The 228,645-nt window shown below is 37.1% G+C and overlaps 15 protein-coding genes and 2 non-coding genes across 29 annotated transcripts; 9 read left to right on the top strand and 8 right to left on the bottom strand.

Moving 5' to 3' along the window:
• The first annotated feature begins 1,039 nt into the window (after positions 1–1,039).
• Positions 1,040–1,747, top strand: LOC121731996. Its single transcript, XM_042121727.1, is given in 1 exon segment — positions 1,040–1,747. A coding segment is annotated over 1 exon segment (708 nt).
• Positions 1,748–2,765: 1,018 nt separating this feature from the next.
• On the top strand, positions 2,766–20,471 carry LOC121734371 (GATOR complex protein WDR59). The gene is made up of 15 exons (XM_042124984.1): positions 2,766–3,043; positions 3,121–3,328; positions 3,461–4,042; positions 4,357–4,430; positions 4,548–4,883; positions 5,652–6,014; positions 6,237–6,390; positions 6,878–7,061; positions 9,751–9,871; positions 10,149–10,400; positions 11,152–11,351; positions 11,605–11,717; positions 12,413–12,417; positions 13,817–13,822; positions 20,461–20,471. Exons 1-12 carry the CDS (start codon positions 2,795–2,797, stop codon positions 11,693–11,695), a joined length of 2,814 nt encoding a protein of 937 aa, XP_041980918.1. The 5' UTR covers positions 2,766–2,794; the 3' UTR covers positions 11,696–11,717; positions 12,413–12,417; positions 13,817–13,822; positions 20,461–20,471.
• Positions 14,853–24,387, bottom strand: LOC121735080. Its single transcript, XM_042125806.1, has 9 exons — positions 24,271–24,387; positions 23,579–23,716; positions 23,190–23,369; positions 22,322–22,568; positions 19,545–19,723; positions 18,061–18,142; positions 17,726–17,888; positions 16,002–16,160; positions 14,853–15,022 (listed from the first exon to the last, which is right to left on the bottom strand). The coding sequence occupies exons 1-9, from the start codon at positions 24,295–24,297 to the stop codon at positions 14,995–14,997; spliced, it is 1,203 nt and encodes a 400-aa protein (XP_041981740.1). The 5' UTR covers positions 24,298–24,387; the 3' UTR covers positions 14,853–14,994.
• A 5,827-nt stretch (positions 24,388–30,214) lies between these two features.
• On the top strand, positions 30,215–39,062 carry LOC121734794. The gene is made up of 2 exons (XM_042125443.1): positions 30,215–30,306; positions 36,970–39,062. Exon 2 carries the CDS (start codon positions 36,971–36,973, stop codon positions 38,939–38,941), a length of 1,971 nt encoding a protein of 656 aa, XP_041981377.1. The 5' UTR covers positions 30,215–30,306; position 36,970; the 3' UTR covers positions 38,942–39,062.
• On the top strand, positions 31,870–35,564 carry LOC121734641. 2 transcript variants are annotated; one of them, XM_042125338.1, is made up of 3 exons: positions 31,870–31,949; positions 32,063–32,406; positions 32,741–35,564. In XM_042125338.1, exon 3 carries the CDS (start codon positions 32,742–32,744, stop codon positions 34,737–34,739), a length of 1,998 nt encoding a protein of 665 aa, XP_041981272.1. In that variant the 5' UTR covers positions 31,870–31,949; positions 32,063–32,406; position 32,741; the 3' UTR covers positions 34,740–35,564. The 2 variants fall into 2 exon arrangements, with proteins under 2 accessions (XP_041981272.1, XP_041981201.1); XM_042125267.1 differs by having other exon boundaries at positions 31,876–32,406.
• Positions 39,063–41,328: 2,266 nt separating the features above from the next.
• Positions 41,329–42,621, top strand: LOC121735177 (uncharacterized protein C18orf19 homolog A). The gene is made up of 3 exons (XM_042125909.1): positions 41,329–41,809; positions 41,886–42,031; positions 42,290–42,621. The coding sequence occupies exons 1-3, from the start codon at positions 41,448–41,450 to the stop codon at positions 42,523–42,525; spliced, it is 744 nt and encodes a 247-aa protein (XP_041981843.1). The 5' UTR covers positions 41,329–41,447; the 3' UTR covers positions 42,526–42,621.
• Positions 42,622–45,408: 2,787 nt separating this feature from the next.
• LOC121734537 (LIM domain-containing protein jub) lies at positions 45,409–48,876 on the bottom strand. The gene is made up of 6 exons (XM_042125159.1): positions 47,232–48,876; positions 46,982–47,151; positions 46,538–46,600; positions 46,260–46,425; positions 46,036–46,176; positions 45,409–45,879 (listed from the first exon to the last, which is right to left on the bottom strand). The coding sequence occupies exons 1-6, from the start codon at positions 48,742–48,744 to the stop codon at positions 45,770–45,772; spliced, it is 2,163 nt and encodes a 720-aa protein (XP_041981093.1). The 5' UTR covers positions 48,745–48,876; the 3' UTR covers positions 45,409–45,769.
• Positions 48,877–55,292: 6,416 nt separating this feature from the next.
• LOC121734443 lies at positions 55,293–59,052 on the bottom strand. The gene is made up of 2 exons (XM_042125086.1): positions 56,549–59,052; positions 55,293–55,670 (listed from the first exon to the last, which is right to left on the bottom strand). Exons 1-2 carry the CDS (start codon positions 58,957–58,959, stop codon positions 55,649–55,651), a joined length of 2,433 nt encoding a protein of 810 aa, XP_041981020.1. The 5' UTR covers positions 58,960–59,052; the 3' UTR covers positions 55,293–55,648.
• Positions 59,053–62,751: 3,699 nt separating this feature from the next.
• Positions 62,752–66,478, top strand: LOC121734295 (DNA-directed RNA polymerase II subunit RPB2). Its single transcript, XM_042124858.1, has one exon. It carries the CDS (start codon positions 62,876–62,878, stop codon positions 66,404–66,406), a length of 3,531 nt encoding a protein of 1,176 aa, XP_041980792.1. The 5' UTR covers positions 62,752–62,875; the 3' UTR covers positions 66,407–66,478.
• A 1,081-nt stretch (positions 66,479–67,559) lies between these two features.
• On the bottom strand, positions 67,560–135,199 carry LOC121733767 (piezo-type mechanosensitive ion channel component). Of its 9 annotated transcripts, none has more exons than XM_042124153.1 (54): positions 135,021–135,199; positions 134,871–134,939; positions 116,983–117,078; positions 112,222–112,433; positions 111,745–111,871; positions 110,350–110,596; positions 109,322–109,487; positions 108,980–109,114; positions 107,513–107,612; positions 106,910–106,991; positions 106,187–106,418; positions 105,510–105,708; positions 104,812–105,011; positions 104,516–104,664; positions 104,278–104,421; positions 104,124–104,196; positions 103,851–103,975; positions 102,606–102,828; positions 102,204–102,383; positions 101,962–102,122; positions 101,684–101,816; positions 101,097–101,324; positions 100,660–100,898; positions 100,397–100,582; positions 99,532–99,721; positions 99,229–99,380; positions 97,978–98,141; positions 97,082–97,132; positions 96,734–96,778; positions 95,502–95,620; positions 94,433–94,534; positions 93,357–93,462; positions 92,555–92,712; positions 90,206–90,285; positions 88,447–88,591; positions 85,008–85,124; positions 84,621–84,787; positions 82,847–83,011; positions 81,675–81,809; positions 80,123–80,209; positions 78,961–79,108; positions 78,024–78,238; positions 77,629–77,787; positions 77,009–77,135; positions 73,774–73,920; positions 73,037–73,137; positions 72,692–72,873; positions 71,475–71,637; positions 71,215–71,309; positions 70,838–70,938; positions 69,754–69,860; positions 69,253–69,394; positions 68,625–68,796; positions 67,560–68,206 (listed from the first exon to the last, which is right to left on the bottom strand). In XM_042124153.1, the coding sequence occupies exons 2-53, from the start codon at positions 134,932–134,934 to the stop codon at positions 68,653–68,655; spliced, it is 7,515 nt and encodes a 2,504-aa protein (XP_041980087.1). In that variant the 5' UTR covers positions 134,935–134,939; positions 135,021–135,199; the 3' UTR covers positions 67,560–68,206; positions 68,625–68,652. The 9 variants fall into 9 exon arrangements, with proteins under 9 accessions (XP_041980087.1, XP_041980168.1, XP_041980243.1 ...); XM_042124234.1 differs by having other exon boundaries at positions 67,560–68,213; positions 68,632–68,796; XM_042124309.1 differs by having other exon boundaries at positions 70,838–70,935.
• Positions 135,200–137,765: 2,566 nt separating this feature from the next.
• LOC121734881 (eukaryotic translation initiation factor 4E-binding protein Mextli) lies at positions 137,766–151,996 on the top strand. 3 transcript variants are annotated; one of them, XM_042125546.1, is made up of 13 exons: positions 137,778–137,854; positions 138,010–138,131; positions 138,226–138,379; positions 138,460–138,613; positions 138,696–138,897; positions 140,648–140,719; positions 141,137–141,197; positions 141,407–141,548; positions 144,281–144,415; positions 145,282–145,507; positions 146,340–146,405; positions 149,651–149,769; positions 151,728–151,996. In XM_042125546.1, exons 1-13 carry the CDS (start codon positions 137,847–137,849, stop codon positions 151,830–151,832), a joined length of 1,566 nt encoding a protein of 521 aa, XP_041981480.1. In that variant the 5' UTR covers positions 137,778–137,846; the 3' UTR covers positions 151,833–151,996. The 3 variants fall into 3 exon arrangements, with proteins under 3 accessions (XP_041981629.1, XP_041981561.1, XP_041981480.1); XM_042125695.1 differs by lacking the exon at positions 140,648–140,719 and having other exon boundaries at positions 137,766–137,854; XM_042125627.1 differs by lacking the exon at positions 146,340–146,405 and having other exon boundaries at positions 137,768–137,854.
• A 5,773-nt stretch (positions 151,997–157,769) lies between these two features.
• Positions 157,770–206,739, bottom strand: LOC121740329 (mitoguardin). Of its 2 annotated transcripts, XM_042133009.1 has the most exons (11): positions 164,158–164,406; positions 163,600–163,800; positions 163,081–163,360; positions 162,672–162,917; positions 161,482–161,651; positions 160,908–161,096; positions 160,662–160,771; positions 160,060–160,228; positions 159,594–159,698; positions 159,110–159,238; positions 157,770–158,593 (listed from the first exon to the last, which is right to left on the bottom strand). In XM_042133009.1, exons 2-11 carry the CDS (start codon positions 163,798–163,800, stop codon positions 158,279–158,281), a joined length of 1,914 nt encoding a protein of 637 aa, XP_041988943.1. In that variant the 5' UTR covers positions 164,158–164,406; the 3' UTR covers positions 157,770–158,278. The 2 variants fall into 2 exon arrangements, with proteins under 2 accessions (XP_041988943.1, XP_041988936.1); XM_042133002.1 differs by lacking the exons at positions 162,672–162,917; positions 163,081–163,360; positions 163,600–163,800; positions 164,158–164,406 and adding exons at positions 205,128–205,268; positions 205,666–205,822; positions 206,416–206,739 and having other exon boundaries at positions 161,482–161,648.
• On the top strand, positions 166,778–195,151 carry LOC121740342 (protein unzipped). Its single transcript, XM_042133017.1, has 3 exons — positions 166,778–167,035; positions 191,855–192,065; positions 192,156–195,151. The coding sequence occupies exons 2-3, from the start codon at positions 191,864–191,866 to the stop codon at positions 193,310–193,312; spliced, it is 1,359 nt and encodes a 452-aa protein (XP_041988951.1). The 5' UTR covers positions 166,778–167,035; positions 191,855–191,863; the 3' UTR covers positions 193,313–195,151.
• Trnap-agg lies at positions 203,230–203,301 on the bottom strand. Its single transcript has one exon. It is a non-coding gene; the product is annotated as a tRNA-Pro (tRNA).
• On the bottom strand, positions 204,577–204,648 carry Trnap-ugg. The gene has a single exon. It is a non-coding gene; the product is annotated as a tRNA-Pro (tRNA).
• Positions 206,740–208,685: 1,946 nt separating the features above from the next.
• On the top strand, positions 208,686–211,227 carry LOC121728856 (F-box only protein 42). The gene is made up of 3 exons (XM_042117169.1): positions 208,686–208,924; positions 209,006–210,180; positions 210,668–211,227. Exons 1-3 carry the CDS (start codon positions 208,768–208,770, stop codon positions 211,139–211,141), a joined length of 1,806 nt encoding a protein of 601 aa, XP_041973103.1. The 5' UTR covers positions 208,686–208,767; the 3' UTR covers positions 211,142–211,227.
• Positions 211,228–212,482: 1,255 nt separating this feature from the next.
• LOC121727002 (pre-mRNA-splicing factor syf1 homolog) lies at positions 212,483–215,847 on the bottom strand. Its single transcript, XM_042114672.1, has 2 exons — positions 215,611–215,847; positions 212,483–214,961 (listed from the first exon to the last, which is right to left on the bottom strand). Exons 1-2 carry the CDS (start codon positions 215,647–215,649, stop codon positions 212,484–212,486), a joined length of 2,517 nt encoding a protein of 838 aa, XP_041970606.1. The 5' UTR covers positions 215,650–215,847; the 3' UTR covers position 212,483.
• Between the last annotated feature and the right edge of the window lie 12,798 nt (positions 215,848–228,645).

The following is a 228,645-nucleotide window of genomic DNA, read 5'->3' as shown; positions in this document are numbered from 1 at the left end:
TCTATGCATCTGGGAAGAATATTTCTCAGGTTGTTGAAGCAATCAATGTTGCTTTAGTGAATTTGTATAATTATTTTTGTAGCCTTGATCTTCGTGTCAATCCTCTTAAATCTAAAGTGGTTATATTTGGTAAACAGAATCACAATATTCCTGATGTGATATATAACAATTGCATATTACCTAATTCACTTGAGGTGAAATTTTTGGGAGTCATCTTTACACATAATTTGACCTGGAATATTTATATTAAACGCCTAATCAGTAAGGCTAATAAAGCTTACAATATATTAAAATCCTCGAGTGGTACATACTGGGGTGCAGACCCTAAAATTTTGTTAATGTTATATAAATCTTTAGTTCGTAGTCACTTTGAATATGGTTTTTACTGTTTTGCTGCAGATTCTAAACTTGTAAATAGTCTAAATATTTTGCAAAATAAATGTTTGCGTGTAATAACTGGGGCATTCAGAAGTACTCCTGTAAATGCATCACAGATTGAATGTAATGTTCCACCGCTAGCCATTCGATTCAATTACTTGAAAGAAAGGTTTCTTTTGAAATTATACAGCGCATCTAGTAATAGTCTCTTAGTAAATCTTTTACATTCACCTACTTGCATAGGTTTCAAACCTTTCTACATGTTGCAAGATCTTTCAAGTTTTATAGATTTTATTCAAAATATTAATATTTATCGATATAAACACATTTTACCTTGCTATGATCCTTCATCACTTTTGGTAGTAAGTTTCCAGCAATGGACATAATTATAAACAAGAAAGCGGATTTGCCCTCAAAAAAGGAAGTTTATACAATGTTGTCACAGTGGTCAGATCACAAATTGATATATACAGATGGATCCAAGAGCGATTCAGCTGCATCTTTTGCTTTTTATGAGCCCTCTTCAAATATGGCTATTGGTAGGAGAATTTCTAATATTGCTAGTATTTTTACAGCTGAAGCTGTTACTATTCTAAATGCTATGAAATATATTAAAAATTGTTATTCAGAACATAAATATTGGATCATAGTTAGTGATAGTATGAGTGTTTTAAAAAACTTGGCAAATAACACATTAAATGCTATCACTAACTATATAATTTATCAGATAAAATAACTATGGGTCGAATTGTCACAGTAATTAAACATGGTAGTTAGATTTGTTTGGATACCATCACATATTGGCGTAGTAGGTAATAAAAAAGCAGATTCCCTAGCCAAAAAAATTGTTGAAATGGAAAACTTAACACCTTGCTCTGATATTGATATGTCTGTGCCTCACACAGATGCTGTTAGCCTTATAAAGCGGCGTATGTGTGAAGCATGGGGAAGGTGTTCATATCACTGCATAGAAAATGAAAACAAGGGTGCTTGGTATAATAGTTTGGACGTTCAAATCAACTCTGTTCCTTGGTTTTGTAAGAAAAGTGATTACATAAATAAAAAAATTTATTCAATTATTAGTCGTATGCGCTTTGGTCATTGTCGTTTAAATTATCATCTTCATCGCCTCAAAATGGTCAGTTCCTCATGCTGTGATCGTTGTCAAACATCAAGTGTTCAATCTTTACATCACCTCTTCTTTGAGTGTTCGTCCTTCAACATTCAGCGCCTTGTGTTGTCGGGCGAACTTTTAAAAATTTATGAGAAACCTGAAAATGTCCCGCTGAACATACAGGAGCTACTTAAGAATGCCTCAACTTATTTATATTTGTACAGATACATTTTGGAGACTGTAGGGGCTGTATAATTATTTAATTTAATACTTACATATTTTTAGAGGTACATAAATATTAATAATTGTCTTGTACTATAATAATTAGTTGTTTATTATTTTGGTAAAATTTGAGGTTGGTTTTAGTTCTGACCAACGAACACAGATTACTAGTACCTATATATTTCCAACGAATACTATACTCACAAGGAGAAGAAGCGGAACACAGATTACTAGTATATATTTGAAGCGGAACTTCATAGAAAAAAGTGTACCCCTCAAATTCTTTAGTACCTGTGAAGTAGGGGCAGAGGGCGCTGAAGTAGTGATGACGTCAGCTGGCGGGAAATTTAAAATTCTACCATTCTCTATAGCGGGAAATTTGAAGTGTAAACATATCTATGTGTGGGTGAGCTTTCACCGACACAGAAGTGCACACCCCCTGGTTCTGACTTATAATTAATGACGTTGACATATTTTGACAATTTAAAAGTTTGCACAGTCTATGGTTTGCACCATTTACTTGTGGATTTCATATACTCGGATCCAATGATATTCTATGTTACTAACGTAACTTGATTGGAAGTTTACGGTAGCAACGCGTTGCCACTTCGAAGATGCCTGCAGGCATATCTCACATACATAATGACATAGGTAACGAATATATGACTTGACATTGTCTTTTGAACAAAAAAGTGGTTACGCATTTCTGAGAATATTTTGTAAGACATTGCTACTCTAGTATTTTAGAAACTCATTTCTCGGATCTGAAAAGAAATTGAAATTTCTTTAATGTTTTACGAACAATTTACGAAAGGTACATATTACAGAACTTAATTTAAACTTATGGAAAATTCTACGAAAGACTAGGCGGTATGGTCGAAAGACTATAAGCTATAAGCCTGCGCCTTGGGCGCAAAAAAAAAAATGATGTCAACTGTCAAGTATTTGTCAAAACTCAAAATTTTGAGAGAATTTGTTGTTTTTAATTTATTTTATTATTTATATAATAATACGGTGTTATATCCTCGAACCCTAATAATTATTAATAGTAGTAATGCTAGTTTTTTAATTATAATAAAAATGTCAGTCCATTGGAGTTCAGAATTAATGAAGTGGGAGTATAGGGAGTTGCAGGCAACTGCTATGTCTGTTGATTACTCCGGCAATAATGTTTTGCTGGCTGGACGAAGGTGGTTAGCTATAAAACAGATAAGCTTGGATGAGGAACCAGGTGAAATAGTAAAAAAATACCCACGACATAGCAAATACGACGCTGCAGGTGCAGAGTGGTGTCAAACTTATGCAGGCCAAAGGCTTTGTGCTATTGCGGTAACGTTTTTTTTAATTATGCTATTGAAAAATTTCTTGTTACTTTTTGTAACCTACAACCTTTATAATAATTGCAGAGCAATCAACGTGTTGATGTGTATGAATGGCGAGCAGGCAATGACCTTACTAATATCTGCTCACTAAAAGGACACACCAGAGTTGTAAGTGATACTCACTTCCACAGACAAGATCACAACTTGATGGCAACTTGTTCAATTGACACCTTTACACATCTTTGGGACTTGAGAGATGCAAGAAAACCAATGATTTCCTTATGTGCTGTGGGTAAGTAGTGTGAAAGTGTACAAAATATAAATATTATGCTAAGTGCTCTTGCTTAAAAACCTTTATAATCTTATTATAATGCTACAGCACAAACATATTTTTATTGTAATAAAAAAATGTTTCTATGTTCAGCGGGTGCATCTCAAGTTCAATGGAATAAAGTAGCCTCCCACATGGTGGCCACTGCACACGATGGTGACATTAAAATATGGGACTATAGGAAAAGTTCATCACCACTTCACTACATATCTGCCCATCTGTGTAAAATTCATGGAGTTGACTGGAGTCCACATCATGAATATCAATTAGTGACCTCTAGTCATGACGGCAGCATCAAATACTTTGATATCAACAATGCGCGAAGGCCAGAGAATATTATAATGACAAATTTCCCTGTGTGGAGGGCAATTTACACCCCATTTGGTTGTGGACTTCTGACTATTGGAGTTGGATGGGGAGGCCTGCCAAGAGTGGAGCAGGCCGGAGTTATTGGTGTATGGATAGGTGGTACTTTAACCCACAGACTAGTAGGTCACACTGACACTGTACAAACTATGGTTTGGAGACCAAATACTTTACCATCCACATATCAATTGATAACGTGGGGCAGGGACCAGACCCTAAGACTTTGGTCAATGCATCCTTCCCTTTTAAAAATGTGTTTACATTACTTACCTGATGAATCAGAAAGTGAAGATGATAGTACTAGTGATGGTAAGTCATACTTTTTGATAAATACAAGTCCTAGGAAAACAGATACATATTGTTTGTAATATGAATTATTTTATAATTTAACACTAATATGCCAAAGACCTAATGAGCAATGACGAGCCACTAAGGTGATTTAAAAGAAAACTACCGTAGGACCTACTGTAGGCTGCGTATAATATAGAGTGTACTTGATGCTGGTCAAGTAACGTGCAAGTCATCTAAACAACACAACAATTACTCAATGTCAGGAGACAGATTATATAAATATTTAACACTATATAAATCATGTTATTAATATTGTTTTATGAATATTTCAGCTGTCAGCTATGCCTCTACAGTTAGCTCAATGAATGATTTGTCATTAAGTGATAAAACCCAAGAAGCTGTAATGGTAAGTTACAAGTAAATTACATAGAATATAATTGCAGGAAAAATCATGATAAATACTTGAAGTAAAATACTTCAGTTGAATAACATGATTTTCAACCTCAACTTTATGATGTTACAGAACAAAGCCAACAAAACCATTACCTCAATAGATGAAGAATTTGAATCAATAAGAGAGATGGCTAACATTGAAGTAACTGACATGAACATTGAAACTAGGACTTGTCAGATACATTCAGAGAGAAACGGATACACTGCCAACCTTCAAGTGACCTTCCCCAGGAATGTCACGGAACAAACCATACCAAAGTTTTCCTGGCTATCCGGCACTAACGTCGATAGCACCACCACAATCAAAATTCTCCAAGCTATAAACAGAACAGCTTATCGGAAGAAAAAGGAGGGACATAGATGTCTATTACATTGTTTGAAAACGCTGGCGACATCCATAGATGAGGTATCTACTTTAGCTCTTATATACCTTTCACAAAATGAAATAAAAACAAACAAAGAATACATCTATATATTAATACGTGAGCCAAAAACTTTGTATCCCTTTTCACAAAAAATGGGGAAACGTAGGTGAATGAAATTTTGCACAGTTATAGTTTATATGGTGAAGGAGTGCATCAAGCTAATATTATTTTGAAATTATGCTTTTATCATATATTTTTTTAACAAATAAAACATTACACACACTACAACACACACTAGGAAAAATGACAGATTTTTGAGTGACAAGCTTTGAATACATATGAATTATACTCTTTTATTTATGGTTGAAGTCTGTTGACAACAAGGTGACAAATTGAAAATGGATTATAGTTTTTTTTTATTGAATCTTAGATACTATTAGACAATGCTTACAGATCCACTCTGAGATCAGCTGAGTCCCAGAGACAAGAGTTGAAAAAAATAATATACGATAAAGTCAATATTTTTTTACAAAAGGTAGTAGTTCTAATGTCATTGAAACTAAGGTCAAATTTCGACCATTGGGCGATCTCTAGTTTTGTTAAATGGACGCTGTATCATCCCACAAAATATTACCTATTAAGTTTTGAATGCAGTCATGTTCTTTAGATCATTTAGAACAAGACTGCATTCATAATTTAACAAAAAACTGTTTTGTGGGTAATTATTACACAAATAATTAACAGCGACCAAGTAACATCTCTTTAAATGTATGTTGGAGATCTTTCTATTAAAACAAGGTTTGTTTAAGATACCAGTGAAATCAAACGATGACTCCGACTCCATGAAATCGAGCCAGAGGAGTCAATCGGAGAGCGAGAACGCGGGGGACTCGTGCATACCGTTCCCTCGGACGTGCGGCGCGAAGTGGTGCGGCGTCAGTACGTTAGTGGTGTTCAACCGGCCGCCTAACGCTAAACGGCTGTCACTGAAGCACGACGGGACGCCGCGCTCCATGTCGTCGCTGTCGCTGGGTGTGTTTGGAGCCGGGTACTCGTCGGTGTCGCCGCACGCGACCACCACACCCTCGCCCACCAACTCCGCGGGATTCCCCCAGTTACACCACAGACACGCCTCCAACTCCATAACGACGTTCTATTTTCAAGATCGCTGGGTAATTATTATCTTACATACTAAGTTATTCCCAGTTTATTGTCAAGAAAGGAAAGAGAAGAGAGAAAGAATAAAACTATTTATTGTCCCTTTTTAGTTTCTTGGGTCTTAAAGTATCTCCATACCTTTCTTCAAAATCGGTCTGTAGTGTTGGGACTCTACAAACATACAAAAAAGTAATTAACGTTTTTTGTTTGCGTAAACTATGACCAATATACTGCAGAAAGCTCAAAGTCGTCGCGCGGGCAGCATGCGCAGTCGCGGCAGCATATCGGGCTGCACTTCCCCGCGCGTCGTGCTGTACGAAGGCGAGCTTCTGTTCCCGCTCAGTCGCACGCTGGCCGAGAACTACGTCATCAACCCTGACAATCCAGTAGGTATGAAGGCTCTAGTGTTCTCTATATTATAACTTTAATTAATGTTTTTTCTTTCTAATACAAACAAATGAAGGCTATCGCTTATGAAAGCCCTCATTTTTTGTTTTTCTTTGACTTCATATGGAGTCATCTTTGACAGCATAATATGGACCTTTTGACACAGAGTTTCACCTGGTCCCTGGCAGGTGTCGAAAAATTCTTATCAGCTTTCGAAACCACAAAGCCAAGTGGCGCTTTATGTGAGTCGGGTCTTCCTACCGGCAAATAAATATCGAAAACCCTCATAAAACTACAGTTAGATAATGATTGGAGTACGAGACTTATGAAATAATGCTACAAATGTTTTGTGTGTTACGATAACCGAAATAATATGAAAACTGACATTCATTTATCTTGTTTAAGAAAGCATTTCTATCTGTTACGTTACTTTACAAAACTCTACAAGTATTCGCCAGTATAGTTATCTCTTTCCCTCTCACATGTACAGAGATGTGCGAGCGGAACGCAGCTATATCGTCAGCAGAGGGTGAGATGGAGGTGACGGAGGCGTGGCGGCTGGCGGGCCTGGCGGCGCGCGCGCTCGCGGCTGCGCCGCACGACCACCTGCTGTCCAGCGAGGAGAGCATGGGTTGGGCCGGACACCCGCTCTGCTGTAGCCTCATACAGACATTGTTAGTTGGATTACACATATTTACTGTCTGCTTAGCCGGCTGCCGCTTGGGGATGGATGGGTTAAGACGGCCTATCTTCTAATATTTTTGTGTAAGGCAGGGCTCGGAAACCGGTTGTAGAACAAAACCGGTTTCGGTCGTTGACCCCAAACCGAAATCGATTTCGGTTAAAGGTTGCACTTTACCGGTAAAAACCGGTAAACGCAGAATACCGGTTTTTCTTTAATTTCGGTTTTGGTATTGAAAATTAACCGGTAATTTGCCGCGCGCGACGTTGCCACCGCGTGCGCAAGCGAAAGGTAAGATTTTGCATCAAGGTATACATGGTTGAGAAGGTGCAGGGTGCTGACGGAACTGATTCCTTATAGATACAAGTTTGGGGGTTTCAGCGTTGTTTTAAGAACGGAAAGTATATGTTAATGTGCAAATTATATTCATCAGAATTCAGTAATAGTAATGGACATTGTAATTACTATGTAGTATGTATGTGTGCTGTAGGATGAATATTGTTACGTGCTAGGGTTCGAGGATCTGGAGAGAAAGACCTGCTGACTCTCTTGAAGACTTTATTAACACTGCACTAAACACTAGGTCACAACACTTAGCACTAAGTCCAAAACACTAAGCACTATCACTGTCCTAGGTCGTAGCCAAGTCGTAGGTTTCACTGGTTCACTCACTATTGATCACTTGTCTTCACTCCGAAATCGCCTTGACGATCGTTTGAACTGAACTGAACTCGCCGGGCCTGCCTGCGGCTTTTTATATGGCGAGACGAATTCCAGAAAGTTCCCGATTCACGTAAACAAGTAAACAACCGTGGGAACTTTCTAGGAGGCTCGAGCATGTACCACAATAAAACTGCCGTCCTTACGATAAGTGCAGTAAGTTGAATTTAATTTAGACCTTATGGACTCAGTCATAAGGTCTAAATTAAAACACGTAAACACGCAAATAAATAAACGGTAAACACATAAACATTGGACCTTTCTACAAGGTTCGAGTATGTACTTGCGCACCTCATGCCATCTAGTATTGAGTAGGGGATTTATGTTGCCTGTGCTCCCTCGGTAAGCTTCGCTGGTTTGTCGCTAGATGGCACCACGTGTCCGTATACCATGTATACGGACACGTGGTGCCATGACACGACAATATTATGATTTATGCCTGTTATCGGCAACCATCTCGTTTCAGACAATTTTGATTTTTACAAAATGATTATACAGATTTTAATAGGTAATTAGTTTTTTATTAGGTATTTAACAACTATCAGTTAAAAAATGTAGTGTTTATTTTTTATTTTACTCGACTTAAAAAGTGTATTTGTTTTATAGTCTAAGTCAGCGGCAGGCAACAGGCTGACCGCGGTCCGTGTGCGGACCGCGAAAGGTCGAATTTCGGAACGCGAAATATTGTAAATATTAATTAAAAAATTTTAAAAACTTATGGTGTATTCCGAACACTTTAAAGAATTTGCTCCCGTTGGAAATTTAACTCAAAAGTTAATTTTTCAACAAATTAGACAAATGTTAAGTAACGAAATTTTTACTAAAATTATTTATACATTTTTTTTAATGTACAATGAGGACGGAAGTTCGAGAAAATTTCGTTAGTTAACATTTGTCCAATTTGTTGAAAAATTAACTCTAAGTTAAATTTCCAACTGGAGCGAATTCTTTGAAGTGTTCGGAATATACCATAAGTTTTTTAAATTTTTAAATTAATATTTAATACCTTAAAAAATAATCAGTGTGACGTGCTCGGTTTTGAAGGCGGAGGCCTATTACGGCCGTTAAATTACGTCGTACGGCGGGCACACGGCGCGGGCGTACGCTTTTCGCAGTAAATTAGTAACTAATCCATGGTAATCTACTCGACACAAAGTACACGCTCGAGATAAAAATTATACTAGCAGCGCTAAATGAGGTGGGCGCCCGCTCGCGGATTCGTGGCCCGCGGCGGTTTTTCGACGCGTGCGCCCGCGCTCGTATCCGCCCGTGTTTTAGCGTTGGCCCTCAGGGCCGGGACACAAAAACACGATACTACGTCGTATCGTGTTATTGTGTCCCGACTCCCGGCCCTTAGATCTCTGTATGTCAAATCTAACATTTCTTTTTAAATTAAAAATTAAAATAAAATAAATAAAACATTCTAAAATTAAAAAAAGTTAGGTGAAAATAATTGCGAAATTATCTTATCAGCTCCCAAGCGGGCCGCGATAAGTGATAAAAATAGATTTCCAAGAAGCGCGATCGCGCGCGATTTTGAAAACCCAAATTAACCGGTTAATTCTTTTAACCGGTTAATTTGGGTTTTCAAAATCGTTTGTGTGTTAGTAACCGGTAACCTTTACCATTTGGGTTACGTAAAAACCGTTCGCTTGTTTAACCGGTAAATAAAAGAACGATATATTTACCGGTTTTTAACCGAAATAAACCGGTATTTTCAAACCGGTTCCGAGCCCTGGTGTAAGGTGTAAGAGACGTTGTTTTACAGTCTCTAACTAAAATTTCTAGCATTTAAGGTTTGGGTTTGGAATTTGTAGTAATAAAGGCAGCATTCACTTGAGTATTTTATTCTTTGAGTGTGCAATCATTAACAAAATCATTTATCTTATAATAGGATTTAGAACCTTCTTCAACTACTTTATATCATTGTATTAATTGACTGTGATTTTTTCAACTTACAGAATATCTCATTACGCCAAGTCATCGGATCTGCAGACGGCCGCCATGTTGGCGTGCGCGTTCTCCGTCTTCAACGACCCGACTATATCCAGTTCACAGTCTACTATTAGTAATTCTAGTAATGTAAGTAATGTTCAAAACACTTAAACAAAAGAAAATACCAACACCAATTAGGTATTTTAGGTTACTTAAAGGCTCCCACACACAAATTTGGAATTCGCATCGCATCGCAAATATCTGCGATAAAACTCATATTAAAAATGACATTACGATGCGAATTCGCAGTTATGTGTGGGAGCCCTCATGGTAGTTAAGCTTTATTATTAGTCCATATAATTCTATTTACTGTCACAAAAGGCACTATTCCTATTCATTTAATGTTTTTTTTTTATTCAATCAGGGCAACAGCACGTCGCCGTACAGCACAATAAATCAGTACAGCGAGATCAGCGCCGACGGCTGGACGCTGCCCATCATACTGCGCAGCAACTCATGCTCCGAGGCTGAAAATCTGAACACCGACTACACGGCGTCTAAAGCCGACTCCACCGAGACGGTGGTGGACGAGTCCACGGCTCACCTCTACCAGTGCTTCAAACGAGTCTACGCCGACATACTACATAGGTGGCAGCTTCTCTATAAGAGAACTGAGGTAAGAAATATAAAGTTTGGAATTTTCGTAGAAAATGAAATTAGGGGATATTTTTAACGATTTCTGTTTTAAATTCAACTTTGTTACGCCGAAATTCGTTTGTCTGGCAGGAACCGCAATATTTATTACTTAGATGGCGCCCGCTGCTACGTTGCGTCTGATTATAGTTTATCGGGTTTAATAAACCGTACATTTTCCGCAACAAAAACTATGCTATGACCTTTCCCGAGACTCAAAGTATCTACAATCTGCATACCCATCAAAATCGATTCAACGGTTTAAACTAACGAGTTAACAGATACATAGACGTGGGAGAGCCATGCTTCGGCACGAATGGGCCGGCTCGACCGGAGAAATACCACGGGCTTACAGAAAACCGGCGTGAAACAGCGCTTGCGCTGTGTTTCGCCGAGTGAGTGAGTTTACCGGAGGCCCAATCCCCTACCCTATTTCCTTCCCTACCCTCCCCTATTCCCTTCCCTCCCTTATTCCCTTCCCTTCCCTACCCTCCCCTATTCCCTTCCCTCCCTTATTTCCTTCCCTTCCCTTCCCTCCCCTATTACCCTATTCCCTCTTAAAAGGCCGGCAACGCACCTGCAGCTCTTCTGATGCTGCGGAAAGTTGATTTCCATTAGGTGACCCGTTTGCTCGTTTGCCCCCTTATTTCATAAAAAAATAGACGCATTTACAATAATTATATTTGCATTTATAGTATGGATACAAGTGTCTCAGAACTAAATATACTCTTTAGGTGATGAAGCTAGTGCGGTCGGCGCACGACGCGGAGTTGACGTGCGCGCGATGCGGGCGCGGCGCGGGCGGGGCGGGGGAGTGCGCGCACTGCCGCCGCGCGCCGCTCCGCTGCGCCGTGTGCGCGCGCACCGTACGCGGTTTAGCGGTAGCGTGCGCGCTCTGTGCGCACGCCGGACACACACAACATCTGCTCAAATGGTGAGTACCCATTATGAAAACGCAACTAATTTATTACTAATTTTAGTTATTGCTTTTTTGCGTCTAATCGGTAAAATATATATTATGTCGGTTACTTTTATGAGTTCTGCGAGTTATAATTTTGTCCTTCTAATTTTGCAAGTCTGAAATTAGTTCTGTGCTTACAATATTGTATTTGGTGATTCATGAGTGAATGCCCAGCTCGAGTATAGGTACTACGTAGCTAAGATTTCTCCATCGATTGTCCGGTCAGGTTCTCGGCGCACGACACGTGCCCGACGGGGTGCGGCTGCAAGTGCGTCATCGAGGGCTACTCCGTGTGGAAGGGTGTCAAGTACGTATGACGAAATGTCAAAAATTAACACAACTGTAATCAAAATGACGTGACTGGGCACAGAATTTCATACAAATTCTGACGTTTTATATTTAATTTTGTGCCTCGATACGGCGTTTTGACTCTAGGGCCTTACACGTAAATCGAAAATTTCCAAGCTTCCATGTTCGCGCAATAAGTACTACTACAAATTTATTTATCTAATCACTTTGTTATTTAATTTATTTATTCCATTAACACCATTTATAGCATTTTTATAATCTAAAACCTTTTTATACTAAAGGCTTTTACGCTAGTGCATTTGAAAGGGTTCTATGAAATCTAGCTAATCTAGGGGTATTTACTATTTAGTACTACTACTTTATTGAAGTTATCAGTCAATGTTCACGTTAGTTGCGATTTGCGCATTGCTAGATTGACTTTCATAACGTTTAAGAAAACGGGAAGTGTATTATAATTATTTATGCTACGAATAATAAAAACTATTTATTATTCGTAGTATTTATGTAAGTTGCATTTTTATATTGTGGAATGTAAATACTGTTTTATTTTTCCTTAAAACTGTGTGTATATTACCTATATTACAATATAAGTTTATAATGCATGCCCATTTGCGCATTGACATTAGCCGTAAAAAGGAGATGTTATTAATTCCTATTTTCGACATTTAGTTAATATAATGTTCCCTGGGCTGTAAACTATGCTACGATACTTATCTAAGAATAAGTTTAAGTAACGAAGACTGCCACTTTTGTAAATAGTCGATAGTAAGTTAATAAATAAGTAATTGACAAATGGTTGTAATTTTTTATTTAAAACTTTATTCATTAAAATTTCCTTAAAATACATAAAATTAATGTGCGCTACAAATATTAAAGGTTGTGGAATGTTTAACTTCTTATTAACTATGCAAGTAATAAATTTCAGTCTCATACCTATAAGCAAAACTGAGACTTAAAAAATAATTCACAACAAATTAATCGAACGATTTTTACAAACACTTTTTAACTATTCTCTAACTTAATAGCCTAATTTCATTAAATGCGTAAAACAAACGAGTAGGTACCGAGTAGGCTTTCATAGAAGGCGAATATTTCTAAGTTGGTTTAGGACTCGCTTATAGCTGAAGAAATAAATAAATATAGGGTAAATTACTAGTAGATTGGACAGTACCAGTCATTGAACAAAGCACAAAAACACCATATTTATTAATGTTGCTTTAAAAACTGCCTGTTTTTAAAGTAAAAGAACACCTGATTTTAAAGAAAAACTGGTAGTTTTAAAGCAACCTTCATAAATATGGTGTTTTTGTGCTTTGTCCAATGACTGGTACTGTCCAATCACTAGTCATGTTCACCCTACATGATTTTTAGTATGATAATATTTCAGTTAAAGGTAGATTTGGCTCAAAAATATTTGATTCGGCACATTTATTTCACAACATCGAAATTTGTTTAGGAGGTACCTAGATCCTGTAGGCCGCTTGTACTGGATAGTAAGCTGGAACCAATTAAATATTGTGACTTTCTACTTGTAAGTTTTGGTTACAGTCACCTGAGTGAACAAAAAGTCTCCATTGTGACACTACGATCTCTTACACGATACACAAATTCTTAATTAATAAAAGTATTGTACCACCAGATAAATGGTTTTTTAGGCAAAGACAGGCCTACGCTATCTGGTCGGATTATGTAGAGTCGGTTTTGGTCGTGATATTTCGGGCTTGACATAACCCAACAAAATTACAGAGGCCCGCCATCTGCCCATAAATCAATTTCTTTGTTAGTATAATAAACAAATTACTTACAAAATACATTGTACAAATAGGCACCAATTTATCAAGCAACTACAACTATGAAGGATCAATACAAAAATTAATATGTTCAAGTAAATTTGTAACGTTTGGAATTAGTTAGGTCGATACTTATTTATACAGATTAAACTAAAGTGTAGAATATTCTGTACTTTCTATAATAAATATTTACATGCCTACTACCAAACCTATAATGTCTATAGGCACAAGTAGGTACTCGGTAGTATTGGGCAACGCCACTCAACGGTCAAGGAAGGTACTAAAAAATAATAATCTTCAGATATCATTACATGGAAAATTACGAGGGCTAAAAAGCAGGGCCTAGTGCCAAAATATCACTAAAATTGTAAGTAGTGTGCGTTATTATTAAAATTATTATGGTATTAAACAAACCCAAATAATTAATATCCATATAATTACAAAGCTTTGAGCAGTGACGGATTAAGACTAAACTCGGTCTTTAAACCTTTACCGCCTAAAACATTAGTTTTTTCCTAGAAACTTTTTTGGTGTCGTTTATGCAGGTGACGTGAGATTGAGACGTGATGCCCTAAGGATGATTTGTTTTGTGCTTCTTGGTGCCCTAGGCAATGAGAGATTTTCATTTTTATTTTTAACAATCTTAACTAGATGGCGTAAGGATAAACACTTCTAGATTTTCTATTGGTTCCTCACAGATCTGAAATTATCATGCAGGTTGGCATCACTGACTACATATGGGTTGTGTTTCCAAAAAATATCAGTGAACTGTCAAGTGTGACATAAATCAAAATATCTAAAACCTAAGCGATCATTGGCCTAAGCGATTAGGCCAGTATACTGGTAATAGTTTAGGAACACGCTGACATAATAAAAACTTGTCAAACTGAAAACTGACAACTGAAAGAGTTTTGGCGGCCATGTTACTTTGAAATTTCTTCTACTTTTTATTGTTGGTGTGGTTTTTATTATTTTTTCCCAAATTGTGTTATTTGGGTTTTCGATGTTCATTATTGGTAAAATATTGGCCATTAAATATCCGTTATCGTGCAAAAGTGCAGGTAAGATGTTGCCAAAACCAACATTTATAATTCCTGTGACATTTAGTGTGAATATCGATAAATAAGGCTATTTCTTCCGTGAGTTTTAACTAAAACATCGTTATAATAACTTTATTAGCCTATTCATTGGAATATCATCGTGTCTTTTTTAAATTGAAATGTATCAAGTTTTACATGCTTTTGCCCACTTTTGTAGCAATTATTGATGGTATTTCCTGGTATTATCGATAGTTGTCTACCCATACGCCATCTAGTTACTAAAATGGAAACTGTTTGACAATCAAATTGAAAAAATAAGAAAATGCCTCATTGCTAAATTCGATTATGGGTTAATCCGTCACTGGTTTTGAGTATAAAGTACAGAACCATCCACAAACACTATCTGCGCCAGTCAGTCTACATTCTACTGGTCTAGTGTAAAACCATGCACGATCCAGACAGAAGAGCTTTCGCGTCTCAGAGTCGGGTCGTTCTATTGTAGCAGCTAAAAAAAACAATAACACATATTTAATATTAGTATTTCTAGATTGTCTTATCTAAAACCTAGCCTAACTCTAAGTGGTCCCAAGTGAGATGTAAGGGTTAGTGGTGTAGCAGATTACCTATTTTATAACAACAAAAAGAAACTTGAAACCCAGATACAAACATAACTACAGTCTATACTTTATGCATTTTAAATCTAAATATATCCGTGACTCGTTTACTGAAAAAGGCACTAAAATAAGGAATACGTACTGTAAAGAAATTCATATAAGTTTCATGTAAGTTATAACTTTACCCGTTGAAACCAGTTTGTAGAGGCTGTAAACGTCTAAATGAGAATTAATTTTATACGATACAAATACAATAAACTATATTTAAGTATAGTATGAGAGTCTCGAGAGAGATTAGTAAATAATAATAATATTTTAAAGACTTTTAAAGAAAGCTGAGACGGATACCGACGACGTAGCGTCTCAGAGAGTTGTAAAGTGTATGTAGAGGTAGAATGTTGAAGTGTTTCAGTCGACGCGAATAAGTCTAATGTAGGGAAGTGAATCAGTCAATGCGAAACAGCCTAGTCTACTGTAGAGTGGTGAAGTGTATCACAAGTGTTTAAAGAGCTGTTAATATGTGACTCGACGTGGGTCAATTTAAGAGCCCTGAAGCAGTTAAGTGTATCAGTCGTCACTGGTGGGCAGGCCAGTGACGACGGTATAGGGCGAGAGCAGGATGATCGGGCAACAGTCGTACCTTTCTAGCAGACGGCGCTTGAGCGCGGGCAGGTAGGTGACGTAGATGAAGTGTATCTCGACACGAGTGTTTAAAGAGCTGTTCATATGTGAGTTGGCGTGGGTCAATTTTAAAGCGCTGAAGTTTATCAATCGACATGGATCTGACGGATGTAGAGCAGCTAAGTGCATCAGTCGTCGCTGGTCTGCTCGGTATAGGGTGAGAGCAGGATGATCGTGCAGCGGTCGTACCTTTCTAGCAGGCGGCGCTTGAGCTCGGGCGGGTAGGTGACGTAGATGTAGTGGTCGTCGTCGTCGAGCGCGTCGTCGGCCGCCAGCCCTGCGCGCGCCGGCGACGAATGCGTCGTCAGAGACACTGATGCGCTGCCCGCCACGCTGCTCTCCTCGGAGCTGATACATTTTAGAACATTGTTATTTACTATATTCTCCTTATGCGATCTGTTATGTACCAACCCTCTAGGGACTAGTGCTGCGACCAACTAATATCAGAAATCTAGATGTTGAAACTAGGTCTCAGTTGCGGGGAGTCAGATCAGTTGGCTCTGAATCTTCTAACGTGACGGTTCTGCCAAGGGGTGCCATTCGTATATCCATATTCTCAGCCCCGGATCTGGGGGGGGGGGGGGGGGCAAGCCGGGGTCTGTGCCCCGGGCGGCAAATTCAAGGGGCGGCCAAATTCATACTTCACGGACCAATGGACAACTCATCATTGACCACGCAATAAAATATATAAGAGCACAAGTACAGCAATTTCATGGCCATATCGACTTGACCGATACCCTGAGCGCGGACTGCGGAGTGAGACGTGCTGCACGAACATTTATTATTCGCGAGGCGCGTAGGCATAGTTCAAAATACGCGCCCGGCGGGGCTAAAATGGTCGCTTTGGAGAATCATATAATTAATCATAATATGATTAATTTTTAAACTCCACTTTGCGTGCAATTCATATAGTGATTCGATTACATCAGTGATTGGTCTCTCGCACGGCGACCAATTATTAATCGAAGCGAATCACTATATGAATTGCACGCAAAGTGGAGTTTAAAAATGAATCATATTACGATTCAATATATGATTCTCCAAAGCGACCATTTTAGCCCCGCGGCTCTCGCACGCTTTTAAACCCTACCCTGTTAATTATATTATATATCGTACATAATATTGATAGCTGAAATTATATGGATGATAAAGGTGAAAATAAACATAAGTAGGTAGGGGGGGGGCGGCGGCATGGGCGTATATAAGGGGAGGGGTCCTGGGGGTCCGGACCCCCCCACTTTACTATCCATCTTACTTGTCCAATCGACAATATAATATTATTGTCATCGATTGTCATCGGCGAGGTACATATTGTATTTTTTTTCTATTTATAATATTATAATTAAAAAAATTATACTGTGGAGCGTGTCCGTAGGCAGAGTAGGTATTTAGGCTGCTGCAGAACCCTTCATGGGCGAGTTCAACTCGCACTTGGTCGCTTTTTTACGTTAGGGACCCCCCCGCTTATCAAAGCTATATATACGCCCGTGGGGGGTGGCATTTTTTTTTGCCCCGCCTGAAAAAAATTGAAGATCCGGGGCTGCATATTCTTTTGTGAGTTTATTGCTAAATAAAAGTGTTATTCCTTAAATCTTTCTAAAACCTAATCCGATAAAAGGGCCCAACATTCAGATTAATCAATCAGAGATCATATTATTTTATAACATCAAAGGGTAAGATTATGGCCGCACAATTAGCGCCACATTCCTGCCTCGCGCTATCGAAGTTTCTAAGATTGGTAAGCTTTGGTAAGTCATATCGTCTGGAATGACGTCAGTGGGCTTCGGCCTGACCGAGCATGCTAACTCGCTCGGATGGATCGGAAGATCTTCCTTTATGGCCACCCTGAATATCCCTATAGTAACCTTGCTATAACTTCTAAAGTATGATACTATTATGAAGTATGAACTCACTCGAACACAATCCATATGATGTAGTAGCACATGCAGAGCGCGAGCGCGAGGCCAGTAGCCAGCGCCAGCAGCAGCGGCCAGGGGAAGGCGCGCGCGGTCGGCGTTGTGTCCTCCCAGTAGCGGTCGCAGCTCAGGTACCAGCACACAGCGCGCTGCATCTCCTCTGTTATCGAATTATTATTACAAGACGTTTTAGGCGTGGATGTGCTGATTCAGCCGGAGTACAACAGTGTAGCATAGTGACATTACAGAAAACTGGCTTAAAACAGTGCTTATAATGTGTCAGTATCTACATAATATCAGTATCAAAATACTATGTATTATGTTTCACATACCTTCAAGTTCTACAAACTGATGATGCGTGAGGTGTAGAATAAGTGTCGATATGCAGGAGTGCACTATTCGTTCACACCGCACCTTAAATAAGAAATATAATAATAATTTGAATAATTTATTGTTTAAGTACTAATTTAAAACTTTAATATTCACGCACACCACGAGGGCCTTAGAACTGATTTAAATTGGAACATACTCCCTAGTCCAGCATTTAGTGATGAGCGATCTGCTACTGGATGGAAACATAAATACAGCTACTGCATTTAGAGATGCTAACGCCTGATCAATGTAAATCAGCACGTGATTTGTACTATCAGAGAAATTGACTCATAGGCAGATGGCGGACCTCACTAATTTGGTCGGGTTATGTCAAACCCAACCAACGTCATAATAATAATTAACTTTGATTTGACATAACCCAACCAAATAACATCTAAGGTCTTTCCTTATATGAATCAATCTCTTTGATAGTACAAAGAGTTAATGGATCAGCCATCAGGAGATCCTGGCGCCTACTACTGTATCGATATAAATCAGCGCTGGCTTTGCAAAGTATTCATCTACTAGATGTCCCGCGCGGCTTCGCTCGTGTAAATTAGGAATTTTACGAAAACCGTACATTTTGCGCAACAAAATAACTTACGTGAACGGACACGTGGTCTACTCTATATCTGTGCCAAATAACATAAAAATTGCTTCAGTAGTTCGTGAGATAAACCCTTGCCAATAATTTTCCTTGTTTTAGGGTGAAGCCAAAAGAGTTCCATATAAATTTTGAGGAGTTTCCTCGATTATTTATAGATCCCTCAGATCAGATTTTGTGAATATAGTACCAAATAGGGATAATACTCTGTACACTAAAAGGAAAATTTTGAAAATCCGTTCCCAAACAGCGGAGTAATCGTTGAACATAAATAACGAACATAACACCTCCTTCACATTTTGAAAGTCGGTTAAAATTGTAGCCTATTTGTTATTCTGATGTATAAGCTATATTATTGTAAAGTTTCATTTAAATCCATTCAGTAGTTTTTGCGTGAAAGAGTAACAAACATCCATACATCCATACATCCAAACAAACTTTCGCCTTTATAATATACGACCAAAAACTGCTATTTAATAGAATTCTTTGTATACGACGACCTTTATAATATTCGACGACCTCTGTGGCTCAGTGGGTGGGCTGTCGGTAGCTCAAGCCGGGGGTCGCGGGTTCGAATCCCGGAACAAAAAGTTTTCAAAGTTCCTGGGTCATGGATGTGTATTAATTTAATATATATTTAATACTATTAAATATGTGTATCATATAATAAAAATCTTAAATATATGTATAGTATAAAAAGTATTAAATATATTTCCGTTGTCTGGTACCCGTAACACAAGTCCTTCAGGTACTTAACACGGGGCCAGACTGACGTGGTGTGAAGCGTCCATAGAAAAAAAAAAGTTGGATAGTAGGATAGTAGGAAGTAGGATTTTGTACCTTGAGCCCCTGTAGGTGTGCGGGGTCGCAGGCGGCCCGCTCGGCCTGCAGGTCGGCCAGCTTCTTCTGACGGCTGTCGGGCGGCAGGGACGACTCTACCGTGTCCGCGTCGCACAGCTCTACTGTCTGGTTTGCGTCGCCGTCGCCGTCGCTGTCTTCTCTGGGCTTAGGTTCTGCATCTACAATGAGAATATAACTATTACACAATATTTGACACGAAATAGAAAAGATAGTCGAAGGCAACTGGAGGTACTTATAACACTTATTGTAGTTTATAAAAATTCCTTGGCACAGCAAGAACAAGTATTTTCAGTTCCATGATAGGTGAGCGCTTATTTATGAGTTATGACTTATGAGTCACGACGGACCTTGGATAGTAGTTTTGTCTTCCAATGTCATAGATCATTTGAAGAATCATGATATTTATTTTATTTATTTATTTATTTATTTGGTCTGCCAACAGGTCTACATCTAATAAAAAAACTTATTTCACTAATATTACAACACGAACCTTATTGAGGTGCAGACCCAATTACAGGCAGACTCAGCATGCAAATAATATATTTATAGCGAAATTGCTTTTATGAGGTCGATGATGACAATATCGCACGTTAAGTTGGGTAGGGGATTTCTGCTAGCACTCGCTTAAAAGGAGCAAGTTTGTGAGCGGTAATGTCAACATCGAACTCCTTGTACAGCTTGTTATGGTCTCGATATATTCTCGGTAGCATGCTATGATGGCCTAAATTGGTTCTGTAACCCTTTACAGAAAACACCTCTCTCTTTCTAGAGTTAGGTCTTGGAACAGAAAACATTATTCGTGACAGGAAGTCTGTTATATAAGTTATTTAACATTTTAAAAAGAAACATCTGATCAGTTATCCACCTACGATGCTCAAGTTTCTGGATATTGAAGTATTCTAATCGTTCGTCATATATATTTAAAACATTATACTTTTTTTGGTGAATTGTTAAAAAGAATAAGAATTTTCGTTGAACCGCTTCTATTCTATTAATATGGCATCGATAGTGTGGACTCCAGACCGGGGAGCAATACTCCAATACCGTTCTCATAAGCATGAAATACAATAATTTAAAGGGCGATGACGTTTTAAAATCTTTACAGTTCCTCCAGATAAAGCCCAGCATCTTGAGAGATTTAGTCACTATGGTATCAATGTGGTTAATAAACGTTAAGTTTTCATCAATAATTACACCTAGGTCTCGCACCCGGGATACTCGATTAAAACTAGGCCTTACATCCGTTGTGGATGATTTATACAGTACTAGCGGCCCGCCCCGGCTTCGCACGGGTGGACATTGATTTTTAAATATTTTTTTTTCAATCTTTATTTCTTACTCAATCTTTATGTTAAGCAGAACATAAAAATGGTTTACACCTTTCGTCCGAAAATCCCAAATATCTTACGGAACCCTATTTTTTTCCAAAATAAAATTTAGCCTATGTTCAGCAGAATTAATGTAGGATTCCAATGGTAAAAGAATCTTTCAAATCGGTCCAGTAGTATCGGAGCCTATTCAAGACAAACAAACAATCAAATCTTTCCTCTTTATAATAGTAGTGTAGATAAAGTACTGACTTATTAAATAACGTAAAAAAGAAATAACAATCGAAAAAAAATCGAAACTCGAATGTATGATGATACCACCTCTTATAGAAAGATGTTGGGCAAGCGTTAGCGCGATGTAAGAGACGCACGGCGCCATCTAGTATGAATTTTTGGAACTAACTTAATTTGAACAAATTTTCGTATTTTCACCCCCTTACAACCCTTTTTTCCAGTAAAAAAGTAGCCTAAGTCCTTTCTCAGGCTTTAGACTATCTGTATACAAAATTTCATTACAATTGGTTCGGTAGTTTTGGCGTGAAAGCGAGACAGACATACAGACAGACAGACAGACAGACAGACAGAGATACTTTCGCATTTATAATATTAGTATAGATTTTTCAGAGCGAAGTAACCACTCCTCAAATACTGTAGTGTAGCGATAGTGTTCTGCTTTTTCGAGAATTTAATAAAATTGCATTTTTTAGCGTTTAAAGGAAGTTTGTTAGTTTCGGTCCAAATATGTATTTGATCTAGGTCTAGCTGTAGTTGAATGATGTCAAGATTGCTCGTTATAATTTTATAAATCTTAAGATCGTCAGCAAAAAGTAAAAATTTACAATATTTGATGACATTAGCAATATCATTAATAAAAATCAAAAATAATAGGGGTCCCAAGTGCGAACCCTGGGGCACTCCAGAAGTTGCAATAACTTGCTTTGATTCATACCCATTTGTAGTTACTTTTAAAATTCTAGAATCTAGGTAAGTACAAAACCAAATTAATAAATTACCATGAATCCCTATCTTTCTTAACTTTACCAATAACAGTTTATGGTAATATGATTCATTTTTCTAAAATCGCAAAATGCAACTCTGCTTGCAATTCATTTTTGTACTGATTTGACATTTGTCAGTTTGACAGTTTTGACAATTCATTTGCTGAATTGATTGAGAGGAATTGCTAAATGTGACCATTTTAGCCCCGCTGTACTTACCTGGGTCTTCTAGCGAACAATTTTGGGGCAGTACTCGCCTAGGTTCTCATATAGGATCATATACATAGCATCAATGTTTTAAGTTTTGAGGCATTTCTCGTATGAGTCTTCTATGTTACTCATCAATCGGCATTTTATATAATTACGGCAGTACTTGCCTGTCTCTCTATGGACTTTATCTCTACGATATAATCGTTGGAACAGCACTTGCCTGGGTCTTCTACATGATCAGTCTTGGGGCAGTCGGGCAGCGGCGGCGGCGGCGGGCGGTGGCGGCGGCGGACTTTAGCGACCTGCCGGCTGGCGGCGGGGGCGAGCGCCTTGCGGGCCGCGTCGCCGTCCTGCCACACCTCGACGTCGGTGCCGGGCGCGCTGCCGGCGCTCAGCAGCCCGTGCGCCACCAGCACACCGCACCGCATTATGTCGCAGTAGTCCGCCAGGCATACTGCGTCCTCCGCCTGCTCAAAAATATTATTACCTTCATTTCGTCACTAAAATGTTGCTTGAGCTAAAATGCCTTATGAGTTGGTGGAATACGCTAGATGTTAAAAAGACGTCTGGCTATATCACATTCATAGATTTGATCTTTAGGCACCTATTAAAATCAAAATATTGCCTGCCCTTTATGCCTACTTCTTACAGACGAAGCCGTCGACAAGTGCCGTTCGTCTGTATGAAGCCTTAGTTCTCTTTTTTTTTTTTAATGAAATAAGGGGGCAAACGAGCAAACGGGTCACCTGATGGAAAGCAACTTCCATCGCCCATGAACACTCGCAGCATCAGAAGAGCTGCAAGTGCGTTGCCGGCCTTTTAAGAGGGAATAGGGTAATAGCGGAGGGTAGGGAAGGGAAGGGAATAGTTGAGGGTAGGGAAGGGAATAGGGTAGGGGTTAGGGGATTGGGCCTCCGGTAAACTCACTCACTCGGCGAAACACAGCGCAAGCGCTGTTCACGCCGGTTTTCTGTGAGAACGTGGTATTTATCCGCTCGAGCCAGCCCATTCGTGCCGAAGCATGGCTCTCCCACGTATAAAATCCCTCCCGCGTCTAAATGGACGCTCGAAAATATGTATGTAATTACTTTGTTAATCTGGTTCTTGTGTCGCTGGTCGAAGTGCGTGTCGAGGTGTCGCTCCTCGTAGAAGGACTTGCCGCAGAAGGCGCAGGTCCACTGCGACGGCCTGTGCTGCAGCTTGGCCGCGTGCTGCGGCGCGAAGATGTCGCGCGCGGGGTGGAACGGACACTCCAGCGGCAGCTTCACCTGAAATACGAAGTTACAGTACCTAAGTGTGCCCCCTAGACTTAGATGTAAAGGCTCTTTATCAAATACAGAACATCTGTAGTAAATTTTTTAACTGGTGTGAGTATAATTGAACATGTTCTTACATACATTTTTTGAGAGAGGTGAATACTGAACTTAAGTACAAGTAGATCTAGGTTAAAATTAAACGAAAAAGTTCAGTAACTTACCTGAAATCTTTCTAAAACCGGCAACCATTTGTTTTGTATGACTTTTCTTACGATTTTGGAGTTGTCACGAGGACAGGTGATCTTGAAGACGGAGGGTCCCGGCCACGGTATCAGCGTGAGTAGAATCAGGGCCAGGACCTAAAAGTTATTAAATATTATCAATTGACATTTCAGCTGAACAAATTTTTTATATAATCTGCGAATTCATGATAAAAAAAAATAGAAACTTAATTTGAAATGCCGGGTAGAGCGGATGTTTTATATATTCGGGCTCGCAGATGCTTGTTCCTAAGTTTTCGTGCATGTTTGTAAACTAAATCATTGGTAAATAGAAGATCACTTTAAAGTTTTGTGTTGAAGCTTTTTTAACAACTTAAATTAAACCTGCGTGTGAAGTTGCTATGTACTTACATATTCGGCTCTACCTCCCCTGGAGACCGTACCTAGTCGTTTATTGAAGTAATATGAAATATCTAAAATTATTTCATACCTATCACAAATTCCTCATAACATCTAAATAAAGAATCAACTCATACAAGCTTCAAAGCTCTTTTTTTAAACCTAACCTTGAGCATTCGTAATTATCGAATTGATAGACTTTTTTGACTTAACGTAAAAATTATAGGTTAGTTTCCTTTATTTATTGATTTTTGATACTAACTATAAATCCCAATCGACGGTGGAACACTCACCTCGAAGGAGAACGACGTGGTCCTCATTCATATCTTTTGAACGACTATATTGTATAAAATTTGTCCCGACACGATTAAAACTAGAGTCCAGTTAACACGGAGTCAACTGTAGTGTCTGACATTACCGCGCCGGGGGGCGCATGCGCGGCTTTTCCCCTCTAATGTTATTTCGTTAATAAATTAAACTCCCCCATACACTTTCATAACATTTTAAGAACACACCTAAGCCACATTTAGAGGCAGGGAATGTTGCTGCACTCGCTATATTTTTTGCTAACACCTATTACACAACTTTACGGGGATCGTAAAACTTAACTTAGAGCATTATCTAGAGTTACGTCGACGTATGTTAAAATGGATGTATGAGACAACTAAAAATTCTCCACAAAAAGTCGCATAACGCACGGAACTGAACAATTTTCTATGGAAAAGGTATATAATATAACCTTTCCCCGGGAATCAAATTATGTCCATACTAAAAAAAATATAATGGCACTAAACCGATTTTTATGAAATAATATAAAAATCGGTTTAGTGCCATTATATTTTTTTAACTTAAATAAAATATAATCTAAGGTATGCGCTACCCATTAAATATCAAATCTACTGAGTGTCCGCACGCGAATCGTGTCACCCCGGGCCGGCGGCCGGGGTTACGCGGCTCTACGCTTGTAGGCCTTGTTACTTGTAGCACGAAGGTCTGCGATATTTATTTTTTCTAATATATAAAATTCTCGTGTTTGAGCGCGAACTCCTCCAAAACGGCTCAACCGTTTCATGAAATTTTGTATGTACCATCGAGGAAATTGATTCATAGGCAGTTGACAGACCAACGTCATTTGGTCGGATCATGTCAATTCAATGTTTGACGTAACCAAACTACGTAGGTCCCTCATCCGACTAGGAATCAACTTCTCTGATAGTACCATCGAGGAAATTGACTCCTAGGTAGTTGATGGACCTACGTCATGTGGTCGGCTTATGTCGGAATCGACATAAGCCGACCACATGACGTGACCGATCACAGCTAACATTGAATAATGTTAGCTGTGATCGGTCGGATGGGTTTGACTTAATGCGACCAAATTACTTAGGTCCGCCATCTGCCTAGGAATCAACTTCTCTGATAGAACATTCGTTAGGCCTGAAAATAGGTTTTAATCTTCTTTTTATATTGATACTAGAAATAATTATTCATATGGCAAAACAACGTTTGCCGGGTCAGCTAGTGTAATATAAATCTTCAAATGATAAATAATTTTGATTGCTCCGTATTACGGAAGTATGAAAGAATTTATTTTTTTCCATACTGGTTATAATGAATTGTCCATATTTTTAGTTAAATATTAGCACTTAAGTCCACACATTTTATTTTTTTATGTAAGTACAGGCTCTACATTTTTCAACCGACAAGCAGTTAAGTGGGACATACAGCGTCGTATAAACCTCATTCCAATACAATCTATTATTATCAACGTTTTACACATCACTACACATCAGTATACTTTGTACTGTTTTGTCACTATGAGGCAAAAAATTTATTTATATTTATTAATAAGGCTCATAGTGACAAAATAGTGGAAAAAAATGGAGCCTATCAAATTAAATTATAATTATTACCTGACATATTGTTATCTCCTTTTATTATTACTAGAGCGCTATTTGACCGAGCTTCGCTAGGTACTCGATGAAACACGAATAAAATGACATTTACAAAATTTTAATTATATATATATTAAAAAAAATATATAATATATACATAATATATAACAAAGAACACTGAAGTTGAACAGTGAACAGTGATCTACGAGTATCTCAGTGTTCCGCAAACTTTACCTACACCACACCACAAATTAATCAGCGCGTACGGAGGTGCTCTGTTCCCAATTCATATTCCCATTTCTTTCGTCGATCGTCCTGAGATGTAGGTAGCCTTTTTAAGGTTCCGTAGTCAACATGGGACGTGGGAGAGCCATGCTTCGGCACGAATGGGCCGGCTCGACCGGAGAAATACCACGGGCTCACAGAAAACCGGCGTGAAACTGCGCTTGCGCTGTGTTTCGCCGAGTGAGTGAGTTTACCGGAGGCCCAATCCCCTACCCTCCCCTATTCCCTTCCCTATTCCCTTCCCTCCCCTCCCCTATTCCCTTCTCTATTCCCTTCCCTACCCTACCCTATTCCCTTATTACCCATATTCCCTCTTAAAAGGCCGGCAACGCACCTGCAGCTCTTCTGATGCTGCGAGTGTCCATGGGCGACGGAAGTTGCTTTCCATCAGGTGACCCGTTTGCTCGTTTGCCCCCTTATTTCATAAAAAGAACAAGGAACCCCTTATAGTTTCGGTCTGTCCGTCCGTCTGTCCGTTTTTCAATCTGTCTGTCCATCCGACTTACAAAGAATGTTGCCGACAAAATGGTATAAAATCTGTAAAAAATATTTTTTATGGTACCACCCCTACACATCAAGCGGGATGATTTTTTTTCGCGTCCATCCCACCTTATGAGGTGTTGTTGGATAGGATTTTTAAAAATATTACGAGTATTCATAGATCATTTTCCGATTTAGGGATCCATTAATTGTGAAATATGGAGTTTTTAAGGGGAAAAATCGTTAGGTCCAGTGTCACCTTTTACCAGCTAAACGGTTGCTTCTGGAAATGTGAAAAATCCACGGAAGTAGGAAATATTGTGCTGAATTTAAAAGGAAAACTATCACGGCTAAGAAGACTTCATAAGTTTTTGAGTAATAGTCGATCAACTAAAAAATGTGTATTCGGCGTACTTCGCCTGGAAAATTTAAAGGAACTTTTCGTTCAAAATCCTTTGAACGTAACTGAGATAATGTTAGTAGTGTAAAACACACCAGTGTGCCGCGGCACACCTTTTGCAAAACACTGCACTATCCTATAGATAGGTATAGTGTTAAATAACTGAATAGTTGTAATTACTAGACCACTAAAACTTCGTTGTTACGTGAAACACTACGTGCCTAATCTATGCAGTTAGACACAGTCTATAGGTGTACAAAATTGCATAGGTTGTAATCGCTTATCCATATCGGAAAACCTTCAAATTATTTATACGACAATATGTTCTAAATAGTGTTCGTTGTAACTTGTATAATATTTCTCAGTGTAATACCTAGCAATATAAGAAAAGGTAAGCACCGGGCACTGGTTTTCCTTACACGTAACGTTTGAGGTACTGTTAGAACCTAATCATACCTATACCAGCTGAATCCTAATAACAATACACTTACAGGATTGTGCAAAATATACCAGCACTATATTATGATCTCTCTATGAACTACGTAAGAGATGGCCAGATTATACTCCCTTCACTATTTCGTGAGCAAGCCTTCCGCACGTTGAATACTACCTCTCCTTAAGTTTTTCCGCCGCAATTCAAAACGTAATTTACCTTAAATATTTTTTAAACACAACACGGCGGTACGGTGATATAACAATAAGTTTGTAATGATTGGTAATAAGGTTAAAAAAACTGTTTGGCAGCACGTAGCCAAACAGTTTTTAGCATTTAATTTTTCTAACTCTTAATCTATACCTATTTATCTTCTATCTATATCTATCTATATATTTATATCTATCTTATATCTATATATATCTATCTATCTATATCTATACTTATAATAAAATCGTAGAGTTAAAATTTTTGTACATTGAAAATAAACTTAAAAAAACGAGTCAGGGGGATTTTAGAAGAGTAATAGAACACATTTTAACTGTTTTTGAAATTTTTGTTTCTCTGTCTGTTTGTCTGTATGGCAGGCTAATCTCTAAATCCGCTGGACCGATTTCAATGAAATTTGACATGATGATACCTTACATCCCTGTTCAACATCTAAGATTCTTTTTTTTAACCGACTTTAAAAAAAGGAGGAGTTAATGTTTACTTTGCTGTTTGTGGTCAGATTTTCAAAATTCTTTTTTTGTTGTATAGATTGCCCGAATCCAATACCATGTTTACAATAAAATCGGTCAAGTGCGAGTCGGACTCGCGCACGAAGGGTTCCATACCTTTATAAAGAAAAAATAAGCCAAAAGTTATGTTTTTGTATGGGAGCCCACCTTAAATTTTAATTATATTCTGATTGTATTATTAATTACTAAAGAACACATATAATTAACGATTCTGTGAAAATTTCAACTGCCTGCCTGTTGTCATTATTGATATCGAGCAAAAAGGCCAAAAAATCATGTTTGTTGTATGGGAGCCCCCCATAAATATTGATTTTATTTTGTTTTCAGTATTTGTTGTTATAGCGGTAACAGATATAAACAATCTGTAAAAAATTCAGAACTCTAGCTATTACGGTTCTTGAGATACAGCCTGGAGACAGACAGACGGGCAGACAACGAAGTCTTAGTAATAGGGTCCTGTTTCTACAATCTGGGTACGGAACCCTAAAAACGGTGACTTGACAGCGGCGGCCAGTTTGAGCATGTCCCCCGGGCTCCCTGAGATCATATCAATGTTTTTCAAAGGGTTTTCGTGGTTGGATACCGCTGTCGATCTTCGTGACACAGGAGATACAGTGGTGGGAATGTGTTGTGGGCGGTGGGCCAACGCCCATAAAGATATTACATTGTGGGTAAGTAAGTAAACAACTTCAAGCGTTATTTTGGGTAAATAAGGCGCCGCCGCCGCCGCTGCTTGGCGTGTTTATTCTTGAGCCTGTCCGTCGGGCTCCCTGAGATCAAATCAAAGGGCTTTCGTAGTTGGATACCGCTGTCGATACTGATGACACAGGAGATACAGTGGTGGGAATGTGTGGTGGCCGGTGGGCCAATGCCCATAAAGATATTACATTGTGGGAAAGTAGGTAAACATCTTCAAGCGTTATTTTGTTCTGGTTTAATTGTAGGTTATGAATCTGAGAATAAGAGGTAGGTTAAAGAGGGATAGATGCCTACATTAAATCCCGTCTTCTGAAGTCTATCGTCTATCTCCGTCACATGTTCGTTTTCCCTGTCCTGTGGCCCCCATCCCCTGTCCACGCCAAGTGGTCTTCGAAGAGAGGATTTTTCAAAACGATAAGTATTTGAAGTTCAACTTTCCTGGGTCTTTAATGTAAATTAAAAATTTCGTGTGTAATATTATTAGATCGAAATAAAATAGTCGTAGACGGGTGTTCAATTTTCTAAATCTCGATTTTAATAACATACATTCACGCGGACGAAGTTGCGGGCAACAGCTAGTTATGAAAATAAATTATTAAACAGACAAACAGACAGAGAAACAAAAATTTCAAAAACAGTTAAAATGTGTTCTATTACTCTTCTAAAATCCCCTGACTCGTTTTTTCAAGTTTATTTTCAATGTACAAAAATTTTACCTCTACGATTTTATTATAAGTATAGATAGATAGATTAATGTAGGGTCAGCAAATCTTTTTTATACTTTGTAGAAATCGATCGTGTACATATATACATAATAAGTACATAATATTTTGCTTCCCGAAAACGGTTGTAAAAATAATTTAGAATATAGACTCAAGGCTTTGAGAATTTTTTTGTGATAAATCTGACCAGAGCCTTCTCTGATCTGGTCACTTAAAATAAAAAAACTGCACATTTTTTTTTACACAATTTTAAGTTCGCATTTCTTTTCTTTGAGATATCAGTAATTTTTTGACAACGAACAACCTAAAGATAGTGTTACAGACCATAATTGGCTAGGCGACGGATTTCTTTCCCTTTTAGCAATTGTAAGTCTTATATTAAAAATTAAAACCCTCCCGGTATGTAAAAGATTTTCTCTATTTATAAGTATTTGGGTTTGAATTTTTTTTTTTGCATGTATTACTAGAACTCCTGCCAAGGCTTGCGGTTTCTCAGGTTCTAACTTCTATTTAATAATCAGCGGTAGTGTAAAGCGAGGAAAAAGTGTGGACGTAGCTATATGCCGATAATCGTCAATTAGCAAGCCAAACAATTGGTGTTTGATAACAGCCGCCGACCGCCGCGCCGCAACAAACGCTCTACATACCCTCGCGAGCCATCACTACACAACTAAGGTATGTAAAATAACTTCATAACAATTGCAAATAAAAATTATTAAATATTCAATAAATCATAAACAAAATAAGTTCATACCTAAATATAAAATTCCCTAGTTTTCTAACAAACAAAATAGATTTCGCGGCTGAAATATGGTTTATGCGCTGTGTAGTGTTCAGTGTGAGGACACAAACAATAATAATAAAAACAAGTACTTATTCAACTAAGTAAATTACTTACTTGAAAGTTAATTTCGCGGCCTAAATATGGTGTATAAATTATAATGTGTGCAGTATGCAGTGTTAGGACACTAGCAATCATAATAAGAACAAGTACTTATTCAACTATTTTCAGATTTGTACAGTTTACTATAGTTAATATACAGAATATTAAGGGCCAACCCACACGTACCACAACCACACCACGTCGCAACGACAAAATGCCGTCAAGCAGTGGTTACGTGTGAATGGTGCAGTGGTGGTAGCTTTTTTGTAGTTGCGTTGTGGTACCGACAAAATATCGACGTGGTTGCGTTGTGTGCGGGCTGGCCCTAAGTCGCAGACTGTCAGACGGCCGCACTAGAGACATATAATGATGATTAAACGTCAAATTAATGAAGAGTTTGACATATAATGTAAGGGGCTTATGTCAAAATCCTAATTTAATTACAGTTCAGTAATTAATATTCTACTATTCCGTCCTACGCTCCCTTAATCCTCTGTCTACTTTACAACATCTTGCACAGAGACATATAATGATGATTAAACGTCAAATTAATGAAGAGTTTGACATATAATGTAAGGGGCTTATGTCAAAATCCTAATTTAATTACAGTTCAGTAATTAATATTCTACTATTCCGTCCTACGCTCCCTTAATCCTCTGTCTACTTTACAACATCTTGCACAATCCTCTCCCTCCTTCATACCTCCTCGACAGATTCAACTTCTCTCGATCTCCCGATCTCCCTTGTAGGTCCAATGTCCGGTCTAACCTTTCCCTCCCCTCCCATCGTTCCAACTTATACTCCTACTCGCTTACTGTTCATGCTGTCAGATTGTGGAACTCGCTCCCTCACACCATCCGTGACAGTCCCACCATTGCTGTTTTTAAAAGACGCTTGAAAGAGCACTACCTCGAATCTCCATCCATTTGAATACCATCTAATATATAAAATTCTCGTGTCACAATTTTTCTTGTGATCGATAAATTTTAATAAGGATATTATCATTATTATTTAATTGTATTGTGAGAAATTTTGAAAGTCACTATACAATGTAAAGTATAAACATACATTCACAATCAATATTCAAACGTCAGTCATAAGGTTAGAGCACAGTTAGAGCTCTATATTCGGTAACTTTACAATCTAAAATATTTTCTTATCGTAATATAAATCGAATTAGACAAAGAAATGTTTTTTAGTTACGGCCGCAAATTAGCTAATAATTATAAATAGTTACTGTAAATGGCAGAAATTATTGTTCATTGTACCTACTCTTTTGTAAGGATTGATAAGATTGCTTTGAAAATTGTTTTGATATAAAAGCCTTAAAATTAAAAAGGAATGGAGAATTCATTCGACCGTCCTACGTTTTTTACATTTACTAGTATTATTATTTCTTCAAGGGTCCGTAGATCTACGCGATAAGTGATAAGTGGTAACTCTGCGCAAATATATTTATTTTTTCAATATTTTATCTCAAAGATACTCGAATCTTTGTACATTCGACATGGTGAATGTATAGAAAAATCTCCCTAAAAAGTTATGTAGGTCATCACTTGAATCCGTAAAATGTCATAGTACGATGATCTCCGCGAGTATTGTGGGAATGTAGGGTGAGTAGGAACGCGGAGTGCACACTGCGCATGCTCCGTGCAGCCTCCCTCGCGACCGCCGCCGGCATCCCAGCATCTCCGGACTCCGAGCCACGACACACAAAACGTGCGCCCCGCACGACCTGCGATGTGCTCCACATAATATACACTTTACATCCGAATATTTCATATCGATCTACATATCAACATGAATATCATAATAAAGAGCTATAAAATGTGTGATTAGAGACGGATTTCAAGAAGAACGATCTATCAAAATGTAGTTTAAAACGCTACTAGGTGAGTTTAGTTACATTTAAGCATATCAAGTCATTCAGTCATTGTTCAAACTCTAAAACCATTTTAAAGAGCACTTAATAAATAAATCTTGGCACAATGGCAGTGTTGCATTTTTGTGTGATAAGAGTACTTACATATTTTTTAAATAACTCTATACGAATAGAAGTTTACCTACATATTTTATGATAACGTTTTTTTTTTTACAAAACGAAATAGGTAGTTAGATACTGCTCCTAGGTCACTAGTAAATGTATCAAATTATTGGGCTTTTAATGACTATTTATGATGTCGGGAAAGTCGTTTAAAGTTTATTAACTAATTACATTATTTTCAGAATGTCTTCATCGACCAAACATTACTTTGGGCGCAATAGTTTTGTACTCCTACGATTTAGATGTTTATTTTTGATCCCAATTATACTGGTAGTCACCTCTTTGATATTTTTAATGAGCAACGGATCTAATATATTTTTGATGAACGACAATGTGATCGGCTACCCTTGGAAAATTCATCAGCAAGGACGCAAGGACGGCTCGGACGACGTTTACACGATCAAAACCGAGGGGTGTACGATACCCGGTCTCAAGCCTTTCGATACGAGCGTCAAAAAATTTATTGCGAAGCCTAAAAATATCAAACCATGCGACAACGCAAAATCCGCCTTGCTGGAGTACAATAGCACAAACATTTGGATTGCGAGGGAACACTTGGCTTATCATCAACTATCGGATAGTGTAAACATTTCCTGCTGCTACAAAGCGTTCTACCGACCCTTATCGGTTCCCGACATGATGCTCGAGGTCGACGATAGAGTGGAATACCATCCGTGCATTTATTTTTATGATACGATAGAAGTCAAAGATGAATTCGTGAGAGTGACCTGTTACTACAACGAAAAACTTGTTTACGAACAATTCTTCCCCTTCACCCCCAAGAAATCTTATAAATATGAGCTCACGAAGGTTCGACCGGAAACTTCGTACAACGTTATTATTTTAGGCGTCGATGCTATTTCTAGATTAAATTTTTACAGAACTATGCCTAAAACTTTGGCCTACTTGAAAAGGAAAGGTGCTATCGAATTAAAAGGTTACAATAAAGTCGGTGACAATACGTTCCCCAACCTCATACCGATGCTGCTCGGTATAAAAGAGACTGACCTGAGAAAGACCTGCTGGCCCAACGACAGAGTCACCTTCGACAAGTGTCCCTTTATTTGGGACTTGTACAGAAATGCTGGATTTCTCACCGCATTCGGCGAGGATACCGCCAGCTTGGGAACCTTCAATTTCGAGAAATTGGGTTTCGGGAGGACTCCCACAGATTATTATTTACACACTTTCGTCCGCGAAGCCGAAACCCATTCGGGTAATAATAGAGACTTCAATTCGTATATTTGTATGGGCAATAAATATTTTTACATAGTCTTGTTGGACTATATACAAAGTTTGATCTCATCCATGGGAACGTCCAGGCTCTTCGGCTTCTTCTGGGAGGTAACTATGAGTCACGACTACTTAAACTACCCCCTGGCGATGGACGACACATTCGAGGCGTTCTTCGAGAACTTAGATTCGTCGAACGTTTTGAATAGCACAATATTCTTCCTGCTGAGCGATCACGGCATGAGATGGGGTGACATTCGCTTCACGAAGCAGGGGAGACTGGAGGAGCGCCTGCCCCTAAACTATGTTCTCCTGCCGCCGTCCTTTCGGGAAAAGTTTTCGCTGGCCTACCGAAACATAAACCTCAACAGCATCCGCCTCACGACACCCTTCGACGTCTACGCCACTCTTCTGGACTTAGTGAACCCCCGGCGAATAAGCGACAAAAGTATAAAGATGCGATCCGAGGATTTCACCCCCACCGTGGGCATGAGCCTGTTCCTCCCCATTCCCGGTAACCGCACCTGCCGGGCCGCCGCGATAGACGAGCACTGGTGCACGTGCCACAGGGGGATGAAGGTGGCCGCCACGAGCGCGGAGGCCCTCAACTCGGCGGGCTATCTCATATGGCACCTGAACGATCTGCTCAAGCGGCACCGGCGGTGCGCCCGGCTGGCGCTGGAGGGGATCCTGGAGGTGACGGAGATGGTGGCAGGGGAGCCGGCCGAGGGGGAGGAGGGGTGGCGCGAGTTCCTCACGGTGGTGCGGACGACGCCCGGGGGCGCGGTGTTCGAGGCGACGCTGCGGCACGGCGGGGGCGGCGGGGGTGGCGGGGGCGGCGGGGGCGGCTGGGCGGTGGCGGGCACCGTGAGCCGGCTCAACCTGTACGGCGCGCAGAGTCGCTGCGTGCACGACTACCGGGTTAAGCTGTACTGCTTCTGCCTGTGATCGTGCCCGCCGCGTCTCGACTATATCTGTGATACTATATGTATGAGAATTGGCAATTTTTTATGTGAAATATTTTATTTTTACGTTATAATATACTCGATGGAGGCCTAATCACTAGTTGAAATAGCACAGAGAAACTTTCAGATTTTAAATCAGTAAATATTTAACTAATTATCACTAGGTAGTAGGTAGTATATGCAGGAATGTATGCATATCTTTTACAATATTACATAATAAGTATAATATTTTGTTTCATATCATTTACATTTTAGGTAAGTACGTATAAGAAGTGTAGTGTAGTGAACTATAAGTTTGTTTTGTATTTGACTGCTTATAAATGCATAACATTTGAATCGTTTTTGATTTGATATGTTGTATGTGATTATTTATTGGGTATGTTATAATGTTGATACTCCTATTATCAACAGCCGTATTTTGTAGCAAAATCGTCAGAGCTACTTGCAGAATCTACGTCAATATTTTTATAATTTCTATCAATAAAGTAGATATTCATACGAACTTTACATGACAATACATAATACCTATATATAGAGTTGAAATCTTTAACCCAACCAACTAATAATTGATTTCATTTTATTGCCTATGGTCCACGTTAACTTTCAGCAACTTAGCGACACATTTCAATAAACGATTAGGTAATGTAAAGAAATAATTTTATTTTACATTTCAATTAAAATAATATTATACAGTATCAACAGGACCTTGTAGCCGTAGCCCGTAGCGCGTAGCCCGTAGCGCGTAGCTCGTAGCGCGTATAGGCGCTACGGCAATTTACCGTCCTATTCCGAGTTACATAATATTAGTATCATTGTTGCCAAGATTATAATTATATAAAGACAACAAAGTTAAGAATAGCTTATTAATTTAGTATTTACTCGAAATACTAAGAGAATACAACACGGTTAGATCACTGTCATACTTGTGCCGTAGTAAGATTAATATAACATAATTATTATGGGTTTTGAGTACTGCCTGCTGTAGTTACCTTATGTATTATTTTCAGGAACGAACTGTTAAAAAACTAGATAATAGTTACGCATATTACAACTGATTCTTATTTATAGACTAGGTTTTTTGTAGCATATCATTGTGTAACTAGGGAGACATAATTATTAATTATCAATTTAGCTCCGTACTTAATGTTGAATTTTGGTAGGTCCGTAGTTCAATCTGTTTACAGTACATAATATTTAGAAATGTTGGAAATATAATATAAACAACATTTTCGCTTTTTATTACTCCACTACAAAATAATATTACCTTGCAATTAAAAGCCTGCAGAATTCAAAGTGCTTTATGTAATAGTTCCCACCGATTTAGGAGTGGGTGGTCCGTTTCACTCAAACCAAGTCTTTCAGAAGAAACCAATTAACCAATCAATCAATTTTGAGCACGTTCGGATCATTCAAGTCGATGTAGTCAATACACTTACACTTCGTCCACTAATGGACGTGGTGCGAGCCCAGCGGCGAGCTGAAGCGATAGTGTTCGGTCGAACATAAGAGATTAATTAAAAACTGTACTTTTTTAATATCTACATTCCAGTTTTAACAATTTTGATACTTGAGATCATAAACCTATAATATATTAAGTCTATGCTTGAGATGATAATTTGCTGGTGGTTCGCGGCGGACCTCGTACCGCGCCGCGAATATTCCCGTGCGTGTGAGTGGGACGGAAGAGAGCCGACAGCTGCGCTCGACGATTGTATAGGTGTTCGTAGCTAAGGCGCGAACAATAGTAGTTACGTTCTTACTAATAAATGAAAGTATACTTACTCGTAATATTTATATTACATGAATATATAATTTAAGGATAGATAGTGTTGTAAGTTTTTGAAAAATTCTAGTCCTGCATTGAACACTGCATAGTTTTATGAATAACATAAATCGTTAAATGTTAAACTCGAAAGATTTATTATAACTAACTGTATTATTTTGAATAAGTAATTATCTGTATCGATCAGCAAACTGTGGCCGTGGGGCATCTGCACTATAATAATTAATAAGTAATAACCAAATCACGCACCTATAATTATTGCTCTGAAAAAAAAAAGAAACTAGGCTACCTTGAATCTAAAAATTAAGAAACAAAACACTTAAACAATAAACGAAATACAAAACGAACTTCTTACAAAATCGAAGTGCGCGGAAAATTGTTTGTTGTCTATCGTTACGTAAACGTTAAATACGACATTTTGTAATTTCAGTATGTCGCAGTTCGCGGGACAGATGTTCGCGGGTTTGAAGGCAGCGTTGGCGCCAACAAAACTTCGCTACCTGTTCTTTTGTATCACTGTTTTTGGTATCATTTATTTTCTTTACATCAGCAACGTAGCACGTGTACTAAGAACTAAAAGTTTCATACCGGGTGGCAGGAGGAGCCCACATATCAGAGATGATTCCGAGAGATTCACCATAAATACGGCCGGCTGCTCTATACCGTACTTGGATCCATACGACGAGACCGTCAAACAGTTCGCCAAGTTTCCTCAGCTAGACGAAGTATGTCCGAATGCCACCATATCTTACCTGGGTGACAACGAAACTCACATTTGGGTGAAAGAAGAGAACAAGCAACTCTACAATTTGAGTGACTCGGGCGATACAATTTGTTGCTACCAGCCGTTTTATAGACCTTTATCGGTAAAAGACGTAACGTCTACCCACAATGATGATCGAGTACAATATGATAATTGTACATTTTTTACCGACGTCATTGAGGCAAGGGATGAATTCGTCAGAGTGACGTGCAGTTCTAACACCACTGAGCCGTTCTATACGCAGTACTACTTGTTCGCGCTGAAGAAGGACCCTCCCGCTAGCTCCGAAGTTAAAACCAGTGATCCCGTGTTCAATGTTCTAGTGATGGGAATAGACGCCGTATCGAGGCTAAACTTTCATCGGACGATGCCGAAGACGCTCAAGTATTTAAAAGAAAACGGTGCGGTCGAACTATTCGGGTATAACAAGGTCGGTGATAATACGTTTCCTAATCTCATACCGATGCTGCTGGGCATCTCAGAAAAAGAACTCAAAACGACTTGCACGCCGAGAAAGAAGTCTACCTTCGACAATTGCCCTTTCGTTTGGGAACAGTATAGGGAAACCGGGTACTACACCGCTTTCGGTGAGGACACCTCGTGGCTCGGTACGTTTAATTACGTCAAACCGGGATTCCTCAGCGGACCTACGGATTATTACATTCACACGTTTATGAATGAAGCGGAGGACAACGTCGGTACCGTGAAAGATTTCAATTCATACCTGTGTATGAATGACAAATATTTTTATCGAGTTCTCTTGGATTACATAAATAATCTATTCGCTACCTTGAACCCCAATAAATTTTTCGGATTCTTTTGGGAGGTGTCCATGAGTCACGACTACTTAAATTATCCCATGTTAATTGACGATCAGTACGAAACATTTTTCAAAAATCTAGAGGAAAAGAAGTATCTCGCTGAAACTATACTGCTGTTGGTCAGCGATCACGGAATTAGATGGGGAGATATACGGCAAACGAAACAAGGCCGGCTAGAGGAACGACTGCCGTTCGTTTATGTATTAACCCCTTCGTTATTCAGGACGCAGTATAGTGAAGCTTACAATCATTTGAAATTGAATTCTAGAAGACTGACGACACCGTACGATGTTCACGCGACGCTCGCCGACCTGAGCGATATCTCGAGAATCGGCGATAAAAACATTACGCTGAGGAAAACACAGTTTTACAGTCACAACAGAGGAATAAGTCTCTTTTTACCCATTCCGAGTAATCGAACTTGCGCGATGGCGGACATCGAGGATCACTGGTGCACCTGCCACAGGAGCGTCCCCGTTGCGACCGACAGCGCGGAGGCGATCGAAGCTGCGGGAATGCTAACGAGAAAAATTAATTCGTTTCTTCAAAACTATAAACAGTGTGCAAAATTAAAAAATAGTCGTGTAATAGAGGTGAATAAAGTAACAGGAGGAAGTCCGGACGGTGACTTGAAAGGCTGGCACGAATACATGGCGATCATCGAGACGTCACCTGGTAATGGAGTATTTGAGGCAACTTTGCGACGTTACAGCACGAAGTGGACTTTGCAGGGGTCCATTAGCCGTCTCAATCTATACGGTGAACAGAGCCACTGTGTTAACGATGCTAAACTTAAATTATATTGTTTTTGTCAGTAGTTATGCCTTACAGGAGATTTTCAAGGAGTAAGTACAAGGTGGTTGCTAATCTGTGATATTTAATGAGTATAATGTAGATACTTAAGTTAAGTACTATCAGAGAAGTTGATTCCTAGACAGATGGGGGACCAACGTAGTTTGGTCGCGTTACGTCTAACCCAGCCGACAGATCACGATAAAAGCTGCCTACACAGTACTTGGTACTACTAATATATATTCTGTGACAGTACACAGTACACACCGAAGCCGCCGGCCCGCCAGCACGAACCCGGCGGTTTCTGAATGTTGCAATTCGGACGCCGGCGCGGCGGCACAAACCTGGCGGGTAATCCCGGCGGTTTCGGGCAGCGGGCAACTGAATGAGCGCAAGCTACCGGCAAGATTGCTTAAGCCCCGGCCTTGCCCGGCGGGTATGCCGCCGGGCCTGGCGGTTTTGGTATGTAGACAGCTAAACTTGAATTGACATGATCCGACCAAATGACGTGGGTCTGTCAACTGCTTAAGAATCAATTTCCTCGAAGGTACAACGTAATTTATAATCTTGTGTACGTACAAACAATATATTATGTTACATTATTCTGTTGGTGAATCGAAATAAATAAACGTAGTCGGGTAATAAATTATGCGTTAACTATAATAATATTATGAACCATCTGCCTTGGACAGCACAGAGCAGGTACCTATAGTCTGTCAAGAAAGTGAAGAAATTAAAAAGGGGCAACATCATAGTGTCATCCCTTTCAAATCAGTCAGAAAAAAGGATGACACTACGATGTTGCCACTTTTTAATTTCTTCACTTTCTTGACAGACTATAGGTATCTTCCTTGCGCAATGCGCAGACGAAGGAAGGTATGTGCCACTTTTCAACCTTATTGCGAAAAACAGATCCTTTTTACCATTTTTTTGGCCTATAATATGGCCAATTATAGTAACAATGGATCAGCATTATCAGATATTCCTTAAATACCTTATGGTGGCTACTTCTTTTTACTTAAAAGTACATGACCGCCGTACTCAGACACTTATGATTTATGAAGCTTCAAATGAAGAGTTTATCAAAACTATAATTATGAGGGATTTTCCTATTTTTTAAATTTGATTGTCAAACGACAAACAGTTTCCATTTTAGTAACTAGATGGCGTATGGGTAGAAAACTATCGGTAATACCAGGGAATACCATCAATAATTGCTACAAAACTGGACAAAATAATGTAAAACTTGATACATTTCAATTTGAAAAAGGCGCAATAATAAATATTCCAATGAATAGGATAATAAAGTTATTATAACGATATTTTAGCTAAAATTCATGGAAGAATTTACCGATATTCACACCAAATGTCACAGAATTATACATTTTGGTTTAGACAACATCTTACCCGCACTTGTGCAAGATAACGTATATTTAATGGCTAATATTTTACCAATATTGAATATCAAAAACCCAAATAACACAATTTGGGAAAAAATAATAAAAACCACACCAACAATAAAAAGTAGAAGAAGTTTGAAAGTGACATGCCCGCCAAAACTCTTTCAGTTGTCAAGTTTCAGTTTGACAAGTTTTTATTATGTCAGCGTGTTCCTAAACTATTACCAGTGTACTGGCCTAATCACTTAGGCCAATGATCGCTTAGGTTTAAGATATTTTGATTTATGTCACACTTGACAGTACACTGATATTGTAACATACGTACCTTGCATAATTTTCTGCATTCATCGACTACACAATATATTGCAGCACCCTCTTGATTTGTAAAGTTTTTTTTTTAATGAAAATAGGGAAGCGAACGAGCAAACGGGTCACCTGATGGAAAGCAACTTCCGTCACCCATGGACACTCGCAGCATCAGAAGAGCTGCAGGTGCGTTGCCGGCCTTTTAAGAGGGAATAGGGTAATAGGGGAGGGTAGGGAAGAGAAGGGAAGGGAATAGGGGAGGAGATTATGCCTCCGGTAAACTCACTTACTCGGTGAAACACAGCACAAGCGCTGTTTCACGCCGGTTTTCTATGAGAACGTGGTATTTCTCCCACGTATATAAAAACTGGTGCTCGGAAGTCGGAAGTTGGGCTGCGAGTGAGATTTGGTGCACGACGCATACCGCATACCTGATACCAGAAAATATCGTTATATTTACCGATTTTCATAACGATATTTTTTGGTTATGTTACTAGATGTCGATAAAAAATACCGTTATCTGGCTACCATTATGAAAATACAGGTACGTTAGATATTTTTTCGGGTATTCGATAACGTTATGAAGCCCTGGCTTCGAGTACGATAGAGGCATGTGCGGCCGCGCCATAAGCGTAATAGGCAAATGTAAAAAAAAACTAAATGTCATTTGTCAATATTTTTACGTTGATTTTTACTCTGTCAAAGTCACATTGTCAATCGTGAGCAGTTTTTGTTGTTACATTTCGTTACATAAATTCATATAAATTAAGTATGTACAGAAAAGCTTTTACGTCTTATAAGCGAATTAAATAATTAGTCAAATAAGATGTCTTTATTATTTAAAGTTGTGAATAGGCAATACATTAATTTTCAAAATATAACCAAACCGGTTCAGTGTTGTGGTAGAAGCTTTTCACGAAGAATAGTTAAAAGTAGCACTTATTGTGGACAAATTTCAATCAATCAAGCTATAAATAGCAGTAGATTTAAGATTTCGACGACCATAACAAGGCCTTTTTCCGCCCAGACGAACAGTAATAATGAAAAACCTTCAGACGAGCCTACTAAGAAACCTGGTCTTGTACAGAAATTTAAACAAATGTACAAAGATTATTGGTATGTTGTATTACCTGTTCATATGACCACATCGGCCATATGGTTTGGAAGCTTCTACTATTGTGTTAGAAGGTAAATGTTAGCATTTATATACTGTAAAACTTAAGTTATTTTATACTGATAACCTATATCAATTTTACCCTTTCAGTGGTGTCGATGTTATTAGTTTGCTTGAATCACTGGGTATAAGTGAAAAATTATTAACACCTATTAAAGAATCCACTGCAGGATATTTTGCATTAGCATTTGCATTATACAAGTTGGTTACACCACTGCGATATGCTGTGACAGTTGGTAATTATAACTTTGTTTATAGTGTTATAATTAGTGTTTTTGTAAATTATGTAACTTGTAATCGTTATGTTTAGTTTTTGTTTTTTGTTGCCATTAAAACTTAAAATTTTACTGCCTAATAATTACTTCACGATGATTGCACAATTAGACAAATTGTTGCAGTAAAGTTAACAATCACAATAAAGTTGAATGTCACTGCTGCTGTGTGTTTTTTTTAATATCCACTTGCACACCTTTTACATAAAATTGACTTTTCAGGGGGAACAACATATGCAATAAAGAAACTTACAGCAATTGGGTGGATAAAACCCATGCCATCGAGGGAAAGGCTTAAAGAAATGCTACAGGAACAAAGAGATAATATTCAAGACAAATTTACAGAAAGTAAACAACATTATCAGACTCAAATTAAGGAAAAAAGCAATCAAGTTATGGATGAGATGAGAAGATATAAGGCAGAAATGAGAAACGCCAAAAACAAATCTAAAAAATGATGCAAGACATATTGATGTGAATCTAATTTATATATCAACATTTTCATGCAAAAAAAACCAGCACATATTTGTAATATAATTTATTGTTGTCAATAATATAAATATAAACATACCTACTTATTAACAAAATGATATTTATTTCATCTAAACTTAAAATAATCACATGATAATTGTCAAAATTTACAAATTAAACAACAATTACAATTAAGTACCTATAATTATTATAATAAAACAAGACAGCACAATGCTGGAATGTGATAATGGTGCTAAATAACTTGCTACTATAACATAATATTACCTAATAGGCAACAAACTTAACCTCATTAAAATCCCCAAGAGTGCTGTCATGTACATGTTTACCATTAATAAATGCACACAGACTTCCCCAGCAATCCACACTGAGTGTATCACACTTGTAATAAAAGTTAAATAACTGATTTAAATTAGTGCCTAAGCCTAAGTGTTACTGTTTTAGAAGACTGTTCTAAATGCAATAAGACCATGTTTAAACAGAAAATAAATATTGGCACTATGTCATATTTATACGACCATTTTATTGATCAGTACATTTATTGACCATAATAAATGTATATGATTTACGTCAAAATAATTTTCATACATCATTGAAAATATTATAAATCTTCATTAATTAAAATTGTATAAAATTTTTAAAAAATTGTACAGTCTTATGTTGTTATTTCAAATATCTATCCCGGCCTAATTTTATTGTTCATTGAACTATGTCTATGCTTTTTTTATCTACTTGTAGTTTACACATAGCATTATTCATAAATAAAAATTAATCTAGTGGCATATGTAAATATTATGTAATCTACTATGTAATATTATGTTAAGAGTCCGGGTGCCATTGCAGTTCTCGTACAAACGTAATACAAGATAATTTCCCATACGAGAATATTTACCATATTTGAGTTATTATTATTCAGCTTAAGATAGTAATTACCTAGGTTCCTGTACAAAGATTCACTGCGAAATATACATACCAAAAATATCGTTCGATTACAATATTTACATACTAAATTGTAATCTATACTAATATTATAATTCTGCAGAGTTTGTTAGTTTGTTTGATTGTTTGCTTAAACGCGCTAATCTCAGGAACTACTGGTCCGATTTGAAAAATTCTTTCAGTGTTAGATAGCCTATTTATCGAGGAAGGCTATAGGCTATATTTTATCACGATAAAACTAATAGAAACGAAGAAATAGAGGAAGATGTGGAAAAAACGGGGGGAAATTATTTGAAAGGACTTATTTGAACGCGCTAATCTCAGGAACTACTGGTCCGATTTGAAAAATTATTTCAGTGTTAGATAGCCCATTGATCGAGGAAGGTTATAGGCTATATTTTATCACGCTAAGACTAATAAGAGCGAATAAATAGTGGAAAATGTGGAAAAAATGGGGATTTTTTTTTATGAAAGGTCTTATTTGAACGCGCTAATCTCAGGAACTACTGGTCCGATTAAAAAAAATCTTTCAGTGTTAGATAGCCCATTTGTTGAGGAAGGTTATAGGCTATATTTTATCACGCTAAGACTAATAAGAGCAAATAAATAGAGGAAAGTGTGGAAAAAACGGGGGGAAATTATTTGAAAGGGCTTATTAGAACGCGCTAATCTCAGGAACTACTGGTTCGATTTGAAAAATTATTTCAGTGTTAACCTATTTATCGAGAAAAGCCAAAGGCTATATTTTATTATTCTACGACTAATAGGAGCAAAGAAATAGAGGAAAATGTGGAAAAAAACGGGGGAAATTATATGAAATTGCTTATTATCTTAAGATTCTTAAGAACTACTGGAGCAATTTTTATGTTATTTGGCAAACGTGAAGAATAGACCACGTCAAGAGCCATAGGCTATTTTTTTGCGGAAAAATGTACGGTCGCCTGAAATTCCTAAATTACGCAAGCGAAGCCGCGCGGAACATCTAATATATAATAAAATCGTAGGAAAGTCAATGCTGTACATTGATTTTGTACAATAAATAATACTTGGGACGTGATCTACTATACTAACGCGGACGAAGTCGCGGGCAAGTGGCAACAGCTAGTCATTAATATTTTAGGTAAGTATGTAAATATTTTGCAGTGAATCTTTGTACAGGAACCTAGGTAATTACTATCTTAAGCTGAATAATAACTCAAATATGGTAAATATTCTCGTATGGGAAATGATCTTGGTATTACGTTTGTATGAGAATAATTGTGATGGCACCCGGACTCTAAAAGTTACTTGTAAAGAATGATTACCAACACTTTACACTAGCATTATATTTCTATATCATAGTGTACCTTAGTCCTCAGTATTGTATTGTATGTTTATTTTTAAACATATAATAATATATACTAAATAAATCCTTGAATCCAAACATCAGCCTTTCCAAGGCTGATGTTACTTTATAAGATTTACAAGATAATCATCAAATCCATACATTTTACATCAATATTTGATGTAAAATGTATGGATTTTATTTCTGAGAACACTCAAATTAAGACAAAATAAAATTTCTATTTAAACAAAATTTAAAGCTATTTATTTTACTGAATGTAATAAGACAATTGTATTATGTAATTTGTTCAAGCTACTTGTATCACACCTTATAAACTACTTACTTAAAACATAAAGTTTTATAAAATAATTTCAAAGTCATGGTAAGTAATCCTACTTAGGCCTTAAGGGCCAACCACACACAGCCACAACCACGCCACGTGGTCGGGCGTATATTTCGTATTGTAAAGTGGACTATTCACACATACCACATTTTGCAGTTGTTGTCGACCACTTGAGTGATACCGACCACATCGCAACCACAACGTTGCGTCGATGCAATGACAGTGCGCGCACATCATCGCAACTACTGGCAACAACGCAACCACGTCGATGGACGTGGTGTGGTTGTGGTACGTGTGTGTTGGCCCTTAATGGTGGTGATCGTAAAATTATTGCAACATTATTGTATTCAATTTTACCATAAATGCAGTTTATTCTTGTACTTACAATCTCACATTTTAGCTTACCTTAGTGCTCGCGCTCACTGTCGACAACATTTGCATTTTAGACTCAAGTTTTTTGTATTTGGTCCTAATACAAGTGGTCTGTGTCAGCGTCATTTCTGTCGATAGTGTGCGCTGGCCTTTATTTGATAAATGTAATAAAACTAATCTCGTCTTCAGTCCTCACATACTGACTCTATATGTGTCAGTGAATAAATTATAATTATTAACCCATGTACTGATAAGATGCTGGGGAAAGATGTGGAGCGGGCGAATTTCCTGGGCCTCCCGCTGCCCCAATAGTTGCCAGGTGACAAGCTCTACACATCAATTTTCCTGTAAAAAAAAAACAATTAAATGCAATAACCTTCCTTCAAAAAAAAGTTCTAGCTCTAATCTAAGCTATTCTAGCTCTAGCTCTAGCCTAATGTGATAAGGGAATATTATAATTATAGGAATAGTATAATGCTATTATTATTTAAAAGTAATTACCTGCCAATGGATAACAACGCTTGTCTGGTTCATCAGTTAGCTGCATACCACAAACACAGCACATGTAGCAGTCCACATGAAAATCTCTATCCATAGACACGACACGCACAGTCTCATCAGTTCCTTCAACTGGTGTTATCCCTAAAAAATATACAAATTTAATACAATTCATTTATAATAAAATGAATGCTAAAATTGTTTTAGAAACTTATAATTTATATAACCTTTGCCGCAACTTGCACACTTTGGAGCAAACATGCGATGATAATCATTAACACAGTAAATTTTGTTGTCCACATCTACTGTGAATGGTACACCATCTAGACACTCATTGCAAACACAGCAGCGGAAACATCCAGGATGGTAAGATTTTCCCATAGCTTGTAAAATCTGGAAGAAAATTCAAAATAAATAACTGATGCATCATGCATCAACCTAAAAATATATACCTAGAAGGTATATATTTTTAGGTTCTGTGACTTTAACATAAATCATTACTTACCATCTCCATGATAAGGTGACCACAGATAGCACATTTCTCTGCTGTTTGTTGGAAGCCTGAGTACTGTAAAATAATAGCAATTGTAGTAAGTTAAGTTTTGTAAATAAGTCAACACATCAACATAATAATATTTTTACTGACATAGGAGGTAAAATTTAATTATCTGTTTGTTTACATTAAGATAGACTTCAAAAGTTCTACAAGGCAGATTTTAATATTAAGTATAAATAATATTATAGAGTAAACAAATAAAGGAGAGTTTACTGGAGCAAATGTTTCCAGAATAGTTTCTTTGACACACACATCATGGACTATTTATATACTTAAAAAAATGAATAAATTACATAACATAGAGTCAGCAAATATTTATTCAGACAAATAAGACATTTTTTCAGAAAACCTAAATAGTAGTATACTAAAAACTAAAAATAGTAGAATACTTACTAAGTAGTCTTCTTCACAATAAACTTTTCCGTGTACATTGTAAAAAGCTTTTCCCCGCAAAGCTCTTCCACAAGAGCAGCAAATGAAACAGTTGGTGTGGTAGAGGTTCCCCATTGCCTGACATGCCTGTCCTGCCCCTGTTACACCCGCTCCACATGTGTGACAAATGCCTGAAAATATTATTGTTAAATATCATTGTTCATTAAAATAGTTATAAACAAAAACAATGTCATCATTGAACATGCTTTACCAAAATATTCTCCTTCTTCATCTTGTTTTTCCATTTCTTCCTCTAGTTGTCTTGTTAACTCTTCTATTTTCCGTTGAGCTTCACTAGGGCCTGGTGGTCGGGGTGGAGTAATACTATAGGGTAGAAGCCCTTTACCCCGACCCCCGGATCCACGTGACCCTCCGGACAGTTGTGATACAGAGCTAGGTGTAGGACTTGGTGCTGGAGATGGAACTGGTGAGCATAAGGGGTTAATGCCCGAAGCTAGGTTCCTAGATGGAACTGAATCTGATGTAATTGACACATTGTCTTTATTTGCAGCGGCAACCACGGCTGCTGTAGAGCCACCTGTCATACAAACATAGTCGGAGCCATTGCTGTCTTCTACAATTTGCATCCTGTTAGCGAGCTGCTTAGAGCCAGGGACGAATCCCCCATTAACTAAAGGTGGCTTCCCTTTTGCAATACCATTGCCAATAGGTTTTGGGTGAAAGAATTTTGGTGCTGGGGGCATACCAAGGGGTATGGAACCCTGCACTTCAGTAGCTATATTAGCTTTAGGTCTTTGAGCACTCGGCGCTATGGATGCATAAATAGCAGTTGATGGAATCGTTGTAACTTTGTTATCAAAACTTACAGAATTATTGTTTTTTAATAAAGCAGTTACATCAGTATATTTAGGAGGTGCTGACTTCATGATTGTATAATCACTACTAGGACTATCTCCAGAATTATATGGTGGTGGTGGTAAAGATTTTTCAGCAACTTTAGGTTTATCAATAAATATTTTTTGAGGAATAGCTTTATTCAAGGAAGTATTAGGTACCTGAGGACCAGGTACTGACCCCTGCTGTATGAAATGCTGATCTTGATTTGTTTGCGCTTTAAAATCAGTCTTTTTATCATTTTCTGGACAAAGCATATTTTCATAAACAGTTGGATTCAATTTTGGCTTACTGTTTACAGGTACCTGGGGTTGTGCTTTACTATATCGAGTGTCGTAATATCCGTCAGAAACTATTGACGGTCCACCTTGCTCATATATTTGATGATAGAAAGGTGGCTGTGATGTCTTTTGTTCACTGTAGTAATCGATATTTTCATAAACGGGAGGATATTGCAACGGTGCACTCACAGGAATTTCATATAAGTCTTCAGATTGATAACTAAGAGATCTTTGTGACACAGAATCTGCAGACCGCGTTGGGCTGGCCGACAACGCCGAGGTATTGAAGTCTCTTTTGTTATTGGAGGCTATAGTTTCAACTCGTTTAGGAGTCGCGAATTTTGATGCTGTTATTACATTTGATCTTTCGTAAAAACTATAATCCTGTCGATTTGTGTTAGAGTTTTCTAAAGTAAAGCTCTCGATGGCTCCCACTGGTCTCGCCGACTTCACTTGAGAACTGATATCAGAGGTTGTAGCAGTTTGCGCTTGCCCAGTATAGTTTTCGTCTGTGTTGAATATTTTCAAATCTTGCAAACTTTGTATACATCTTTGTTCATCAGATGTACTTCTTCTTGAGGACTCCATTACGAGGATTATGATTTTGTTTTGTTTCAACTTTTAGAATTAAAGTGAATAACACAAAAACGCCAAATGATTCATATTTATGATCTAATATCTTCCGAAAACATTAACAATACTCAAGCATGAAGAACGGATTATGTACGGAGGTGAAGAACAAGAAAACTACAAAAAAAATAAAAATCGGCTAAGTGCGAGTTGGACTCGCGCCCTGTCACAGAATATATATTAGTAGTACCAAGCACCTCGTTCAGTCCGCCGGCTGCAGGATAGTGAATGGTGTTGCAACTTGCAACTTGCAGGCCTGCAACATCGAGTAGGACGCGAGCTGAGTCCTGCACAAAGTGTGCAAGCTCCGCCCACCGGCCACCCTCCTTGTGAGTATAATATCCGCTTGCAGTCCGCCGCAAACGGCAAAAGACCGTGAGTGGCTCGGCGTCCTCACAGATTAATATATGTAGCAAACTAGGCGTCCTGCGTGGTGCTGCTGCCGTGTAGAAAGCAGGAGCGTGAATGTATTTTGACATTTTGTTGACACTTGACAGCAAAGAGAATAATATTATTAATTTACTAGCGACCCGCCCCTGCCTCGCACGGGTATAAAATAATAATTAATATATAGCAATGATATTCTACTTATACAGATACGTTACGTCCATACTATTTTCCGGCTTAAATCTCTTCCGAACAATTTTCAAATTCAAAATTGCAAACATTGACAAATTTGACAGATAAGTGAAACAAAAGATACGAAAAACCATTTACATAAAAGATACAGTTCTATTTTTAAACGTCGAATCGTATCGCTGTCTCTTTCTTCGCCTGAGCTATGACGAAAATTCGATTTTTTCCAGATTGTTCGAAAAAATAATTGAAAATGTAAATAATCGAGGTATTTATTGCAATCAAGACATGTGGTAAGAGATTTCATGTGTTTTGTTTACTTTCGAGTCATAATTGGTACATTTTCGATCACTGATGAAATACTCAAACCAGATATGTTACCACCGCGCGCGTTGTGAAGCTTTAAATACGGCCCGATTGGGCCGTCTGTTGTTTAGTCTGCATCGAGCGCAGTCACGAACGTGCCGCGTCTTGTCTTACCTAAATAAATTGAAAATTACGTCGTGCGTGTTTCGAAAAGGTACACATACATGGGAGAGCCATGCTTCGGCACGAATGGGCCGGCTCAACCGGATAAATACCACGTTCTCACGGAAAACCGGCGTGAAACAGTGCTTGCGCTGTGTTTCGCCGAGTGAGTGAGTTTACCGGAGGCCCAATCCCCTAACCCCTACCCTATTCCCTTCCCTACCCTCAACTATTCCCTTCCCTTCCCTTCCCTACCCTCCCCTATTACCCTATTCCCTCTTAAAAGGTCGGCAACGCACTTGCAGCTCTTCTGATGCTGCGAGTGTCCATGGGCGACGGAAGTTGCTTTCCATCAGGTGACCCGTTTGCTCGTTATTTCATATTAAAAAAAAATTTAAATAAGGATTAATACCGTATTGGTTAAAATCGCTTTGAAAATTACCCATTATTTGTCTTTAAAAAGTAAATGACAAAAAACTGTTATTGTGGGATATCCATAAGAGATATACATAATATACTACCGCGGAGTTTTCTGTAGACCTTTATTTTGATAAATCTCTTAGGGTTCAGCCTGCGTTTGCAATGTAAGCGGAAACAAATGTAATTATTTACGACATCACATTAGGAACCCCAATAATAACAGTATTTATCCACTACTTAATTAATGTTATTATACTTATAAACCTTCCTCTTGAATCACTCTACCTATTAAAAATGAAGGTAGTTTTAAAGATTAAAGGGAACAAAGGGACACGAGGGAAAAAAAGCGACTTTGTTTTATAATATGTAGTGATAATCAGCTTGCTAGTTGCTACATATAATACATTAATCTGTGTTATAATCACTATGTGGTTGACAATGGAAAACACGGGCTTAGTGTAGTTTACCGAAATATATATAAAGAAAATCGCTGTTTGTGGGACAAAAATCCCCAGCATATAGTAATATGCAAATAAGAAATACGGCACTGCAAAATTTATTTCCATAGGTACATATACAGATTGAAGTTTTTTAAAAGTACAGATTATATGTAATTTTTTTATTTTAGATTATGATTTATAGACTAATATTCAGATTGAATTTTCAGGGTGCCATGGGGCTCGCTCGCGTTTGCGAGTGGCAAGTGGAAACTTGCAACGGCGGCGAGGAGCAAGAGGGGCAAACGCACCGAGCCCCTTAAGGCGCCCTGAAAATACTTGCATTATGCATAGGACTTGAATCTGTATATGTATGGAATTAAGGAGCAACATCGTGTAAAAAAAATAATACTTTAACTGATTTAGTGCGGATGACTCGGCAGCGGCGCCATATATGTTTTAACGTGTGGCGTAAGACACGTTTTCCGTGTCATTTAAAAAACGACAATTGTTTCTCCCTCAAATTACACTTTAGAAGGTTCTACTCTGAACAAAATCATCTTAATTTTCCACGTGGAGCATGCCTATATGCTTCGTTTCGTTACGTACTCTTACTTAGAAGCCCTGATATTGAATTTTGCAAGTATATTATCACACCCCTAGATGGACGGCAAAGCAGGATAATGTGTGAGCTATGTCCATTTCGCAGTCCTGCACGGCGGACTGCAATGTAGGATAATGAATGGGCCACTTTAGTCATTGTTGAGAAAATCGATATCGCTACAGCCAAATTATCAAGGCGTCACCAAGGGTCAATTTATATTAGCGCAGAGTCGAAGCGCATCAAAGCGAAGTATCAAAACTGAACATAGCAAATCCAACCTTAACTCTAAAGCGTTAACGCACACATTACATCTGAGAATTTTAATCGGGCGCATCTGCGCGAATTCACGCGCATGCGCCCGACCAACGCTGGTTGATCTCGCAAAAGTAATGTGTGCGTTACATGATTGAATTTTCTGTGTACAGTTTTTGGGAATTCGCATCGCTGCTCTTCGACTCTGCTCAAACTCTGCTCTTAGCTCTATTATGCCCGGGCTGCACCTGCGTAGTGCTTCGTGCTAAACGATACCATTGGACGATCTGCGTGTATTATCGCAAACAGGTGTATCGTCCAATGGTATCGTCTCATGCCGCAGCCGCACACGCGTCTATCGTACGAAGCTTCGTGCTATGAGACGATCATATAGATCCAATGATTGGTCCAATGGTATCGTTTTAAGCATGAATCACTACGCGTGTGCGGCCGCGGCATCATAGAACCAAGAGCTTCCGGCTTTGTACAATAGACGCATGTGCGGCCGCGGCATTATAAATTGACCCACCATACATCTTTGCAGTTTGCCATTAATCACAGACTAATAAGAGATACTACCGTAGAGTGTAAGTTGTTATTCCATTTGACTAAATTTAGAAATTCTAATTAGTATCCTAAAAATAAGACTAATTAGAAGCTTCGTATTCCATTCCACTTGTCATAATTTAGTAACTAAATCAGTTATGACGACGCGGCGATTTTGGCCAGACGTCTTCTTAATGGCTCCAGTTCTGTCAAAGCAACAAAAAATTGGTCTTCTCATAGCCTTAGCTGTTGGCTCAATGAAAATCAAAATAAATAAAAGGTGAAAAAGATGGTTAGATGGTATATATATATATATATATATATATATATATATATATATACTAATAATATATAATATATTGACTTTAATACAATAAAAGGTTGAAACCAAACAACTGTAGACAGAGCAAAAGTACGTATGACGATAGTACTACGTATCCAATAATATTAAAATGGCCCATTCACGGCAGGCCGCCTTTAAAGAGAATGTAAATTGTATACTACGTAATGCCGCCTTGTCGTCCGCCGGCTTAAGCACTTATTCCACATTACTAAAATATTTAGACATCTAAATGATTTAGTAACTAAATTTAGTCAAGTGGAATAGCATTTAGTAACTTTCTAAATGCTATTCCACTTGACTAAATTTAGTTACTGAATCTTTTAGACGTCTAAATTTAGTAAGGTGGAATGAGTGCTTTATGCAGTTAAGTGAATGGTGTTGCAGGCCTACGACACCATTCACAATCCTACATAAGCCGGCGGACTGCAATGCAGGATAGTGAATGGGCCACTTAAAAACATACAAGCCCCGTGAGTTATGTCTATTGTGCCCCGTGTTCCAGATGACGTTAGAAACGCTCACGCTCAAGACAAGCTTGCAAAAAGCGGTCCGAGCGAGAACGTTCCCGCTGGTAGTGTGTCCTTGTCTGACTTCTTGCCAGCTCAGCTCACATAATCATTTCTTTTGATAAAAATGTTAGAAAATGAAATACTTTTCTTTTTAATAATTTGCCAATACGAACGTTTCGTAAATTTGGAAACGTGTTTAAACAAAGTTGTACCTACAGTTTTAATAATTAATAAATCAGTTGATTGTACTCGAATGTATAATTCAAAACTGAGCAACAGTATCTGTGGTTATTAGATATTTTGGTACTGGTAATATTAAATGTAAGATTTGCTTTGGTTGTTTGTTTGTTTTTCGTGTTTCGATTTGCAATACAAAAAAAGTCCTTTTTCTTAATAAAGTTTATTATATTTTTATGAAAAAACGGTGAATTATTGTCGTGTGAAAGGTGACAGGCTGCAGTAATGAGTAGGTAGTTGCTATTTCTTCTACGGGAAAGTAAAAACAACAATCTTAATCCTTAGGGTAACCATGAATTTGAATTATTGGAGATGCACCAAATGGCATGAAAAGTATAAGTAAGTAAGTATAAGTCGGTGCTAGCCAAATAAATCCTGGCTTTTATTTTTTACTTATACTATCGGAAACCGCTCGCGCTGCCTATACCGCCTATATATTACCGCTATTAGCTAGAGTCGTTATCAATAACCAGATAACGCCCGGAATTCCGTTGCGCAAAAATTCGTTTATCGCGTGGGAACCGTACATTTTTCCGGGATAATATCCTATCCTTTCCCGGGACTCAAAGTATCTACATACCAAATTTCAGAAAAATCGGTTCGGTTTGAGCGTGAAGAGGTAACAGACAGACGGACAGACAGACGAATACACTTTCGCATTTATAATAATATTCAAATATATATATATATATATATATATATATATATATATATATATATATATATATATATATATATATATATATATATATATATATTGAACGAGCTCTGACCCTTAATGGTACTGTACTAGGAACTAAATATACTTAGAAGTTAGAATATAGAATATATTCTTACACTGCGATCTAGCTACCGATAACCACGGAGCTAGCGACATCTATTGATGACATTGAGAGTTACATACTTAACATATCGCCCACCAAAAGACATTATTGAAAGAATGTCTTTTTACAAAAAAACACACACAACAAGTTCCAATATTTTGAACTACAGTTTTAGAAGCTAGATTATGAATCTAATAATATTAAATACATATCATAAACATAAAAACATATTTTCGACAACAAACTAAAGACATGTTGTCTTTATGACCATTGAAAGTAAACTGGGTATGTTTACTTGGGTATGTAACATTACTGAAAACCATTATTACAAATAACAATTTATAGCTTAATCACTTATTAACAGGTAACACACAAATTTTACAAATGGGTCTTTTAAGAATAGATGACTTGGTGCGTAACGTGACTACACGAGTGAGATTATCACGACCCGGGTGTTTTTCAATAATTCTACCCATTAGCCAGCGACTTGGAGGTAAATCATCTTCTTTAATGAGAACCACGTCTCCTACGTTAGGTTCAGGAGTTTTCAATGCCCACTTATATCTTTGCATCAAAGTGTTTAAATACTCAGAGGACCAACGTCTCCAGAACGAGGATAACATCCACGACAACCACGCTCTGCTACCACAATGAACGAGCTCTGACCCTTAATGGTACTGTACTAGGATTTCGCCAAATAAAACCAACTAACAAAATTAACTTGCATTTTATTGTACCGAGAAAGGGTCGCGCTAATTTACGATGATTCACATGGCCTATATATACGATCACAAAAAGTTTTCTATAGCGCGATCTAGCCGGCGAATGAAACATTGCTAGCGCCATCTATTGAGAACATTAGGAACTAAATATACTTAGAAGTTAGAATATAGAATATATTCTTACACTGCGATCTAGCTACCGATAACCACGGAGCTAGCGACATCTATTGATGACATTGAGAGTTACATACTTAACATATCGCCCACCAAAAGACATTATTGAAAGAATGTCTTTTTACAAAAAAACACACACAACAAGTTCCAATATTTTGAACTACAGTTTTAGAAGCTAGATTATGAATCTAATAATATTAAATACATATCATAAACATAAAAACATATTTTCGACAACAAACTAAAGACATGTTGTCTTTATGACCATTGAAAGTAAACTGGGTATGTTTACTTGGGTATGTAACATTACTGAAAACCATTATTACAAATAACAATTTATAGCTTAATCACTTATTAACAGGTAACACACAAATTTTACAAATGGGCCTTTTAAGAATAGATGACTTGGTGCGTAACGTGACTACACGAGTGAGATTATCACGACCCGGGTGTTTTTCAATAATTCTACCCATTAGCCAGCGACTTGGAGGTAAATCATCTTCTTTAATGAGAACCACGTCTCCTACGTTAGGTTCAGGAGTTTTCAATGCCCACTTATATCTTTGCATCAAAGTGTTTAAATACTCAGAGGACCAACGTCTCCAGAACGAGGATAACATCCTTTGAATGAATTGCCATCTAGAAAGACAGTTAATGTTTGCGCTCTCATAGGTGTCCTCAGGAACCGTAAGAAGTGGTTCACCTATCAGAAAGTGACCAGGGGTTAACGGCAAAGGATCACCAGGTTCTTCAGTGTTGATTACACTCAAAGGCCTCGAATTTAAACAGGCTTCAATTTGACACAACAACGTATTCATTTCCTCATAGGTGAGGGTTGTGTCGCCTATCACTCTTTTGAGGTGAAATTTCGTGGATTTTATTCCCGCCTCCCATAAACCACCAAAATTAGGAGCGTGTGGGGGAATAAAATGCCATTCCGTTCCAGCACTCTCCAAGTGTTCTGCAGCAGTCTGTTGGAAAGTTGCTATCTCTTGAAGTTCTCTGGAGGCGCCAACAAAGGTGGTCCCATTGTCGCTCCAAATATGAGCACAACGGCCACGACGTGAAATAAATCGCTTAAATGCGGCTAAAAAAGCTTGAGTGGTCATATCACTCACTACCTCTAAGTGTATAGCACGAGTGGCCATGCATACGAACAAACAAATATATCCTTTATAGGATCGGTACCCGCGTCCTTTAGTAGTCCTTATATTTATAGGACCAGTGTAGTCCACACCGCTATTTAAAAATGGTCTGGATGGAACACATCTGACGGATGGTAACGAACCCATCAGTTGCTGATTGAAGTTAGCTTTCTGCCTGAGGCAAACAACACATTTGTGGACGTGATGTTTCACCAGGTTTCTTGCACCTATGATCCAATAGGCCGACCTTAGATAGTTCATCATTAAAGATGGACCACCGTGCAACGTTCTTACGTGAGCATCAGCAATTATTAATTTGGTAAGATGAGAGTCCTTAGGAAGAATTATTGGGTGCTTTGTATCTTCGTCCAACTGAGATCTTTCTAGCCTCCCGCTGACTCGAATCAGACCCTTATCATCGAGATACGGGCAAATTGCTTTTAACTTACTTTTTTGTCCTTGTACTGTTTCTTTTGTTTCTAATTCCTTATATTCTGAATCAAAATGTTCTTTTTGTGTGACTTTTATACAACTTCGTAAAACTTCGTCTAATTCTTTCTTCTGTAAATATTTTGTCTTTTCTTTGTCCTTGTTCCAGAATCGTCTGCAATAAGCAAACACTCTCAACATCCGTTGCAGAGAGGAGAATCTTTCAAAGATTGACTGTTCTGGAACTGTTGTGATGTGAACCTTAACTGATTCTTCTAACGTTACGTTCAAATCCTTCGGTTTGTTGTACTGGATGGTCTGTCCTCTCAGAAATGGAGGTCCGGAAAACCACAGCGAGTCATCAACCAGAGCCGTAGGTAGTACTCCGCGCGAGGCGCAATCCGCTGGGTTTAACTTGGTGGATACGTGAAACCATTGCGAGGAATTCAAAGAGGTCAGCACTTCGGACACTCTATTTCCTACAAAGGTTTTCCATCGACTCAGATGGCTGTTTAGCCATGCGAGAACGACTGTTGAGTCAGTCCAGGCCCATATATTGTCCTTGGGGATACTTAAAATTTCAGCAGCTTCCAGCAGCAATCTTGAAAGAAGCACAGTCCCGCAGAGCTCCAGTCTCGGGATACTTATTTGCTTTATTGGTGCCACTCTGGTCTTGGCTACAACCAGCGAGGTGTGCACTCCTCCATTAGCATCAACCACTCTTAGATAGACGACAGCTGAATACGCAGCCTTGGACGCATCACTGAAGCCGTGTAATTCTTTAACTGCATCATCAGAACGTGAACTCATCCATCGAGGGATCTCTATCTTGGTAAGTTCAGATAAGTCTTGACGGTAAGTATTCCATTCCTTTACCAATTCATCGCTTAACTCATCATCCCATCCAAGCCCTGTGAGCCACAGCTTTTGAATGAAAATCTTTGCTATAACTACGCTAGGTGCTATCCATCCTAGTGGATCAAAAAGTCGTGCAATGTCTGAAATAATTGTTCTTTTAGTTGCAGGTCCAGACGTCGGAGGAAGATTCACCGTGTATTGAAATCTGTCATCTTTGCGATTCCAGGTAAGTCCAAGTATTTTTGTAGTATTATCTAGTTTGATTTCTATTTCCTTTCCTTTATTGTCCTTTTTCCTATCTTCTTGTTTGTCCTTACTTTCCTTTTCAGCACATTCTTGATCTTCTCTTTTTTCAGCTAACGAGTTTATTTCCATTAAAAGTTCCTTACTATTGCTATTCCACTTCTGTAATTTGAAACCTCCTTTCTCTAATAATTGTGATATTTGTTTATAGATTTCTATGCCTTCATTTACACTGCTACACCCTGTCATTAAGTCGTCCATGTAAAAATCTTTCAGGACTTTATCCGCAGCCAGAACATAGTTATGTCCTTCGTCATGTGCAATTTGTTGTAGGGCTTTGACTGCGAGATGTGGAGCACAAGCTGTACCAAAGGTCACGGTAAGTAGTTCGTAATCCTTTATCTCTGTTGCAGGATCATCTCTCCAGACTATACGTTGGTAACTTGCGTCTTCATTTGTCACTCTGACTTGTCGATACATTTTAATAATGTCCGCGACAAAGCCAATGGGATGGACTCTCCATCGCATTACTAAGTGACGTAAGTCTGCTTGTAGTGTAGGTCCAACCATCAGCGTGTCATTCAGAGAGACACCGTTTTTATTCTTCTCTGAAGCATTGAATACTATACGAACCTTTGTAGTGGATTTGTCGTTTCTAATGACAGCATGATGCGGTAGATAGACTGATTCTTCCTTTTTTGTGTCCTGATCTTCAACCTTCCTCATGTGATCTAATTGTATATATTCATTTATGACTGCTGTGTACTTTTTTTTCAAGTCCTTATCCTTTGCAAACCTTTTTTCTAACGATTTCATTCTAGCTATCGCAATGCATCGTGAATCGCCATATTTGCAAGCAGGGTATTCGTCTCTAAATGGTAATTTAACGACGTAACGGCCATCGTTTGATCTAGTGGTTGTAGCTTTGAATAAATCCTCACACCTTTGCTCTTCCTCTGTTAGAATTTTCTTTAACTTCGGTGTTTGCTCTTCAATTTCCCAGAATGTTTTGAGAATTTCATCGCTATTGATCTGTGCGTGCATAACGCTAATATGGGTTGGATTGTCCTTTATTGCCTTCTCAGGTTGTACTACACCAGATATTATCCATCCCAGTGTGGTGTTCTGAGCACACAACGTGCCTGATGGACTCTTTTTGATACCTTTTTTGAGTATTGTACTATAAATATCTGCTCCCAATAAAAGATTTATTTTATTAGGAACATTGAACTTTGGGTCTGCTAAGGGCAAAGCCTGTAAATCAACCCACTCGATTGACTTTACGTGTCTCTCTGGAAGATAAGACGTAATGTTACTCAAAACATAAGCTTTGAGTTCCACTTTGAACTGAGGATCTACTCTCGATTGAATCGACAGAGAGACCATGGACTTTGTACTCAAAGATTCCTTTTGACCTAAGCCTGACACTAATCCATTGATTGGTATCTTTTTCAGCTTCAACAATTGAACTGTAGCTTCAGTAATAAAGCAAGCCTGTGAGCCCTGGTCAAGCAATGCGCGAATTACTTGGGGCTGCCCATTAGGTGATACAGCGTTTATTAGCGCAGTGGCTAATAAAACCTGTCTGGACTTTGTTACCTTGCCAGTAGATAAGCAGGACACTATTTGATTTTCATCAGAAGGTACACTAGGGATAGCAGAGGGCTTGTCTTGTGGCTTGTTCTCACGTGCACCAGGTGGGTGCAACAACGAATGATGTCTACGTTTGCATACTCGACATGAGGTAAGCTTTTTGCAATCCTGCACTATGTGATTGCTACCTAAACAGTTGAAACACATCCTGCTATTAATCACAAACTCGCGCCGTTTGTCGTATTGTTGAGCAGAGAACTTTTTACAAAAACAGAGTTTATGTGGTTCAGAGCAATACTCACATTTGACATTAGATGTTGTACCTAATAACGCCTTTGGATTGTGATGATGTCCAGCATTATACCCACTGTTTAGGTGATTTGAGGCCCTTTTCGGTTCCAAGCACTCCAAAGCTCGGAATCGACTTTCAATAAAAGCCTTGAACTGAGACAGAGTTGGTAAATCATTACCTTCCGAGTCGGTGACGTGTAATTCCCACTGTTTACGAGTTTCGGCGTCAAGTTTAAATGCTATTATATGAATGATAATTACATCCCATGTAGTCACGTTTATCTCCAAGTTAGATAAAGCATTTAAACAGTCCACAGTCGTATCCAACAATTCCTTGAGCCCCGAGGCAGACTCAACATTTAAACGTTTTTGGCCAAATAACCTTTTTAAAATGCAATTGGATAAGTATCTCTTGTTATCGTAACGATTCTCTAACTGCTTCCAACACGGGAGATAGTTCGCGTCAGTTATTGGTGTCTGTCTGATAAGTTGTTCTGCCTCACCACTCAAATGACTTTTCAAGTAGTGCAACTTTTGTACTCCATCCAAAGAAGTGTTTTTGTGGACGAGAGATAAAAATAAATCGCGAAACGTAGTCCACTCTGAATACTTTCCCGAGAATATGGGGATTGAGATTTTTGGCAATTTAACCATAGATTTATTGGATGACTCACCGGACGAGTCCGTCGAGACTTTAACTTGCTTATCTGTCATCAACAGTTTATTTAAAGATACTTTCATATATGACTTATAATCTATGTAGGCATCTTCACCTTTATCATACAATTCTCCGATTACATATTTCGATTGTGATACTTCGGTTTCATCATAAGTTTTATAAATCTCTGAATTATATTCTCTAAAGCTTGACCAATCTTTTTCTAAATTATCTAATCTCGTTTCAATATACTCAACAGTTATTCTTTCCTTAGGGGATTTTTTGAAATTACTTAAACCTTTAATCATAGAACTAAGCAATTTCTCTTGAAGAACAATTAAAGTATCTAATTCCATGTTTGCAATATTCAACAATGTTAAAGACAACAACTGTATAAAGCAAAGTTAGGAAAAAACTAAAGTTAAAATTTATCAATAATAAATCTAACACAAAGATAGTCTATCACAAATTAAAGTTGTTGAAAATTTTACAAGTGTTTTTATCACTGATTGAACTCTGGGGAAAATCGGGCATAGGTTCCCCGTTCCCTCGTTTTTAAGCAAACTATTCTAAGTCCCTAGCTAAAACATGCAAATATTTTCTAAGTCCCTGAGCTAATATTATGTACATGCAAATTATTCTAAGTATGGATCTAACGAACAAATATGAAAATTTTTACAAGTCTCAAATTAATCTACAATCTTCAAAGTTTTTTACTAGGTGTTCTTAAAGTTCAAAATCTCTTGAATTTTATAATGGAAACAAAAGTACTCACAATTTGCACTTCTCACTCACACACTGGTTGTACTTCCAAATAGCGCCTGTAGAGGGCGCCTCTGCAGTTGATCTTCTGTACGGGGTGACGTCTCTCCGGGGTTGCCTGCACTATGGACTAGATACCGCCGTCCTTGTCTTCAATAGCTCGAACTGTCACTGTCAGCTACCGCGTTGTCAGCACAAATGTCAAACTCCACTGACAGCTGCCAACTTCACTTAGACGTTGACGTTTCCGATGTCAAACTCCACTGACAGCTGTCAACTTCACTGAGATGTCACTTTGACGTTGGCGTTTCTGATGTGAAGGGTTTGACAGCTGTCAAACCACTTTGACGTTTCCAATGTCACGAAGCACTGACAGCTGTCACTCAGCTGTCACCGCTGCCGTTGACGTCACGTCCTCTTGCTGCAGCGATCCACTGCGAGGGCGCGGGAAAGGGGGTGATACGGATCCCCTGGCCTACCGGTACTCAAAAATCCGGCTCGAAGGACCAATGAACGAGCTCTGACCCTTAATGGTACTGTACTAGGAACTAAATATACTTAGAAGTTAGAATATAGAATATATTCTTACACTGCGATCTAGCTACCATTAACCACGGAGCTAGCGACATCTATTGATGACATTGAGAGTTACATACTTAACAATATATATATATATATATATATATATATATATATATATATATATATATATATATATATATGTATATATATGATATAAGTACATAATTATAATAAGTATGGATGGCTAAAGGTATGGACTTGAAGTACTCATAAAATCCTTAAGTATATTTCAATACTAATAAATAAGTAATAAAATTGAATTAAATAAATATTTATGGGGGGCTCCTATACAAAACACAATTTACAAACTGTAGTATGGGAAACAATATTTTTCAACTTTGACTTTATAACGCTACGGATTCCTTCATGCGCGAGTCCAACTCGCACTTGGCCGATTATTTACTTTTAAATAAATTAGGTACATACCTGTAGTTAGGTAGGATGGATATCAGAATACCTGAATTTATATAGTTAAGTAGTCTCATATTTTGCTGTTTGGTCATGGTCACCACATTAGAAAGAGACACACTACCACCGGGGGCCCTCTCACTCGAACCGTTTTTTGTGCCACAGTGCACAGTCTAGTTATAAGTATCATGTCTCTGGACCCATCTTCGTCAAGGGTCGTTTTGAGCGAAAATGATGACGTCATGAGTGACGTCATAGGCGCGACCAAAACGACCCCAAAGTCCGGTCGCCAAAAGTATATATTAAGGCGAGGATAAACCCCAATTTGTTATTTCGCGACTTCCGGTTTACCTAGTTAAAGTATAACGAAGTTTTAAAAAATATGAGATATAAATCACAATATTTAAAATACCTTAAACCATAAACATTTTAAAAGAACTTAATACTTTGGCTGTAATTAATTTACAAACTCACCTCCGATAAAAATCTATTTCATCGAAATATAAGTATTAACTAGGATAATTATTATACATTTTATTTCAATAAATTGTTAGTAAATCTATATTAAAAATTCTTTAACCGAACAATTTTGTTTCTTAATGTTTATTTCCAAAGATATTTAAAAAAAACATGAAAAATAGAAAAAATCCGCTGGAGTGACTTCAGTTTTATGCTAAGCTAAAATGAATCTTATTGCGATGCTATACGCTTGGTCTTTGGTTTTGTGCAAAGTTATCGTTTTGGATTGAGAGAAGGGGACGTTTTGAGGTTTTGAGCGTATTGGTCAAAATTAACGTCATCTGGAACGCAGCCAAGGTGACAGATTGTCTGGTTGACACTTGACAGCTTGGTGTGCTGTCGCCTGTCCGCTAACCGCTTCGAATTTCGATCGTAATAGTTGATACGCCATTTTGTTATTTCTCTTCGTTATTCGTGGTGTAATTCACGCTGAATAAGATTTTTAACTATTTGTGTACGATTTTGTGTTACTTAATTTAAAATAAAATAATGTATGATACAGAAGATGATCAGTATGAAGAGGAGGAGGTCGAGGAAATATCTTCTGAACTATGGCAAGAAGCATGTTGGATTGTAATCAACGCTTACTTTGACGAAAAAGGTTTAGTTCGACAGCAATTAGATAGTTTTGATGAATTTATTCAAATGTCCGTTCAACGCATAGTCGAGGACTCTCCTCCTATCGAATTACATGCTGAGGCCCAGCATTCATCAGGTGAAATTGAAACTCCTCCAAAATATCATCTCAAATTTGACCAAATTTATTTATCAAAACCAACACACTGGGAAAAAGATGGTGCTCCGTCACCTATGATGCCTAATGAAGCACGTTTAAGAAATTTAACTTATTCGGCGCCACTTTATGTAGATATAACAAAAACGATTGTAAAGGAAAATGAAGACCCCATTGAAACTCAACATCAAAAAACTTTTATTGGAAAGATACCAATTATGCTGCGTTCTACATATTGCCTTTTGAGTAATTTGACTGACCGTGATTTGACTGAGTTAAATGAATGCCCCCTTGATCCAGGTGGCTACTTTATTATAAATGGATCGGAAAAAGTGTTGATTGCTCAAGAAAAAATGGCTACAAACACTGTATATGTATTCAGCATGAAAGATGGAAAATATGCCTATAAAACAGAGATCCGTTCATGTCTTGAACATAGTTCAAGACCCACGTCTACTTTGTGGGTAAATATGATGGCTAGAGGAGGTCAGAGTATTAAGAAATCTGCCATTGGTCAAAGGATTGTTGCCATTGTACCATACATCAAGCAAGAAATACCGATCATGATTGTCTTTAGAGCTCTTGGTTTTGTAGCAGATAGAGATATTTTGGAACACATAATTTATGATTTTGACGATCCAGAAATGATGGAGATGGTCAAACCTTCTTTAGATGAGGCATTCGTTATTCAAGAGCAAAATGTTGCTTTAAGCTTTATTGGTGCTCGTGGAGCTCGTCCAGGAGTTACTAAAGAAAGACGAATAAAATATGCTCGGGAAATTCTACAAAAGGAAATGTTGCCACATGTTGGTGTCTCTGATTTTTGTGAAACCAAGAAAGCTTATTTCCTGGGTTACATGGTCCACAGACTGCTGTTAGCTGCATTAGGACGTCGTGAACTGGATGACAGAGATCACTATGGAAATAAGCGTTTGGATTTAGCTGGGCCATTACTGGCTTTTTTGTTTAGGGGTCTGTTTAAAAATTTGCTAAAGGAAGTAAGAATGTATGCTCAAAAGTTTATTGATAAAGGTAAAGATTTCAATCTTGAATTAGCAATAAAGACAAAAATTATTACTGATGGTTTGAGATATTCTTTAGCTACAGGAAACTGGGGTGATCAGAAGAAAGCTCACCAGGCAAGAGCTGGTGTATCTCAAGTATTAAATAGATTAACATTTGCTTCAACTCTATCACATTTAAGACGTGTTAATTCTCCTATTGGTAGAGATGGTAAATTGGCAAAGCCTCGACAACTTCATAATACTTTGTGGGGTATGATTTGTCCAGCAGAAACACCAGAAGGAGCAGCTGTAGGTTTGGTAAAAAATTTAGCTTTGATGGCTTACATTTCTGTTGGAAGTCAACCATCACCAATATTGGAGTTCTTGGAAGAGTGGTCTATGGAAAATTTGGAAGAAATTGCACCCTCTGCTATAGCTGATTCCACAAAAATATTTGTAAATGGTTGTTGGGTAGGTATTCACCGAGACCCTGAACAATTAATGGCCACTCTACGTAAACTTAGACGTCAGATGGATATTATTGTATCAGAAGTTAGTATGATAAGAGACATACGAGATAGAGAAATAAGAATATACACTGATGCTGGCAGAATTTGCCGTCCTTTACTTATTGTTGAAAATGGAGCATTACTACTTAAAAAGAAACATATTGATCAGCTTAAGGAAAGGGATTACAACAATTATGGCTGGCAGAACCTTGTAGCTAGTGGTGTTGTCGAATACATTGATACATTAGAGGAGGAAACTGTAATGATTGCTATGAGCTCAGATGATTTGGCCCAGGTTAAAGAATATGCCTATTGTACTACATACACACATTGTGAAATCCATCCAGCAATGATATTGGGGGTATGTGCTTCAATTATTCCCTTTCCTGATCACAATCAGAGTCCAAGAAACACATATCAAAGTGCTATGGGTAAACAAGCCATGGGAGTTTACATAACAAACTTCCATGTGAGAATGGACACTCTTGCTCACGTTCTGTATTATCCTCACAAACCATTGGTCACTACAAGATCTATGGAGTATCTACGGTTCAGAGAGCTACCAGCTGGAATTAATTCCATTGTAGCAATTTTATGTTACACCGGATATAATCAGGAGGACAGTGTTATTTTAAATGCATCTGCAGTTGAAAGAGGGTTCTTCAGATCTGTTTTTTACCGTTCATACAAAGATTCTGAATCCAAAAAGATAGGTGATCAAGAGGAGCAATTTGAAAAACCAACTCGCCAAACATGTCAGGGAATGAGGAATGCTCTATATGACAAACTAGATGATGATGGGATTATTGCTCCGGGTATAAGAGTATCTGGTGATGATGTTGTCATAGGTAAAACTATAACACTTCCAGAAAACGATGATGAATTAGAAGGCACTACTAAACGTTTTACTAAAAGGGATGCATCTACCTTTTTGCGTAATAGTGAAACTGGTATTGTTGATCAAGTGATGTTGACCTTGAATAGCGAAGGCTACAAATTTTGTAAAATAAGAGTCAGATCTGTTCGAATTCCACAAATTGGTGACAAATTTGCCTCAAGGCATGGACAGAAAGGAACATGTGGAATCCAATACAGGCAAGAAGATATGCCGTTTACTTGTGAGGGACTTACGCCTGATATTATTATTAATCCTCATGCTATCCCATCTCGTATGACAATTGGTCACTTGATTGAATGTATTCAAGGCAAAGTGTCTTCTAATAAGGGAGAGATTGGAGATGCCACTCCATTTAACGATGCTGTAAATGTGCAAAAGATTTCGTCACTGTTACAAGAATATGGTTACCATTTGAGAGGTAATGAAGTTATGTATAATGGCCACACCGGACGTAAAATTAATGCTCAAGTGTTTTTGGGACCTACATATTATCAACGTCTAAAACATATGGTTGATGATAAAATTCATTCCCGAGCGAGAGGACCAGTACAGATTCTTGTGAGACAACCAATGGAGGGAAGAGCTCGCGATGGAGGTTTACGTTTTGGGGAAATGGAGCGAGATTGTCAAATTGCACATGGTGCTGCACAATTTTTGAGAGAACGTCTTTTTGAAGTATCTGATCCATATCGCATTCATGTATGTAATTTCTGCGGATTGATAGCAATTGCCAATTTAAGAAACAATACATTTGAGTGCAAAGGTTGCAAAAATAAGACGCAAATTTCTCAGATACGATTGCCTTATGCTGCTAAATTGTTGTTCCAAGAATTAATGTCTATGAATATCGCTCCAAGATTAATGGTCGTAAATTAAATAAGAAAGTAATTACTGAGTCCTAAATGGTTTGTTATCTTTAATAATAGAAATAAATTTCATAATATAAAATCGGACTTTTATTATCACAAATTACAACATTAAATGCAGCTTACTACAACATTCACAATACAAAATACTCATACATTCACCTGCCAATTTCTTAGATTCTTTAGGTTTTGACTTCATGGTAAAAATAACTTATGATATTTTCATAAATAACAATAAATAAAATGTATAAGTAATAATCTTAATAAAATGTATGAAAAACAGTCAAGTATCAAAAACTAATCTCTCTGTTTAACAAAGTGATGTTTATTTAATATATTAAACGCATTTTCACTATTTAAAAGGAATAGAGGAAAGAAAATTTTCGTTATTGTGCTATGATCAGTAATAAGTAATATTATTAAAATTTGTAACTAAACTAAGCGATAATAAAGGGTGTGTATGAGTCCCTTGTATAAAGTTCACTGTGGAAGTAGCAGCACTGAACGAGTAATTTTTTTTTGTGATTTGCATGGGCAAGCGCCTCCGTAGCATGAATTTTTTCATACAAAGGTGAAAAAAAATGTTACTCTTTCAGTGCTGCTACTTTCACAGCGAACTCTATACAAGGGACCATACACACCCTTAAAGTATTAAGTATCACTTACTTTAGTTACGCTCATTTTGGGTAACTTTGAATTGCGATTTAACTTTGAACAATACAAAACAATGCATTATTGTATTGTTCAAAGTTAAATCGCAATTCAAAGTTACCCAAAATGACTGTACGCCCTGTAGATTTTATCTAATTTTTCTTTCCCTGATCCTGATTCCTGATAAGTGATAACTTGTGACACGCACACTACATTGTTGTACAATCTATTTTATAGCAAGCATGAAGAGATATTTTAATAATGATGTGTCTATGGGAACATATAAAATATATTAAATGCAAATTATATTTATTGCACTTAAGCTTGGGGCTATCATGAGTGTGGCAACGCCGTAAGTTGTAACAGATGTGTGGCATAAATTAATCAAAAATATGCATCTTTTATGTATTTGCAGTCTTGACTTAAACTTCGTCACAGAAAACAAATTTGATTGATTGATTGATCTAGTCCACCGACGCAGCGAACTGCGAACAGCGGCGAACCGATTTACTGTCTCATCCGCCACACGACAGTCCGTTATAATATTGCATCTCGCTCTATTGCTGTTTCGCAGAGTTTTCGCAGTTCGCATCGTCGTAAACAGAGAATAATAAAAAACAGAGACAACTCTGTGCTTTTTCATTACAAGTCAAATAGAATATTTATTGAAAGGAACTACCACTATAATATTAAAAAAAAACAGGTAATAGTAACATTGATATAAAGATCTGTGATGAATAAAACATTAACGTGCGCAAGTATAAAACAGAGTATAGAGAGCGTCTACACTGAACATATTACCTACAAAAAGTCACTTTTAAGGACTTTTAAGAAGAAAGTTGACATAATTAAGTGCTTCAGTTATAAAGTGTATATTATCTAACATACAGTCGTTTGAATTGAATAAGTCTCAAGTACAGCACTAAACAAAATTATAAGGTGCATCCAGATTAGCTTGAAGTGACTGTGACCGGGCACACGGTCAAGTTTGATATTGTATGTCGTGACAATCTATGTTCTCATCTACATTACTTCTGAAATGCCATGACCCTGGCAGCCTTTGGTCATAACAACGTATTATCTGAATACACCTTTAAGTTTGTAATATAGGCCATAGGATATAATATTATGCATCAAGTAGTGAGGTAGCAACGGATTTTAAAAAAATCGGCCAAGTGCGAGTTGGACTCGCGCACGAAGGGTTCCGTACCATTATGGAGCAAAAATTGTGTTTTTATATGAAAGCCCCCTTAATTATTTATATTATTTAAATTTTATTATTAATTACTAAAGTAGAAATACATTTATGTATTTTGTGAACATTTCAGGTGCCTACTTGTTGTCATCATTTATAGAGAGCAAAAAGTCACTTTTATTGTATGGGCCCCCCTCTTAAATATTTAATTTATTTTATTTTTAGTATTTGTTGTTATAGCGGCAAGAGAAATACATAATCTGTGGTAATTTCAACTCACTAGCTATTACCGTTCTTGAGTTACAGCCTGGAGACAGACAGACAGACTGACATCGAAGTCTTAGTAATAGGGTCCCGTTTTAACCCTTTGGGTACGGAACCATAAAAAAGAAGCGAAGTCTTTCAAGTAACTAATTCGGCGCTGGAAGTGCTCTCTGCTCCTGTTCCTCGTCCTTGGGCCGGCTCCACTTGATCATAGTTTCGGGCGACCGATACAGGAACACGAGTTTTGCGAACAGATCCTCCTCCAGAGACAGCTCGAGGGCTTCTCTCACCTTTGAACATAAGCATATGAAAAGTTGAATAGATAAATAACCAGCTACTATGCTCCGTGAAATACTCCCTACTCTCTCCCGCTACATACATATATTAATACGAGCTGTTGCCCGCGGATTCGCTCGCGTTAAGAAGAATTATTATATATAAACTTTCATCCCCTGTTTTAACCCCTTGGAGGTAGAATTGATAAAAATCCTTTCTTAGCAGATGCCTACGTCATATCATCTAACTGCATGCCAAATTTCAGCCCGATCGGTCCAGTAGTTTGGGCTGTGCGTTGATAGATCACCATGTCAGTCAGTCACCTTTGAGTTTTATCTAAATAGATAGATTATAAATGCGCTTGTGTGACTGTGTGCCTAAACCAATTTTAGACAGGATAGTTTTTAATTAGGAAAATGTAGGGCAACTTCAGGTTTCCTACGATCCCTCGGTTCATAAAGTAATATTACCAAGTATATGTCGAGGCAGAGCTGCAGCACGCGGTCGACGTTGGGCAGGTCGTCGAACATGATCTTGGTATATATCCCGGAGAAGAAGCCGCGCAGCATCCGCGATGCCAGGAACACGAACGTCGTGTACAGCCCGATTATACTGGACACAGAATATTAATAGTTTTAGGGTCTTTAAATTGGTGATATTTGACACGAGCTTCGTGTGGGGTCCTGGCCCCACACGGAGCTTTGCCTGATGGCAGATGGGCACTTGAAAAGGATGGGATTATTTCGATTAAAATGTTCCGTCAGCACAAAGTCAACAGGTTTGTGGGATTCGGGTCTCGGGTCTCGGATCTGCGACTCCAGGGGCTCCAAGCCTATTCTAGGATGATTTGGATGGGCACAGAGAATATTACCGCGGGTAAGGCGTTACAAATCTAAGCAAACTATTCTATTCTGTTTTTTATCGCAGATAAAATGAACGGTTATAGTAGTAGTATTATTTCGTATACATACCCTCCTCCTGATATAAAGTTGAGTGTTTCCGGGAACAGTTTGTCGTTGAAAGTGTACATGACTAGCATATTACAGTCGTTCTTAGGTATTGACGCCAGCCTCGTGTCCTGAAAGTTGTTGCAAAATTTTCTGATATAAAGAAAAACCAACCTTATTGGTATACCTGTCGTATTTTGGTGCACACCTATAACATACGCCAATCGAAAGAGAAGATGTTTAGAAACAACAAATACTCTTTGACAAAATGTCGTAAATAATATACTTTCTGTGTTTTATTTTAGTTTGAAAATGTAAAATAAATAACATTTTAGATACATTTAAGATACAACCTGAAATATTTCAAAAAGTATTTTTTAAGACATTTTGTCAAAGAGTAGATATTTGTTGTTTGTAATTATTTTCTCTGTCGTTTGGCGTATTTTTCATAGGTGTACACCAAAATACGACATTTTAAGTACTTGAAACTTATTAGGTATGCCACGCTCCATACAAAGAGGTTCGAACTCTTTTATCTTGTAGTCGTAAATCGTAGCTATCGTTTTAAGTCAGAATATTTCAACATCGCATCGCATTGCAATGTCATTTTTTAGGGTTCCGCAGTCAATAAGGAACGTTCGTCTGTCCGTCTGTCTTTTTTTTTAATGAAATAAGGGGGCAAACGAGCAAACGGGTCACCTGATGGAAAGCAACTTCCGTCGCCCATGGACACTCGTTGCCAGCCTTTTAAGAGGGAATAGGGTAATAGGGGAGGGTAGGGATGGGAAGGGAAGGGAATAGGGGAGGGTAGGGAAGGGAAAAGGGTAGGGGATTGGGCCTCCGGTAAACTCACTCACTCAGCGAAACACAGCGCAAGCGCTGTTTCACGCCGGTTTGTTCAAATTCCTTTGAACGAAACTGAGATGATGTTGTTAGTAGTTTAAAACACGTTATAAATGTCTTGTCATTGGCCAATCAAAAATTTGCGGTACTACGGAACCCTATATTGCGCGTGGCCCGACACGCACTTGGCCGGTTTTTAGTATGAGTTTGGTTGCAGATTTTTGCGATGCGATGCGAATTCGCAGTTTTGTGTAGGAGCCCTTACCGGCGGCTCGCAGGACTCCTCGACGCGCCAGTACATGTCCTTGCCCTCGCGCTCCAGACGCAACTTCACGTCGCGGTAGTAGCGCCGGTCGTCGTCTTCTGCTAAAATACTGGCATTAGTATAAAGTGCGACAAGGCTTTAAATGAACGTGGGCGGGAGCGCTGCTTGTAAAGGAGAACTGTCAAAAAGGACGTTTTTGTATGATGGCAGCGTTAGTTCCTTTTCGCCACGTTCATTTAAAGCCCTGTCGAGCTGTAATGACCATTGATATTTTGATTTCTTAGATGGTACGATTGCTATCGATCGTTAAGGCAAAACTAGAGCTAGAGTAGATTTAAAAAATTATGTCTTTATGGATGTAAAAATCGATTGATTACCTTCTCCAAACTGAGGCATCAGTTGGTAGGCTGGCTTCGTCGTCCCCTTGTTAAAAACTTTAATAAACTTCGGGAACAAAGTCTTTACAGTTATCCTGAAAAAATTTGGTTTAGTGAAATTAGTACTAATTTACAGTTGAACATAATGTTACATATTATTATATTTGTAACACTTTGAAATGATTTTATAAAGTGGCAGCAGATAAAACCTTAATTCAGAATGGTTTTACCTTATTACAATAGGGATGTTGACAACATACCAGGCGTCGTCTGGGGCGGTGCCGTTGAGCAGGCGGAGCAGCGTGGCGCGGTCGGCGGCTGCGTCGATGGGCACCTCGCGGTGGTCCTCGATCGTGGGCGGGTTCTGCGCCGTCGTGCTCGGGTGCGTTATCACGTACGTGAACTTCACCAGGAGACTCGACTCTGAAATTATACCACAGACGTATAGATAACTAGATAACGCCCGCAACTCCGTTGCGCCAAAATTCGTTTATCGCGCGGGAACCGTACATTTTTCGGGATAAAAAGTATCCTATGTCCTTTCTCGGGACTCAAAGTATCTCCATATCGAATTTCAGCAAAATCGGTTCCGGTGTTTGGGCGTGAAGAGGTAACAGACAGACAGACAGACAGACGGACAGACAGACACACTTTCGCATTTATAATATTAGATTGGATAGTATGGATAGTATGGAAGTATGGATGTAAATATAGTAGTAGGTAATTAAACAAACCCTGTCTGAATTTTGATAGTTATATAAAAATTCAGACAGGGTTTTTTTTACCCTCAGTAATACTAATCCCTGTGGGTAATATTTGTTATAAAATTACACCGAATCAACACATTATTTTATTTCAACTTTCTATCCATTGATAAAATCTGTCTGTAACGATATAGAACCTTCTATTTTAATGCTGTGTGTGAGTAGACTGGGAGCGGAGCCTACGTTGCAGAATACCTTGTGCTCCGTTGAAAACATCAATGGCTTACGAGGATAATGACATCAAAAAGTTGTTGAAGTTGATTTATATGCAGATGGCGAACCTACGTCATTTAGTTGGATTATGTTAATTAAATCTTAGCCGTGATCTGTAGGCAGGGTTTCGACGTAACCATAATGTTAACATACCTAGCGGAATAGTGCAACAATCTCGAGCTGTCAAACGAAACCGAAATCGATTTACAACTCTGTGTAAAAATATGTGTACGTATACACTTAACAAGCATGATTGAACATGAATTCTATGAGATTAAATTGTCAACGTGCCGATAATTGCCGACTGGACGTCAAAAAAGAGTTCTGCTGTCATGTATCACACATATCATTTTATCACGCAGTGTTACTGATAGTGACATCTCGCTTGCTCAGGCCTCTGTTTCTCTATTCCGCTAGGTATATTAACTTTATGGATGTAACGCGACCTAATTACGTAGATCTGCGTTCTTCCTATGGATGGTGTAATAGATGTTACTGACTAGATCGGGCCTCCTGCTCGAGTCTCGCGAGCTCCGGCGGCGAGATGACCCACTCCATGGTGGAGTTGGGGTTGATGGTGACGACGGCGACGTCGTTGTACATGTAGTTGGACAGGAACGTCTGCGCCGTGCGGTCGCGCAGGTACAGGTTGCTCAGCTGCAGGTATTCTTGTTCCGTGTAGCTGTGGGTTTACACTAGTTTATGCTTGTATTTGTTAACTGTAACTGTTCAGTTATGATTTTTTTATATTAAATAATTATTCTGAATTATTCTGTATAGATGCAATCGCGACAAAAATGTATAAAGTACAGTAACATTGTAAGGTAAAAGTTTGTTGATCTTACACGTCGATGTTGTGCGACTGTGCTGACATCTGGTACACGGGCAGGAACGGTCCTATTCGAATGTTGACGGTCACATCGGTGGGCGGATTCGGTTTTCCAACCTAAAACACAAATTAATAAAATAAAATCTTAGTTCCACAATATATCCGCATCAAAGTTAAAATTCATTGCGGTTTTTTAAATATTCCTGGTCTCTAAATCAAGGAGCGGGTCGCGTGCGGACGAACTCACGTCGCTGTGAAAAGACGTCCTAGGACCTAGAGTCTCATATAATAATAGCCAATAGGTTGGGGAAAAAGTCTTTTCGCATTATAGTATGTATGAACTTGTTATAAAATCTCTTGGGCTACCTATACCAATTGTATCTGGCTGATTTTGGTATCATTAAAAAGTTTTAATTTTACAGAAGACAATTCCAAATTCAAATTAGGTAAATGTGAGATTTTCATTTGTTTTTCTTATTGACTAATGAGTAATGAGTGATTCTAATGAAGAAATTCGATACATTTTAAAATTTTATTACAAAAAAGGTAAAAAAATACAACATAAGCCGCGAAAAAAAATTGTGATATTTATGGACCTAATGCAGTATCTGTAAGAGTAGTGCAAGCGTTTTCAATCCGGAAATTTTGATATCAAAGATGCACGTCGCTCTGGTCGCCCTGTTATCAAAATCAATTTGCCTTGCCTTGATGGTTTACTTTAATTTATTGTGGATTTACTTATAAAACACTTACCGAGTTCCCGAAGGCGAAGAAGACGAGGGGGAACCAGATGATGGCGATGACGAAGGCGAGCACGCCGCCGCCCAGCATGTACTTGGAGACGCTCGACTTCTTTGCGCCGCGCGGCTGCGGGAACTTGTCCTCCACGTACCGCGAACACTGCTCAAACCACGCGCTTTTTACTAAGTGGCTTTTAGCGGGCCCTAGGCGTATTGCGTAATATTATTGACTAGGTTACTACGCTCAAGGGTACGCTGACGACCTGGCGATTATGGTGGTGGGAAAATGCGCATCGGTGGTCGCTGGGTTGATGCAGTCAGCACTAAGAGTCGTCGAGAATTGGTGCCAAAGGGTCAAGCTAACAGTAAATGCTGATAAGACGGTCTTGATACCTTTCACCAAAAAGAGGAAGTTGGAGGGACTAAGACCCCCAACACTCTTTGGGAAAACTATTAAGTTTGCGGGTGATGTCAAATATCTAGGAGTAATCCTAGACAAAGGACTCACTTGGAATAAGCACATCGAGTATATTACGAAAAAGGCTAGATGTGCTCTGGGTTCCTGTTGGAAGCTTGTCAGCTCTAAATGGGGTATTCGGCCGAAGGCAATGCTATGGCTATATACAGCCGTAGTGAGACCGATTACCACATATGGCTGCGCAGTGTGGCATAAAAAGGCTGAACAAGTAAACTGTCACAAAAGACTAAACAGCGTACAGAGACTGGCATGTCTAATAATCACGGGTGCACTCTCGTCAACACCCACCGCTTCCCTCGAGGCCCTGATCAACTTAACTCCGCTTCCTCTGCTTGTTCAGATGGAGGCCAAAAAGGTGGCTCTCAGGGCCAGGACGGCGGGTGGGACGAATTGGGTCTCCACCCCATTTCGACAGCTGGAACAGTCTCTCAGTGAATCACCTATCATGGCCATGCCATCAGATGCCATGATCAAGGTGTATAGCTTTTCGAAGCAGTACCAGGTTTTTATACCTTCCAGGGAGGACTGGGAAAGGAAAAATCCAATCGATGTCCGCCCTAGCGACATAGTTTGGTTCACGGATGGATCAAGGAAAGACAACCGTGCGGGAGCCGGAATCTACGGAGGCAGGCCACCAAAAGGCAAATACGCCTGTTTGGGGGAGCTTGCGACCGTGTTTCAGGCTGAAGTCTTCGCTATCCTCGGTTGTTCACTAGAAAGCCTGGAGATGGCCCTAGTTAATAAAAACGTTTTTATCTTCTCCGATAGTCAAGCTGCACTTAAAGCACTGACTGCCGCAGAAGTCTCGTCCAAATTAGTTCTGGAATGCATTGAGACGTTAAACATGCTGGGAAGGAACAACAACATCCGCCTAGTATGGGTCCCGGGCCACAGCAACGTCCCCGGCAATGAAACCGCTGACGAGCTGGCTAGGCTTGGGGCCGAGAGTCTCATATATGGTCCAGAACCATTCTGTGGTATAACTCCCAGTACCACAAAGCAAGTGCTCAAGGAATGGGGTCACAGACTATGCCGGAAGCAGTGGGCTGAGACCCCTGGCCTTGAACACTCCAAGGCACTAATTCCTGACTTCAACAAGAAACAATCAGAATTAGTGCTCACCTTGGGTAGGAACCAATTAAAAATCCTTACCAGAAGCCTAACTGGGCACTGCAAGCTCAACAAACACCTAAACAGAATGGGTATTTGTAGCATAATGACTTGCAGATTCTGTGAGGAGGAGGATGAAACACCTATTCACCTTCTCCTCGACTGCCCTGCTCTACTACAGAGCAGGAACAGGCACCTTGGTCGCCACGAATACTCGTCCACAGAGGAAATTCGTGGCACCAACCCCAACCATATCGTTCAATTTATGAGCAGTATAGGGTTGGGGATGATACTCTAGTGCGAAGGAGTCACAATAGATCCTCATGGGTCGCAGTGACGTCAGGGCTACAGTGACCTGCCTTCTTTAAAAAAAAAAAAAAAAAAAATATTATTGACCGTCTAGGGATGATATTGAACATCGCGCGCCTTCAATCTAATTGTCAAATAAACTGTTCAATAAAATTGAAGCGTGATATTGCACAATACAAATGCTTTTTAGATTAAATAGCTCTTAGATTCTCAGTTACTACTGATCCATGTAACATGTCCTTCAGAATTCAACTTTATTTACATATTATATAACTAGCTGTTACCCGCGACTTCCGCGTCCGCGTCAACAAAATGTAAAACACATAGGTAAAAAATAAAAAAGTAAATAAAATATCCTCCTCCTTTTTGGAAGTCGGTTAAAAAGTAGCCTAAGTTACTCCTTATTACATTAGCTATCTGCCAATAAAAGTCCCATCAAAATCGGTCGAGCCATTTCGGAGATTAGCCGGAACAAACAGACAGACTTACAGACAGACAAAAATTCTAAAAATTGTTATTTTGGTGTAAGTACCGTCTAAATATTCATATGCATGTAGTAAAAACGTTTATTTTAATATTACAAACAGACACTCCAATTTTATTTTAAACTAGCTGTTACCCGCGACTTCGTCCGCGTCAACAAAATAGACCAAATCTTATGCAACAACAAAATAATTTTGGAGATCGGTCCACAAACGGCGGAGTAAAATATAAGTAAAACATAAAAAAAGTAAAAAAATATCCCCCTCCTTTTTGGAAGGCGGTTAAAAAGTAGCCTTATGTTACTCCTTATTACATCAGCTATCTGCCAATAAAAGTCCCGTCAAAATCGGTCCAGCCGTTTCACAGATTAGCCGGAACAAACAGACAGACATACAGACAGACAAAAATTGTAAAAATTGCTATTTGGGTATATGTACCGTATGTACATTCATATGCATGTAGTAAAAAACGGTTCTTTCAAGATTACAAACAGACACTCCAAGTTTATTTTTATGTATGTATAGATGTATAGATTACTGAGGATAATTCGGGTAAAAGAAGAAAGCGATTTTCAGAGCTAGAGCTCTGAAAATCGCTTTCTACTGTTCTAAAATTTAATTGTTTCCTCTAAAATTCTGAATCAAAAAATATTGAAAAATATGAATAAAATTCAAAAAATAAATTCTGTTCTAAAATTTAATTATTTGCTATAGCAAACAATTAAATTTTAGAACAGAACTTTACCTCAGTCATTGGAGGTTTCTTTTGTAACAGTTTATATACTTTGATAAATAGATTATTTATATTTAAAAAATAGAATAACTTTTAGAATAAAGAGATTGCGAATTTATTTTAAACATTTACTCACTTTCAGCAGGAAGACGCTGGCAAATATATCCTCCATTTTGAGCCAGTCCATGAGTGTCATAGAAGTATCCGTCCATATCCAGTCCATGAGAGTCCGCAGCTCGAATAGGAACGGTACTGCCATAAACCTGTGTTAAAATATGATCATTATTATTCGAAAGATATTAAGCATCGGTATGGGTTTTTGCTGATTGCTTGTCAGTGTATCTTTCTCTTTCATTACTAGAAAGTAAAAGAGAACATTTTATTTAGCCAACGTTAACTTAGACTGGCGCACGTGGGCCTCAACATATCGTACACAGGCTCAGATAAATCTTGGAGATTCGACATACGAAAATACAATTTAGTTTGTTTATGACAAAACTCATCTAGTTAGACGATATTACTGGTATGTCTATAAGGCTCGAAGGTTTTACGAAATTCGAACCTTTCCAATTTGACATCAATTTTGTTTATTTAAAACAATGAAATATGCGTACCACGGAAGTAACTTTGCAGCAGTATAGGCTACATTTATCCCGGAATTCCCACGGAAACCGGAACCACCGCGCCCTATAAACTGAAGTCCACGCGAACAGAGTCGCAGGCAACAACTAGTATGCTATGAATGCGTAAGCGTACCCTCTGAAGCAGATCATATTGAGGAAGCGGTAGGACTTGCAAAGAAAGTTGCCGATGATGCGGCGCGGGTAGCCGCAGCGGATCTGGTACGCCGACAGCAGCAGGTACACGCACTTCACCATGTACCACATCGGCGGCGGCAGCAGCGAGTTGAATTTACTAGGGGAAAATAATAGTTTAGTTGTGCTGCCTTAATGCGCTTAGGTATTTTTTGCTTAGGTAGCTTCAAGAACTTAGGTATTATTTGGTACGATCTATAGAGCTTAACGTTTCGCTTTATGGCTACGTAACTGTCCTTACAAAGCCTACATTTTTAGCTTATTAGTGTCGTATTTAAGTGGAAAATATTTTGCTTACATCAAGCACTTGAACCAAGTGCAACAACAGTCTTTTACCGTTCCGTGATGAAAGGCAGCACAAAGAACATCCATATATGCACGCCGATGATGAGTATGTACTGGAAGAGGATCTTGCCGAGCATGAACTTGCGCAGGTAGAGCGCGCGGTCCACCACGATGAGGCCGAACTGCAGGATCAGCATCACCAGGAACGGGATCGGCACCTTGTTCTCCTCTAAATACGTCTGTACACCGCCGTCGCCTTGGTGCGTCTGAAAAAATGACATTGTCCTTAAATAATCCGGGAGATGACAACTTTTTAAAAAATAGTTTTAAGCGCTTCAGTTGTTTACAATAATACCCGTAAATTAATATTTTATTCATTATTATGCCCTACAATGAGTTTAAAGTTATTTTAAACACTGAATTTAAAATATGTCACAAAAACGCGGCATTATGGTCACGTGTGACGTCATCGTTCATGAAACAAAACAAGCGTAGACAGAGCAAAAGTGAGTAAGTGCTTAACCTAACAACTGCCAATTTTGTTTGAAACTGAACGATGACGTCACTGCTTCAGATTGGGGTTTCCAATCACGTGACTTACAGTTAATAAATCCATTTTTTTTTCAATGTAAAATAAAAGAAATCAATAATTATTTTTTCGCTATTTGTATTGTTTAAGAGTTTTTATCAATAAATCTATAAAATTCAATAATTATTTTAAAATTCTAAACATACTGTCAACTCCCGGATTGGAGTTAGAAGTCACGATTCACTAAACAAGCTAGAAAGCAACAGAATGTTAAAGCTGTATATAATATTATTGATACTGCAACCAGTCATGTTGCCTGTTCTTTGAAATTTTGAATGATTTACACACCATAGTAGCGGGCGCTAGATTATCACTGAATCTATGTCACATCCAGTAAAACACCTTAGTTTAATCCAGCCCAGCACGCACTGCTTGCGTTCGCTACTAAATTGCACTCACCCCGAAGGCCGCGAAGCCGAATATGACAACGAGGAAGTTGAGGAAGTCGCAGAGGAACATGTAGGCGTAGATGTCGGCCGTGACGCGCGCGCCCGGCGCCAGCATGCGCATGAAGAACCGCCGCGTCGGACGCAGATACCGCTTTACGCTGTACACGAAACACATTGCATTTACTTGTTTGCATAAGGGAAATAACTTCTACATATTTATGTCGCAGCCAACTGGTTTAAATAGCCGATCAATCAAACAGCTAGCCCTTTGACTGAACAACGCCATTCAATCACACGTCAAGCTTTTTATTTGAATATTTAAGTCGCTCAAAACGTTCAACACTACAGCTGATTCAAAAGCCGCCGTTTGATTGAATTAGTTCAGCGCTCACCACCGCGGCGCTAGGTGCGTTTTGTGTACAATATGGCGTCAACTAACCGGTGTTTTGTGGTTGTATTAAGATATTTTTCGTAAATATACGTTACAAGTATTACTGAAGAGACAGAAATTATGTGAGCACATACGAGTGAATCAAAATGTAAACTAATATTAGAGGAGAAATTACGGGATTATGAAATGCATCACCAAGGTAATTTATTGCAATTGTGTTCAAAATGAGTTAGAATACAATTAATCTGCTTGTTATCTTTACGATTATGTAATAATAACACTAAGCTAATGGTCACCATAGTTAATTTACCTTCTGACCAATTGGCCAAGGGTCATCTAGCTGTAGTGTTGAACGTTGCAGTCAACAAGTCAGCGAAACGACGTATAGCCGTGTGACTGAATGGCGTTGTTCAGTCAAAGGGCTAGCTGTTTGATTGAACGGCTATTTAAACCAGTTGGCTGCGACATTTATACAAGTTCTATACAGGGTGTAACAAAACTAAGTGATAAAACTTTAGGGTATGTACGTGGTCTTTAAGCCTGGTTGGTCTTTCACAGTGAACTCTCTACGAGGAACACGTACACGCCCTAAAGTATTATCACTTAATTTTGATACACTCTGTATATTCTTATATTACTTCTTTACTAATAAAGTTAAAATTAACACAATGGATAACAAATATTTTGTCTCGAGTGACGTTTTCAGGTATTAAAGAAAGACTGCAATATTATACAAATTACCCGCTAAATGTGAACATAATTCAATCAATAGTATACTTACGACAGCAATAACATTTGAGGATAGTGTTTGTAGTTGTCCTCGAGGTTCGTCGTCACTGCGATTATGGGTTCTTGATCGTCGTTAACTCTGAAATTTTTGTTTGGCACACGTTTACACATGTCACTTAGGTCCACAAGCGCCAGTCTGAGTTACACCTAATTGTGAATTAAATAATAAGATTTCTCTTTCATTCTTCGTATTTATGAAAGAAAAAGCATGATCATATTATCATAAAAATAATTATCAACTCAGACAGGCGCAAGTGATACACATAACAAATGTGTTAAAAGTACCGCAATAGCTAGGGTGCTTGAAAAAACGTAAAGGTTATGTATTCATTTACACTGTAGTATATATTAATAGTCGATTGTATTGGTTCAGGTTTTTAGACATATTTTATACTTACTCGTAAGACATGCAATTAATACTATGTGTAAATATTTACAATGTTTTGAAGGCAGTAGGTACCTTAATATCAAACGGTATGCTGTATAAAGTATACGTTGTCAAAATATGAAAAGTAAAAAAAATATTATACAACTATCCATGTTTATACCACAAGTATCTCTGTGTATTTGCTGAAATACTAAAATAAATGAGGTTAAATTAATATAAGTACTATTTTTATAGTTAATACTGTAGAATGTAGGTGATAATATATGTGTTGTAAAATGTTTAAGTGTATATACAATCTCTTGTTTTTTTTATTTTGCCAGCTATTGTTGAGCGGTCTGCAGTGAAAATATAACTTTGAATAAAAAGTTGATTAATTGTGTAGGTATTTATATTATGACTAGTTGTAATTTTTATGCAGTTTGTGACATGCTCTAAGTCTAAAGTATTTGATCTAAACCTAAATATTGTTTTTAAGGTGCCAATCGATTTTTCACTGACCTTAATATTTTACTTTTTAAATATTTGAATGCCGGCCTGAGCGCTTTTACTACCGATCTGAACGCATTTACTACCGTTCCGAACGCATTAACGACTGTTCCGAATGCTTTTCTGTTAAATAAATTGTGAGTTAATGTGATGTTTTAAAACGAGGGTGTGTTCAATGTTTAGTTCATAGAGCGTACGGTTACGAGGAAAATAGTTTATCGCCTAAGATTTGCATTCTAATTGTCGTCTTTATAACGCACACAAAATGGAGTACTAAATTCCGGTTGCCGGATAGAGAGAAATCTCGCCGTAGGTCTTAGTATCTCTTTCACTCGCACACAAAAGTATGGGCATTGGGCATCTCGTTTCCACGCACATTTCGAGCCGCATACCAATACTGCGTGTGAAAGAGACAAGCAGCTTTATCTAAATAGCTAAACTTTCCAATCCAGTGACCGAATTTCGCTCCGCAAAACTTGAGCTCTTTCTAGAAACATTTAACAGAGAACTAGACCATATTATTGCGGATGTGATAAAGTCGTTACCAAGAATGCAAATGGATGGGAGACATGTACTAATCTTGAGGCCAAACGCGCTTGACTTAATTTTTAATTACACTTACATTTTTAAGTAACGTTCAAAAGACAGTAGAAAATGAAGAAGTTCTTACTTATAATGGTCGTCTTCTGGTAGTTTCGACGGGCCGGGTTCATCGTCAATACCTGAGGCTCCGTTCAGCATCAGTTGCTGGTTATCTCCGTCTGGCTCCCTGTTCGAAGCCGGCGGACTACCGTCAGGATGTTCCCTGTTAAAATAATAATAACCAAATTACTAACAATGTTAATGTTACAAAGTTACACTATAAAACGTATACACAAGTAATAATACTTAAGACGGCACTCCGAGAGATAATGATTACTTAACTTAAAATTAATCAGAATTTCGATATATTCCACACATGTCTGTTAAACTCTTTATGTATTTAAAGTTAAGCAAAAATTTAAACGTCACTAAGTACGGCGGTTAAACTCACATAATATATTTTATCAACTATCTAAATACGGCTACATGACGATATAGAAATAATAATTACAGAAGTAAGAAATCGTTTTGGAAACAATACTGAGCCACATCCACACTACCTAGCTACAGCTTAAATTCTTAACTATTTAGTTCAACATACACTACCCAAATACGTCAAACAACAGAATAGGTACGTAGGTTGTCGGAATAGCAGATAGTTCAAAAACTGTAAGGCAAGTCGGAGAAGCGTCTGCGGTGAGAACGTGTAAGGCGAGGGTTGCTCCTCATTCGTCTCTTCTTCCGGCAGCACCGTCACAGAGTGGACCATTTCAGCAGAAACTGTACTTGAGTATATGTGCCGTAACGCTTCCCGTTGGAATGTGTCTCGAGACACCACTCTTCTCTGGTGATAACTGTCTGTCCGCATACATGTATGGCTTAATTTAAATGCGTTTTATATCAGTATCACCAACGCCTCTTCTGTTAAATATCATGGCTTCTCTTTCATGAATATGATAAATAAGAAACATGTTATTTAATAAAATTGACTTTAAATACGTTGGTGGAATTGGCATATAAAATGCATATAAACGATATTTTAGTTACAGGAAAATTAATAAAATAAGCACATAATAAAACCTGACTGATACCAATAAAATTAATGAAATGGTTAAAATATAAATCGTGTAAACGCTTATCGCCTATTTTTAAGAATCCGTGTCTTGGTTCCTGTCGCTTCCATAATATAATGATAATATAATGTTTTTCATTTTAATAAAAGTCTATTTTTTTAAATCATATGGTATACTCAATACTCACGGACTAGTCCCCTCGTGTAGTTGAACATATTTCTTGCCGACCTCGGCCGATTTTCCCTCCACAAGCATTTGTGTGTCCTCCGGACTCAAACTGTACTCCATATCTTCCTGCAACTCCAACTCTGGGGTTGCCTCCTTCCATAGACCCAATGATTTCAGCATAAATCTGCAAACGTTACGTCATTATAACTGAAACATTGTAACGAAAATACACGAAGGTTGAAAATGAACAAGGAACACAGATTCTATTAGGTTTTTACTCACACAAAGTGTTTAAAGAAAACAGCCAAGAAAATCAAAGGAGTTTATAACTGAGATGACATAACTATATTATGTTGTTATCTTTATAATATTATTAGCTGTTGCCCGCGACTTCGTCCGCGTTAGCATAGTAGATCGCATCCCAAGTATTATTTATTGTACAAAAATATTCAATATACAGAACTGACTTTCCTACGATTTTATTATGTATACTTAGATAGATGTTCCGCTCGGCTTCGCTTGCATAATTTAGGAATTTCACGCAACCGTACATTTTGCAGCAAAAAATAGCCTATGTCCCTTCACGTGATCTATTCTTCATGTTTGCCAAATAACATAAACATTGCTCCAGTAGTTCATAAGATAATAAGCAATTCTATATAATTTCCCACGTTTTTTCCACATTTTTCTCTATTTCTTAGTTCCTATTAGTCTTAGCGTGATAAAATATAGATTATAGCTTAACTCGATGAATGGGCTATCTAACATTGAAATAATTTTTCAACTCGGATAAGTAGTTCCTGAGATTAGCGCGTTCAAATAAGCTCTCTCATATAATTTTCCCCGTTTTTGCCACACTTTCCTCTATTTATTCGCTCCTATTTGTCTTAGCGTGATAAAATATAGCCTACCTCGATGAATGGGCTATCTAACACTGAAATAATTTTTCAAATCGGACCAGTAGTTCCTGAGATTATCGCGTTCAAATAAGCCCTTTCAAATAATTTACCCCCGTTTTTTCCACATTTTCCTCTATTTTTTCGCACCTATTATACTTAGCGTGATAAAATATAGCCTATAGCCTTCCTTGATACATGGGCTATCCAACAGTAAAAAAAATATTCAAATCGGACCAGTACTTCCTGAGATTAGCGCGTTCAAACAAACAAATAGATGATGTGTGTTATTTTAGTAGTAAAAACAAACTAAGGTATTCAAGTCCAAAAGCGTATAGGTCAGTTAACTAAAGCTGGCACGTTCACAGTACTCACACTTATGCAATTTCCTTATACAGTATGTTTAAAAATATATCTGTTTGCATCATGATAAAATTACCGTCCAATCTGCGTACGATAATAATATTATGCTATCGTACATCGTACGTAGGCACAAAATTATCGTACGTGTACGATAATTATCGTAAGGTTCCGAACGCTGGCCCGCGCGCCTGCTGAGTGATGTGACTGACTAGTAACATCACTCAGCACTCTGTATTTATAAACAATAGCAAAAGAAAAACAATAACTGTCCCCTTTCACGCTCATAAGATAGACCGCGCGCGAGAGAGACAGGCAGACTTTTCATGATGCGTATGCAGTACGACGTCACGCTGCGCGCTCGCGCTTATTCACAGACCCTACACAAGCGCAATATTATGTAAATGTGTTGTTCGTGCCAGCTTTAGTTAACTGACCAATATATCACACAGTCACAACTCACACCTATATTTTTTGTTGTGTTAATACACAGATAAAGTACTAACAATAATCAAAATAAGAAAGCAAGAGACTAACCTGTGCAAAAATATAATGAGCAGCAGCAGCAGGTCGTAGAGGGCGTAGTTGTGTTTCCGCTCAATGCCGATGATGCGCGGTGCAGTGAAGGGGTTGTTGGCCGGCACCGCCTTGATGTTCCACGGCAATATTTCGAATTGGAACATGCTCTTGATTAAAACTATTACCTGAAAAACACATTTTTTTTCATCATACCTTACACTAATTTCAGTGCGTTGAGTGTTAATTTATGAGACCAATAATGGAGAAGAAGCCATACACTTGTAAGATATCAACTTGCAAACTAGTTGTTTGCCACCAGTAGGCGCTTTCGATGCCATACGAATCAATATTCTTCATGCTCAGTAGTGAAATAAAAAGTTTTTATACAACTAGAAAAATAATTACCTCAGTGTAAGCAATAAGTGTGACCCAAAAGGTTTTGGTAGGCCGAGGAATGGACAGCGTACCCCACAGGAATACCATCAGCGGCAGAGGAATTGAGAGGATTGTTGCCGATTGTATCTGAAAATAAAAATCATTTAAAGTTTACTTTTCTCCGATGAAAACTAAACTTCATCAAATTTTACATTTAAACTATACTATTCTAGTATTCACTTGATTTTTGTAAGCTTACATAATCTATCAACAATTTCTAAACAAAAAACGACTGTATACGCTATTTAGACGTACCCAGATTCTGTCAATACGAATCTACTAATGTATAACATAAGATCAAGACTTGTCAGTGAAATAATAGGTTAGGGAAAAAGTCTTTTCGCATTATAGCATGTGTGCACTTGTCATAAAATCTCTTGGGCCAATTTGTATCTAGCTGATTTTGGTATCATTAAAAAGTAAGAAGACAATAATTCCAAATTCAAATTAGGTAAATGTAAGATTTTCATTTGTTTTTCTTATTGTTAAAATGAGTGATTTTAATGAAGGACACATTTTTTTTTTTTTACAAAAAAGATATAAATGCACCACAAGCCGCGAAAAAATCAAAGATGCACGTCGTTCCTACCTAGCATACGCCAACGAGATATCTCACTCTACATGTTTTCTCGATGTTTGATGGTTTGTCTCTTCATCTCTATTCACCCTAGCATGACAAACATTTTTTCTCGCGTAGATCTATCATCGAAATAACACATTTTTATAGAGTTTGGTCAAGATAATGTCGAGATTTTGACATTATGAGACGAGTAACTACTCGTCTCATAATGTCAAAATTTAATTATCTCGAGAGTGAGATATCTCGTTGGCGTATGCTAGGTAGGCTGGTCATGGCGCTATAGCCGACTTCTGCGAGGCCGTCATCTCGCAGAAAGAGGCTGCCGAACGGGAAAGAGAAGCGGACGTGGCCGCAGATCCCGTTCGAAGACGGCGCGGAGGGCGCAGGCGCGCTATACACGAACGCCAGCTCCCGCCGTAAACGGGGCTTGGGCGGTGGATTGGGGAATCCGCTGCCCATTGCACGAGCCCTGCCCGGTAGAAGAGCGCCCGGTGCCTCGGGCTGCTCCCCGGAGGTTTCAGCAGCTATTAGCTTGCAGCGGAGGAGTCTGTACAAGCAGACACCGCTAATTGGGCTGCCGCAGATATCGCCCCCGTAGGCGGGTCCGGTAGCCCAGCAGCGTAGCGGAAGAAGGAGGCACCGGTGGGTTTTAGTGGGTAAACCCGGGTGTTCCTACCGAAGAACCTGGGGAGCCCCACATATCCCGGCGGCCTTTCCCGGGGCGGGTTGCCGGGAATGCGTAATGCATTTCCCACCGTGAAAAAAAAAAAGTAGGATGGTCAAGTCTGGTCGTTACGGACAAAACTGATGCCATTTTTTAAAAAGGGGAGCAAGATCGGCATATTAGTAGTTACAACGTAGCTGAAGAACTAGGGGTTGACCACAAAATGGTTTTGGCGCATTTGAAAAAAGCTGGGTACACAAAAAAGCTTGATATTTGGATGCCTCATGAGCTCACTGAAAGAAACCTAATGAACAGTGTACTCATTTGTGATTCTTTATTACGACGTAATGAAACCGAACCATTTTTGAAGAAGCTGATAACTGGTGATGTAAAGTGAATCACGTACAACAAGAAAGTGCGAAAAAAAAGTGGTCAAAGGCCGGTCAGGCTTCACAGACTGTGGCGAAACCCGGGTTAACTCGCAACAAGGTGATTCTGTGTGTGTGGTGGGATTGGAAGGGCATTATACATTATGAGCTGTTGCTGCCAGGCAGGACCATTGATTCTGAACTGTACTGAGAACAACTGATGAGATTAAAGCAAGAAGTTGAGAGAAAACGGCCGAAATTGATCAACAGAAGGTGTAGCTTTTCACCATGATAACGCAAGACCTCACACATCTTTAGACACTCAGCAAAAATGACGTGTTAATGCATCCGCCGTATAATCCTGACCTTGCAACTTCAGATTTCCACCTGTTTCGGTCGCTGCAGAATTCCTTAGGCAGTATCAGGTTGACATCACAAGGGGACTGCCAAAACCACTGGTCGTAGTTTTTTCATCAGAAGCCCCAAAAATTTTATAGCAATGCACAATGGGATCATGTCCCTACCAACAAGATGGCAAAAAGGTATCGAACAAAATGGCACCTAGGCTTTGATCACTAATATACAAGATACATAGTCCCATACAAAACCTCTCGAAAATCTGTCGCCAAGTAAAAGTGTTTAAAAAAGTATACATTTATCTAAAATCAACCTTATTAATAGTTATTAAAGATCTTTTTATAAAACAATGTACAATGTGTGTTTACAAAGCAATAAATTTTTACGAACGACGCACGCTTCAAACTAAATTCAACCATCGTCCATATGTCATAAAGTATAAATTATTACAATTCCAAAAAAGCACTTAAATAATTTTACGGCCGCACTTCGCCGCTGGAACAGGGTGAAGTGAAGTATGAGAGGAGTAGAACTGTTCAACATTTTTTGTTGATTGTAATAATTTTAATAGTCCATTTTTTAAATTTTCCAAAGTTTAATGTATAAAGTGCGGAGTAATTATTTTTACTTGTAATATTATGTTGTTTTAATATGTTTAATTTTATAGTTAACTAAAATATACGTGTATACATTGAATATAAATGCTTAGAACATACAACGCTCGCTAAAGTCGGCTTGAAAAATTGTTCGCATCTTTGCCGTGCTTTAACTGATATCCAATCTCCACATCTAACTGGATCTCGAGGAAACCTAAAAAAAATATATTCCTCCTCCACCAAACTCTCCACCAAATGGAACAGAAACACAGTGTATAACCCGAACATTTCAAATGGGCTTGATAAACTACGATAAGTACCTTTAGTATGAGTATTCGCAATTGAGATGGTTTATACCTCGTGTTGATTTATTTACAACTTAATTTCAAACTGTTTTTTGTTGATTTCTTAACGAAATACCAATATTTATAATACAATTGTATGAAATATATTAGAATAAAATTAATATTTACCGGAAATATGAAATTCCATCCTTTTTTTGGCGTTTTAAACGTATGATTTTTACAATTGTTGAACGAGCACTGGGACATGTTTCCCGGCGGAGCGTTCGAGCACTACTAAATCGAAAGTCCACCAGAATGTTGCGTTTGGTGCTCTTTTAGTGAGGTCGTTTTTTGCCGCGGACTGTGTATCTTGTATATTAGTGATCGAAGCACCTAGGTATATACTTTAGTAAATTGTAAATAAACTTTATAAAAAAACCTTTTGAATTTTTATATAAAATGCGAAGAAACTTTTTCCCCAATCTAATATATTTAAATACAGTCTTAAAACATAACCCATATTCTAGTTTCGTCAGGTAAAATATAATAAAGACGATTACCTGATTAATAAAGACCATGAGGTAGCAGACGATGTCCGTGTGCGCCAGTATGGCGTACCACAGCGCGTACAGAAGGTGCAGCAGCGGCGACTTGCCCTGCTTGAACATCGACTCGTCTTGCTCCTCTAGAGTCGTCACGTCTTTGCTGAAATATAATCATTATATTACATATAATATTATAATCAAATGCTGCTAAGATACGACCTTTTGGCGTGGCCTGATGTTAACGACCAATAGCAACGCGCATCGGTAAAGCGCACAATAATAATATGTCGATGACGAATTAAACCACTGACACGTAAAGCAGCTCCAAAAGGACGCATGTTACCAGCATTTTAATTAATATTTTGTATCGAAAGTAAGTGTGATAGGAACTTTAGAACACCAAATCAGACGCTTCAGTCTCCGACGATGTTAAAATTGCTCATAAAATGAAACATCGAAGCGTCATAATTGCTCATAAAAAACAATAACATTCATTTATAAAAAGGAGTACACAAAATTACTTAACATACGTGCAGATTGATAAAATTTAAAAACTTTTACCTGTTTTCACGAACCTTATAAACTAAGGTAAGTACCTATATTTTTAATAAGAATTAAATACCAACTGACGTAGAAAAATAAACTCAAGCTACATCCATAACAGTGACGATTGTTATAAGAAGCGGGTGCAAGCGACGCGACGACACTCTCTTATTCTGAACGTACGCTGCATCATGGTTGTGATGCTCTATTTTTTTATTAATAACCTCCTCCTTTTTGGAAGTCGGTTAAAACGTAAACAACCTTTAAGCATTACAGGTTCGATATGTCTTTAAAGAAGTCTCATAAAAATAGAACAGTAGACCACTAAATTATATTCTCATGAAATTTTTAAATAATTCAAAAAATCAGACATTCGACCTAAAAAGTTTTATTTTGCTATTTCTTAGGATCTAGACAGTATTTTTTAAGGAAATCACAGCATTCGATTACAGCGTACGTCCAAAACGCGAGACAGGCTTAGAACCTTGCGGTGGTGTGCAAGCTATAGACGCTCTCGGGGTCGGAGCTGTCCTCCGAGGACGACGGGGATGGCGGGCGAGACGGGCGGGGCGAGGCACAGGGCGAGGCGCAGGGCGTGGCGCGGGGGGAGGGGGAAACGTCCAGCCCCCTTTCCATACTCGGCGCCAGTATACGGATCGCCGGCACGCTTATCTGACTAAATTTACGGCTGCAAACACCCCGCGTTTCAATTTACGACTCTCATTCGTATGAATGTCGTGGAGTGTGACCAGGGAAATATGTTCCGTGTGTTTAATGTTAACAAATTCATTCATCCATTATCTTAACTTTCATCAAAATATATGTTTTAAATTAAGTAAATAACCATGTGTTTGTGAGTGTGAGTAAATAATTATATGTCTGAGTCTGTCAGTGCAGGCGTGTGTTAGGTAAGGAAATGTGTAATACCAACCCCATCTCCAGCTCAGGTAGGTTGTTATCGCTAGTGTGCTCCTCTTCCCTATTCATGGAGGAAGCATGCAAGTACAAATCACTATTTGCTACATTTCAATTTACTAATAAAACCGTAAAAAATGATAACACTACAAAACCAAGATCCCAAATATTCTAAGAACACGTAAGACTAGCTAAGCTTTGTTCGATGATATGCCATAAAAGTTAAAACTATTAAGCTCTCAGTAGTCTATACTCTAAGTACCCATTACAAAGCAAAACTAATGTTATAGGAAGGTAAAATAATAAAAATACTCACTGATATACAGAAGTCTCGGGCAGCGGTTCCCAAATCATTTGCGAACCCTCCCTGATACCGATGCCGAAGCCTTCCTTTTCCTATAAATATCAGATTATGATTAATCTTTGCTTATTCATAAAGGCAACGGGCGAAAGTCCATAGTAAGTTGGGCCTGAACGTTATTTATTTTTTATTTTATTAAATTCTGAAAACTTACGGCTACATACAAATATAAACAGAAGAACACATACATGAAGGCCAATTAAAAGTTTTCACATATACAGGGTGTAACAAAAATAAGTGATAATACTTTAGGGTGTGTACGTGTTCCTTGTAGAGAGTTCACTGTGAAAGTAGCAGCGCTGAAAGACCAAATTTTTTTTCACTTTAGTATGGGGAAATTCGTGACACTTTTCGTCCATACAAAAGTGAATTTTTTTTTCATCTTTCAGCGCTGCTACTTTCACAGTGAACTCTCTACAAGGAACACGTACATACCCTAAATTATTATCACTTATTTTTGTTACACACTGTAGATAGAAAAACTAGCAAGAAATATAAAGTCGGTAGTTAATTATATACAAAGAGTAACAAACGTAACAAAATATTAATAAATCACGCACAAAAGAATTTTTTAGACATACATTTTTTTAATGTAGAAACGCTGGTATTAAATAAGTCTATGTTTGGATACTCGTACGAAATTTCATTAAAGCTTCTGCTGGCTCGTATCAGATATCTGTTTTGCCTATAAGTGCTGTTTACACATGGGATGTGTAATAGCTTGGGCCTACGCTTCAGAAATGTGTTACTAAATCTATTTCACCTAGCAGCTCAGGACAGTTTACCGTGCCGTCCGCTATTTTAAGAAGACTAGATATCGCCCAAAGTTCGAAATTCGACCTTAGTTTCAACGACATTAGGACTACTACCTATATTTTGTAAAAAATATTGACTTTATCATTTTTTTTCAACTCTTGTCTCTGGGACTTAGCTGATCTCAGACTGTCCGTGTAAGCATTATCTAATAGTATCTTAGATTCAATAAAAAAACTATAATCCATTTTCAATTTGTCAACTTGTTGTCAACAGACTTCAACCATAAATAAAAGAGTATAATTCGTATGTATAGGCTTGTCACTCAAAAATCTGTCATTTCTCATGTGTGTGTTGTAGTGTGTGTAATGTTTTATTTGTTAAAAAAATGTATGATAAAAGCATAATTTCAAAATAATATTAGTTCGATGCACTCCTTCACCATATAAACTATAACTGTGCAAAATTTCATGCACCTATGTTTCCCCATTTTTCGTAAAAAGGGTTACAAAGTTTTTCGTTCGCGTATTAATATTATGATAAGATAGGTCAGCAATTCGACGTTGTTCGTGCAATGGCAAGGTATGGAATTTTTTACAACGTGTTTCGTAACCAGACATAATGGCGAGTTTTGAATTGTAGGAACTGTAGGAAGCGCTTTTGGATGGATTCAATTCGATCAATGTAGCAGTTATAATTTGGATTCCATACCTGAGAAGCGTATTCTAAATGGCTACGGACAAAAGAGCACTATGAGATTATGATGGTTTTAATATTATTAAACTCTTTTGAGAGTCTTAAAATAAAGCCGAGCGCTTTGTTGACTTTGTTAATGGTGGTGTCTATATGTGAGTCAAAAAGCAATTTAGAATCGAAGAACACACCCAAGTCTCTAATTTTTTTGGTTCTATTAATATATATGCTGTAAAGTTTATATTTAAATGATAGGGTTAGTTTTCAGAGTAAACGAGCAGACAAAACATTTCGAGACGTTAAGTTCAAGTTTATTCAGAGTACAATAAGCTTGTAGATTGTTAAGGTCCTGCTGTAACTGGGTGCAATTGTTGTAGTTGGAAATGGGATGGAACATTTTCATATCATCTGCATAGATCACTAGTTTAGCGCGTGAGAAACATGTGTTTATGTCATTTATGAAGATGAGCAAGGGACCGAGTAGTGAGCCTTGGGGGACACCGGATGGAATGTCTGTCGGTGTAGATTTATATCCATTTAAAACAACTGTCTGACTACAGTTTCTTATATATAAAACGAACCATCTAAATAAATTACCTCTGATTCCTGCTTTAAGGAGCTTACGTAGGAGGATAACATGATCTATTCTGTCAAATGCTTTCGTGTAATCGGTGTAGATTACATCGACTTGAGAGGGTTCTGACATAATGCGACTCAGATATTCGGGAGCAGGTTAACAGATTCGAAACAGTAGATTTATTTTTTATGAAGCCGTGTTGATAATCGGTTAATGTATGGGTTCGGCCATGATATACTTGAGAATATAATATTCGCTCCAATTTCCTTTCATAAAATTACCTTTAGGATTTTCTTCTCCACAGAAAGCGTACGGGACACGTATCGGTAGTCCCGGGAGTATCTCATGATATGTCTCGTCAGCGAAACTAGAATACTCGATATGAACGCGCTAGCTGTCTCCATGTGTGCTTTCATCTTGTCGATGAATGTTTCGTCCTCTGAAAATATAATTCCATGGAATGGGATAAATTCAGACGAAATAGATGATGCCACTTTGGATGAGCGTTTTATACAAGAATATTTTATATATGGATATGTTTTAAACATAATATGGCTACAAATAGTCCGGTGGCGAAGCGAACATAAAATCGTATAATCCTATCGGTTTTTGCTTCTTTTAATGGCACAAAAATTGTGCTTTTATTTTCTTAACTGTAAAGCGAGGCAAAGAGACAACGTAGCGATAGGTCAATAATTCAACATACGAATTTCCGCATACTCCGTGACCAGACTATTCTTGCCCATTAACCCACTATAAAAGAATTCGTACTAATATTATAAATGCGAAATTGTGTCTGTCCGTTACCTCTTCAAGCTTAAACCGCTGAACGGATTTTAATTAAATTTTTTATGGAGATACTTTTAGTCTCGAGAAAAAATGTAGGGTTCCCGCACGATAAACGAATTTTGGAGCAACAGAGTTGCGGGCGTCATCACTCAAAAAAAACTAGATCAAAATCGGTCCACTCGTTTGAATGCTACGATGCCACAAACAGACAAACAGACAGACAGACCGACAGACACGTCAAACTTATAACACCCCTCTTTTTGGTCGGGGATTAATAAAAGCAAGCAAATCTACCTGGAGGCGGTGCGAAATCATCGATTTCGGAGGAGGGGCCGGCACGGCTGCGGTCCGTCACTGTGACGTCCGCATCAGCGTCACCGCGCGACAGCACCGATCGTGACTGCGAAAAATTTACTGCTTAGTTATAATGATACAAATAATAGCGGCGTGTACTTATTACAGACGTAAATTATATAAGAACTAAGCAAGATTGTACTACGTATCTTGTAATATTCAAATAAGTTTTTAAATGAATAACCATTTCCGTATTGTCACAAACATACAAATACTGATTTAACAAGTGTATAATTTACATCTGTAATATATCGCCTCGTCCATTCAAGAAAAATAATATTGTTAATGAAGACAGGTTTTGCTCATTATTCTATTAGGTGAAAAGAAAATGAAACTTAATAAATTAAATTTTGAATAGTGTTAAATTTTTTCTAATTATCAAGTAAGTAATAAAAATGCTGTAGAAATCATATAATAAAAAAATGGAAGATATTTATTAATAAGTAATAACTAATAACGATGTTTTAAAGGAGTATGAAACCTAAAGAAATAAATAAAATAAAAACACAAAAAATAAACACAAATCAACATTAAACAAAAACAAGACAGTTAAGTAAAGTGCAGAACAAAGCCAAGCATGCACCAAAATATTATTTTCATGAACAACTTACCAATCGCAAAAAATTCTAGGTACTAGGTACCTACCACTTGAGTAACTCACTTAAATGTAATGTGTAGGAAGGTATAAAGAGTATGCATGATTTTTAAAAAGTGTCATTTTAATTCCAAATAACTGTTTTCAATTTTGTCAAAACTGTGCAGTGTTTCCCAAATCAGTTGTTATGTAGCATTTAATTCCCTTTGTTACCAGTTATCAGTCTAGTAAGTGCTTGAGTATGACTGCCAACACAAATTTCCTTTTAGCATTAAAGCTCGGGGCTTTATATTACCTATGTCCAATATTGTGCTATATAACGACTTTTATTTCGTGTATGAAACACGAAAATCGCAAGAAGACTGAAAGTCTATGTAAAATAACTTAATAACTGTATAGTGTTTCTGTTTTATGAGTGTACCTTAGCCGGCGTGCAGAATGAAGGGGGACGCAGCGACGGCGCGGACGCACGGCGGAGCGACACCGCGCGACGCAGGTCCGTACGTATCGCCGTTGACACCAGCTAACGCGTTACGTGCACACATATTCGTTGTTTACTGACCTTTATTTTACAAAACTGATCACGCTTTTAACAATAGTATAAGCGTTTAAAAAATGTGGTCTGTAGAAATAGTCTACTGTAGTAACGTCATCAGTTTTGCACTGTTTTAATCCACTTTTTGTTAAAAGAACAACACGCAGTAAACAGCGAACATGTCGGTAAAACATGTTATGGCAACTGGCAAGGCATATTAGTCACCACAAGCTACCATCACACCGCATGGTGCAATCTGCGACACAACCCACTCCCACAAACAGCCAAATATTCAAGCCAAATATAATAACTATGATCCCAATTGCCATATTTTAAGAAATAAATTGTTTTCTGATATATCTACAAATAAAGATAAAGGTATTAAAATTATCAGCTGACCTCACCCTGAACCACTCTTGTAATATGAAATTAAGTGTACACTATAATTTGGAAGCTAACAACATATCTTATTAACAAGCTTTTATTATGCTCGAGAAAAATGTCGATTGATAGTTATTCATGTCGACTATCCTTTATGAATCACTAAAATCTTTACTTACATGTTTAACAGTTTTAAAAGTATCTTTATATATTATGGTTATCTTTTGTATGTCAAATCTAACTGTAAGTAGTGAATGGGCAATGATATGGAATGTTGCTTGTCTTGAAAAAGCTTACTGAATTTCATTCTAGGTCTAGAAAATATTACTGTCTAGATATGTATACGTTTCATGCTCCAACAATTATAGGTAAGTTACAATACGTCTAAGCCCAAATAGTAATCTAAATCAGTTATCTATGACATGCAACTGTATGTTCATGAAAATACCGCTAACATTTTTAATATTACTCTAACTGTCCTACCAACACGTAAAAATACTCTTACTTCATACCCAACCTAAATATTTATTTACCCAAGGCCACGATGCTTTTTAATCAAATATCTGGAACTTACCTTTCCGAAGCCCAATTCCTTGGGAATATTTTCTTCGTCGGAACTCGACTCGTCGTCTTTCATGTGCAGCTCAGTGTCGTCGAACTCGTCGAACATATAGTAATCACCGGAACGCACCGCTGTTTATAAAAAAAAGGTTTTAGAACCATTCATTGCAAAAGATATATTCACAAGCATGCCTTTAATGTTTACAGCTTTATTATAGGACATTTCTGATTATGCATCCAATCTACAATGTGAAACAAGCACATAGAAAAATATTTACAAATATTACTACACACATAAAAATAATAATATAAATTATGGCAGTATATCGATATAAAAATATTAATTAATAAATTATTTTAAATATTTAAAATTGTCCCTGTTGTCAGGCATGCTGTATTTTGAATTTTTACTCGACTACGGTCGGGACAAAAGTATAATTTGTATATATGTGTATGTAATATGTTTATTCCATTGTAGCGCTTAAACATGATAATAGTCAAGGCTTTGCGACTTTCTAAATCGGGTTATAGTTTTTACCTTTTAATTATTACTGATATCACAATTAATAATTATATTTCATGATTTAAAAAGTTGCTCTTTGAAACATAACGACGTGCTTTTATGTAAGTGGTCTATATTGTGATACGGTGGTCCCAGCTGAGTTAAACAGTAGGTATATTAGGTACTTACTTAATTAAAAAATATAATAAAAATATTGAATTATAAATATAACACACAAAATGCAGATTAAAATTATGGAAATGCAACAATAATACCGACAAAAAAATTCGTATTAAGTATAAAGAATATTATAGTATGAAATGATTAATAAAAAAATAACAATAAACGTTAAAAATATAGCACTTTTTTAAATAAGTAATAGATATTTTAAGTCAGTTTCGGATGACAAAAAAAAAAAAACAAAACCACAAGTGATACAAACAAAAGATTGCAAGATTGATGACTATAATGCAAAAGCATCATGGTGTAAGTAACAGACAGCACAAATAAACATTAAGCTCGTATCGCCAGCCGCAAACATAAAAACGTGCACACAATAAATATTGCATTAAAGGCTCTGTCTTAATATTGTGGATTAGATGTGATTTTTACAAATTTACATTTTTACAAAAAATAAGACAGCACCCGTCAAACGCAATTCGCCTACCAACTCCCAAAAGCTGTAGAGATATTAGTACGCAATAATGACGTTAGACCGGCAGTAAGTTGTTACTCAACGTTACCCTTCTGATGGCTGGAAGGCGGCCTATACAGCAACCTGCCCCGAGCTACAAACAAAGGTCTAACTCAACACTCAGGCACAGATCAAAGCTGCACATCCGGCAACACGCTTCCGGCAAAAACCTTGCCTTAATTCAGACATTCACCCGACGGGACTGAGAGACGTTTGGACAGAACGTATTAATGTGTGCCGACGGTCGTTAATGGATCGAAGGGTGAAAGTTATGTCATGGTTCATGTTAGAGAGAAAATTTAGTCGCCGAATCTTAGCCTATTGTCATTTACAGGTACGGATACATTAGTTTTGCAGCAACGTCACCCCACCACAACCGATACTCGCTAGACTGTACCTTCGTGCCTTTTTGTGAAAACTCGTTCTTTACTTGACGCAACGCTTCTTCCTAGATCAATAAAATAAGTTCAACTAGTTGCTTTAAAATATGTATTTACATTGAACATCGAGTGTATGTATAAAACATTGTCTGTGTGGTGAGTCTACAGGCATATAGGAGTTCCAGGTAGTTACACGTATGATGAGAGTTCGGTTCGGCGCGACTCGAGATCGATATGATCGAGGTTCGCTGGAGTAGACTGGGGCTGGCCACGGTGTGCCGGCGGCGGATAGGGGGCGGGGAAAACACGGGATAGGATTCCTCGGGGCTCTGGGCGCGGGGGAGCAGCTCGGAGGAGGGCGGGGACTCGAAGGAAATGCGCCGGGGCTCGAGGTACGCGTCGAGCGACACGGTCATGAGCGCGGAGGAGGGGGAAGGCGGGCCGGGCGGGGCGGGGGGCGCGGGCAAGGGGAGGGGTGCACGCGCGTGCAGCGGAGTGGGGGGCGCGGAGGGCTCGCTGAGCGGCGTGTGGAAGCCGCGGGCGGAGGTCGGGGAGCGCGGGGAGGTGGGGGAGGCGGGCGTGTGGAAGCCGGGCCGGGAGTCGTCCGAGTCTGCTTGCACGAGGGGAACTTGCTGTGATTCACCGGGCTGCGTTTCGTCCTCGTCATCGTCCTCGTCTATGTCGTTAGCGTGACAAGTAAAGTAGTAAATTTTGAAGAAATTTTTTACTAAATAAGATAATTTAGTTTTCCTAAGTCAATAGTTTAATAGTTTTCAAAACAGTAAATAAACATTTTAGATTCAATTATTATTTTATTAAATACCAAAAGTTTTTTGGATTTATATATTATATAGGAAATCTGACGTATTGTATATTTTAGTGAATATAGTAAATCCAAAAGGGATACACATACCTCTATCGTGATGTCCAGGCTCTTTAGCCATAGCACCCTGTATTTTCTTTTGATTCGCTTTTATTCTCTCCATTTTCACTTTGATCTTTTCTAATATTTTAACTTCCTGTTCCTCTTGAACTAACATTTGTTTCTGACGAAGTTCTTCGATCAAATCAGCACCCCTGGAACATAATTTTATTATTATTAACAAGAGGCTATTAAACACATTTTAGCTTTTAAAACTATGCAAACACTCAAATTAAGGTTTTTTTTTGTGTTAAAGAAGGCAGGTAGCCCTGACGTCACTGCGACCCATAAGGATCTATTGTGACTCCTTCGCACTAGAGTATCATCCCCAACCCAATACTGCTCATAAATTAAACGATATGGTTAGGGTCAGTGCCACGAATGTCTTCTGTGGATGAGTATTCGTGGCGACTAAGGTGCCTGTTCCTGCTCTGTAGTAGAGCAGGACAGTCGAGGAGAAAGTGAATAGGTGTCTCATCCTCCTCACAGAATCTGCAAGTTGTTATGCTACAAATGTCCTTTCTGTTTAGGTGTTTGTTGAGCTTGCAGTGCCCGGTTAGGCTTCTGGTAAGGATTCTTAATTGGTTAATAGCCAAGTTGAGCACTAATTCTGATATTTTCTTGTTTAAGCCAGGAATTAGTGCCTTAGAGCGTTCAAGGCCAGGGGTCTCAACCCATTGCTTAGTCTGTGACCCCATTCCTTGAGCATTTGCTTTGTGGTACTGGGAAATATACCACAGACCGGTTCTAGGCCATATATGAGACTCGGCCCCAAGCCTAGCCAGTTCGTCAGGGGTTTCATTACCAGGGACGTTCCTGTGGCCCGGGACCCATACTAGGCGGATGTTGTTGTTCCTTCCCGGCATGTTTAACGTCTCAATGCATTCCAGAACCAATTTGGACGAGACTTCTGCGGCTGTCAGTGTTTTAAGTGCAGCTTGACTTACGGAGAAGATAAAAACATTTGTATTAACTAGGGCCATCTCCAGGCTTTTTCGTGAACTACCGAGGATTCTTTGCTATCCTCAGCCTGAAAACTCCACCAAATAGGCGTATTTGCCTTTCGGTGGCCTGCCTCCGTAGAATCCGGCTCCCGCACGGTTGTCTTTCCTTGATATATCTGTAAACCAAACTATATCGCTAGGGCGGACATCGATTGGTATTTTTCTTTCCCAGTCCTCCCTGGAAGGTATAAAAATCACCGAATTAAGGTACACACATACGAAACTTTAAAAAAAGTACCTGGAAGCAAGAACCGTAGTGGCTTTGCTCTCGTCAATGACTCTATAAAAGTAGTAGCTGTTGAAGAGCCTCCTCTGTAGAATGAGGAACGCGAAACAAACTCCATCCCACGCCAGACCGATATCTTCTTGCGGCACCATGCACGGAGAATCCTGCCGAAAATAATTGTAAATATTGTGGGATAAGTAACTTTTTTAGCCCAATCTTGTGCCATACTTTAAATTGATCAACATATATATATAACTTCCATTAATCCTTAGAATATTATTAATCATTGCAACTTCATACAAACGCAACACACACCTTATTATATTCCACTTTAAGGAACTTGGAGACGCTGCGGCCGGCGAACTTGTCGATACAGCCTATGCCGAGCAGCTGGACCAGCCAGCACGCGTGCTCCTGCAGCACGTCGCTGAACATGCAGCCCGGGATCTGCAGCAGCGTCTTCACGCCAACCACGCATACGTTGTAGCGCACCAGCCACGACCACCTACACATTGTAAGCAATAGTTGAACTCCTAATATAAATAGTTGCATAATACTCTATATGATTGTCTATCAAGGGGCTTTACGAATGTAACAGACGAGGATTCTACAGTATTATATTATGTCCATTTTTTTTATGAAATAAGGGGGCAAACGAGCAAACGGGTCACCTGATGGTAGGGAAGGGAAGGGAAGGGAATAGTTGAGGGTAGGGAAGGGAAGGGAATAGTTGAGGGTAGGGAAGGGAATAGGGTAGGGGTTAGGGGATTGGGCCTCCGGTAAACTCACTCACTCGGCGAAACACAGCGCAAGCGCTGTTTCTGTGAGAACGTGGTATTTATCCGGTCGAGCCGGCCTATTCGTGCCGAAGCATGGCTCTCCCACGTATAATTATGTAAACATTTTTTCGGAACATGATCCGTCGTTAGCGTATCGATAAGAAACCGCGAAAAGCTATAGAGCGGGATAAAACATAACGTATGCCGTTTTATATTGGAGAAGATATATTTGTCACTTTTCAGCCATTTCTAATAATGATAGGCCAGAGATACCGCCCTTAAAAAGGCCGACAAAAGAAAAACATGGTGTGGTTGGCAATCAGTAACTGCCTTTGGATGTTCTTAACATTGGGAAAAACGCGTTGCCGAGCTATTAAACACAAACGCTTAAATACATTTACCATTGCAATATAGCATCCTTGGGTCTCAGATAGAAGTCTGTGCCTTGCCAAAGGAATATGAACGACCCGATGAGATAGCCCATGGAGAAGAGATTGACCCGATTCGTGCCCGTCATGAACATAATCGCCAACGTCACCCATAGCATTCCTAAGAACACCATTCGTTTTATAACATCTAACCACGTGCTGAAAAAGAAAAAAATATTTTGAATTACGATATCTTCTTGTTTTCTTTTAAATCAATGTGACGGCAATAACCTTACCCGACATAACCAAGGAAATCTGGAACTGGATTAACAAAGTTCGGTGTCTCCCAATTTTTGCCGATATCTTCACTATTAGACCCGCCAGGGTAGGAATCTCCCTGAGATTTCTCAATGCGGAACACTCTCAGTTGTCTCGCAGCAAACATCAGCAGGAAATAGTCGAAAATAAGTTTCACAGCGTACGGCGGGTCGTCAGCATATGGCAGATAGAACCACGTTCGGATTTGCTTCATTTGCTGTCAAAATAATAGTTGGTCATTTAAAAGATATTTTCTAGAGGGATTTATCAGATAAATTGAAATGATATTATGTAATTATAACTGCTTGTTTTTTACTATGCAGTGAACACCATGCTTTCTAAACGTTATAAAGTCAATATGATAGTTATTATTTATATACCACAGGCACGCTCCATTGCCAGATATTTTCCGTACCGTTCCATCGCCCGTCCACGGGTAATGCACGCACAGCTGCGGCAGGAAGCCGAGAGCCAGCATGTACTGTAGCGGCAGCAGCACGACCATGCAGCCGGTGAAGGCGGGCCAGAGGCGGGGCAGCCGCGCACGCCGCACGCCCACCAGCGCCAGCAGCCAGCACGCGTACAGCGCCGCCGCCGCGTCCATCCGCGACCCAACCACGCCCATCAGGCAGATCAATGATATCTGCAATTAGGCCTACTTTTATAGTACTGTTATAATCACATAATTACATTATAATAAAATTAATTGCACGCCATTTTTGGATGTAAGTAAGTACAAGTACGATATATTTTAAACTTTATATCACTATTGCCATAAATGTATTTTATTCAATTCAACCGTAGCAACTGGATATAAGCAATAAAAAACAATTGACACAAGATAATCCTATTCCTGAGATATTGTCATTTTTGCAAGGTAGATTGTGTATTTCGAATTATATTGATAAAAATTTAAGTACCTATACATAATATACAAATCAGTAAAAAAATGTTACACTTATTTCTGAATAGGCCTTGTTTAATTTTGAAAAAAAATGTTACCTCAACCCCGAATTTATAGAATCCATAGTTCATAAAGAACTTAATACAATGTATCAAGTCTTTATCAGCGTCAGCTCGAGTTATATCCGGAAACATTAGCGTCTCCTTGTGGTTTGGTAGTATGCCTACTGCCCTAAAATTAAAAAAAATACTAAAATAAAATAAAGTATATAAAAAAAGATATAAATCTAGTACTCGTCATATCATAAAGCAAAGTATTCGAGAACCGTTATGTAGATTACGCAAGCGTTGATTATGTATGTGAATTGTTTTATTACTTCATAGAACTTTGTCTGTAGTTGACCAGCGAGTAGAAGGTAATAAGTGCGATTAACGCAATGTATCCTTTCAGCAACACGACTAGCGGCCGATCGCGACTCGCCTTCACAAATCCCACCCACTCGGCGTTATTGTACGTCGTTATATTCACGCCTTCGGACTGAAAAATATGACAATGAGGCAATGGGGGGGCAAATAATTGCTGAAAAATATTGAAAATTAAACAAAATTAATTACTTACATCTGTGCAATTCACATCGAAGAAACTATGCTTGATGTATTCTATTTGATACACCATTTTCGCCATAAAGTATACACTTATGAGAGTCGAAATGAAGAGTATACAGATTCGTTGCTTTCTTGGATTGAGCAGTAGGGCCGGAGATATGATTAGCATAATCGGAACGTGTATAGCGCTCACCTAAAAGCAAAAAAATTTTTTTTTTTAGTCACGTTTGCTTGTGCAGTGTTGTTATAGTTCTTAGTGAGTTATCTAAAATAGTATTATACGTAAAGAGTATTAAAATTATAAAACAGTGTCTTCTATACACAAGTCAATACATTTTATTTAAGGTAACAACTAAATACTTTACCTTATTTAATAATATTCTGAGCAATTTTATAACATGAAGTAAATACTTACATTTAGTACGCATAGCAGCATAAGAGCTAGGAAGATAATTTTGACTAGATGTATGTCTAGGAATATGAAGGCGTAGTCTGCGGCGGCGGCGAGCACGCGGCGCGCGGCGCGGACTCGCTCGAGCAGCCACGGGCGGAACGCGGTTGACGTGCGCGTCGAGCGGCCAGACAGGGCCGAGCGACCCGACGCCGTCGCCGCGATTGAACGGCTGCGAGACGACTTCCTGCGCATTATATTGACTGATATTGTAGTATTTTAAAGTCATAATTATTTTTGTATAGACATAGGTATCACTTGTGAATATAGAAAATCAGTGAATAATGTTTTTTTTTGTTTTATTTATTTTTATTTTACACATTTTGCATAATGGTAGACTTAATGCCATAGCCTTTTTTATTTTGAAATAATTATAATCATACTAGATATTGACTACCAGGGTTCCTTTGCTACCTAAGTAAGATAAAATCTACCAAATATGATATGGCCACAGAATATAATATATTAGTAGTACCAACAGAATTCCCACTCGTGAAACCCGTTTAAGAAAATAACAACTCATACTACGATAATATAAAGTTCAAATTCCGACCGCGCAGTGCTAGATGCCTACAATTATATTTGCCTACATCTGCGCTCTCTTTCTATCGCGTAAGAGGTACCCTTTCTAACGAAATAAAGATTGTCACCTTTTAGAGAATAAAATAATCTTCTTTTGATTACTATAGCTACTACTAGCAAACTTAGTAATAATCAAATTTTAGTAACCCATTACCCAACGTATATTTTATAATAGTTTTATATTCGATTATAGTGTAGGAGTTGGTCAGGAATTTTTTACAACTTAAACACAGTAACTTGTGTTTATTTATGTGTAGTATGCGGTTTATTTGTAACAAATTGGTTTATTTGCTATGTTTGTGTATTTTTTTTTTGTATTTTAAAGTCTTAAATTACTTTATTGTAATATTTCTTTGACTTTTTTTAATCGTTCATATTTATCAGATTAATAACGATTCTGTCACAGCGGTTAAATCAGTACGTAGATATTATATGCGACGAAAAAATCTTGCGCGCGCGTCACCGCTCGCTTGTGAGTCCCTTGTGATCTGCCCCTTTAAAGGGGTACTTACAGTTCGATACCTAATCGCGCGAGTGGGACAGGCCTGATATGGCTGATAATTTTGTTTGTAAACACTAAAAATTCTGTCTGGTTGCAGTAACAGAGTATGTGACTACATCGTATACCTGTGTATGGATCGTCTGGCGGCGGTGTTGACGGAGGAATTAATGGAATGTTCGGCCTCCGTGTCGCTGCCGGTCGGCGACTCACGACCTTCTTCCTGTTCCTCTTCTAGCGGCAAAGCCGGGAGCTAATTATGTTTTACAATAATAAATACTTTTTCATTGTAATCGTAGGTATGTTATTAGCTGTATATAAGCTTAAAATGAACTCATAATAAATATGAGAAATTAAAAACGTACAAAAATAAGTTTTTGTTAAAAAAATCTACGACTTACATCATCTTTAATAGTGGAAGCACCCGCTTGACTAGCTCTTCTTGACTCTATCTCTCTAGCCAAACTCTCGGTCCTACAAAAATAACAACATTAGTAATCTTTCTTCAAGACATAATTTATTTGGGTTGAACTTTTAGTTTCCTAGTAAAGTTACCTCGTTTTTGGATCAGAGAGCGCCATGAAGTCTTTGTGGAAGTAATGCACCTGCATTATCGTTATGATTAGGAACAGAGTTGGCGTTAGTAGCTTCACGAAAAGATCAGCTTTATGATATGTGTCCAACCCTAGGTCGTGTTGCCTGCAAGGAAAAATCATTTGGTAAAAGTAGATGTTTTTGTTTCGTGTGAAAATGGAAAGCATTAAGCAACAATGCAAATTACTTTAACACTTACAGTCTTTCGTTTATCATGAGGTAGGTTTCAATCATCTTGGAGAAATTGTCGAACTGGTAGATATAAATGAGTATAAGATTTATCATTGAGTAAATGATTACAGTGATCCAAAACACGTACATCAAACGCCGCCACCAGTACCAACTTATCTGAAACAAGAAAAACTTGTAAGCTGCAAAAAAAATAAGTACAACCTAACATAAATGGTTGAAACAAAAGAGTATAAATAAACATCAAATTTTTATGTTTTTTTAAACACTACAACTCTCAACTGTGATATATCGTAATTAACGTACCTGTAACATGAGTATAAAGATCAGGAACAGGGCCATGTACGTTATCCGGAATATCGTCATTCTCTCGCCTGTGATGCCGATCACAAAGAGCATGATCACCACCACGTAGATCCAGTACCGCGCGCACGCACCGCGTAGCCACTCCCCTATCGCGACCAGCAGCCGCGACCGGTTCTCATCCTCCCGCTCGCCCTCTATAGCTGTACCAAGTATTAAAATTAGTCTATTTAAAATAGGTTGGAGTAAAAGAGGAAAATAGATTGAACAGAGAGTACGAGTGAGAGAAAAGACGCAACAATGTTGTGCATAATTTAAGAGAATTAAAGATACACAGTAAAAATTGTTACACAGAATGGATAAAGTCACAAATACAACAAAAACGATTATTTAAAAAATATATCAGAAATGTAGGTATTATAAGGACATACAATTTAATAATTCAAAATACCGTAGAGGTGTATAAAGTAGGTAAAACCGTATAAGTGTTAAAAAAAGTATAAATAGAAAATAATCTTCTAAGTTTCTTTAGTATTTACCATGTACCCAACCTGATTATTGAGAAAGCAAAAATAAAAAATCCGATTTAAATATCTAGTCCATGATATAAAAATTTAAATATCTTTAGTAATAAACATGACTTGCAAAACAGAAGCATATATATTATACTATGACTGTAGTAAAAAATGGCAAACACTGACCACTAGCGGCGGTGGAGGCAGTAAGATGTAGGGGCGCGGCCATATTGGCGACGAGCGTGGAGCGGCGGTTCGTGCGCAGCTCCGTGACGCGCTGCCGCAGCGTCACCCAGAACATGCACGCCATCACCGACTTGACCAATAGCGGCACGCACGCCTCGCCCGCCTCCCGACCCAACCCTATCTGCTGTAGGTTCACCGCCTGAGAAATCATTTTTTTATTCAGTTAATTCTCCTTTGCAATCTAACATAATAATCCAGTAAAACAAATTTAATTCAATAAACTTGTTAATTGTTGGTAATATTTTATTTCTTTCCCTTAGTTTCAAATAGTTGTGTTACAACATGAGGATTTTGTATGTTATGTTCTTGAAGATATCTGACATCTTAATATACATGTAGGCGCAAGGCACCGCCTGGTCTAGAAAGAGTTCTCCCATTGCCAGAATTGAAGAATCTAAAGTTTCTTAAAACATACTTTAACACATTTATAACAATTATTCCTTTCCAACAAGGCAAGTAAATAATAAGTTAAATCTATGTTTAGTGGAGTGTACTGCTTTAGAAAATAATTACATCAGTATTTTGACGTGACCGCTATGCCGTCATTGCAATTTTTCTGAAATGTATGACATCATTTCGCAACAAAAAATAGTGATAGCTGATAATAAACTACCAACCGTTATATTCGATGGTAACTCGGATTCTAGTAAGTCCATTCCATAGATATACTGCGCGAGGAGTAGGAGCATGGCGTAGCAGACCAGCACCGGGCTGGTTTTGAGCATGAAGGAGCGCTGGTCCTGGCACAGCCACACGATGTTCGCCCACATGAGCAGAACGAACGTCAGCCACGAGTGGTACATGATGCTCCACGCCATCATTGTTATTGTGGTCGCGATATAGGATGATCTAAAATCAATAGTGTGTTCGAATCATCATGTCACAATGACTACGCCAGTTTTGATGACGGTGGCCATTGAAAACAGGCTAAGGAGTAATTTTATAGAGCTTAAGTTTGGGCACAGGATCGTTCTTGCGCTTGATATGTCGGTTATTTTATGCTTTTCCTTTTTGATCACATTTCTTCTCAAACAATCAGTCTACATTCTACATTATTTCAGCCACATTTTTCAGCGTGGGAATCGAACCCACGATCTCCGAAACCATGATCTGCACAACAAATGACAGGACAAAATGTATATACATAGTGTGTATAAGTATTTAATGTGTGTAGTGAATAATTTTCAGATCGTAACGTCATAAATCTTTTTTAATTTTGGATATCTGGTGATTTAACGAACAACCCAAGTTTTAATGCAAATGTTTAATTGAATTATTTCAGAATGCGAATAAATTATAATAGACTTTGTCAGCAGAATAACAATGCACATTCATCTTACCTGACAAGAACTTGAAAGAAGTCGACAATGGCCGCTAGGATCTCGTCTATCAAAGTTGGTTCTTCATCTTCCATTATTGATTCTGAAATACAAATTACAGGGCAATATAATTTTTAGCTATAGTATTTCTGGAAATGAAATAAAATGAAAAATGATTTTATTTCCAAACGAGCTTCTGCCCGCGGCTTCGCTCGCGTTAAGAAGTATTATTATATACAAACTTTCATCCCCTATTTGAACCTCTTGGGGTTGGAATTTATCAAAATCCTTTCTTAGCGGATGCCTACGTCATAACATCTACCTGCATGCCAAATTTCAGCCCGATCCGTCCAGTGGTTTGGGCTGTGCGTTGATAGATCACTATGTCAATCAGTCAGTCAGTCACCTTTGGGTTTTATATAATATATAAAACTCAAAGGTGACTGACTGACATTATATAGATAGGTTAGCAAGAAACTCTCTCAGAATGTCCTACTTCATACTTGGTGCCTACCAACGGTTCGGGGACTAACCCGGCGAGCAGTACTGCCGTTAGAAACTCGCACGATGGTAGTATAGATCTAGTTAGAGTAGCTAAAAATATCTTTAAAATGTTTAACCCACCTTCGTCTGGAACGACGACAGATCCCGTCGAGTCCTGGTGTAGTTGTCGCTTGGATCGAACACTTGACCATTTCTTACTTGGACTCAAGTTCCGTATAAGCTAAAAACATATTACTGGGTGTTAATTACTTTAAAATAACAGCACTTTCAATTAAGCAGCAGTTTATGTATACAACACTTGAAGCATTTGGCGTGACTTGGAAGATTCCTCTTTTATCGAAACTCAAGAAAAGGTTTTTAATAATTTAGTATAGTAAAACAATTTACAACCCACAAAAACTTTACAATTTACTAGAAGAAGAATAAAACACAGTAACGGTCGGATACTGAAACGATAGGGCTACAGCTGACTGAAATTTATCTACATTCTACATATTATCACAAGATGTCGCCTGCAACTCTGTTGCGCCAAAATTATTTTTTTACCGGATAAAAAGTATCCTATGTCCTTTCCCGGGACTCAAAGTATCTCCATATTATACCAAATTTCAGCAAAATGAAGTGAAGACTAAAAAGAGGTGACAGACAGAAAGGCAGACACACTTTCGAATTCATAACATTAAGTATGGATTTTTCACACACTATTGATTGGCTAACGACATGAACCAATCAATCATGGTGTTGAATAGATAAACTTCTATAAAAAAATCTCAAAAACTGGACAGAAATGACGTAGTATGAATAGCAAATTCCGCCGACCTTTGACTGGGATAGCTTATGAATTAGAGAGCTCTACATTAGGGTTTCAGTATTCGGCTGTATACAATTATATAAGGCTTTTAAAACATTGAAAATACTGTACAGCACCACCACAGATACTCACACAACATATTGAAAATAATTAAGTTATTACTTACTGATTTATATATGCCATCCAAATACGACGGATTATAGGCTAAGATCTAAACTTATATGCAAGATTCTAACTATATTAGAAGTTACAGATAAGCACATAAACATACATACAAAAGTGCAACCAGCTTCCCCACAAAATTGTTGTAGAAAATTGTTTTAAGATCATGAACAGTTAAAAACAAGAAACACATGAATACCTACAGGATAGCTCTCGCTGGCGTCCCCTCGGATGGTACTGGAATTTATGTATGAATATGCAACCTATAAAAGAACGAAAGCAGGTTGCAAAATAGTGTTTAAATACGAAATCGTGCCAAATAATATCACACTGTTAAAAGGGTTATCACCACATGCACATGCCCCCAAATGCTATATTTACAATGCGTCTTTCGGGGTTTCTACAATCAAACATAAAAATATCACGAAGTAATAAAGTGCACGGTGTTTACCGGTTGATCTAAGTACGAGCTGCCGCAATATTGCAACGTCTAATCAAAAGTACAGTATCTACAGTGGAAACAAATCGCTAGAAAATATCTACAATAAATCGGTGCATGTTCTATAGGGTCTACGTGATGCGAGTACTAAGTGCACAGCCAGAGGCGGCCTTACTCGGACTTTTTTGGTGGCGCTCTTCCAGCGGTCGCGCGACGTGTAGCGGCTGGAGCGGTGGAAGGACACGCCCCGCATCAGCGCGCCGTTGTTTTTCCCCGCCTCTATACCCGTCAACGCGCTCTTTTTCTTCGCCTACCCCCCGTTATCAAAGGTTAATATTGCCGTACTATTGCGGAGGTTAAAATGTAAGTTTGCGACTACAGCACTAAAGCCTACTGAGCGGCCAAACCCGATGGGATGATTTGAAAAGCAAATCAGCGTTTTGTTAATAGGTTCGTGTTAAAATTGCAGTAATTTTAAAATTTTGTAAACTACGTATTAGACTTCATCGTTACGTACCTTGGGCTTGAATAGCTCACGAGATTCGACGGCAAGAAAATAATACGCTACTAAAATTACGAAGGGGCTAGCCAGCGTCGCCCACATGTGGTCCTCCGACACCTCGTATACGAATGTCGATGGGAGTGTTTCGTTCAGTATCACTAATTTTGTCAAACCAAAGTATCTGAAATAAATAATAAACTTAATTGAAATAAAACTTTATTTTCCACACTGACAACTTCCTTCCAACTCATACGGCATACTAAGTATGCGCTAGCATGCTTAGTATGCCGTATGCACGCTAGCTATGATTTCATGTAAATATTAATTAAAATTTCGTAGTGACTTCTTAGGCGCCTCATTTTTGTTATGACTTTTAAATGCATATGTACAATTGGCGAATAATAATAAATGACATGTAATAATTATATATTTTAGTTCTTCCTACCGTTCGATAAAATTTGTTCTGTATTAAATTAACAGTTAATTTTATACAGAAACCGCATACTAACGCGCATAGGTACAGTTAAAGTAGAAAACATAAGCACAGTAGTCCATACCCATTTAATATTATGACATCATCAACTTCACTACTCACAAACAAAACGCTTGCAATTATACAACAGTCTCCATAATAATAAAACAACAGTCTCCAAACAATTTATGTGGAAACCAATAACATAAATGTGTTATGCAAATGTTGCGAGTTAAAAGTATTATAACTTTTGTATGCCACAGCCCACATCCCTGCGCGTGTACTGTTTAAAAACTAAACAACTGACCATTTCACTTCCACAAAATATATTAGTTTATCTACTTTAAATATTAGAGTGTTTTGTTGCACTGTGTAGTAACAGAGTGCAACAAAATTAAGTGACATTACTTTAGGGTGTATGTTCCTTATACATAATTATTATATAGTACCAGAATAGTACTTACTTTGAAAATAGCAGCGCTCTCCACAGGTAGAAACAAATACACTGTATATGTAATGTCCCTTAATTTTGTTACCTCTGTATATCAATCATCTTTAGCTAAATTCCTACCTCGCAAAATCATTATCCGGTGGGTAGATGTCGATCAGCCAGGAGCACTGGTATACGAGCTGCACGGCGACATGGGCGGCCATGATGGCCATCAGGCAGCGGCTGACGACGGCGAACCCCCGCTCCAGGGGTTTGCCCAGCGCCCACGCCGTCGCAGCGCCCATCCACGTCAGGTAGTAGATGCCCGACGTCACACTCGGCCGCATTATACCGGAGAACATTATGAGGCATAATGCTATGTACTTCCCTGGAAAGTAGAACGTAGCTAAATTAAATTAGCATTATTATAATATTATGTCTCATAAAAACATAACTAGCTATACGACCGAGCTTTGCTCGGTATTGGATAAAACACGAATAAAATGACATTTTCTAAAAATGATTCCTAGCTAGATCGACTTATCGCCCCCGAAACCCCCTATATACTAAATTTAATGAAAATCGTTTGCAGCCGATTCCGAGATTCCAATTACTATATATATAAATATGAAATATATAATATATATATATACATACATACAAGAATTGCTCGTTTAAAGATATAAGATATTAGATACTGGATTGTATAATATGTAATACATCAATGAATATAATACATCATCTCTGAAAATTTCAATTCTCTAGCTATTATCGTTCTTGAGTTACAGCCTGGAGACAGACAGAAGGACAGACAGACGGACAGACAGACGGGCAGACATCAAAGTCTCAGTAATAGGGTCCCGTTTTTACCCTTTCGGTACGAAACCCTCAAAAACACACTTTTGAAAATCGGCCAATTTTAGAGGCTCATAGCGAGGCAATGATTGGACATAGATACAAAGTGTAAAGGACAAAGTTGTAGAGAATTTAATTAGATTTTATCATGTAGTACAAGAGAATTTCGTACGAAGCACCGTTTATGATGAGTAAGCAAAAAGCCAAAAAACGGGACCTTCTTTGCCGCCCAGGAGGCCTGAGGGGTCAGGACTTTTTGTATGTTTATCTCCTAACTAGTCTAAACAAGGTACCAAAGCCAAAATTTCTGCTTTCGACTTTTCCAAGCAGAATCTTTCGTTTACTAGGCTATATGACAAACATTATATTATGTTGTATGTAGTACATAATAATTAGATAACAGTATAAAATATAATGATACCAATGCATGCTCTAAATATAAACCATGTTCATTTTATGCAACTGAAGTTTGAAAATGACTCACAGTAGGAAATCATAAATAAACGTAATATATCAATCAACACCACTCACTTACGTTATTTAGTTCTTAATATTCTGTAAAATAATGAAGAATATATTGTTTCGTAAATTGACGCTGGCTAAATTTTTTAAACTAACTGAATAGATAAAAAATAACGTGTATTATAATATGGCAAAGCGACAAGACAATAAATGATTTACCTGCACTAGTCAGTAGCGGAAAGCTTTGATGTTTGGAGTCTTTCTTCACAACTTCATCGTCGGGGGTGCCGACTAGAAGTTTTCGAACCACCAGATAAACGACCAACGACGCAAATGTCATTATTAACTGAAGAGAAAAAAACATAATTACATTATTGACTGGAAATAAAAAAAATGTAGAGAACTAATGCTGGAGAGTGAAGAGCAAGGCTGGTGTCTGATCAGTCAGACAAATTATAGTTTTTAACAGCTTTACAGCAGCTAAATGAGTAATTTCCTTTCTTGGAGTACTATAAAAAATTTAAAATATACCTATGGCATGATTTCAGCTTCGTCAAAAAGCTGCTATTGCTATTATTTTTAAGGGTTATATTGTTACTTAAAACCGTTATGCATGTTACAGTTTACGCAATAATACATAGGAACTTTAATGCTTTAATTAATGCATTGTGTAACTCCTACTTGTTGCAAACTTACTTCAGGTGCCAGAAAATGTACAGCCATCAGCGGATCTATGCCTCGATACGAGACGAGACCCAGGTTCTGGCCGATCTCCTGGATGATGGGGTACTGTTCGAGCAAGGAGCCATAGCTGCCGAACGCCGCCAGCACGCTGTGCCATGCCGCGTGGACTAGAAGCAGCAGCACCGACACCACGATGTTCAGCAGTAGGAACTTGCCGCGCCAGCCTACAATATACAGTTTATCTTTATTTTTATGGCAATTACTAGGTTGCAGGGCTGCGTTTACACCAATTAGGCTGACAGCCGCTGAAAAGAGCGAGCGCTATAGCCTATACGCAGTTTATAAATTATAGTATTTCCATACGTACTAACTTTTTCGTTTACACCTAAACGACAATACTTTTTTTTATGAAATAAGGGGGGCAAACGAGCAAACGGGTCACCTGATGGAAAGCAACTTCCGTCGCCCATGGACACTCGCAGCATCAGAAGAGCTGCAAGTGCGTTGCCGGCCTTTTAGGAGGGAATAGGGTAATAGGAGATGGTAAGGAAGGGAAGGGAAAAGGGGAGGGTAGGGAAGGAAGGGAAGGGAATAGGGGAGGGTAGGGAAGGAAGGGAAGGGAATAGGGTAGGGGATTGGGCCTCCGGTAAACTCACTCACTCGGCGAAACACAGCGCGCTGTTTCACGCCGGTTTTCTGTGAGAACGTGGTATTTCTCCGGTCGAGCCGGCCCATTCGTGCCGAAGCATGGCTCTCCCACGTATACTTCATTGCGTTATACTTGCTTGCACTCCAGCAACTGACAAAACGTTTGGTATGAAGGTATCCTGCAGAGTGCAGACCAGAGGATGTAGTTGAAAACAATTAGTGGTCAATGCTTTCATAAAATATTTCGGGAGAGCCATTATAAATGCATTGCGTGAATAAAATTGGCACATAGCCTAAAATTCCTAAAAACATCTAAAAAATGATGTCATCGACCGGTCATTGTAAAACAATGAGTTTCTAAAATACTAGAAGCTTGTCGTGACTGATGCTGAACTGGGCGTTAACTAATGAGTATGAATGAGAAACTCTTCTGTAAACTATTAAATAAGAGTTTAAAGAAAAATACACAATTTAGTAAACACAAAAGTTTAATAAATAACAGTAACTAAACTAGATTCCAAATAACTTTCTGCCAACTGTTACACATTCGGCGGGTCAATGCAATTTTAAATTTAGCTGCGTCGCGTGTATTTCCGGGCCTTTTCATGACGATTAGATCATGCTTATAAATTTTAAGTTACTTATCGCCTAGCCTAGAGTTGAAGGTCAACAAACGCAGCCCGTAATCAAAGACTAACGTGTTTCGTAGAACCAAGTTAACAATAGTGAGAAAACGGTCAAAATTAAATTAATAGTTTGTAAGGATTATGTTTATTAAGATGCGATGGGTGTACCAAATGATGTCATATTACCTACAGAAAATAATAATACAGCGACTTTGGGTCTACGGCTATTGCAAGCGTCGTTCGTGTGCTCGCAGGTGACTGACTTACCCGACTTTGCACTAAACGTACGAGAACATTGAGCGCAAGTCAGTACCCCTCCTACATAATGATAGTGTATGGCTACAGTGGTCAAGCCTTAAGCGCGTCGCGTTTAGCATCTAGCTCGGTCACACGCACTATCTCATACTCTGATACCTTAGTGCTCACGGTCTGCCTCCACGGTGATCGGTCCGCAGCCATTGTCTCCCATTGTGACGGATCTAAGTCACACTTCTTCATGTGGCGCATGAGCACGTCTTTGTGCTGCATCAATTGACCGCCCTGTTTTCGCTTGCCATTACTAAGTTCAGAATAAAAGACGCGCTTGGGCACAGCAGTATCAGGCATCCGAGAGACATGGTCGCACCACTTCAGTTGTCGTTTCATTAGATATGCGCTCTATACCACTGACATTAGCTCGTCGTAGAACTCCCGTGTTTCGAACACGGTGGGACCTATGGATGTTCATAATGTCGCGTAGGCATCTTAGATGGAAACTATATAATGTGCTGATATGCTTCCGGTGTACCCACGTTTCATATGCATACAGCAAATTGGGCAGAACGACTGCCATGTACACAGCCACCTTCGTAGTGAGCTTTATGTCGTGTGAGCGGAACACCTTGAGACGAAGCTTACCAAATGCTGCTGCTGCTGCTCCAATTCTGCTATTGACCACGTCATCAAGTTGGCACCTAGCTGATATAATGCTGCCTAGATATTTGAACTTGTCCACAAGTTTAAGTGAGTCATTACCGAGTTTGATGGCTCTAGGCAGTGTATCCAGAGCCATTACCTCGGTTTTCTTTACACTGATTTTTAAGCCAAATCTTCGACATGACTCATTAAGACTCTCCATAAGTCTTTGTAGACCTTCCGGGGATTCCGCCACAAAAAACAAATCGTCTGCATACATCATCGCAGAGATGATCATGTGAGACACTTTGGTGTGAGTTTTTAGCCTGGCTAGGTTGAAGACCCTGCCGCCGTCGATACGATACCGAATACGAATTCCCTCAGATAAAGTCTGCAGGGTCTCCCGAACTACTACTGCAAAGTATATAGCGAACAGAGTTTTTGCGAGCACGCAACCTTGCTTGACGCCGCAGCTCACCGAAAAGAACTCTGATTGCTCGCCTTGTACATTCTATATGTGAAATATACTTGTATGAATAAAATTGTTAGATTATTCACATAGTAATGTGAATAGTCTAATCAGCTAATCAAGTGTTAATTAAATCTCAAATAAATATCAATCGATGCTGTTTAGTCAATGATGTTTTATTAAAGATGGCGTATGCTCATACAAAGCGGTCCTCAGAATTTGTTCCTGTACGACATATAAAAACCTACCTATGGTACGAGGGCTGCTATTTATGTATCCGGAACTGGCCACTTACAAGAACAATATTTAAAAAGTAATTACAACATTTGAAAATAGAACTCTTTGGTTGAAGAATACATTTTGTTTCATGTGACTGTCAATTATTTTTCCATTGTGGCGTCATTTTGAAAATTGCGTGTCTTCATTTGCCATGGATTTAACGCGTGAACATTTTCGTGCAATGATTTACTACGATTTTCGGCGTGGGCTAAATCAACAACAGTGCTTTATTCAACTCACCGCAACTTTTGGAGATGAAGCACCATCAAAAACCACTGTTTATCACTGGTACAGTGAGTTTAATCGTGGGCGGTCTATGCTCACGGATGAAAATAAAGAAGGTCGCCCAAAAACAGCTGTTGTCCCACAAAATATAGATGCTGTGCGGGAACTAATAATGCGTGATCGTCATGTTACATATCGCGAGATAGAGGCGTCCTTAGGCATAAGTATGACGAGCATACATAAGATATTACACGAACATTAGGCTGTAAAAAAAATATGTTCGCGTTGGATTCCGCACAACTTGACAATCGATCAAAAACGGGCTCGTGTCGATTGGTGCAAAAAAATGATAAAAAAATACAACCGTGGTACGTCAAAAGCCGTTTATAATATCTACACAGGTGATGAATCTTGGATCTATGCATATGACCCCGAAACTAAACAACAGTCAACGGTGTGGGTGTTCCAAGATGAGCCGAAACCAACAAAAGTTACTCGTGCAAAAAGTACTTTGAAGCAAATGGTCGCCTGTTTTTTTGGAATTAATGGACATGTGGCTACAGTGCTATTAGAGAATCGTAAAACGGTTAATTCTGAATAATATACGACCATTTGTTTACCAGAAGTCTTTGAAGAAATAAGAAAGGACAACCGACAACGCAGAATCATATTACATCACGACAATGCTAGCTGTCACACCTCAGCTGAAACAACTCAGTTTTTGGAGGGTCAAAAGATCGAATTGACTGGTCATCCGCCGTACAGCCCTGATTTGGCACCTAACGATTTCTTTTTATTTCCATACGCGAAGAACAAATTACGTGGTCAACGTTTTTCGAGCCGCGAAGAGGCTGTTGATGCGTTCAAAATGCACGTTTTGGAGATACCTCAATCAGAATGGAAAAAGTGCTATGAAAATTGGTTCCAGCGTATGCAAAAGTGTGTCGATCATCGCGGCGAATATTTTGAAAAGCAATAAAACCATATTAAGTGATATATGTTTGTTTCTTTTTTTAATTCCGGATACATAAATAGCAGCCCTCGTATATCTATAAATTACAACAATGAATGCGACAGATAATACCTTACGAATGATATAGAAAAGGATTGCTATATACTTTGAGTTGCACATCGACACGCATGCGCGATTATTATGTCACACGATTATCTGTCCTTATCACGCTGCAGTTGTCGTTCGTATTTTCTATCCTATTTTAGTTTAATTTTTTGCATTAAATAATTTGTCGATAATGTTGGAAAATATCCAAATAAAAATTAATTACTAGATGTTTTCATGTACTTACTTGTGGTACGTAACTTTTTCATCCTTTTTTACCTTATAACTATAATTTTTGCATTTCCTAAAAACGCAGCTTGGCATTTTAAGTCAAAATCGTGACACAATGATATTCTAACGTCGCTCACTCGCTGCCAACATGCAACTAATTCAAAAGAAGGGACTTAGCTTCATTTGGCCGTATCAGACTGTACGCGTAAGTGCGATATCTACCTTTTTTTATAATAGAATATCATAGTGTTTAGTATTAATTCAGCAGATAATAATTGATGTAATGTTTATATATTAATTATAAGAAAATTAAGTAACATACATGATACAGACAACGTACATACCTTTAAATGTATGTGAATCCGGTACTTGTGGAAACGGTGCTATTAAGTACAGAAGTAGATATATCAGGGAGAGTCCGAATGGTCGTAATGCTATACCTGTAAATAAGAAAAAAATGTATTAAAAAATAAAACTAATTACGACATACGACTAGGTACCTCGACAACTAAATTGCTGATAGATAATATATTAACTTCATAATACCAAGTCGACATGGTTCCGGGATTTTGGGTTCTATCATAATGTTCAGTGCTGAACTAGAAAATTATGAACAGTACTTAAAAAACGTTCATTACCATAAGACAACATGCGTAAAAATTAAAATATTATTGTATCGTTATTGATGCAGTTTATCTATATATTAATCTATATATTAATACGTGAGAGAAAAACTTTGTAACCTTTTTTACGAAAAATGGGGAAACGTTATAGTTTATATTATGAAGGAGTGCATCGAGCTAATATTATTTTAAAATAATGCTTTTATCATATATATTTTTAACAAATAAAACGTTACACACACTACGACACTACTACTAGGAAAAATGACAGATTTTTGAGTGACAAGCCTATACATACGAATTATACTCTTTTATTTATGGTTTAAGTCTGTTGACAACAAGTTGACAAATTGAAAATGGATTATTGTTTTGTTTTATTTAATTTTAGATCCTATTAGGGAATGCTTAAACGGCCAGTCTGAGATCAGCTGAGTCCCAGAGACAAGAATTGAAAACAACTATGATGAAGTTAATATTTTTTACAAAATATAGGTAGTAGTCCTAATGTCGTTGCAAGTTAGGTCGAATTTCGACCATTGGGCGATCTCCAGTTATTTTAAAAGACGTACTAAGCTAAGCATACTTAAGTAGTTTATCAGTGCATTCTACAATAACATCCCAATCTTATCTAAGTATTTCTGACACTAGGTACGTTTATTCAACAACCTATATCGGTATCACAGGTGTTCATTCTGTCAATAGTTTACAACAGGCCTACTGTAAACAAACGCCGTGCCCATCTTTCAAATGTAACATAAAAGTATCGACAATTTCATCACATAATACGCTCTTATGACGCAGGTGGATTAATGACCCATATTCCTAGCATATATAACAATATTTTTAACATAATATTTTGTTTCTGTCGTTTTTTTACTACAATGGATAAAAACTGCACTTTTGATCCTGGGATATAGGGTAGACATTAGTACTGATTTTACTTTTCTTCCTTAAAAAATTTGCTGTTTCATACGAAAGCGTACAGAGTCTGTATGTTTACCACTTATGACATAGCTCTCTATATTTTCTTGTAGATTCTACTCTACCATATTTTTGTCCCAGCCGTATGTAATTTCACCCAGCTCAGTTTACTTGGTTTACTTAACTACGCAACTTGGACTTGGGACAGATTTTACCTATTTGTCTAAGACACTCTAGGAGCAGATCCATTTTTGACCAAAACTATTTTTGCAGATGAATAACTTATTTTGATTTCGCATGTCCATAGCCATTATCAACATAAACTCTAATATTGGATAGCATGTAACATGACTCACTCGCAGTACACACCCAAAATATAATGGCACTTATATTTCAACAAACAACGTGCAAACTGCAAAGCTTCTGTTTTCGTATATCGTTTGATATACAAAAATCAAAATACCGACGGCGTCCACAAATGCCACGCTAACATTTCGGTGCGGTGCGGCGAAATTCTGCCATTTTATTTTATGCTTGGCCCCATTTCGCCGTATTACGAAACTGTCCAAATTTTATTGCTTTCTTGAGTGGCTATATAACTTGATTTGCCTTTGTAAATAAACATTAAACAAGCTCTTTTTGATCTGAACGCTAAGTTGTGTCATTGTGTGTAGAGTTTATTTGATAAACAATTCTAAATACTGCGGCCTACGCTACGTGTAACATAAAATAAAATTTGTAAATAAATGAAGTCCTATTTTTAGTAAATTAATATTAAAATTTCATGTGCATTATACATACTGCATGCTGTACCAGAGGTCACGAGATGTTCTCTACATTAGCTCAATATACGCATATTATATACTTACTTACGCTAAACCAGATATGTAAATGTTTGTAGGTTTCTTCATTTTTTTCCATAATAATATTTGTTTTAATATGTTTTATATTAATACATTCTAATATCAAAATCATAATATTGTATCGTTATTATTCGTAATAACAAGACGTCCCCAATCTGGTTAAAGAAAAATATTTCTCGCATTGTTTCTTATCTACATTCAAGCAAACAGTGTTCTTATTTCTCATTGACCCATTGCAGCTTCTGTTAATAGCTAGATAATAGGCTATGAGTTATGACCTATGGCCTAGGTAGAGTTGCCACCTTTTTTTTTTTTTTTTTTTTTTTCTTTTTTTCTACCTGCCTACTCTACCTTCTGCTCCTCGCACCTTTCTTCTGATTAATTTTGTTTTGTTTACAAAATAGATTTAGCTCGGTACGCATTGATCATAATTATTATGAAAGGGTTTTTCGTGTTTTGTTACTACTGTTGATATTCGCGACACAGCTGGAGTTGCATGTGTTCAGAATGTGTGGTGGCCGGTGGGCCAATCACCGCAAAACATGCATACTCCACTTACAGTGTTTTGTATACATCCAACTTCTACTTCGTAAATAGGTCACGTATTTTAACAGAAATAGAAAAACACACATTTTATTAATGGCGCCTGACCATTTGATTAGTGTCGAAAACACAAAACGTTAGATATTTTTACCGACCTCAAGTTAGTACTACCTAGTAAGATCATAGAGATTAAAGAATAATAGAGACTTGATAATTTGAATGTAACTTCAAGGCTAGCATAGTAATTATTGCCTTAAAGTATATATATGAAGAAGTAGCTAGCTAGGAACACGAAATACCTTAAAATCAAATTAATATTTTTACTTTATCATACTTAGTTATCCAAATCATATGCCAAGGCTTGAATATAAAATGACTACGTAAGAACTGTAAAAGTACATAGTTTCCTACATTTTTTAGTAGTAAGTACATAGATTATTTAAAAAATAAACGGTAACGGAACAATTAATATTCAAATGTAGAGTTGATGTAGAGAATAAAATAAAGGTTGGGGTCAAGGCTTCCATAAAACGGCCAATAGCTCTCAAAATAGTGGCAGTTAGTTGTTTGCAAAAATGGGGGACCCTTAATGACCACCAATTATTATAAAATAAAATTAACAGTAAAGCGGGACTTCGAAATTCGGCTTCCCTAAATTCATCATAAAAATGCTAACAACATAATTATTTAACGTAATTTTTGGTGTGTAAAATTTTAGCATTTTTAAATAGGCAATAGGCATGTTATGCCTTTCAGGTATAACAGTGTTTACAGGGTTCCTGAGTATTTACCCTGCAGTCTCTACACTCTACAGTATAGAATCACTGGGACTGGACTGTACTGGCAATTTTAATATGGAAAGAAGAAGGCAAAATCGACCTAGTGATGAGATCATGTTTATGTATGTCAGTCGCCCGATGAACTGTAAGCGTGACCTTGTGAATCACATCCGATAAGGCGCTCGCCGAATGTAGCTAAACCTCGTGGCGACTCGTCACTTGGCGAGCCGTGGTGTGTCAATACTGAATTCTCATAACACAAGTCATAACATAGGTACAGGTACCACGGTAATTAGCACCGTATGATTCACAGATAAACTAGATCGATAGGTAGCGTTGAATAAGGCGAAACCTTTATAGACACTTCAGTATGTATGTCATGGTAGTTACTAATTAGGTAGGATCTAATTAATAACGCCAACATACTCATTTTATTATGCATGAAAAAAGTGTCAGCTCTATCTTTATAACTAAACTAGCGACCCGCCCCGGCTTCGCACGGGTATAAAATAAACAAACAAACAAAGTTTACCTCTTTATAATATTAGTATAGATTAGTTGAATTAAAAACTCATTTTCATGGACATCGATTTTATTTCCGATTCATGCAACCGGTAATGACGTGCTGAATAAAGTTAGTAAGTTTCCAGAAGTAGGCAGTAGAATGTAAGACAGTTCACAACTACTGTGCCTTGAAGTATCTATCTTTAAATATTATCTTCTTGTACATAAACATCAATTTGTAGTCCCAACACCAATTAACAACATACAATAGCAACACACACAATAAATAAAGTTATGTATATAGCCTCTATACCTAAGAGCCAATATGCTTTTTGTTTTACGCACTACCGCGGCTCAAGTCACACACTCGCGTGAAGGTTAACGGCATAGTTAAATTAACTTTTAAGATAATAACATAGACACCACTGACGATTACACGGAACGAGTTAGTTGCTGGCAAAAGAAAACACCAGAATATGAATATGTTTTAAATATTCTAAAGCAGGGTTTTTCAATCTTTAGGTTGCCAGTTTACAACTTACAAATCAAAGGCCCTAAGGGCATCGTGGAGCCTCTTGTAGGAGTCTTGTAGTAAATCTATTAGTAGCAAAAATTAATGACAAAGCTATGTTTTAAACGGAGTAAATAATATAATATTTGACACAAAATAAAATGAAGAAGCTACAGGTAAGGACGAGCACACGCCAACGTTTTTCGTTCCTGCTAAAAGGTTGAAAAACACTGTTTTAGATTATATCTAACTTGCATGCAAAGTCTACAATAATTGTAATCATACAAAACTATAGTAATTAGGTTGATGTTAGTGGCGTGTCCTGGTGTTAACTGTTAACGTCTGCTTTCATCAGTAAATTATTGTTAAACTAACACAAAGAATAAAGATGTTATCTATAACAACTCCCTAGTTAAGCAATTAACATATTTTCAGATATTAAAATAAACGTTTCCACTGTTTACACTACTTACCATTATTTGATTAAGTATTAAAAAAAAATTAAATTTAATATTCGTTATAAAAGTTAAAAACACTACCTTTGACTGGCTTAAAAAAAGGGTATCATAAAATATCAATATTATAATATTGATATTTTATGATAACCTAATATCTTAATTCTTATGTATTTTACTATGAAAATTTCAAGTTTTTTAAATATTTTATATGGTGTACAGCTGTATACAGCTACGGCTAAAAAAAATGAGTACCACTAAGGAAACGGTAATGAAATTGCAAATAGCCGTAGCTGTATACAGCTACGGCTATTTGCAATTTCATTACCGTTTCCTTAGTGGTACTCATTTTAAATTTATAAAAGCGTAGACTTCTTTAATAAAAGCGTAGATTTTTTTGGGCCAAGAAAGGACCTTGGCTAAGGACATCTTAGCTGAATTTGAACGCAAGCATGAAACAGAAGTAAATTGTACGGAAACAGCTTTTTTTTCCATAATTAACTTTAAGTACGTTTGTCAGAAATAATAAAATTAAAGTATTTTGCAAAATTATAAATTGTAATGTGCATTAAAAGCGTACCACAAACTGTACACCATATAAAATATTTAAAAAACTTGAAATTTTCATAGTAAAATACATAAGAATTAAGATATTAGGTTGGGGAAAAAGTTTTTTCGCATTTTATATAAAAAATTCAAAAGGTTTTTTTATAAAGTTTACTAGCTGTCCCGGCAAACGTTTCTTTGCCATATAAAGTATTTCACCCGTATTATTTTATTGAAGTGACTAAATAAGTATGCCATGGCAACGTCCATCGCTATCCCGTCGCACAAACAATGGTCGCCGTCAGTCTCGAGTTGTAATAATTTACTATTATTTATTTAACAAATGCACTTATCAATATAAAAAGTACCCAGTAGCCGATTCTCAGACCCACTGAATATGCATATAAAATAAAATTTGGTTAAAATCAGTAAAGCCGTTTCGGAGGAGTACGCGGCCTAACATTGTGACACGAGAATTTTATATATAAGATTTACAATTGACTAAAGTAGGTATATGGGATCGTGTCCCTATCTTGTTAGTAGGGACATGATCCCATTGCTATAAAAAATGTGGGGCGTCTGATGAAAAAAATGCGACAAGTGGTTTTGGCCAACGATGTTTTGTCAGTCCACTTGTGATGTCAACCTGACACTGCCTAAGGAATTATGCAGCGACCGAAACAGGTGGAAATCTGAAGGTGAAAAGTCAGGACTATACAGCGGATGCATTTTACAACTCCCAACCAAACTCCCGTAATTTTTGCTGAGTGGTTAAAGATGTGTGAGGTCTTCCGTTATCATGGTGAAAAACCACACCCCTTCTGTTGATTTATTCCGGCCGCTTTCTTTCAACTACTTGCTTTAATCTCATCAGTTGTTCGCAGTACTGTTTAGAATCGATGGCCCTGCCTGGCGGTAACTGCTCATAATGAACAATACCCTAACCTTCCAATCCCATTACACATACAGCATCACCTTATTGCGAGTTAACCCGGGTTTCGCCACAGTCTGTTAAGCCTGACCGGCATTTGATCTTTTTCACACGTTTTTGTCGTACGTGATCCACTTTTCATCACCAGTTATCAGCTTCTTCAAAATGGTTCGGTTTCATTACGTCGTAATTAAGAATCACAAATGAGTACACGGTTCATTAGATTTCTTCACTGAAAGAACTCATGAGGCACCCAAATATCGAGCTTTTTTGTGTACCCACCTTTTTTCAAATGCGCCAAACCGTATTGTGGCCAATCCCCAGTTCTTCAGCTACATCGTAACTACTAATATACCGATCTTTCTCCAGTTTTTCAAAAATGGCATCAGTTTTGTCCGTAACAGGGTGACCAGAGCGACGTGTATCTTTGATATCAAAATTTCCGGATTGAAAACGCTTAAACCTGCGCTACTCTCACAGATACTGCATCAGGTCTATAAACATCACAAATTTTTTCGCAGCTTGTGTAGCATTTTTATCTTTTTTGTAATAAAATTTTAAAATGTATCGAATTTCTTCATTACAATCACTCATTTTAACAATAAGAACAACAAATGAAAATCTGACATTTACCTAATTTGAATTTGAAATTGTCTTCTGTAAAATTGTCTTCTGTAATGATACCAAAATCAGCCAGATACAATTGGTATAGCCCAAGAGATTTTATGACAAGTTCATGCATACTATAATGCAAAAAGACTTTTCTCCAACCTATTATAATTTCTATCTACCACATCTAAAGGGACTTAATAAGACCCAAGTCCCAACCAATTAAAATAAAAATACCATAAGTCATAACATAACGTAATGAGGGAATGCAAAAGTAAAATATTATGTGTGCCAACGTGATAAGCCAAATTTCGTGTAAAATCAAAATAGGGAGCGTTCCTGTCGTTCTGTTGGTGTGACATTAATATATTCGCAAGTAAATAATGAGCCCGCCAACAACCGCGAAACATCGCATGAGCCAGACACTTTCATTAAGCAAAAAGCTTCAGTGTAATTAATTTATAATCCCTGGAACAATTATGGTAACACGACTATTCACCGTTAGATTAAATTTTGTACTTATGTAATATTATATCAGGTCAAAGTTTATCAAAAATGAATGTGCAAATAATGCAAAGAATTCTATATATACTGAGGATTGCGTGCGCGCTAGCCGTCCGGCGGCCGGGCGCCAGAGAGCGAGCATTGGGAACAGTGTTGCCAGATGGTCTCGGCGACGTACCCCTGAACTTATTTGATTTAAAGAAATCCCCTATTTGGCCCTATCTTGGTCGAAAACCCCCTAAATCTAGGGGAAAACCCCCTATTTTGCCCCTATCTTGTTCGAAAACCCCCTAAATATAGGGGGAAATCCCCTGATCTGGCAACACTGCCGAAACTGTTTATCCGTTTACAATATGAATTGACAAGAATTTTTGAAGTATTTGAAGAAACCTGGACCCCTATCATTACCTTTGTCAAAACCTGAGCTAATCCGTGCAGGTATGTAAACAGTTGTAAAGTGAGTGATTCTGTTTCGGTATCATGTGCACTTTTACTTCTGAATGGTTTTAACCTGTAATATTTGTCTCTGAACTGGATTAAGAAATGTCAAACACGAACGTCAAATTTGACTAACGGAATTGTTTTTTTTTTAGGAATTGAAATGGCTTAGCCATAACGACTAACGGAAAAATTGTAAATCAAGATGAAAATATAGTTTAAAAAAAGATTGATATTTTTTATTATAAAATATACTATTTTCTAATATATAACGTGGTCAATGTAGGAATAGTTACTTTTGCACCGATTTATTGTATTTAAAGGTAATTATTATAAATGTGTAAATGGTTTTATTTATATTTTTTGGTATTTTATAAGCCCTTTATGAAAACACTGAGAAAATAACACTCCTTCATGTTTATATTATCAGTTATCACAAGCATGGCGATCTAGAGGAGAAAGAATTCTCTGACATTGGCAACTAACTGAGTCGGCAATTAAAAAAAAGAAGAAGAAGGAGACAAAAAAAAAGATAATTAGATATTGTTTGTTATTAAGTTTATAGAGATTATGTTTTATGCAAGAAATTGATAAGTTTATTATATCCTATACAACTCGGGCGAGTTAACTTGACACCTGGCTTAAATTTTACCCCTCCCTCGCTTCCCCGCGCAGCACCCCGCTCTCGTCGTACGCGTCCAGTAGCGTTAGCATATTATATCTGTTACCGTTACACGTGTGTTATTGAGTTTGCGTTTCGGAGTTATTTGTTAGTAGTTAATGGTTATTGTTTTTGGATTTTTGTTGAGTTTTGTTGTGTTATTTGTTAGTTGTTACGTTTGAACGTTAAATTTGTTAAGTTTTTGTTATTCGTATTAACGTTTGAACATTGCCGTGCGTCTGTGGTATGAATTAGCTACTCACGGAATATATTAATATGAAGCTAGATACAAATTATCGGACGCATCCATAAACCTCGTATTCCTGCTGGGGAACCCTTGGGCGAGTCCAACTCGTACTTGGTTAATACTGTGGTTAGTGTAGCCCTATAAAAATAACTAGTTCCGGTAACGTAATTTTTTTTTTGAAATAACTTAAAATAAAAAAACTTTTTTTGCACTCAGTACTTAAGAGAAACGTCAATTGAACCAGGTGTCATGTTAATTCGCCCGAGTTGTACCTATTTGATACCTACGCTAAAATATAATCTACCATGAAAAAGTCTTAGAAATGCATCAAACTTGTGGATTACAATTACATGCATTACAACAGAGTTGATGTCATGAGTTGAACATAGTTTGTTGAACTTGAACTCATTCTTGAACACCTACGTTTTTTTGAGCTTTCAAATAGGTATTATTGTAACATAAACAGGCAATTTATAAGTTTAATAATCCCCTTTTCGTGCCTTGTAAGGCATTTTACATTATTAGTACTGTGTACGCTGAACCAAATATTTTTCAGGATAAAGGATGATTGCTAACACTGAGATACTATAAGTACTACATTTTATAATAAAGAATTGCAAGTGTAATGATGACAAAGTCCTAGGAAGATAATATATATTCACTCAAAAGCTTTAATTAAAAGAAATTTAATAAATACTCGTTTTTAAATGTTTTTTCATTTATTTTCTCACTTAAATATACCTACCTTAGATACATATTCATACACAGCTTTCATCAGTAGGTACTATATTTGTCTTACATCTTATTATCAACCTAGTATCAGATAGGCAAGTGGTAAATCTCTTTTATATTATACTTATAAAATTATTTATACAGCGGAAATCTTAAACAAGATCTTGTCACTTAAAATCAAAGAAGATGAATCAAATATCCCTTGTGTAAATATTAATTTATTATTATTAAAGGAGTTCAAATACAAACTTTTGATGAAAGATAAAAACAATATTATAATTTCAGACTTTTATTTGGCAAACCAATAACAATTAGAAACTGCATTGCAAGTTGCAACTATGGGAAATTGCCTGGGATATCTCAGACAGAGAGCGGTCAAGGGTTTTGTGTTCTTTGTGTTGTATTATGTTGTAGAATGCCTCCCGTGTGAGTATCTCTATATACTCACACAGGAGGAGTTCTGAATGTGTCAGAATTGCTCCTCAGTCACACACTGACTGCTCCAACGCAAATGCTTCAACGCATGACCACTCTGTCTGATAGGTCCCTAAAACGACCACATCTTTTTAAAATGTATAATACATGAGGACTTACTAAAGTCCTCATGTATTTTAAATTTTAATGTAATAATATAAAACTAATATTATTATTATTGAGGTACAAAAGTATTTTTGGTAATAATAATATAAGTTCCAATGAAAATATTATGTTTTATGAACAATAAGTATGTTTGTTATGCAATTTTTGTTATGTCTTTTTGGAAAAAGTACTATAAGTAATGTAGGATTATATTTTTGAGTTTTAGTGACTATTCCCATTGTATATTATATCATATTGTAGTCAAGAGAAGTTATAAATGAAAAAGTGCATATGAGAATTTAGCTAATTTGGATTTTATATTATCAATGATTTAACTTTTCTAGTAGTTTAGGTGTATGTGTGTGTGTCAATATTTATTCGTGAATATACATGAATCTAAAGTTTCAAAGGTTGTGTTCTCAAAATTCTTTTTATTGAGAAAGTAATACCTTTGAATTTACCTCTTTGGTGCAGCGTTTATCATGCATGGTTTACAAGGAAATAGTTTGTGAAATAACACAAAGACCTACTGCAATCAAAAGATTGTACGAAATGCTCCTAAGATAGGTTCCTAAGAAGTACATAGTAAGTCCTCATGTATTTTAAGTTTTAATTTAATATAAAACTAATACTTATTATTATTATTGAGGTAAGTACAAAAGTATTTTTGGTAATACATAATAATATATGTTCCTATGATAATATTATGTTTTATGAACAATAAGTTCCATATGTTTGTTATGCAATTCTTATTAAGTAAGTCTTTTTTGGAAAAGTACTATAATGTAGGTTTTTGTTTTTAAGTAAAATTTAGTGATTTACACTATTCCCATCATATAATACCATATTGTAGTCAAGAGAAGAAGTTATAAATGAAAAAGTGCTCATATGAGAATTTAGCTAATTGGGATTCTATGATATTATCAATTATTTAACTTTTATTAGTAGTTTAGGTGTGTCAATGTTTATCCGGAGCATGTTATACATACATCTAAAGTTTAAAAGGCTGTGTTCTCAAATTTCTTGTTAAAAGTAATATGCCTTTGAATTTACCTCTTTGGTGCAGTGTTTATCATGCATATACCAAAAAAACTTCAGGTTTACAAGGAAATAGTTTGTGAAATAACACAAAAACCTACAATGCAACTATAAGATTGTACCTGTAGGTTTTTGGTGAAAATTCATACTTGTTTTAAGTAGGTACAGTAATTATACACAACACTTGTGTTCCTTATACCTTGTATGTGTTTCTTGTGTACTAAATCAATGCAGTCTTAGCTCATCGCACAAATGCAAACCTTATTGTTGACTAGACATATAGGTAAGTATATTGTATTATTATACCACACCTCACTTATGTTATTATTCTGAAACCTCACTAACACTAAATGGATTACTAAGGTCTTTACGTCTTTATTTATGTATCACTTCGTGATTAACTTGAGAATACTTAATCGTTTTCCAAAAATTTGGACACTTCGAATGTTTAGTTTTTTGGTTTTAATAACGAATTATTTTCACTAAAATATATGCTATAGAATAAAATATAACTTATTAAGTAACTAACCAACTAAATAGCAATATAATTTAAGACTAAAAAGTATGTAATATTAATAAATAAAATTACTAAAATGTAAACTATTTAGTAAAAGCTACTCGTTGGTTGGTGTTTATTGAATTGCTGTATTTGACGTAAAAGCAAGCGAGCTTATGTCAGAAGTGTTACCATGATACGAAATTATTACTCAGTTAACAATGGAGAAGTGAGTTTTGTGTCACGTGACCACTGACTGGCTGGAAAATAGAGGTCATGGTACCAAAATGCGAGCCAGTCAGTATTCTGGCTGGCTTTAAGAGCTCATGATAGAGGGGCTGAGCAAGAAACTGCTGCTGAAACAATCTTTGCAGAACAAAAAATATAGTTTTAAGTGTCAAGCTGGTTCAAGTCAGCCTAGCACTAGCTAGGTAGGTAACTTATATTTAAAAAAACATTACCAATAGTAATTCACCATATTTTTGTATTTGTCTTAATTCATTCAATACTTTTTAATGCTTAAAACTTAAAAAAAATGTTTTATTTTAGTAAAAAAAATCTACATTTCTAAAACCTCCGGGTCTATTGTTTTTGAAAGGTGGCAGCCCTAATTACAAATTGAAATTCTCCCATAGTTCCCTTGTGTGGATTTTTGTACCGAAGGTCAAAGGTAAAAAAAATAGTTTTTCACGATTTTTAGCAAAACGGTGATTTTTCATAAAAAATCCTGAAACAAAATTGTAGGTCATAAAATTATCTACAAAAAGGGTGTCAATATTTTTTCCCTACGAGCTGTTTTTTTTTTAATATTATAACGATTCAAAAAGTTGTGAAAGTTGTAATCGTCGTTTGGGTGTTTTTTTCCACATAAGGGAATCATAGGGATCTTTCAAATTTAATTTTCAATCATGTTCTTATCAATTTTACCGATTTTCAGCTTGGTGCGAATTTATGCAACCTCAAATTTTAACTTGACTGGACTATGAAGCCGCGCGATGTTCTTATATCAACCCTAGACGGTCAATAATATTACGCAATACGTGATATTGTTCAATATTATTGTAGGTCTAGGCGCCCACTTACATTTATTACATTTTCTTTAGTCATTTCTTTTTATATGCATTTTTAGGGTTCCATAGCCAAATGGCAAAAAACGGAACTATAAGAGCTATACTATTGAAACTTGGTTAAGTAGATGTAGTCTGTGAACCGCATTAAGATTTTGATACAAAAATGGAAAAAATATTAAAAATTTTAGGGGTCTCCATAAGTGCAACTGAAACAAAAAAAATTTTTTTTCATCTAACCTATACGTGTGAGAGACTATGGAGAGACTCTTCCAAAGTAGTAAAATGTGTCCCCCCCCCTCTAACTTCTTAAGTAGGGGCATGATAATTCTAAAAAAAATATATGATGTACATTACTATAAAAACTACTAACGAAAATTGGTTTTAACGAGATCTAGCAAGCAGTTTTTTTTTATACGTCATAAATGGTAAACTTTAAGCCAACAAAAAAAAATTCATCTAACCTATGCGTGTGGGGTATCTATGAATAGGTCTTTAAAAATCATATTTAAGTTTCTAATATCATTTTTTTCTAACCTGAATAGTTTGCGAGAGAGACTCTTCCAAAGTGGTAAAATGTGTGTCCCCCCCTCTAACTTCTAAAGTAGGTGTATGATAAGTCTAAAAAAATATATTGTGGCGGTACCCACAATTCGCCTAACATTCCTGCATCGCGCTATCGAAGTTTTCTGAGCGCGTCGGTATATATACGACAGCTGAAATGTATCACGTGGGCTCCGGCCTGACCGAGCATAACACCTCGCTCGGTCGGAACATCTTCCTTTGGCCGCCACGCACATATCCCACATTGGTGACCCTCGACAGAACACGCCTCCTTCATCATCATCATCACTCCCCGCCCTTCCGCACCGCGCCAGCCAGCATCGCCTCATCGGGTACTTCGTCCACTAGCCGCAACGTACCGCGGCCTGGGCGACTCCGCATCGAAGATCTTCCTTTGGCCACCACGCATTATTCCCACAATATGATGTATATTACTATAAAAACTATCAACGAGAATTGGTTTGCACGAAATCTGTCAAGTAGTTTTTTTTTTATACGTCATAAATGGTAAAGCTTAAATAAACTTTCATTAAATCAACTGAAACATAAAAATAAATTAAAACCCTTTTAATTTTATAAACATAAACCTTATTGTTGCTCCGGAACCCTACAAGTCCAACTCGCACTTGGCCGGTTTTTTTAAACTCTAGGGAAAGCTCCATCGCATCTAAGGTGGTTCGCTGTACGACTTATAACGACGACGTCCGATATCAATGATATAAATCTTTATCACATAAGTGTGTTAATGTCTAGTTATATGTCTAGTTCATAAGATACCGTAAATTGGCGGCGTAAATCGAGGCATGGTTTAATTGAATCAAACTGATATTATGTGTGTATAGACTTGAGTGTCATGAGCGCATTATAAAGTGTCCACCAAGTACACTGAACCAAGTATGATAAATTACAAAAGATGTGGTGTAGCTCGTATTTCGAACCATAATAATATTATGTATTTTAAAAAAACATTATGTAGTCTTCTGGGAACAAAATATTATATTAAAGAGATACGCCCATCAAGCAGTAATTTAATAATAAAAGGGATCTCTGAAATTTATTATTGGCACGCGGATGGCATGAGATTTGGCAATATGTAAATGCAATTCCGGATCATATTATTATTTTGTACGTTGGAGCTCGGAGAATTAGGTATGCATCAAGTTAAATTGAGACAATCTGTTATCTGAATAATAACAGGATCTAATGTATAATATAAATACATATATGTATTATAACGTTATGTAAAAGCTTTTTATGAAGGAATATTCCATTTTTGAAGAACCATTTACATCTCTTTAATCAATCATCCTTTATAGACGCACTTTCCCCCAATCTTCAGCAAAAAAGTTCTAAGGATGGCGTGACCTATTTCTATTAGCTCGCTTTGCGTGCATTTTGTTAGTGAAATGTGAATGGCAGATTTTTGAGTGCCTTGCGTGATTCCCACACCAGTCATACGTACAATGAAAACAAAAACTAAGAACTTAGGTGACAATCGTAGTCCAACTATTAAAAGATATGTCCCCTCGTGGACAATTAAAGTTAGGGGGCGGTTGACAAAAACAGGCATAAGAGTCCAAATAGATTTTTTCCATTAGCTTGTTAGAAATCCGAGTTCTGCGTGCCAGGTTTACCTGTATTGTACTTGCATTGTTTACACAACTAATGGAACCTGCTTTCTTGCACTTAAACTTAATGCCATTAGCTTTTGTGTTCCGACCTATCTTCCAATATAAACCTAGTAACTATAGGTTTGGTTTGGACATACGATGAGTCCAGAGAAATGTAAGGATATTTTTATTACTGTAAAATGTACCTTTAAAGGGAAAATCATTTTGTGCGCAGTAGAAGTTATTAGAGTAATAAATAAAGTAGTAAAACACTGACTGAAAATACGCACATTCGGGTATAAGTATTCATCTTTTATCATTTTTAAAATTAAAATAATTTTGGGCAGTAGAGCTCAGTTAGACCACTAAATTCGGTCATCAGGTCACAACACCAGAAGCGAGGACGCGCCCAGAAAAAGGCGCTCCCTAGGGTTGTATTACCAGTCGCCGCAATGCGACGTAGAAAACGATATCTCCCTCCCTGGCTAATTTGTTCATACATATACTTAGTTTATGCTCAAATTAGCGTGCGTCTTAGGAATTAGGAACAGAGCCATAAAGTATACCTACAGCTAGTAGTTTTTTACGCTGGTTCTTCTCGCCGGGTTAGTTCCCGAACCGGTGGTAGGCATCATGTAGACTTTCAGAGAACATTTGCAAAAATTTATTCTGAATAAACATTTTGAGTTTGAGTTTGAGCTAGGAATGTGCGTGTCAAAAATGTTTATTTAAAGTACTGTATACTTTAGGGTGTGTACGTGTTCCTTGTAGAGAGTTCACTGTGAAAGTAGTAGCTCTGAAAGACGAAATTTTTTTTCACTTTTGTATGGGCAAGGGCCCGAGCGTCACGAGTTTCCCCATACAAAAGTGAAAAAAAAATTTCGTATACTTACCCTAAAGTATTATCACTTATTTTTGTAGTAGCTTGGTATGGAATTAGTACTTTGGCTTACAATTTTTAATTAAAATGATTTGAGAATGATTCCATTACACTCCTATGAAGTTTAATGATTTCAAATTTAAATTCTTCCTAATTAACCTCACCTTAAAAGTGAACCTTACCACTCAACAAACATACCTAGTTTTAAAAGTCTTGTAACACGAGATTAGGGGAAGAGGGAGTTCAAGGCAATTTCACAAAATATGTCTCATGCAATTTGTTGACGCTGCCTTATAGTCTTGCTGCTTTTAGGCCGTGCCAATAATTTTTCATATCAACCAATCTATTCATTACTACTCCCCTGGATTTAAGGCGACGACGCCTTGATAATTTGCTGTAGCGATATCGATTTTTCTCAGCAATGACTAAAGCTAAGAAAAAAAAGTTAATTGTCAGTATTCATCATATTGTCAACTTTTATAAGGGGGATATTATACTAGCTGTTGCCCGCGACTTCGTCCGCATGGACTTCAGTTTATAGCGCGCGACGTCAACAAAATTGGTGTCAAAAGCTTTTATAAAAAAAACCCTGGTACCCCTTAAATCAAAACAGCTGTGCAGTGTGCACATAATATTTCATTTTTTTAAATTAAACTTTATATTTTATGCCAAATTTTAAAGCTCATTTTTACCCATAAACTATTTATCATTGATAGGTTTAAGGTTACGTCACTGTATATAATATAAAGTACTGACTTATTAAATAACGTAAAAAAGAAATAACAATCGAAAAAAATCCAAACTCAAATGTATGATGATACCACCTCTTATAGAAAGATGTTGGGCAAGCGTTAGCGCGATGTAAGAGACGCACGGCGCCATCTAGTATGAATGTTTGGAACTAACTTAATTTGAACAAATTTTCGTATTTATTATTATTATACACCCCCTTACAACCCTTTTTTCTAGTAAAAAAGTAGCCTATGTCCTTTCTCAGGCTTTAGATTATCTGTATACAAAATTTCATTACAATCGGTTCAGTAGTTTTGGCGTGAAAGCGAGACAGACAGACAGACAGACAGAGATACTTTCGCATTTATAATATTAGTATAGATATTGGATCCGAGATCATTGAGTCAATGATATTGGATAATGTAATATAGACTTATGATTAATTTCTTCCTTGATCATAGATTTTTGACATTTGCTGAGAGATTGGATCCAATATGGTCATAGAAATAGGTGTTGCCAGTTATTTAATATAAAAAAGAGTTTTTAATTTTTTGTTCGTTAATATGTTTCAAATAATATAATGTAATTATTTTTCTAATTATATACTTGGATAATCTTGCTGAAATAACAAAAAACAAGCCATATTAAAAATGACGATGTCTTTTGATACATCGAATTCTCTGAGATCTAGTAACCCTGACGTACCTGTCAGCGTTAGCGCTCTCCATTGGCTATTGAAACCACATATGACGTAAAATAGGATCAATGATAAATGATAATGTAATAAGCAGATATGATCAAATGATCATATATATTGGATCCTATATATGATCATAGAAATGATCCATCCAATATAAATGATAATGTAATACCCCCTTAGGGAATGGAGTTTTGTTTTCATTTTATTTTTATCTATGTCACAATGAATTTATGATTATTATTGTTATTATTTTATTTTTTGTAGTTAATATTATTAAGCACTTAATTAATTCAAAAACATGTGTGAATGTGATAATTATATTTCTAAGAATTTTGTTTTAATGACTTACTTAAATATTTTAGTGAAAATGGAGTACTTGCAGCTATTATCATTTTCTTTATTATTGTCTTTCTGGATGTTGTGTATAGTATTTAAGGACTGCATTGTAAAATGTTACTTATTTTTGTATAATATTTTGTTAAATGTATTACTTACTTTGCTGTCTGTCACTATACCTAATAAATAAATAAATAAAAAGTACCTTACTGCAGTAATTATAAATAAAGATTCTTCAAACTTCATAAATAAATAAATAAATATAAATCAAATCATATACTGAGAAAATAGTGTTCCCATGCGAAAATATGGCACACGGCCGGCGCTGCGGGCAACATGTGATATCATAATAAGAGTACTTACTTAGAAGGAGGGCCGATGGAAGAACCAGCCTCACCAAAAGCAGTGAGATGTAGTACTTATGCATCTTGTCTGAAAAAACAAATTAACATTTTAGTAACCTACTTTCTTCATAATATTATGTTATATCGTCTCTAACTTTTTGTTACAAACCTTATGAATTTCCAATCTATGTGAACACCATTGAACACTTATCATATCACTCTTAACACAGTAAACTTATTAAGGTTTATAATAATTTTCTACATTAAAATAATAATTTTTCACAGTCATTTTATTCACATTTTAATAGGAATTAATTATTTTTCGTAATAAACAACAACACGACTGCCGCTCACACGTACTCCGGTAAATAAAAAATATTTTTGACAAATGACAATGACAATTGACATATCACAAATGACAATGGCGAATTCCGTATGATTTTGACGTTAGTTTTTTAAGGCCAGGATACAGCTTACGTTAATTACAGAGTAGACATAATTATAGAGTATGCCGACCATAGACTTAATATTTGATACCGACTTAGAACTGATGTTGAAATTTTTAAATTTGACGTATTATGACGAAAATCGTCGCTAGGGTTGTTAACTTGTTACCTACGTTATATCAGCCAGCGCGAGTCCGTTCAAAATCCTAGTGAAACCCGACGAATTTGACAGATATTGAAACCTGTCCGTTTCTTTGCAGTAACTACTGTAGTTATGTCTATTGTGTTAATTATATATATATATATATATATATATAGCCAGTGTCAAGTTAAAACTAAAAAGGCGAGAAAAATATTTTCTTTTCTAAAACTCATATTAAAAAAAATTGTAAGAGTCAATGCAGTAAATATGACTCCAGATTAGTTTTTCGAGAATCATCATTCATCATTTGAGTCAGTTTTCTTTCTTCATTCAAATTGAGCTTTTCGACTTTGCAGTTTCCACTTTCCAATTTCCTGTCCACCCCGTAGACCGTAGTCCGTACGGTCTATTCTAAAATTTAGGTACCTACCACACGTGCATGCTTGACAACAGTTTTGCTCATTACTGGCGTATGCTTCTCGCATGAAAAGACGGAAGTTTATAACTGACTTATCTATCACACGGCACAGTTATGCATGCGCAAGTACAAACTATATAGAATGCGCAAGCCACATTCTTGCCGAGATCGACGGCGTATAATAATAATTAATAATAAACAACTTGACTTGAACACTGAACATATAAACACACGTGCAGACAAGTTTGTACACGAAGGCTTGCATGCCAGAATTTTAAGCAAGTTTAAAAACCATCAAGCCAAACTTTGGGGCTTGCCAAGGCCCAAGAATCTTAAGCCACCCCATATAGACGAGCGCACTGCCAACGCGTTGGCACACGCATTGGCAGTGCGCTTGCGTGAGTAATCCACACATAGGAAGGTTCAGTATGCTTTGGATCGCGCCAATTTGCGGACGGATTCAAAATGGATGTTGAGTCGCTAACAGCTGCAGCTGTATATTTATTCAGAGCTTATAATTACTTTGTAAATGTGGACAAGAAAAATTTTTTTAAGGCTATTCTCGAAATTAATTAGTAAAAGCCAAGAAAACGTAACAAACAAAGAAATAAACTCACTTTTACATATTTTATAATATTAAAATAATATAATTATTTTATTTCTTATTATTTATTAAGTATATATAAAAATATTACTTATTATTTATCATGATGAATAACATATATTTATTATTTATTAAATATTTAATTTATTTTGTTTTTAGTAAGTATTTGTTATAGCGACAAAAGATATATACAATCTGTGAAAATTTCAGAAATCTAGCTATAGCGGTTCTTGAGATATAGCCTGGAGACAGACAGACGGACAGACAGATGGACAGATAGACAGACGGACTCACAGAAATGCAGACAGACATTCAAGTCTTAGTAATAGGGTCCCGTTTTTACCCTTTGGGTACTAAAAAACATCGTGAGAAAAATAGCATGTCCAAGAACCTTATTTTTTTTGCACTCTTGTTTTGTTTTTTTTGGTTCCATAGGCAGTTTTTACTATAATAGAGCTCAAAAAATTTAAATATTTTCTCGATACTCATATTGTTCGCCATTTCGTCAAGTAAGATGTTAATTCGCCACAAAAAGGAAACGTGCACTCTTCATCGCCGCTCCGGGTGTTACGTAGTATATGACATTCTCTTTGCTCCGGGCAAACTGCGCGGCCTATGTGTGGATGGAGCACGAAGCTTGCGACAAATGTCCTTTGATCTTTGCCGACATTTCCGACACCACGCGGCAAGCTCGCAGACGCGTCGGCCAACGTTTAAATACCTACGGCCAACGCGCGAAAGCCCGTTCTACACATTGGGCCGACGCGTCTGCCAACGCGTTCTATATGGTGTGCCGACTTTATATATTATTATCATAAGTTATATTTAAGCTTCTTGGGGCTTGCGCATACTACTGTTTTACAACTTTTACCAACTACACGCACAATGTTCAGACTTCAGTGAATACTGAATATAATCACTATGCTTCAGTGTTACACAACTCGTGTACAAGCCGGCATGTGCAAGCAAAACTGTGGTCAAGCATGCTGATGCACGTGTGGTAGGCGCCTAAAACTTCGCTTTTATTATCTGTAGTAATTTGTCAAATGGCTACATTTTTCAGTTTTATTTTTATTACGAATTAATGGCGTAGCCAGGTGAGGTTTTTGTTTATATTTTCGTAAAATTTATAATGTTCTATAGCTTTCAATTGTTTTGCCTACATGATAATTGATAGCTACTGAGTAAAAAAATCCAAATTCCATATCAGTCAAAATCTTATCTTGATGTACGTAAATTAAAATACTAATTTAGAAGTGATGAACACGTATTGCAATTATTATTCTCATTTTGTTTAATAGGAACATTGTCATCACTTTCACTTTTACGCATTTCGCTACAACATAGGATTTAGTGTGCATAACCCGCATAGGGGCGCAGTAGCTATGGATGAGTGAGTTTTCAGTTTTTCTATTTTGTTCCTTTTCATTGTTTCGACACGCATAAATTATGACAGGATTAACAACAATGCAATTACCACAGCCCTTCACGTCATGAATTATGTTGACTGTTGTATGGAATATGATGTGTAATGTTTTTGATCAACAGCATGTCGACTCTAACAAAGATGACTCGGACAGTGAAAAAATTAGAAATCCCTAGACCTCTCAAATCGTCCACAAGTTCGGCTCACAACAGGAATTCAGTACTGGATGTGAAAATTAACTCTGGTGAGAATACGCAATTTCTTGTCTGTTATTTAAGATTAGGTTTTTTTAATATTCTGGAAGAAAACTTAACTACAAACATAATATTTTGTTTTAGTGGATGACCTTATTGTGTTAACTGAGGCTGTTGCTTATCAAATGATGCAAGGCAATTATGATCGAGCACTTCAAAGCAATGTCTCCACTATGTATTCTAACCTTAAATTATATGGAGCACAACTAGAATCTTTGTATAAGGAATTTCTTGACAGGTATTGAAAATCTTTATTTATGCAACAACATAAATTTAAGTAAGTATTTTATAATAATGCAAAATTATGTATTATTTTAGGTACTTTGTTGTATTCCGAAATGGATCTCAAGATGAGAGGCTTGATAAGAAAACTCGACTTCATCTACTAGAACTGATAGAGCTACGTGCTAAACATTGGCAGGGGTCTGATTACATGAGCCAGTATTACAGACACCGTGGTACACATGCAGAGGTATATTACTTATTTTGGTGCATTTAATTACTTGTATAAATAAAAATGTTTGTAAAATGATTATATTTTTATAATTACACAGCCACTTTTGGTACCAACAATGGACGGGTCGGGCTCGGGTGGCTCGGTATCCCCTACGCTGGCTACGCCTGCCGAGCCTCCGACAATGCTCGGGCCCGGGGAAGTTATCAAACCATCTGGCAAATTTCCAAAACCTACCAAGATTCCTGGCAAAAACTATTCCAAAGATGAAGTTGTAATAAGAAATGCTGACTCTGGAAAAGGTATGTTAACACCATGTTGATAATGTCATTAAAAAAAGGTTTCTTCATATAAGATAATAATGCAAAGTATAATTTTGGTCAATAAGGGTGAAGCCACCCGAGTGTAATAATTTGTGAGTCGTGAGTCGCAGAATTTCATCTAGCAGAAATTCTGCTGCTGTATTCAGTTTCATACAAAAGTCCTGTTTGATACACACAAGTGTCTTTTGAGTCACGATTTGTATGAAAAGACATTTACGTAACCGAAATTCTAAGACTCACGACTCACAAAATTATTCTTGTTTGGCTTCACCCTTAATCTTAATAATCTTACAGTTATAAGAATATAGAATATAGGAATATTGTTGCAAAATAAAGAGGCCAAAACCTAAACATTCCTTAGCATGTTAATACAATAAAATTGACATAAACAAGAAACATGGGAATATAATATAATATTTTATTGTTATCAATTTATCCATTAGCTTTTGTTTATTTTGTTATGTAAACATTTTATATCAACTTGATACCTGCATGATATTATTTTTTTAACAACACCAGGTCCAAATATTTTTTATTAGGTACTTATATTTTATGTTACATCTTAATCAGATAGATATACACTTTATTGCTCACATAAAAATGGATATACAATAAAACTTAAAGTACTTAAAACTAAGTTGTACGTGGGAGAGCCATGCTTCGGCACGAATGGGCCGGCTCGACCGGAGAAATACCACGTTCTCACAGAAAACCGGCGTGAAACAGCGCTTGCGCTGTGTTTCGCCGAGTGAGTGAGTTTACCGGAGGCCCTATTCCCTTTCCTACCCTCCCCTATTCCCTTCCCTTCCCATTCCTACCCTCCCCTATTCCCTCTTCAAAGGACCCCTTATTTCATTTAAAAAAAAAAATAAAAAAAATAAGACATTAATGTGGACAAGGGCGACCTTATCTCTTTCAGGCAACCCTGCAAGGCAGGAGAGTTCAAAAAATAAATAGATAGCAGGGTAATTATAACTCACAAATGGATTACTTAAAAATCGGTTCACAAACGGCGGAGTAATCGTTGAACATACACAAATAAAAAAAATATATATATCCACAGCCGAACATATAACCTCCTCCTTTTTTGAAGTCGGTTAAAAATATGTACTACATTGAGATAATTGTTTAGGCTATACGGATTATACTACGGATAACATAAGTCAAACTATATAATATTTTAATCTATCTTATACCTTTAAACGAGCAATTCTTGTATATACATATATATAATTGGAATCTCGGAATCGGCTCCAATGATTTTCATGAAATTTAGTATATAGGGGGCTTCGGGGGCGATAAATCGATCTAGCTAGGAATCATTTTCAGAAAGTGTCTTTTTATTCGTGTTTTATCGATAATCGATAAACTGAAAAATATGACTCTTCCTGACATCTATTGGCGAATAATAATACTATTTTGTTAGCAACTAATTGTTTTAACGACCAGCAGATGGCGTTATTAAGTAACACGAAGTCAATGAGTGTTTGATATACCGAGCAAAGCTCGGTCATCCAGGTACTTAGACTTACATGAAAATAACTAATACTTAAATAAGAAATTAAGATGTGTTACTGATATACATATAACTTATTATATAAAAAAATATATAACTAATAAGTATATTACTATTTTAATTATTAAATTTCTATTGTTAATGCTATATGAAGGAACAGTATAAGTATGATGTGTGTGTATTAGATTTGAAATGTATAATATAATATTACAGTTATGGGTATCAAGGGCAGACGGGTGCATATGATCGAGGAGCTTAGTGATACGATTATATCGTTTCAGAGAGGTACGAATGCACGGTGGCCAGGACGGCTTACGCATGGTGCCGGTCAAATACTAATATGCGCTTTTTTATACATAAACATGCCTTTACTATCATGTTATGTGGTTTGGTAATTTCCTTCTTCAATTAATTCATCTTAATAATGCATGTCCAACGGACAGGCAAAATATAAGTCTACCTGCTGATATTGTCTTCTTCTCACAAGTTTCGAATAAGGCTTTGTACTGTATTTATAATGCCTTTGACATAATGTTTTATTTCATCTAAATCATACTACTAATAAAAGCACAAAAAACGGGTTTGGATTAACATTTTCACAATTTTTTTTCACTAATGTGCTTAAAGCTGTGAACTAACAATGGCAATTTGTAAAATAATGACTCAATATCGAAATACTATTAAAAAAAATTGTGTTTATAGTGAGTCCAGGCGCAAAGGAGCGGCTCGTCCAAATTACTGGACCTAATGAGGAGAATGTTAAGTGAGTATTGCTTAAACTTCAAAACACCTGTTAAGGGTTCATTCACATATTACGTTAGGGGGAGGGGGGTGTCATACCAAATGTAATACATGATAAAGGTGTTCAACAGAGTTTGACATACTAGGTTCTAAAATTCTGAATTTAGAACTTATATGTGGTTGGCTCCTAAGTGAAATTGTAGCCGATTGTGACGTGATGTGTGTGTGCAGTCACGCGAAGCATCTGATCGGTGACACGATTCGGCGCAACGCGTCGCCGGTGCGGCTGGAGGGGGCGCTGGACGGCGGCGCGCTGGCCACCTCCCGCGCTTCGCTCGACTCCAACGGCTCCGACGAGGCTCGCCCGAGGGAGGTATGTTGTTCCTGAAGAACTGATTTTAATTTTTTGCTCCCTGTTTACTTTTGTACCATCAAAGAAATTGATTGATAGGTCGACGTAAGTCTCAAGTAAGTCGTGATCTATCAGCTCCAGCTTGATACAAACCGACCAAATAAAATAAGTCCCTCATCTGCCTATGGATCGGTTATATTAGGCCTGGAGATACTGACACAAAATTCTTGGTCATTTGTACCAGTATGGCAGTTTTACAGGGATATAATTACGTAAAGGCAAAAAGGAAAATAATGGTCATAGCGCTCGCACTGGCAGCCCAAACGCGTGGGCGTTAATCGAACGTGTCGGATAAATAACGAGTGTCGCACGATTTGTTCCACAAAAATGCTTGTATTTTCAGATAGTCGAAAAAAAATAAGTAGGCGAAAGCGTACTGCCATACTTGTCTGGTGCGGCTTACAGTCCGCGATACCGACGCGAATACGTTAATTTTAATAAAAAAATTGAACCATTTGTACCAGGCTAATTTTTGCATAGCTAATCATCGTCGAGTAGCCATTCACGAAAATCACCTTGCCATACTTTTCCGACAGCGCCCAATGGCCGCCATACCACTGCAAAGGTGTAATTTTTTTTTTCGCCAAACGATTTGTACCACCCTGAAACTTTTTTTAACAGTTTCCTGTATGATCATAAATAGGACCCTGATAATGCCATACCTGTGGGAGGCAGCGAATATGAACAATATTATTTCAAAATCCTAAGGCCCAATTCACACCAGATCGGCAGCGGCCGGCAGCGGCGCGAATAGCACTTTTAGTGTGAAATAATTTTAAACTTTATTTACATACTTATAACTACTAGTATCGCTTGAAAACTTCAAAAGTGCTCGCGGCTTCCCGCGACCGCGCGCGTCGTCGTGAGGCGCCTCGAGGCGTCGCGAGGTGCCGCGAGAACTTTCCGCCGACGGACGCGCGGTGCACAGTGGATCGAAAATCGAGTTTCATAGACATAAGAACTTGAATTTCCAGATGTAATTTTTTTGGGCTGAAATATGGTCTCCTAGTTGTTATTACATAATAAAATGTAAAAAGACGCAGCTACGTGTAATAATAAGGAAGTTACAATTTTTTTATGAAAGTAAAGAACACGGATCATTTAACAAAAAAACAATAGAATATGTCAAGTAGTTCCAGACAATTTAATTTAATTCAGTTGGAAGTTTTAAATTGTTACTGGGTACACTGGAAAAAGAGAGGGTTGATACATTATATCGCCATAATAATTTCTTTCTTCTTTCTATTTGAATTAAGTTTTTAATTAACCAAAATAAAGTACCAATGGACAGTTTTTAATTAACCAAAATGAAGTACAAATGGTGCCGTAATACAAAATATGCCAAAATGTGAGTAATAATTAGTACTATAATAGTGTGTGAGGATATAACGGCCAACCATGCAATTCCAGAGATAATATTTTTTATATTATTTTACATTTTATATTTTTACATTTTATTATGTAATAACAAATAGGAAAACATATTTCAGCCCAAAAAAATGACATTTGGAAATTCAAGTTTCTATGTCTATGAAACTCGATTTTCGATCCACTGTGCGGCGCTCTGAAGGAAGCGCGCGGACGCCAGCGGCCGCGAGCGTCCACAAGCGACCGCCCGCGGCGACGCGAGCCGCCTCTGCCGGCCTCGCCGCGCCTCTTCGCGCCGCTGCCGGCCTCGCCGCGCCTCTTCGCGCCGCTGCCGGCGTCGCCGCGCCTCTCCGCGCCGCTGCCGATCCGGTGTGAATTGGCCCTAAGATTTTATTCGTAATTTCAAACGGTTTTTCAAGTATGGCGCCACTTTTTCCCTCTACAACAAGTATGGCAAATATAATAATGGTCACATTGTATCGTATAATTTCCAAAAATCCAAATGCCATACTGGTACAAATCGTCCAATTTTTATCACTTTTTTGCTCAAGTCCGAGAGTCATCCCGCCCCATGGTTACAATCTGTAACAATTTTTTTTGGTACAATTGCCAAATGACGAGACTACAATGATGCCATGATGTAAAAAATGATTTTACGTATAGTCGTATTTTTGAAACGTGTCAAATAAATAAGTATTTCAAGTATGGCAACACTTTTTCCCCCTACTAGAAATATGGTAAAAATAATAATGGTCATATTTTGTCAAATACTTTCCATAAATTTAAATGCCATACTGGTACAAATCGTTTGGCGAAAAAAAAAATTACACCTTTGCAGTGGTATGGCGGCCATTGGGCGCTGTCGGAAAAGTATGGCAAGGTGATTTTCGTGAATGGCTACTCGACGATTATTAGCTATGCAAAATTAGCCTGGTACAAATGGTTAAATTTTTTTATTAAAATTAACATATTCGCGTCGGTATGGCGGGCTGTAAGCCGCATCAGACAAGTATGGCAGTACGCTTTCGCCTACTTATTTTTTTTTCGACTATCTGAAAATACAAGCATTTTTGTGGAACAAATCGTTCGACACTCGTTATTTATCCGACACGTTCCATTAACGCCCACGCGTTTGGGCTGCCAGTGCGAGCGCTATGACCATCATTTTCCTTTTTGCCTTTACGTAATTATACCCCTGTAAAATCGCCATACTGGTACAAATGACCAAGAATTTTGTGTCAGTATCTCCAGGCCTATATGTGATAGTTCTAAAATGTAAATTAGCATAATTAAATTATTTTAAATGTTATTTGTTTTGTTTTCAGAAATCTCCACATGTTTCGAGGGCTCTAATGCATAGCTTCTCCACTAATGATGCAGCTTTAAGCGAATACAAATACACTGTTATGTTTGGTCAACATTCCATCAAGATTACTGGAACCAATTTAGATCTTGTTAAGGTAATCAAAATAATATTAAACCTACACTTCCTGTAGCAAATAAAATTGCTTGAACTACAGAGTGATATTTCGTTTCAACATATTTTTTCGCTGACAATAGGGATGATGACAAAGTAGAAGATTATCAGTTTTTTTCTAAATAACTGCTTAAAATAAAATAAGCACTTGTAAAATTTCAGCTTAAGACTGATTTTCCCGTCACGCTGATGCGCGCGCACCGTCGGCGCTGATGGCCCAAGATGTATGAAATTGTAGGAAGCGTTTTTGAATAACGCGTAGCGGTCTGCGCTGATATTTCATACATTTCGGTATCGGCGCCGACGGTCAGCGTGTCAGAAAAATCAGCCTTATAACTTATGTAGTTTTTTTGTTATGCGCCTTCAAAGTTGGATAGTAGAGTAATTTTTTTTTAATGAATTTCTTAAAACATATTTGTATTAAGAAGAAATTTGTGTGATTTTAAGCAACTTTTGTTATGAAACCACTTTCATAAACGCAATAATTAATATAACTATCGAACAAAGTTCTCCCGCGATGCCTACAAGCTACTCTACGGTGACGTCATAATCGAGTAGCAATTTGTATGGAGCATTTCGGGCAGGTCTATTTTTATGAGATTTTTGAATAATTGTTCTATCTTGGAAAACTTTTTAGCTAACACAGTCATTTTTTCATTGGTAATTAAAGGACCTTTCCGAAATATAAACATCGTATTTCGGAAAGGTCCTTTAATTACCATCAAGAAAAAAAAATCATGGCCATTATTAGTATTAAGATGTTTTATTTCGCGATAAATATTTAGCTTATAGGCACATACAAGGATCTGTTTTAATTTAACTACTTAAATTCCTGCACGTACTTTTCAGACCGCAAAACTGGTGCTGGACGAGTATTTCGAGAGCGCCGGTGCGCTTGAGGCGCTGGGCGCGGGGTCGGGCGACTTCTTCACCCTGTCGCAGCGACCCGGCGCCGCGCTGTTACTGCGCGATGACACCGCGCTCAACGGCGCCGATGACGATGTGTTCGCGCCGCCCGACGCCACGCCCACTACACCGGCCACGCCCGCCACACCCGCCCCACCGGCGACGCCAGGTATGTTGTCTAGAATTATCAGGACCCTAAGGAATACAAATGCCACATGTATAAGAAAGTATTTGAAAATACATATTCAGATGACTAGTTTTATGGTGACTTTGTGAAATTAATTAACTTAAAGTTATTGTGACGGCGTCGGATTGTAATTTATTTATTTATAAACTTAAATTACAATTAGTGAACTCTGTGAATGAATACTTCTCTTTTTTTAAAGCATACACAAGTTTGAAATGTTTTCACTATAGGTAGCTTAGGCATGTCTGGTTTCCAGCTCGGAGAGAGTATGAAATTTCGAAATTCAGTGCATGAATTTTTAAATTTAACTCGAAGTGGTGTGAAAATGTTTGATTTTCATCAAGTAGTGGCTGACTGACGCATCATATTTCTTGTAACCTAATAAAAACTCGAACATTATCATGACATAAAGTTTGTAGTTTATTATATTTATTATAATATATATTTCATGTCATATCGTTTAAAATTAATAACATTTTCCGATATTTATATAGATATTTTATAATATACAATGTTTCTGAATATCTTTATAAAGCATATACTTTGGTTCCGAGCTACGGTCGCTGCAATTCTTCCAAATTTTACATTTCGATTCGGCCATTTTTAACTCATTTTATTCATTCTAATACAACAACTACGTGAAACCAGCTACTAGATATTTTTTGTGACTCATTCGTTTACAATGGAAATAAAGAAGGTAGTGAGTTCCACGTAGCGTATAGCGGGACCGTGGACCGTGGTAAGTGCGTACGCTCGTGCGTGCATGCGTGTGCGTGCGCGGATGCTTGTGCGTGTGACGCGGTGCGTGTTACAGCGGAGCCGGACGCAGCGCCGCGCCGCCCGCGCTTCTCGCGCGCCGCCTCCACCGATAAGTACCACGGTAAGAGTCATCACACTAATTGCTCCGCCGCTGCGGCCAAATACTTGTCAGTCGTGTTTGATATCAGTATGTAATATGTTATATACATAATATGTAAGCATGTTTGTAATGGTTAGAATACACTTATACTTTAGGTGGCCGTACTTGGAAGCATTTTGCACATTAAGGTGGGTATCCTATCTGCCGCTTTATTGCAAAGACGACTAGGGATTATACTGCATGCTTAATGGAAAATATTTTATTTAGAATTTTAAATACCTCACCCCATCTTGTCATTGAATATGTCGTCACGCAGATCGTCCGCTTGTCATGTTGTTGTAGTTTATATGTTTTATATCTATTTATGTATGTAAATATAATATTTGTGGTGTCCCGTGTCATGTCATAAAAAATTATGCAGAGGTCAGTCTATTATAAACTAAACTTTGTCTATGTTTTGAACTGCACGAATTTGGTTTTGATTAAGTCGCTAATATAATACATATTTACAATTTACATAATTCATGTATCATGACCAGTGATCGGAGTAGGTAGATTGATTTTTGCTATTTGTATCATAAATGTTCATAGAAAGGATAACGTGGATAAGCCATTATTCCGGAAAGTCATTCCGGTATTTCCGGACTCAATCAAATAAATAAATAAATAAAAATTGTTTTATTTCCGAATAGATTTGTAACAAATATTTTCAGAACGTTGATGCTAATGATGCCTACCACCGGTTCGGGAACTATCCCGGCGAGAAGAACCGGCGTAAGAAACTCGCACGGGGTCCCACTTTTTACCAAAAAAGTGAGAAAAAAATTATTCTTTTTTAAAATAAAATTTACAATTGTAACTTAAAATTATACAATGTCAACATCCATACACAATTGTAAGTCATAATATAATAATGTAGAAGTAGCCTTGCAAGGAACCATCCTACTCCCAAGATGTGCCATCGTTTATGAAATCATTGACCTTCTAATAGGCTTTGGCACACAAACGTTCTTTGACTACTTTTTTAAATTTATTAATCGAAAAATTTTGAACGTTTTCTGGGATTTTATTGTACAGGCGTATACATTGACCTTTAAATGATTTACTAACTTTAATAAGTCTGATCATCGGCAAATTCAGCTTGTGCTTATTTCTGGTGTTCCTACAATGAATGTCACTTTTAGCTTTAAATTTACTTATATTTTTTCTAACATATATTACATTATCCAAAATGTATTGAGAAGCAACAGTTAGAATACCAATTTCTTTAAATTTATCTCTCAGAGATTCAAAAGAAGACATTTTATAAATAGAGCGTATGGCTCGCTTCTGCAGCACAAATATTGTATTAATGTCGGCAGCGTTTCCCCATAAAAGGATTCCATATGCCATTCTACTATGAAAATAACTAAAATATACTAATCGTGCCGTGTCTTCATCAGAAATTTCTCTGATTTTTCTGACTGCATATGCCGCAGAACTGAGCCTACCTGCAAGATTAACAATATGAGGACCCCACTGTAATTTACTATCAAGTGTTATACCTAAGAATACAGTGGTGTCTACCAAATTCATCTTCTCATCATTCAATAGTACATTGGTTTGGACTTGCCTAACATTGGGCAAAGTGAACTTTACACATTTAGTTTTACTGGAATTTAAAAGTAAGTTATTAGCATTAAACCAATGTACTATTTTTGAGAGAGCACTGTTTACCTCGTCGTAATTTGACTGTTGTCGCTTCACTTTAAAAATAAGTGAAGTGTCATCAGCAAAAAGTACTATCTCATTATCATTTTCCTTAACAAGGTAAGGTAAGTCATTTATATAGACGAGAAAAAGAAATGGGCCTAAAATAGATCCCTGTGGGACACCTAATTCTATTTTGGTTCCATTGGACCTGTTACCGTTTACTTCAACCCTTTGAGTCCTGTTTATAAGATAAGAAGTCAAGAGGCTAAGAACTGAGTCCTTTATGCCATAGTGGCGCAATTTCCTGATCAATGTAGCATGATCCACACAATCGAAGGCTTTGGAGAGGTCGCAAAAGACACCTAGAGCGTCCTGCGACTCCTCCCAAGCTTGAAATATACTACAAAGAAGACCTATACCAGCATCCATTGTGGATCGACCCTTAGTAAATCCGTATTGATTGTCATGTAATAAATTGTTTGAATTAAAATGTACCAATAATTGTTTTAAAATTATTTTTTCAAAAATTTTACTAAGAGTTAGTAAAATCGATATAGGCCTATAATTTGTTGGGTCAGATTTAATTCCCGCTTTAAATAATGGTACGGCCTTTAAAGATGGTTTATGTTGGTAATCCATACTAATTCCATACTATATAAATGGGAAAGTGTGTCTGTTTGTCTGTCTGTCTGTTACCTCTTCACGCCCAAACCGCAGAACCGATTTTGCTGAAATTTTGTATGGAGATACTTTGAGTCCCAAAAAAGGACATAGGATACTTTTTGTCAAAGGAAAATGTACGGTTCCCGCGCGATAAATGAGTTTTGGCGCAACGGAGTTGCGAGTATCATCTAGTTTACCATAATTTTAATGAATAATGGATGAAATCGACGCAATTAAAAGTCTAATTTTTTTTAATTATACAGCTACTAATTTAAATTTTGGTTTAAAATATTAACAAAGCCTGGAATTTCGAGGGAATGTCCATATTATTATGTACGTTTCGGATCGTTGACCTCATTTCAATCTACCTACTCCGATCACTGATCATGACCAATTGATAAATCAAATGATAAAAGATGTAGTGACCTTATATGTTTAATGTATTAATATTACCACTAGCGCTTTAAAATAATATTATGATGTAAGTTTGTATGCTTATAAAAAATATTTTTCGCTACTTTTCACTGGCCAAAGCACTCAGCTTGCAGAACGCTATTTCCTGACACTCAAAAACATTATACAGAAAGTTCCTGATTGACGAGGACTTCGTCGTATTCTTCTCTATCGTTAAGTAGGTAAAATATTTGCATGATCCGCATGAGAATGCTGTCAATTGTTAATGTTTTGACAATAGTCGAGCCATCTATGTTTTCTATATTATCTAGAATGTAGATGTCGCGATTGCTGTAAAAAAGTTGGCCTTAATTATAGCTAAGGCGGGGTGCTGCCTAATGATCTCTTAGAATTCGTTTCCCTAAATGAGAATTGTGAATATCCCTTTAGTTACAATTCTGAATGCCGGTCGACGAATTTTCTTGGACGTATGGGTAATCGGGCCGTATCGTGCGCAGGTGGCGGTTCGTCGCGGCAGACTTACTCGTACGAGACGCTGGTGCAGTTCGCCGACTCGCCGCTCAGCAAGCTGCCGCCCGCCGGCCTGGCCGCCTTCCCGCCGGAGCTGGCCCGCAAGGTAACGCCCCCGCGCCGCGCCCCGCTCCGCGCGCCCCGCCCCCACCTCCCGCCCAACTACCTCGCCGCGCTGCTCTGTCGCGGCTTCTACTGATCCCCGCTTACGCTTCCCGAACGAACGAGCCTTTCTGGTTAAATGTATGGTGTGAACATAGCGTCGCACATACTAAAGTAAACTTGGAATGAAAGTTTTAACGGTAGCCTGTGCGATGTCTTGGAATAAGAATACGTTTTGTTTACACTTTGCAATTTTCCCTACCAAGCTTTGTGATTTACTTAGAACTGGCAAGTTTATAACTTTTGACTTTAAAAACTTAATCTCGATACTTGGATCGTGTCTATTATTTTGCTAATTAAATAAACTCGCCTGCTCGATAATACGTTTGACAAATCTAACTCAGTTGTAATTAAATTACTGTGATAATTCTTCTTCATTGATTAATAATATACTATAACTGATTGTGGCGTCATAGCATCTACATTTCATATTATGAAAAATACAATATATTATTCTGTGACGTCACATTGCCAGTTTCATAATATTTACATATTGCTTGTGTGCGCACTAATGTTATCCTATCCTATTGACATGGAATGTATGTTTTGTGTAAAGCTTTCCCACGCGCATGCGCAGCGTGTTCAATACTGATATTTTTATCCTATTTAAAATGTGTTTGATAACTAAACTGTCCATTTTAAATAGTATCCTGTAGTATTGGACACACTATATTCACCTACTGCACTATGCACAAAGTTGTAGCTGTTGTGTTAAATTGAATGTTACCACAATGTCTCATCAAGCTAGTCCTACCGATAGCCAAGTTCATATGAACAGACTGATTAGGAGTAAATTATTGTAAGCGTTACGTACTTTTAAAGTACCTGTTATAAGACTGATGGCCACAAGGTGTCTATGTTTATTGGTATTCGGCCACCGGCTTATTTATAATGTCAGTATAAATTCAAGTTCCGGTTGGCAAATATATTTTTTATATTGTTCTATTGATTTGTTTCTAATATAATTGGTATTTTTGCTTGACACAATGTAACTTGTTGGGTTGTTAACAAAATGTTGGGTGTATATGACTTACATTATTGTGACTGAATGTTTGTGTTCACGCTGCCCGCAGAACGGATATTCGAGAGAGGTTCGAAACAGGTAGACCAGCACGATTAAATTGATTGTCGATAATATTTCATAATATTATGTTTGTTAAACAATTGTTAATGTTTTGATTCTAGCGGAAATTCCTAGTGCATAATATATCATTGTGTTTTTTAATATAAAATTGTTTCAAAATATTTTATGTTTTTGCTTGCTCCTCGGCTCCTTAACGGATGAATGGGAATTCTTTCTCTTGCTTGCTTTCTTTTAAGATATTGGGTAGATAATAATATATAATATCATTATAATAATTATTATTACTTTCAAACACAGAATGAGGGATTTTGTTTTACTTTTGCTTCATTGCACCCTGGGCGGTTCTGATTACCTTGATCCTTTTATATTTTTATATAACTCTGCTTGGGTAGGGTATCTGTACAAAATAACCTGCTAAGAATGTTCAATACCAAAGGTAAGTTGAGTGTAATATTGTATTTAAAATATTCACCATTACAAAACGAATGTATCATAACTTTTGAATGCCGCTAAACAACCATAATTCGACTAACGCTTTTTATATTATAGTCAGTTACAGCTCCCTTACTGACAAAAAAATTCAATGTATAAGCTAATAAGCTAAACAATGTTTTGTCTTTGTCTAATAAGTTAGAAATGTCACTCGGTGACTTGACAGACTACGACAAATATTGTATAGTTAGCATATGACTTTCATAACATTTGTTTCTTAGTTAGGGCTAAGCTTAAGTAGTATATATTATATTTGACTCAAAAATGCTATAGAAATTAGAAATATGAACCTACTGATATATTAAAACATCGCATAATATTTCCAGGGTTGCCTGGAGTTCGACAGCGTTAGCTACTTGAAGAAGGTCCGCGCGGCCGGCGGCACCACCGTCGCCTCAGTCGACGCGCCCGACTCGCCCGAGCCCGAGTAACCCGACCCCACCCGACCCGAACACACACCCTGGCTATGGCAACATCTGTGGCTTGACAATCCAGATTACAGCTACAACTTGAGTAGTAACTTCTGGCTCCGAGGACTATCGAGGCATAGGAAATTTGATAATACTAAAACCAGTTGACCCCGATAGCGAGGTACACTTTAGTATTTGAAATAACTCGGAGATACGGCTAGATACTGCTGCCAAGTTGTCATGATCTAGTAGCGGACACGTTAAGTTTCATGTAGAGAATAGAATCACGAGGACCAAAATATTGTGTAGTTTCGTACCAGTCGCCTCATCTTTGTGGCACTTTACAAATGAAAAGTTTTCGAGAGCGTCTAAATACAACCTACTGCTTATTAGATTTATTTAGGCTCGAAGTTAATGAGGTTCTCATTGCGCTGCATTTGAAAATATATAAAAAAAGAGTTTTTATTATTGTAATAGAGTGCCATTTCCGCTTCGCGTTTTAGATTTTCAAACGACTACACTGGCATAGTTCTCCTTTCCTCTATTCTTCAAAGATTTTTTATACTTTTAGCGATTATTATTATCAATAATAAATATGTTTGCTTCTTTTTCGTGACTTCGATGTTGCCATAACAGAGGTTGTTTTAATTTCAATAGCCATTATTCACATATAGTTTTTTCAACGCTCGCCCTTCGCACTTGCGCTACTTATGCTAACACTATAATATGTGTTTTTGTTTTTATTTTAGAGATATAAAGATGACCAGGAAAATAAATTAAGCGCAACAGTACAGCTCCATCTACAATAATTTGTATTGTTTTTAAAGATTTATTTAATAGCGTCTACAGAATGTGTTTATTTTTATGTTACAATGATGTTACAATTTTATAATAATTCTCCTGTGAAACTGTGATTGATTATTTGCCTGGTCAAACTTAACACAGAAGGTTCGTAGCAAAAAGTTTTATGTGACGTAAACGCAGACGAGATATTATTTTTAAGCATGTTACGATTTTATATAATTTGATGAAACTTTTTGCTGCACCTTTATTACTATCGCACTGCACACGCGGCGAGCTGGGTACTGGGGGCAGTTACATTTTATAGTTTAGTGACTCACGAACGAGATTCGACCTTGAGGCTTAAACTGAATCATAGCGGCCACTCTTACAACCGTCCGTTTTTATTATTTGATATTTTATTACTAACGTAGCGGACATCGATTACTAAAAGTATTAGTTTACCAAATTAGTTATTTATTGTTGGTATTTTTTATTTAAAATGTTATAACGATATTGTGTCTCGAAGTACCTCCTATTCTCGAAATATCGCGTATGAATCTAATTCACAGGCAGCTGTGTTGTAAAATTGTCGAATTATTATTTCGAGTTTTCTATTAATTTTTCATTTTTGAATTAGCTGTCCGCAGCGAATGATCTCTAACAGAAGCAATCTTAAGTGGTAAATCCTCATTAGTTAAGAACAAAGAAAGTAATCAATGTTTTCGAGACGTAGTTTTGCGTGTTATTATCTTTTTATTTTATTACAGCAGAATACATTTCTGATGTTTAGACTCTAGAGTGATTCCATTTATTTTAAGGTGAATGCATGCATTTCTTTGTGTTTCTGTGTATACTCATTCAGATATGTACTATGATAACTTGATAAGTCTAGTCCTATGGACGGCAGTCGATCTCACGTCGACGCGTGTCTATATTCTGAGGAAGCCTATCAGTCGAATCGACATGTTATTACATTGAAGTATTCTGTATTTATTGTAAAATTTTCATATACAAAATATTTTTTTTGTTTTTGTTAGTAGAATTTTACGTTTACACTATATGCTGTGCACTAAAACCAAATAATTTGTTATGTTTAAAGAGAAAATCTAATTTCTAAAATACGAGTATTTCTTCTAAGTTGAAATTCAGAGTTTTATTTTATATTTGTTATTTAGAAGATGATTTGTGCAATGCCACAATATCATTGGACAATATATTATTTGGAGATGGAATATTGCACTGTACATAATATTTTTCTCCACTATAGTTACTTACAATATCATACAAGTGCTATTTCATTATATTATTCCTGCTAGTATTTTGGATAGTGACGTTTTGAAAACAGTAAACTAAGTTTTTATTTGTAACTTCCATATTATGGTAGATACTACATAAATTAATTTCATACTTTTATTACCCAAAATTAAAGGCTTATTTGTAAAAATATAAATACACTAAATTTTCTAATACAAAGTGTTTATTTTTATTTAAACCATCATTAAATATACCCTACCCATCCCTGTAATATTCCAGAATCCAGTATCCTCTCATACTGTATAGGAGTTAGGACTTTTATATGTCACAAAAATACATTTTCCCGATTCAAAAATTTATTGAACAATAAATATTTATAGAAGTAGATAATGTACAATAATTACATAATTTATATTTCCAGTATTTTACAAATTATTAAACACGTAACTGAATGGTTCATTTTAACCTAGCTAGCTGTCTATAACAATATTGCAACCTACTGCTCTATGTACTCGAGTTCAAATTGCCTTTCTATTACCTACTCGTATAATATGTGATGCGTAAGTGTCTAAACACACTAGGCCGAAGTTACGCGGCGTAAATTCCGCATGATTACGCCCGCAATGTATTTAGATTACCGATGACACAATATTCCGTCGCGACTCGCGTTTCGTCCGTAATTTGTATGCGTTTGACATTGCGGACGTAATCATGCGGAATTTACGCCGCGTAACTTCGACCTAGTGTGTTCAGACACTAAGACCATAGACCACCTGCGAGTAAAACTATAATATTTGCAAGCATGCCCATTGTCAACATTATAACTGCGTCCATTATAACTGAGACAAAAGGCACTCTTATAATTTAAGATTGTGTTTTGTCTTATATTATTAGAAGAGCACAACTAAAAAAAAACCAGCTTTCGTGACAGCGTTTAAAGTTTTGGGAACTTAATTTTTTTCAATTATTAACTCATGATTCCTATGAATATTTCAAGACTAAAATTAGCAAAATCGGTTCAGCAGTTCTCGTTCGTTTCGTTTTAGTGAGACTAAAAAATTTTTAATCATTTTTAATAATAAAGATAAGGCCAAAGAAAAAAATAACATTTTTAAAAAATAAACAAGTACTTACCTACTATTTACATTCTATAATAGGTAGATATCTATCTAAAAAATAAAACCGACTTTAAAATTGTACCTAAAATTCCCTATCTCAAAAACTATTGATCCGATTTTGATGAAACTTGCAGTATTCCCTAAGTTGAACAATACCTAAACAATACACCAAAAAATAATTACTTAAATCTGAATTGTAGTTCCGGAGATCTGCAATTTTTTGTTGTGCCCTTATAAGGGCCGCCTACACCGGAATGGCAGCGGCGAGGCGAGCACTTTCAGTATCGTGATTTTAAACTTTATCTTCATTATTGTAATACATAGTATCGCTTGAGAAGTCTACGGCCGCCCGTGGCCGCTGGCGATTTCTCAAGACATACTATGTATTACAATAATGAAGATAAAGTTTAAAATCATATGACACTGAAAGTGCCCGCCTCGCCGCTGCTAATCCTGTGTGGCGCGGCCCTAAGGCTGCGTTTCCACCGAAGATGTGGCTGCGTTGCGAGGAATGTGTTTTCTGCCGCCTCCCCACATAGGCAAGCGCATTCGCCAACGCGCTGGCGCGGCGGTGGGCTTTTCCGAAATTCCGAAGAATTTTTTTTGAGTTCCCAGTATTGTTCTCATAGAAAAAGTTGTTCATTTTGACGGGCTCATTTGATGGTTTCAAGGATATCGGTGTTTACACTAACACACTGTGTAATTATTACTTATTAATAATCACGATGTAATCATCTTGAGGAAATAAAAACATCGTGAGGAAAGTAGCATGTCCAAGAACCTTATATTTTAGCACTTTTGATATTATTTTTTTGTTCCACAGGCAATTTTTACTCTGATAGAGCTCAATACATTTAAATGTTTTCTCGATACTCGTATTGTTCGCCATTTGGTCAAGTTAGATGTTAATTCGCCAAAAGAAGGAAACATGCACTCTTCATCGCCGCTCCGGGCAAACTGATCGCGCGGCCTATGTGTGGATGGAGCGCAAGGCTTGCCACAAGTGTCCTTTGATGTTTTCGACACCGCGCGGCAAGCTCGCAAGCGCGCCGGCCAGCGTCTAAATACCTACCGCCAACGCGCTAACGCCCGTTCTACACATTGGGCCAGTGGCTGGGCCAGCGCGCTTGCCTATGTGGAGTGCATTACAAGAACCAATTGAATCGTTGCACTGAATGTGGTAAGGCAAATGAAGCGTTTCTATTGGTTCTTAAAGCACATCCCTCGCAACGCAGCTTAGCTCAGCTCCAGTGGAAACGCAGCCTAATACCTGCTAATACTAAGGTTGCGAAAAGCATCCTAACGTAACATAAAAATACGTTTTAATATAAAATATTATTAAGCCTGAACCAATTGCCTGCTTCGTCCTTCCTAACAAAAATATCTACACTAGGTATACACGTATACAGATGCTATAGTTAAATAATGTTTTGTTTCTGTCTTGCATGGTAGTGGTGGCTTGATAGACAAGGACCAAAACATTGTGTAACTTAGATACCAGCGATCAAGATCTTTAAAAAATACACAATACACATGCAATAAAAATAACAAAATACTGTAATTTAAATGCAAGTTAAAACTTGAGACATAGAAAGCTGGATAGTAGTTTATGGATATTAGCTTAAACAAGGATCTGAGTTTATTAATTAAAACTAAGGCATCTTGGCCCATATTAATTTATGTATTGTCCTTCGAACTAAAACGCATTTTAATAATAATAATAATTGTATCGTACTGTTCGAAGGAGTCTTCAATGATAATAACACCAGTTCGGTGTTAATGTCATTTTCCAGCCAGTAGGTATCATCACATTTTAAATTATTCTTATCATCTTAACAATTCAAATATGAAGCAGAATTTTAAACATATATCAATCACAAATCTACAATATTCACGACACATAATAAATGGGTAAATAAAAAGTTAGCAGTAGCATGCTTAGCATGACCACCATAGAAAGGGTTTATTTTTACGGTAAAATAGACATGGTTATAGATTAACAAAAGAAATCTGTCAGTTTATGCACAAAAACTGCCAGCACTTCTATTCCTTCGCGTTTCTGCTGTGGACATACTATAAGTCAGATTTTATTTTATTTCTTTATTTTAATAAATTAATAAAAAGTACAAAATAAATTAACAAATATTGATGGTACAACATAAGCTTATAGAAACTTTACCGTGTACCATTAGCCGTCATCATTTCATAATACAAAGGAATACACAATTTAGTATACTCGAAATCGTACTACACCTGATATTTCATCATAAACATTCGAGTACTTAAGGATAAACAATTTCAAAGATGCAGTAGAGATCAGGCAAACGATAGTTTAATATTTGCCTATGTGATTTGAAATAGTATAATATGCTACGAATAATAAAAACTAATAATATGCTAATCTTAACATAATACTTAATAGTAATATTTGATTAACTATTACATGGGCTTCTTATGAATCAACTAATGGCAGTTAATTGTGAATACGTCCTATTATAGTAAATGAGGGGTAACATACTCAGATCGAGTCGAGACATAGTTCTACGAACCAAATGGGTTTTCTAATCATGTCAAACAACACCTAGTCGACCAACCATAAACGGAAGATAGTGTGAAGTAGCGTAGTTTTATGCATGTAAAGTGCCTGATAGATGTACGAACTTAAAGTACACGGGTTTTAAGTTTGCGAACTTACTCGGCTCGCGTCGGTGACACACGAGAATCGCTCACACTGGATTACCATGCCCCAGGCTCGCGGCTCTTTGCTGACACACAGGCGATTAAGATCGTCGAGTCATAAGTCCGCGTACTTACTCGCACGTCTGTCACCCCCTTCAGACGTATGTGTTTACAAATAAGTGCGTTGCGTGTACTGGCTTTAGTTTTGACAAACGGCATTACTGCATTTCTATTTGATCTGAGGTGGCATAAGAAATAATACAATACTATGATAATCTGATGTTGGTCGTTCGGAAAGGGACGGTTTTGAGTTTGGTGTCCAAATGACACGTAAGAATCTAAGCACCTCTGATGTAACATAATATTAAAAAGACTTTGCCACTTCTTAAATAGAAACTCAACTACAGCTGACATTTCTTCCTTATTGCTTGAGATATTATTTTACTACACAGACAAAATATCTGTCGACTGGCACGCGATTACACGGCCATCAGATTTAAATGCTATTAGGGCACGTCCTTTTGGAACGGAGCGGAAACGCGACAGCTCCTAAACCATTCAAATGTAACACAGATATTTCGACCGTCTCATACGTATACGTATATAAAATTAATTGTCAACGAGTACAGGCACCTAGTTGCGTTCGGCGAGCTTATCTGTGATGTTGGTGATCCTGGAGCGCGCGTGTTGCATGATGTCCTCGGCCAGCTCCTCGACGGTGGTGTACCGGCACTTATGGAAGCTGAACAGGTCCGAGATGAAGCCCACGATCTCCGCCTGGAACGTGTCGCAGACGTCGCGCAGGCGCTCGCTCGGCCCCAGGAACCCCCACACTAGCACCGGCAGCAGGTGCTCCGAGATGGAGTAGAAGTGCGCCATGAACCCGTCCGGGAACTGCAGGTAGCGCCGCTTCGCCTTTATCACCGACCACACGGCGGTCGTCAGCGCCTGGAATATAACGTTATATATAATAAGTCTATAATATATAATATAATAAGTCTTCGCTTATTTATGGAAAATAATATTGAAGTGAAACTCCTTTGTGTGAATAAAAAAAACTCAAACATTTTTTCAGACAATCTGTGTCCCGTTGCAGATATAGAATGTAACAGGTATATCATCCCCACACGGGGGCAAGTAACAACTGTACATGTCATGCAACAGTGCAACATGTTACTCACTTAATATTCGACGACAATAAGGCGTCCACTCTTGAGCCTTAAATAAAAACAAATGACGAATGTAAGAACTCTTACCACAGGACAATTGTTAATAATATATACTGCAAAGTCATGGATAGTTAAAACAAAGTTTTGATTTACCTTCACGACATCACAACGTAAAGATTGTTTAAATTTTGCCCTAAACCTAATTTTCTTATCGTTCGTGAACAACTTCCCTATCACAAAGTCATGAGCGATTTGCACCCGAGAAGTGAAAAGGCGTGTTCAAAACGGTACTTACGCTTTCCTTGAAGCCGTCGGAGAGCCAGCGGTTGCGGACGACGGCGAGCACGGAGGCGGGCGGCGCCGCCAGGTCCTCGAACGCGTCCAGCAGGATGAAGTCCAGCACCACGTCGTAGAATGACACCACCTGAAATTAAAAAAAATGTTTGATTAATAAACAAACATCCTAGATAAGCTGGTCTAGGACCTGCAGGCTTGGCATGGCCTCAGTAGAAGAAAGAGAAGAGTGCGAAAGAATAGAAGTACTGTAAGGGATAAAATGATAGGGTTTCTTTGTCAATATGCGTCTTTGTCTATGTGTTGTCTATTTTTCAGTAGAATGAAACTCATTCTATGCTGAGCGTGCTGGTGGACCGTTTGCCTCAGTAAATCAATAATAATAGGTACGAAAGTAGTCGATTTATTCTTATTTATATCAAATGATTAATAGTTAAAAATATTAATTACAATGATTTTAATAAAAGACACAGAAGCAAACTCACTTTAACTCCCTTACTGGAGAGCTCCTTCTCGATCATATTCCAGTTGGCCAAGTCGGACGTCCATGAAACCATCTCCTCGTACGCAACTAAGAACTCCTTTGGTTCCTGAAATGGAAAAGATACAGCAAAGTTAAAAATAGATTCGACGCAAATCATACCCAGAATATAGAGTCCGCTTAAAGTTATTCTTTTTAAACTGAACTATTCTGAGGAGACCGCTTTTTTCTCCATAATATTTACTATCAGAGAAGTTGATTCCTAGGCAGATGGAGGACCTACGTAGTTTGGTCGCGTTACGTCAAACCCAGCCGACAGCCCTACAAATCACAATAACCAATAAATTAACATGAGCCGACCAAAATGATGTTGGTCTGTCAACTGCCTAGGAATCAATTTCGTCGATGGTACATAATTTTTACACGTAAACTTTTACAACCTCCATTTTATAAATTCAGTTGAATTGTACCTTGTCAGCGAAGAGCAGCAGGTCAGTGAGCACCTGGCGGCCGGAGTCTACGAACCAGTTGCGTGAGTGCGGGTCGGCGAACACGCGCCGCAGCCCGCGCCGCAGACAGTGCAGCTTGCACGCAAACTCCGCCTCTGACGCACAACCTACCACATCCGAGCGGAGAGTCCTGGAATAAGGGAGACGTTATCTGTACCTAGTACAATCTAATGCTTATCTAATGATAGCAGCATGATTTTTTGTGGGATATCTATGTAATAAGCAAGACACGTCATGAGATTTCCTTTTCTCGTAAGAAAAAATTAAAAATACAATTGAGAAAAAAAAAACATTGAGCGACTAGCGGAAAACAATTTCCCTTGAGAAACTTGAGGCATCACATCTACTACCACATGTTGCTTTTAATATTCAGAATTTATTTCACTAAAGGCCTGCTTCACCACTTCCTGATATAGTGTCGGATAGGCTATCCACAACTTATTTGACAGATACTCCATACTCGAACTGTCAAAAAAAGTTGTGGATAGCCTATCCGGAACTTATCAGGAAGTGGTGAAACAGGCCCTTATCCTGTACCTACTGATTACTCGTTATGAACCAACCTGTAAGGAATGCCAGATTCGAATTCTTTCAGAGCCTGCTGATACAATTCTAAATTCTCTAGTTCCGGTAGTGATTCCGTCAGGTCGTCAAATTCTCTCAAATCTGCTACCTGGAAAGGAGAGAAGATAATAATGGCGATATACAATGGTGACTAGTAAGTAGTAGTTAGTAGATGACGTCGTTTTCTTTGATCAATAAGATAGAAGCTCTTCAACGTCTTCAATCGCAGTAAAATCATCAGCTACCTGATCCTCAGCGGAGGCGAAGGACTCGGCGCTTGAGTGGTGTTCCTTCTTGGTGTGGTCTGATGCGGTGTGTGAGGAGAGCAGGCGCGTGCGGCCGAACGAGCCCTCCCCGCCGCCTCCGCCGCCGCCGCCGCTCTCAGACCGGAACAGCACCGACCGCTGGTCCAGGAACAGCAGCTCGCAGCGCTCCTGTAAGACATACCAGTCATTTTAATGATTATTTAACTTTATTGAAGTTCTTAATTATATAGTTTAACAGAAAGTGTAGATATGAAGCCCACGTCAACATTTTTCAGGCAGTAAATCTCACGGAGAATCTCGCGGACGCGAACCACATAGAAACTTTAGTGTAGTAAGTTACCGTCATATATTCAAAATAGAAAACAGTCTGCTTTTCAGTGAGTGTATAGGACTTCAGGGGCAGTGCTGAATCCCAACCGCTTGTGAGATTTGGTGAACTCCACACTGAAGAATTTTGTCCGGAGACCAATCATTAATCTAAGCTTTAGTTATACACGAGCCCGATTGTCCTTAGTCGCAACTTGGCCAGTAACGTTTAACACAGACAGCTCACCTGTAGCAGGTACGCGTTCTGCAGCAGGTCCTGTATCTCCCGGCAGAACTCCGCCTCCTCGGGCGAGGTGAGCGCGAGGGTGCCCGACACCCCGCCCCGTGCCCCCAGCGAGAACGCCGCTAGGGCGTCCTCCCAGTAGTTTATACTCGTCTCTAGTGCCTCCATACCTGCCGACAATTTTTATTATTAGATTAAGGGCCTGTTTCACCACTCCCTGATAAGTGTAGGATAGGCTATCCACAACTTATCTGACATATAGAGTATAGATAGATATCCACAACCTATCTACTGAATAGGTTGAGGATAGCCTATCCGGCACTTATCAAGAAGTGGTGAAACGTAAGTAAACGTAATTACATAAAAAGTGGGCTGAGCTGTACTTTGGTGATAACGGACTTGTAACTCCCGACTATGGACCGACATAATCATAGGTAAAACCAGCGTAAAACTTTGTAACAAGGCCATTCATTTTTGTAGAGAGTGTTGACACTGTTTTTCACTTCATACTTATTTCAATTTTGGTACAAGTAGTAAGATTTTCGCTACTGTCATACCAAATCAATTTTATACCAATTACCAATGTGAAAATACTAATTAGCATAAAATCTATATCCAATATGACATCAGTAAATATATTATATGTTGTGCTGCATATTCTCATCGTACCTACAAAGTTTAGGAATTAAGGAGGTTTTAAAATAAACGATTTAACTCAATTTAATCATTTATTAAAATAATACTCATTTATAAACATTATATAATATCTAATAATCATTTAGTGACATTCTATAATAGTTTACATACACAGGTAAGTACAAAGTAGGTAGGTTGACTTGATTCTTATTATTTATTACCAATGATATTCTATGTTACTAAGTATTTTAGAAACTCATTGTTTATTACACTAAGATGTAGAATTAAGGCGGCATAATATACCTACAACGTAACATAGGTAATCAAAAATGTAATTTTGTATGTTAATTTTTTGATGTCCCAATGGTATTTGGACTAGAATAACTTTCTTTAATCATTTTAAGATTTCTTAACCACGAAAAGCCTATAAACGCACTTTTGCACTTCGCAGTTTTAAGCTGTACAAATTATGAGACCAACGTATTACCAAATTTTTTAGCTTATTCCTAAATCCTATAGAAACAACACCTCTTTCTTAGGCGGTTCGTTGTACGACAGTTGATTATGGTGTATGTGTTGTATGACTTCTTGCAAACCACTGTTGATGTCCTGTAGGCTGCCGGCTATGCTTGCCATGGCGTCCGACAGCCTCTCCTCTGCCATCCCTCTCCTCTCCTCTTGTCTCTTCATCGTTGCCGCTATGGTCTCTAAGGCTGAGGCCATCCGTTCCTCATACGCGAGCCTCCGTTCCTCTAGTTGCATAGCCCATTTCGGTGGAGGTGTAGCAGCTCTGCCTTCGGTTTCTGAAAGTATAACGATTTGGCGATTTAGAAAATGAAAGTAAGAAGTTGGGAAAACTCGCCAAGCCGGTAAAAGTCTTTATTTTCCCTTTTAATTTTGTTTCTTATGCCATAACCTTAAAACCAATTTTAATACGAATTAAGTGACAATAAAGTAAATCTTCACCTGAAGATGTGTATTTAGAGTCCTGTCGCGTTTTAATATCCCAGGTATAATCGTCTTGCATTTTCTGGTCTGCGTCAGAATCATCATTGGCGTAGGTGTCCATTGGCTCTGATGACGTTACCGGGGCGGACACCGCACCTTCCCCATTGACCTTTAGCACGCGAATCTCCAAGTCGTTCAAAGGCACAGCTCGCTGGGACGTCGACGCGTCTGGAGACAACTGTTTCCTTTTGGCGTTCGCGGCTTTCTTCCGGCACTTGTGTCGCCACTCGAACCAATACTGAAAATTCAAAGTTCAGCTACATAAAACAAATAATCATGTTGTTAGCATCGTTCTTTGGCTATAACTAGAACCAATACAAATAAAAGTTGCGTTAATTAATATCGACGTAGAGATAGAGCAAGGTATCGAGATAGAGCTAATGTCTAAAATAAGTATACAATATTTTTACATCCGATGTCGGACTTATCTTTATAGCATTTATTTATAATTGCAATTATACTATAAATATTAAATACCTTTTTCCAGTGATCGGGGGCCTTAAAGACCCCAGATGGCACAGCGTTGAGTTTCTTGGCGAGCACGGCCCACTTGTGCTTGGTTCCCTGGTGCGCGATCCGCGGCCCAGGAGGGAACCCTTTGGACATGTCCTTGTTGGCTTCTATAAAGTCTATCAGTATCTCCAACTGCTGTCTCAATATTTTTCGTGGAGGCGCCATCTAAAAATATAAAATAATAATCAAATATAAAATTAAAAATTGTTTAAATAAAAATACTAAAATTATTTAAATTATATTTGTTAAAATTATTTCACTATGTATCGAAGCTTAGATATAGCTGGTAACTAATAATAGAATTAAATTAAGTATTTCCTAAAATGTAGTAATCATTTATAATCCTTTTTGCATAAGTAATATGTTTTATTGCTATGATATTATATTAATCATTGTTTTATTTACAGTTTACTACTTGATTCCGTAACATATTTGAAACTAAGATAATTTCTTGTATTAATTTCTCATCATAAGCTATAATATTGCATTGTTTATTAATAGAAACAGTAATAATTTGCTTACCTTTTAATGTTGTTTCCAGACTGCCAAATTTTTAATAATCGGCAACAATTATCTTCAAATTACAATTAAATTACCCGCTTCATTTTGACAATAGCAATTTCTTTCAAGATCACAAATTAATAGTGATTTGTATATGTAATGGCGACTGCTGCAATGACGTTTAGTTTCCATTGGACATTTTATCGAATAGCGTCCCGACATAGACATAAAAGGAGGACTGAACAATGATTATGGTCCATGGAAGGGACTCTATAAAAAATAAACTAGGTAGAATGATGGTGAACTAAAATGCATAGTATATAAAAAAGTTAACAGCATTAAAGCATGGTTTTTAAAACAATGTAAAATATAAATGCATCGAAATGTAAGCAAAAACTTTCGACAAAGCTGCTTGCATGAAAGAGAGGCAAATGGACAGAATGAACTATCTCGCTCCTGGAGAAATCAAATTAGTGTAATATAGCTCTAAATGTGTTGAGACAAGGTTCATTTCTGATAAGTACACGGGAGACGTGAGACCTGCTGGACCTAAGCAAACAGTAGGCTACGGTATAAGTGCAACGACATCACTGAAGCTGTTTGACCTCACATTTACGCCAACAGATGTCGTGAAACATGTTTTAAAACTCTCACCAGTGGGATTTTTTTAAACAATTTATATCATTAGTTGGACTGAAGCGCAACAATTTTCAAAAAATATAATTTAAACGTATAGATTATTAAATATCATATTTTACTTAACAAATTTCACCTCGACTTAAAATCAAAATTATTAAGCTCTCAAGGTTAAGAGACATCTAGCGGCGAGTAGCATAACTAGCACAAGCAGTGTAATCTCTACAAATGTAGAGTCGCGCAGTATATCGCTACTGAAATCGAAGTGGTTTCCAACGTATAGAGAATAAGGTAGATGTCACTAAGGATTAAGATTTTGCTTTCCCAATACCTTAATCCTAACTCCTTATAACAAAATCACTTAAACTTCCAAAGAAACAATGTAAAAATGTAGAGCCGGCTCAAATACTTAATTACAATTTTTATGACTGGAAGATTAAATAGAGTTTGGTTTTTATAAAATTATAGTTTAAACTTATAATAAGCCTCAATATCATCTCACATTTGAAGACGAAAATCCATCTAATATAACCAGAAAAAAGTTGAAATGAAATAGACTTCAACGACAGTCGATACCGAAAGCTACTTTATAGCGTCGTTGCGCCGCCTAATATACTTACCCCCTTACTAATAAACGTTGTATAAGCTTTGAATAGTTATACAGTGTTTTGTTCCTGTCACACAAGTTACAATTTTAATTGGATTGAAGAAGACAAAACACTGTATAACTATTCAAAGCTTATACAGCGTTTATTAGTAAGGTGGTTAATTTTTTTACGTAATTTTTGTAGAATTCATAACCCTGGATATGTAGCGTTTTAAGATATAACAGTTTCAATGTCACGTGTTAATATTTTAGCGGCGGAAGACACGACGCGAGGGTGCGGCGCGCGCGGCGGTGTCGGCTTACCGCTCACCTGTGCGCGTAAGTAATTAAATTATTTACCGCGAACTTTCAACCGCCGCGGTATTTTCCTTCCAAAGCAATATCCTTAGCGGGTAATTCGGTTACGGTGACATCATGTTGTTCGTCACTTCCACTAACCTTGAACGCTGTCACTTGTCAGGTATAGCCATTAGCCGCGCATAACTTTAAGATCGCTCATCAATCCGTCCACGTGTTTCATATCTACCAATAATGTTATTAGCTATTAATGTAGCTTCACCGCTTAATATCGCGTCTCGTCTTAATTAACAAACAGGTAATTAAATAAAAATCCTAATTAATAAGAAAAGTCTGAAAACCAGTAGCACCTTCCGTACGAATACGCGTAGTATTCGCCCCGCTCATCTTTTCGCCCCACCAAACAGATCAAGAAATTGTACACTGCGCCATTTTTGTCGAGCGATCTTAAAGTTGAGCGGAGCCCATAATAATTATAGTTTATTACAAAATATATATTTTATAAACTTTCGAACTTTTAAGCCTAAAGATTTGATGATTTCTTTAATCATTTCTAGAGTGACTTCTATTTGATGTGTTCTTTTAAATTTTCTTCAGAACTTACCATAAAAGAGCAGCTATGTTCCCGTACAACCACATCAAGGATTTATCTTTTTTCACTTGGTAATTTATTTTGGGCAACGATCATTTTAATGTTACCTAATTTTGTTTATACATTTTTAACTCCACCTAATTGTAAAAAGATGTATGAAATTAACGTTACCTGACGTATTTCAGGCGTAATAAATAAGTAAAACATAATATAAAATTCATGCATATTTTAATTTCAATTTACAAGTAATAGTTAGTAAATTATAATTTATAATAAACAACTAAATACTTGTACCTAGTAAACTACCAGTACCAACATTAAAATTATTTTCTTCCTTATTAACTTGTACAAAAAGTTGACTAGCTGCTTACGCGCGTTAATAATAAAATTATATAACCAAAGGTCATTAACGTGAAGTTCAAAACTAGCGGAGTGTTAAGTCGGTGTGATATGGTCCGCGGCCGACGCGCGCCGGAGTCCGGACGGACGGACGGACGGACAGAACCTGCCGACAGCCGATGATGATACGCGCGAGCCGCGAGACCCGCGCCCGGCGCCCGCCGTCAGTCCTATAGAGGCTCTGCTACGCAGCGCTACCCTCGTCGACGACCGTTCTCTACGTCTCTACGTCGATATTTCAGTGGGATCCAATTACGATATTGTGCCGTAGATATAAACAGTGTATGTGCGTATTCGGGAATTTGCAGCTCAGTGACCTATAACGACTCCACCATTTTGAGTTAAAAGTCGCCGGTCTTTTCTAGCAGGTAAGAAAATTCAACGAGGAATTTTAAGAAACCAGTTACAATCAATCTTTTATTTTTTGTTCGGGTGACGAATTCGGTGCAGATTTAACCACGACATTCGGTTCCAGCTTAGGTTCTTGCTCATTGGAATTTATTTTTTATAATATTATTGCTTAACTAATATTGATACTACTTAGGTATAGTATATGCTGCAAATTGTACAATATGGAATACTTATAACATTTTATATTATGTCGTTGTGCATTAAAGGCTTAATGGTATCTAGTAGGTACCTAGTACCTACGTTTGTAATGTTTTGTACGCGTTTGTTGATTGCTCCTTGTACGGCGCTATAGTATCGTAAGTGATGCAGTCACGTTAAAATACAAGGACCTCCTAACACGTTTCTCGTGAACCGGTTCCGGAGATTCATAGTTTTTAGACGCCAAGACTTATGCAACACATCCTCGTTCACCTACTTTATCCGGACCTGGAGAAGCCGGTAGGATAACCCGATGCTGCTATTTTAATCCAACATTAATACATCGTATAATTTCATGCAGTCTTCAATTTAGTAATGATTTATCCACGTGAAACATATGATGTTATAACAAGAATTTTGGTTCTAAAATATTTTATCAATTGATAAATAATATTAATAAATAAAAATAAACAAAATATTATTACTCTGGGTAAAGTAAAGTTACAAAATGGTTTTCACATGAAATTTTAAACCAATTTCTTATGCATCTTCAAAAGTTCTCATTCATTCAAAATTTCAAGGGGACCTTCGACGCATGAGACTGTCATATGAGAATACCATTTTGCAGTTTCATACGACTCTGGCTGAAACACAGCTGTGTTGGTTTAAACTTAACGAAACATAAAGTAACTGGTATCCCGCTATCTCGTACAAAATAAGAATATCACAATAAAGTTACGTATTCTGACGCAACTTCTGCAGAAAGGCGTGACTTATCTACTTTTCCAGCGTAATCTTGGAGGAATATTTTCACAAGTTCGGCGCGGCGTGCGAGGTGAAATGGCAACACACGTACAAACGCGCGAAATAGGCGAAGAATTTTTGGCTAATGTATATTTAATGCTCGAGCGGAATTTAATGTGTGTTCACAAAAAATGTTCCTTCCTTTTACGGGCGTGCTGACTGTCGACCGCGCGTACTCATTCGTATTAATTTTATTCACGTGAAGATTAGTATTGCCAACATAACACATTATTTCAAGATATAAAACCTCCGTCTTATATTACTTGCATTAAAATTAAAAATGACATAAGCTGAAAACCATTCGTATTAGTCATCCATATTAATAAAATAATTTATATATTTGCACAGGTTTTCGCGTTCAATAGTTTCTTTTTCTGTTTGTCCAGCTTTTATATTGTTTAGCCCCATACTGATAAAAGTATCTACACTGTCTATAAAGACGTTCTACTATTTAGTTTGTGGTTCGACAACAAAGACAAGACATAATTGCATAATATCTATAACGATACAAACACTGTAACATTTTTATAAGTAACTCGATGATGCCTGCAACTCCGTTGAGAACAAATTCGTTTATTGCGAAGGTGCAGTACTTTTTCGGAGTCTACTAGGAGACTATGTCCTTTCCCGGGACTCACACTATCTCCATAGCGAATTTCATCAGAATCGGTTCAGCGGTTCAAGCGTGACGAGGTAACAAACAGGCAGACGTACACACTTTTTTAACATTTTTAATCTTTGTATGCAAAGTATGCAAGTAATAGGGTGAGTGTACTTAATTAGTGGGAATGTGTTTCAAAGGCAGCTCTACAATGCGATGGTATTGGGAGCAGCAGACGTAAGAGTCTAGCAGCCGTCGCGCCATCGGCCACTTGGCGTCGAGCTATCGATCTGTAGCACCGCTCACGTCATTTCAATTAGGGACTTCGCAAATACTAAGTACTCGTGTTGCTCGGGGGCCGGGGGCGTACTCGCTCAGAGGACTAGGTTCTACACCAAAGGAATCATAGACGCGTTCTTTCAATTGATTTTTTTCTGACTTCCTAAAAGGATTATGTTCTATATTTGGTTCGAAATATTTTTTGTTATGTTGATGTTACATCTGATCGAACTCTACATTTAAATGATGCGTGCAGCGTGCCTGTCCAGTGTCCAGTCACACACTGCAAGTCACTGCAAAGCTAAGCTCTACGGTGCCGGCCGGGTTACGCCGTACACGCTAGTGAGGTACACGACAAGCCGGCAATAAACATTTCATTTGCAACAAGTCGCCGTTAAGGTTTAACGCAATTAATAAATATAATCGCGAAGCACGAAGCTCCGAAGGAAGAATTACGAGCTGTAGAGATTAATCAATTAGCGAACCCTGTGTCGGCATAATTTACCTGTTTCCGCTGCATCACTCATCTAATTCTGACGTTCGTTAAGTCCGCACCAATTGACAGCCAATAAGTGCGGTTCGACGACCTACAAATTAACCGTTTGCATCGTCGATCGCTTTTGACTATTTGGCATAAGATCAAACGAACGATTCCTCGAGATAAAAAACTGAGATCTTTATTTGGGTCGCTAAGATTAAACATCGATTTGACCTTATACGATTATACAATTCAAACGGCCTACTTCGGCGGCAAAGGCACCGCGCGGCCGTTTCCGTAAAACAATACGTAGCTTTGTCGGGCGGAAAATTGCAGCAATTTTAGGGTGAAACCTACGGAGATAAAAATTTAAATGGAAAAATTTCAGAATAAATGGAATACGTTTTGATGTAAGTAAGAAATAGAATTTCATTACGTTTTATAGGATTACGGGAATGTACAAAATTTGAAGGGGACATCGGGAAAATTCAAGATTGTTATGCTCTACTTTCAGGTTCATAAATATGTATCGTTCGGGTGACCTCTGAACCATGATTTCCGTATCACCTATATAGTGTACCAACTTTGTTCGCCGGAGACCTTAGTCGAGTACACTTTTTATATGCCTACATTTGACCTAGATCAAGTAATACTAAGTTTATTTTACAAACGCTACCAAAAACATGACACCGGAAAAGTGTCAAAGTGGGCTGGTGCAGGAGGTGCACCACTTATGGTGTGTGCTCATTAGTCTGGAGTCGCGATACAATGACATATTGACATAATAGTAAACGAGGTCATTGTTGTAACAAAGGGTTTAGGGTCGGCAGGTCTGAGGTCGGAGGGACAGAATCGTTCGCATGCAGGCCACGCTGCGGCGGGCGATCGATACGCGCCCGCGCGACGATACCGACTGCCGACTGCCGACTCGCCTCGCTGCTGCTGCTTACGAACGTGCGAATTGCGAAAATTCAACGTCTTCACAAATTAGGTACCTTTTTAAAAATTTACGTATCCAGGAGGCAAACTTTTAAGTTGCAACTTGCAAGTTCAATGCGACTGTACTCTCTTGGCGGTCATAAAATGATACGATGATATTTGACTGTCTATGAAAAGTTGAAAACCAAAGGTGTTTTAAAATTAACGTCAATAATAATTACACGCATTAGGTAAATACAGAATACAAACAAATTGCTATCAAAAATAAGAAACTACGCCAAAAGCACAAGTATGATAATCATACTCTTATCTTTTTGGTAGAGTCATATAATAGTTTCTGTTTCTATTTCTTATTCCTTGAATACTGTGTCTCAGAATGAGATGCAAGAGCAATTGGCACACGAGTGACGAGGCCTACATTTAGATAGCATGACTTGTGAGCTAGAGCAAAAAAACAAGAGAGATAATATAGCTATTACAAGTGTAATACGTACTTAATTAATCATCTTTTTTTTCCGCCTCTATAGATGACTACACGTATTACGCGGGCGAGTCAGCCGGCAACAATTTAAGAACACGTCACTACAATCAGGGCCCCCGTGTGGGCTTCTATCTAACTGGAATATCTTCTGATACGTGACTGATAAATTTTATTGAGCATCATTAGTCAGCTCTTTGCCGCGAATTTTCGTTAATTAGTAAAGAGATAACTTAGACGTTATGTAATGTTGTTCGGTACTAAAAGTATGATTAATTGTCGTCCGCCTAAAATTCGGTCCAATTTATTTTAAAGACGCGCTCTAGAGGACGTTTCAATTGCATGGGTGTAAGTAGGACATTGTTTGAAAATGTAGCATGTTCTATGATCGATAAACTGTACGGTATTGGATTATAATGGATATGCTCTTTGTTCCGGGGAGCACTAGCTGTTTACTAATAGCTTAATGCACTTCCAATGCCCGTCACAACCCTCGGTGAGGGGAAGAGGTGGGAAGAGTCCATTATGGTATTACAATGTTGATGCAGACATATCAGATTTAGGGCCTGTTTCACCACTTTCTGATAAAGTGCTTAATAGGCTATTCACAACATTTTGGACAGATTCTCCATACTTGATCTGTCAAGTTAATTGGTGGATAGCCTTATCAGGAAGTGGTGAAACAGGCCCTAAGCATTGTACTGCTTTTCTAGTAAAGGTTGACACTGGAGACAAATTGAGAGTACTCTAGTGGCAACGAATTGCTATAAAATGTTTAATGTTACACGAAATAATATTACCAAATACCAATATATTATTCGAATACTCGCCTTTACCGTAATATTCAGCCTTGTATTCAGTTATCTAAATACGTTTATAAATATTAAACACTCCAAAAATAAACTTCATAAATTCCATCTGCATCGTATTAAGATTAAATTATTTTAGGAGATACAAAATTTATCCATGTAACGAGATAAAAACAAATCAGCATGGGTAATTTTATTTACATTCAAAGCGCGAGTTAGAAATTGTTATTCAGTTGGAGTTGATCTTACGGCATCTTCTTTATAAAATAATAGAGCTCATATAAAATCAGCACGTGAGGCAGACCTCTATTCAGATTTCAACCTACTTACATCTGAGGACCATAACGTTATTTTGTTCGGATAAAGTTTTACGTTTTATTAAGCAAATGCAGCTGTTGGAACTTGGAGCTTTAAGATTAGCATCGTAAACAACGATATTATGGAGAATATTGTATCCGATCTTTGAAGGAGGATACCTCTAATTTTATAATAGAACTATTATAATAGTTCGTGCGTGGGTCCCAGACTGCAATTCCATTATATTTTTTCACACAGCTCCCTTTATTGGGCGACCCTTGGCCGAACAATCGGGGAGGGGAGCGACGCGCAGCTGTCTTTCCTTTTGAGATAGTGAATTATTATTTGCTCAGTTGATGTTACTTTGTTGCAAAATATACTATGAGAAGTCTCTTATTTACTCGACGGAGATTTTTAGAATAACAACTTTTATGTCTCGGTGAAACTTAAAGTAGAAAGAAAACTACTTTTTGCCTCGTCTAGTTTGAAGACATGACGCCAGGAAGAAGAAATTTCCAATCAACGACTTCATAAAAAGAGATATGTCTAACTCTGGTAGAGTAGCATTGCTGTCTAATTTTTTTTATCTAAATATGTACCTACTTACTTTCAAAAGAATAATTTGATTCGACGCGTAAAAACGAGTCGTATTCGATTCCACATCCGTAACGCGGTTTTTGCCTGTTCCGATTGAAATTTCCGTGAAATGCTCGGCAGCGAGAGGTTTGAGTTCATGGCCAGTGGAACAATCGATTTGCGTGATTTTGCGAGTCTCGCCGTTGCTATACGCTTCAAAAATAAACGCGTTCCTGGATGTTATTGTTCATTATATTCCAGTGAGAACGCTTTAAATGGACATTCCTTGTTTTATGCAGTTTACAAATAAACTGAATAAACGCAAGCCCTTGCTATAGGAAGTTAAAGGAAAAAATAGGAAATTACGATTTGGAAAAAATACTTAGAAATACAATGTAGTTACTTCAACATTAAAAAAGGCTTTTTACTTAAGAGTTTTGAATTTTGTACAATTTTCGAGAAGATACGCTAAGTAACGTTATAACACCATATTTAATCGGAAAGTAAGAAATATTTCTCGCAGTTAGTGAAAAATTAACATTGAGTGTGGTCATTCATTTTATGTGAACGTGTGTAATTACAGGGAACACACATAGATAGTACGGTACTTTAAAATGAATTAATTCACATTGAAATAACAAGCTGTTGCCGCGGTCAGCGCGAGGAAATTAAATGAGCCAGCAGTGCGGATGCGTCTTCGTCTAACTTATTCTTATTTGAATACTTAATCCTACAGGCCACATAGTACTGACTAACATTCTGGTACTGAATACTACAGGTCGAATGGTTCAAACATCTGACCCCCAAAGAATAAAAACAAATTCATGTTATAGAAACAGTACATCTAGAATCACCATTACCTATTTATATACCATACTATTTAGGGCCTGTTTCACCACTTTCTGATAAAGTGACGAATAGCCTTTTTCACAACTTTTTTGACAGATTCTCCATACTCTGTCGAGTTAAGTGGTGGATAGCCTGTTCGGCACTTATTAGGAAGTGGTGAAACAGGCATTTAGGCTCTTTATAATATTGAGGATGTTTAAAGCTAAAAACTTTAATTAAAAATATACGAGATAAAGCAAAAGTATGTTTTAAGAAGACTGTCTTCAAGGCTCTACATTAAACACGATATGAGTCTCATTGTTATAATATGAGATAGTTTTGTGTCTTTTGTTTTTTTCTCTTGTATCTACTTTGATATCATATAAATTGAATGAAGCTTTTATTCTTATAATAACTCTCATTATTTATAATTTATTCATTATTACACACATTACACACATTTATCTCTCGTGTCTATTCTGCTCTACAATTAATTTCATACTTTTTTATATGATGCATCTCATCTCTAAGTAAATCTGCTTCTGATTCAATCGGAATTTATTTTATGAGGAATTTTATGAACCCCAATAGACTGAATACGGCTTCTCCATTGAAATAATGCTCGTAGATAAATAAGGTATGACCGCAGTCTATAATCTCTGGTAAGCCGTGGTCACAAAAGAGCCCGCACCCTGTCGGTACTAACGGTTTATAATTTAATATCCGTTCGAGATAATTTATATCCTCAGCACCATTATGAAGGTATAAAACGCTATTTGGAGCCCATATTAGTAGTAAACGCAGGTTAAAACGATCGAGTGAAAGCCACTCTTGTGCAATATTTGGTTACGGGTATGCGGCGCAAGCGAGTAAAAATTACCGCGCCATATACGCCGCGCGGGAGAGGCCTAGACCCTAGTAGTATTGTACATGGTATTTAGTGCACCTACATGTTGTTTTTCCGAAGCTTCCGTTTCCAGTAATTTGCTTCGACAGACTTCTTTATACGATGATTAATGATGTAAATAAATTGTACGGTATGTATACATGTAGCGTAATTAGGAGTTTGTTTACATCATAATAGAAGCTGTATTATTGTTAATAGCTCAATAACTACTACAACGTTTTTTGCTCTATCTACGTCTTTTACGGGTACATTTTACAAAAATAATACTTGTTGATAGGTACAAAATTAACTTGGAACAGCCTAAAATGTAAGCGTAGACCGTTTTGCCACAAAATTACATTATAAAATAATAACATGCAATATTAATTTGAAGCGCAAAAGTTCCAACAAGGGAACTCAAGGTCACTCCGACATTTCCTGAAGGTTATTTCCAAGGACTCGGGCCATTGGAACGCCCTCTACTATCCACATTTCTGTTCAACATGTCTATATTTACATCGTTCTTTCCCTTTCGAAATCATTACGGTTCACTAAACTTCTTACATCGAAACAAAGGAGTTACGAGGTACATCTCTACATATCTCAGGTGGTTGAATCTCGGAGAGGATTACGGGGTATGGAAAAGAGCACGGGTATTTTCATCGAACACTAATTCATATCTGCATCCACTTAAAAAAACTTCATTCTTTTCGTATCTGGTATGTTTTCAAATCGTTGTAACGAAACAAAATATGAACACAAGTTACAACACAGGAGGATTAACTTCTAGCGAAACGAGTGTTCTTTTGGCACGGAGCCCCAAAATTCGTATTTTCCGGAAGCAGTTCTACTTACGCTTCCTGTTAGTCCCTTTTCGCGTCTGCGCCGTCGCTAACGGTCGTCCGTACTATCCAATTACACTAATTATGACTATCACGATGTTCAATTAATGTGCTCCTATTACTGCATTATAGTGTAGAGTTGCACCGATGCACGATCTAAAACGATCTCCTCCATAATTGGTACGTAAACTCTCCGGAGTCATACTACAAAACCGATCGAATAGTAAATGCCGCCGAGATAATAACTATAATATTAATTTGTATAATTACACAATTTATAAGTGATGAGATGCCTCCGAGGTCGCCTCATTAGATAATTCTTGGGGAACTAGGAACTATAAACACGGAGGCGTGTGGTAAGATATGGAGACTATAAATATTTCGCGAATTATCAAAAAGGCAAAGTTCAAGAGGCATATATCAGCGGTGATGGCATAGCTATAATTAACACGGGGTTTGAAGTAACTCCAGTTATGAATATAATATCTCTCCGGGCTGCCAGGCTAACGTAGCGTGGCGAACCCAACAATGAAGCACTAACGGTACGAGACACTAATTGTGAACGAGCAAACTCTGCCGTTAGCTGTCGATAAGTAGTTACAGTTTCCCGGGATCTACCGTCAACCTGTCATGCGGTGAATGGAAACTGACTTGCGTATTTAAATCGGGTTCATTTATGCGTAAAATTTGGTTTTCAGCTAGAATCAAAAGATAAAAAGATCTAAGCTAGAGAAGTTTTATATGGCACTCTTTGTCGTGTATTATGTATTGTCAAATTTGGTTCGAGCACGATATGTACGTTTTAACAAGAAAGTCGCAGTCGCGCTAACAATTTCGACACACAAAGAAATCACAAAGGTCGATTTATGGTTGGAGCTCGGTACCCGGTCTCCGGCGTCGAGCATCAGTCGGTGCATCTAACGGTACCCGATTTGGAGTCATGGCCGCTCTGCCACGAAAGTAATCGATTAAAATATCTTTATAAAGTTGAAATTTGACGTACGGCTCCAGTCCTATAAATTACGGGCTGCCAACGTATATTATATAAATGAGTGCGTTGTAACTTGCAGCTAAGTTTCTCTTTATATTATAAACTGCACCTGAAGGACGCGGATGTCGGCAACGGGCAATCTCTTAAATTATATGTGGTACTGCAGAAGTCAGTCAATAGGCGAACATAAATAATTTGCAACATAAACGAGTTTAGCGATAATTTAAATAAGGACATACATATTAAAAGCCGCATGCTATAATTTGTGATGAACGTGCTAAGAATACACACCGTACACGCCACCCTATTATTACAGCAAGTCACGAATTAAGAACATTGCACGTGTTGTTTAGTTATAGGATCGTAATAGTTTTGGCAGGGCATTCTGTTTAAATTAATTAATTACTGAGAAGTGAGCGAGTCTTATAAGGCCTCGATTGAGCCCTATAAGGCGAAGTTTATTATCTATCTGAAAATAACAGATATCAATACTCCTACAAACTTAATCTAAAATCTCAAAGCCGAGCAAATCGAATACATGGTGGAAATTAAAAAAACAAATTAGCGAGAAAAATTAGAAGAATGATTTTCATTACCATTTATAGTTAGGCTAGTTAAAAAAAAACAGTTAAAAGTCCATAAAACCGCTAAAACGAGAAGATTACAATAGGACAACTCTCAAACGTAATACTCAAACAAAACAACTGCATTACGCAGACATATTCTCGGGTATGGAGAGGTTTGTTGAGCAAACAAAAAATTCATATTCTCAAACACTCCAACAACACGAGTACAAACAAACCTCGTACCGCGTACGTAGGTCCGGCTGCAGGTGCTCGGCTAAAAGAATGCCAATCACTAAATGGCCCATTCGATATTCTAGACACGAATGCCATAAGTTCACTCTAAAATATTGGACACAGTTTTAATACTGCAGTCTGCACACAACCTTGCAAATACTTTGTTTTACCGCAATACCTATAATCTATATTCATGTTCATTTATTTTATAAATAAGTTCATACATAACAGGCGCGGTCGCAGCCTCAAGTTTTGGAGGGGGGTGACACAAAAAATATCGCTGTTATAGGATAACTAGAAATTTCCTTTTTATTATTTGGCAAGATTTTGTGCGTTTACAATTTGACCTTAGATTTGGGGGGGGAGGGGGGGGGGTCATGTCCCCTGTGACCCCTTCGGACCGCGCATGATACATAATTGCATATCTACGAAATATCTACAATGTAACATTAATGATTCTAATGTCGAAACCATTTTATTTGTTTTTAAATACATACTTTTGAAGGGCCTAACGAGAATTTAACTTCTAATATGACCTTCGACAAGACAAAAAATCAAAAATCTAAGAAATAACTTATTTCATATTATATTCTGGACAAGAACAGAAAATATTAAGACAAAACTGCAAGAAGAAACTATATTTCTTTTATTTCATGCAGAATGTCTTAGACGTGCTAAGACTAGCCCATAAGTAGGCATAGGAGGAAATGTAGGTACTAAGGAGACATCTTCAGAAGAGACGTGTTGAGTTTAACAAGCACTTGACTGCGGTAACAGCGAGAGCCGCGCAGCTCAGCCGGAGTGCCCTCCTGACTCATCAGACAGGCACAAACATCTGCGATCGTCGACACTACTTTGTGCTATTTTGACTCATATTTGCCAGTAAATCATTAATATTAAATGGAACCTCCTTCCGTAAATAGCATACTTTGTTGATAAATAGCAAAAACCGCAGTAATTGTTGTAACCACAAATAAGTCACCGAATCGCGAAACGTGGCCAAACCGCAGAATTATAGAGACAAGCATCCAAACCATGACTCATCGAAAAATTATTTAGTTGTATCGGTTGTGCTTTTTACGTTGTTCTTTGATTAATTATTTCCAAGCCAGAATACGGTAGTAAATCAAAATGAGAGCTAGTGATTAATGTGAGAGGTAATAGAAACCTGAAGACACATATTGATTACATTGACTTTCGGAGTGTCGTGTGACCGGCGGGCGGCGGGTATGCTGCCGTTACTGCATGCTCCGCCAATCAACCATTTCGAATTACGCAAAATATTAGCGATTGAATTGCATAAACCCTATTCACGATAGCGATAATCCTGGCAAGTGCATAATCAAAGTTTATGCAACTACTTCATTACAGTGATATCTTCTAGTGGCACTTAACATTTCCAGTCGGATAAAAACAAACTCAAAGTAATCGATGAATAAAAAGCTTCAAATGTGGTAACTTGATTGTAAAATAGTAGTATATTTGCGGAGATTATTAAGATAGAGACTAAAGATAGTGCAGCTAAATACGAAAAAATTGCTCTTAATGTAGTATTTACAGAAACAAATAACTTCAAACAAATAAATAAATAAAGAAATGATACCCCTTTAAGTAGTTGTATAACAGGAATTTCATTATCTCCACCAACACATTCTCGTAAAGTGTCGTGTGGATGGGAATATGGAATATTTACCCGTGCATATCGAAACGCAAATATTCCCGATGGAAAATGACATTCTCGTACGTATCCCGTTATGCCGGAATATATGAATATTCAGTATGCATTGTTTTATTATCAAAGGTACTGGCCGTATTGACTAATTATAGCTAGTGGGTTATAATTGAATGTCACGCTATCACAAATCACGAGACCTACATAGTCGTAAGACTCATAATCTCTAGGGTATCTCCTTAGAAATTAATGATCGCGACAAAATTTAATATGTTTTAGAGTGTTAATAAAGTTCATGCCGGCTCCATATCTAACGGCATTTTATTATAATACGCCTACTCATTGTCTTTTTATATATATTTCCTGCTTAGACGGATAGCCGTAGCACAATACAACTGCAACGATTCCCTCGGGAACAGTTGTTTTGTTGTAAAATCCATACCCGCTCTGACGGGTGTAAAATTTTCTGATGATCGATTACATTATAACAGACGTTCAAAATTACATTCGCAACATGGGAGAATTACGAGTCGAGACGAAATGGCTGAGTTATTTTTTCTCGCATGCGTGAACCTTTTTGCGAGTGAAGATGCAATGGTGACGGATGCGTCATCACAATCGCGTTCGTCGACCTGCCCTCACGAAACCGAGCCGCTATCGTTGAAATTGCACTCTTTTTTGCTACACTCAATATAGGTAGATACAGGAACTTATATGGCAACTGGTTTACCCTTAGTGGGTTTACCAGTCATACACTCGTATAAGATTATATAATCGGCGTAGTAAAGCTGAATGTTTATGTGATTGGATCGATCTAGAGGTTTTCTAACCCTAGATGAATCACTGTGTAGTGAGTAAAAATGACGTCATTTATCTGGATACAACTTCAAGGTAGCAGTTTATTGATAATATCCCAGTGATTCATACAATTATGATTTTAATATTGCTTTCGCCATTTCAAGCTTGTCGAATTCCAGTTTCTCTAGCCTTAATTTATTATTTACATGGTTAAACTTCTGTATCGAATTTAATACTACTCAAGGATGAAATATATTCCGTAAAACTATTAAATTTTTACAATACCAATCACCCAAGTTTATTACATACACGGTCTTTGTTTCCATCGCCACAATTTCTTTAAACGTCAGCCTTATCGTTGTGTTTTGTGCTAATTTGAAAATTCTACCGATAGCAAACACTGTGCAAATTGCTATTAGATATCCTTAAACTTTACAATTCAAGAATTCTTTACAAATGCAGATGCCAAAATTAGCATGGAATATAAGCCAATACAAATACTATATAATATATTCATACGATGTAACCTTGTTTTTATTATTTTAAAACTAAAACCAATTTAACCAGCATTTACCCTATTTATTTGCTGACACGACCATTGCAAAGTCCATCAAAATGTTTCCACATTTCGAAGAACTCATCCATAATGGTTCGTGATGTTAAAGTTTGTCATCAAGCATTCTCGGGTTAGGAAGTTAATTAGTGCGATATTACGGTGTTTATTGCCGCAGTTGTTCGGTGAAGTTGGGCGGGAGTAATTACCGCCCAGCTACAGGCGCGAGGGCCGACGAGGGCTGGAGCTCGGCGCCAGGAGTGCTACGACACTTACTCCTCATTATTGTGCATTATTTATTATCTGCTCAGTATACTCGCTCAAATTGAGGCATTTAGCGCGAGGTTTTTGATCCTTCACTTCTATTAGGGCGAGTCGCTTCGTCCTCTCATGTATTTCAACAATTTCGACATTTCAACCTTGGAGTGTTTAAAAAGCTTAAACCATTTGCGCAACGCTGGAACGAGAAAATATACTAAAGCTTTGCTGTTAGAATCGACGTGGCGAAAATATCTCGCATCACTCGGAGTGATTAGGAGCAGTGTCATTAGCCTCGCAATTATTTCGCCTTACGTTCTGGATGACAGATGTTCGCTATACTTAATCCGAAAGATAAACATCCAATGGAGCATAATCTTCTAGTCGTTTGATATTAAGCACGCTGGTGGTTACGGATTAGCGATATAAAGCAAAACACACCGACACTACGTTCCTCGCAGATCGTTTGATTTAATCACAGTATCGGTGGTTCCATTTCATTCGAGCCTCACGGTCGAGACCGTTCTATGAATTCGCTTAGTTAATACACACTTGTGTTTTAGCAAATGATGCGAATGAAATATTAATGCCCCTTGCGGTTACCGGCGGTTGGTGGGTTTTCAAATATGTACCTACATGTATGGTATAAAATATAAATCGTGAATATAAATTATAAAATTCGGTACAAAAGACAGCATGACTCGCACATCACTAACATGAAAATATATCACACGATTTCATCTGAGCACGTTTTGCAGTTAAATGACCAGGTGATGGCAAAAGTTACTTGTTTCTATCAGTTAAGTGTTACGTTGACTTTGTAACACGTATAACTCGTAGTACTGTACAGACTAAAAGTAAGGTAAATCATAATAATAAAGAAATTAAATTCCAATTTGTCATCAATTATTGCGATGAAATCATGTAATTGTTCCCCACGAAACCAAACTCTGGGCGCAATAAATACGTAATGTACCCCGTATCGATTGCAATTCGCCCCTCCTCCGTTTTTATTACTCCCCTGTATGACATCACTGAAATGCAAAGTTTGCTCTTGACGTTAATAATGAAAATAAACGAACTCTACTTTCCATTTTATGCATTTGCAAGATTTTAACGAATTTTAAAATACAATCGACAATTGAATTGGGGTAACAATAGTTTCCATATGATGATATCGTTGCAGATGATATCGTTGTTAACAATTTATATTAGAAAATTGCAACCCAAAAGCATTGATTGATTTTGAAATACTTACTGAAATCGGAAATATAATTCCGCTCACTTATAAGTCTTATAAATAAGCGGAGTTAATTATAACCCTTGAAGGCATTAACAAGAAATTAAAAATCTCGATAATATTAACAATTAACAACATAATCCGTTGTTTTATCATATTACGGAATCAAAGAGGCGTGTAATTCGGAATGCTCAAGTGCGCTAATTTGGAGTCGGCGAAGAGGAAGCGGGCCACGTGCGGGGCGTTACCATGGCAACGGAGGAACTAAGTCGTTTGCGCCCCAACCTCTTTACGGCCTACCAGAGGAGGTACCCCCGGCACTTCTTTTTAGCAATCAAATCATGTGCCAAAAGCTTAAACGTTATTAAATTAGGGCAAATTCGGTCCAATGGAAGTAAAGTTTTCCTCCAATTCCCTGTGGCAGGAATCACGTGAAATTCATTACTTGCAATTTCTAAACTAAAAGGTATTTAACCACACCTATAACTTTAGACTACAGTCTGAAGTTGTAGGTGGGGTTAAATACCTATTAAAATTTTTGTTTCTAAAGTTGTGGGTGAGGTTAAATACCTATTTAAATTTTTGTTTCTTGTATTTGCTTTAACTTTTGATAAACTAATTACTTTTATGAGAATACCTTTTATTGTAGCGCAATCATAGGTAGATACATAGTTATAGATCGATTCACCAGACATGTTATGCGGCTCTTTTGTTTTTCAACCCCTGTCAGCTTGCGACTCCACCTCTAATCGCATTCCCCTGCTGCCGGCTGCTGGCCGCATCCATGTGTGATTTTATGGATAATTGAACGATTTGGGATTTTAGATGAGAACCCCAAATGAGCACATATTGTTATTTTTGCTGGTGTCTATTATTATTAGTGTAAAGAGGGGACATTTTTATTACATTAATGAAATAATTATATTGATGAATTTAGAAAAGGTTACAATTAGTAATGCCAAAAGGTTCAAAACTATTAAAAAATTTAAAGCTTTTCATTGTTAAGACTTAAGACCGTTAAGACACTTAAAATATGTTTAATGTAGCATTTAGAGAAAAACCATTAATTTTTTTCTATTCCATTGTTGATTCACGACGAACAATGAACTATGATAATGAAATACTAGCACGTAGTGGATTTTGTAACACTACCATCAATTAATAAGTCAATTGTTATAAAAGTGGAGTTGTGTACAAAGACGTCGATATCCAGTTTCTAAGTGTTCATTGTGGCGGTTCACAATGGGTCCGTTGCCGTGGCGAAGGCCGACCCACCGCTGCATAACGACTGCATTATCACCACTGCAACGCGACAAAACAACCGATAATAACTACCAACCTCAAAAAACATAACCTTTTTAGAACATTTTAGCTACAAGTAAAAACCGCGTAAAGGTATTCAAGGTGTTAAAAGATTAAAAGACAAAAACATTACGTATTCAAAACATTCCAATTACAGGTGCACAAAAACAAATCCCTTAATGACATAAAAGGTGTTAAATTAAGCGGCGTGAATGGTTCATTTTATGTACAAGTTGGTTCTGTTTTTGGATAGGATGACGAATGAATTGAACGGAATGCTAAAATATACGGAAATCGTTAATAACATGATATCAATATAAAATAAGTGAACTACTGACATTGACACTGATAAAAATTAAGCATTGATTTGTAAACATAATATGACTGTACGTTGTTTAAAATGGTTTAGTTATCAGTAGCGGAAAACTATGACAGAAATTTGCACCAGAAACAATAAATAATATAAGATTTTTATAATAAAATTAAAGTATTGTAGTTAAATCTCTGAAAGTGAGCATATTAATGCTGAACATACATACAATGCGGTGGAAAATGGGAACCCCGATAAACCAAGTGCGGTTTACACTTCATTATGCATATTATTCATAATAGCCACAACCTGGTTGTGAATACAATTTCAACGTGCACTATATTAAATTTTAGCAATCTCGTTAATTATTTGATGCTGTACATGATAACGCGATAATAATACCTTCTATAACTTCATTAAAGCTGAACTTTTGTGAGACAAGTCTGATGAAAGATGAAAGTCCCTGCATAATTGACATGAGTGATGAGTGGTGACACACCAAAGAGTAGCGTCACAGTACGTTGCATCAAGCTTAGATAAAATTAGCCTGCAACTAATTTAGAACAACTAGAGTATATTAAAAGCCTGGACCTATTACACTCGAGACATGTAGGGCAGCTGCAATCCTCAGTTTTATTACAATCGAGTGCACTCAATCATTAATTAAAAGCATCTTTAAATAGATTACTTTCTCTTCCTAGTGGAACATAAAATTATGCACTACTTTCTTGCAGTTCGCCCGCTAGCACCGGAGAAAAGTTAGGGCTACCGGAAGTTCTATCTCTATCTCCTCAATTGACTGAACCGAGAGCATTATATCATAATGACTGTTATCGCAATAAACGATTTGGCAACGCATCCTCTTCTGGTAGATATAAGATTAATAATTGCGTAACTGGAAAACGATTCTGGCGAGTAGATTCACAAGGACACTGATGTCACTAGTTCAAGGAGTCACTGTAGCCAGTTGGCACTATAATAACTTGGAAGTAGAAATGCATTTTAAATAGATCTTTAGCTATTCAGATTCATTAACAGAATTTCGTTGTCCTTAAGTTATCGAAGATTTACAGTAATTAATTTAAACTACATGAATAACACTTTTTGACGATAACAATAATTTAATTTATAATAAATATTATTATCAGTATGAATCAATCGCTTAGTAGAAAACTAATAGAAAAATGTATACATTAAAAATTTAAAAGCTTTTAAGACAAGAGGACCCTCCATTACTTAAGATCGTTTAATTACAGAGTAGTGTACGGATAAATTAAAATAGCTTCATTGAATTTTCTCCGCCGGCTCTTAAGTCTGAGTACTTCTAAAGCAGCAATATTTTTGAGGTCGAAAGTGGAAAAAAAGTTTACTTGAATATTAAATAACGTAATGTTTAAATGGTAGACACAAAATTGACCACCAAAATATAGATTCAATTGCTCTATATTTTGTTATGTATGTTGATCTAATTTTATATGCAATTGAAATAAGCAAGTAAAGGATTCAATGGAATACTTAGTGCATGTCGTCAGCAAACTAAAAATAAACTATTTCACAACTGGCCTACGAGAGCTGGCGTCACGCGTGTGTCCTGACAGGAGCAAGGATGAAAAACAACGTCCAGTCGGTCAGCTATTACAATAACAACCTTATGTCTTACCGGATGAATTCATTCTAGTTTTTACGGTTTCGTATGTCCAACAACAAGGACAAGGACGAAGCAGTCGCCTTTATGCCTAATACTGTATATAATATATTAATCTAATAACTAGAATGATTGTGAATCCTATATTATATTATGTACACATTTATTAATAGAGTCGATTATCATAACAATGAAGTGGTACCAAAAAATATCTACATTCCATTCCCCATTACAATTTCGAATAACTTAAACTGCTTAACGAATTTCAGAATAACATTAAAGCCTCATTCTGTCTATTACTTATGTTTCATATTTGTGTATGAATTAAATTTGATAAAAGTTCTCGAAACACCAAAAGTAAAGATGACATAACATAAAATCCTGAGAAAGTCGCGTACGTTCAAGGCAAGGATGTCAGAAAAATATGAAATGATAAATACTCGGGTATAAGTGAGGCGATGTGCCGTCGCTATCATAAGTGCCACTATTATCGACAATCAGACGACGACCTTGCAGCTCGTTGTCGCAAATCGTGGGGAGCCCCAGATTGTCATCCTCCATTCTGGCATCCGCCTTAAGTGCATTTTATCACGTAACACCTTGTATGACAGTGATATTGTCGATTTGATTCCGATTTTCCTTATCGGAAATTTTAATTTTTGAATATGATCCGAACCATAGCGAACTACTTTTGTAGATGTCCATATAATGTACATGTTCTTAATAACTACTGAGATATTTGTTACATTGTTAAGTAAGTTAATAATGTTAATCGGAATCGATACCAGCAATAATGATTCCTTTCGAATTGCTACGCAATGGAGCTTGTCGAACGTCCATTAACCAGGTGCGACATTACCAGATGCCTCGTTCGCTTCTTCGCTAGTGCTAATTAGTCCCGTGCCGCTTGATTTATCGTCTTGTATTGTCTCGCCATTATTGACGTTTGCATTTTCCCGTACTTGTAACAGGGTCATTGACTCAATTGAAAATGTTTAAATCGTTTTGTAATCGCTTTCGAAATGCTATACAATTGTATTTTTAGTAATACTCTCGAAACGGAAATGAACGTATGAATGCCATACCATTTTATCCTGCAAATCTCCCGACATCGTCACGCGTCGCGGTTACTGTTTATGACACAAACGCACAGTAATGTTCCACGAGATATTAATTTTTACAGCAACGTTATTTTTATGTGCACTTATAAATAATTTATTGTTTGTTACTTTTCGCTTAAGCATGTTTGTGGTCATGAAATCACGTCAATATAAATATTACTTTCAAATATAATGTCTTCTCATTTAACTGTTATCTATAACTAATGTCTTAAGCATCATAGTTGAATTGTAAACAAACCTGTGACCATTTCGAGACCTCGAAGAAGATCTATCTCGTCAACGACAAGGATAAACAATTCGAGGGATCCGAATTGGTCATCATTGGCCGGTCATTTAATTAATTCATCAAACAAGACTCACAAATATGGGAGCCAGACAGATGCCAGAAGCGCCCGCATCCTTTTGTTTTAGGTTTCAGAGCCTGTCTATGCTTTATTGCATATTGTATGAAGAACATAAGTACATATTATAATAGGACATAATATCTTTAACTTTACTCAAGCTTTGTAAGTAAAAAGTATTTTGTACAGTTACTTTGTCTTATCTATTTCTAGATTTCTTAGTATGATAACAACTTTTTGTATTCCAAGATCTGGTACATTTTTATACGTTTTACGAATTGTCTTAAATGTACACTATATGATACAGGTTTATCGCCGCGTGCTCTGTATTCAGCTACCGTTACACAATTACGTGAGTCGTATTTTGTGGAATTAGAGTGGATGACCAATTATTATGACATTACGCCGGTTTTCTGTTATCAACAATACAAGTTTTCATATATGGCGGCGTTCCCACGCTATCAGCTGGTTTACGCTCAACTGCTCTACTACCGGCTTACGACGCCATATGCATAGGTTTTGCTTGATCCCCGATAAGGTCACACCACTGCCCTAGTAATTCGTATCCGGGACACGTTGTAATTATTATTATTGTATGCAAAATTTCCCCTGGTTCTTGCGTGATATTTATGTCGGATATAGATGGATCAAATGTGAACTGTGAATGAGAAAAACTAACAATGGAACAATTAATATGATATATGGTCATCGGTGCATGTCCGTCACTGTCCCCGGGAAGCAATTTGCACCAGCACAAAAAATGAGCGTCCGCGCGGCGCGCAGCCTACCGGACACCATTGTCACAGTGCAGTACCGTTTATGACTCCTATGGGCTTAACTAACGGAAAATACGCGTCCAGTTCACACCGGCGCTCGCTACACTCGCATTCGATAGGGGAGATAACTTTAATTAATATTCATATTGTACATTATACTCAAATGTGGCCATAAATTACAATGTTTATTATTAATTTGCATTAATTTGTAGTTATTTTTAGGGATAGTTTTTTCATATTACCGACAAACCAACGTTTCCTATAAGCATGGTAACTATTACGCCGTATATACGAAATTGTAGAGCTGAGCATAGAATACTAATCTAGGTACATAACTTAATTCCGTGAAACAAATGTGCCCACAACCCACATGTACAGTATGAACGACCTAATCAAAAAGTGTATCTCTCTCATAACGGTTAAGTACTATTACCTTAATAACGTGTACCGTTACCTAATAACAAACAATTCAGCAGAGAAAATAAGTAGCAGAATAGCAGGCGCCAGCGTACTTATAACGACGACGACCGCGACCTTATTAACAATCTCATATCTGTAGAGCTTTTTATTATGAAAGACAAAGCGCACCTTTAGATTATAAAATCAGAAAATTTTAATAAAGATGTTTGCGTATTCATAGTGAATACTATATTTACACCAACTTGTGATGATGAACCCTCTTATAATACTCTACGTAAAGTGTAACGCTTAACTTTTATGATTAGAATTTAGATTTAGTTCGACGGAAACGTAAATTGGAATACTATGAAAGTAATCGACTAAAATACCTGTATACAAGCATTAAAATGGTGTTAGTAACGTATAAGGCATCAGAAACTATTACAAAATATTTGTTAGACATTCAGATTTCCTATGAAGTTCTTACTTGGTCTTAATAACCCGATGATTTTCCTTTACGGTACCGCCTCGCGACGTTTATAATTGCCAAGCTGTATATTAATTATACAATTAAAATGCCTAGTCTAGTTTTATGGAAAATTATGTAATATTCTATAGCAACTGTGTAAACGCGAATCACGAAAGTTGAATTTCAAGGTCTTTGTCGCAATTACACGCTAGTGCTTAATATGTTACGACCTTAACATGTTTAGGTACGAACCAAGCCTAAAATATTAATACACATATAACCAGTTAGGTATGTAGACTGGCAGACAGGCGCGTAAGCAGATTTAAATTTTAAACATGTTATAATATCAATGGTGAAAAAAGATACTAAAAATTCTACCGTTTCATCGTTGCTTCGTTGTAATTGTGCTTTAGTAATAACTTTTGCTCGTATTTAAACAAAAATAATATTATTATTTTGTTCCATAGACACCAAATATTATCATGCTAAAACTGAGAATAGGTTCTCTGAGTGATAGAGAAATTTTCAAGAGACCTATTACAACTATAACAAACCGGGTATTGTAGTAATCGAAATAAAATAAAGTGGCAAATCAAGAGAAGAATGAGTTATAAATCACTTTATCAGTCCCTCGTTATATTTAGATTGGTCCCTCAGCGAGCTTTCCTCTCGAGTGCATTGTTACTTGTGCATTCGACTTTCGAGTGCCCCACTAAGTGTTTCTTTATTTCCCGTCACTTCAGCTTTTTAATACTTATTTAAGGTTATAACGAACCTAATTCAAATGATTTTACTTGAACTTGATTTTAGTTAAAAAATGTAGAGAAAGTGTAATTTCAGTTTATTTGTACTGATTTTTTTAAAACTAAAATATCTTCTATTTGCGTCTCATATAAACACCACTGCCTTAAATAATTTACATAATATTTACCTAAAGTGGTATCCACTATCTACAATAACCCAACCCACTAACTTGTTCTGCAAATTAATTAACATTGACATTGAATGTATTACGACAGTAAAAAGTGGTTACCTAATGGTTATGTCGTTAGCATTACTTATAATGTACGCTAATACAGTGTCCTTCAGTAACACGGTCACGCAAATCGAGTTGCGGAAAATTTAAGTTTAAAGAAAATAACAAAACTAAACATAGAGGTGCACGAGTTGCTTGTATAAAATATTGAATACACACAATATTTAAATAATAAATATACACAAGAATTATATGTTTAGTCAGTCGAGTTCACCTTCAACTAAAATCTCACATAACTTAGCCAACTTATTCTGTTTAAATCTGCAATATTCTCATAATTATAATGCACAAAAATCATAGTAATATTCAAATGCAGGAAGTAAACATTGAAGCATGTAGGTGGCTCGAGGCGTACATCTACAGCTATAGGTGGTGAGCGAGCGGGCAATTGTTCATAACAAGTGAGGAGGATTCAAACGAGAGATTTCCTTGTTTCAATGAAAGTGGTGTTTCCCCTCGTCACTTTGGGCGCTAGAGCAGACGCTACAGGAGACTATTGTATTGTAATGCGCGAGGCGATGTTTGTGTAAAATGTCTGGGTACTTCATTAGGTCTGTTATAGGGGTCCTCGACGTTCTAATTGAGTAACAGCCATGTTAATTTCAGATTGTATTCAGATTACGTCATTTCCATATCATTTTGTGATTTTAATTGCTCGTTTAACCTAATATCTTAAAGTGTAGAGTATGTTACTACTTTGTATGAAGCTTATTGCAATCTTTATAAAACGTAACGGACTAACGTCCATCTTTAAATGTATGAATAGCATCTTTATATTCTTTAATTTTCTTATCACATTAGCAAGTAAAATGATATGGTTAGGTTCTTCGTATAGGAAGTGACTACGGGAGGTCCCGATTATAAGGACTTCATTTATACATTACCCATTCAATTTTCATAACGAGTCCACCTACGCAACGCCATGACTTCATAACATTCAATGTCACCCAACAATTGTGTCAATACTGGTTTTACTACATTAGAGGCTATTTCGTGTATTTATGTGTACACATTCATAATGATGAGTTATAAACCTGCTACTTTATGGACTATTTATTGCAGTTTATACATGGCCTCACAGTGTTTTGTATAGGAGGTCTCATGTTTATTGCCAGAGTGATCACTTCGGTCGGGATTCGGGATCGTATAATGAGATCGGACCTAGAGGCGATATATCATTTCGTTATCGAATACCGAACGAATGGGGCATCCGGATTTGTGTCAAGCCAACTGGGCCGTGTCAATCCACAATTGAACTTATTAAATTGAATTAAATCTACTCGTGGCGGTACTAACAATGATTTATAGATTCAATTAGCTAACGTTAACTCCGTTAGGGGGCTAAAGATCATATCATCAAATTATAATTTGTCCCCGTGTTAGCGTTTTATTCGTTTGAAACATTGTGAAACATGGTATTAATTATTCAGTCGGTATTGCACTTGTTGTCACGTCATAAATTCCGACGTTTCCACAACATCAACACACGCACTGGCTGCAGTAGCCCGACTCCGTATTCAGTTATTAATCGCAATGGGTCCGGCTGGATGCATTCGCAATTATGATGCACTGATGCAATCCACTTCATGCAAATACTGTTACACATACTGTCGATTTGCGTATTTTAACGTTTTTAATGGGACAAGTATTTCATATATTTTCATAAAACGTTGCATGCCGTTGTGTGCAATGACAGAAAGAGTGTTCTGAATTATGCTGATACAGAAATAATTATTTACAGATTTTTCAATTTCAACTAACTCTTAAGCTTTTGGGTGTTATGGGATCTTATTATAGCTACCAATACCTACCAGCCAAATGATCGGATTATGTATCGAGTTTATATTAATCCATTGTCAATTCTTGAGCTTAGAATTCATTACACTTTACAACCGGTTTAAAACAAACTCAAATATAAAAAATACGATACATTGGATAACCTTCGTATCTAAATTATATTTGCATATTATGCGGGTGAAGATTGCCGAAACAAACTCAAATTGGTTTTATTTCAACTTGGACGTATTGAATTTGGTTACATAGTTATTGTTAAAAAATAAGGTCTGCCGGATAGAAAACACTGAAAATAATAAATATTTACTTTTCATTGCTATCAGTTTAATCTGAATCTCGATCTGGACCCTACCCTCCTGATTTACGAGCGATAACGGGGGGGAGATATCGAAAACCTCTTTTCTTTACATAAAGTTAATAAAAACTCGAAATGCGTTATACGACGCATGTTTCGTTTCACGATTCACTTTCAGTCGCAGCTCGAAACCTGTAATAGGAACGCGTTTCAGTAAATATATTTTATCAGTCGTTTGTGCGGTGGGTTGTGCAGTGTGCACGGTGGACATCAGTTGCTGGCTCGTGCATTCGATCGATTTCCCAGGCGCCTCTGAGTCCACCCTCCCGTAACAAATATAAGCAATGTTAATAGATCTTGCGTTGCGAGCGATGCGATCTATTTGTACAAAGATTTCTAATCAATGTTAGCATTCTATTAATCGGTAAACAAACGCAAAAAAAAATGTGTAATTCATTATTATTGAATAATATCTAGCTTTAATAAAAACATAGTTCCCGCAATTACCTGATAATAAAGTCAATTAATAATGAAACTCGACATCAATCAACTTTAATAACATTTAAGTCTCGACAGTTGAAAACGACAACAAACAATAATGTAATTTATGTTTAAACTTGAATCACTCTCCTAAAATAGACTCGATGTAAATTTTCATTTGCAGTTAAGTTCGTAACAAAATTGTATCTACGATATAGAAACTCTGCTCTCGTAACAAACTGACACCCTCCCCGATCCCCATCCCCCAGAAAATGGCTTCGGTAACTAAGTCAGGAAAATTGAGTTTCAAAGCGATGGATGCACCGCAGCCTGTTTACTCAATCCCGTGCCATATTTTTTTAAATTATATTTAGTTCTTTCTAACTTTACCTCATAAATACTTCATAGTTATTTGTGATAAACTATAGTCGAGCTGCTGTCGATCTAAAAAAAGAAAGAGCACCTAAAGGTTGAATGTATTGAAGCATCTGTGAAGTGATAAGTGGACAAATATTAATTTTTATTTTCCTATTGTTCGCAGGTCGCAACGATGACGTTAACGAGAAACTGTGCAAGTGGATTGTGGGTGGTACTGTTAACGGCGACTTTAGCGATATCAGTTTTTGGCGATGCCGGGGTGGGACTGTTCAATGCCCGACTCAAACAAGTCGTAACTTCCAGCACGCTGAAGTGGGCTAACATGAAGAAAGAAGCTATGAGCAACTACGTCGTCGGCGCCGATTCTCAACAAGGTAATTTTTTGTTGTTTAAATAATAAAACAATAATTATTGCATTAATAGAATTTGCAACGATGAAGCTCAAACTTTTTCTCTTGTTATAGGACCCATATACCTGTGTCGCGCCCGACACGAAGGTGATATGCTACTCGGACAGCTTCGACCGGATTATACCTCCTGTGCTGTGTCTGGAACCAAGGCATACAATGTTTTCGAAGTGCTGGAAAACATAGAAAATGCTTCTCTTATAATATGGAAACCCTGGTACAAATTTAATGCAAAACCGAGTGCTGCGGTAGTCGTCGACCCCTCGGTGGACTCCGTTTTTGTGGGCAGAGTTAAAGCAGAGGAAGGATTCTCTCACAACATTGGGAGAATAATATACGAAAGTACAGTGGGACAGTTGATAACGTTCGATGAAAAAAATAATGAACTCAGTGTAGAGCAAGGAGAGATCCTCGTTGAAATTGAACCGGTCAGCTATAAAATGCATAACGTCGAGTTGGATTTATCAACTGAACATGTCAGACAAGCTGATCCGCAAATACTAGAGGAACGTGTCCTAAGAAACGACGAGGAAGTTGCCGCTACCGTGACTACTGAAATAGAATACAAATTCAATTATACTTTATCTTGGGGACACGGCCACGGGATAGCTACCGGGTTGAATACTAGCATAGAGATGGTAGACGGAACCGTTTACCAAATAGAGTGGGCTAATCCTATAATGGAGGTAAAGAAAGAATTGTTTAAGTTGGAGAAACACCTCGAACCGGGAACCGCTTGCAATGTCACGTTCAGAGGGAACAACACCGACAGAGATGTACAATACACCGCCAAGGTGCAAACCTTCTACAAGGAGGATAACGTCAGGTCGAGACAAATGCGAGGAGAACGGATCGAAAACACTCTGGAAGTGGAGGCTATTTATGGTGAAATTTACTACACCGTTAACAACACACTCGTGCCGACTACTACAACGACCACTACGACCACCACGACCACAACCACCACCACCACACCGGAGCCTCCACCGCCGTCGGTAGTAGAAACAAACGACGTTGGAATGATAATGGACAGCAATGATATTTTAGGGGACAGCAGTGAGGAGGACGTGGTCAAAGAATCCCCCGCTAAAGAAGACAATATCGACCGCGCCGTCGTCGGCGGACTCGGCAGCAAACCCAACGGTCCAAACAGCGCCAGTATTAAAATCGTGTCTTACACTATTTGCGTACCCCTGATTGCACTTTTACGTTAAAAATTACCAGTTTACGTCTATTTTTGTTGTAAATAAAAATAAATGACATTAATGTTGCTAAATGTTACTATAATATGTGTTATGGCCGTATAGCTTCATTCTGTTGAGTATTCAATGAGAAAATTAAAAAGTTTCTCAACAAATAATGTAAATACTAACATTCCTGTTATTATATACTTTCATTCCAATTGTATAGATGTGGAGCCAAAACACATGATGTATATAGATATTGTATATTGTAGATAAGAATCGGTCGCACAGCGACCACTCCTTTCCTTATCAAAATAGGAAAGTATTGTTATTAATAATAATAATTCGATATTAAAGTAATAAAGTATGGCGCTGTTACCGTATAATGTTGCCCAGTTTCAGTATTTTTCAAAATAACAATCTACATCTAGAAATAATTTAATATGCTAATATTTTTTTTTATATTCTTCGAAATGAGAATAGTATAATGAATTTGCCTAAAATAGTAGCACGGTTACGATAATATTATTTGTTATAAATTTTGAAAATTGAATCTCATAACATAGTGAAGACTGGTACATGTATCTGATAATTATGTGATAACAATTCAAATCATCATTCATCATTTTAAACAAGAATCTCTGGTTCTACTTTCTCATAATTGACATTCTTCCTTATGAACTGGAGTATAATCTGTAAAATAAACTTTTCAGTACCTCGTAGTCCTATTTTAGATTTTAATTCGTTTTTGTTGATTTAGTTATACTTTTGAAGAGTTTAAATCCAGAATTAATGATATTACTATTAGAATATTTTGTAATGATATTTGATCGCCTTTTATTTATTTTTAAGTTAGTTTGTGAGCCTGATCTGCAGCTAGTGTTTAGGATTTTTTATTTTTAACAATTTCTTTTTTCGAAAACTAAACAAATGCGACCCCGTTATTCCTTTGATAAGAAGAGGCCATTATAAGTACATTAAAGTTCTACGACAAATATAACAGACTAATTATATATTATCTCATCTCATCCGAAAAGTGTCTAAAACAGTATATTTCCAAGCCATCGTAGAAGTTAAACGTGTCCAATATCTCTCGCTATAAGATATATCCATAGATAGCCAAATATAAAATTAGTATCAGAATAGATGTTAAATACAGATTTAGATGTTTGAAATGCTTAGTGGTTTGTGAATGTAAAAGAATGATATTTTTGTATGGGCAATCATGATCGCCTTAGATGTTATGATGCCCTTAAGATCTATATTTTTTCTATACTAGCATAGGAAATGGAATGATACGATGGCTTCGCAACAATGAAACTCATCGATACCGTATAAAAGTATAATCCTGCATTTCATTGTGGATCAGTTTGGCAAGATGATGTTGCGAGCTTCCCGTATAATTCCTGCGTTATATTATATTATGTTACAGTATTTACTATGGATATTGTGTTCTAATCCTCTTATTTCATTTGTAAATCTATTATCCCACCTAGTTTAACGATGTAGAGTAAGATTAGATGTTTATTCCAGATTATTTTAAAAGATGTATAACTTATTACTTGTGGAACAATCTCACTTTGCTAAGTATAGATTGCTAAAATTATGAATGTTCGATTGGATTTAACTTGTATAATAATAATAATCATTCGAGGCAATATAAAAGCTTTTACTACGCTTGAAATTTCAATCACTGTATTAAATAATAAATTCGGTTGTTCAAATGAAGTAGCTTGTTCGACCTTTAAATATCCTTTGCAAAGCATTATTGTGATGTTCAATGTAATTATTATATTTCAGTTTTATTAAAGTGTAACTTAAACTGTGCCTACTCATTTCCGAATCCATTCAACATAAGATTAAAGTATGCTGTATGACAGGAAGGTATAATATTTCCTCTCTAGCCCCTCTTACAGGTTACCACCTAGTGAGTTTGGTTATTATAGATAACGAGCTTTTGCCCGCGGCTTCGCTCGCGTTAAGAAGTATTATTATATACAAACTTTCATCCCCTATTTGAACCCCTTGGGGTTGGAATTTATCAAAATTCTTTCTTAGCGGATGCCTACGTCATAACATCTACCTGCATGCCAAATTTTAGCCCGATCCGTCCAGTGGTTTGGGCTGTGCGTTGATAGATCACTATATCAATCAGTCAGTCATCTTTGAGTTTTATATATATATAGATAAATAGAAGATAGATAGATGGAAGATGGAAAATGTAGATTGTAGATTATTCATATATCAATTCGACAGATGTTTATAAGTATAGACTCTTAACAATTGTCTCGAAAAATATAAAAATATAAAATCGTTTTAAGGCTTTAAAATATAGCAAGATAATTGTTTGATATTATATCATAAATTATTATTATCATAACGATTAACATACAAAACGTATTAAAATAATGTACGTAAGTAAGCAACAATATTAAACGATAAATACTAAATAAATCTTAGGAAATATTAAATTTTTGTAGAGTCTTGATAGAGCTGGTGGAGTTTAGGGGCTTCCTCGAAGACCCCGACGTGAATAGCCGAACATAAATTTCATGATAGGGGCGGGACGAACCATAATGCTTATTCCAAAAAGTACATAAAAGCTTTCCCTTCCAAGTTCTAATCTTCGACACAAAGTCGGAAAACTTACGCAGCGTCACGTAGAATAATTCAGATAACATGCTGAATTTAAAAGGAAAACTATCACGGCTAAGAAGACTTCATAAGTCATTGAGTAATAGTCGATCAACTAAAAAATGTATTCGGCAAAGTATAAAGGAACTTTTCGTTCAAATTCCTTTGAAAGTAACTGAGATGATGTTAGTAGTGTAAAACACGTTATAAATGTACATTCATTGACCATACAAAAATTAAAAAAAAAACTAGCGGTACTACGGAACCCTATATTGCGCGTGGCCCGACACGCACTTGACCGTTTTTTTTTTGTTAAAAATAATGTAATTTAGGTATCCATAGAAAATATTATGGTACTCATAAAAATATCAAAAGTTGTGTAGAATTAGTGTCCTACTCTTTAGCTGTATATTCATACTAATATTATAAATGTGAAAGTGTGTCTGTCTACGTGTAACCTCTTTACGCTTAAGCCGCTAAATCTATTTTGGTGTTTGGTATGGACATAGGATACTTTTATCCCCAAAAAATGTAGGTTCCCGAGCAATAGACGAATTTTAACGCAACGGAGTTGCGGGCATCATCTTGTAATATTCCGAATTCCATTTCAACTTTCAAGAATGTAATTAACTCTGGTTGACAATATTTCCTCCTAAACTTTTTCATAGTCCAAGAGGCTTGTGACAGATACATAGTATTTACTACTTACTTACTAATTCTACTATACAATATTATCAACATTCCATCATACGTTATGTTCTATTGCGGCATATACCAGGTTATATTCTGCACCCAACTCAGTGAGACATAAAAAGAAATGATCCAGAAATACGAGAAATTGCGTAAATGGCAACCTTTAAGCGCGCCGCGCCTGTGAAAAGCACTAGCCGACGCAAAAGGCATGAAGCCGTATACTGCATAGATAATTTTACGGTGCGCCTCGGCGACGACATTTATAAGTATACTAGATGTCCCGCGCGGCTTCGCCCGCGTAAATTAGAAATTTTACAGAATCCGTAGCTACATTTTCCCATAAAAAATATTTTCCCCGTTTTTCCCACATTTTCCTGAGTTTCTTCTGTCGTATTAGTCTTAGAGTAATAATATAATATAACCTTCTCGATAAATGATGAGTCTTACTCGATAAATGATCTATCTAACACTGAGATAAGTTTTTAAATCGGACCTGTAGTTTCTGAGATTGACGCGTTCAAGCAAACATACTCTTCAGGTTTATAATATTAGGTAGATATAGATTTTTTTTAATTATCGCTTGACAAACTCGAGTCTCGATCTAAAAGACTATGAAATGGTATAATATGGTAGTGATGATGATGATGATGATGATGAAGAATGTAATTTGCATAGTAGCATATGCTTTCTGTTCTTAAAACAACGCCGAAACTCCCAAACTTGTATCTATAAAGAATCAGGAATTCTCTCAGCACCTTCCGAACCACGGTATACCAGGTATATCTCGGTGCAAAATCTTACTTGTTGGTAGCATATGCTTAGAATACTTCTCACGAAACCGAAGTCACCATATGTTTCCCTATAAGTTTTGAGGAGTTCCCTCGATTACTTATGGATCCTTCATCAGATCACCACTTTTCTTAATATAATACCAAATTGGGATGATAGCCTATATACCAAAAGAAAAATTTGAAAATCGGTTAACAAACGGCGGAGTAATCGTTGAATATAAGAAAACGAACATAACACCTCCCCCATTTTGAAAGTCGGTTAAAATTGTAGCCTATGTGTTATTTATTTAATATTTTAATCAGCACATGAATTGAATAACAAAATTTTTTTCAAATTAATCGTAGCACCATCTGTCAGGACAAACTAAAATTGAAATAGAATAATATTGAATGCGATGATAGCGCCGTCCGCCGGATCTAATGTAAAACATTCCAAAATCAACAACTCCTTATAAATAAGAAATTAATTGAAAAAACATTTTCCAGTAGACCAAACTGTAAATCTAAACCATTCTCGAATCTCCACGAACACACACAAAAAATTTCATCAAAATCAGTCCAGTCGTTTAGGAGGAGTTCAGTCACATACACACGCACACAAGAAATATATATATTAAGATTAGCTTTATACTAGCAAATCACTTTTGTATGGGCAAGCGCCCCAGCGTCACGAATTTCTCCATACAAAAGTGAAAAAAATGGTCTTTCAGCGCTGCTACTTTCACGGTGAACTATCTATGAGGAACACGTACACACCCTATAAAGTATTATCACTTAGTGTTGTTACACCCTGTATAATGAATACTTATGCCCGCGACTTCGTTCGAACATTAATTTCGGGAGAACACTGCACTGCGAAAAAAACATCCACCTCCTTTACTGGGACTCTAGTATGGACTATGGAGATACTAGACCGATTAATGTCAACAGAAATTAAGTGTAGAGTGTAGACTGTAGAGGCAGTCTATGCCAATTTCATATTATTCGGTACAGCAGTTTAAGAGTAAAAAGGTGAAAAAACAGACTGACAGAAACACTTTCAAACTTATATTAGTATTGAACACGTACGTATACAAGGTGTAACAAAACTAAGACTGGTATAAATAGTCAGTACTTAAGATGCGACCGTCTCAAGAAGCGATTCGGCTCTGTAATTGGTCCAAATTTTGACAGCCAACCAATCACAGTGCCTGAACGGTTTTTATACGTGGGAGAGCCATCCTTCGGCACGAATGGGCCGGCTCGACCGGATAAATACCACGTTCTCACAGAAAACCGGCGTGAAACAGCGCTTGCGCTGTGTTTCGCCGAGTGAGTGAGTTTACCGGAGGCCCAATCCCCTAACCCCTACCCTATTCAAGGGAATAGGGTAGGGAATAGGGTAGGGAAGGGTAGGGAAGGGAAGGGAAAAGTTGAGGGTAGGGAAGGCCCTACCCTATTACCCTATTCCCTCTTAAAAGGCCGGCAACGCACTTGCAGCTCTTCTGATGCTGCGAGTGTCCATGGGCGACGGAAGTTGCTTTCCATCAGGTGACCCGTTTGCTCGTTTGCCCCCTAATTTCTTAAAAAAAAAAATACCGTGTCTTGAGACCGAGATGCATCTTGAGTACTGACTATATATACCGGCCTAAGTGATAATACGTATGAGTCCCCTGTATTGAGTTCACAGTGAAAGTAGCAGCGCTGAAACTTGAAAGAGTGACTTTTTTTAAACTATTGAATGGGAAAATTCTTGTTGCAGGAGCGCTTAATAATCACAAAAAAATTTGCTCTTTCAGCGCGTGAGCTCTATATACGGAACACATACACCACGCTGAAGTATAATAACAATACTAAGTTATCACTTAGTATTGTTATTTGTTACACACTGTATAATACATAAGTAAGTATGGATTTACAGGACTACGCATGTGATAATATAGTCTATACTCTATAGTCTATACCTATTACCTACTCTATACATTCTCGATGTAACTATACTCCACTCGGGCTAACTTGTCGCTAGCGGTCATTGACTCCCTGTCAAAAACTGTAATTTTCCATATAAACCGCGATTGACAATGAAGTGTCAGATATCGTTTATCGTGGTTTTATATGGAAAATGACAAGTTTTTGACAGGGAGTCAACGACCGCTAGTGGAGTATAGTTAGGTACAAAAATGAAAACCGCTACTCCTGAAATATGATTTAGGTTAGGATAAGGATGGGTAGGGTAGTTCGTGGATGTAGCTGTATTTCACTAATTACTGTTTTAGCCTTTGCCGGGTTGCGATTTGACGGAATACTTGCATCATGAACATGATTTATGTATGTGATGACTAGGTAGGTAAAGGGTACTTTAAAAATATCATTGGTGTCACGAACCCGTGGAATTGAACCTACCTTCGTCTGTGGAATGTGGATATAGTTACAACTCGATTAACCGGACTTTTTGAGGCATTCGGATATTCCGAAATCCGGATAATAATCGAATTAAGAAGAAAAGAGGGTTCGTTGCCTATGAAAACATTGCATTTAAAAACTTCTTAATAATTGGTGGTGTGCACTTTCTTGAGATCGGTAAAAAATGTTACTCGAGTCATTATGAGTGAACCAAGAGCTTGCGGGGGTCAGGACTTCCTACGTTTCGAAAATCTGAAAGTTTACCTGTTACCTTTACAGAGGTAAGAACGACCAGTAGGTAACCATGGAGTTTCGTTCGCGGTTACTTTAGGAGGTATCAGTTCTGAAGATCTACCTGACCTTCGAGAAGGAGTAAAGCTCAATTTCATAGCTTATATTTTTCGCGGTAAGTGGAAGAATCTCGTCTTCCAGTGCCGAACATTTTTGATAGTTGCTTACCACCCTTAAAAACTTTCTTAAAGTATTACCCTCTTATTAATAAACGCCCTATAAGCTTTGAATAGTTATATAGTGTTTTGTTCCTGTCACACAAGTGAAATTTTTAATTGGATTGAAGAAGACAAAACACTGTATAACTATTCAAAGCTTATAGGGCGTTTATTAATAAGAGGGTTAGACTTTGAGGGTGTCTAGCAGTGAGACTAGATACTTGCTGGTCGTTCTTAACTCTGTAAAGGTCACGAACATGTAAAATTTAAGCTTTACGAACGAAGGAAGGTCTAGCACTCGCGGGCTCTTACTCTATGAGGGAAACATGACATGATCAAAAATTCGTAAGGCGGGGGGAAAACAAAAAAAGTATAAACTACACTCCAAATACTTTTTTTTTCACTTCTTTTTGACAACGAAATAGCAAACTTGCACTTGTGCAGGCAATTTTGGCCTTACGTCAAAAGACATTAATTTTGTTGAAATTACGTCAAAAGTTGGGTTGCACCAAATAACTTTAACTATAACTGTAACTTTAACTATAACTGCAATGCAAAATGTCAAATCTTTGGTTAAAGTTAAAAATGGACGCCATCAAGACGCCATATTTAACCATAACCATAAAGCTCGACAAGGTTTTAAATGCAATTGGCAAAAAAAGAAACTAACTGTCATCATACAAAAACGCCATTTTTGACAGTTCTCCTTACCAGCAGCGCCCCCGCCCACGTTCATTTATAACCTTGTTGGACCAGCTGTCGTCTGTCAATTTCTCCGGTCAAAGTTAAAGTTAAAGCAAAATTTTGCCTTAACTATAACCATAACTTTAACCTTAACTTTAACCATGCCTCTGGTGCAACCCAACCTTGGCCTGGATAGGTTCGTGCGTGTGCACTTTAGCAAATGACAGTAGTAATCGTATCACGATCCACGTCCCTATAGCTTCCCTGGAGATTTCTGTAACGACTTACAGCAGGTGGCCAACTGCAGGTGACAATAACGGCAAGATATGGAGCGATTATATAGAGAAGTTAGCGTTATGCTCCAGATTTCTTTGATAAAATTATACATACGTACACTAATACACTCCCTATAAATATTATTTTACACCCTTATCACATGTGTTGAAGTTAATTTAATAATAATAATATGTAATTATTACTTACGTAAAATATAGAGGATCACCTTATGTAACTAGTAAACAACATACGAAAGCTACAACGCAGTAGATAATTAATTTAGTTGGGTTTGTAAACGATTGTATAACCACCACTGATTCCACAGACACAAGCTGCTTATGGGAACATCTATGGCTTTGACCGCCCACTCGAATTCTGAAATAAATTGGTTACGCAAAACTATATCAAAGGCCAGAGCGCAAGATATACTATACACAGCCATAATGTTAAGCCAATAAATAAATTTAGGTAATGAGAAGTGCCTATTACATAGCATTATGTCAACAAGTAACGAGTCACCAATCACCATAGGCAGGTCTTTGTTTGTGAAATAAAAAAAATATCAGGAATTGATCGTCTAAACTCCAAACTCTAGCTCTCAAACTCACCGTTCGTGGGCGTGCATTTTTCTAGTCAAGATTCCGAATCCAATGAGGTAAATCTTAATTACCTCATTGGATTCGGAATCTTGACTACAAAATTGTACTAGGTTTAAAAACGCATGTTCTATTAGGACATCAAAAGTTGCAAAAGTAAGGACATAGGCTTTCAAACAGTATTAAATAATAAAGTCAAAAATAATTTTGTCAGCTAGCTCGTAGACTACGAACAAATTTCAAATTCCACGTAAAAAAAGAAACGCCGCGTACAAAATGTAAAGAAAAGTGGAAACATGACTCAAGACTCAAGACGAGAGCCCCATGATATAGGCTACATAAACAGGACACAGTTTGTGAAACATTAAATATTTTTTGAGTCGTAATCCTGACAAGGAAAGGACTGTGTAAACTGCGGGCAATCCTTTTTACCCGGGGCGCTTTCAGATCCCTTTGTAGACACATTTGAGCTAAGTCTAGCACAAAGGTAGGGCTGTGCGCTCTTTAATTATTTCTAGCGAGCCGGGGGAGACGATCGCAAAGGGTTCCCAGCTCTTTGGGTAACTTGCCCCCGACATTTTGCGTTGTAATATAATAAATCAGACACCCTAGTTACGATTTTATTGGATAGCGCAGGTACACGAAACGATAAATTCCTACTCGGAACGAGGTACCACCGGAATCGGAATTATATTGGTTCCGCTCACTTGTAAAGGATACTGAAATCCGTGGTGCCCCCGCGGTATTACTTATAATAAGGAGTGAAGAAATAAAGGAAATTTTTTGAAAAAACTTGAAAAAACGGGGAAAATTATTTGAAAGGGCTAACTTGAACGCGCTAATCTCAGGAACTACTGGACACTGGTCCGATTTGAAAAATTATTTCAGTGTTAGAACTTTGATAGCCTATTTATTGAGGAAGGCTATATACTATATTTTATCACGCTAATACTAATAGGAGAGTGTGTAAAAAATGGGGGAAATTATTTGAAGGGGCTTATCTCGCGAACTACTGGAACAATTTTTATGTTATTTGGCACAGATAAGAAGTGGACCACGTGAAGGATCATAGGCTATCGTCTATTGATTTTAATCATTTTTTTCAGTGGCTATATATTTTATACCCGTGCGACGCCGGGGCGGGTCGCTAGTAATTTATAAATAAGCGATAGGTAGCTGAGAGAAATATTTTATATAACAATTTATTTTGAATTATTTTTAGTGCTTTAATGCTAGTAGATTTAATTGATGACAGGAAAACGTGTAGGTGATAATGCGTTTTACTCTTGTACACTTCTAGGCGTAAAGTTTAACTTCCGTTGCGCTAAGCAAAATAATAATATATTATAATTTATTTAAAATATATTCTTTGGAAAATATTGAATAATACATTAAATATATATCCTACGGCCTACTTGAATAAAAAAAGTAAAAAGAGCTTTGGGCTCGTCCGGGATTTGAACCCGGGACCTCTCGCACCCTAAGCGAAAATCATACCCCTAGACCAACGAGCCGGTGACAATTCAGATGAAATTTTTGAAACAATGATACAGTTAATTCTTCATTTCATCACCATCGTCATGATGAAGAGGCTACACATGGGCTACACTTTAGAAACATACATCTATATATTAATACGTGAGCCAAAAACTTTGGATCCCTTTTGGCGAAAAATGGGGAAACGTAGGCGAATAAAATATTTATAGTTTATATGGTGAAGGAGTGCATCGAGCTAATATTATTTTGAAATTATGCTTTTATCATACATTTTTTTAACAAATAAAACATTACACACACTACAACACACACACTAGGAAAAATGACAGATTTTTGAGTGACAAGCCTATACATTTATTTATGGTTAAAGTCTGTTGACGTTTGACAACAAGGTGACAAATTGAAAATGGATTATAGTTTTTTTTATTGAATCTTAGATACTATTAGATAACGCTTACACGGCCAGTCTGAGATCAGCTGAGTCCCAGAGACAAGAGTTGAGAAAAATATGATAAGGTCAATATTTTTTTACAAAATATAGGTCCTAATGTCGTTAATTACATTAATTACGTTAATTACAACAATTAACAATGGGGATTGTCCATTTTTTTTTAATTTTGCTCATTACAAAAACATTTCGAGGAATAAGGTCAGTGATCGTTTTTCTGTATATAAACGAAAAAAATACCTATTAGTTACTTATATTTTTGAACAAATACGTTTAACCTTTGTTTGACCTTCAATGGCGTTAAATTAGCAATAAATTCGACCAACATTACGTTTCGAACTTTTGGTAAGCTTCTCGTATCAGCTTTCACATAATGAGAACTTGCATTTGACGAACCAGCCATTATAAATAAGATTGAAAGGAAATTTAAAACAAATGCAGAGGTCAATTGGCGGCCGATGATGACGTCAGAGCGAAACTTTAAAAATTTATTGAGAAAAAACTAGCCAATGAATTTCAAAATTATTTAATTTATATTCTTAAAATAAGTACCCTATTTTAACGAAAAAAAATATAAAAAGTACATGTGATTTTTTTATACGTGGGAGAGCCATGCTTCGGCACGAATGGGCCGGCTCGACCGGAGAAATACCACGTTCTCACAGAAAACCGGCGTGAAACAGCGCTTGCGCTGTGTTTCGCCGAGTGAGTGAGTTTACCGGAGGCCCAATCCCCTACCCTATTCCCTTCCCTTCCCTTCCCTCTCCTATTACCCTATTCTATCCGTTTGCTCGTTTGCCCCCTTATTTCATAAAAAAAAAAAAAAAATGCCCATTCAAAAAGCGGGCTCGTCCGGGATTTGAACCCGGGACCTCTCGCACCCAAAGCGAGAATCATACCCCTAGACCAACGAGCCATGATGTTTGAATTCGAATACATTGATATTATTTCACTTTTTTTTATTAATTCAAATTATACTCCCATAATTTAAGCAACAGACTCTCATGTCTTGTCTTAATTCTCAACGTAAAATTATTATAATTATCGAAGTTAACCAGTGTCAATTCAGTTGCCACGAGGGCCGCAAAAATAAGCCACTCGTGCCATCTACAGTTATTAGAGATAACCTTTACGTTACATAGTTTGTTACGAAGTACAACTACTCAATAATAGATGGCGCTGCAAAAAAATTTACAAACCCTCCCTTCCACAAATTTTAAGCTTATATTTTAATTTGTTCCTAACACTGTCACTTTTTATTAAAATTATGCATATTATCTCCCATTACTTGAGAGATCAAAATAGTTAATAATTCAGACCAAGTTGTTTCAATCTACCTAATACAAGATGGCGCTTTAATCTAGATTGTAATAGAACTCTTTCAATTTTACTTACCCATAACGCCTAATTGCTGGGGCGAAAGGGGAGCCGCATCGCCTTCTCCCCCCGATCCTATTGACCCTGACGCCATAGACAATCTTTCACTCATTCCTAAAGGACTGCTTCTGCCACCACTGCTGGCAACGGACCCCACACCTAAAACATTGAATGGAATACATAACAAGAATTATTTAAAACATTTTTATAGGGATAAATATATTATATATACTCGTAAAAATAAGCCACAACAGATGAAAATTGCTTGGTCTAGGGGAGGCCTTTTACCGGCGTTAGGCGGTAAGAGGCAATACAAGATACAATTTAAAAATACATTGTATTGAAATTTTCTTCCTTTTTCAATGTCATCTTTGTTACCTATCTATATTAAAATACTACTTGTTATGGATGTCAAAATATTTTAAGAACTTTAAAGTTACACTTTTTGTGTATTTTTAGACAAATATCAGTGGTTCATAATAATTGATGTTTATAACTGAAACTATAATTATAATGCAATACTGAATTTTAAACATTTTGTTATGAAATTACAGACCACCACTAGGACTTCTCATTCGGGATATCCTTTTATTGATGGCCCTTTGAATCCTTGGGTTAATGATGGGTTTGGCTCGTCTCCTGGCTAGATATCTTGATAGTACACCTACTACTACTGCACTTGTCCCTACCACACCAAGACTCCACAGTACAACCTGAAAAAGAATGTAAAAAATTGTTTAAGACATAATAAATAAAAGGTAGATTTTAAATAAAGAAAAGTTTAGAGTGCATAGTTTGTAACTACTTTTCTTTTATTTGTTATTTTTTATTGTTCCATATTATGCAAAAATGCAATCCATTGGAAACATACATTTTTGAGCATTAAAAATACCCTATAATACACCATGTGAAGGACTCACATGGTGTACTCAATGTCTGTGTACAAACATGATATTGTTTGGTCTTTAAAACATTGATATAGAATATAGACAATTTATATCAAAATAAATCAAAACATAACTGGAATTATTCCTTCGGTTGTGGATTCTTGGAAATCTATTGTTATTCTATTGTGTCTCGCTCACCGGTGAGCTTATGGGGCTTGATTGGTTAAGGTATTTTACGGTTGTTTAAATAACCTCAGCATTCATTATCCCTCATCTTCCATGAGTGTCTTTATTCTTAGTTAACGATTATTATAACATATTATACAGCTATAGTAATTAATAACATTTATGAATATTTGTGCAACACAACAAAATTTTTTAAATTATTAAATGTACCACAAACCCAATTTTAAACTAACCTTTTGAGACGTTGTTAGTTGCATTCTAAATGATAAAACTTGCTGTATATTTCTCAATCTGTCCATCACAGGTGTAGCTTGCATAATATGCTGCATTTTAAAATATTAGTTAAACAACAATTATCACAAATAAATTTAGTGTTTACAAATTAATAGTCAAGTACAATAGGTTATCTGTCAAGTTTAGAGATGGTTGCTCTCCATTTATATATTATAATGTTCTAAAGAAAACTGAATCTTGTGTACAATAATGCACTTTAAACTTAAAGTACCCAAGGTAAGTAAGTCCATTTAAATTATGAATATTATGTGCTAAAACCGAAATTAAATATTCCCGGTCACTTTCAAGTTTCACCAATTGACATTTGACACTGACTGCCTGTGACATTTTTTTTCTTATTACGGCACTTCGGCTATTTAATCATGGCCAGTGTCGAGTAATATTATAGCAGGGTTGCCAGATTAGGGGTTTTTTTCGCAATTCTGGGGAAAATTTTGACTCTAGGCGAAAATTTGGGGAAACAGTATTGAAACTACTAGATCGAATAAAAGTAGTTTCAATTTTATATTCCCTTTTTTTTCTGTAACAAAGCGATTGGGGATTTTTTTTTTGAAAACGTATCATTTTGGGGAAATATAAAAATCAGTTTGGGGGAAATCGTAAAATTGCATCTGGCAACCCTGTATTATAGCGGGAAAACAATATACTATACTCCACTCGGGCTAACTTGTCGCTAGCGGTCGTTGACTCCCTGTCAAAAACTTGTAATTTTCCATATAAGCCGCGATTGACAATGAAGTGTCAGATTTTGTTTGATATGATAAGCCTCTAAAAAGGGTTAAGCAATTTAAATATCTGGGTCATTATGTGACTGAAGATTTAAAAGATGATGTTGACATGGAGAGGGAACGCAGGGCGCTTTCGGTAAGAGCGAATATGTTGGCACGCAGGTTTGCTCGATGCTCCATTGCAGTTAAAGTAACGCTTTTTAAAGCATATTGCACATCATTCTACTCGAGCAGTCTGTGGGTCAGGTACACGCAAAAATCGTACAGCGCCTTGCGGGTCCAGGATAATAATGCCTTCAGAGCACTGTTATAGGTGCCTCGTTTTTGCAGCGCCTCATCTATGTTTGCACACGCGGACGTAGATAGCTTTAGCGCCATCTTACGCAAAAAAGCGGCGTCATTATTACATCGCATAAGAGGCAGCGGTGACGGTCTTCTGAAGGAGATAGTAGATGGCGGGAGCTGTCCGTTTATTTGCAACTTAATTAATACTACGAAGTCCTTAGTTAAATATGAGTACTAACACAACTAGAATATAAGCCTATACTAACATTTTATTTTTAATATTTAATGGATCTTGTTGTCCGAAAATAAACATTTTTATTTTTATTTTATTTATAATGACCGCTAGCGACAAGTTAGCCCGAGAGGAGTATATAATACAATTATTCTCAGCATAGTTTCTAAACTTTCGATGGAGTTTTGGAGGGTAACATAAAATAGCACGTTTCTGGATATTGCATCTTTCCTACACTTGTGAGTTGTGCTAGAGTGACGTTGTGTTTTTGTATTATTATTTATTTTCCTAAAATTGTGTTATTTCGGTTTTTAAGTGTAATGTTGGTAGAATAATAACCATTAAAATATATTCGATGTCGTGCATGACAAGTGTGGGCAAGTGATACAACTTCAAGAAACGTGCCATTTTGTGTTCCCTCCAAAACTCCATCGAAAGTTTTAGTAAAGGGTCTACCGCTTTACTAAAACAACTGACTTGACTCGTTGACTTTACTGACTACTTTTTTTAGACTCAAACATTTTACGATTTTTTCCTCCGCCATATTTTACTTGACACTGGCCATGGTTAAAAATTGGCCATGGTGCAGGTGCTTACTGAAAACCAGCGTTGCGAACTGAGTTTCGCAACATATGCTGAGTAGGCGCCGATTTGGTAAGACTTGTATTTGAAATGTTATTGATTATTTGTATTGTACATATTTTACTGTTTAACCAAATAAAGTTTCTTTCTTTCTTTCTTTCAAAAAGCCGAGCGCCATAATAAGAAAAAAAAGTCACACTTGACAGCGTTCATCAGTCAAAGTCAATAAATTGATAGTTTTACTTTTTAGTAGGTTTTGGTAAATTAAAAAATTTAGTTCTAAATTTACATTTTAATTTGCTAAAAAGCTTATTTTAAATTGTTGGCCATATCTGATAAGTGATAACACTCTTATTATTTAAAAGTTTCGAATACTGATCTGTATGTAATATATAGGATAAGTTTTATCTAAATGAAAATGTAAAAAATTAGAGATCCTAGGACGTACTGCTAATTTCAAAACAATGGACATAAATTATTATAGTCAATCAGAAATGCATCGAGCTAGCGTTGAAAATCTTCCTGATGAAGTATTAGAGTTTATTTTAGGCTTTCTTCCCCCATATAAGGACTTGCAGAACTGTATGAGCGTTTGTAAACGATGGTGTAATTGTTCTCAGAGTAAGCTGGATGATATTTTATGTTATGACACTATCATTTTATCGTTAGCAGTATATTAAAAAGAAAATTTTTACTTTTCAGATGTTTTGCGTAAAACCTCTATGAAACTAGTGAAAGCAGTTGCTGAATTTAATATTCTTTGGAAAAATGTTTCATCTGTAGATATGATACCTACAATTACAAAAAGATTTTCGCATGCAGCGTGTATTCTAGGAAACAATATGTACATTTTTGGAGGATGTACTACAAATGCCACTTCATTTAATGACTTATGGAGATTTGACTTATCTAGGAGGCAATGGGTAAGACCACTAGCAACTGGCACATATCCTGTGCCAAAGGCATATACCACTATGGTAGATTACAAAGACTGCCTGATCGTATTTGGTGGTTGGACATATCCATCATTATCACAGTATTACCAAAGTGTTTCCCTGTTTAATGATATACACTTCTACTGCATAAAAACAAATAAATGGATTTTAATTAATGCAACAAATTCACCTCCCCCCATGGCTGGACATTCAGCTTGTATAAAAGATGATGAAATGGTGGTGTTCGGTGGACTTGCTATGTCCCCAACTCAAAATTTTCAAATGCATTGTTCAAATGATGTGTGGGTCCTGGATTTGATAACCTATAACTGGAGAAAACAACCAACAACTAAACCAAGGCCTTCTCCGAGGTACGCTCAGTCCCTTATAAGGTTGGACGATGACAGATTAATGCTTCTAGGAGGAGTGCAGACTTTACACAATCGTTTTGTATACAGTGACTGCTGGATATTAACTATGAAAGGTCCTACATGGACATGGAAAGAAATTGCTGTTAAAAACAAGGAATGGGCTTCTCCTAACATTTGGTGCAATCCAGCCTGCAGAGTTGGTGATAAAGTTGTAAGCTTAAGTAGAAGTAGAAATGCCTGGAACAGTGCTAAGCCATTGGTAACATCAGCTGTGAGATTGTCTAATTTTACCAGGCCTGAAGGTGCTCCTATATCTGTGAGAGTCGAACAGAGTCTTCAGAAGCCTCTAGATAGAGACCACAACATAAATGGTAGGCGTGGTGTCCTACCCAGACAGAGACAAGTTGGAAATGAGCCTGTACCAGGACCTAGCAATGAGCTAAATGAGAACCAAGAACCGAGGTTTGCTAGTGATAGTTCACACTTGAATGGAGCAGGACCAAGTTCTGATAGCAAAAGAAGTAGCTTTGACCTAAAAAAAGAAAATGCCCTTAGGCATACAAAGAATAAGGTTTGTACGACTATGTTGTTATTATTTATTGGAACTCCCAAGCAGCCACATGCTCTGTTCTGTAATCAACAAAACTTGGTTGACTACTGAACCCTAAAACGGAACCCTAACAAGCTGATTTTTTGTATATTGATAGGTTAATAGTTATATAATTTAAGAATAATATTGTGTTACAAATAGAACAATCCATATTTTAGCACCATCAAGACAAAGTAGTTTTCGCAGATAAAAATTATGTTAGTCTTATCAAAATGAAGCTACTCACAAAAAATTAGCTTGATTAGTAATTAAAAAAAATATTATTCTAGGGCTCCCGTACTAATAGATTTCCATGAATCCGCGATCAAAGGATTAACATGCAAGCTAATGTAAATCATACATTTATTATTGCTTTAGTGTGTAATACACTTATTTGTTCAAGTGGTAGTGGTTTAAAAATGTTACTTCATACTTGTTTCAATTGTAAATAGTAATTATTTTATTTCAGAACAAAGGAATGAAGATAGTAAGACAATTACAAGAAGCAAATAAGTATAGAATGGCTGCATTTGCTTGTGAAACACCTGGAAATAACACACCTCCAGAGAATGATCTAATCAACCAAAGACAAATTGCCCATTTGGAAAATCTAGAAAACCAACCAGAAGCTGCAGACAATCCACAACAAAGACCCCCAGCTGTTAAAAAGATTAAGAGAAACACACTGGCAGTGCATGTTTTAGATATTTCAACAGTTGTTGATGGGAACTCTATGAACTACGTGTCATGGTTGTGTCCAAGATTGGGTGAGATGAGTGGCGCTCCAGAGGAACTAGTGATGTACTCTTTAGTGAAAGGAAATGGGGAACTGATCATGTTTGGTGGAGTTCATAATGATATAAGTATTTTAAATTATTCAGAACCACAAAATGTATATTCAAATTCCCTTCATTTTATTACACCACCAAGAGACATTATTTAAAATGTTTTGTTACTAACATTTTTGTATGCTGTTAAATTCTGGTGCTCCAACAATATTTCGTTAAGTATAATATTTAACACACTTGTCAGTTACTTGCAAATGTTGTTACTCAATTTTTAATTTCATACTTTAATTTGTATCAGACATTGTTATGGCATTTTGTGTCCTGATAATTTATCATTACTGTTACTTAGTAAACCGCCATACTCTGAGACATTTAATTAAACCTTCAATTTTATGAAGAGTTTGACAGATAATGTATGGGGCCTATATCAAAATTTTGAATTAATTACTATTAGGTAATTAATATTCTACTCTGAGTAAGTGTCTAATAATAATTCAATATTATTATACTGTCCCTGCCTTGTAAAACAGCTTCTGGCCCTGAAATTTTAATGTCATTAAAAGTGTTTAAAACAGTACTGTTTTTACAAGCACAATATGAAAACTAAATTTGAAATCAAAAATAAAATTATGTAAACATGTTCATCAAAATATATTAAGTAAATTGCTTTGCATGAATCCATGAATTTAGATACAAGTTTGTTTAAAATTTAAGTTATAAGCATTAAATAATAATAATTATTATTATAAAAATATTTTGGTTAAATGGGCAACTGAACATTATGTTACCGTGTATGTGCGTAAACCAGTTAGACTGCAGATTAACAAGGTATTCTGCAGATTATCTGGGAAAGTAGATAAAGTGTAAAAAGTGTATTCTATTCTCATTAAATATAAAACAGGTTCTTGTTTTAACGAACATTTTATTTAGTTGTAGAGAATTATTTAATATAATTTTTGGAGATAAACAAAGGAATAAATTATAATTAAATTTTAAGTATAATATTACTCCACTAATAAAATATTACAGATCGTAATATACAAAAATACCAATCAAAACAACAACAGTCTTAAGTTGACAAGTCAAAGTTTTTAGAACTTTTACGAAGAAAGAGAATGCAAACTAACAAGGTAAATAGAAAATATTAGCTTTTTTAAAATCACACTTTAACAGTAGTATCAGTAGTATCAGGGAATTTGCAGATTACCTAGGTAATGTGCATGTTGACGTATTCTGCATTCTAACGGTAAATTGTTATTTTCATGGTGGAAGAACTGTCTTACTTTTGTTTGGAACTTGTTTTTTAAAGAAATAATTTAGCTAGTTTGTGTTATATAATTTAGTAAGTATATAACTATACATGAATCTGTGATTTTTGTTGTAAATAAGTATTTGTCTAAATATAATTAAAAATATATAACACTAAGACTATTATTGTAGCCATTTATTGGGATTGTTGCATAAAAAGATTCATTTTATTCTTTATCTGGATTCATTTTATTCTTTATCTGGTACCAGCCCTCCAAAAACAGCAGCAGGGATTTCTTTTTTCTGAACTGGTTCATCTTCATCATCTCCACTGTTTTCATCTTCATCAATGTCAATTTCATCAGGATTAACCACTTTGTCACTCTCCTTGAGTCCTTGGGTTTCCCCTCTGACAAATAATATGTTACCTTTACTTTGCACAGCCATTTCTGCCGCCTTTGCTTCTAGCATTCTCATCCCATCTTTCATGCCTGGTGCAAGATCAGAAATAGTACCTGCAGCTTGTGCTGCAGAACTAAGCATTTGTGCAGACATCATATTCACTTGAGTGTTATATGTGGCCTGCACACTTCTCTTTATTCTTAGCATTTCACGCATTGTATCCTCATTTCCATGTCGTACTTCAAACTCTTTCCAAGTGTTCCAGAATTCTCCAGTAATTCTTGGGTCACACATTTGACTACAATGGGCATAAATTGCACGAGCTCTATCAATTTCACCTAGTTTTGTTTCCATTTCAGCAAATCTTATACACATTTCTCGTGATTTCTCATCTGTAAGAGTTTCTATTGCTTTCTCATATATTTGCCTAGTTTTAGGTACACCATATATTTCTGCAGCTTTTTTAATGTAAATATTAAACATTTCAAACATTTGTTCAGGAAGCACTGCTGTGGTTGCACGCTCATATACAGACATTGCATGTCTAGCCAAGCCATGTTCTTCTTCTAATTTAGCATAAAGAAGAAAAATGGCTTTAGCAAACTCAGGTGGACAGTGTTCCAAGCATTGTTCAAAAAGATCTCTGGCTCTTTCCAATTTTGTCCCACCATATCTTTTCAAAAACTTTGTTAAATATGTGTTCCATATATCATAGACATTTGGCCATTTGAAGAGAGCTATACCTTTTTCGTAAGCTCTAAAAGCTTCCTCAAAATAGTTATGTTCCTCTAAAAATAAACCATAATTTATTATAATTTGGGGAGTGGCAATTTTTAAATCAATAATATGATCGTAAACAGCCTTACAAGATTTATAGGTCCCAAAACTCTCTTCTAAGTCAGCATACATGGACCATACTTTTAAAGATTTATACAAACGCATTTGCACAGTTTCTTCATCATCATGGTAAGCAACCTTCCGACTAGGTAAAACTGTAGCTTTCTGCATTAATTTAAGAGCTTCTTCATAGTTTTCATGGCGTATTTCCATTTCAGCCCATTCACACCAAACAGATGCCAAGTCATCTACTTTAGCATAATTTACTTGAGTAGCCTTTTCAAATATAACTCTAGCATCGTCTATTTGGTCATTGTTTTCATAAAATTTAGCAAACCCAACCCATAATGTATACAGTTTGCCCACAGCTAGCTTAGGATCTACAGTTTGTACTGCTTCAGTATAGGTGTCTATGATTTCATGAGGTTTTCCTTCATATAGCTTTACTCTTTTGTGCCATTCTGCTACATTATGAGGGTTTTGTCTCAACAAAACTGAGTTAAGAAGTAGGAGTCTTCTCTCCATTAGATATTCGAATCTTGCTAATCTTAATTCTAAATCAACATCATCGTCTTCAGAAGGATTAACCTTTTTGGCAACTTCCTCCATCTTTTTGCTTAAGCTTAACTCTTCAAATTGTGCATAAGCATCAAACACCTGTGTAAAATCTCTAACTGTTGTTACAGTTTGTATAGCTTCCTCATAAATATCTCTTGCTCTCTCAAAAAGGCCACTCCGTACATAATAATCTGCAAGAGAATTCCAAAGATGACCTAATTGATCAGTATATCTCCGTAAGCCACCCCTTATAATTGCATCTACATTTAAAGAATGTATTTTATCTGGATTCTTTGATATCAGCTCGCATAACTCATTCCACAGCTGATGGTTAGATTTTCCATGCTTGGATTGAAAATTTTCATTATTCACAAGTTGGGCTAGCTTTAAAGCTGCTTCATCTAACTTTTCAATTGAAATCAAATAATCAATATACTCCTCTGTATCTTCTGGACACAACTTTAAGTACCTTCGAAAAACTCTTACAGCAGTTTCTGGTATATTATGTTTCTTGAGAAACTTAAGATAAAGAGGCCAAATTCTATGATGCTGAGTTATAGGTAGTGCCCTTAATGCACTATCAAATGCTTTTCTCGTAACTGTGACCTTATATTGATCTGTTAAAAAAGTACAATAATCCATCCAAATTCTAGGCATTTTGTGCATAAACACTAAAGACCTTTCAAAGCAGTTATTGACATCTTCATATACAGGATCAGTTATACATTTGCCTCTTATTTGTGACCTTCTCAGCTTTAAATAATTATACCATAGTTTAAAAGACCCTGGTAATTCTTTGAGAGCTCTTTCATAAATTATATTTATTTCGTTTTTAGCAGCCCCCTTTTTGTGTTCAATATATCTAAGCCAATGTTTAACTGAAAATGGATTTCTTAATATTTCTTCTTCATACGGCAAATCTTCTTCACTCTGAAATAAATAAATAAAAATCATATTTATTAATTAAACTTATAAAATTGTTGATTCAAGATCTACTAATGATTTAATTGTAGAAATTAACACCCAAAATAAACCTAAATTATAAAACATGTGTTTAATAATTTAGTTTTGGTATCTTATATCTTTAAACGAGCAATTCTTGTATATATATAATTGGAATCTCAGAATCGGCTCCAACAATTTTCATGAAATTTAGTATATAGGGGGTTTCAGGGGCGATAAATTGATCTAGCTAGGAATCATTTAGAAAATGTCATTTTATTCGTGTTTTATCGAATACCGAGCAAAGCTCGGTCAAATAGCTAGTATTAATTAACAGCAATAATGCTGCAGACAAAGCATAACATAAAATGTGTATCCCACACTGAAACTAAGTTAAGTATATTTTATAGCTAAGCCTTACTTGCGAAGCTGCGAAGGTAATAGGTATTGCACCTTATTTAATTAAAATTCTGACTATAATCTGGGTGCGAAATACCATAACAATTTTTAATATGGTAAACTAAAGACCTATAGGTTTATGCTTGATTGTCTTTTGCACTAAAATGGCTGTAGTCTGATTTATCTAACCTTCATGCTATGGAAGAGATTTATATAAGAATTTTGTGAAAATACTTACAAAGAATATGTCAATTTCTTTTCCATCCAGAAGAGGCATTGTGAATGAAACTACGTGTCCTCTTCGACTAAAAGTATGGGCTCACTGGTGTCCTGAAAACATTAGAATCTTTTCACTGGAAATACCATATAAAGGGTACAATTTACAATTTACTTTAACAAAAATGTCGCGAAATACAAAATTTGCATCTACGAATTTTTGTGAACAGTGGAAACTGGAACCGAATGCGATACACTTAACTTCTTCTTCTCATTACTTTTTTGAAGTTTATCATGATAACAATGTTTTTTGCCAGGTCGAATCATAATGTCGGCTGTACACTCTCGCCGAGAGCTCTCGGGCGAGAGCCTCGTGCGGAGCCCCTTGACCGAGTGCGATCATGTACATTCTCGCTTAGTTCAATCGCAGTTAGGAACTCAGAGAAGATGGACCATTATTTTTCTCTATGCATCGAAAGATATCATTGTAATCCAAAGATCTATAATCAAATTTTATTTTATTTCTCACAGATAATGACTGATAATAACGTTTATTATTTTTCTGTTCTGCACTGTCTAGCGGCGCGACTAGTAGTGAAAAACGCTAGAGTGTACAGTAATGCGCTCGCTTTCCTCGCGAGACCCTTTGTCTCGGGCGCAAAATACCGACACCGGACCGAGAGGGTCCGAGACAGGCGAGACGAGGCGAGCGCACCCATTTACACTCTCGCACTCGGGCCGCCCCGCTGTGTCTCGGCGAGAATGTACAACCGACATAAAAAAAAATCTGATTTATATTTACCATTTTTTTTTCTTGGCAACTTGACACAATTTTGCGTATGTTGTGCCACAGACAAGTAAAAGGTAATGTCGGCTGTACACTCTCGCCGAGAGCTCTCGGGCGAGAGTCTCGTGCGAGAGCCCCTTGCCCGAGTGCGATCATGTACATTCTCGCTTAGTTCAATTGCAGTTATGAAATCAAAGAAGACGGACCATTATTTTTCTCTATGCATCGAAAGATATCATTGTAATCCAAAGATCTATAATCATATTTAATTTTATTTCTCACAGATAATGACTGATAATGACGTTTATTATTGTTATTTTTCTGTTCTGCACTGTCTAGCGGCGCGACTAGTAGTGAAAAACGCGAGAGTGTACAGTAATGCGCTCGCTTTCCTCGCGAGACCCTTTGTCTCGGGCGCAAATACCGACACCGGACCGTGAGGGTCCGAGACAGGCGAGACGAGGCGAGCGCACCCAATTACACTCTCGCACTCGGGCCGCCTCGCTGTGTCTCGGCGAGAGTGTACAGCCGACATAAGGAACTAGCGGAAGGAATAATAGGAACGGAATTTGGAATACGCTAATTTAAATAGTTTATATCTAACCTATAATGCTAGTATATATTAAGTCTATGGGTAGAATCATAAACCTTTAATGCTATATTAAGTCTATGGGAGAATATATACAACCATTGCGGTACTACAGATTATTAAATAATACTTTATCCTATGGGTACAACATGGGTACAACTTCGTTTCGTTTTTCCATAGACTTAATATATACTGTTGGCATCATAGACATAATATATACCTAAAGACCAACAAAGAGTGCGAGAGAGAAGAAAATCCTTTATGGAATTATAACATGATGAAAAGAGAGAGGCAGTCTAATGAAAATTGTAACAACTTTTATTTGACAGGTCGTCAAAAGTCGTCAATCGTTTTTATGCCCTTTCGGTATTTGCAATTTATTATTTAAATCGTATGTTATTTTCAACAAATACTATTATATATAACAATAATAACTTGTGCTGTGAGTGATTGCAGTGTAAATCATAGGAATAATCCTGAAAAATATACATTTCACCCGTAATTAATCTTCATGTCCTAATTGCTACGATGTGTTTATTTTTGCTACATTCTGGTCTTTAGTTCTCTATTTCAAATAAAATATTGTGAATCCTCCCTTTTACTTTCATATTTTGCGTAACTAAAGTTACTATTGTTCCTATATTACACAAATTTTGAAGAAAAATTTTTCATCAAAATTTCTTACATATACGCTAGTGCTTGAATCAAATTTATCGATATGCTTATCGATATTTTACAATAACATAAATCTAAAATAAAAATCATTTACCTTTATATTTATCACCTTAAGCCCGGCCGCACATTATCCGAAATTTCTGATCAGAAAAATTCGGACGCCCGGCGCAACGCACTCTGTTCATACATTTTGTTGTAGACCCATCATACTAAAATAATTTCTGACGTGTCAAAATGTATGAGCGGGGCGGGGCGTCCGAATTTTAGTGATCACAAATTCGGATAATGTGCGGCCGGACTAAAAGGACATATTATCTTATTTTAACTAATAGTATATTATAATATAGCTAATATAATATAACTACTATAATATAGAGTGACTCTAAAACTAGAGGAAGGTTTATATTTATATATCATAATCATTTGTTTTACAGATTCCCTCAAGATCCTCTAATAAGAGGAAAATGGCTGAAATTAATTGGGCGTGTTGGTTGGAATCCCAAAAAAAATTCAACAATATGTAGCAAACATTTCATTGAAAATTTTTAAAGAAAAATTAGAATAAATACTATTTTGTTTAAAGGAGCTATCCCAAGTTTATTTGTGCCAGTAAGTTTGACATACTGTTGCACTTATTACTGAAGCAATTTTGTGAACATGATACCTACTCGGAACAATACAATGTACAGCAAAAGAAAAAATTTGAAAATCGGTTCATAAACGGCGGAGTAATCGTTGAACATACATAAAAATATATCCACAGGCGAACGTCTAGACTCCTCCTGTTTGGAAGTCGGTTTAAAAATAATTGTAATAAAATATTATGATATTTTATAATATGTATTTAATTTAAGAATAAAATATAATATACTATGTGTGTTGTTTACTTTCAACGTTTACTTTCAATGTAAGGGCTGATTTACCAGATAGATTTTACCTGAGTAATAAATAAGTAACTTTATAATTTGTTAAGTGTAAATTATTTACCCCTATAAGAACCTCATGTCATAACATATCCGACGATTGAAAAATCATTCCAAAAGAAAATGTGTATCTACTTTTCAATCGTCACCTTTTTTTGCCAATTAAAATTTATGATACCTAATTTGAAATACAAATCTATCAAAGTTGCATATTATTTATTTCTTATAGAAACTCAGGTAAAATAACTCGAACGGACTAAACTATCGATAGCAAAATACTATACTATCGATAGTAAAATATACATCACTAGCACACGCACACATTGACAGATCAAAAATGGTCACGCATTTTCGAGTTGTCAGGTGGTCTTTACGACAGTATATATTATGTCTATGGTTGGCATAGATTAAGGATATAAGTAGATGGATTCTTAGCTCGGCAGCGCGTGGCCATTTTATGCTTGTGTGCAATTGCCATAGTGTGCGTGTAGGGATGGGCGTATATCGATAAAAATATAAAATTAGACTACAGCCATCGACTAATAGTCGACCATAATTTTATGTTGTAGATTTTTATCACGTTATAGATTATAGATTAGGACATCAAAAAAGGAGGTTATCAATTCGACCCGCATGTTCAAAAGTATATGAAAAATGAAAATACTTTTATATAAATAAAATATTTAATTATATAATTACACAAATTGTTAAAAATATACATAATATGTATACTTCATAAGCCAAGAAGGCTTTTCCGGAGTGTAATATCAATAAAATCAACAGTTTTAAACAGCAATTTTGTAAAATAGCAATTAATATGTATTATCGAAGAAATATAAACGTTAAAGCATTGGATACTCGTGACGGGACACATAATAATATAATGTGTCCACTGTCCCAACACCAGTGTCCGATCTTTCAGTCAATACAATATGCCATACATCATAACATGATCGGACACCGGTGTTAGGACACATTGTATAATATTACACAGTACACACATATTAAAAATTAGAAATTAAATGAAAATTAAAAATATACAAACATAAGGGTTAATTGAATATTATGTTCTTAGTCGCAGCTTTTGAAGTAAATATAATATTAACTTCCATATAGGTTCCCAATTGTCATCATCATCACATTGACCTCTTCTCTAGGAGCATTTCTTTAACCTAAAAATAATTTGTTTATCAATATTACAAAATTATGACATGTCAAGATTTAAATGAAAAAATATGAAATTAGCAATTTTTAAATATGGATTACGGGGAAGGTTGTCTGCTTAATAATTATTGGACTCTGTTTAATGACTGCATTTGTGTATCATGCTACAAAAAATTACCTACGTATTGCGATATGAATGCAGTCATGTTCTTTAGATCATTTAAAATGGCATCCATAACTTAAAAAATGTGGGTTGATCCACAATTAATGACTGCGAGTACATACGAGTATTGAATACTTAAATCCATATTATAAAAATATAAATTTTAGCTAATGCATCCTATGTATGCCTCGAGAATTATACTGAAAACAGTTGACAACAGTCTCCTTAACGGGGGGGTCTCCTGAGGGTGGTAGTGATAAGGGCGATTTTCCTCACTTAAACCATCCCTCCTCACTCCATCTCACCACCAGATTACTCGGTGATAATCTAAACTTAAAAATAATATTATCTTCGTTATAGGTCTCTCCGTCATCACCATCATATTGAACTTTTCTTTAGAAGCATTCCAAAAACCTAAAAATAGTTGGTTTAGTGACATTAAATGAACTCAATACTATAAAATATATACATATTATAATATTGTATACGGGGCAAAATGATTTATGTAAGTTTTCCATACTTAACCCAACCAGCCCCAAGCGGAACCCAGGTGCCGCATAACAACTGAATATCTATTGTGTCTGGTATTTATTAAAAAAGAGTAATGCCAGGATAAAATTTCGAAAAGTAAATCCAAGTAACGACTTGAGTACTTACAGGAAGAAGGTGTAAGAGCTGTTGATCATTTTACTCTCCGTTAGAACTTTTTTATTTCAATAAAATCAATGTTTCAAACTTACGTTTGAAATGATAATCCCAATATTGTGATGCCTTCATAAGGGAGTAAGGATTAAAAACTTGTATGAAACTTGCGTCTAAATATTTCTCTTCGTCGTCTATTTTGAAGCATTTTCAAATCCTGAAAAAAAACATTTAGTCCATGACAATATTTTTATCGATATAAATTTATACTTCAAGCAAGGTGCATCCCTAAAGCACACGTAAAAATCTATGCCATATTTGTAGCCAAATTATTACTTGATGTAACATTTTTATCACTAATGGCATGAATTGATAAATGACATGATTAAGCGATTAATAAACTTATAAATTTTCTTTTCAACTTACAAAAAATACCGATTGATAAGCCCAAAAAACGTTGTTGAAAACTTACGTATGTTATGTTAAATCCACGTGTTTAAGGCATTCCTTAGCCGTTTTTATGGTTTATTATTTAGCGGAACCACAAAACCCAACAAGATATTGCATTTCACGTTCACTAAACCCTTTTATTAGCACTTTTAAAACATGAAATATGCAGACCGACTCCTTTGTTATGTTCTACTCGGTCGGACATAACATTACACATAAACCTATAATGCTAAAGACCAACAAAGAGTGCGAGAGAGAAGAAAATCCTTTATGGAATTATAACAAGATGAAAAGAGAGAGGCAGTCTAATGAAAATTGTAACCACTTTTATTTGACAGGTCGTCAAAAGTCGTCAGTCGTTTTTATGCCCTTTCGGTATTTCCAATATATTGTTCAATTTCTTTGTTATTTTTAATAAATATTATTATATTTAAAAGTAGCGACTTGTGCTGTAACTCACTTGTAAGTGTTAGCAGTGTAAATCATAAGAATAATCCTGAAAAATATACATTTCACAGGTAATTAACTTTAAGATATTAGAAAGAAAGGAGGAACTTATTTCTGCTTACGACAATCGTTTTATTTATTCGAGTCTATTTTTTACAACACAATAATAACAGTTGCTAGGATACATAAGAATAATAGACAATAGTTCAAAACTATATATGCGACCTTCTTAACATTCCCTCTCCTCTGAAGCAACTGTTCGTTATCTGTATATTCCAGCTAGCTTGCACAGCTCCGAAAGCCTCGGCTTGAATAGCGGCTTTGTCAAAAAGTCTGCTAGTTGATCATTTGTATCAACCTTCTCAACTCTTATGTCCTTTTCTAGGACACACTGCCTTATGAAAAAATGTCTCAGCTTTATGTGCTTTGTGCGCTGGTGCGTTTCATAAGGTGGATCATAAGCCAATCTTATGGCGGATTCGTTATCTATGTACAATGGCGTGCTCTCTACCAGAGTGTTAGCCTGCATAAATTTGACGATCCGTCTAATCCAAATAATCTCTCTGGCGGCTTCGCTAGCTGCTATTATTTCTGCCTCTGTAGACGATATAGCGACAGTAGTCTGACGTTTACTTTGCCATCCTATAGCACCATTGGCGTTGAGACAAATCATGCCGCTGGTGGAGCGTCCAGTCGATTGATCACCACCGTGATCAGCATCACTGTAGCATTCTATGCCTTGGCCCGCAGTGGAAGACTTGTACGTGATACCGTACTCTATGGTGCCTTTAACATAGCGTAGGATTCGCTTTACTCTCGCTACGTCTTCTGGTGTTGGGCTATCTAGCTTGCGTGACACTATTCCAACCGCATAGGCAATATCTGGTCTAGTGCCAACCATCAAGTATGAGAGTGCTCCAACTACTTGTCTATATGGAAAGTCATGATAATCATTTTGATCTTTTGAAGCTGGCACGCTGTCTTTTACGATCGGGGTTACTGCGGCTTTGCAATCCTGCATTCCAAACCGTTGTAAAAGCTTCTTTGCGTAACTTTTCTGATCAATTTTTATTGAGCCATCTGATTTCCGGTTTATTTCTAAACCTAAGAAATAGGAACCGTTACTCGTCGTGATTTTAAATCTTTGCCGCATTTCGTTCAGAAACACCTCAGTTTCTATTGAACTCGCTGAAGCTATTAATCCATCATCAACGTATAACGCTATCAGTAGCTTTCTCTTTCCCTCTCCTCTTTTAAACAAGCAGGGGTCGCTCTGACTCTGTTTGAAACCAAGTTTGAGGATGTGTTCAGTAATGGTGGAGTTCCAGCATCGCGGAGCTTGTTTAAGTCCATAAAGACTCCTTTTAAGCTTGCAAACCTTACCATCATTGTTTGAGTATCCTTCAGGAGGCTTCATATAAATCTCCTCTTTTAATGTGCCATACAGAAAGGCGGTTGAGACATCAAACTGGGATAGAGACAGGTTTTCTTGTGCAGCTACACTTAGTAGTGCTCTTATGGTGCTTGTTTTTGCAACAGGGCTGAAGGTTTCATAATAATCCAAACCTTTTTTCTGTGAAAAACCTCTAATTACAAGTCGGGCTTTATATTTATCAATCGACCCATCTGGATTCGTCTTGATCTTAAAAATCCACTTGCTTGAGATTGCTTTTCTGCCTTTAGGTAAATCTACCATCTCCCATGTCTCATTTTCTTTCAGAGAATTAATCTCATTATCCATTGCCTTTTTCCACTCATTTGAATCCTTACATGTTATTGCTTCCTTAAATGTGTTCGGCTCTATCAGTTGTTCATCGTTAATTGAATTCATACAAACGGTGCAGACAAAGTCTTGATATTTAGCCGGTGGCTTAAGATTTGATCGCTCTCTTAGCATCATCCTACCTTCAGCTTCAACCTCAGATGCAGTCAGTGGGGTGTCTGCCCTTGACTCACTTGCATCGTTGACTTCATAGTCTGCTTCGATGTCATCGTGAACATCTTCATCAAAGGATTGTTCCGTCTCAGGAAATGTCTGTTCTGCCATAGCCATGTCATCTTCAAAAGCAGCTCCATTCTCTGCACGCGATGGTTCAGTAGCACGCTCTACTTGCTGAGAGGGCGGTGCTATACCTTCATCGTGGCTTGTCAATAGCTGCTGGTTTTCTATGACGGCCGGTCTAAAACTTTCAATTTCACGAGGTATGACGAAGTCAAATGTGGTGTCAGGTCTTTTATCAGCAGTACTGTTCGGTGTGGCTATGGGCTCGTCAGATTCTTCTGGATGACCGATTAGAGGATTCTCATCAAAAATCACATCTCTCGAACGAATCAATTTGAAGGTGCTGCTGTCCCATATACGGTAGCCATCATCAGCATCATAGCCGATAAGTATACCCTTCTGTGCCTTCTTGTCTAACTTCTTTCGTCTTTGTTTCGGAACATGTGGATAACAGTGGGATCCTATTATTCTTAAGTGGTGTATTCTGGGCTTCTTCTGGTGCCATAGCTCATACGGTGATCTATCACCTACAGTGGTAGGACCTGTCCTGTTTAAAATGTACACCGCTGCAGATACCATTTCAGCCCATAATGCAGGAGGAATTTCAGCATGTGCGTACATTAGACTTCGTGCCATTTCCACAACTGTCCTGTTGTCCCTTTCAGTTGGGTTCTGTTGTGGCGTATAGGGCATAGTCAATCGTTGTACAATTCCTTCCTTCTTGAGAGTAGCTTGTACTTTCGCGTTGACAAACTCTCCGCCATTGTCGCTCAGTAGTTCTTTAATAACAACTCCAGATGCTTTGACTTCAGCGAGCATGAGCAGCAACTTTGCGTGTACTTCAGCTTTCTGTTTCATAAAATATACAAATCTGTACTTAGTATATGCATCTTTGAAGAGGACGAAGTATCGTAAGTTTGTGATAGAATATGGGAAGGGCCCGCATACGTCTGCATATACCAGTTCTCCGGGTTTTGTCGCTTTATCTCTGGTCCCAAACTTTAGACGGTGGGATTTTCCATAGATGCATCCTTCACAGAGTTCTTTAGTTGCTGGTACTTTTATGGCAAATTCCTTCTCTATCACTTTCTTAACGTGACTCTTATTTTGATGTCCAAATCTTTCGTGATATAGCTGTAACAGATTAGAGGTTGTGGACACATGATTAACTCGTACAGTTGGTTGTAGACATCTTAAATTTAGTTTATATAGTCCTCCAAACTTGCTGCGAGTACCAATCAGTTTCAGCTGTCCATCAATCTTTATTGTGCATTTTTGTGTGGTAGACTCAAAAACGCTTTTGTCCGAAATATCATGGGTGGCGAGGACTGAGAATAAATTCTTGCTAATGCCGGGTACGTACCATACATTTTTTAGTAATATTGATACTGGTTTACCGTTTATATCAGCCTCTGCGAGAATATTTCCGATGCCCAGGGCTTCAATACATTGGCCATTCGCGCCAGTCACTGTATGACGGCTCTCGAAATATTTAAAGGTCAGGAAGAAGTCACTCCGATTGGTCACGTGACTGGTCGCCCCATTATCAACGTACCAATTTAAATCCTTCTTATCACCAAAATCTGGCTGTATTGACATAGCCTCTGCGGTCTTGGATTCCTTGGGAGGTTTTGGAGGTTTTCCATCCTGGATCCACCGCTTGCAAGTTTTTACCCTGTGACCCTTATCCTTGCAGTAGTTGCATTTGAGATCTTTGAAATTATTCTTTTTCTTATCACCCCTCTTGGTTTTCGCGTACAATGCTTCTGCAGATGTGTCGTCAGTAACTTGCGTGTCTGTCTGACGCAACACTCTCTCATGTGCGCATAGCTGACTTGTCAGATTCTCGACTGAGCGTTCCTTCTTTGAAATCAATAGCCAACTGGCCCTAAATCCAAGATATTCAGGAGGTAATGTGTCTAATATTTTACATACAAGGAGAATTTCTGGTAATTTTGCCTCGTTCTGTAGTTCTAAACACAATTCACTCCAGATGTTCTTTAAAATTGACACATGTGTAATTATGTCATGATCTGGGTCCTTTTTGTAGCTGAAGAATTTCAGGCATAGGTCGTATGTCTTGTTTACACACGTACCTCCATAGATGCGCTCAAGTTCATCCCACATGTCTTTAGCAGCATCAAATCGCAGAAACTTTTGCAAAACATCATCGGACATGTTTGTCGTTAGCAAAATTAAAATGGCGCTGTTCAAATTTTCAAAACTTTGAAGTTCATTTTCATATCTAGCCTTTTCATCGCTAGTTGCCGTAAGCGCCAAGGATGGTCTTATTTTCTTACCTTCGAGGATATCTAAGCCACCCGGCATTGCTTTGAGGACAATGAAAATTTTGAACCTCCATGTTTTGTAATTCTTGGAATCTAATTTTCCAATTTGAATCTTGCTCGCATTTAATGCTTGTTCCATTATTAAACCACGTTCTGCTACCACTTTAAGATATTAGAAAGAAAGGAGGAACTTATTTCTGCTTACGACAATCGTTTTATTTATTCGAGTCTATTTTTTACAACACAATAATAACAGTTGCTAGGATACATAAGAATAATAGACAATAGTTCAAAACTATATATGCGACCTTCTTAACAATTAATCTTCATGTCCTAATTGCTACGAAGTGTTTATTTTTGCTATATTCTGTCTTTAGTTCTCTATTTCAAATAAAATATTGTGAATCCTCCCTTTTACTTTCATATTTTGCGTAACTAAAGGTACTATTGTTCTTAAATTACACAAATTTTGAAGAAATTTTTTTTACATATACGCTAGTGCTTGAATCAAATTTATCGATATACTTATCGATATTTTACATTAACATAAAACTATAATAAAAATCATTTACCTTTATATTTATCCACTTAAGCCCGGCCGCACATTATCCGAAATTTCTTATCAGCAAAATTCGGACGCCCGGCGGAACGCACTCTGTTCATACATTTTGTTGTAGACCCATCATACTAAAAGAATTTCTGACGTGTCAAAATGTATGAGCGGGGCGGGGCGTCCGAATTTTTATTTATTTTTATTATTTATTTATTTAATAGCTAATATAATATAACTACTATACTATAGAGTGACTCTAAAACTAGAGGAAGGTTTATATTTATATATCATAATCATTTGTTTTACAGATTCCCTCAAGATCCTCTAATAAGAGGAATGGCTGAAATTAATTGGGCGTGTTGGTTGGAATCATTTTCATTGAAAATTTTTAAAGAAAAAGTAGAATAAATACTATTTTGGTTAAAGGAGCTATCCTAACTTTATTTGTACCAGTAAGTTTGACATACTGTTGCACTTGTTACTGAAGCAATTATTAAAAATAGGCAATTATAAGCAATTATTGCTTTTTAGTTCATTTAAGATTATACTTAAATGAACTAAAAAGTATTAAATAATCCTTATTCTGTACTCAATCTTCATAATTTTGAAGTCGGTACCAGTCCTAAGTATATAAGTTGCAGTTATACCTATTCTGTCAGAGAACTGCCGATTAGGTTAGCTGGTACCTAAAATAATGAAGATTGAGAACAGAATTAATACTGAGTACAGAATAAGAATTATTTAATACTTTTTAGTTCATTTAAGTATATTTTTTTTTTTTTTTAATATATAATAATAATATCTATGGACGCTTCACACCACGTCAGTCTGGCCCCGTGCTAAGTACCTAAAGGACTTGTGTTACAGGTACCAGACAACGGAAATATATTTAATACTTTTATACCATACATATATTTAAGATTTTTATTATATCATACACATATTTAATAGGTACACACATCCAGACCCGGGAACATTGAAAACTTTTTGTTCCGTCGGCGGGATTCGAACCCGCGACCCCCGGCTTGAGCTACCAACGCGCTCACCACTGAGCCACAGAGGTCGTCAAAAAGAGGATTAATAGTACCTATCTCTATACCAAATTTCAGCAAAATCGATTCAGTAGTTTGGGCTTGCAGGGGAAACAGACAGACAGAGACACTTTCGCATTTTAATATTAGTATGGATATTACGTAATTATAAGGTTTATCTTGTAGGAAAATCTTTAATCGAAACTGTATAGGTGACATACGTATTTCTTCTAAATTATTTCAAGTATCTAATAATTAACTTTATCCAAAAAGATAAAGGAACACTATGAAAAAATACTCGTATTTTAAATGAGTAAGGCCACATTAAGTAATACCTAGTGAAAATTATAACTTCATTGAATATTACAAATATTATTTTAATATAATTAGGGTTCCGTTCCCAAAGGGTAAAAACAGGACCCTTTTACTGAGATTTCGATGTCTGTCCGTCTATCTGTTTGTATGTCTGTCTCCAGGCTGTATCTCAAGAACGGCTATAGCTAGCTTTCTAAATTAAAAGTATTACTATTGCCATTACCTTGGAAAAGTATTACTATTGCCATCACACGCACACATTGACAGATCGAAAATGGTCACGCATTTTCGGGTTGTCAGGTGGTCTATACGACAGTATATATTAAGTCTATGACATTACAGGCTTTTGACGTTTATACACCGATATGAGCTTTCTCTTTCACTCAACTTACCTGTATACCTAGCCATTGTGGTATTATGTGGCAAAAGATGCTATTTTAAGTGGGACTGTTTTCCCCTTTCAAAATTACACTCACGATTTGGTTGCTCGTGCCAGGAGCTCTCTCATGGACTCGTGGGATGAGTCATGGAGAATGAGCAGTCAAACAAAAGCAATTCATTACCAAAAAATTCAACCCGTGATCCCAACTAAGCCTTGGTTTTCCAGAATTCATCTTTCAAAAAATGTAACAACATCCATTATTCGAATGAGACTGGGTCATTTGTGCATTCCAACGCATCTTATGAGTGTGGCGGTACCCACAATTCGCCTAACATTTCTGCATCGCGCTAAAGAAGTTTCGGAGAACGGCAAGATATATACAACGTCTGAAATGACGTCAGTGGGCTTCGGCCTGACCGAGCATAACACCTCGCACGGTCGGAAGATCTTCCTTTGTGGTGGCCACGCATATTCCCACATGAGAATTGGCGTACCACGTGATAATCTATGCGAATGTGGTGAAATTGGTGATTTAAACCATATTATTTTATCCTGTCCCCTCCATGATCATTCCCATTTATATAAGGCCCCATCCCCACTCGCGCGCCAACCGCGCGCGACGCCGTGAAATTTCCGCGAAACGTGA

The sequence above is a fragment of the Aricia agestis genome, chromosome 1 (assembly GCF_905147365.1).
Source record: "Aricia agestis chromosome 1, ilAriAges1.1, whole genome shotgun sequence".
NCBI lineage: Eukaryota > Metazoa > Arthropoda > Insecta > Lepidoptera > Lycaenidae > Aricia > Aricia agestis.
This window is presented reverse-complemented; position numbering and strand designations above follow the sequence as displayed.

What these genes read in the sequence shown, in the direction of transcription:
- LOC121734794 (XM_042125443.1), top strand. Translation starts at nt 36,971, where the DNA reads ATGTCGCAGTTCGCGGGACAGATGTTCGCGGGTTTGAAGGCAGCGTTG.
- LOC121727002 (XM_042114672.1), bottom strand. Translation starts at nt 215,649, where the DNA reads ATGCCTCTTCTGGATGGAAAAGAAATTGACATATTCTTT. An exon ending in AAGAAATTGACATATTCTTT is followed by an intron (nt 214,962 to 215,610) that starts GTAAGTATTTTC and finishes TATTTATTTCAG; the next exon opens with AGTGAAGAAGATTTGCCGTA.
- LOC121734881 (XM_042125546.1), top strand. An exon ending in CCTAATGAGGAGAATGTTAA is followed by an intron (nt 141,198 to 141,406) that starts GTGAGTATTGCT and finishes GTGTGTGTGCAG; the next exon opens with TCACGCGAAGCATCTGATCG. An exon ending in CCAATTTAGATCTTGTTAAG is followed by an intron (nt 144,416 to 145,281) that starts GTAATCAAAATA and finishes CGTACTTTTCAG; the next exon opens with ACCGCAAAACTGGTGCTGGA.
- LOC121740342 (XM_042133017.1), top strand. Translation starts at nt 191,864, where the DNA reads ATGACGTTAACGAGAAACTGTGCAAGTGGATTGTGGGTGGTACTGTTA. An exon ending in CGGCGCCGATTCTCAACAAG is followed by an intron (nt 192,066 to 192,155) that starts GTAATTTTTTGT and finishes CTCTTGTTATAG; the next exon opens with GACCCATATACCTGTGTCGC.
- LOC121734537 (XM_042125159.1), bottom strand. Translation starts at nt 48,744, where the DNA reads ATGGAGTCCTCAAGAAGAAGTACATCTGATGAACAAAGATGTATACAA. An exon ending in TGAAGAAGGAGAATATTTTG is followed by an intron (nt 47,152 to 47,231) that starts GTAAAGCATGTT and finishes TAATATTTTCAG; the next exon opens with GCATTTGTCACACATGTGGA. An exon ending in GCGTTGTTATCCATTGGCAG is followed by an intron (nt 45,880 to 46,035) that starts GTAATTACTTTT and finishes TTTTTTTTACAG; the next exon opens with GAAAATTGATGTGTAGAGCT.
- LOC121735177 (XM_042125909.1), top strand. Translation starts at nt 41,448, where the DNA reads ATGTCTTTATTATTTAAAGTTGTGAATAGGCAATACATTAATTTTCAA. An exon ending in TTCTACTATTGTGTTAGAAG is followed by an intron (nt 41,810 to 41,885) that starts GTAAATGTTAGC and finishes TTACCCTTTCAG; the next exon opens with TGGTGTCGATGTTATTAGTT. An exon ending in GCGATATGCTGTGACAGTTG is followed by an intron (nt 42,032 to 42,289) that starts GTAATTATAACT and finishes TTGACTTTTCAG; the next exon opens with GGGGAACAACATATGCAATA.
- LOC121734295 (XM_042124858.1), top strand. Translation starts at nt 62,876, where the DNA reads ATGTATGATACAGAAGATGATCAGTATGAAGAGGAGGAGGTCGAGGAA.
- LOC121740329 (XM_042133009.1), bottom strand. Translation starts at nt 163,800, where the DNA reads ATGGCGCCTCCACGAAAAATATTGAGACAGCAGTTGGAGATACTGATA. An exon ending in CTCTAAATACACATCTTCAG is followed by an intron (nt 162,918 to 163,080) that starts GTGAAGATTTAC and finishes TTATACTTTCAG; the next exon opens with AAACCGAAGGCAGAGCTGCT. An exon ending in GAATCTGGCATTCCTTACAG is followed by an intron (nt 160,229 to 160,661) that starts GTTGGTTCATAA and finishes CCCTTATTCCAG; the next exon opens with GACTCTCCGCTCGGATGTGG.
- LOC121735080 (XM_042125806.1), bottom strand. Translation starts at nt 24,297, where the DNA reads ATGAGGACCACGTCGTTCTCCTTCGAG. An exon ending in CCACGTCGTTCTCCTTCGAG is followed by an intron (nt 23,717 to 24,270) that starts GTGAGTGTTCCA and finishes AATAACTTTTAG; the next exon opens with GTCCTGGCCCTGATTCTACT. An exon ending in AAGCGCCGCCTGCTAGAAAG is followed by an intron (nt 15,023 to 16,001) that starts GTACGACCGCTG and finishes TGTTTTTTTTAG; the next exon opens with CTGCTACAATAGAACGACCC.
- LOC121728856 (XM_042117169.1), top strand. Translation starts at nt 208,768, where the DNA reads ATGGACATAAATTATTATAGTCAATCAGAAATGCATCGAGCTAGCGTT. An exon ending in ATGGTGTAATTGTTCTCAGA is followed by an intron (nt 208,925 to 209,005) that starts GTAAGCTGGATG and finishes TTTACTTTTCAG; the next exon opens with ATGTTTTGCGTAAAACCTCT. An exon ending in TTAGGCATACAAAGAATAAG is followed by an intron (nt 210,181 to 210,667) that starts GTTTGTACGACT and finishes ATTTTATTTCAG; the next exon opens with AACAAAGGAATGAAGATAGT.
- LOC121734371 (XM_042124984.1), top strand. Translation starts at nt 2,795, where the DNA reads ATGTCAGTCCATTGGAGTTCAGAATTAATGAAGTGGGAGTATAGGGAG. An exon ending in TGTAGCCTCATACAGACATT is followed by an intron (nt 7,062 to 9,750) that starts GTTAGTTGGATT and finishes TTCAACTTACAG; the next exon opens with AATATCTCATTACGCCAAGT. An exon ending in ACACAACATCTGCTCAAATG is followed by an intron (nt 11,352 to 11,604) that starts GTGAGTACCCAT and finishes TTGTCCGGTCAG; the next exon opens with GTTCTCGGCGCACGACACGT.
- LOC121733767 (XM_042124153.1), bottom strand. Translation starts at nt 134,934, where the DNA reads ATGCATAAGTACTACATCTCACTGCTTTTGGTGAGGCTGGTTCTTCCA. An exon ending in CCGGATAATGATTTTGCGAG is followed by an intron (nt 109,488 to 110,349) that starts GTAGGAATTTAG and finishes TATTTATTTCAG; the next exon opens with ATACTTTGGTTTGACAAAAT. An exon ending in ACCGCCCCAGACGACGCCTG is followed by an intron (nt 71,310 to 71,474) that starts GTATGTTGTCAA and finishes AAATTTTTTCAG; the next exon opens with GATAACTGTAAAGACTTTGT.
- LOC121734641 (XM_042125338.1), top strand. Translation starts at nt 32,742, where the DNA reads ATGTCTTCATCGACCAAACATTACTTTGGGCGCAATAGTTTTGTACTC.
- LOC121734443 (XM_042125086.1), bottom strand. Translation starts at nt 58,959, where the DNA reads ATGGTCTCTCTGTCGATTCAATCGAGAGTAGATCCTCAGTTCAAAGTG. An exon ending in AAAGTCACACAAAAAGAACA is followed by an intron (nt 55,671 to 56,548) that starts TTTTGATTCAGA and finishes TAAATTCGAGGC; the next exon opens with CTTTGAGTGTAATCAACACT.